We start from the raw sequence: 288,358 nt of genomic DNA on the forward strand, positions 1-288,358 counted from the left end.
CAGAAATGCAATTATAAGTTAATACTATAATAATTATATAACAAATTGGACAATCTAAAAGAAGAAACATACAATCTTCCAAAACCCAATCAGGAAAAAATGGAAAAACTGAACAGTACAATTACTAGTAACAAAATTGAATAAGTTATCAAAAATTACTCAACAAACAATATTCAAAGTATTCCAAAAAAATAGAAGAGAAAGAAAAACTTATAATTTTATTCTAAGTAGCCAGCATTACCCTGATATCAAAATAAGACAAAGAAGTAATAATAACAGTAACAACCAAAAATAAAAACCAAAATACTTGAAAAAATTATAGGTCAGTGTCCCTGAGATGCAAAAATCCTCAACAAAATGTTAGCAATCCACACTCAACAATACATTAAAAGAATCATTCACCATGATCGAGTGGGATTTATTCCAAGGATGGTTTAATATTCATAAATCAATGTGATACATCACATTAACAAAAGGAAAGATAAAATTCATATATTCATCTCAATATGGTCAGAAAAATCATGTCACAAAATAAAACATCTCTTCATGACAAAAACTCTCAACAAAGTGGATTTAGAGGGAAGATACATCATCATAATAAAAACCACATTAAAAAAAAAAAAAAACCCGTAGTTAACATTCCAATGGTGTCAAGCCATAAGCTTTTCCTCTGATACCATGAATAAGAAAGGATTACCGTTATTAACACTTGTATTCAAAAGAGTATTGGATATCCTAGCTGCAGCAGTCACACATACAAAAAGAAATAAAAGTCTTCCAAATTAATAAGGAAAAAGTAAAAATTGTCAGTATTGGCAGATGACATGATACTACATAAAAAAACCCTAAGGACTCCAGCAAAAAAACTTTAAGAACAATTGAATGAATTCAGTAAAGTTGCAGAATACAAAATTAATATACAGAAATATATTGTTTCTATACACTAATAAAGAGGTGGTAGAGAGAGAAATTAAGACAACATTCATATTTATAATTGAAGCAAAAAGAATAAAATGCCTAGAAACAAATTTAACCAAGAAAATAAAGACCTATACTCTGAAAACTATAGGACATTGATGAAAGAAATTGAAGATGACACACATGAAAAGATATATCATGCTTATGGATTGGAATAATTAATATTGTGAGTGTCCATACCATCCAAAGTAATGTACAGTTTCAATGCATTTCTTATCAAAATATCAATAGTATTTTTTACAGAACTAGAACAAATAATTCTAATTTTTTTATGAAACTGCAAAGACCTCAAATAGTCAAAGAAATCTTGAGAAAGAGGAACAAAGCTGGAGGTATTACAACCCCAGATTTCAAGATATACTACAAAGCTTTGCTAATCAAAACAGTATGGTACTGGCATAAAAATAGAAACAAAGATCAATGGACAGAACAGCAAGCCCAGAAATAAACTAAACTTACATGGTCAAGTCATCTATGACAAAGGAAGCAAAATATAGAATGAGGAAAAGACAATCTTTTCAATAAATGGTGCTGGGAACACTAGACAGGTACATGCAAAAGAATGAAACTTGACCACTTTCTTATACCATATGCAAAAATAAACTCAACATGGATTCAAGACCTAAATGTGATACCTGAAACCATAAAACTCCTAAAAGAAAACATAGGCAGTGATCGCTTGGATATTAGCCTTAGAAACATATTTATGGGTATGTCTCCTCAGGCAAGAGAAATAAAAACAGAAATAAGCTATCAGGACTACACCAAAACAAAAAGATTTTGCACAGCAGAAATGCAACAATCAACAAAACAAAAAAAAAGCTATCTATTAAATGAGAGAAGATATTTGCAAATGATATATCTGATAAGAGGTTAATATCCAAAATAAAGAACTTCTACAAGTCAATACCAAAAAGAAAACAATCCAACTAAGAATTCATCAGATGATCTGAATAAACATTTTTCCAAAGAAGACATATAGTGGCCAACAGACACCTGAAAGAATGCTCAACATCACTAATTTCAGGGAAATGCAAATCAAAACCGCATATCACATCACACCAGTCAGAATGGCTAGTATCAAAAAGACAAGAGATAAGTGTTAGTGAGGAAACGGTTAGTGGAGAAAAGGGAACCTTCAACTGTTGGTGGGAATGTAAATTGGTGCAATTGCTGTGGAAAATATTATGGAGGCCTCAAAAATCTAAAAATAGAAATACCATATGACCCAGTAATTCCACTGTTGGGTGTTTACCCAAAGCAAATGAAAACATTAATTTGAAAATATATAAATGTATTCCCATGTTTATTGCAGCATCATTTACAATAGCCAAGATATGGAAGCAACCCAAGTGTCCATCAATAATGAATGGATAAAGTAGATGTGATTTAAGGGTGTGTGTGTGTGTGTGTGTGTGTGTGTGTATACATACATACAAACATACATACATATACACATCCAAACGGAATATTACTCAGCCACAAAAAGAATGAAATTTTGTCATTTGTGACAATATGGACAAGCTTAAAGGGCATTATGCAAATGAAATAAATCAGACAAAGACGTATGCTATGTGATTTCACTTACATGTGAGATCTAAAAAACAAAACAAAAAAATCAAATCAGACCCATAAATGCAGAGAACCAGGGGCATTTATGGGTGGTTACCAGAGGAAAGGTGAATGAGGAGAAGGGCAAAATGGTAACGGATATTAAGAGGTGTAAACTTCTAGTTATAAAATAAATAAGCCATGGAGACAAAAAGTACCACATAAGGAATATACTCCATAATATCGTAATAATGTTGTATGGTGACAGATGGTGCCTACACTTTTTGTGGTGAGACTTGAGTAATGTATGCAAATGTTGAATCTATTGCGCATTGAAAGTAATTTAACGTTGAGTGTCAACTATATTTCAATAATAAATATAAAAAAGTAATTGTCAAATTCAAATGAGATAGTGGATATAACTTTGAGCTCTTAACTGTTTTGCATGTATTTGTTCATTTAATCCTTACAACATTGAGGTAGGAATTTTATCAGAGCCAGGATTAAGATGAAGTAATCAAAATGAGTCATGTATGTGCAGGGTCATATATTAATGTAAAAGTTTGATATCTTGTGCATCATTCATACTTCGCAATAATTTTGATTTTAAAAAATTATTAAAATATTATCTAGCTTAATGCATCTAGAGGTGCCACCTTAAATTTGGCATATAAGTCAACTCTAGTTCCAGCCCTGTATTTTATTACCTGCATTTTACAAATGCAGTTGAGGATTAAAGGTCTCAGTCTTGTCCATGGTCACATGGCCAGCAACTGACAAAACTGGCTTTGTCCTTAAGCATTAGGTTGCTGTGTACTCACCTTTAGGCTTCTGAGTTTACCTTAGACTGTTTCTATCTTATACTGTGTCATCAAGAAATACATGTAACTTGGTTTTGGTAAAAAGAATGGTGGAGACATGTTATAAAACAACTATCTCCTTATTTTTTGTCATACCACATCTTCAGTCCTCTATCTCCAAAGGTTTCTGCCTTGCATCAGGGTAGGATATAGGTAAAAAAATAATTTTAAGTTCAGAGTTATTTATTCATTTAAGTTTTTAAATTCCAGTTAGTTAACATCCAGTGTATTATTAGTTTCAGGTGTACAATATAGTAGTAATTCAATACTTCATACAACAGCTGGTGCTCATCACAAGTGCACTCTTTAATCCTCATCACCTATTTAACATTGTGTTTATTAACAAATATATAAAATAAAGCTAATTCTTTTTTTAAAAAGTAGTGAAAGAGGGACAGAAAAGGAGGCATTTGGGAATGTGTATGTGCTCATTTTTCTCTTGGGGAAGATTATTTCTAAAGAATTAGGGTATGGCTTAAATACGTAATTCCTGCATCAACTTTTCCTGCATCTACCTTAAAAGATGGCTGAGGTATTATGCCCACTGCCCGTTCTTGTATTTCCTCTTCTCAGACATATAGAGATGATAGTTGTGGCTGAAGCAGCCATCTCAGACTATAAAGTGACCTTGCTAATTAAGGCTATGTATTGAACTTTTATGATATTCTTTATCATGTTATTTTATTTAATCCAATATAATTTTGAGTCATATATACCCTCAATGAGCAAATGATTACTAAACCCAGAGAAGCATATTACTGAGTGAGAAAACTAAAAGCAAAAACAGTGTTCTAGGGAGGTCAAAAGAGTTATCCAATGAACTAATTCAGAGTTTTTAGCCAAAAATATTTCCTTTTAGACCCAGGTAGAATCTTCCCTGTATGTATGTAGGGTGACTTTCTATACTCCTAACTCACACTGTAATTTATCATAGACCCAATTCTTATCACATTGTTCTTTAAGTATCTGTTACTCTGCCTCTATCAGTATACTGTGAGATCCTTGAAATAGACATATGAATCATTCTTTTGAAATGCCAGGGAAGAATATTACCTATACACATGCTATCAGTAAAGATTGATTAATGAACTCATAAAATTATTTACCTCTTTTTCCAATGTCAGTGACATTCAGATTTACCCAAAGTAAATAAGAGAGATATAATTTTCCAAATAACTTTCTTTAAATTATCAAGTTACCTGAAACCAATCTGCTATATATGGCATGAAACAACAAAATAATTCATTTTGTTATATGCCTTTACTGTCTCAATGCCAACATTATTCTTCCCATTAGCTATTGATTCCACAGTGTTGCCTTATACAATGCCTTAGCCCAATAATTCCTTTCAATTATATCAATCTTCTCACATATATATTTCTACTTAGAAATAAAAGTCACGATAATGCATTGAAATCACTACAGTTCTTGTACAATGAGTATAGAGGGGTGTTTTGGGGGGACCTAAAATAGCATTAACATCTTTTAACTGAAATCAATTTAGCATATTTTAATACTCAGAATTTTTCATTCTTATTCAAATGAAAATTCTTCAAATGTGCTGTCTCCAAGTGCAGAACAAATCATTATAGAGAGAAATGTATGATATCTATTCATATCTAGCATACATTTTGAATTTCAAGACATGTGTCAGTATGAATGTATTTTTTCTTTTCCTTTATAAATTATTTTAAAATGTTAAATCAAGTTTGAACTATAAGCATCATACAAATGTCTTTGTACTGTCTAATAAATTATGCTAGCTAAACTTTTTTCTTAAATTATTTTTAATAAGTAAGAAATCTAAATGGAAATGAATCATATGCTTGCACTATTGCTGTCAAAATGAGTTTGCATAAAAAGAATATATATTAATATTGCATGGAGAGACCTTTAGGAAATAAAGAATGTGGTTATAGTATTTATAAAAGGAATACTTTTCTGAGTTAAATTAGGAGCAGTGTTATGTTCTTTCATTCTGTTACATTAAATATTATCAGATTAAAAATGCCAAAATGAAAATGCTTATATTAAAATATTGTATATCATATTTTAAAGATTATTCAATTTTTCACAGCCCTATTTTTGACCATATTCATTCTCTTTGAATGGATCAAATGCAGATTAGTCTTCTTTGTAGACTTTCTGGCACTTTTTCTAGCCTTTCGTGTTTAAACTCCACTCCTGACATTGGTGAACTATTTGAAATACCATAAAGAAAGGATAAAACAAGATATCAAGACTTGTGTTATCTTCCTTATTACATTCTTGGAGTAATTTTCCCAAACTTTGGAAATTTTAATTTTCTATAATGTAAAACTGATCCAGTGACATCATCCTATAAAACTCTATTGATTAATGAATTTGAAAACTACATTTAAGAATTATTGTTATTGCGGAAACAGTTCTGATTGGGCACTTTGGGCAAGCTCTCCTGGGGTTTTAAGGGAAAATTCAGTGGTAAAAGTAAACATTATTTGGGCTCAGGGTCAAAAACCTAGTATCCAAGTGGTATCAAGGAAGATGATGGAGTATGACGCTCTAGGAACTGGTCCCTCCACCGAAAAATCTACTGGGCTACTAAGAACTATTAGAATTAACTATGTGGAACTTGGCATTTTACTCAAACACCTTCAGCATCCAGGAGGATACTTTTTGAAGAAAGAGGATGGTAATATTCAGTGAATTCCACTGTTTTGCATGACAGCTACCAACCTCCACCCCCGCTTCAGAGCAGGTAGCCCTGGGAAACACCTGCTTTCATCCTGCAACTTGCTGTGGCCATGACCTGGGCCAAAGTTGGACACTTAACAGACTGAGCCACCCAGGTGCCCCAGAACTTAAATTAACTCTCCTAAAAATTCTCAAAGAGGTAAAGAATACCAAATGTACTTTTGAGATAAAAGTTTTGACACCAGAGAGAAGTGGTAGTTACAGAACAATATGAATGGACTGCTACTGAATTACACATTTTAAAACGGTTAATTGTATGATATGTGAATCTTACCTCAAAACAAAACAAACAAAATCTGGTATTACAGAAGCCACTATGGTAGAATTAAATATTTAAATTCAATATCAAATTAAACACAACCCCACTGTAACATTTAAACTGAGTAATTAGATTGAAAAATGAACTCGGACATATCAATTAAATGGGTAAAAAATATACGTAAGGATTATAAATTTAGATAATACAAGCAGTCAATACCATATAAAAAAACATTCAATCTCTCCCACTTAGGCAAGTGCAAAGTCAAATATCAAGAATTATTGAATCTCTCTCTCTCTCCCCCACCCCCAAAAAAAAGAAAAGAAAAAATTTCTGGAAGTTATATCAGAAATCTTCAAAATATTTATACCCTTTGTCTTAATACTAATTTCTAGGATTCTAACCAAAAAAAAGAAAAAATCAGAAATTTGGACATCTTGCATGCAAACATACTTAACATTATATGTATGTATGAGAAACTTATAAATGACTTATTAGAATATATAAATAAATTATCTAAATATTTATTTAGATATTAAATAAATTTTGTGATGCAATACAAAGTTATTTAAACTATGTTTTAGAATGTTATGTATGAAGCAGAACATAGGTCTATAAAATATTTTAAGTATGCCAATAAACTGGCAATATACTATTTCAGATTTTAGCTATAAACTTATGTGGTTGGGTGCATAGCGAAGTATGGAAAATGCAGAAAATATCAAGTGTTTATTTCTAATTATTGTAACAATGAGTTATTTTCGTGCTTTCCATTATTACTTTATGTATTCTGAAAAATATTTTATAATGACTCTTCATTACTTCTCTGATCAGAAAATAATAAACACCATTTTCTAAACAAACCTAAAAGCAGGTTTCTAGAATTCACTACTGGCAAAGTAGCTTATATCAGGCTAACCATCCTGCTGATAAACATGAACATCTCTGGACAAAATATGAAAAACATTTAATTGAAGGCACTGTAGAATGAACAAAAGAAGGTAGATTTGGAGAGATTCAATCCTTGAAAGCAGGAAAATACAGAGGATGAAATACACAATTATTCAGCTTCCCCTGAAAATACTTTCTCATTCATGTGGCCACCAGAAGAAACTCAAATAGAAAGCTGAAGACATTTCTTAAGGGTTTAAGACACATAATTTGTGACTCCATCAGGGGTTTGGAATTGAGAAAGAAAATACCAGAATGATAGAAACAATAGAGTAAGAGCTCTAAAATATCCATAGAAACTCCCCTAAAATCTGACCACTAAGATATGTTTATTTTACGCAAGAGTCCAAGAAATCAGTGGGGATACCACAAGTAGGAAGCTAAAAATCCAAGTACAGGTATCATCAGGTGCCTGTTATTGAATAGAGCTTGTTTGCATCCCACCAAATTAGAGAGGCATGTTAAGACTTTAGGTTTTCCACTATAATTCCATAAGGTCACATGTTAGATGAAAAGGTAATGTCTATGAACTAAATTAATAGTATAAATAAGGCATAACTGAAATTTTAACAAAATAACCAACCCACAGATTAGAAAGCTCAGCAAATACCAAGAAATTGTGATTATAGTTACAATACAATTAAGTGCAATTTTAATTTTATGTAGCTTGTGATAATTCAAAAATGCATATTGTAATCTCTAGGTTAGCAAACAAAATTCACTGACAACAAAAAAAAGAGTTATGGATGACAAACCTATAGACCAGAAAGAACGACATTAAAAAAAAAAAAAAAAAAAAAAAGATTGGAAAGATACAAATGAAGATGAAACAGAAAAAAACAGAGGGGACAAAATGATTCTAAATCATACATACTAAAAGTTTATGCTATAAATGTAAATGGATTAAATATTCAAAACTTAAAGCAGATATCTTCAAGCTAGTGGGAAATGGAAGACAGGTAAATAATGGAAAGTCAAAGGATCGGAAAAGACTCAAACACTAAGGATAAGCAAGCTTGTGTGGCTATAACAATGCCAAATAAAACAGGCTTTCAGGAAATGAGGATCACCAGTAATAGAGACACATTCTATAATAACAAAAGAGCATATTGATGAAGGAAACTCAACAATCTTAAATGTGTAGCAACTATCATTGAAATTTAAAATACATGGAACAAAAACTTTCAAAAATACAAACAGAAATAGACAAATCCACACTTACAGGTGCAAATTTTTAATGTCTCTTTTAGTAGTTGATAGGCAACAAATTAGTAAGTACATAGATTTAAACCATACTAGTATCCAATGTGACCTAGTAGACATTAACAGAACACTGTCACTGTATCTCTAAGCACATGAAACCTTCATATGAATATTCTACTACAGAAGTCTCCATGTATTTTAATAGTTTGAAACTTTACTGAATATACTAACACAATGGAATTAAGGTAGAAATAAATACAAAAGGATAGCTTGAAAAATCCTAAGTACTTAGAAAGTAACCAACACAATTATAAATAATCCAAGGATCAAACAAAAATAACAAAGTCAATTATCTGTATGTGCATATATGTGTATGATTTATAGGAACAATAACTTAAAGATCCATCAATATTTGTGGAATTCAGCCAAAAATAGTGTTTAAGAGTAAATATCTATCTTTAAATAGATAGATTATTTAGAATCAATAATATAAGATTACATAAATGAATGGAGAGCCATAATATAATTATGGATTGTAGAAGTCAATATTAATATAGTCATTATACCCAAATCAATCCATAAATTCAATTTAGTTTCTATCAAAATCCAGTACGCTATTTCATTGACAAACTGATCCCAAAATTCATATTGAATCTCAGTATATCTAGAATAACCACTAGCTACACTAAACAGGACTGTGTGGTATAGACAAATGGAATAAAAGAGTGCATAAATAGATTCACAGTATATGTGCAATAGATTTTGCATAGGTGCAAAAGTAATACAATGGGGATACTTCAAAAGCAGGATAGATAAATGATCCATGACACAAGAGAATATGCACAAAATCTTCAAAATGAGTAGTGGTAACGAAAATTCATGTTGAAATTATAAGCAGTTTTAAATCTGATAATGTCAGGGCGCCTGGGTGGCTCAGTCGGTTGAGCGTCAGACTTCGGCTCATTTCATGATCTCACGGTTTGTGAGTTAAGGCCCCACATAGGGCTCTGTGCTGCTCAGAGCCTGGAGCCTGCTTCAGATTCTGTGTCTCCCTCTCTCTCTCTGCCCCTCCCCCACACGTGCTCTGTCTCTCTCTGCCTCTCAAAAATAAAGAACACTAATTTAAAAAAAATAAACACAAAATCTGATAATGTCAAGTGTTAATGTGAAGCAATTTCCACTCTAGTACAACTCTGAAAAACACGTTAGCCAAACCCTATAAAGTTAAATATAATCTACGCTATGGCACTACTCCTGGGTATTTATCAAGGATAAATGGAAATGCAATATCATCTGTGTTCATGGAAACTGAATAGAGTTTTAACCCAAGGGTCCATCCATAAGTCAAAGAATCAGCAAGTTGTGATATATATTTACTTAGCAATAACAAGGAACATATAATCATATTGATAAATTCAAAAATTATGCTGTATGTACACACTCTACTTCCTATACCAAATATATAATTTCATTTATATGAATTTTTAGATCAAGCAAAATGAAACTTTGGTGATGGAAATTAGAAGTAGTTGCCACTTTGTAGGGGTCAGGGATTGACAATAAAAGACACAAAACATTTTCAAGGGTGACAGAATGGGGGTTACGCATTTGTCAAAACTAATATCACTGTACAATTAAAATGTGTACATTTTACTTATCCAAAAGGTACTTCAATAAAAAACACAGAAAAACTAACAAAAATAGTCTATTGAACAAACATAGAATAAAATTTGTCCATGAGCATTAGAATAGATGTTGGCAGTATTTCCACTTAAAAAATAAGAGCTAATAGATTAAAGGTGTTGAGTACAAACAAATCCTTAGGCAAAGTAAAGAAATGATGAACTTTATCAGTAGAAAGTTTCAGCAGTTTATTACCTACTATTAATGGATTCAGTGTTGGCAAAATCAGTACTTTTACTATGCATGCACTTTACTAAGGTGTTGCTTGCATAGTTATGTGTATTTATCAAAATTTGCTCCTGCAGAAAACCAGTCTCTCATTTCTATCCAGTACATATTCTATGAAGATACAACATATTAGCATACTAGTAATATATACTCTCGCTTCAAAACATCCAAATTTAGAAGGGTAGAGAAAGGCATAATCTTTATTTTAAGCGTTTTCCTCAGAAAGCTAGGGTTTCCTGAAGCTTTATTCCTGCCACTGCCAGAGATGAAGGCAAGGTTAATTTGTTAATCCTCCAGGCCTCGGAAATTCACTTCACCAAAGCAACTCTGCTTTGTCTGCTTTATATTGGGGCTTCGCAAGAGATTTTCTTTGAATAATAAAGTCTGGTTTTAAAAACAAAAGCTATCTGTCCCTATTCATAAAACAGATCAGCGTTTGCCATGGGCAGTGGTGGGAAGAGAGAGCTGATTGCAAAGGAGCACAAGGGAACTTTCTTGTTTTATCAAAATGTTCTGTATCTTGATGTGGTGGTGCTTGCATAACTGTGTGCGTTTTTCAAAATTCATGGAACTTTACACCTAAAATTTGAGAAAATTATGCACATCTAACCTTAAAAAAAAATCAAAGCTTGATTAAAGCAGATTGCTTTCCATTCTGGTAAGAGTCTTCCAAGAAGTTACATGTGAAATGTCATATGCTTGTATTTCCCATCCCCTCAGCCTGGATAATTAGCATGCTATGTATACAGAGTTGGGTTTGGAGAGAAGAGGACATGGCCAGATATCTTTCATTTTAAAAAGTAAACAAACACACAGTGAGTAGTTAAGGAAGGAAATACTTTGTCTTAATACCACATTCTGGTGCTTCCTATCTATCTCTTAAAACTTAGCAGAAAAATGCATTAAAAAAAGTCTAGGAAATCACTGTCTCCATTTTCTTCCCACTCACTGGTTAATCAAATATGGCTTTTTTTAACATGCTATTTTAATTACATTTTAATCAGATAAAATTCTCTATTTTTTGTCTTTTTCTTTAATTATCTTATGTCTGTTAAGATGTGTAGTATTGTCTAGTATTGTTATCTTTTTTATGTGTTTCATGTGCACTTGAAATTTCAGAAAAGAATGTGTATTCTGTACAGAGTTGGGTGGTTTCTAACTGTCAGATTAAATTTGGTTGGTAGTGTTGCTGAGGTCTTGGATATCTTCACTAATTTTCTGATAACTTGTTTTGTTTATTATTGAGAAGACTGTTGAAATCTCCAATTTACTTGTGGATTTCTCTCCTTCACCTTGAGTATCGGCAGTTTGGTTTCATTATCTTGAAGCTCTGTTGTTTGCTGCACAAACATTTAGAAGTGTTAATGCCATCTTTATTTCTGGTTATATTCTTTTAACTAAGGCTGCATTAGCTGATATTAATACACCTACTCCAGATTTCTTTTGGTTTGGTTTTGTATAGTTCTCTACACTTTTGTTTTTAACTATTTAAAGTGGATTTCTTATAGATATCATGTAGTTGGGTGATTTATTTTTTTAAATAACAATTGACAATCTCTTTTAATTGTTTTAGACCATTAGGTCTAAATTTTTTTTAAGCTTATTTATTTTGAGAGAGACAGAGACAGAGCCAGTGGGGAAGGGGCAGAGAGAAGCAGAGGGAGAAAATATCAAGCAGGCTCCCCCCTGCCAGGGCAGAGGCCCACATGAGGGTTGAAGCCATGAAACTGCCAGATCATGACCTGAGCCTAAACCAAGAGTCTGACACTTAACTAAGAGCCACCCAGGAGCCCCAACCATTAAGTTTGATTTTTGATGTGGTTGGATTTAGTACTACCATTGTATTTCACCCTCAGCCGCTCCCAACCCCATTTGTCTATTCTGTCTTGTTTTACCTTTGGTTCGGCATTGTGTAGCTTGTTTTCACTTACATATATAGAGTATTGCATTGTTTATCCATTGGATTTTTAGCTACATCTTCTCATTATTTAAGGAGTTTCCTCAGGGATTATAATATGTCAATCTAACATTTCATAGTCTACTTAAATATTGTAATACTTCAAGTAAATTTATGTGGAAGCTTTGGAAATACATCAGTAGGTTCCCTTATCATCTCACTAAACTTCATGATATTGCTATCTTATTATATGCTTTCAAAACTTCATTATAATTTAAATTTCAAGAATCATACATATTTTATTTTAAAACCTTTTATATTTTACTCAAAGATTTACTATTTATGGTGCTCTTCCATCATTCTCAAACTTCCATGCTTCCCTCCCTTATTCTGATCCTTCATCATAAAGGACTTTTTTTGTGTGTAGAACAATCTTACTGGAACATAATTTTCTGTTCTCCTTTATTTGAGACTTTATTAAGCCTTTGTTTCTGGCCTAGGAAATAGCTAGTCACTTAATTTGTTGTTAATTTCTATCTAATGTGACAATTTTTTCTAGAATTTTTACTATATTTTTTGGTTTTGGGTAGTTGATTATGATGTGCTTAGTTGTAGTTGTCTTTAAATTTACATTATTTGGGGTTTGGTGGATTTCTGAAATCTTTAACTTTATGATTGCTAAATTTTTATTTGTAATTCAGATATTTCTCCGTATTCATTTTTCCTTCTTTTGAGACTCAAATGAAACAACTATTTTGACTTTGTGATAATGGGCCACAAATCATTGAAGCTTTATTCATATATTTTTTTAATATATGAAATTTATTGTCAAATTGGTTTCCATACAACACCCAGTGCTCATCCCAAAAGGTGCCCTCCTCAATACCCATCACCCACCCTGCCCTCCCTCCCACCCCCCCTCAACCCTCAGTTTGTTCTCAGTTTTTAACAGTCTCTTATGCTTTGGCTCTCTCCCACTCTAACCTCTTTTTTTTTTTTTTTCCTTCCCCTCCCCCATGGGTCTCTGCCAAGTTTCTCAGGATCCACATAAGAGTGAAACCATATGGTATCTGTCTTTCTCTGTATGGCTTATTTCACTTAGCATCACACTCTCCAGTTCCATCCACGTTGCTACAAAAGGCCATATTTCATTCTTTCTCATTGCCACGTAGTATTCCATTGTGTATATAAACCACAATTTCTTTATCCATTCATCAGTTGATGGACATTTAGGCTCTTTCCATAATACTCATATTTTTAAAGTATGTTTTTCAAATAAGAAAATTTCCATCAATTTATCCTCAAGTTCACTGATTTGTTCTTCGCTCATATCTAGTCTAATATGGAACCTAACAAGTGATTAAAAACCTTTTTTTAGGATTGAAATTTTGACCATTAACAATTCATCTTAGATGGTTTGATACTTTTAATTTCATTGCTGAAAAATTGTATTCTATTTATTTCAAGTATTTTAACCTTTACCTACTGAGTCATAATTATATTAAATGCTTTAAAGTATTTGTGTGATAATTCCAACATTTGAATCATCTCAGGGTTAGCATCTGTTATTTTACATGAAAATTGATCACATTTTCCTGGTTATTTTTGTGTGATATAAATTTGGATTGTATTCTAGACATTTTAAATGATGTGTTTTTAGACTCTAGATTTTATTATAACCGTATGAATTATGATGATGGTTTTGGTTTATTTTTGCAGGAAATCAGCATGAATAGATTCAGTTTGCACATTCTCCCTCACTTTCTATGAGAACTAGTTTTAATATCTGTTCAGTTTCAAAGCCTTTATATGCTGTTTTGGCTACATTCCATGCATGGACTGCTTAAGTGTTAGTCTGAGATGCAGGCAGAGGCATAAATATTAGTTCATTTCTCAGAGTCTTTTCTAGGATATTTTGGGCCACACAGGTATATCTCAGATGTAAGCCCAAGAAAAGACATGTGTAGATTTATATACAAAATTTGAAGATTTCCTTTTCGGCACTTTGCCTTGGAATTCCGCGCCCCCCCCCCCCCTCTTTCTCTGCAGAGGCAATTTTCTTTTTGTTTGTTTTGTTTGTTTGAATTAGAGATGACCCCCACACACTGCTGCTTCATCAGGAAGCAACATGACTGGGGGCTGGCTTTGGGGCAAAGCCACAGGAGAAAAAGAAGAGTATGGGCGACAGAAGGAAATTTAATTCTATGATAATTGCTTCTCAAGTTTTCAAAACCCTTCACACTTCACATGTTTTTGATTATTTTTAAGAGTCCTCAAGTAATTGCTCTTTATTATCTCTATTGTGGTAAAATACACATAACAAAATTTACCATCCTAACAATTTTAAATAGACATCTTTAAGTATTAAATATATTTAATATATTGTACAAATATCACCACCATCTATCTCCAAACTTTTTCATCTTGTAAAACGAAAACTCTATACCCATTAAGTAAGAACTTTCTATTCCCCTTAACACCTGTCACATGGCAATGACCATTCCTCTTTCTGCTTTTAGGATTTTGACTATGTACCTCACAAAAGTTCTCATACAATACTTGTGCTTTTGTGGCTAGATTATTTCACTTGACATAATATCCTCAATGTTCACCAAGTTATAATATATGTCGGAATTTCTTTTCTTTTTAAGACTGAATTGTATTCCATTGTATGTATATATTCTACTTATCCATCCATCTGTTGATAGGTACTTGGGTTATCGAGTTTTAGCAGTTCTTTATATATTCTGAATATTAATCTATATCAGATATATGATATAAAATATTTTCTCCATTCTGTAGAATGCCTGGTCATTCTGATGGTAACTTTTGATAAACAAATGTTTGTTTGTTTTTTTTTTTATAAAGTCCAACTTGTCCTTTTTTTCTCTTGCTACCTATGCTTTTAGTGATATATCCAAGAAATAAATTCCCAATGTCATGAAACTCTTCTACTATGTTTAAAGACCTTTATAGTTTTAGGTCTTACATTTAGGTCTTTAATCCATTTTGAACTAATTTTGGCATAAGGTGCCAACTCAGGATCCAAATTCATTCTTTTGCATGTGGATATCCAGTTTTCTCAGCACCGTTTGTTGAAAAAACGGTCTTTTCCTCATGGAATGGTATTGGCACCCTTGTTGAAAATCATTTGACCATGTCCGCAAGGGTTTATTTCTAGTTTCTCTATTCTATTGGTCTATATATCTGTCTTTATGTCACTATCACATTATTTTGATTACTGTAGCTTTGTAATAAGTTTTGAAATCAGGAAATATGAACTGTCCAGATTTTTAAAAATATTATTTCAGCTGTTTAGGCTGCCTTGAGATTCCATATGAATTTTCAATGGGATTTTCTATTTCTACAAAAAGACCATTGGGATTTTGATAGATTACTTAGTTATGTGGATCATGCAGTGTAGTATTGGCATATTAACAATATTGAGTTCTCATCCACAAGTATAGGATGTATTTCATTTATTTATGTCCTCTTTACTTTATTTCAGTAATGTTTTACATCATTCTCCAAAGCAATGGTTAATCCCTAAGTATTTTATTCTTTTTGATGTTACTGTAAATGGAATTGATTTCTTAATTTCCTTTTCAGCTTGGTCATTGTAAGTGTACAGAAATGCAACTGCTTTTTATCTGTTGACTTTATACCCTATTTTACTGAATTCAATTGTTAGCTCTAAGTATTTGTGTGCATGTGTGAGAGATAAAGTTTAATACATATAAGATTGTATAAACTGTCAACAGACAATTTTACTTATTTTCCAATGTGGATGCTTTTTATTTCATTTTCTTGCCTAATTTCTCTGGCTAGAAATTCTAGTCCTATGTTGAATAAAAGTGGTGAAAGTGGGCATCTTTGCCTTATTACTGATCTTAAAGAAAAAGCTTTCAGTCTTTCACCATTTACTATGATGTTTACTGTGGATCTTCCAGATGTGGTTTTCATTATGTTGAGGTAGTTTTCTTTTATTTCTAGTGTATTGGAAAGTTTTATCACGAAAGGGTACTGAATTTTGTCAAATCCTTTTTCTCTATTGATTGAGATGGGGTTTTTGTTGTTGTTGTTGTAGCTTGTTTTGTTTTCTCCCTTCATTTGGTATATTGAGTATTACACTGATTGATTTGTATATTGAACCACTCTTGCTTTCCATGAATAAATATGACTTGGTTTTGGTATCTGATCTTTTAATATGCTGAATTTTGTTGGTATTTTATTGAGGAATTTTGCAGCAATGTTCATAAGGGATATGGGTCTGTAGTATTCTTTTCTTACAGTGCCTTGGTCTGGCTTTGTCATCAGAATAATGTTGGCCTAATGGAATTAGGTTCAATACATTATTGAAGCTGGATTATTGAAGTCTTGGGCTATTTTTTTTTTAGCACTGTCTACTTCTCCCTTAAGTTCTGTCAATTATAGCTACATATATTTTGATGGCGTGTTATTAGGTATATAAATGTTTATAACTGTTAAATCTTCTAGCTGTGTTAAACCTTTTATTACTATCTATTGTCTTTCACTCTTTTATTTTTTATTTAAATCTATTTTATCTGATATTAGTATAGCCACTCTTGATCTCTCTTGGTTGCTATTAGCATAGAACACCATTTTCTATCCTTTCACTTTCAATCTATTTGTGTTAGATCTGAAGTGAGTCTCAAAATAAATTAAGTAAGTACATAAGTGAGTGAGTCTCTTGTAGACATTATACAACTGAATCCTGTTTTTATCCATTTTGCCAATCTCTGTATTTTGATTGGGGAGTTTAATCCATTTACATCTGAAGTAATAACCAAAGGGAGGAACTTACTTATGCAATTTTGTTACTCATTTTCAATAAACCTTATACTTTTAGTCCCGTATTTCCTATATTACAGTCTTTGGTGTTTAACTGATTTTTATAGTGAAATACCTCTCTCACTTTTTTTTTTTTTTTTTTTTTTGGCATCTTCTACAGCTACCTGGGGGGCTTTTCATGGAGATTACATTTAACATCCTAAGGTTATAATACACTAATTTGAATTACTAGCATCTTAACTTCAATAACCTACAAAAACACTACTTATTTAAAGCTGTGTCCATACCTCTTATGGCTCTTATCACAAAATTATGACTTTAGACATTGTGTGACCTAGAACAAAGTAATATTTTGAAAAATATTCTCTTAGATTATGCAGAAAACAAAATATAGTTATAAATCAAATCTATAATACTATTGTATTATATATGTATATCTGGATTAGACTCTACAATCATGTACAAACCAGAATTAACAAGTATTATCACAATATTACTAACTTTATGTATTTATGAATTTCATGTGTTGCCCACATATTTAAGTTTTTGAAATCTTTATTTCTTCAAATGACTTCAAGTTATGGTCTAGTGACCTTTCATTTCACCCTGGAGGACTCTCTTGAGCATTTTTTATACAGCATATGATTTGTTACTAGTGGTAACAAACTCTTGGCTTTGTTTATCTGGGAATCTTATATTCTCCCTCATTCTTTTAATTTTTTTTTTTTTTTTTTACATTTATTTATTTTCGAGAGACAGAGAGAGACAGAGCATAAGTGGGGGAGGGGCAGGAGACAGAATCCGGTTCCAGGCTCTGAGCTGTCAGTACAGAGTCCAATGCAGGGTGAGCCGTGAGATCGTGACATGAGCCAAAGTCGATGCTCAACCAAATGAGCCACCCAGGCACCCCATATTCTCCCTCATTCTTAATGGACATTTTTTGCTCAACATAGGATTTTCGCTTATTTTTTTTTCCTTTTAATACTTTGACTATATTGGTCCATTGCTCTCCAGCCTCCAATGTTTTTGATGAGAAATATGCTGATAATATTTTGAAGACTCCTTATATGCGATGAGTCACTTCTCTCTTGGCCATTTGCAAGATTCTGTCCCTGACGGTTTTTATCCAAAGATTTTTCTTTTTATGAGAGACAGAAAGGGAAAGAGAGACAAAGAGAGAGATAGAGAAAAAAAATCTTAAGCAGGCTCCTGCAGAGCCCAATGTAGTGCTTGATCCCATGACTCTGGGATCATGACCTGAGCTGAAATCAAGAGTTGGACACTCAACTGACTGAGCCACCCAGAAACCCGTCTTTGAGTTTTTAAAAGTTTGATTAAAACGTATAGTGGTGGGTCCTTGAGTTTATCCTATTTAGATTTGAATTTCTTTGATATTTATTTTCCTGTCTTCCATCAAATCTGGGATGTTTTCAGCCACTATTTTTTCAAATATTTTTTTAGACCCTCTTGTCTTTTTTTTTTTTTTTTTTTTAGGACTCCTGCAATGAATGGTAATCCATTTGATGCTTCTCTGACAAGCATCTGATTGTTTTTCAATCATTTTTTTCTTTCTGTTTCTCATACTAAATAATTTCTGTTGTCCTATATTCAAGCTCCCTAATTATTTCTTCTACCTGGACAATCTGCCTTTGAACCCTGTAGTGAATTTTTCATTTCAGTGATTGTATTTTTGAGGCCTAGAATTTTTGTTTTATTTTAGGTTCTCTATCTTTAATTGATAATTCCATTTTTTTATATAAATAATTTTCTTGCCTTTTTGTACACCTTCATTTAATTATTTGAGCCTCTTTAGGATGGCTGTCTTAAAGTCTTTGTATCATAATTTTCCATTAAGTCTTTTCCAGGGACAATTTTATTTTATTTATTTATTTTTCTCCTTTCAATAGTCTGTATTTTCCTATTTCTTTGGATACCTCAAGATTTTTTGTTGTTGTTGAAAACTGAACATTTGTATTTAAAATTTGTTAACTCTGGAAATCCAATTCTTTCCCTTCATCAGGGTTTGGTGTATTCTATTACTGTTTTTTAGTTTGCTTTTCTTTTTGTAGGTTTTCTCTGTACTAAGGATCAGCTGAGGTATAATCTTAAGATATTCTTTTTTTTTTAATTTTTTTTTGCGTTTTATTTATTTTTGAGACAGAGAGAGACAGAGCATGAACGGGAGAGAGGCAGAGAGAGAGGGAGACACAAAATCGGAAGCAGGCTCCAGGCTCTGAGCCATCAGCCCAGAGCCCGACGCAGGGCTCGAACTCACGGACTGCGAGATCGTGACCTGAGCTGAAGTCAGACGCTTAACCCGACTGAGCCACCCAGGCGCCCCAGGATATTCTTAAATATTTTCTAAGCCTTTTCCTTGTCCTTTTTCTAAGCCTTTCCATGTCCTTTTCCTGGACATGCATGGTCACTTTCTAATTTCCCCTGTATGCAGTTACTTTCGAATATCCTAATCTTTTAATGTCTGTCTTGAGAAAAAGGAATTTTTTTTAAAGAAAATGTAGGGAATGGGGAGAAAGGGCACTAGCCCTTTAAATGCTGTGGAAGTTACTTCAGCCTGAGGGAGAGGGGCTTGCAAGAATGAGGGGAAAGGGGTGCAACAACACTAGCCACTGAACTCCTTATCTGAAATTTTCAAAATATTTATTTAGAGAGAGAGAGGATAGGGGCACAGAGAGAGAGAGAGAGTCCCAAGCAGACTCCACACTGAGCACAAGCCCAACGCAGTGTTCTGTCTCACCACCTTGAGGTCATGACCTGAGCTGAAGAGTAGGACTCTTAACTGATTGAGCCACCCAGGTGACCCCACTTGTCTGTACCTTTGTAATCAGAAGCAGCAATCAGAACCCAGATCTCAAATATTTGGAATATAGGATCCTTTTCACCATCGCTTGTTACTGCAAGCTGTATGTTAACTGCTGGACACCAAAATGTCCAGCTGCCTGCTCTAAGTCTGTCAGTGGGAGAAGGATAGCTCCCACTGGACTAAGAGCTGAAATGGAGAGAACTTCACCTTCACTTTACCCTCTAAGCCTACTCTTGTAAAGTGTAAACCTTCAGTAGACTCCAGAGTTACAAAAGAGTTACAAGAGGCAGATTCTATCAGTGTAATTGTTTAGATGGGAAGACAGATTCCTGGTGCCTTCTAGTCTACCATCTTCCCAGAATCCTCTGCTTTTTGTATTTTGTTCAGAATTTTTAGTTGTAATCAGTGGCAAAGATAGGCTATAGTAAACTTATTTAATCTTAGTGAGAATCAGAATTTTAAACAGTTGTTTTAGACCACATATATGCATAACTTTGATTGAAATAAACAAAAATAGATGATAATCTAATTTGATTTTCTGCCAAACCATTTTCAAATATAGAAATTTAATATAACTATACAAATAAATATAAATTATATTATTTAGCCCATCACTAGGATTATCAAGTTTATTAGGTACAGAACAAAAAAGATGTGCATTTTTCTTCTGTTAGACTGATAAATTTCTATTTGTACATCTTTTAAAACAGGTTTTTCCAATGTGTCCTATATATTTACATAATTCTTTTTATGACTTTAAGAATCCTTAGTTAGACAAAATTAATCAAATTATTCTTAAGTTCCCAGTGAATAGTCAGGAGGGCACCATATTTTACCATGTAATTTTTTTTTCCACACAGCTTCTCAATAGTCTAGAGTTCTACAAAAACATTTTAAAAGTAGCCTCTTAGTGGTCCATCTATATTAACTAATAGTCTTAATAGAAAATTACTCTATGGAATTACTTAAGAAATTGATTGACTCCCAGGATCCAAAGTAGCATTTTTAAAGAGGAAATAATTCTACTTTGGTACTAAAATGGAATTGGATCTAGCAGGATGCCTTAGTTTTACTCTGGAGGTCTCTAAGAGAAATGAAGAGAAGGTTTACTATATTTATGTCAAAGTAATTCTGCAAAGAGTAATGGGCAGTCACATACAGGAAGAGGGATATCCATATTGGTTTGACTCATACGATTTTTGCTTTATGAAGTTATACATTATCATAGTGGTTGGCAAAAAAAGTTTGCAGTAAAACTACTACATTGAAATAAATAAGTTGTTTCTCTAGGTACTGAATGAAAAATTAATTCAAGATGAATTGTATTGCTTTTAATGTTTTTCTGGCGGTCTTTGATTTGATAAAGGTATACCCTTCCAGTTAGTGTGAAATCAGAGGGCTCACTACTCCAAGCTGCACACTTGCCATTCTCATTTTCACGTTTAACAAACATTTACACACCTACTCTAAAGAGAAGCAATCAGTCCCAAGTATTGTAAATGGCAGAATAAATTACAGACGTTTTGGAGATGGAATTCTAAATTTGCTTGATTTAAACTTAGAAAATCAGACGAAAAACTGCTTCTATGCACTTTGATATTTAATTATCTAAAAGTATAGAAACATTATCATCCTGAAAATGTTTTATTATAAAAATTCATATAAGTAATGTATGTTTTTAAATTACAAAGCTCTCTTCTAATCTTGTTTTCATAATGAAATTTATTTAAGTCTAATATAAGCATAATGTAGAGTAATGTGTCTTCTGTACCACAAAATGAATGTGGAGAATAAATTCATTATTTCTTCTTTAGCAAATCTCTTTTTAATCTCACAGCTATAGACAGAATAATTTTTTTCCTTTTACTATACTGATGAGGATTTCAAACTAATTTTCAGTAAAATGAGAAGTCTTTAAAAATATGGTTTTATCATATTCTTCAGCCTCCTCAACTTCCCTAGTGTCCTCTTTTTTAATCCCAGTCTTAATTTTAATACAGCATTGTTTGCCCTGCATTATCAAATATGAGATAGTAGATGTGTGTATTGAAACCCTCTGAAGGTATTTTGTAAATAATCTTTACTTGATACATCCTCTTTTTATCTAGTATCCTCAGTTTTTACACCATTTTGTAAGTCAACTTCAATTTTTAATAAATGGAATAAGAATTCTATAAGTAAAACCTCCTCTTTGATTAAGTTTAAACTTAGTGACTTTGCAATATATACTCTCTTTAGTATATTCAGTCCTTTCCTATAGTCTAGAAACTGGGTTAAACATAATCCATATGGCGATACAAGTATTTGTGGAAGAGGTATACAGTTACATGTTTTAGATAATTGATGCAGACATATTCAGTTGCAAATACAAAATAAAAACAGTTTATGTCTTCCAAAATGTTTTATATTTATCTAGCATTTTAATTTCTTTAACTTAGGCATTATAATTTCTTAATTTTTTAACAATATGAGTCCTTTTGTTTTGTTATGTTTTGATTCTCTTTATCACAGAAATTCCATAATAGGTGGTTTCTAGCTAATTAGGAAATTAAGACATGGAGTTTTAGACTTGCACTCTGAAAATTCTGTCTAGAGTCAGAGTGAAGTTTAAGTGTACTTTATTCCTTTGCTGGGTACAAGGGTTTCCTACTTTGCCTGAGTCTTTGGGAATGTATAAGCCTACAACCAGATATACCTCATGTGCATATTTAATCTGATACATGGCTGAACTTCATATGTATTGCCAATGCAAATTTGTATATACGTTATTCTTGGCTTCTCACACTTCTGAATTTTTCTGAAATATATTATAAAAACACAAAATAGTTGTATAAGAAGTTATTAAAGATTGATTAATCTATATAATTTTCTTTCAACAAAAAAATTTAAGAAAAACTCCATTCTTCTTGATCCTTGAGAAAAATATTAGGAACTTATTACTAAATAGACATGTTATAAAATCAATTGATAGTTTATGGAAAATATGTAATTTTAAAATGATGTATAAATATGTGTCACGGTAACTGTATCTTAAAATATACTGTTCAATGAGTTTTGACAAATATATTGAGTTATGAGTTTATATCACATCAAAACATAAAATGTTTTGGTTACCTCCAAAAGCTACCTGTGTCTCTGTATGCTCCTTTCTACACCCAAATAGTCCCTCATAACTGTTTGTTTCTTGCCTCTGGGATTTTGTTGTTGTTGTCTTTTGCCTTTTCTATAGAATCCTATAAATAGAATTATACAACGTGTAGCCTTAACATGTTTTCAAGAGACATGAATATATATTGTTTATCACATATTTCATTGACATTAATTTGAATTGCTTTCAGTTTGGGATCTAATGAATAAAGCTGCTGTGAGCATTATATAGAAGTCTTTCTGTAGATACAGGTTTTTTTTTTTAATGTTTATTTCTAAGAGTAAACAAGGGGGAAAGGGGCAGAGAGAGGGGAAGAGAGGATCCCAAGTGTGCTCTGCACTGATGGCAGCAAGTCCAATGCAGGGCTCGAACTCATGAACCATGAGATCATGACCTGAGCCAAAGTCAGATGCTCAACTGACTGAGCCACCCAGGTGCCCCTTCATTGTTTTGGATAAAAACCAGAAGTGGACATGGTGAACCGAATGATTTTATCTATTTAACTTTATAAGAAAACCAAACTGTTTCCAAAGTTGCTATGTTGTTTTGCATTGCCACCAGAAATGGGTGAGAGTTCCAATTATTCCACACCCTCAATGGCATTTTGATACCTTCAATCTTTTTACTTTTAAATCATTCTAAAAGGAATGTAGTGACATTGCATTGTTGTGTTCATTTGCATTCCTTTAGTTATTAATGATATTGAGCTCTGTATCTTATTTGAAGAAGTTTTTGTTCAATTTCATTCAGAGATACCATGTATTTCTAGACACTAATAGAGAGGTAATAGAAAATTAAGAAAACAATCATATTCATAATTGCACCAAAAAGAATAAAATAACTGGGAATAAACTTAACCACAGGAGTGAAAGAGATGTTCTGAAAATTATAAAATACTGATGAAAGAAATTGAAGATGACACAAACAAATGGAAAGAGATAGCATGGTCATGGACTGGAAGAACAAATATCATTAAAATGTCCATACCACCTGAGCAAACTGCAGATTCAATGCAATCCCTATCAAAATACCAAAAGCATTTTTCACAGAACTAGAGTAAATAATCCTAAAATTTGTATGGAACCACAAAAGACCTCAACTAGCCAAAGCAATCTTGAGAAAGAACAAGAGGGATCACAATCCCAAATTTCAAGTTATACTAAAAAGGTATAATGATCAAAACAGTACAGCACTGGCATAAAAACAGACAGGTAGATCAATGGAACAGAATACAGAGCCCAGAAATAAACTTGCACCTTTTTAGGTCAATTTACAACAAGAGAAGCAAGAATATGCCATAGGAAAAGGACATTCTCTTTAATAAAGGGTGTTGGGAATACTGGACAGCTACATGCAAAAAGAATGAAATTGGACCACTTTCTTACAAAAATAAATTCAAAATAGGTTAAATATGAAGCTATAAAACTCCTAGAAGAAAATATAGGCAGTAATCAATTTACTGGATATCACCTTAGTAACATTTTTCTAGATAAGTCCCCTGAAGCAAGGGTATCAAAAGCAAAACTATTGGGACTACAGCAAAATAGAAATCTTTTGCATAGTGAAGGATACCATTAATAAAAAGAAATGGCAACGTATTTCCTAATATGCAAGAAGAGATTTTGTAAATGACATAGCTGAAAAGTGGTTAATATTCAAAAAAATAAAAAAAATTGTACAACTCAACACCAAAAAACACAAATTGATTAAAAAATGGACAGAGGACCTGAATAGGCATTTTTCAAAAAAAAGGCATACAGATGGTTACAGACACATGAAAGAATTCTTGACGTCACTAATCATTAGTGAAATGCAAATCAAAACCACAGTGACATATCACATCACACCATCAAAATGGCTAGTATCAAAAAGACAAGAATAAAAAGTATTGGTGAGGATGAGGAAAAAAAGGAACCCTCCATTCACTGTTGATATAAATGTAAATTGATGCAGTCACTGTGGAAAACAGTAAGGAATTTTCTCAAAAAAATTAATGATAGAAATAACATACAATCTCATAATTTCCCTACTGAATATTTATTCAAAGAAAACAGAAACACTATTTCAAAAATATTTATGCCCCCCTTTGTTTTTTCAGCATTATTTAAAACAGCCAAGATATGAAAGCAACTCAAGTGTCCACCAACAAATGAAGATGTTGTGTACATATTTAACTGAATGTTACTAACCACCCCCCCAAAAAAAAAGAGAGGTCTTTCCATCATTTGCAACAGGATGGATGAACACATCCATGCTGGATGTGGTATTATGTTAAGTGAAATAAGTCAAACAGGGAAAAACAAATGCTATATAATTTCATTTACATGTGGAATCTAAAAAACAAAACAAATTAACAGGCAAAAAAAATCAGAAACAAGCTCAAAAATGCATAGAATTAACTGGTGGTTGTAAGAGGGAAGGAGGTAGGGCATTTTGCATCCAATGGGCAAAATAGATGAAAGGGCAGTAGGAGGTACAGGCTTCCAGTTGTGGAATAAATAAATCAGGGGGATTGAAGGTGCAAAAAAGGTACAACAAAGGGAAAATAGTCAATGTATTGTAATAGCATTGTATGATGACAGATAGCTATACTTGTGGTGAGAACAGGATAACATACAGACTTGTTAAATGACTATGTTGAGTATCTGAAACTAAGGTAATGGTGTGTTCCCACTATACCTCAACTGAAAAGACAAACAAGCAAAACAAACAACTAAATCATAGTTTTCTGCTCAGGGTTGACTGACATCATGATGCACTGGGTTGGGAGGGTCTCTTAGGATTTGTCCAAGAAAAGGAGGACTTCAATGTTATCAAATGCATTTGTGGGTTCAGTGGCATTTGGAAATTATAAATGTGTTTACCTTCCATTTTAGTTAATATATGTTTAAATAAATAATAGAAATACCAAATAACCTAATGCTTTATTTAATAAAATCTAATTTTTCCATATAGCAAGGTATCAGAAGGTAGGAGTTTCCAGTTGTTCATTGACAATAAAGGATATATTTATATTCATGATTTTTTTTTGGTTGATCTTCATGGTCAAAGGAGAGATACCAATCATTTAAGAAAGATGTAAGTAGAAAAGAGGGCTTCTCTTCTCAATATTCTGTGTTTTTATTGAAAAAGAAAGTATTTTTTTTCTAGTATACTGTCCTTTATGCATCTCATTAATTTGAACAGATTCATTTGCCGACCTAATTTAGACCAATCATTAGCAGTTGCAGGTTGAGTCCCCCAGGGAGTAGTTGCTGAGCTAGACCTTAGTATGGAGGACCTTCATTAGGGAGTCCTCTTAGGATCTACACCTGTGAAAAGGCAGTGAGAGGAAACAGGACTGGACAGAGGGTGAAGTTGGGCTTCAAAGCTAGAGCATGAAGGTGTCCTCTGTCCCACAGGAAGCTTTGGAAATGGGACAGCCTTTTAAGAGCTCCCCATCTTGGGGCGAAGATTCTGGGCTTTCATACATTCAAGCTAATCAAGCATTAATAAAGCCTGCTGATGTAAAGAGATCTTACCTTTGGTGAGTCATCTGGCTTGAACCAAAGCAATCCTCAAAGAGAGCTGATAGTTGAGGGGTATCTACTGGCAACGCATTCAACAGCTATGAGAATAAGTCCTTCATTTCAGGAGATGGTTCTGGGCTGTGCATCATAAAACTGAAAAAGAGAAATGGAATTACCATGAATGGGTTAAAATGTTTATGAATCCTTTCTGAGTGGCTACAGGAAGGTACCACTCTCTTGAAGGTAAAAGTTCTCTGTCTCACACTTTCTTCAATTCTGTGATCCAGGGGCAAACTTCTCTTTGGTAGACAACCAATGCCTGTCTGTCTGTCTTTCTTGCACCCCCTCTTTCCTACTCCATTCCTTCTCATTCTCTTTCACTTTCTCTTATTTATCCATACCTAACACACTGCATAGCCAGAAGCAATACCATTTATCTATAGAATAAAATCCTAGGAGCAGCTCTAAAAATACTCTGCACAGAGTTTTATGGTTGATGGGACCTGGGAGAGAAGGAGCCCAGAACTATAAGTAACCTTGGATATCCACTCATCCCAGGGTAAAAACAATTATAAGGAAAATTATATTATATAATAACTCAAAACATTATTCCAATGTACCAATGTAATAATTTTTTGAGATAGTCTATAACAATCCCATCACATTTTCTAAATGCTTGAAATTTGGCTATTATTTCATATATTTGAGCTTTTTTTTAAAATGGTTATTTATTTTTGAGAGAGATGGAGACAGAATGTGAGTGATTTAGGGGCAGAGTGAGAGAGAGGGAGAACAGAATCGGAAGCAGACTCCAGGCTCTGAGCTGTTAGCACAGAGCCCAACACGGGGCTCGAACCCACGAGCCCTAAGATCATGACCTGAGCTGAAGTCTGACGCTCAACCAAGACACCCCCATATATTTGAGCTTTAATATCCTTTTTATTAATCAGAAAACATAAAACTAATTTGGTAGAATCATAGTATAATATAGATTTACATGTCACATTATATATATGTGTGTGTGTATATATATATATATATACATATATATATATATAATATACATACATTGGTAACAGTGTCTAGTTCCAGTGTATGTATAACACTGTGCATATACATATAATAGTATCCAGTACTTCATATACAATATCAAAAACACTCAGTGAAATTAATTGCCTGTCTATAATGAATATTCTTAATTTTTTTTTTTTTTTTTTTTTTTTTTTTTTTGTAGAGAGAGAGCACATGAGCTGGTGAGAGACAGAGAGAGCAGGAGACACATTATCTGAAACAAGCTCTAGACTCCGAACTGTCAGCACAGAGCCTGCCGCAGATCTCCAACTCATGAACCGGGAGATCATGACTTGAGCCAAAGTCAGATGCCCAACCAACTGAGCCACCCAGCTGCCCCTAATGAATGTTCTTAATATATATATTTTTTCCATTTCTAGCACTGCAGTAAGAAGTTCTGGGAAAAAATGAAAAATTAAAAAAAATTATTAATAGAGTATATTTATAGATCTTATTTTAAGTATAATCATAAATTGGCCCTCATATTCTCAGCTGATATTTCTAGGATCCTCTCCAGCACCAAACTAGAAATTTGGAATTCTCTATTTGCCTTATCCCATGACCACATCCCTCCATTTTTACTTTTTATATGTATCTTATTTTTTTTTTTTTAATTTTTTTTTAACATTTATTTATTTTTGAGACAGAGAGAGACAAGAGCATGAACGGGGGAGGGGCAGAGAGAGAGGGAGACACAGAATCGGAAACAGGCTCCAGGCTCCGAGCCATCAGCCCAGAGCCCGACGCGGGGCTCGAACTCACCGACTGCGAGATCGTGACCTGAGCCCAAGTTGGACGCTCAACCGACTGAGCCACCCAGGCGCCCCACTTTTTATATGTATCTTAAATGCTGTCTTCCTTTTATCCTTATTACTACTGCCCCAGGTCAGGCGGTACTCAGTAAGTTTCCTTATTCCTGTTATAGACTCCTTAGCTCTACCATACCTCTTGTTTTCCTCAAACTCATCCTCCTAATGTATATTAAAACAATCCATGCTTATCAACCCATATCAATTTTAGCATTAAAGTTTTTCATTGGAATGATATTGCCTATGAGTGGATATGTATACATTTTTTAGCACAACAGTTTGGAGTTCTCATTACTTGGCCCCTATATTTATTGTTGACTTCAGTTATATTATCTCTTCTTTCTTCACAGTGTAAATTTTAACAAAAAACTTCACGTAATTACACATGTGACACTCTGTCTTGATCCAGTTCCATTCTTTATGTATATCAGTCTTTTGATGAAAACAAAAAACAAAAAACAAACAAACAAAAAAAACAACAAAAGCAGACAAACTGTTCCTGCTTAATACAATGTTGGGTAAAGTGTATAGACATTAAAAGGACTTTCTGGGAGCGCCTGGTGGCTCAGTTGGTTAAGCGTCCAACTTCAGCTCAGGTCACAATCTCATGGTTTGTGGAGTGAGTTCATTGGTTTGAGCCCTGCATCAGGATCCACTCATGCGCTCACTTTTTCTCTCTCTCTGTCTCATAAATAAATAAACATTTGAAAAATTTTTAAAAAAGACTTTCTGAAACCATTTTTGTTTAATTTTTAGCGAATGCTCTTTATTAAAGCCAGTTGAGAAATTCCTCCTACTCTGCTTATATCTGTATAGGTAATAGAAGATAATCACTGAATTTTAATTGTTGTGGTAGATTAAAATATTTTTGCTTAGTTTCCGGAGAAAAATATACTGGAATAAACTGGAGAAAAATCATTCATAAAGCAATTTATTTGAATTGATTTTAACTTTAAAATTTGTAGAAAATTCTTAATAACTCATAAATAACACACAACACCGAATCTTCACATTAATCCCAAACATCCTTTTCTTATTAAACCTTGAGAGATAGCACACAATTTCCAAACAGAAAGCAATTTAGCCCTTTTTGTGCTTAGAATATTACCCATCACGTTGGATAGGCAGGTTTCCTTAATTGCTTTGTTGCAAAAACAATTTATGTGCTTTCTAAATGAGTTTAATTTTCTTTTAAGTTTTTCTTATAAAAACATGCAGCATAGTAAAATCAAATAAATTATCCACATGGCAGACTCCATTCTCTCTTCTTCTATCAATAAAACTAAATCCTTCAAGACTCTCAGCAAGGCATATTGTATAGAAAAGTGTATCTTGGTGGAAAATTAAAAAAAAGGAAAATATTACCTATATTATAAATTCCCCCCCTTTTCTCCTGAATACTCATTGTAAATAAATAATTCTCTAAACCTAAATTGTAAAGATTAAGGCCTGGAATACTACTAAAGATAACTGAGATTATGGTGTATTTGTGAAGCATTTTCGTGGCTAACTTTAGAAGAATTTTAATGATCTACTTAGGATTTAAATGATTTTTAAAAACATGGACATCTTTCGGCTAACCACAAAAATGTTTTAGTCTCGTTTATTTCATTTTATACTGCAGCAGTGATAACTGGGGAAGGAAACACCGAGCACAGGATACAAAAGAGGCCCAAGATATTAAACTACTTGATTGAGCCACTTAGATGATAGTTATAGCATAAACTTTCAGTTAGGCTCTATAACATGATTAAGTTAGGACTTATGCAAACATTTTTCTTAATGCTTTTCACTTTAGAACATTTTAATATCCAAGGTGAGGGAAAGGAATCTCAATGCCTATACAAGGCTGAAATAATGAAAAGCCAACATCCCATTCTGTATGTTAAATACAAATACAGTGTCTGTCTTTTGGCTTGTACTTGTAGCCAGAACATTGATGGTATATATCTGATACATGCCATGCTCAAAAACTCCTGCAGGTTTTAAAAAACTAACACGGATGGTCCAGTTGACCAAGGAATTGCATTGTGCTTCTCTTCTCAGGGGAAGGGGATATCCTTGGACAACACTGACAGAGCTTGTGTTTTAAGATGTTTTGCTCTCGCACTGTATGCATGGGTATGCCTGCATCCCCAAGCTGTTGCTCATACTCAGGGGCTATCCAGACCTGTACTTCTTTCAAACTTTAAAGTCTCATGGTGGGCTAGGATATGCAAAACATTGATGTAGGCCTTTCCTGGATAGATCTCTGGGGCCCTGCCTAAACAATTCCTTCCTCCATCCTACTCCTCCAAAAAGTTGTTTGTTTTATTTTTTTAAGGGCAGCAGGTTGGAGCTCACATCCAACGAATAAATCTTACAGCACTGTGGAACTGATTAAAGCAAACTTAGGAAACCTGACAAAAAATCTCATTGTGACATTTGCCAGTACTATTTTTATTTTTTTTAATGTTTATTTATTTTTGAGAGAGAGACAGAGTGTGAGTTGGGGTGGGGGTGCAGAGAGAGGCAGACAAAGAATCCAAAGCAGGCTCCAGGCCCCAAGCTGCCGGCACAGAGCTACCAGCACAGGGCCTGATGTGGGGTTTGAACCCATGGACTGTGAGATCATGACCTGAGCTGAAGTCAGACGCTCAACTGACTGAACCACCCAGGTGCCCCTACCAGTACTATTTTTTATGTATGATCTTTATTTAACACATGTGCTGTGAAAACTTTTGTTTCAGGTAAGATGACTGCTTCAAGCTGCTAACACTAAAACTAAGAGTTGAGTTTGGCATGCTAACCTATACACCAAACTCAACTTCCCTTTTCCCCTTCTGGGAATATGAGAGCCAACAATAAATGCCATGGGTTCCCATGGAGCTGCTGTGTCTAAGCAGAAGAATGAAAGACTGATTCTTCACTTAACCACTGAAACAGATCCTAAAACAATTCTTGGAACTTCTGGAAACAATGTTGGTAGACAGGTCAAATTGACTCCTTGATCCATGGGCTGCAGAATGGATGTTGTGTTACTAGGCATGAAAACAACATGAATCTCACTGCAGATCTCCACCAGAGGTCTCAGGTGACCAGGTGCATTGTTGATGAGAAGTGATATTTTGAAAGATTTTTTTTTTCTGAGAAGTAGATCTCAACCATGAACTTAAAATATTCAGTATACCATGCTATACTCTCATCCAGGCTTTGTTGTTCCATTTATGGAGCACAGGCAGAGTAGTTTTTGTACAATTCTTAAGGGCTTTAACATAGTGAGGATTGTAAATTAACATCGGCTTCAATTTAAAATTACCAGATGTACTAGCCCCTAACAAGAGAGTCAGACTGACCTTTGAAGCTTTGATGCCAGACATTGACTTTTTCTCTCTAGGTATGAAAGTCTTAAATGGCATCTTCTTCAAATAGAAGACTGCTTGTCTACATTGGAAAGCTGTTGTTTAGTGTAGCGACCTCCCTTAATGATCCTAGCTGGATCTTCTGGGGAACTTACTGCAGCCTCTACATCAGCACTTGTGGCTTAACCTTGCACTTTTTGTTATGGAAACCACTTCTTTTTTCAAATCTCATGAGGCAACTTCTGCTAGCTTCCAAGCTTTCTTCTGCAACTTCCTCGCCATCTTTCAGCCTTCATAGACTTGAATGGAGTTAGGCTTTAGCTTAAGGGAATGTTATGCCTGGTGCAATCTTCTGTCTAGACGGCTAAAACTTTATTCATATCAGCAATAAGGCTGTTTCACTTTATCATCATTCATGTGTTCACTACAGTAGCACTTTCAATTTCCTTCAAGAACTTTTCCTTTACATTCACAACTTGGCTAACTGTTTGACACAAGAGGCTAGATTTGGCCTATCTTGGCTTTCGACAGGCCTTCCTCACTAAGCTTAATCATTTTCCAGCTTTTGATTAAAGTGAGACATATGATCTTTCTTTCCCTTGAATATTTAGAGGCCATCGTGGGATTAAATTCCCAAGAGGCCTAATTTTAACATTGTTGTGACTCAGAGGCCTGAGTTGTGATAGAGGCCTGAGGAGAGGGAGACACAAAGGGGAAAGTCTGGTTCGTGGAACAGTCAAAACATACATAGTATTTATTATGTTCACCATCTTATGTGGGTGCAGTTCATGGTGTCCTGTAGTAATTACATTAGCGACATCAAAGATCACTGATAACAGATCACCGTGACAAATCAAATAATGAAATAGTTTGAAATATTGCAAGAATTACCAAAACGTAACATAGAGACAAAGTGAACAAATTACAGTTGGAAAAACGGTGCCAGTAGACTTATTTGATGTCAGGCTGTCACAAACCTTTAATTTGTAGAAAACACAGTATCCGAGAAGCACAATAAAGTGAAGTGTAATAAAATGAGGTATGCCTGTATTGCAGATGCTGCTTTTCAAATTTTTTCTGTTACAAAGCAGTTGATTAAATCCACGTGTTCATTGCCATAGGAATTAAAACATCACCACCAGTGGGAAATTTCCCTAATTCTTAAAGTGAAAGTTTGAGGGGTGCCTAGGTGGCTCAGTCAGTTAAGTGTCTGACTCAGGCTCAGATCACGATCTCACAGTTCCTGAGTTTAAGCCCCGTGTTCACAAGTTCAAGCCCCGTGTGGGGCTCTGTGCTGACAGCTCAGAGCCTGGGTCCTGCTTCAGATTCTGGGTCTCCCTCTCTCTGTCCCTCCCCCACTCATGCTCTGTCTCTCTCAAAAATAAACATTTAAAAAAATTAAAGTGAAAATTTGATCTGAAATTTAATAACTATGATTCTTCATCTTTATTCACACTAGTTTAATTTCAGTAACATTCTTAAACACTTTAATTTTTCTTTTTACCTTTGATGAACTAAAATATTTGCTTTTTTGTGCCTGCTACTTTTCAACTGGGATTTGTTAGCAAAAGTCAGACTGGGTAGGAAAGTGGTGTGTGATTACTAAAAAAATTTCACGATAAATACCACAAGTCTCCAATCTCCCAGCCACTTTAACTTTGTATAAAACTTCAGTATGATTGAAAAACCACCTGACTGAAACTCACCAAAGATTTTGCAATCTGAGGGCTCATCAAATTAGTGCAATTCATTCACACTTCCTCTAAACTTCCCCTTTTTAAATTTTTATTTGCTTATATTTCCCCTTTAATAAAATTTAAGATTTTGCATCTATGGTAGGACTATAAGAGATAATAGTCCTTTTTTTCTGCCTCTTGAATTTTTCTCTCAGACAGGAAAATTTCTGTGCTTCATCTTGAAAGACTCCCGTTCTTAAAATTAATGATCTCTGTGTGCCTGCTGATTTTACTTTACAATTGTTTTCAGTGGGAGAGAGAATACAGAGAAACACAGACATGCTTTCTTCCCTCATTTGAAGGGCTTGCCGCTAATTATTTTGAAACATCCCACCCACGCGGATTCGTGAATTGTGTTAAGCAGAATATAATGTAATTCTATACATTTTAGGAATATGTTTGAATTATATTCATTCCTTCAACACATTTATTGAGGCTCTTACACTTGGCAAGCATTTCCCTTGATGCTGGGGATACAAAATGCAATCTTGTCTCAAGTGATTTATAAAATCTAAAGGCAAAATATACAGAAATAGGTCACCAGCATGAGGAGCGTTGGGTGCTATGACAGAGGTTTTCTGTGTATCCCATTGGAACACAGAGATTCACAGAGAACATCTAAACCAGACTTGGAGTATCTAAATAAGAGGCTACATCACCCACAGAGACAATTGCATCACCTGGTCATCTACGTGGTACACATTCTATATATTTAATTAAACTGAGTGTCTGAATTATATCTGAAGTCAGGCTGCCTAGAAAATACTGCATGTTTTTCTTGCTATGCCATGTCCATGCTCTGTGCCCAAGTTTTCTCATATGTAAATTAAAAGAAAAAGTGGTAGTACTAATGTGGTATGGTTGTTAAAAGTCTTAAAATACATAGTATAGGCTTAGGATACAGGCTGGCACACAATAATCAATCAACCGATCTTAGTTGCCATTACTTTTAAAATCCTACTTTGTGTGACCAAAAGCAGTATTTATTGATATTAGAAACAATGAGAATATGCAGATAAGCAAACTATTTAAAAAATATTCCCCAAGATAATTACTGTGAAAAATATTTATATTTACCTTCACTTAGATCATTATTCAATATGTTTTTGCTTGTGTCTGTAATGTATGCATGCACTTAAAACATGTAGGAATGATTTTGAACATTAAGGAATCTTCTTTCACTTATCAAGCTATTGTAAACATCATCTCAAGTCAATAAATATTAATTTATAACACTTTTTCTTAGTGACTCAATAGCATAAAGGTTGAGTAGGTGTCCATGATTTATTAAGTGTATCTTCAATTATAGGACACTTGTGTTGATTCCTTATTTTCACTTGTTAAAAAAGGCTATGATGAATATCATTGTCACTTAACTCATAGTTAACTACTGACTTAGGATTCATTCTTAGAAGTTCAAATTGCTCTCTCAAATGTAATGTACCTTGATAAACCTATAAAATATTAAATTTAAGCTGTAAAATGAAGCTCTACTATAAAATCCATTCTAAATCTGCATCTAAAAGGTTATTATAGATGATTACTTAGAATTTTAAAAAAGTATCAGTGAACAGCTAAAATGGATAAAGAATTTTCCTACATTTGCCATCACCTAGCTATCGCTCAATACTATGTATTCATTAGCTTTTATAGAAAAAGAATGTAGAAAAACACATGAAAGTTGCACAGGGCTGCCTCCCTTCTTGTAGAAAGGAAACCTATTTGTGTGAATCAGTATTTCTTTTGTGATTTTTGTTTCATGAACTCTTTGCATAAATTTCAACTCCAGGCTTTTTTGGTGGTGGTTGTGGTGGGGGAGGGAGAGGGTGTTTGTGAAAAGGCTTTCTCGAAGTGATGACAAAAGCACATTTTATTTCTTTGTTGGAAATAGGAATATTTAGAACCAGTCTTAGTTTCTTTGTTCTCTGGTGAAAAAAAAAAAAGCTTCATACATTTCAATATACTTTTAAAGCTTTATATTTTACATTGAAGGTACTAAACTTTAAAAAGTATTTTTAAAGCATATTTTCCTCTTAAGGGGTGCTGCATCTTTTAATTTGGATGATAACTACAATATTTGATTTGCACTCATGAATATTTATGCACTCAGGAAGTATCTGAAAAATAACAACAATATTTCAAAGCAACTAAACTCAAAATAACACTTTTCCTCATCTGCATGTTTGGCATGAACAATGGGTCAGGCTTTCTCTCCTGATGCTGTGCCAATGCCTGATCTCAATATGGAGATCAGTCCTAGTGAAGCTGGGGCTGGGGTAATCTTCAGAGCTTCAGTTTTTCTTCATGCCCTAAATTGAGCACTTATGCTCTACCAGAAGCTATACTGAGTGATTTAAAGTTATGTATTTTCACTCTCACAACAGCCCTGTGATTTTAGTATTTTATCTCCATTTTTCAGATAAGAAAAAAGGAAAATTGAGAGTCAAGCTCAATTTTGAAATCTAGTACATATCTTGAACTGGAAATCCTTGAATATCCATTGCCAGCTTGCTGCTCCTCATTTTCTTCTATGAGTTATTCCTAGACTATTTATTTATTTATTTTTAGTATCTTACATAACATTCTCTAGCTAAGCACAGTGTCACCATGTGCCTTGGCTGGCCATGGTGAAGCCACTTTGGGCCCTCTGGCCAACCTGGTAGTCCTTAAGTTTTAGCAAGTACCTATTAGTTCACCTGATTGATTAAACCTTTCTTCGTATGTTTATAGATCATACATTCTTTCCCAGAAAGAACAGAGCACTTCTATGTCACCAGACTCTCCTGCACCACCATGGACACCAAGGAGCCAGACCATCTTACATAGCCTCCAAGCACAGAGCTTGCACCATTAAGACTGCATGTAATCAAGAATTGTCACAGACCACTGTACTCCTTCCACTGTTAGCTGCCCTAAAACCCTGTAAGAATCTTCAGGCCAGGTGGAAACCCTGGAGTTCCTTTGGATAAGAGTCCAACTTCCCAGATGGCTAGCCAACTGAACAAAGCTTATATTCCTTTCCAATCAAAACTTGTCTCAACCAAACCAAACCAAACCAACCAAAAAACAAAATGCACAATAATACAAAACCTCATCTCTTGAATATTGGCCTTTTGACCAACAGGCAGTCAAACTTGGGTTTTGGTAACAATGGTACCAACCTTTGCTCCCCTGCTTTGATCTACTATTTTTAATTTGTATTTTTTTTTGAATTTTCTTTTTATACCAAAATCAAAACAATATTCTTTGCAGCATACTGATATTTGGGGTTTTATAATTCCCCCACCAGACACTTTTGTGAAAATTTCCTGTTTAAGAATCTTTATGGATGGACAAGATCCTTTTTATGGAGGACATGGTCCTCTCAATAGATGCAGAGAAAGCATTTGAGAAAATACAGCATGCTTTCTTGATAAAAACCCTCAAGAAAGTAGGGATAGAAGGATCATACCTCAAGATCGTAAAAGCCATATATAAAAGACCCACCATTAATATCATCCTCAATGGGGAAAAACTGAGAGCCTTCCTCCTAAGGTCAGGAACAAGACAGGGATGTCCACTGTCAACACTGTTATTCAACATAGTATTGGAAGTCTTAGCCTCAGCAATCAGACAACACAAAGAAATAAAAGGCATCCAAATCAGCCAGGAAGAGGTCAAACCTTCACTCTTCACGGATGACATGATACTCTATATGGAAAACCTGAAAGATTCCACCAAAAAGCTGCTAGAACTGATTCATGAGTTCAGCAAAACTGCAGGATATAAAATCAATGCACAGAAATCGGTTGCATTCCTAAACACCAACAATGAAGCAACAGAAAGAGAAATCAAGGAATCGATCCTATTTACAATTGCACCAAAAACCACAAAATATGTAGGAATACATCTAACCAAAGAGGTGAAAAATCTATACACTGAAAACTATAGAAAGCTTATGAAAGAAACTGAAGAAGACATACAAAAAAAAAATGGAAAAATATTCCATGCTTCTGGATAGGAAGAACAAATATTGTTAAAATGTCGATACTATCCAAAGTAATCTACATATTCAATGCAACCCCTATGAAAATAATACCAGAATTCTTCACAGAGCTAGGACAAATAATCCTAAAATTTGTATGGAATCACAAAACACCCCAAACAGCCAAAGAAATCTTGGAAAAAAAAAAAAAAAAAAAAAAGCAGGAGGCATCACAATCCTGGACTTCAAGCTATACTATAAAGCTGTAATCATCAAGACAGTATGGTACTGGCACAAGAACAGACACTCAGATCAATGGAACAGAATAGAGAACCCAGAAATGGACCCACAAACGTATGGCCAACTAATCTTTGACATGCAGGAAAGAATATCCAATGGAATAAAGACAGTCTCTTCAGCAAGTGGTGCTGGGAAAACTGGACAGCAACATGCAGAAGAATGAACCTGGACCACTTTCTTACACCATACACAAAAATAAACTCAAAATGGATGAAAGACCTCAATGTAAGACAGGAAGCCATCAAAATCCTCGAGGAGAAAGCAGGCAAAAACCTCTTTGATCTTGGCCGCAGCAACTTCTTACTCAACATGTCTCCAGAGGCAAGAGAAAGAAAAACAAAAATGAACTACTGGGACCTCATCAAAATAAAAAGCTTCTGCACAGCAAAGGAAACAATCAGCAAAACTAAAAGGCAACCAACGGGATGGGAGAAGATATTTGCAAACGACATATCAGATAAAGGGTTAGTATCCAAAATCTATAAAGAACTTACCAAATTCAACACCCAAAAAACAAATAATCCAGTGAAGAAATGGGCAAAAGACATGAATAGACACTTCTCCAAAGAAGACATCCAGATGCCGAACAGACACATTAAAAAATGCTCAACATCATTCATCATCAGGAAATACAGATTAAAACTACAATGAGATACCACCTCATGCCTGTCAGAATGTCTAACATTAATAATTCAGGCAACAACAGATGTTGGCAAGGATGCATAGAAAGAGGATCTCTTTTGCATTGTTGGTGGCAACGCAAGCTGGTGCAGCCACCCCGGAAAACAGTATGGAGGTTCCTCAAAACACTAAAAATAGAACTACCCTACAGCCCAGCAATTGCACTACTAGGCATTTACCCATGGGATACAGGTGTGCTGTTTCGAAGGGACACATGCACCCCCATGTTTATAGCAGCACTATCAACAATAACCAAAGTATGGAAAGAGCCCAAATGTCCATTGATAGATGAATGGATAAAGATGTGGTGTATATATATTCAATGGAGTATTACTTGGCAATCAAAAAGAATGAAATCTTGCCATTTGCAACTATGTGGATGGAACTAGAGGGTATTATGCTAAGTGAAATTAGTCAGAGAAAGACAAATATCACATGACTTCACTCATATAGGACTTTAAGACACAGAACAGATGAACACAAGGGAAGGGAAGCAAAAATAATATAAAAACAGGGAGGGGGACAAAACATAAGAGACTCAAATATGGAGAACAAACAGAGGGTTACTGGAGGGATTATGAGAGGGGGCATGGGCTAAATGGGTAAGGGGCATTAAGGAATCCACTCCTGAAATCATTGTTGCACTATATGCTAACTAATTTGGATGTAAATTAAAAAAATAAAATTAAAATTAAAAAAGAATCTTTATGGAGAAGTGTTTTTGTATGTAAAAAAGATTCTAAAAAGTAAGACTTTGAAGACTAAAGATTATATGTCTAACAATTTATAAGGTTATAGCAAGGTTGTCGCAACTCCCTTCCCAGAGTGACCTATTAGCCCAATTCTATATATTGTTGCCAGAATAAATGGTTTTGATGTTTTTTTTTCTTTCAAAACGGTAGATGACTGTTTCCTTTTTTTTTTAATGTTTTTATTTATTTTTGAGACAGAGAGAGACAGAGCATGAGCAGGGGGAGGGGCAGAGAGAGAGGGAGACACAGAATCCAAAGCAGACTCCAGGCTCTGAGCTGTCAACACAGAGCCCGACGCGGGGCTCGAACTCACCGACTGTGAGATCATGACCTGAGCTGAAGTCGGATGCTTAACTGACTGAGCCACCCAGGCCTCCCTCTTTTTTTTTTAATTGTACTTTCCTGTTACATAATTAGATATTCTATTCATTTGATTATTGAGCATTTGTATTTCCCCTTTGTGAATAGACCAGTTAATAATCTTTGACGTTGTTTTTAATTGGGTTTATCTTTTTTTCATCAATTAGAAACATGTCAAATATTAAAGGCATATTAAATGATCATTTATTATACCCATCATAACTACATTTTCTCAACCTATCGTTTGTTTTTTCATTTTCTTTTGGGTATATTTGTCATATAGACATTTTAACTTGCATGTTGTCAAATCTATCAGTCTTACGATTTGGAGGGTTTTGTTCTGTTTAAAACACTCCCACCAGAGGGCGTTCATATATTCTTACACATTTTTCTAAAATTCATATTATTTGAGATATTAAACTTTGAACGTTTACACTAAAATGCTCATTCAGCAGAAAGCAATGTATAGCCACTTGTAATCACATAATTAAAACCTGTCTTCCTGTTCAAATCCCTTTTTCTAAAATTTTTTTTTTTAACGTTTATTTATTTTTGAGACAGAGAGAGACAGAGCATGAACGGGGGAGGGGCAGAGAGAGAGGGAGACACAGAATCGGAAACAGGCTCCAGGCTCTGAGCCATTAGCCCAGAGCCTGACGCGGGGCTCGAACTCAGGGACCTCGAGATCGTGACCTGAGCTGAAGTCGGACGCTTAACCGACTGAGCCACCCAGGTGCCCCTCAAATCCCTTTTTCTGTTTGGTCTTACATATAGCTCTCCTGGGAAGTATATCCTGAGATCATACTTTTCTACCAAATGTAATCTCCAGTCTTTTTCTTCGATAAGAATGATGAACAAGAGAGGAAACCATTAATTCAATTTGGGCAAATTCAAGTCTTTTAACCTAAGTCACTACAATAAAATTGGTATTTAGAATAAACATAATGACAATAAGCATGTCTTTTTTCTATCTTACTGCTTTTGGGAGAGTTTCTCCCACAAAATACATGCAAGCTTCGTATGTATGTATCACCTTACTCTTGAGCAATTCTCCTTATCTCCAAACAAAAATACATTTTAACATTCATTTTCAAGTGTTTAAGTCTATCCCCATCCATGCATTTCAGTTGTGAATTTCAGTTCTCTTGTCCCTCCCTCTCCAACCTGGGTTATTTTCCAGAAGATGCTGAGTGAACTTCCTCATACGTCTTTTCTCACTGGTATCTCTCCTAGCCAAGGATAAAGTTCTTCTTCATACTGCTCTTTCCTCATGTCCCATGATCCTGAATACTTTCTTCCTGGCCATTGCTGATTGTGCTTTATCTTTTTTCCATCTCTCTAGGTCAAGTCTCATTACGTATACTGAATTTTGTAGTATTTGTTGGGTACCCACAAAAAACAGAACTCTTCCATTCCTTCCTGCAAATGGGATAGCCACATTTGTCTTGATCATTGTTACTCCCTACCAACTACAGCTTCCTCTTTTCCAGAAGAAATGTCATAAGGCATAAGCCAGCTATCAGCAGTCACTCACCCTATAAAAACATTTATAGCTTTAAGGCGAAAGAACACAGATCGAACTAACAATGAGACATGCCAGACTATTAGAAATTTATCTAAAATAAATGCTATAAGGAAGCAGTGACAGTATCAATAAAGGATCTAACTGGCAACCCCAGGGGCAAATAAATATTTTCAATTTTACAGTTTCTATATAGCAAAATGGAAGGGCATTTTTTTCTTCTCTTTGGCACCCTTTTGGAGAGGCAGATAAGAAAGGAAATAGAACAAATTACCAAACAGAAGTGACTAGATCCTGAGTTCAATAAAAGATCACAGGATTATTAAAGAGGACTGTCTGATATTCTCTTTTAGGATATTTGTTCTGCTAAGGCATAAGTTCCAAAAACTCTCAAAGAAGAGTATTTGCACTTACTGTGCAAATACTGCATGCCTAGCACAATTAAAATAATATTTATAGAATTTCTAATTATAAATTAGAGTTATCTCTAATAACTAAAGGTTAATAAATAAAGGTAATATCTCTAATATTTAAAGGTAGGTGTCATTGTGTCATGTTTACAGGTGTGGAAAATGAACAGCTTAAGTGATTTACTCAATGTCATACAGCTAGTAAATATGGAGGTAAGATTTAAAGTGAAGTGAGGAGTGCCTGGGTGGCTCAGTCATTTGAGCCTCTGACTTCAGCTCAGGTCATGATCTCATGGTTTGTGAGTTGGAGCCCCAAATCAGGCTCATTGCTGTCAGTGCAAAGCCTGCTTCAGATCCTCTGTCCTCCCCTCTGTCTCCTCTCCACTCGCTCGCTTTCAAAAATAAATTTAAAAAAAATTTAAAAATAATAAAAAAAAATAAAGTGAAGTGATTTGACTCCTGTAGCCTACAACATTAGCAGCATACCAAGTCCTCATTAAAGGGTGAGCTACACAAAAAGGCAAAGAGGTATTTTTTAGGGGGTTGGGTAGGCACTGAGTACAAGGACTGAGTTCCATGCTTTGATCCATCTGTAGCAGACAATGGGGAGCATGCCAAGGATGTTAAGGTGACTTCTTCATTGTCACTTCCCTAGTCCAAGACAACATTCTTTTCTATATAGATTAGACACCTGTCTGTACCTTCTATTTCTCTATTTCCACTCTTAGATTTCCTTCTTGCCTTTTCCTGGGTATGTGGCCACATAATTCTTGCAAGTGAAATGGGAGAAGTAACGCATGTTATCTTCACTTAAGATAGAAAGTGCTTACCCACCATTTTCTTTTTTTTTCATCCTCTGTTGGCTGGAATATAGACCCGATGCATGTAAACAGTGCCAATGGAGATAATGGAGATATTATAAGATAATAGCGATAATGGAGAATGACAACTCCTACATCCCTCTCTACTTGAGAAATGAACTCTCATCTTTTGTGCTGTATTGAATTTGGTGACTCTCAATTATAGACATTAGTCTCTACCCTAAGGAATACATTTCCCTGAAACTCATTCACCATAAAGTGGCCAGAATATACTTTTTAAAATACATTTTGGATCACCTCTTTGCCTTGTTTAAAATCTTTCAACAGATTCTAATGTGTTTTATTTGAAATAAAATCTGCATCCCCCACCTTTTTTTTTTTTTTTTTTTTAAACCACAACTTACAAGGCTCTTTAAAGGCGGGAAGTACTTTCCTTTCTATCTCTTATCTTACTCCCTCAACTTGGGCCATACTGGCCTTTTTACTGTTCCTTGAACAGCTTGTTTCTGCATTTGGTCTTTGAACCTTTCTTTTTAAGGCTTTTTTTCCTTAATGTCCTTTGCATAACCAGATGATCTTCCTTATATAGATCTCTGAAGATAGGCCTTCCAGAGTTACCACTCACTCTCTTAAATCTCTACAAGTTATTAGGTTAGAAACACTTTTCAACTTCTGAAAGTATTGTGTTTATACATTTTCTTGCTCATTGCCTCCTTCTTCCTCCTGGAAGGCAAGTTACTTGAAGGCAGGAATCTCTCTGCTCTCCTACTAGTTCTGTATAGTTCCATCTATGACATGGTCCATGTCCTATTAAACATTAAAAAAAAATAAGAATTCAGTAGATGGAGGAACTAAGAGGTGAGCATGAGAGTGTTCCATTCTTGTTCATCCTGTGTCACCCATTGTTTCCATGATTCTTAGTAGTACATTGGGATTATGATAGTATATAAAGGGAAAGGAGTAGTATATGGAGTTTATATTAAAACACATAGTAAATCCAGCTGACAAATGAGTTTCCAATCTATATTTAATATATTAATTTTATATACAATAGAATGCAATTTTCTAAAGAAATTTCCTACAGTAATCAGAAGCTTATGTTCTAGTTTAGGAAGATAGTTGCTTGGTTATTTATGATAAGTAAATAAGGGGAAGTGTTACAGAAGCAAATATAGTTCAGTGGAATTTTGGAATATTTAAGGAATATATATACCATTCAATCTTTACTTAAGAATCAACTGTTTACTACAAATCCCAAGTTGGGAATACTGATCCAGATTTAACCCTAGTGCTTTTAGAGTGTGGGAACTCCTTGGTTGAACTTTACAAAAATGAACTTAAAAGAAGAAGAAACAAAAGCAAAACCTTGAAACCAAAAGTTCCTACAAACCCCAAGTTTTCCTGGGAGCTGAAGAGCAGAAATTATGGGTAATTAGTCTTTAAATTCCTCCTAACAGCATAGTGTGGTGAAAATATTATGTATATTGGCAAGAGAAGGGTTAGTAGGCTAAGTAGGACTGATTATTTAGACAAGATTTATTTTCTACCTTGACAGATTGTAGAATTTTTATACTTTCATTGAAGCTATGGAGCAGTGAGGACTAATGTTTCACAATTTACATAGCTAATTTCATTTACCTTTGATGTTTCCATCACATTTTCAAACATTATAATTTTTTTCCTCTCTAATGCCATACTTCTGTCCCTGATAGCACTTAACATGGAGTTTTACATATAGTAAGTGCTAAAAAATTTTGTTGAATAAATTGTCATCAGGAAACATATCTTACATATAAATTACATTTTCCCTGAGTCTATGTATAAAAAAGAAAACCCTTTGTCTGCAGGAGTTTAAAATCTACACCTTTCAACACTTGTTCTCCAAATTCAATACAGCCTATATTGTTATCTTTATGGAACCATGGTGTGTGTGTGTGTTTAATATATTAACTTCATATGACCTTAATGCTGGTGAATTATATTAAAAAGAACAAGAAAAGCAACCAAGCTTGAAGCAAATATTATAAATTCATAGATCCAAGATTTCAAATGTTTAATTAGCTATCCCAGTGTGATCCCTTCCAGGTATAGTATTGTTTAATTTCCTGGCAATATACAGCTTTTTTCTTTTCTCTTCTTGGTGGTAAGATTTTCATTGAACTATTTGATTCATTTTACTGCAAGAAACAAAAGAAAGAGTCAAGAGAAACCTTTGAATGTCTTCCCCAACATTTTAGCAGAAAAAAAAAAATTCACATTTAAATCCTCTTTGAAACAGGAAGTTTGCAGAGAAAAGGCCACTTTGAGGTTTTATTTTAATGCTAATGTATTTGGGAGATGACTTTGATTGTGTTACATTAACTCTATTTTGGAACAGCTAGTTTTATGAGCTACAGTTCAGTTTCTTAAACCGTATAGCCAGTAGATTTATACACTAAATATACCCACTAGACTAGTAAAGGAAGAGAAATCTCAACAACTTGCCACTGAATGCTAAAATTAATCCTTAGAAAATAACTCCTACAAGCTTGATAACCAGTGGGGCTATCCAAATCACTGGCAATGTTTGGAATGATAGCATTTTGGGGGAATTTGGTGTGTGAATATCAGCTATTCTCATTGAGTGTCAGGAGATGAATTAGGACTAGTAGCATCTTCCAGGAAGGGATGTGAGTGCCCCTCAAGAAAATGAAGGAATAAAGTAACACAAATTCCCTTCTCAGATATAAAAAAAAGTCCTAGTTTATACACACAAATCACAATAAATAACAATAAAATCTAGAATCGGAATGTATACAAAACAAACAAGAGAGATAAATGAACCACCTGGGTATGGTCTCCTATAGATTATTTATTGGTAGAAGTGTGTCGCCCCAAAAAAGGTATGTTGAAGTCTTAACATGAAGAACCTCTAAATACAACCCTATTTGCAGACAGTCTTGACAGATTTAATCAAGTTAGGAGGACATAATTAGGATAGGTCTTAATCCAATATAACTGGTGTCACAATGACACAGGTAGAATGCTATGTGGCGGGGCGCCTGGGTGGCTCAGTGGGTTAAGCGTCAGACTTCGGCTCAGGTCATGATCTCGCAGTTGATGAGTTCAAGCCCCGCGACGGGCTCTGTGCTGACAGCTCAGAGCCTGGAGCCTGTTTCAGATTCTGTGTCTCCTTCTCTCTCTCTGACCCTCCCCCGTTTATGCTCTGTCTCTCTCTGTCTCAAAAGTAAATAAAAACGTTAAAAAAATTAAAAAAAAAAAAAGAATGCTATGTGGCAATGGAGTTAGAGATTGGATTGATATATCTGTAAGATAAAGAACAAAGAATTGATGGGAAAGACTGAAAGCTAAAGCAGCAAGGAAGGATCCTCCTCTAGAGGCTTCAGAAGGAGCATGGCCATGCAAACATTTTGATTTTATTTCAATCTTCTAGACTCCAGAATTGTGAGAGAATTACTTTTCCATTTTTTAAGCCACCCAACTTGTGGTTCTTTGCTATGGCAAGCCCCAGGGAACTAATACAAGATTATTTTAATTTAGACTGTTATGATAATATCCATCTAAAATTACCCACATAATCCCCATTTTAATTATCTCCTGGGAATAATGAGGTACTTATTCAAAAGCCCAAATTATTCTTTCACTTTCTTTTTTTCCAATTAATTGCCCCAACCTGTGTACCTAGGATTTTTTCTTTAATTGGGGTACTTTATAGGTCCATTCTTTACATGAATGTATATTTACATTAATACTTACATGCTATAATAAAAATGTGGCAATGAGTAGATTTTTTAGATCACCCATAATAATAGTATATTGCCATATATCAATATTTCAAATGTTTGTTAATAGTGATACCCAGATAAAAGGGTATATTCCTGACTTATGGCTCCCAGTAAAACATCACTGGTCAAACACTACTTTCAGGATTGTTGTTGACTGGTTCTGAAAACATAGATTTTATCTGTCTTCATTAGGTTACAAATAGTTAGCTTTCCATAATAAAAGGTGATCTTTCTTCCTTCTATAACCCAAGCTCAACCCCTGACATACAGTATCCATAGGCATTCTTAGAGAAGCAAAAATGTTTAAAAAAAAAAAATCCATTTACTTCCCATAATGCTGCCTCACTATCTCCTTTCCTTCCTTTGTTTTTTTCTACTGTGACAATGGTGGGCTTCTCTCTTTCTTAAGTTCTAAGTCACAAAACTTGTTTCACATTCTGCTTATTGATTGTAATGGTAGTCAGATGAATTTTCTATAATCACCTGAGATACATTTGAATAACACTTCATTATGTCACTCACCCACAAGTATTTATCATACACCTACTATATGTCAAATATGATAGTAATTACTAGTGATAAAAAGCTAAATGAAACATAGCCTTTTCTAAGAGCTCAGAGTTCCCCAAAAGAAGTAACTATGCAAATAAAGTTCAATTCAATATGACATATAGCACTATAGGGGGAAAAAGCTGCCATCATCAAGGACAGAGTAAATGTTTCTGCTGAAGACACATTTTGTGAGACAAACTTGATAACCATTGCACTGTGGAAACACCCTACCTGAGAGACATTTTGAACGATACACTGAAGTCATAACATTTAATGTGTTATGGCACAAGTTCTCTAAGTGTTCACCAATTTTTCTGTAGTTTCTCTGTTGAGCCTTTCTGCTAAGCTGCATTTTCTGAGCCTTTGTTTAGAGATGACAAGGTGTGACTACATCTCACCAATGGAAGCGGAAATGATATATACCATTTCAGGAGAAACTTTTAAAAATATCACTAAAGATCTTTATTTTCTTAACACATGACTGAATATGGAAGATCCAGTGGAGGACTCAGAGGCCTTTCTCAGTATTGTGATAAAAAAAAAAAAAAAAAAAAAAAAAAAAAAAAAAAAAAAAAAAAAAGCCTAGATCCCTGAAGGGTAGCCTGCCAAATACTCAATGGTGTGAATACATTTTTTTGTATAATGCCTAGTCACTGATATTTTTAGTCCACCGTTATTATATGGTGTTAATATATTGGAAATTGAAAGTTTATTACAACAATTAGTCCACCATTATTATATGGTGTTAATATATTGGAAATTGAAAGTTTACTGAGTGCTTTATGGACAAAGATGGATAAAGGACATTGTAAGCAACACCAGGTACAACAGACTGAGTTACAGAAAGTAGAATATCTAGAAAATAGTGACAATCAGTGAAGAGTGGTAGGTTATTCTCTGGAAATGCAGAGTGCACCCAAAGGGGAATGTAAGGAAATGGGACAGTACATTAGATCGATTTTATAGGGTTTTATTAACAAAAAGGAAATGGAAAACAGGAATGGAAAAGTTCTTAAAGCAAAAGAATGTGAATGACATGAGCAGGTCTAATTTACTGCTACCTTCCATTTTCTTTATTTTTCCTTTCCTCCTATGGAGAAAGATAACTCTAAAGAGTATAGTTCATGACCTTAAAAGTGAGAAAGTCTGGGTGCCTGGGATATCAGAATACCACTAAAGCAATTTAGAAGCGATGTTATTAGGGGCTGTGTATATAGCAAGGAATTTGGCTCTGTCCAAAGAGCTCTGGCCTCTGTTCCACTCATAGAAGTTAACTTCTAAATCCTTGAAATTTCTGGAGTATAGGGAGTATCTTTGTTTTTCGTGGCAGGCCCTTTGGGCCACATGCCTGATAGTTAATGCCAAAAAGATGACTCAAAGTGGAGCCAGACACACCCTGTAGTCTTAGGATAGGAAAATGGTTATATCAGAAAGCCCAACCACAGGAGTTAGGATAGGAGCTTTGAATCGTGCATTATTAGTTAACACAGAGACTGAGTTCAGTTTTAAAAAAATCATATTTTAAAAGTCAAATGAGGGTAATCAATCAATCATGCCTACATAGTATAGCCTCAATAAAAGCTCTGCTTCCCAAAACCTGTATAAGTTTCCAGAGTTGGTGATGCTCTGTGTGTACTATCACACATTGATGCTGGTAGAGTAACACATCCTGAAGGCAGAAGTCTTGCATTTGGTATGCTCCTAGACTCTGCTCTCTGTATTTCTTCATTGGGTTGATTTCTTCATCCTTTTCCTATAATCATTGTAACCATGAGTATTTGAGGCTTCAGTAAGTTCTGTAAATCTTTCTCTCAAATGATCAAATCTGAGGGTGGTTTTGAGAAACCCTCCCTCAGACTTGCAGTTGGTGTCAGAATTGAGTATGAACTTCTGTGAACTCTTTCCTCTTTGTGGTTGGACCCTAACTATTTAAAGATGGAGTTAGAAGTTTTAGATAAACATGGAAGTATGGAAGTTTGTGCCCTTAACTGCACAGTGTGGCTAACTCCTGGTAACATGGATAGGAATGGGAAATAAATTTGGTCTTTTGAGTCATCTCCAGTTGTGGTATTAGTGGAACACTTCCTCCCTTTTCCTCTTAATAATCTTGGCTTCTTTGTGCTATCCTTGACTAATGCGCAGGGAAGGGGAGTAAGATAACCTAAATACCCTGAGGATAAATAGAATAACTCAACCCACTTGCTGGTCCTTCTTTTCAAAGACAGTTTCCTGCAGGAAACAAACATATGGTTTCATTGCTTTCCACTATAAATTTTAATGGGCTGGCTGCAAGGAGGAGTTTGATAAACAGATTTCTATTACAGTAGTCTGTCTACTTCTGAGAGTCAGTATTAGGAAGTCCATTTTTACCACACAAGTAAGCCCGTTCCTCCTATCTACCATTAGTTATTAATAAAGTTACAAATTGATTTCCATCTTCTGAGTTTTCCCATCCTTCACTTCAACCAGAATTTGAGTGGGATAAATGAAATTTTTTATTACTCTTGTTATCCTGTCTAAAATTTTAATAATAGAAGTTGATAACGGGGAACAATTTTCTTAATGAGAAAAAGTATAAGATAGATTAGTGATACCTACATGAAGTTAGATGACAAGTTTCCACTTGCCACTGTACCAGATAATTTTTGAACCTATTTACTATCATCTAAGATAATGGCAATAAATATGTACAATAATGGCTAGTTTGGGAAAAACATTTTCAAAATTAGAATTAACACGAATCAGAAGCTATTAGGTTTGAGAAACAAAAAGGTATGGGAGTTTATAGCTTGAGATTTGGGGTATAGTAATTAATAAAATTCAATGTGAATCTGGGGAAATGATGATAATTTTACTTGTGAAACATTTTGAGATTTTATATAGGACATAGAGATGTCTGGAAAATAGCCTAGACACCTAGAGAATATAGCTACTAACCAATGCTAAAAGACCTGCATTTTCCTTAATCATTATAAACCTATACTTTCACATTCCTATCTCACTTACAGAGATACTGATTTTGACATCACTCCTAAATTAGGAAGAACATATACAGTTTGCCCATGCTTAGAGACCAAGTACGGTTTTAAGAAATTTCTATCAGTACATGGCATGGTATATTAGTTCTAATAAAGACTCTTATCAGAGACACAATGATAGTAAGATCATGGATTAGGATTTTACAATGCTTGTCTCCTCACAGAAACACCAATTTGAACAACTACCCACACTCAAAAATACCTTTACGAGAACTAAGAATTCCAGGTGAGAGATTACAGCATCTGAGTGGAATACAGAAATACGGAAAAAAAAATATGTGGTGAAAAGAATGGAAAGGACATTCTCACATTACCCATATCACTCTTCCCCCAAGTTCAGGCAGCCTAGTGCCAGGACAGACACATTCCCATGGAAGAAGGAGGATTAAATGAACACCTGACTTTGCTGTGAAACCCGGCACCAAGCCTGCCTCAGTACACCCCAGAACTAAGCCAGCCCCTAAAGACTCAGGCCTCAGCCCATAACCATGGACCAAGTCATCAAGCCAGACCAATGGCAAGCCAGCCACATGGACTCACACTCAAGTATCTCACCAGCATCAGGCTATCTCCTGTGGACACAGGCTTCAGGTTAAGCCTGTGAACACAGGACCCATGCACCTTTTTGGACCAAGTCACCAGGCTGGTCTTCACAAACCCACTTAAAGGTCTCACTTCAATTGTTCCTAGTGCCAGGCTGTCACCCATAGACTCAAGATCCAAGTCCATCCATGTGGACTCATGTGTTAGGTCTCACACCACAGAATCAGGTGACAACCCTGCCCTTTGTATGGAAGCACCAGACTTGCCCCAGTAGACACAGGCTCCAGACCCACTCCCATGGACCCAGGCATGAGATTAACCTGCTTATACATCCCACCAGATGGTCCTCCCAGAATCTCTGATGAGCCAACTGGTAAAAGACTTTCACTACCAAAGCCAGCCAGTAAAGATTCAGAGATGCCTACCTCTTCAAATGTGCAGACACCACTACAAGGCCTCAAGTATGACAAATAATCAGGGAAACACTAAACACTTCACTACTAAAGAAACAAAATGAAACACTAGTAACTGAATGAGGAAATAGAGATCTATGCACTGTCAGATAAAAAATTTCAAATAATTATCTTAAAAGAGTTCAATGATTTATAAGAGAACAAAATCAGTGAAACAATACATGAACATAAGAAGTTAAAGAGACAGAAAACATTTTAAAAATCCAACAATTTCTGCAACTAAAGAGCATAATGACTGACTAGAAAATTTCATTGAGAGTTTCAATAGAAGACTTAATCAAACAGAAGAATCAGTGGGTCATTTTCAATAACCCAGTCTGAGGAACACAAAGAAAGAATGAAAAAGAGTGAAGAAAGCCTACATGACTTATAGAACACTACTAAACAAAATAATATACACATTATGGAATTCCCAGAAGGAGCAGAGAGAGAGAAAGGGGAAGAAATCTCACTTAAAGAAAAATGAAAGAAAATGTATCTAAACTGGAGAGAGAAATAAACATCCAGACCAAAAACTATCAAAGAACCTCAAATACATTAAATATAAATAAATCTTTACAGAGACAACACTGAAATAAATTCTCAGCAGTCAGAGACAAACAGAATTTTGAAGCAGTGAAAGAAAAGCAATTTGTCACATACAAAGGAATCTCCATAAGAACATAAGAGGATTTGTTAGCAGAAATCTTGCAGGCCAGAAGAGAGTGGGGAAATATATTCAAAGTTCAGAAAGAAAAAAAATGCCAAACAGGAATATTGTACCTAGGAAGGCTGTACTTTAGAAATGGAGAAATAGAGATTCCAGACAAACAAAAGCTCTACAAGTTCATCATCACCAGACCTGCCTTACATGAAATACTTAAAGTTCTTTAAGTGGAAATGAAAGGATATTAACCAACTATGTAGCATCATATGAAAATATAAAACTCACAGTAAAGTTAAGAATATAGTTGAATGCAGAATATTCCAATTCTGTAGTGGTGGTGTATAAATCACTTTTGATATAAAAGTTAAAACATAAAAGTATTAAAATAACTATAGCTATAATATTTTGTTAATGGATACACAATATATAAAACATATAAACTGTGACATAAGTAACAAATTGTGCTGGGAAGATGAGTTGAAGTCATAATTTTTCTGTATGGTCAAACTTAAGTTGTTCTCAGCTTAAAATAGACTAATACTAGAAGATGTTTTCTGTGACACTTAAAAAACTGTTAACAACAACTAAAAACCTGTAGTACATGCACAAAAGAGAATGAAAAAGGAAAGCATACCACTACCAAAAAAAATCATCACAGGGAAAACAACAAGAAAGAAATAAACTATAAAATAGAAAACAATTAACAAAATACATAAAGTGGTTGAATGCATTAAAAAACTGAGCTCTAATAATATGTTGCCTATATGAGACTCACTTTTGCTTTAAGGAAACATATATAGTATAAATGAAGGGATGGAAAAAGATATTCAATGCTAAGTGTAAACAAAAAAGTAGGGGTAGTTATACTTATAGCAGACAAAATAAACTTTAAGTCAAAAACTGTTACAAGAGACAAAGAAGGTCACTATGTAATGATAAAGGGGTCAATTCATCAAAAGGATAAACTATAAATATATATTCACCCTAAATTAGAGTGCCTAAATACGTAAAGCAAATATTACAGAATGGAGGAGAGAAATAGACCACAATACAATAATAGGAAACTCTGACCTTACTTTCATGATGAATAGATCATAGAGACAAAATATGAAAGATGAAACAGCAGATATGAACAACATTACAGATGAAATGGATCTAACAAATATTACATAATGGTCCACCCAACAGCAACAGGATACACATTCTTTTCCAGTACACACAGAATGTACTCCAAGATAGGGTAAATGTTAGACCATAAAACAAGTTTAAGAAGACTGAAACCGTATCAAGTATTTTTCCAGCCACACTGGTATGAAACTAGAAATCAGTAATAGGAGGAACATTTTAAAACTTACAAATATGTGAAACTTAACATAATCCTGAGCAACAAATGTGTCAAAGAAGAAATCAAAAGGGAAATAAAAAATATCTAAAGACAAATTTAAATGGAAACACAACATACCAAAATATTATGAGATACAGCAAAAATAGGTCTAAGAGGAAAGTTTATAGCAAGAAATGCCTATGTGAAGAAAAAAATCTCAAAAAACCTAGCTTTACACCTCAACAATGGAAAAAACAAAACACAAAAACTAAATCTAAAATTATCAGAAGGAAGGAAATAATAATGATCATAACAGAAATAAATGAATAGAGACTAGAAAATAGGAAACATCACTGAAACCAAGAGTTGGTATTTCAAAAGAAAAATAAATTTACAAACCTTTAGACTAACAACAACAACAACAACAACAAAAGTTGTAAATAAATAAAATTATAAGTGACAGAAGAGACTACAGATATACAAATGATCATAAGAGATTACCGTGAACATTTACACACCCACAAATAAAGTAACTTAGAAAAATGGATAAATTCCTAGAAGTATACAAACTACCAAGACTGAATCATGAGGAGGTAGAAAGTTTAAACAAGCAAATGTCAAGTAAGGAGACTGAACAAGTAATTTAAAGCCTCCCTACAACAAAAACAAAAAATCCCCAAGCCTCATGGCTTCATTGGTGAATTCTACCAAACACCTAAATAAGAGCTAATGTCAATCTTAAACTCTTACAAAATATTGAAGAGGTGGAGACTCTTTCAAATTCATTTCACAAGGCCACCATTACTTTCATACCAAAGCTGGACAAGAATGCTACAAGAAAGGAAAATTATACAACAATAGGTCTGTTAAATATAAATTCAAATATAATCAATGCCAAGTGTGAATTATCCCTGGGATGCAAGGATGGATAAACATATGCTAACCATAATTGTGATACATCTCACTAACTGAAAGTAAAACAATCATATGATTATTGCAATAGATGCAAAAAAAAAAAAAGAATTTGACAAGGTTCAACACTCTTTCATAATAAAAAACTCTCAACAAAAGGATTATAGATTGATGACTTCAACATAATAAAGCCCATTTATGACATGTCCACAGCTAACATCATACTCAAGTTTGAAAATCTGAAACCTTTCCCTTAAGATCAAGAAAACTACAAGGATGCTCATTCAAACCACTTCTCTTCAGTGTAGTGCTGGAAATACTAACCAGAACAATTAGGCAAGAATATAAAGTGCATCCAAATCACAGAAAGGGAAGAGCAAATTTATTTTTGTTTACATAAGACACAGTTTCTATAGAGAAAACCCTAAAGACGCCATTAAAATTTTTTAGAACTAATACATTCAGTAAAGTTGCAAGGATGTAAAATCAACATACAAAAAATTAGTGTGATTTTATACACTAACAATGAATTCTCTAAAAAATAAATTTAAATTATGAAAAAATCTCATTAATAATTTCATCAAAAACAACGAAATACCTAGGAATAAATTTAACTAAAGAAGTTAAAGATCTGAACATGTAACACTTTGAGACATTCATGAAAGATACTGAAGAATGCACAAGTGGGAAGATATCCCATGTTCATGGATTGGAAAAATTAATATTGTTAAAATATATACTACTCAAAGAGATCAAAAGATTCAATGCAATCCCTATCAAAATCCAATTTCATAGAAATGGAACAAAGTATACTAAAACTACAAAGCTAGAGTAATCAAAACATCATGGTATTGGCATAAAAACAGATATGTGGACCAATGGAATAGAATAGAGAACCCAGAAATAAATACACAAATTTATGGTCAATTGATTGTTGGCAAGGTGCAAAAAACACATGACGTGGAAATGGCAATCACTTCAATAAATGTTGTTGGGAAAACCATCCATATGCAGAACAATAAAACTGGACCCTTATCTCACTCCTACCAAAATTAACTCAAAATGGATTAAAGACTTAAATGTAAGATCTGAAACTGTAAATTCACTAGAGAAAAACAGGGGAAAAGCTTTAGGACATTTGTGTTGGCAATGAATTCATGGGTAGGACACCAAAAGCACAGGCAACAAAACCAAATTTAGACAAGTGGACTACATCAAAGTAAAAAGCTTCTGCACAGCAAACAATCAACAGGGTGAAATGGCAACTTACAGAATGGGAGAATATATTTGCAAACCATATATCTGAAAAGGGATTAATTTCCAAAATATATAAGGGATACAAATCATAATAAGAAAACAACCCAATTAAAAAATAAGGAAAAAAACTGGATATTTATTTCTCAAAAGAATATATACAAATGGCTAACTGGAATGACTATTATCAAAAAGGACAAATTATAACAAGCAATGAGGATATGGAGAAAAAAGAACCCTTGTACAATGAAATCTCCATTGGTGGATGAATGGATAGTGATCAATATATATAATAGAACATTATTCAGGCTTTAAAAAAGGGAATTCATTCATTTGGGACATGGATAAACTGGAGGGCATTATGCTAAGTGAAATAAGCCAGGCACAGAAAGAAAAAATTCTGTATGATCTCAGTGATATATAGACTCTACAAACTTAACCCAAAGAAACAGAAAGTATAATGGTACTAGGAGTGTGGACAAAAGAAGATGTTAATCAAAGGGTACAAACAGGTTGGGTGCTGGCTCAATCAATAGAGTACACAATTCTCAATCTCAGGATTGTGAGTTCAAGCCACACATTGGGTGTGGAGACTACTTTAAAAAAATGGTACAAAGTTGCAGTTATGTGGATGAATAGGTGCAGAAATCTAATGGATAGCATGTTGACTATAGTTCACATATTTCCAGCATTCAGTGTAATAGTAAGAGTAGATTTTAGTTGTCATCACACACAAACACAATGGGTAAAAAAGGTGGGATTAAGAAGCACAAAATTATTTATAAAATAAATAACTGGGATAAAAAGCATAGCATGGGGAAAATAGTCAATAACATTGTATTGATGGTGTATCATAACAGATGGTAACTATATTCATCATAGTGAGCATAGCTTCATGTACAAAATTATTGATTCATTATATTGTATACTTAAAGCTAATATAACATTGTATGTCAATTATATATTTTTAATGTTAATAATATAAGAAGACATGTTAATGAGCTTAACTATGGCAGTATTTTCACTATGTATATCAAACTATCATGTTGTACATCTGAAATACATATTTTAGTTTAAATATATATATATATATATATATATATATATATGAGCCTAGATTTATGTAAATATATACACATACATTAAATCTTGTAGCCATATAACTTTGGTGTAAGTTCAGAGAAGATGGAAAATATAACCAAAAACTATTTTTTCTTTATATCCAAGTTTCTAGGGGGAAGGTGAACAAGGTACCAGCAAGGATAGAGAATTTAAAAAATGATTTGAAAGACAGCAATAAAGGACTATTTAACAATGACAAATCAATTTTCTGGTTTTAAAAGAAGTAGATAGTATAACTCACCTGGGCTATATGCAACCCAAGATTTTTTTTCAGTTTTGGATCCTTATTTGACTCTTTGAAAGTTTTAGTTAGAAAACTAGTGCAGGGAACATACACTCTTCACTAAGTGTTCTAATAAACTGTCAGTCACTTTAAAGTTCTTTATATTGTGTCATACTTTTTCTTCTGGAAATAAAACTATTTTGTGCATCTAGTTGTAAAATGCTGATTACCCTCACTAAGGGCCCTGTGTGCAGCTAAGGAAAAATCTTTTTAAAAATCAGGTTTTTAATAATTAGGCAGTCTATTTCAGTTGAGAATCTGTAATTATATGTTAGAAGATGTCAGACAGGAGAACAAATAAGACAGTGCTTAAGGGACTGGGGTAAAGAAAGAAATGAATGCAATTCATATGTCCTTATTTAAATCAAGGACCTCTTGTTTTGAGATCCATATTCTCAGCAAAAAAGAAAAAAAAAAATGACTGTTTTACTATGATAGGATTTCTCCGGAGGAAATTGCTGAGCAGGCAGTTTGGAACAGGACGCATGTCCCAAAATGCTTTGAAATAATACCAAACATACATATAGCGCTTAAATATAAGTCTTCCTTTGTCTAGATATGCTAAAAACATATAAGCTTTTTTAATACTAATGCAGTTCATATGATTATCCCATTTAATAGATGAGTGAACTTAGTGGTTTGAAAGCTTGTCCAAGGTCATGTAGCTAGTATATTTTTCAGAGTTTTCCAAGAGAAAGAGCCAATAGGATGTGTGTATTACATTGTTAAATATCTACCTACCTATCATTTATCTACCTATCTTCTATCTATCTATCTATCTATCTATCTATCTATCTATAGAGAGCTTTGTTTTAAGGAATTGGCTAATGCAATTATGGGGACTGGCAAGTCCAAAATCTTCAGGATGGTCTGAAAGACTAGAGACCCAGGAAGAAGCTTGATATTGCAGCTTGAGTCCAAATGCAGTCCAGAAGCAGATCTCATCTTTCTTGGAGGATCTCAGTCTTTCTCTCCTAAAGCCTCAACTGATTGTATAAGGCTCACCCACATTATGGAGGGTAATTTGCTTTATTTGAAGTCTACCAATTAAAACAATTCATTTAAAAATACATCTTCAACAAAATATCTAGGTACTGTGGTCTAGCCCACCTGACACATAAAATTAACCATTATATCTACGTAGTAGAGTCAAAATATAAACCCAAATAATGCTCAAACTTTGAAAAGCTCCAATTAGGACTAGGAAAAAATGGAGACAATTTAGCCCAAAGGAAAATTTGTGAAGTGTTTGCAAGACAGATTTTATTTCCTTTCTACAATTCATTCTTCTAGAAGTCTCTTTTTTTTTAAACTTTTTTTTAACGTTTTATTTATTTTTGAAAGGCAGAGAGACAGAGCGTGAGCAGGGGAGGGGCAGAGACAGAGGGAGACACAGAACCTGAAGCAGGCTCCAGGCTCTGAGCTGTCAGCACAGAGCCTGATGCAGGGCTTGAACTCACAGAGTGTGAGATCATGACCTGAGCCGAAGCCAGCCAGACATGTAACTGACTGAGCCACCCAGGTGCCCCAAGAAGTCTCTTATTTTTATCTTCTCTTTGGTTAATGCTGCCAAAGTGTCCATTTACAGTGAATGAAGGCTTACCATTTCAAATGATTTTACTTTCACCATGGGATAGCATCATAGAATAAGAAGGCACATGCAGATTTGGGGTCAGTTCTCATATCTACTCTAGTTTCTCTCAATATTACTAGCACATCCATAGGACTCTAGGCAAGATAAAAATCATTAGTTTCAGTTGCTTTAAAACCTATAAAATTGTGTAATAATAACTAACTCATAAAAAGTTTTTAAATGTAAGTGAAAAAAGTCACATAATATGTCCAATTCATATTGTCTCATACATATAGGCATCCAATAAATGCTAGTTATTTTTCCCTTGAAACACATAAAATTGCCAAAATTATTTCAAAACTCAAACTTTTCTGGGAGACCTGAGAAGATGGTGGCGTAGGAGGATGCTGGGCTCACCTAGTCCTGCTGATCACTTATATTCCACCCACATCTGCCTAAATAACCCAGAAAACTTCCAGAAGACTAGCAGAACGGACTCTCCGGAGCCAAGTGTAGACAAGAGGCCACAGTAGAGGGTAGGAAGGGCGGAGAGGCAGTGAATGCTACATGGACTGGCAGGAGGGAGCCGGGGCAGAGAGGGGCAGCCCGCCTGGCAAGGCAGAGTCCCCGAGTCTGGCTTGCAAAAGAGGAGGGGTCGGACTGCATGAGTTCTCACAGCCAACAGGACTTAACATCTGGAATGTTATAAGTCAACAGCTCTGCTCAGAGAGTGGGAGGGCGAGGGGACTCTGGGAGAGAGAGTTGTTGAGCCAAGGAGGACAGACCTCAACTCAGCAGGGGAACAAAGGCGCTGGCCAGCACCATCTGCCTCTCCCACCCAGCCAAAATTCCAAAGGGAACCAGTTCCCATCACCAAACTTGCTTACACCTTGCTCAAACACCCAACAATGTGCTTCTGTGGATCCATCCCTCCAATGGGCCTGCCTCCCTCCTGGTGCTGCAGAGCGTCTCCCACAGGGGACTACTGATGGCAACGCAAACTAACCTGCCCCTCCCACCCCTGTGCACTTTGCGGATCCACCCCAGCTAATACGCCCTTGGCCAGATCCCATCGAAGCAGCACCACAAGCCTGGCATTGTGCAAGTAGCCCAGACAGAGGCCACACCACTCACAGTGAGTCCTGCCCCTGGGAGAGAGGAAGATAAGGTACACACCAGTCTGACTATAGTCCCAGAGGTGGACTGGGGGCAGACATCAGGTCTGACTGCAGCCCTGCCCACCAACACAAGTCACTCTGGACAGTACAGGGGAAGTGACTTGAAGTTTGGAGCCACCCCAGGCAGTACCCAAAATGATGAAACAGAAGAATTCTCCTAACAGAAACTCCAGGAAGTAGCGACTGCTAACGAATTGATCAAAACTGATTTAAGCAATATAATGGAACAAGAATTTAGAATAATAGTCATAAAATTAATCAATGGGCTTGAAAAAAGCATAGAGGACAGCAGAGAATCTATTGCTACAGAGAACAAGGGACTGTGAAATAGTCATGAGGAGCTAAAAAATGCTATAAATGAGGACCAAAATTAAATGGAGGTGGCCATAGCATGGACTGAAGAGTCAGAGGAAAGAATAGGTGAATTAGAAGATAAAATTATGGAAAAAGAGGAAGCTCTGAAAAAGAGAGATAAAAAAATTCAGGAGTATGCGGGGAGAATGAGAGAACTAAGTAATGCAATCAAAGGGAACAATATCTGTATCAAAGCAATTTCAAAGAAGAAGAGAGAGAAAGAAGCTGAAGGTATACTTGAACAAAAAATAGCTGAGAATTTCCCTGATCTGGGGAAGGAAAAAGGCATTGTAATCCAAGAGGCACAGAGAACTCTCTTCAGACGTAACTTGAAACCATCTTCTGCACAACATATCATAGTGAAACTGGCAAAATACAAGGATAAAGAGAAAATTCTGAAAGCAGTTAGGGATAAACAGGCTCTAACTTAAAAAGGTAGACACATAAGAATAGTAGCAGACCTATCTACTGAAACTTGTCGGGCCAGAAAAGATGGCAGGAAATCTTCAAGGTGATGAACAGAAAAAATATGCAGCCCAAAATCCTTTATCCAGCAAGTCTGTCATTCAGAATAGAATGAGAGACAAAGGTTTTCCCAAACAAACAAAAACTTAAGGAATTCATCACCACTAAGCCAGCCCTACAAGGATCCTAAGGGGAATTCTGTGAGTGAAATGTTACAAGGACCACAAAGTACCAGAGACATCACTACAAGCATGAAACCTACAGATATCACAATGACTCTAAACCCATATCTTTCCATAATAACACTGAATGTAAATGGACTAAATGCTCCAACTGAAAGACATAGGGTATCAGAATGGATAAAATAGGGTATCAGAATGGATTAAAAAAAACAAGACCCATCAATTTGCTGTCTACAAGAGATTCATTTTAGACCTGAAGACACCTTCAGATCGAAAGTGAAGGGATGGAAAACTATCTATCATGCTACTGGAAGTAAAAAGAAAGCTGGAGTAGCCATACTTACATCAGACAAACTAGACTTTAAATTAAAGGTTGTAATAAGAGATGAAGAAGGGCATTATATAACAATTACAGGGTCTATCCATCAGGAAGAGCTAACAATTAGAAATGTGCCGAATATGGGAGCCTCCAAATATATAAAACAATTAATCACAAACATAAGCAACATTATTGATAAGAATGTGGTAATTGCAGGGGACTTTAACGCCCCACTTACAACAGTGGATAGATCATCTAAACACAGGATCAATAAAGAAACAAGGGCCCTGAATGATACATTGGATCAGATGGACTTGACAGACATATTTAGAACTCTGCATCCCAAAGCAACAGAATATACTTTCTTCTCGAGTGCACATGGAACATTCTCCAAGATAGATCACATACTGAGTCAAAAAACAGCCCTACATAAGTATAAAATAATTGAGATCATACCATGCACACTTTCAGACCACAATGCTATGAAACTTGAAATCAACCACAGGAAAAGTCTGGAAAACCTCCAAAAGCATGGAGGTTAAAGAACACCCTACTAAAGAATGAATGGGTCAACCAGGCAATTAGAGAAGAAATTAAAAAATATATGGAAACAAATGAAAATGAAAATACAACAATCCAAACGCTTTGGGATGCAGCGAAGGCAGTCCTGAGAGGAAAATACATTGCAATCCAGGCCTATCTCAAAAAACAAGAAAAATCCCAAATACAAAATCTAACAGCACACCTAAAGGAAATACAAGAAGAACAGCAAAGACAGCCTAAACCCAGCAGAAGAAGAGAAATAATAACCATCAGAGCAGAAATAAACAATATGGAATCAAAAAAAAAAATTGTAGAGCAGATCAATGAAACCAAGAGTTGTTTTTTTGAAAAAATAAACAAAATTGATAAACCTCTAGCCAGGCTTCTCAAAAAGAAAAGGCAGATGACCCAAATAGATAAAATCATGAATGAAAATGGAATTATTACAACCAATCCCTCAGAAATATAAGCAACTATCAGGGACTACTATGAAAAATTATATGCCAACAAACTGGACAACCTGGAAGAAATGGACAAATTCCTAAGCACCCACACACTTCCAAAACTCAAACAGGAAGAAACAGAAAACTTGAACAGACCCATAACCAGCAAAGAAATTGAATCAGTTATCAAAAATCTCCCAACAAATAAGAGTCCAGGACCAGATGGCTTACCTGGGGAATTCTACCAGACATTTAAAGAAGAGATAATACCTATCCTTCTCAAGCTGTTCCAAAAAACAGAAAGAGAAGGAAAACTTCCAGACTCATTCTATGAAGCCAGCATTACTTTGATTCCCAACACAGACAGAGACCCAGCAAAAAAAGAGAACTACAGGCCAATATCCCTGATGAATATGGATGCAAAAATTCTCAATAAGATACTAGCAAATCGAATTCAACAGCATATAAAAAGAATTATTCACCATGATCAAGTGGGATTCATTCCTGGACTGCAGGGCTGGTTCAACATTTGCAAATCAATCAATGTGATACATCACATGAATAAAAGAAAAGATAAGAACCATATGATCCTGTCAACCGATGCAGGAAAAACATTTGACAAAATTCAGCATCCTTTCTTAATAAAAAGCCTCGAGAAAGTCGGGATAGAAGGAACATACTTAAACATCATAAAATCCATTTATAAAAAGTCCAAGCTAATATCATCCTCAATGGGGAAAAACTGAGAGCTTTCCCTCTGAGATCAGAAACATGACAGGGATGTCCACTGTCACCGCTGTTGTTTAACATAGTGTTGGAAGTGCTAGCATCAGCAATCAGACAACAAAAGGAAATCAAAGGCATCCAAATTGGCAAAGATGAAGTCAAGCTTTCACTTTTTGCAGATGACATGATATTATACATGGAAAACCTGATAGACTCCACCAAAAGTCTGCCAGAACTGATACATGAATTCAGCAAAGTTGCAGGATACAAAATTAATGGACAGAAATCAGTCGCATTCTTATACACTAATAATGAAGCAACAGAAAGACAAATAAGGAAACTTATCCCATTCACAATTGCACCAAGAAGCATAAAATACCTAGGAATAAACCTAACCAAAGATGTAAAAGATCTGTATGCTGAAAACTATAGAAAGCTTACAAAGAAAATTGAAGAAGAGACAAAGAAATGGAAAAACATTCCATGCTCATGGATTGGAAGAATAAATATTGTTAAAATGTCAATACTACCCAAAGTAATCTACACATCCGTGCAATCCCAATAAAATTGCAGCAGCATTCTTCTCGAAGCTAGAACAAGCCATCCTAAAATTGTAGGGAATCACAAAAGACCCCAAATAGCCAAAGTAATTTTGAAGAAGAAAACCAAAGTGGGAGGCATCACAATCCCAGACTTTAGCCTCTACTACAAAGCTGTAATCATCAAGACAGCATGGTATTGGCACAAAAACAAACACATAGACCAATGGAACAGAGACTCCCGAATTGGACCCATAAAAGTATGGCCAACTAATCTTTGACAAAGCAGGAAAGAATATCCAGTGGAAAAAAAGACAGTCTCTTTAACAACTGGTGCTGGGAGAACTGGACAGCAACATGCAGAAGAATGAAACTAGACTACTTTCTTACACCATTCACAAAATTTCTGTTTTCTGTTTCTTACACCATTCACAAAAATAAACTCAAAATGGATAAAGGACCTGAATGTGAGACAGGAAACCATCAAAACCCTAGAGGAGAAAGCAGGAAAAAACCTTTTTGACCTCAGCTGCAGCAATTTCTTACTTGACACAACTCCAAAGGCAAGGGAATTAAAAGCAAAAATGAACTATTGGGACCTCATCAAGATAAAAAGCTTCTTCACTGCAAAGGAAACAATCAACAAAACGAAAAGGCAACCAACGGAATGGGAAAAGATATTTGCAAATGACATAGCAGACAAAGGGCTAGTATTCAAAGTCTATAAAGAACTCACCAAACTCCACACCCAGAAAACAAAATAATCCAGTGAAGAAATGGGTAGAAAACATAAATAGACACTTCTCTAAAGAAGACATCCAGATGGCCAACAGGCACATGAAAAGATGTTCAACATCACTCCTCATCAGGGAAATACAAATCAAAACCACACTGAGATACCACCTCATGCCAGTCAGAGTGGCTAAAATAAACAAATCAGGAGACTACAGATGCTGAAGAGGATGTGGAGAAACGGGAACCCTGTTGCACTGTTGGTGGGAATGCAAACTGGTGCAGCCACTCTGGAAAACAGTGTGGAGGTTCCTCAAAAAATTAAAAATAGATCTACCCTATGACCCAGCAATAGCCCTGCTAGGAATTTACCCAAGGGATACAGGAGTGCTGATGCATAGGGGCACTTGTATCCCAATGTTTATAGCAGCACTTTCAACAATAGCCAAATTATGGAGAGAGCCTAAATGCCCATCAACTGATGAATGGATAAAGAAATTGTGGTGTATATGCACAATGGAATACTACTCGGCAATGAGAAAGAATGAAATGTGGCCTTTTGTAGCAACATGGATGGAACTGGAGAGTGTGATGCTAAGTGAAATAAGCCATACAGAGAAAGACAGATACCATATGTTTTCACTCTCATGTGGATCCTGAGAAACTTAACAGAAGACCATGGGGGAGGGGAAGGAAAAAAAAGTTAGAGAGGGAGGGAACCAAACCATAAGAGACTCTTAAAAAACTGAGAATAAACTGAGGGTTGATGGGGGTGGCAGGGAGGGGAAATTGGGTGATGGGCATTGAGGAGGGCACCTGTTGGGATGAGCACTGGGAAACCAATTTGACAATAAATTTCATAATAAAAAAAAACTTAAACTTTCTATTGCTAGAATTTTTTAATTTTTTTAATGTTTGTTTATTTTTGAGAGAGAGAAAGCACATGAGTGTGAGAGGGGTATAGAGAGAGGGAGACAGAACCTGAAGCAGACTCCAGGCTCTGAGCTATTAACACAGAGCTGGACGTGGGGCTCAAACTCACAAATCATGAGATCATGACCTGAGCCGAAGTCAGTTGCTTAACCGATTGAGCCACCCAGGAGCCCATCTATTGCTAGAATTTTTAATGGAGGTCAGTAGAGGAGATATTTTAGACAAAGGGCTCCTACTTTAGAGTCCCCCCCATTTATCTATGTGTATATCTATTTTTCTATTTTATACCTTAAAAAACTGTTTTCATATCTTACTGATTCTATATATGAAGCATTATGCTGGGAAGTCTTATGTAAATACATCATTTTATTTGACAATTAAATAATATATTGAGTATATACTGTGCCAGGAACATTTTATATCCATGTTCAATGGCCTCTTGTAGTTTTTATCCTTATTTAATAATATTTTATCCATATTAGACTGGTAGGAAATAGTAAAGATGTTAGTGACTACATGCCATGACTGTCTACTCTCAATGGCCTCATTTTTCTGGCCATGTAACTTCTAGTAGCACTAAACCAATCCAGAGAAACTCACTCCTAGCAAAAGGACTCCAGGACCAAGGTTGTCAGAAATATTTGTTGATCCAGTCCTCACTCAGATGACTTCTGATTTTCTCTTTTATTGATTTACCTGCTTCACTGTGAATGGTAACATTATAACACTGTTTATTTGCCAGAGTACCAATACCAGTTAAAATCATATTCTGAACACAAAGTGAGCTCATTTAAATAGCACTGCTGGGGTAATGTAAATATAATTGTTGTTACCTGATGCACTAGCCATGAAGATTAATTAAATAAATCTCCCTGTTGCCCAGCCTATTAATATTGAAGAAGTCATATGTGAACAGATGGACCAGACTTGGCAGGTTTTTTCCACATTCTTTAAAAAAATATATCCTGACAGAATTTGTGCAGTCCTGCCATATACCATTTCAGCCAGGCTTGTTTTAGCTAATCAAGCTTTCCAAAAACGTAAAAGCATTAGTCAGAACTTGAAGCAAACAGCGTATTTTTTATAGTACAAATGGCATATGAACCAGTGGTCACATGGACTACGTACATGATTCAGACTGCTACATCATGTTTCAAACATAAGCAGGACTTGAGATTAATTGCTCTGGGTTCTAAGAGTTTAAACTGAATCATCATTGTCATAATCACCATCCAATGAAATGACATTTCCATTGTATTATGCAAGAGGAGTTGAGATCTCCATGGTCCTAGTCATTCATACTTGAAATTTACTATTCTCAATAACTAAATATGTCTACTCAATGGGTAGGCACAACAAATAATGCAAGCATCAAAGAAAGAAGCATTGGATATATTATGGGGACTCTTTTAAAATGTCCTTTCAGAGAACTCTAAGAATAATTATTTTTTATTCAGTGTTAGTACAGTATGCCATGTGGTTGGTGGTGAAATTTAAATATTTTATCCCATTTAACCCTAGGACAACATTGCAATGTTGGCATTTCTATCCCCACATTACAGATTAGGATACTGAAGCTTAGGAAGATTAAGTAATTCACCATTATCAAATAGTGCTTGGTAGAGCCAGGATTTGAGTTCATTTTGTCTAACTCTAAGACCAAACTCTTATCCACTAAGCCATACTCTCTCTTTGCACATGGGCTGCAAAAAATAACGGTAGAAAAGAATAAGAGATAATGTTTATAGTGTGTAGAAAATGGATAAGAGCTAATGTTTATAGGGTCTGATGTTGCCCACTAGAATTTGTGGTAGATGCTTTATAGATATACTATTATTCAATACACAGCCATATTAACTAGGTAATACTTCTTCCTTCTGCAGTCAAGAAAATTGTTTCAAACAGGCTAAGTAATGTATCTTAGGGAATACAGCTAATAGCAGGGGCTGCCAGTTTCCAAAACTAGGTCAGTTATCCTCTTAACATTGCAATCTCATTATGGAAACTAGTCATCCAAAGCTAAGTTCAAAACTGGGGACAGGCTTTCAACTTCTCCCTCTGTCCTACTACCCACAACCAAGCAAAACCTAAATGTTGCCTACTTTAACTTCTAAGTAAGTACAGACTCCACTTTCCCTTCCCCAAATCTTCAAACCATTCTGTGTCAAGACCTCCTTATTTAAAAAAAAAAAAAAAATTGAATGTTTATATTTTAAGAGAGAGAGAGAGAGAGTGAGAGGGAAACCCAGAATCCGAAGCAGGTTCCAGGCTCTGATATATCAGCACAGAGCCAGTCTCGGGGCTTGAACTCACAGACTACAAGATTATGACCTGAGCCAAAGTCAGATGCTTAACTGACTGAGCCACCCAGGCACCCCAGGACTTCCTTATTTTTTATCAGAAAAAATTCCATTTGTCAGCAGTATGGCTGATATTTGTTGACCGTCTTATTCTTCATGGATGTTGTCAGACCATTACAAACACACATTCTTTAAAATACACAACAAATAACCTCATTTCTTAAGGTTTATGACATCTTTTAAAACCCTCCTCTCCCCACCTCTGGTGATGACATCCCCTGACTTTACAATCCCTTTCATTATTTATTGTTTTCACATATAATCACAATATATTTCTCATCAGTTAATCTCATAACTACATCACTATAGAGTCAGAGTGCTGTCACGTTACCAAACCCTCAGTGCCTCCAGGTCATTAACAGAATAAATTCCAAATTTCATGTGCTAGACATAGCCCTTCATGACTTGGTCCATCTATTCATTTCCAAATTCAACTTCCATCACCACCTGCTCAGTACTTTAAATTCTAGCGATACTGAACTAATTATAATGTTTCTTATAAATACCAATGTCTTCCTCATTTGTATGTTTTTTCATGCAACACTGACTCTGGGACATATTTTTACTTTGATTCACCTTGTTCAATCTTACACATCCTCAAGATTTGCTTCAATATCATCTTCTCTACCTTCCCTGTATCAATGCTGAAGTCTAAGTTTTTTTTAATTATACCATGATGACCCTCGGTCAGAAAAAACTTAAGACTTTTCATCTGTTATGCTCTGAATGTGCCTGCTCTAAGACCCTAGTAATACTGTAGTTTCTGGATGAGATATTCCAGAGTTTGGGCTGCTAACAAGTCCCATGTCTCCAGGAAAGGTAACTGGATTACTAGATTTAAAAATATATATACCCTTAAAACCTATGAAAATAGAGCTAAAGATACACATACCAGAGTTGGAGGAAAGAGTTTATATCAACTCTTCTGTTGTATTATGGGATATGTTGCATTAGAGATTTATTAGAAACAATTGTTTCTGGATCAGTACAAAATTCTTGCCTCCCTCTATTGCTGTCACATACACACTTTAATTTCATGCATCTGTTAATAGATATATCAGTGAATGATTCACATTAAAATTTAAATATTTTGGCTGAAAATTTCAAAACCTTAGCCTTTAGGAAGTAGAATAGTTGCATACAACTGTATCATTAAAAAAAAAAGTACATACATCTCAGAAGTTCCAAATTAAGTGCTATTGCAGTTTTGAAGAAGAGAAACACTTCTGGGTGAAGAGTCAGAAAAAGGATCATAGGGCATGTAATATTTGGACCATCCTCAAGCAGTTATCAGGATTTGACTATATAAAACTTGGAAACTTGGAATGACTTTGTCCTATTAAAACGTTTTTTTTTTAATTTTTTTAATTTTTTAAGTTTGTTTGTTTGTTTGTTTATTTAATTTATTTTTGAGACAGAGTGTGACCAGGAAAGAGAAGGAGAGAGAAGGAGAAAGAAAATCCCAAGCAGGCTCTGCACTGTCACTGCAGAGCCCGATGCTGGGCTTGAATCCACAAACTGGGACATCATGACCTGAGTCGAAATCAAGAGTCAGAGGCCTAGGGGCGCCTGGGTGGCTCAGTGGGTTGAGCATCTGACTTCAGCTCAGGTCATGATCTCATAGCTTGTGAGTTCGTGCCCCGCGTTGGGCTCTGTGCTGACAGCTCAGAGCCTGGAGCCTGTTTCAGATTCTGTGTCTCCCTCTTTCTCTGTCCCAACCTACTTGCATTCTGTCTGTCTCTCTCAAAAATAAATAAACATTAAAAAAAAAAAGTCAGAGGCCTAACCTACTGAGCCACCCAGGCACCCCAAGAACCTTTTTAAAAAGCACTAACATAATTTTCTTTCTTACTTGGATCAAAAGATAAAGTGAAGAGTAAATTTGTGCAGTCATTGAACAGAGGCATAGAGATATTAATTTATCAATTAATTGTGATTTAATTACTATTGATATATAACTGATAATTTAATAATTATTAAAATGTCTGAATTTCCTTTTAGTCTTTCTACTAATAAAGGCAAATTATCTTTGGAGTAGATCATAGAAAATACTCTATAAACATTTGTTGAATGAAATTATGAATGGGCAAATGAAGTCTGTCACTCTTTCCTCTCTTCATTGGGAAGTTGATTTAGCATATAGAAAACTTTTGGGAATTTGAAAAGTAAGGTGATCATTGGGATTTAAAAACAATTAAGAGAAATCCCAATTAGTAAAACTATTTCAGAGCCTTGAGTATCTTGTAAGGAGGGTGTAGTTTTGTTTTCATAACAATACAAGGTCACAGTGATTGATTCTATCCCTGGAACATAAGCAAAAACAAAAACTGAAAGAAAAAAAAGAGAGAAACAAACCACAAGGAAATAGTTTATTACCAAGAGGTTAAGAACTCCACAGAGAATTATAATTACATGAAGCAGATGGAAAAAATCATTTGTATATCTTTCTAAATGAATTTCCCCCTTTCATGCAATGTCAGGTAAGTTGTTTGGAGAATCAAGTGGCATTAAAAGATCAGTACATTTCTCAGTAATCATTTCTATTGACTGACTTCAGAATTTATGAGTATACACGTTTTAGTTGCTTTGGATGGACAAAAAGTCAAATTTGCAATACATTTGGCTGAGATTCAGTTGAGAATTCTGCAACAAATATGTTGGACTTATTTGGAACCCTTATTCTGGATAAGTTCCCCACATAGAAATCAGAAAGCACTCTATAAGCTGACTCTTCCCGTAGGTTAGTCAGCCTATACCATGTAGGGACACACTCAAACTGGTAACTAGAAATGGGCATCTGGGCAGGTGATCGTCTTCAGGCAATTTATATGCCATAGGATTCCAGGTTAGCTCTCTACTTTCATAATTTAGATAATTTACAAGATCACATTTACTCTAGTATTACACAAATCAAAATATGTGGCTAAAATATTTTTAATCAGAATCTCTTACATTGCCAAATATTTTTTTGAAAATATTAACTATAGCTCAATATTATGTCATATGTATATAGCAGTAAGTTTAACCAATCAAATATCTTTGGATATTATTGGCTTTCTTACTGTAAAAATTCTGAGTATGCTATTAAGTAAAACGTTCAACACTTTATGATTATTTACTTAGGAGTTTTAGAGTCTCAAAGGTGTTTTGATGTGAGGCTATTGATGTGCATTGTCAAATTGGGTCCAGAGAACATATACCAAAAACTGGAATGGAAAAATATCCTGTAAACTACATGAACATGTTAATGGGTTCTACCTTTCTAAAAAATGTTTTCTGGCTGAATGGAGACACGTGGGCCTAATCTTTAATTTTAATGTACAGTATATTTTTGCTGCTAAGGTTAATTTCTTCCATATTTATTGGTAATTTATATCTCATCTTTTACAAATGACTTACCTTATTTCCATTTTTAAATTGTTTGTTGTTATTGTCATTGTTGTGTGTATGTATTATTTTCAAGGTCTTATCTCTTTTTTTTTTAAATGTTTATTTGAGAGAGAGAGCATGTATGAAAGTGGGTGAGGGGCAGAGAGAATCCTTTACACTCAGCATGGAGCCTGAGGCAGGGCTTGGTCTCATGACTGTGAGATCACAACCTGAACTGACATGACAAGTTGGATGCTTACCCATTAAACCACCCAGGCACCCCTGTAGGGTCTTATCTCTTAAGGATGTTAACTATTTGATTAATTTGTTATAAAAACTTCACCCTAGTTTATCATTTTCTTAAAATGTACTTTAAATATTGAATTTCCACTGGATAAATTAAATAGCAAATTCCTAAAGAATGATTCAAACAGAGAATGTTTGTCATTATTTGGCAAGCTGGTCTGCTGTGAACAGCTTATTTGTAAAGTTGAAATACCATAGATTTCAGTCTTGGGCATAGGAATCGTGTACATTGGTGATCCAATTAGCTAAATGATTACTAGTCTTCATTACCTGATCTTCCATAGTTCTACCTAAAAAGTAGCTGTATAACTAAAGATGAATGTACAAGGAAAATATTTAGGATTAAGTGATAATCAGTAATTAAATTTTAGAGTATGTTTCAACAAAAAAAGTGAAGTAGATATTAGAAATCACATGATACATTTGATCTTTAAGAGGCCAATATAAATGAGTCACTTCTAATACTAAATTGTTGTCTTTTTCTCAGTCAAAACTTTCCACCTTAAGTGAAAAGTGACCTTATTTCAATTAGTGTATATATTCAATATTTCAATTAGTGTATATATATGTATATACATATATATGTGTACATATATATATATATATATATATATATATATATATGCTTATAATTATAATATTGTGGTATTTTATTCTTTGCTCCTAACCACACTTTCTGACCAGTAAGTTAGAGACTTTAGTTTTCACCTTATGCACCCTTACTTGATTTTCCCTACGGTTATGAAATCCTATCATCTTTATTTTTTTTAAATACACCCCAACCGTTATTTAATTCTTCTCAAGCTTATTGTCACGTATTGACTCCAGGCCATCTCTTCTGCCTAGATTACTTCTGCCTAGATTACAAACTTGATTCCCTCCTTCTGATTTCAGTATTCTCAATTATATTTCCCACATTACATTAAGAGTTATCTTCTTCAAACAATTCTGATCAAACTAATCCCTTTTATAAAAACTGCATGTGGTTTTCTCTTGTCCTTAGGATAAAATCCAAACATTTGAGGTGTTTAGAAGACTTTACAGTGGTTATACTGCTTTCTCCAGTATAATTTTACCCCAAATATATGTTCCCTTTTATTTATATCCCAAATACACAAGGCATATTTCATCAAATATACCATTATTTTTCTTAAATGAGTTCATCCAGAAAAAAAATAAATATAAGACCTTGAGAAAATAAAATGTATGGCAGTGGCTTGTTCATTTGGAAGGTAATGCCAAGAACCCAGTATAGTTGTGATAATGAGTAACTTACTGATGGGAAACTGACCAGGAGCCTCTAGGTGACTGTATAAAATGTTACTATTACTAGTATAGCAAGTATGTTACTAGTATTCTCACCTGAATAGAGAGGAATTGAAATATTTATCTACCATCTCCAATCCTCATTTTGTGGGCTGCTCACAGGACTCCCTGGCAACTCTGGCCTGTCCTGAGTGTGAGTGAAACTAAGGCTGACTTACACATTAGTAGTTCCTATGGCCCATAAAACTTTTAGAGACCTCTAAAAGTTTTAATTTCCTTTAAACTCCTAAGAATCAATTAATATAGTACAGATTTTACTTGTCTTTATACAAACACAGTCATGAAATATACGCATAATACTTTTTTATGTTGGAAGGGGCCCATGAAGACCAATTAGTCTAGGGTCTTCAGAAGTCATAGTATGGCCCTAGGATAAACATGCTCTTAGCGCCAGAAAGCCTCAGGCAGACAGACATGGTCCCAAAAATTAAGGCATCCCAGCAGCTTCTACAGAGTATCTGCAAGTGATAAAGTATTTGTTCTCTGTGAAACTCTTATTGTTTCATTTATTCCATACCCTGTCCCTGCAATAATCCCCTAATACATACCTACACTGTCACAAATCCTTCTGATAAGTTCCACTAACTCCTCAATTCCAAGTTTAAAAGTCACTGCATCTGGGAAGTTTTCCCTGATCCCCATGTCTGGATTAGATGCAGTTTTTATGCACTTTGAGATCTCCTTTTCTTTCCCCACCACTGTGTTTTTCACACAGGGATTGTATCCTTACTTGCATTGCTCCCCTCTACTAGATTACAGGACCTGTGAGAGTAGGATATATTTTTTGCATATATTTGCACCATGCAAGCACAGTGATAAGCACATACTAGATAACCAGTTATTACCAGGTAGATTAAACTGAGTAGTCATGAACTTAGTCTTAACATGGTTGGGTTGTATTTGAAGTCAGGTTGTTTAAAGAGAGTATACTGGATCATGTTATGTCAAGTTTGCTAAGGCTGGACACTATTTTCCTGAATCATTTTCCCTGTGTACTTCTAAGTAAAAGCTGAAAGAAGAAAGTGCATGAGATTTGGCAGACATAAAGCAGACATCATTACTCTCAAGAGGTTGTCACAATCAACCCTAGTCATGGACAGAGATGCCCAGAGATTCCCTACTCTTCTCTGTGGCACATTGAACTTATCTTCTTGACTACTGGCTATGCTAATCAAAAGTGGATTCAAGTATGCCTTTCAGATCTTGGCTGTGGATCTGAAGCATGGTGATTGACACACAAAGAACAATTCACTAGAGGTGGCAGTTCCACTAGACCTTTGTGTGTGTGGGGGGGGGGGGGGGCAGGGGTGGGGCGCTCCTTTTCACAGTTCCCTCTGGTATCCAGAAGTCAAGCTTCTTGCTTGACACATGATGGTTGTTTCTTTGATTGTCCCATTCTCAACTTTCTGATTTTCACTGTCCCAGTTTTCCCATTTTTATTATGTCTCATTCTGTAATAAATCTATTATTCCCATAATATGTATAATGGATCTGTTTTTATCCCCTGAACTGTGATGGAGGCAGTACAGCATTCAATTGCATGGAGATATCACAATATGTTAAACTATGGCTGTGTTGTTTTATATTTAGTTGGTTCTCATCTTTTCAATCTTAATACTGTGATGAACAATCTTACATTTTTTAAAATCATGATACTTTGCAGTGTTGATATATTTTTCAGGCTTGTTATGAGTCTTATTCTTTTGGTGAACAGTCCTGAAAAGGAATTGAAATAACTATTTATGTCCTGTTTTTACAAATGTTTGTGTAATAGGATGTCATTGTGAATATTTTCTATCAAATTTGGCTAAGACACAACAGAGAAGTAAATAAAAGTCAACCATTCCTTCAATCCAAAGTAAGATGCTAGACTACTGTTGCTAGACCTACTAAGAATGTTAGAAAATATAATTTTGCAGTAAACACAAACTTTGAATTTGAAGATCCAAAAGAATTGAGGTTGAATAAGCCTAGCCTAAGTAAGTTTATTAGGTAAATTTTCCCTCTGACCCTCCCTGCTGCCATGAAGAATGTGAGGTGGGCTCAGGGTAGTGTGAAGAAGTCTTTCCATTCCCCTTAAGTCTAGTGAAAGAAATTTTCAGAGGGACACATGGAAATCTTTATATTTATTATCTGGAGTCTTTTGGGGGGGAGGGAAGTGATGGTGTGGAAGAAGCTGAAAATAATGGTAAGTGACCCACATCCAAAAGACGAAGATAAAAACCTAGGCCTGAAACAGCCTGTGTAGTGGCAGAAAGAGGAGAGGGGGCTATAATAGGAAGAAGCTATGCATGGCAGACTTAATTAAGACCCATGACCAGATGTTGGCTCATTTTATAGAGAGACAACCAGGAATCATCTTTAAGGAGATTTTGCCCAAAAATCACTTAGAGGTATGGTAGGGCTCCAATAGAAATGATTGTATTGAATAGATTATGGGATGCTAGAAACTGTGGGCTGGTGGGGTGGGAGTAAGCCACAGAAAATCCAGCTCTCACAGCAATTTTTGTTTGATGTTCCCAGTGAGAAAATTTGAGCAACCCACAGAAACATTCATAAGAGAAAAGTCAACTTTCAAGTCCAGTATATGCCAATCCCCCAATCACATATGTACCAGTCAAGTAACACTTTTTAGTCCCTGTATCATCTCCTCTGTTCTTCTCACAGCTTTAAAATAGGGGGTAGGAAACAGCTAGAGAGTAGGCCAGAGGTATGAGGAAAAGGAGTATTAAAATTTTTATGGAGGAAGAAAGGGAGAAAGGGGAGAAGAGATGGAATAGACCCCTCCTCCACTATTGTAAGCTCCCCAACCCAAGCCAATCCAAGCCAATGGGAAAGATGAGAAGACACAATTTTAAAAAATGGATTTTCTTTGATAGAATCCATTGAGTTTTCTAACAGCTAAACCAGGACAGTTCATTTGGCTAAAGTGATCAGAAATAAGTTTTAATATATAAGAATGACCAAAAGATTACAGCAGACTGAATTTTACCCAAGATGCAAAGAGAGAATGCGTCTACAGATTTACATTTAAACTGGAAAATGCTTTCTATTGAGCTCTATAGAATCCTGTACTTTCAACTTAATAGTTGATTTTAGTTATAAGAACAAAACCATTGAGCCTGATGATCAATTGTATATATACCAAAGATCATATTGCTCCTTCAACTATTACAAAATAGAATTCACCCAAAGGAAAAAAAAAATCAGGGTGCCATATGTGTTATATGAAAAAAACATACTTTAACATAATTTCTTCATTTTGTTTTTAAATACACAATGTATACTTTAATAGCCCTTTAAATTTATGGAGTTCTCTCTAAAAGCCATCTATAATGACCTGGGCATGTAATTCTTAGTCAAGAAATCAATCTTTACTCCCACTTATACACTAAATGTATAATACATAATGAGAGCTTTGTTGTGAGAGCATAATATAAATGTACAATAAGGGTGTCAAGTTCTGACTGAAAATATTGTGATCAATATCATTGTGCATGGACAAAGAAATATTTTGTTTTTGTTTTAGACAAAATTATATTCAATGACCATCAGTGTTATGTGCCAACAAGCATGCCTTTTAAAATGCAATACTTCTTCCTTCTTTGACAAAGAAAAGGATTCCCCATTACCTATAAGGAAATGCATCATATGTGAAGGGCATAATTTTTAAAAACCTACTTAGAAGATATTATTGGACACAAAGTAGAAAGAATATTGGTCATAGAACCCACTGGGCTTTAATTTTAGTTCACTTACTAGCTATTAGTCTTGGGTGAGTCATTTAATCTTTCCATATATGGCAATTTATCAGAAAAACAAAATCAAAAACAAAAAGGAGCTAATATGTACTTAGAAATTACCGTGGGGTTAAGAATTTTATTCATATAAAATCTTATTCTACTCTATTCCTATTCAGATACTATTTTCTCTATTTCACAGATTTTTAGAAAAAGGAAGCTTATACAAGTTTAGTGATTTTTTTCTAAGGCCACATAAAACGAGACATAGGCATGTTTTCTGGTTGTCTTGGTTATTTATCTCTGCATAACAAAACTTGCCTCCCCGACTCCACCCAAGAATTCAATGTCTTGAAAGAACAACTATTTTGCTCTCTTTTATGGTTTGGTGTGCTGACTGGCATCAGCTGTTCCGCATGGTGTCAGGTAGTGCCACAATCATCTGGTGGATATTTGGACTGGAATATCAAAGATGGCTCTCTTTATGGAAGAGCTACTGGTCACTCAGCTTGGGCAATGAAACAGAATATATGCACGTTGTTTCTTCATATGGCCTGGGCTTCTCATAACATGATGGTTGATTTCCAAGAGGAAAATTCTCAAAAACAAGAGTTCCAAAAGATCAAGAAGGAAGTTGCAAGATCTTTTACGATGTAGCCTTGAAGTCAAGCAGTATCATTTCCACCATACTTCACAATAGAGGACCAGCCCAGGTTTAGTATGTAGGGGAACTACACAAGGGCATAAATTTAGAGACTGGGGTCACTGGGGGGTGGGGGGAGGAGGTACATCTTGCAGACTGGCTATTACATTGATTATAAAGCCACTGCATCAAATTATTTTTATGCAATATTATCTGCTCCAATTATTTCAAATGGTGGTTGATAAATATAAAATGGGGGAAAAATCAATGACTCACTATAGCATTATTGATCTTTGTCTATTCTACTTCTAGAGCACTCTAACCATATGACATACTTATAGATATCTAAAGTAAAAATTATCCATTTACACCTCTATATATTCCCCTACTGAAAACCCCTTATATAAAAAAAATAGACTGTAAGAACATAAATATCAATGTCAATGTTACCTGTGTCAAAATGCACACCCCACTAATTACTAGCTGAACAGGTTTCATAGAAATGGATAATGTTACAGGCATTCAATATACTTGTTAGTAAAAGAGTAATAATAAGTGATTATAAAGTAGCTACTTCTCTGTTGGTTGTAAAGATTAAATAATGTAGTGCAGTGAGAATGCTTAGTATGAGGGCTGAAAGGTAATAAGTTGTTAAATATATGGTAGCTACTTCTGTTACATCCAGAGAACAATTAAATGTTGCAAATATAAATTTGCCTATTTAAACTTAGGGAGCAAGAAATGTAACTGTTTTCTCTATTTGATTTCTATTCCAAAGCTCCATTCTGCAAGGGGTGGCTTTATCTCATTTAATGCAAGGACATTTCAATAAATTTGTGTCTTCTCTGCCTTCCCCACCTTTCCCTAAGTCAAAGTCTAAGACTGTGGGGTGAATGAAGAAATTTTAAATAACCTTAGGGAGATCAGAGAGCAGAGAAATCCATGCTCTTAGTAAGATCCCCCCAAATGGAAGATGCCCAGTTTTGCTGGCCTGTACTTAGTATGTGGAACACCTGAGCCCAAATCCTTAAGTTTTACTAGTCACCTCATGATCTCAGACTGATTTGGAAATAGCAAATACTTGCCACATGCTAGCGAGGGGTAAGGAGGGAGCTGATAGAACAAACCAGACCAGGAGAGGCCTTGTATTTAGGTTCAGGGTTTGTGACAACACTCAGACTCGAAGGAGGTTATTTTAGCAGATAACAGCATAGCTATGTGACAGGAGGCCAAAAGCCTTCCTCTACCTCATCCTGTACCATCCCTTGAGCTTCCAGAACAGAGGATCAAATACTGGGTAATAAAGTGGTAAGGTAAAGTACTCAATTGATAAAGATTACAATTCTTTTCCTCATTGGAATAAGATTTCAAGAAATAATTTTCATTTAATTATGGAGGGAATGTAACATTTTTTCTATTTGAATTTCTGGCATATCAGGTACATATGCACTCAAAAGGAATCACAGCCTACCACAAAATCAGTTAAGGAGGCATTGTCATTGTTAGATCAACTGTCCTGTGGATATTATCGGAGATGTACTAAATTGAACACTCTGAATTACTTCCATGTGTAACTTTATGAAAATCCATGTTAAATTTCAATCTAGGCTTTTTTAAGATAATTGATTTAATTCTCAGAAAATAAGATAGAATATAACCACAGAGCGAGTGTCCGTCAGTATAAGCAGAGGATACTTATGCATAGGATATCAAAATGTCTTAGAGTCTACAGAGATCTTCCTGGCAGTTGCTCAAAAGGCTATTTTCAAGTATGAAGGGCAGCAATATTCACTTCTAATGAGTCTTCATTTGTCTTGCTATGGCATGGGACTTAAGATCTCAAAACAATTGGGCCACTGTGACTTAATATATCAATTTCTCTTGTTTTCCAAGTAGTATAGTGTTGCATTTATATAAAGCTATGTCACACTTCATAAATCAACCTCTGAGACAGAGGATAAACAGTCACATAACAAAAAGCATGTGGACAAATGCTTGAGCTCACAAGTCACAGCTCACTGAGCAGCCTTCCCAAAAGCTTCTACCTCAACCCCTGTCAGCTGCTTGCCCAGAACTTACTGCATTTTGTATCTTTCCTTTCACCAAAATCACCCATGCTGATGACATGCGATCAAAGCATCAGAAACAAATCAATGAATGCCCTACCTTCCAAAGTCTTTGTTCTTGTTTGATGATTGGTCACAATGGATCCAGCATTCTAAGATCATGTGGCATGGCCAAAACACATGTGTTTTCTGTTTCAATGCTTGCTGAGCAGGATTTAGCGTGACTATTTTTTTTCCAAGTCAGTATGCCGGGTCTTTTACTGGAATATTGTGAAAAACAAAAACAAAAACAAACAAACAAAAATCCAAAAAACAAAAAAAAAATGAAAAACAAAAACAAAAACCTGTACCTCTTGCAATCACTTTATAACCAGTTCTTAAGAAATGGCAGAAGGAAATATTCACCTGCTCATAAAAATATTAAATTACCATGTAAACTTCTCATTTGATATGGAAATAACTGGACCAACAAACCTGGCCCACAGTGGGGGAAAGGGATACTAGTGAAAGTATTCTGCGTCAGATGGACTCATATGGATCTTCAGGCTCAGAGATAAAATAAAGGCTACTTTAAAATTTCAGGAATTCACAAAAAGAAATCATCTGGGATCCTATCATATTTGTCATCACCCTTTTATGCTCAGTTGTCAGTGGGTACTGTGTACCTTAGAATAGTTTCTGAGGGGATGTTCATCTTTTCTTCTCCTGTAGGCAAGCTATCCTCTCCCAGAATTTTTTTTTTTAAATTTTCTACTGTTTTAAAATAAATACATGCTGAAGCATAGTTTTTGGACATTTATCCTGCTTGGTGTTCTCTGAGCTTCCTGAATCTGTGGCTTGGTGTCTGACATTAATTTGGAGAAATTCTCAGTCATCAAGGTTTCAAATATTTCTTCTATTCCTCTCCTCGCTTCTCCTCTGTTATTCCAATTATGTATATTATACCTTTAGTAGATGACCCTCAGACCTCAGACATTCTGTCATGTTTTTCTCCATCTTAGTCTCTTTGCTTCTCAGTTTGGAAGGATTTTATGGATATCCTCAGACTAAGAGTTTCTTTTCTCAGCCATGTCCAGTCTCTGGTAAGCCCAAAGGCATTCTTCATTTCTGTCACAATGTTTTTAATCTATGGCATATTTTTTGGTTCTTAGGAATTTCATCTCCATCTAATTGCCCATCTGTTCTTGCTTGCGTTCTGCCTTATCTATTAGAGCCTTTAGCATACTAATTATAGTTTGCTTTAAATTCCTGATGTAGCAATTCCAGTATCCCTACCATATTTGTTTCTGAGTTTTCCTTTAGCTCTTCAAATTATGTTGTCTTTGTTTTGTTGTTTTGTTTTTTTCTGTTTCTTGATAGCCATACATGATACACCAGGTAAAAGGACTTGCTGAAAATGGGCCTTTAGCAATGTGGTAATGAGGTGTTGAGGAGGCAAAGAGTTCTAGGTCAATGATTAGGTCTCAGTTCTTTAGTGAGTCTGCCTCAGGACAGTGAACTTCACAACTTAAAAAAAAAATCACTCCTTATGAGGGAGAAAATGTCTAGAGTGGGGCTGAAGTTGAGTATTTCCCTTCCTTCAGGTCAGTTAGGACTAGATAATCCCCAAGCTGGTTAGACTCTGGTTAACTAGCTTCTCCTGAAGGCAGGCCTTGTTAAGAACAGAGTGCCCCTGTACATTTCCAAGTAGATCCTTTTTCCCCTCCCACTGCTAAAAACAAGAGGAGAACTTTTTTTCTGACATTTACTGTGGGAACCTAGTTGAGCTCCCGGAGGCAAATCTCATAAAACTGTGTCCCCCAACCTTACCACTGAGTTTCCTTAGAGTTCTTAATACTTAAAAGTTGTCCACACTGAGCCTCCAGTAATTCATAAATGATAGTACTCGGTTCCTAAGGTCGTTTCTGCTCCTGAGTCTCTGCTCCATTACTATGTTCTCCTTTTAGTCTCTCTAATCTCGGGTGCTGTGCTTTGCCCTATCTTCACCTCTCTCGTGAAACCCTAACGAGTTGTTAATTTTTCAATATGCTTAGTTTTTTGCTTGTTGCTAGGATGTAGTGGCAATTTCCAAGCTCCTTACATCCAGAATCAGAAACCAGAAATTATTCAAAGGATTTTTAAGGCAGTGAAAATACTCCGCATGATGTAATGACAGTATGCATTTGTCCAGTCTGTTCAGTGTAAACAGCAAAAAGGAATCCTTAGGTATATGACTGGCTTTAGTTGATTGTAATGTGCCAATGTAAATAAGAAGAGCAAGAAGTGTATGGTAAATCTCTGTACCTTCCTCAGTTTGCTGTGAATCTAAAACTGCTCTTAAAAAAAAGTCTAAAATAGAAAGTTGAAATACAAAGTGTGTAAAGTGTGTTTTTTTTTTATTAGAATGAAATTTAATTAAAAAAACAGAAGAAAATGTAGGAAAAACTAAATTCAAAATTATGTGGAAATTAACTACGAAGTAAATAAAGGTCAAAAATGATATTAAAGAAACTAGAAAATGCTTTAAAATTAATGAAAACAAAAATACAAAAACTTGTAGGATGTAGCTAAAGCTTAGAGAGAAATTTGGAATATGTCATTTCCTACATTAAACATAAGATGGCAGATCGACAAATTAATATTCTACCTTAATAAACAAGGAAATAAAACCAAACCAATCCCAAAATAAGCAGAAGGAAGGAAATAAAGAATAAAGTGGAAGTAAATGAAATACAGACTATAAAAACAAAAGGTGTATCGGGGGAAAAAAATCAATGAAACCAAAAGTTTATTATTTTAAAAGCTCAACAAAATATAGGAATCTTTAGCTAGTCCTACCTTCTCCTCTTGAAAAAGTAGACTCATGTTAGTAAAATCATGAAGGAAAGAGAAGTATCACTTCTATTATTACAAAAATAAAAAGATCCTAAGAAAATTCTATGGAAAACTACATGCCTAAATTAGATAACTTAGATGAAACAGATTCCTAGAAAAACACAAATTTCTGAAACTAAGGATAAACAGATAATTTAAATAGATCTCTAACAAGCAAAGGTATTGAATTACTAATTTTAAAACATCCAAAGAAACTCTAACTCCAGATGGCTTTGCTGACTTCCAAACATTTAAAAAAATTAATGTCAATCCTTCATATACCCTGCCAAAAACAGAATAGGATGTAACTCTGCCCAACCTATTCTATGAACCTAGAATTACCCTTATTTAGGAAAAACAAAAACATCACAAGAAAACTATATACCAATATCTGTTATTAATAGAGACATAAAATCTTTAACAAAATACCAGCAAATTGAATTTAGCAACATATAAGAAGGATTATATACAATCACCAAAAGGGATTTATCCTAGAAATGCAGTTGGTTCAAGATATGCAAATCAATGAAGTACATCACACTGATGAAGGATACAAAATACTTTATAATTTCAATAGATTCAGAAAAAAAGTATTTGACCACTTCATACCTACTAGAATGGCTAAAAGCAAAACAACAATCACAAGCGTTGGCTAGACATGGAGCAGCCCTTAGACATTCCTGTGGGGATGTAACATGTGAGATCACCTTGTTTAAAAAAAAAAAAAAAAAAAAAAAAGCCTGGCAGTTTCTTTTTTTTATTCTATTTGATTTAGAGAGAGAGCATGAGAACACAAGCGAGAGCACCTGTGGTGGAGTGGCAGAGAGAAAGAAAATCTTAAGTAGGCTCCACACCCAGCATGGAGTTTGATGTGGAGGCTCATCTCATGACCCTGAGATAATGACCTGAACCAACCCAAGAGTTGGACGCTTGACTGGCTGAGCCAATCAGGCACCCTGGCAATTTCTAAATATGCTCAACATAGAGTTACCATATTACCCAGCAATTTTTTTTCTCATTTCAACATGAAATGAAGACCTGTCTAAATAAAGAACTTGTACAAGAATGTTCTTAACAGCATTATTCATAACAGCCAAAAGTGGAAATAATCTAAATATCTACCAACTGATGATGGACAAATAAAATGCATGTATGCACTCAATAGAATATTCTAGAATATTCACACACACATGATATGAATTGCTGATACATGAAATATGGGTAAACCTTGAGATCATGGTTTTGAAAGAAGTCCCAGGAAGCACCACAATATTGTAGGATTCCATTTATATGACATGTCTAGAATTGGCAAATCAATAGAAACAGAAAGAATAGTGGTTGCCTTTTGCTGGTGGCATTAGTAGTAAAGAGTGGCTGCCTATGGGCTCAGGATTTTTGTTTGTTTGTTTTGTTTTTGTTTTGTTTTGTTTTGCTGTCGAAAATATTCTAAAATTAAATTTCAATAATGGTCCCACAACTCTCTGAACATACTAAAAAAAGCAGTGAATTATACATTTTACATGAATGAATCCTAGGTTATATGAAATGTATCTCAATCAAACGATAAAAAGAGAGACAACAGAGCCATTGAACCACAGAAAAGAAAAAGGGTACAGATGGGAAGAAGACTTTCCAGGACAGCTGGCAATGGGTTTAGAGATTAATAACAAACACAATGGCCAAGAGAAAACCACTTAAAATCCGGGTATGGCATTATGTACCATTTCTGGTACAGAATGTAGGTAAGACTACATTTGTGGAATAGATGGTAAAAACAATCTAATTAGAAATATCTGCATAGTTGGCTATTCTGTATTTTAAATCTGGACACTTGACAATATAAACAAAGTGTGTCAGAATTCTTAACACAAAGTAATAAAAAATGTTAACAGAGACACCTTTATTGTTGCTATTGAACTAGCTCATCTTTGTACCTGAACCGCCATTGTGTGTTCTTATTGGTTTCTTGAAAATTTTAATATGCATGTAAACTATTTAGTAATTGTGAATAATTAATCATCAATTATAGAGTCAGCTTTAAGGGTAAATGTCTCCAGCAGATGGCCCTTAGGTGAAAAATGCAGTCAAAATTTAGGGTTTGTTTGTTTTTGTTTTTGTTTCTCAATACAAGACCAGATAAACTATAATCTCTACATAATGGTGACATGGCAAATTTCTGTATTTTCTAACGGTATTATACAAGTACACCGCATAGCACACAGTACTTTCAAATAAAAACCCACCTTAGCTACTAAGAAAGTAATAAAGCTTTGATAGTTATAATGGATTCTTGAATCCTGAGTGCATTCCTGAATGGATACAGGCATTTCAATTACCTTCTTTCAAGGTGGTTCTGAGAGAACATTCACTCACTAAGTATGAATTATATTCTTAGCAACTACAAATTATTTTTCTATTTTAGTGTCAGAGGACATGTTTCCAAGCCAATATTGGCAAAAGCTTTTGCCTTTTTAAGTTTTATTATAATTTAAAATATATCTTTAATATAACTAAATAAATCTTTAAATGTAACGACAGAAAAGGAATTAATACTGAAGAACATTATTCTAACAAGTATGTGATTAAGAAGAGGCTATATTCCAAGAATGACAGCAATAAAACTTCTAGAGAGAATTTTTTTTTGGCATATCTCTTACTGACCACTGACTTCTTGCCATTTCTTGGAATAATTTCCTGGTAATAACTGTAAAGGTACCATACTCTCTTTTCTTTATCCCTCTATACTCTGAATTATCAAGCTAAATACTTAATTTTTAAAATAGCCCCTTATCTTATGAAGTAAGGATCACACCGGTAAAACAACTATGTAGCATGGGTACATAGGCTGGGTTCAGGTACTATTTTGGAAACTGTCACCTAAACTAAACTCTCTTTCCAGTTTCTTTGTCATTTTTCATCCTGGTAGACACAATTCACAAACCTAATTATTCATCTATTCATCCATTAATTTTTCAACAAATATTAAGTCCACAGTATGTGCCTAACCCTATAATGGCATAAATCAAACAGATATGGTTCTAGCCTTATGAAACTTAAAATAATAAATTTAGATGCTTAAAATTAAATTTTTGATGAATAATATGAAGGATCTCCACAGGATATCATGGGAGAACATAATGGGGCTTTGGGCTCAAGGGAGACAAAACATGGTGTTCTAGAACAACTTAGTAGGTCTAGTGAGTAGAGAGTAGAGAGTGAGTAGAGACAAGTAGACAGAGAACAGATTTGAAATATAATTAGGAGACAACTGACAAAATTTGAATGGACATGTTTAGGAGGACATGGAGTAGGAGGGGGAAAACATGGATCAAAGTTCTTTGTCACTAGGAAAACACAGGCTGAGGAGTAAGTGTGTTGTCAAATGTTACAAATCCACATTTGTATCTGGTTTGGTTGAGGTGTCTGATGTGGGTATTCAGCACTGAGGTAACTGGAAGACACTTGTATATTCAGGCCTCAAGTATAGGAAGGCTCTGCGGATAGAATTTAGGAGTCACCATTGTGGACACTGAAGAGTGGGTGTCTTCACTCAAAAGGAATGTGCAGAATGAGATGCTCTCAGAAAAAGGCAAAATTCCTGAGCGTACAAACATAAGGCAGAGGACAAGGAGGCCTCACAGGAGACATGAAGATGCACTAAGAGTTACAGGAGTCTTGGAAGTTCAGCAAATAGTGTGTTCTAAGAAGAAGAGATTGGTCACTCAAGTCTGACCAATTGTAACAACAGGAAAAGGAGATGGGGAGTGAACTGCGTCTACTAGAAATCACAACAGGGAAAATAGTGCTGACATGAGGGAAGGTTCCTTAAGTCAGAGAAGTAGGATTGCTCCAGATTGTAGAGTAGGTTAGAGCATCCAGCTTGATCTTTGAAAGACCTATACATTAGCCATTTTCCCTCCTTAAAAAAATGTGGTAGTTTTCCATTACCCATGAAATAAGACACTATTTCTCCGCCATGGCCTCCCCAAACTCATCCTAAACCACTGCCTTGTACCTAACATGCTTCTTACTGATCTTTTTGCATCCCTATAAAACAAGAAACTCTTTATTAATTTCTTTGAAATTGCTTTTCCCTCTCTTTCAAAGAAAACTTTCTCCATTTTACAGGGCTTATCTCATTATTAATTTTTAAAAATTTCTTTATATCTAATCTATCTTAATGATACGGTAATAGATGTTAGGAGTATTTTTCTACTATCTGTGTTCTATTTTCAAAATGTAAACATGTTCAGAAAACTTTCAGCCACCAACAGAAAAATGAAAAAGAAAACAAAATATATTTTCCAATCTACAAAAACTCATTTGCTAAATCCAAGATATTGTCTTTTAAATATATAAATGAGACCATAAAAATGTCAGCTTAAAACTTTCCAGTGGGTTTCCATCATACCTGGAATAAATTGAACTGCAGCCTATAAAAGGTAACCCCTTTTTTATTTTATTTACTCAAGTTTAATTTATTTAGAAAGACAAAGAGACAGCAGGGGTGGGGCAGAGAGAGGGACAGAGAGAATCCAAAGCAGACTTCACACTGTCAGTACAGAGCCCAATGTGAGGCTCGATCTCAGAAACCATGATCATTACCAGGACCAAAATCAAGAGTCGGATTCTTAACCGACTGAGCCACCTAGGCACCCAAATATAGTCCCTTTTCACCCCATCTTGTTTCTACTCGCCTCGTGTAAACTTCTCCTTGCTTGCTACATTCCAGCCACAATGAACTTCTCTCAGTGCCTAAAATACTCCACATTTCTTTCTGGTTTTGTCTTTGAATTTAATGTTCCTTACTAACTTCTTCGTCACTCAGGTCTCAGTTCAAATGACACTCCTCAAATGCTATTCTTTTTTTTTCTTGGAGCTTTTAGTCAGTATTGTAATTATCTTCTTGATTTTTATTTCCCTAGCAGAATGAAGTTCCAGGAAGACAGAAGCTGTGTTTTGCTCACTGCTGTAGGCCAATATGATGCGTAGTGCTGGGGTTTACATTTTCTTTCTTGAATCAATGAATTAATAGATACATGAGGGCAGTACCTGAGGGATATGTGGATTAAATAGAAGGACTTTTGTTGGTTTGTTTTTGTAAGCTAAGAGAGGTTTAAGCATTTTCAGCGCTGCTGGGAAGCAGGCAATATATATGAGGACAGGTTAAATATATAGAAAACAGCAAAGGATAATTGACAGAATAAAACCCCTGGAAGATTTAAAACACGACCCTATTCTCTGCAGTAATCTACACTTTCTATTTCATATAAGCTACTCATACTTGCTTTAAGATGGTAATTTTTCAAGCCCTGTGGTAACAATTTCAAGACAACAATTGCGTTTTTGAAATATGCTATTTTGGGGAGGAAAAAAAAAAAAGAAAAACCAGTACTTGAAAATGAGGTCAATAAGGAAGACAATTTCAGAATCCTTCACACACACTAATGTACATCATTCAGCATGAGGCCAATGGGACCAAGGCAATACCACAGGAACTCCAAAGAAAATTATTTCTCCAATTGACAGAAGCTAAAAGACGTATGTGTATTTCTTTTGTTGACTTTCTGTACCGTTCACATCAGAATATTTTCAACAGCCTTTTGATTATGCTGCAGCTCAACTGTAATTCTTAAAGACCACAAAATGACCCCAAAAGATTTCTTCAAGGAACACTTATTGATTTCTCATTCTATTTCATTAACCATGCTAAGCATTGAAAGGAGTAGTTAAAAAGATAAATTATGTGTACGTTATATATGTAATTATATACATTTATATATTAAATATAAATTATGTATATGTATGTATATATATAAATATACACATACATATATAAAGACATATATATACATATGTATATACACATACATGTATGTATACATATACATATATACACATAGCCTATACCATGATTCAATGTTATATCAAAAACAAGGATGCAATGGAATGGTAAGACATTGAGGGGAGCTGATTTTTTTTAGAAAGTAAAACAAAGGAATAGCTGATTTCATACCTAGACGATTATAATAACTTCTCAGTCACCTAAAAGTCATCTTACTTTTCACTCCATAAACCCAGAATTACTATTCTAAAATATAAATTGAATCAAAGTAACAAAGTGATTTCCACCCTCCATTGCCTCAAATACTTCACTGATTCACCAGGATTGATTTGCCAGGCCTCTTTCTTTCTGCTGGCTTGGACTCTTCCTTCTCAACTTTATCCACTCCTCCTCCCAACATGCATCTCAAGTTCCAGGCATGGTAAACTGTTTAATTTAAAATAAACTCTGCATTTCTGTCTGAGACATTCCACACAGGTTCTCATTTCCTGAAATCCTAGAGAATGTCTTTTCTTGTAATATATGTGACTATCCATATGTGACTATCTATCTACTTGTAATATATGTGACTATCTTATCTACTTGCAATATATGTGACTATCTATGTACTCTGTGTTTCTAGACTAGCATCACCCTCATCCTCACCCAACTCTTTCGCTTGCCTTCCTCTCAGTGATTTTTGTAGCACACTAAAACCATCACATCTTACCTTAAGTGCTGGTGTATTTTCCTGAAGAGACCATGTATTTGGAGAAAAACAGTCCTACTGATAAACTGTAGATCCGCTAAGTACTCGATGTGAACTTTTTTCTTCTTTTTTTTTTTTTTAAATTTTTTTTTTAATGTTTATTTATTTTTGAGACAGAGAGAAACAGAGCATGAATGAGAGAGGGTCAGAGAGAGAGGGAGACACAGAATCTGAAACAGGCTCCAGTCTCTGAGCTGTCAGCACAGAGCCCGACGCGGGGCTCGAACTCACGGACTGTGAGATCATGCCCTGAGCCGAAGTCGGCCGCTTAACCGACTGAGCCACCCAGGCGCCCCTCGATGTGAACTTTTGAGCAAACTGTATGTAGACTTTCTCAGCCACCATTTCTTCATCTGCATGGTTGGATTAATAATCATGAAATCATTGTGTCACAGAACATGGCATATAAGTCATTAATAAAAACTCCATCTGTATTAGTCTCTGTCTCTTTATTCCCATTGATATGCAAGCTGCTGGAGAACAGTGACCGCCATATGTGTGTCTCTCTTCCAACATTTGACTTAGCATTAGAACATCACAGTTCTCAATAAATGCTACTGGCTGGTGAATTAATTGTGATCGCTACAACCATGTGGCGAGACACAGAATTTTTTTAGAATATTGGCATAACAGTTTGCAAAGTATATTTGCTTCGTTATACGAAGACGCATTTGGGAAGTCAAAGTAGAAATTTTGCGGTTTTACCAACTACTGAAAAAACTTAGGATTTAAAGACTGAAATACTTTATTTTCCTTCTAAAGGACTCTTAAGATTCAACTGCATACTATCAGAAAAGATAAATATGTTAGTTTTAGGGCTAGTATCTTTCTTCAAATGGGTGTCCCATAAGTAGCATAAAAAGTTAAAAGAGGGGCGCCTGGGTGGCGCAGTCGGTTAAGCGTCCGACTTCAGCCAGGTCACGATCTCGCGGTCCGTGAGTTCGAGCCCCGCGTCAGGCTCTGGGCTGATGGCTCGGAGCCTGGAGCCTGTTTCCGATTCTGTGTCTCCCGCTCTCTCTGCCCCTCCCCCATTCATGCTCTGTCTCTCTCTGTCCCAAAAATAAATAAAAAAAAAAAAAGTTGAAAAAAAAATTAAAAAAAAAAAAAGTTAAAAGAAAGGACATGTGGCTTCCTTGTAGTAGTTCTGGGATGTACACGTGGATGTCCATTTTACACACTACTTGAGGCAGTATGGTCAAAGCAGCCACATGTAAAGAAAAGCATACCCGTATCAAGGGGAAAACTTTATTTCTCAGTCAGGACGTAGACAATCGGGTTCTAGATGGAGATTAGCTAACTTCTTGTTCAGCGACTTTGAGCAAGTCCCTGAATCTTCTTAACTCACTATCCTCAACTATGTAATGGAGCTGACAACTCTTATCTATCCCTTGAATTTTTATTAGGCCCAAATGTGATAATAGAAGTAAATGCAGTTTGAATTTTTTTTAAAGCACACAAATTTAAAAGACTATAAATGCTCATAAAAGTGTAGCACTTGAGAGGTATAAATGCATTTGTTTACAGATCTGTTCTTACTAACAGTGAAAGCAAGTTAGAAAAAAAAAAAAATCACTAAAGGCTATGTTGGCTACCCTTGATTTCTTAAGGTGTATTTTTGTACAGGCTCATGAATACTGTTTTTTTGTTTGTTTGTTTTTAAGTGTGTCATGATAAGTGGCTCTATGTTAAATGTGAGATGAATAAGAAAAAGGTGTACCTAAAAAGAGATGGTCATTTAGCAGATGAAGGAATGGGAATACAGTTTTAAACAGTGAGCAGTTCTTGCCTCAGTCCCTTTTGTAGGTATATGTGCAGAACATGTGTCAATGTATTTATTCGTTCCAATAAAAAAAAAAGGCAAAGCTAATGGAAATGTGCAGGGTGTTTTCATTACTTTGGTTTTTCTCTTCTCCTGCTCACATGTTTATATTTGACAGTTTTGTGTTTGATTCTTCAACTGACATTATTGCTGAATAGAAAAGCCTTATGAGCCTAATTTTATTATTTTAAGTGAGATTTCAGGGTGTTTTCTGTGAACTCATTCTAGAGCTTCATTTTGAGGTACACAAGCATAAGCGAATTTTTTTAGAATAAAGACAAATTTTCTTTAAGAAAAATAATTGTTGATAAACATTTGACTTATTTCAAGATTTGAGATTCTAGGATGCAATTATTCATGAACCACTTCCATGTTCATATATCTATCATTAATAGTAAATTTATTTTAAATGGTTTTTCAAAAATATTTGTATAAGTAAACAGCTTTGGAAAAAAAGGAGACATGGACTGCCTCTGGAACAGATTCGTTTACTTTCCAGGGTAACAAATATAGAGCTACGTCTCTCTTTCCCTTGGAGTAGACGTGCTTACATTGCACAAAAATAAAGATAATGGTTTTTTCCAGAGGGGACGATGGACCAATTTGCTAGGAGACTCCATGTAAGATCAGGGACGCCTGCTCTCAAAGGTTTTCTCCTGTAGCACATGTGACTGCACGCATAGGCAACATCATCTCACCTTGTGGGAATTCACACTCAAACAACATGGGCCAAGATGTTACTCTGCCTAATGCTACCACCAGACGTAATAAAGGATCTTTTGCCTCTAATCAAAAGGATCAGTCTTCTTCTGAGTATCCATGAAACTGTAGAAGACTAGTTAGCTTTTACAGATAGGGTAAAATCCAAAGCTCTTAGTGGTTCTTGACTTGACACTTTTATGCATAAAGCTGTTACAAATATTCTTGTACACATCTTTTTGTGATTAAGTTCTCATTTCTTAGTTTTTAATAAAGTTAAACATAGATGTTTATCTATCCAACAATTCCCAGAGTAGTTAACAATATTACACTTTCATGAACAAACTAGGAGGGTTCTTTTTGTTCTTCAGGTGCCCCTAAAATAAATTCCAATTTAAAGAAAATTCATAACACAAATAACTTTAATTTTTTTAATACTTATTTTTGAGAGAGAGAAACAGAGTGGGAATGGGGGAGGAACAGAGAGAGGGAGACATAGAATCAGAAGCAGGCTCCAGGCTCTGAGCTGTTAGCACAGGGTCTGACATGGGGCTAGAACTCACAAACAGCGAGACCATGACCTGAGCCAAAGTGGGATGCTTAACGACTGAGCTATCCAAGCTCCAAGCACCCTACCCTACAAATAACTATTTTATATCCTTTAATTATATGTTCTAATCATAACATTTTAGCAGATGTTCCCTTTCTGTTTAGCATTCTCAAATGTCTGAATGGTTTGAATAACAGATAGGAGGTCCCTGTTGTCGTTAGCACACATTTCTTTAAAACAGTATTTCCCTGTATTAGAGTAAAACATTAAAACAAAATTAACATTAACACAACATTACCTCCAATCCAGACAATTATTCAGATTTTGCATTGCCCTAAGCAATGTCCTTTATAGGTACAAGACCCAATCCAAGATTATACATATTTTATTGTTAGGTCTTGTTGGCCTCTTATTCTAAAATTGTTCCTGAGTCTTTCCTCATTGTTTATAAACTTAATATTTGGATGGGGAAAGGAAATTATCTTGCTGATTATCAGTGTCAGTTTTTCTGATATCTCCTCACAGCTGTTAAATTTTTGGCAGGAACACCAAAAGTTTGTGTTGAGTTATTCTCAGTGAATCCCATCAGGAAATGGAGAATGTCAATTTGTGCCACTATGGGTGATAGTGACTTTTAGCAATTGATTAAAATGCTTGAAATTAGGTCAGTTTTCTCTTCTGAAATTCTCTTCTGAAATTTAACACATATTTAATAAATTACTATCTATTAATTAGTAAAAATAGCATCTTAGGATAATTTTATTCATATATTATAGGGATATACTTTAACTTTTTAAAAATATCCTGTCCTCCAAGCATTCAGCCATCAGTTTTGACACTTGCTAAAGATTCTTGCTTGAATTAATCATTCTTTTCATGGTTGCTAAGTACTATTTAACTTAATTCCATCAATCCTTCCACATTTATGAGATGGTATTCTTCTACAGGGCAGGGCTTGCCCTTCTCTGTGCTTGACTGATGCATTCATTCACTCACTTATATAAATGGGGAATGATGGAATTCTATTTTATTAAGTTTATTTGGATCTTCAAGGTGTTCCAGATATAGTTGGTGAAAAATCATTCAAGCTAGATATGGTGTTCTATTAGGTGTCCTCCATTATTCTTTGCATTCTTCCTTCATGAACAAGATGTCCCACATTCATCTCATCTTTAGTTTCCCTGTTTCAGCCCTGAACTATGCTATTTCTCCTGGATGTCCTGGGTGATTATAGAGGAAATAATATTTCAAGCCCAAACTCTGTTGCTAAGTGTACTTAATGATAGAGTTGTGATGATCTCTGAAATGTCTCAGCAGAGAGAGCTAGGAAATATACGTACATGTATTCCGCCCTCACCCCCTGGCCTCTCTTGTCATTCACTCTCTATTGCACACACAATTTTTAGACCTATACCTAAATATATTGGAAACCTTGCGCTCACACTATTTCCAGTCCCAATTCAAAACCACAATCTTTATCTCAGCTTTCTGTTTCTTATAATTTCCAATATTAAGAAAACTAGCCTATTGTCTCAATAGATTTCCCTAATCCTCTTATATATAGTTAATCTCCTGGCTATGTAGACCATTGCTTTCACTCAACCAATCTCTATGCCACCCAGCATATTATCTGGCTTCAAACAAAATTCTTTTGAAATAAAAGAAGGATAAAGGAGCCCATAATTTTTGAAAACATTTCTATTTTCTTTTAAGTAAGTTCTCTGAATAATTTGTATACACATGTACACATGTGTGTTTGCTAGAATTCATCAAGGTAGCTTTCCTTATGTGCTATGAAATGTTAATATCCATATTTACCCATGATGGGACTTTTAGTTTTATCTGTTTTGTTACTTTGCTTGTTTTTCTTTTCTGCTCATATTTTTATATCTGATGGTTCTGTGTTTGATTCCTTAATTCTTTTTTAAAAGAAATTTTTCAAGAAAAATAAAGCATGTAAGCATAGCCACCCTAAAAATAAAGAAAGGGTTTGTAAAATAAAATTTGCTTCACAAGATAATACAAGTAGTTTATGAAGCAACAGCAATTAAAGTGTCAGATTGGTAAAAGTACTCCCTACACCAGAAATCCAAATTAAATTCAAATGTTTTGCTATGACATATTTTCATGTTATTCTGTCATGGGAATTTTTAATTTTTGTTCTATATTTTAAATTATATATAGAGAGAATATGTCTAAGTACTCATAATTTGCAGACCCCATTTCTTTGAGCACATAAAACCTATTTTATTATAGGAGCATGGTAATTCCAATATCTGAAACTTTGTGCTTGGTTTTATACAAACTGCAGTTCTCTTTATTCATAATTCTGTTTCCCAAGTGTTTTAATTTTCTTTTTACACTCATATACACCGTTATTAATCCTAGTGTGTACTCTTAATGGTAAGGTAGCTTACTCCAGAGCTAATTCCAGCCTCAGCACATTCTGAAACTGAAATGACCAACTTCTCCTTCCTGGGGACAAGGCTCTGGCGTAATAAAGGATCACCTTAGAGACCTCTTCCCTTAATTAAGAGTTTTCTCATGAGGAAACTTGGTTTCCTTTCTGCCAGTTGATCTCAGCAGTACAATGTAATTCCTCCAGAGAGGCTCTAAAAATATTGTACCTCAAATTCTGTGTAAATTTGCTTCTATACTCCATTACCCAGACAAAAGATAGCCTGTTGTCATCTTCTCTAAGGAAAATTGGTGTTCACCTACCTTATATGTATAACACTAAGAAAAGCCATTAAGTGATTTCCAAAAATAAAAACATGTTCTAAAATAATTTGATGTCTCTGTCTTTACATAGAAAAATGTAACACAAATTTTTCAGTGGTAGCTACTCTAAGATGGGGTGGAAGTAAGAAATAAATGTCAAGTTCTGCCTCATCAGACTCTCACTAGTATAGGAGAAATTCTACAGAATAAATTCAGAGATGTAAATTAAAAACAAAAACCTGGGATGCCTGGGTGGCTCAGTCTGTTGAGCATGTTGACCTGAGCATGAGTCGTGTTGACTTGACTTGGGCTCAGGTCATTATCTCAGAGTTCGTGGTTTTGAGCCCCACACCAGACTCCACACTGCAGGTACAGAGCTGGCTTGGGATTCTCACTCTCTCCTCTCTCTGACCCTCCCCCGCTCCTGCTTTCTCTCACTCTCTAATTAAATAAACTTTAAAAACAAAAACAAAACAACCTCCACACAAGAGAGAAGCAGAGCACTAAATTTCTTGTTCCTTTTCAAATAAATACCTCACGTTTTGTTTCACATGTGCACAAGGCGCACCCCCACACAAATCCCTATATGTTATTTTTGAGAGAGAGAAAGATGATGAGCATGCCCAAGAGGGAGAGGGACAGAGAAAGACAGAGAGAGACAGAGAGAGACAGAGAGAGACAGAGAGAGACAGAGAGAGACAGAGAGAGAGACAGAGACAGATCCTAAGCAGTCCCCATGCTCAGCTCCTACCACGGGGCTTGATCTCACAACCCTGGGATTATGACCTAAGCTGAAATCAAGAGTCAGACACTCAACCGACTGAGCCGACCAGAAGCCCCCAAATCCCTATACTTTAGAGATGGAACTTGGGAACCAGGAAAGCCTTTAACTATTCTTACGTTTTCAGCCAATAAATGAAGTAACAGCAATTAAAAAAAAAAAAAAAAAAAAAAAAGTAAAGGTTTATCTAATATTTTAAAGAGACTATATATTTTTTAGTATAAAAGCAATAGAAACTTGAGAAAAAGAGATTTGATTACATAAAGTTTAAAGCCATATACCAGTATAAAAAAGCAAACAAAAAAATGGTCAGTTATTTCTAGATTAATGTGTTTATAAGCTTGATATATAAAGATTTCATTAAAATTGGTATAAAAAATGACTATAAAAGAAAACAGGCAAATGTCATGTCTAATAAGCTTTAGAAAATTTCAGCCTCATTACTAGTAAATGCAATTAAAACTCACTAGTAATCAGTGTAATGCAAATTTTTACATACATAATACAATAAAATAAGTTCAGTAAAACAATTATTTATGGAGCACTTACAACCTTCTAGGTACTAACTGAGATGATTTACATGAAACAATTGACTGTTTTTATTTATCAACCTTATGAGGTAAGTGTATTTCCCTATTTTAAGGGTAACTATGCCTAGAATTTCCCAAGTCTTCCCAGTTCCAAATCTGGTTAACCTTGTGGTCTAGCAATAACTAGTATACTCAAGCTTTTATAAGCAGTTACTCTTTTTGATTATCTAATTAGAAAAGGAATAGTTTAATGATGTTGTGTATTAGCTAGTAAAATATGTAGTTATTCACTGTTGGTACGTTTATACATAGATACACTCCTAGAAACAATTATCCAATCAACATTAAGAAACACAGAATAATGAAAACACTTTGATCCAGTGTTTTTTCTTCCAGAAATCTGTCACAAGACAAAATCAGATATGCAAAGATACATGCAAAATTATATATATTGCAATACTATTTGCAATAGTGAAAGATGGAAAACAGACTAACAATATGGAAGTAGGTAAATAAATGATCAGAGGTCTTGAAAATGAGATACCATGCAAATGCTAAAGCCACACCTCATGAATATTTAATCACATGTAAATTTCCCCAGATGTAATATTAATTCAAATTCTTTGAGAAGAGTGACTAAAAATTAGGGCAAACTGTCCTGTGCCCAGCTTTACAGCATCCGGTTTGCAGAAATGTCAGGAAAGAAATGGAAGGGAGAAGGAGTGACTGTATAGCAAAAGAATTCTAACTGGGGTACAATTTCTGTAATCATTAAAGGAGAGCTCCAGAAGAAAATGTAATACTGCAACAGTGTGCTATCTTTGTACATGCTAATATCCAGCTGTATTTTTGTTAAGTGCTTTATGTTACATTTATGATAACTATGGTACTTATATTGTATTTGCACTTTTATAGGTGTTAAAATACACATATACACGCACATAAAAATAAGCCAAATGTTATCAGTGGTTATTACTAGATGTTAACATTATAGATAACTTTTATATTCCTTGTTACAGTGTTTTTGTCCTGAAGTTTTACAATGACTACCACTTTTATGTTTAGAATAAAGTAAATATAATTTTAAACAGCACCACCACCTCATGCAAATGGCTATTTTGAGAGTTAAATAAAATATACAAAAGTAATCAAAGGACTTGCTATATAATAAATTGTAGAAAGTTAATTCTAAAATTAGTGAACATTCCTTTCAGATAATGTATATACAGCTGTTAGTTGTGAAACTAGCTACTAGATATCAAAATTTAAAATTTATACGCTCCTTCATAACTTTTACCTCTTTGCCATCATGTTTCTCCTATTCCAGAGAGAAAGCAAGGAGGAAGAGACCAAGATTAAAGTCAGAGCAAAATATTACCCCACTGCTTTATAATTGTTGAAGGTTTCAGATGTGGGGTTTCCAAAGAGAGGAGAAGCAGGGAATGTCATTCACTCCTGTAGTGTTCTCAAACTGCAAGATTCACGGGTCTCTTTAGGGTATATCAGGGAAGGATGGTGGGGAAGGGAAGGATGAGGCTGAAAAAAAGTTCAGGTAATTATACTATAACTCTCCTTCCATCCTCTTAAAAACAATTGTATTTATTATTCCCTTTCTACAAGTCCATATTTGAAGTCACACAGACATCTTTTCTTTGGGAGTTTGAGTGAATGGGGTAGACAGCAGTTTACCATATTTATCAGAACCACAAATCTGATAGCACCAGAGCAAAACCTATTTTATGTAAAGCATTCAGTGATAATTTTTTATATTTACTTAGAGAGAGAGTGAGCAAGCATATGCAAGGGAAGGAACAGAAAGAGAGAGAGAGAGAGAGAGAGAATCTCAAACAGGCTCTATACAGTCAGTGCCGAGCCCAATGCAGGGCTTAAACTCATGAACTGTGAGATTATGACCCGAGTCGAGGTCAGGCGCTTGACCTGGGCGCCACCCAGGTGCCCCTTCGGTGACAATTTTTTAAAGCCTATTGTTTTTCCTGGACTTCTCAGTGTTGAGAGAAGCAAGCACAGAAGTAAGAAAGGGTCTTGCGCTGGATTTGTGACCTTTTCCTCTTGTTCAGTGCCTGGAAGACTTATCAGGTGTAGACCATTAGGAGTGATAATGTTTCCTTTTTCTCAACCTGTCACAAGTACAGGAAGAGCTGGGGCAAAATGGTTTAGCTTTCTCATCATGATCATCTTGTTGTTCACATATAGCCAGCCTTGGATGGATATCTACTTCCTGCTCTCCTTCCTTTGTTTCTCAAGACCTCTCACCTATTCCTATAGCCCTGAGTTTTCTTAGAGTCCTATTTACTAAATGCGCAGTAGTCTTGCTGCCTGTTTTTAAATATGTTCTGAAGAAACTGAAAGATACATCATCTATAAGACTCACAAGCCTACTTCCCTACATCCCAACCTCCATTATTAATCAACACCTATCATACATACCTGATGAACCCTTATAGCTTACAAAATCTTTACTTTTTGTTTCAAACACCATCCCTCTTAATCCTTTCAATGAGAGAAGGATGAAGTTGATACAACACCCCATCTTGCGACACAGATATTAGAACAGATCAAACATACAGCCTCAAAATACGAGCTCCATATTCAACTAACGCTCCTCCAGAACTTGTAAGAAAACCGGAAGGATGACACTGTTCCAGGTGACAGCATGGTTATTTCTTTACGAAATAATCCATTCAAAAATCAGTAGAGTTTTAAAACTAGAACTATGTAGAACATATGACAAGTAAATTCAATGAAACAAAGACCTCCCGAATAGGCAGGGAGACCCTACGACTTCCTGTGTTTGGCTTTCAAAATGTAGTCTCACCATTAATCCTGCATTGCTGCCATTTTTGCTTCTCAATTTAAAAGTTGACATTGACTTGTAATTAAGCCTGTCTGGGCTTGCAGGCTCGGTGAACTTAAGGGAACTTTTGGCACTGTCTTGGTTATAATTGTCACTGTTGTGAAGAGAGATGGCATTAGCTTAATGAGAACTATGAGCCACAAAACCACAATTAGGTCTTTCCCTATGGTTGGTGAACCATCACGTGTGTGCCAACAAAAGCATAAAAAAGGTTTGAGGCTGCCAGCGGAGAAGTAGTAGACACAAGTCCAAAGTGCCCAGTAAATTCATGGTTAGCCACGAGAAAACATTTCTCTACAGCATGAGGGAGAGAATAGGAGAATATTCATCAGCTAAAATGTATAGTAGGAGAACCATTTTAGTTGGCTTTAAAAAATATACTTACAATAAAAAAAAAAAAAAAGACACACACAAACACCACTTATAAACACTGCTGTCCAGTCAAGAGATGGAAAACAGCTGTTGTTACAATCCAGATGGAAGAGAGTGTTCAAATGGGAGAATGGCAGTTTTAATTGCTGGAAATCCTAAAGGCAAGCTATCCTCAGCAATACGAATTAAGTGCTGTGGGACAAAGAACAATTTCTGCATGGATAGGCCATCTGTACTACACTGATCTTGCCAAGAAACAAGAAAACCTGCAATTGACATGTAAAAACAGGATACCAAGATCTTGGTCCCTCCCTAGTTTTCTAGGCCATCTTGGGTGAGAACACTTCCAGGCCTGTCTGGCAGTCAAAGCAAGCAAGGGAAGTGGATTTCAACCATTCAGTTATAAATGCCTATGTGTGGTCTTGAGCAGGACTGCCTCCAACTAACTTTACCCAAGAGAAGAGGAGCACATTCTATACAGGATTAATGCCACTTTGAGCGGTCTCCCTCCCAAAGTGCTTAATTGCCTTGAAATATGTATTAGTTTTCTATTTCTGATATAGAAAAATCATTACGAATTTAGTGGCTTAACACAACAACACTCATTTATTATCTTACAGTTTTGGAGGTCAAAGTCTAAAATGGATTGTGTGTGCTAAATTAATGGTGTCAGCAGAGCTATGTTCCTTCCTAGGCTCTACCCCTGATGCATGTTCTTGCTTTTTGTAGCTGCTAGAGTCCACCTGCTGTCCTCCTCCCACAGCCCCCTCCTCCGTCTTCAGAGGACGTCACTCCAACCTGTCCTTCCATGGTTACTTCTTCTGAATATGACCTTCTTGCCTTCTTCTAGAAGATTCCTTCCAATTACATTGGCCTCACCTTGTCCATCCAGAATAATCTTCCTATCTCAATATCCTTAGATCCTTTGGTTATAACATATTCACAGGTTCCAATAATTAGGATGCAGACATCCTTGGGGGGGTGCAATTATTCTACTACCATAAACTATATGTTAATTGTCTTATATTCATCTGTGCACAGAAGGCAGGAATTCAATTTCAAGGACATCAGAAAAAACAGATCAAGAAGAGACAAAAAGAAAAATTGAAAAGGACAGAGTGTACCTATAAAAATTATGTGTACAAAATATAGGTAGGTATCCTTTGGAATGGATAGGAATGCTGCCAAACTGTTGTGAATGGCATAAGAACTTGAAAACCCCCTTAAGTTGTGGAATCAGGTAGATGTGTGTCAGCGGCAACTCTTCAGCTGGTCCTCCTTGTCAGCAGGAATGATATATAGGTGTGCACTGGCTAAAGAGAGGCTTGAATGCACACCCTTAATCTTGTAAGCTTCATAGCCATTAGAAGCTCACAATGTCACAGTAGTGTCAAAATTGAACCTAGAGTTAAACATTTTATATTCGGTTCCACTCAACAAATATTTGATGAAGGAGGAACCAGAGTCACCTACTAGGAAAAAACCGTCAAGGACTGACAAACAAACCCCTTTCCACTCCTTGCTAAGTTCCAGTCCTACCATACACCTGTTTCCAAAACAAATTATGTCGCATTCACACCTCTCTGACATTTGCTCAGAACTTAGTTTTTCCTCTGTTTATTAAATTCTGCCTTGTATTTCGATTCTCACCTCAAAGCCAGTCTGAGAAATTTACCTCTATCCTCTCCAAGTGGCATTCATCATCCACCCCTGAATGCATACAACGTTGTAAGCGGTACCACATTTCATTCACCCCTGTGCCCCCATAGCAGTTTGCACATCCCTAATCAATAAAGGTGATTGAGCTGATTGGCTTTATTGTTTTATAACAATGCCTACCTTGAAATGATTTGTGTCACTTATTAAAAGAAGTTTCCTACTCATGGTAAAAAAAATAAAATTTCTATACCCTTATATCAGTGACCCTGAAACATCCGTGTGTATATGAGCCACCTGAATGGTTTGTAAAAAAATGGATCCCAGAGTTTCTCTATCTGAAAGTTTAAATTAGTAGACGTGAGGTAGACCCCAGGGACTTTTATTTTAGTAAGAACCCTGGAATATACTGATCTAATTTAAAAAAGTGATAATCTTGACTTCATAGAAACATCTCCTCCTTAAGAATTAAATAAGCTAGTCTTTCAGAAAATTTTCTTGATGAACAGAGTTCTCCACGGTGGACATAAACGGTGGGTTGACAGAAAACACAGTCAAGTCCCTAATATCATCTGGAAGGAAGCATTTGCTACCAAACCTGGAATTTCCTGTCTCCTACCAGGTTATAAAGGCCAGTTCAGAATCTTACCTATCTACACAGAACTCTTCAGGTCAAATAAAATTAATTCCTAGACCATATACATTTTACAGTTCTGCTAGAAAAAACAGAGGCTAAAATGAACATCTAGTCTACCTTGTTCTAATTTTTATAGAACTCCAAATATGGTACATACCCACTCCTACCTCCTGTCATTGAACCAGCAAGGTTTCACCATACTTGACTTTAAAAAAAAAAAAAATATTATTCTCATGTAACATTAGTCTAGTTTTTTAAGTACAATTATAAGTTTAGCTTCTTGTGAACAACAGTAATGCCTGATTCAGCACTTGGCACCATGTTGAATATATTCATGAACCAGAAGCAAAATGTAATGTAACTTTAAGAAAAATATTTTTAGAAGTGATGTTAAAATTTAAAAGATTCTCATATGTAATGAATATCCTACCCATTTATTTTGTAGTACTTAGCCTTTGTAATAGGTTATATCCCCACACATGTGCATGCAACTTGAGCTCATCTTGCCTTTAAATTACACTCTGGCTGAGTTAACAGACTTCTCATAGCCCTTCATTGCTCTAATTTCTTTCTTCCATAGGATGCCTCCTATAATTGGCTCACAATACAAGACACCTAAAATTAATATGTAGACTTGATTTTGTTGCATGGGTGCCACTGACCATCTCTCTCTGCTCACATGAGAGCAAACTAGGATTTAATCGCAAAATAGTATATCCTTACTCACAACAAAAGTCAACTTATTTCTTGCCAATATGATTTTCAAAGATATATAAGCAAAAGTAGTCATAGTTCACTTGTCAGGTCTTAGCAAACATGTTTTTTTTTTTTTTTTTTTTTGAGTAGAGTTTCTCCCTCCAAGTGCTATACCTTTTGTTATATTTTCTCTAACGTATTTGGCAGAACTATTTTAAAAGTAATTATTCCCTAATTCACCCTATTATTTCATCAAAGACACATAGTAAACGGAAAAATAAATATTCAGAATATAGTTATGGGTCTACTGACTCTATAGTTGTAAATATGAGCTAATTCCCCATCTCTGTTTTAATATATTGTGTACAGTAGTAAAGGACTCCATTTGTATTTTGTGAGGATAGTAGATCCTTGAACAAAACAGGAGTTAGGGACATTGATCTCCCCCAAATCAAAATCAATGTATAACTTCTGATTCCCCAAACTGTACTAATAGGCTATGGTTGACCAGAAGCATTTATTATGTATTATCTACTGTATTCTCACAATGAAGTAAGCTAGAGAAAAGTGTTAAAATCATAAGGAAAAAAATATATTTAAGTACTGTCAATATCTCCAGAGCACCCAGGAGTCCCACAGACCAGTCTCTTGTTTCAGCAGTGTTTGACAGACCACGGAATGCCCTTTATTCCAGCCTCTCACCACTCTTCAAACTCTTTTCCAGTTACAAACTTCAGAAACATTTTTTCAACAACCTCTGCCTCCAGCACCACCTAACACCATTTTTTGAATTTAGCTCCTCCTTGCCCGTCAACCTTGAGCCCCCAGATTCATCAGAATTATTCCACCAAAGTGGAGGCTATGGTCAGCTGTCCAGTCAACGTGCATCTGCAAGATTCTGACACCTACCTCTCTCTGGAGCTTTTATTTCACAAGAATGTGGCTCTGCAAACATGAAGCTTCTTTCCTGAATTGGCCAAGGAGAAGCCAGAGGGCACCCAATGTCTCTTGAAGATCCAAAACCAGTGGGACAGCCACGCACCCTCCCAGGACAGGCAGAACAGTACTACAATGGTACTACCGTTGCTACCAAAGTTACCACCGTTCCCAGAAAAAGAACCTGAACCAGGTCCTTTTGAATCTGCACGCCCTAGCTTCCATCCACATGGACCCCCCTCGCTATGACTACCAGGAGAACCACTGCTAGCTAAGCAAGTAAAATTTAAGAAGATGATGACCACCTGATTAACCGCTGCAGGCTGGCGATCCCCAGGCTGGGTTAGGCCAGTATCTCTTCCAAAGTCTCACACTCAGGGATAACTAGGAGCATCTGGAGCCCAGCAGCCTTTGAGGTGCCCCTCTGGCATCCCCCTAGTCTCCCAGCTTCTGTCTGAACCTCTCCCTGCAGCCACTAGGCAACTCTTTAATCAATCTGTAGCCTTTGCTTAAACCCTGGCCCAGCTGGAAACAATTAGGGTTTTGCAGGAAGAAACAAACAAATGAGTGGACCCCCACAGTTCAAACCTGCATTGTTTAAGTGTCAATTGTATGTGTGCTGCAGCTGGAGAAGACATTAACAGGAAAGGTGTAGAAAAAAAATGAGAAACATTTGTTCACTAAACTTAAAAGCTTTTCACTTTAAGAAGATAAATCCAACAATACGTATTGTAAGTGAAAAGCAAAGTAGAGCTGCGATGTGTCTCTAAAAGTTTCTAAGTGCTTCAGAACAACAGAGATGAATGGAAGAAAGATTGTCTAATAAAATCAAAATACACTTCCAGAAGGAAACACCAATAGAAGTGAAAAAAGCCTTGAAAGTCTTCCAGCAAGTAGAATTAGGGGGAGTAAAGGGAGAATATTTTATGCATTTTTAATAATATGAACAACACCAAACAGCAGAAGGTATAGAGTGATTTGGGGGAAAAACATGGAGTTCATTTTGAGGGGTGAAGGGAAATCAATTTTGAGATTAACTCAGAAATTGCATTAATAAAAGATAGTGATGAGCCTCAAAGTATAAGTCTAAGAATTAAGAATATATTCTGTGGGATTGTGGGCCCATGAAAAAATTGTGAATGGGGAGTGATAAGATAATTCTGACCGAGTTGTGAATTAGTGAAGAGAAAGGGATACTACCAGCCAACACCCAATTGAGGCACTCCCTCTTCTGGTCAAGATGGAATAATAGGGAACAGCTTTATTCTCTCACCCAAACAACTTAAAAAATCACACAAAATATATGAAAAAATAAAACCAAAGACATTGAAATCAGACAATAAAGGTCAATGGTCTCTGGCAGATGGTAAAAGAGGTAGGTCCTATGACTGCACCATCTTCTTACCTAGGAAAAGTTTCTAGGTACCTGCCCCCCCCCCCCCCCCAGGTGAGGAAATGGAATGGAGTCCAGAGAAAACAGGGGTAAAGTGTTTGCTAAGCAGAGTACTGGAGAGAAAAGAGAGTTGCACAAAGAAAAGAGCTTCTGAGATCTGCACAGAATTCCCATCAAGTACTGATCACGTGTATATGAAGATATCAACTGAACCTAGAGAGAAAAAAAAAAAAAAAAAAAAAAATATATATATATATATATATCACCTGACATATAGATACAGATAGATATAGATATAGATGTAGATATAGATATCTAGATCACCTGAAAGGACTGTAGGAGATAGCGCTTGGAGATCTTCCCTGGGCAGAAAGAGCTACTGTTCCCCAAGAATGGAAAAGCTCATAATAAAATATACATTGGTTGTGTACTGAGAAGGATATTGTCCCAGTACTGGGGAGAATTAATCTTAGACTAAGTGGTGCTCTGAGCCTACTGGAATGTGGCAGACACTTCTAAAGTAGCCCCCAAGATTCCTGCCCCCTCAGGTATATGCCCTGTGTAATTCCATCTCTTAGAGTATGGACATGACCTGTGACTGAGAGGAGATATACTCACATTCAGGTTATGCTATATGCCAAAGTGAGGAATTTTGCAGATATAATTAAGGTCCCCAAATTTTTTCAGTTAACGAAAAAGGAAATTATCTGGGTAGGCCCAATTTAATCAGGTGGAAGCTCTTAAAGAAGGGTCTGACCCTTCTTGAATAGAGTGTTTCTCTTACTCTTTGAAAAAATAAGTTGCCATGCCATGAGAGGGCCTGTGAGAAGAATACATACATGTCAAGGAGAAGCAGACACCTCTAGGAGTTAAGAGTGGAGTGTGGCTGACAGGCAGTCAGAAGATTAGGACCTTAGTCATACAGTTCCAAGGAAGTGAATTCTGCCGACAACCATGTGAGCTGGTAAGATTCTGAGCTCCAGAAAACAATGCAACCCAACTGGGATTGCAGCCTCGTGAGACCCTGAAAATACCACCCAGCTAAGCAGTGACTGCTCAGCTAGTCTACTGAGAGTATGAGGTAATAAAAGGATGTGACTTTAAATCACTAATTCTGTGCTAATTTGTTATGCAGCAATAGAAAACAGACACTAAGTAAATCTGAAATAAGATTTAAGAAGACCAAACTGTTTGCAAGTAACTTTACTATGTCTGCAAACAAAGCTTAAGGATAGTTATAGGCCCACAAATATACCAAATACCCAACAAGATAAAATTCATAATGTCTGACAACCAATAAAAATCACCAGCATTCAAGGAAACAAACAAAACAAAACAAAATACAACTCACAATGGAGAGAAAAAAATAGATCAAGTCTGACTCAGAAATTGCACAGATCAATTAGTAAATAAATATGTTAAAATATTGAATATTTTTAAAAATATAATTAATAATGCCTTTTAAGTCTGTATTTATGTTCAAGAAACTAGAAGAAATAACATGGGAAATATAAAAGAGATGCAAATCCAGCTTCCAAGAGATAAGAGGTACAATGTGTGATTAGAAATACACTACATTAAATTAAAGATACATTAGACATTGCTGAAACAGTGAACTTGAGCACATAACTAAAGATACTAGACAAATTAAACAGCTGAAAAAGTATCGAAAAGAGAAGCAGTGACCAAGAGCACAATTTCAAAGAGCTAAATATATGGGTTATTTGAAGTCCCCCCAAAAAGATCGAAAATGTTTTTGAAAAAAATAATTGCCATTTTTTTTCAAATGAAATGAAAACTATAAACCCATACATACAAAAGTCTTCATCCCAATGAAAAAAAACACACCAAGATACATAAGCACACAATTGCTGAAGACCAGTAATTTAAAATATCTTAAACAGAGCCAGAGGAAGAAAATATGCATTATTTATGAAAAACCAAAATAAGGATGACAGTGGTAGAGTTCTCATGACAAAGAATGCAAGCTGCAGGACAGTGAAGCCACATTTTAAAAGTGCTGAAAGGAAAAAAAATTACTGAAGTAGCTTTTCTTATGTAGCTGTGCTATCTTTCAAAAACCAAAAATATAAGAAAGACTTTTCCAATATCCAAGAGTTGAAAGAATTAGTCAGTAGTAAACTTGTACAACAATCAATGGTGACGGAACTCCTTTAGTCAGAAGGGAAATGATAAATGGAAACCTGGTTCTATACAACGGAATGAAAGCCATTGAAAATGGTGAAGACATAATAAAAGTGGTATAAATATAAAGCCTTTTTTTAGGATTTAAATATTTTGAAAAAAGATAATGTCAAAAGTAAAAATAGCAACTTGTATCGTGTGGTACATGATATGTGTAGACATCAAATGTATGGTAACGTTAACATAAATGCCAGGAGAGCAAAAAAAAAAAAAAAAAAAGGAAGTCTATTTTTATGAGGCCCTTACAGTATATGGTAAACCGTGTGTTATCACCTGAAGTTATGTTGTATTTTATTAAGCCTAAAGCAATTAGCATAATATAAAAATAAGGGATCATAGCTAATACAACACAGAATGAAATAATAAAAAATACTCATTCCAAAAATAGTAAACAAAAAAAAAGTCTTCTTCAATTTTCTCCCCATTGATAGACTGATGATATGTGGCAACACTGCAAACTCTGAAGTTATCTTAGATACTTCTCTCTCTGCTGCATACACTTAGACAACCATTAAATCATTTGATTCCCTCTTCTAAGATCTCCAGAATCTATCTCCCTCTCTTGTCTACTCGGATGGCTTATTCCCTCACCATCCTCTATTAATCACAATTGTCTTTTCTTTATCTCCAGGTATGTCTCTTTCATCCATCATTTATCATGCACCCTTTTCTGACAAACAAACAAAATACCATGGCACTTATTTGCTCTGTGTTCTTCAACCATCCAACTCCCAAGTCTCTCTCCTTGGTTCTGAACCAAAGCACAGGTCTTGTTTTCCTCTGTGAACAGAAGTGAATATAATATGTCAATTAGTGGTTAGGGCTATGAAAACATGAAGCAGAGTGAGAGACTGAGACAGGGAAGAGGGTGCTATTTTAAGTACTTTTATCATGCAGGACCTTTATGGGGAGATGCCATATGTGTGGGATCCCTGGGTGCTCTCTGAGAACAATGCTCCAAGCGGAGGGCTGAACTCTCAACCTACATGTCATTTCTGTACCACCAACTTCCTCATCGTCAGGATGAGAATATAACTAAGGCTTCCTAAATGTCACAATGGAAAGCCAGCTCTTCCACCTGCTTGTCTAGAATCTAAAACGTAGGGGCAACTTTTCAATCAACAATGCAGAATATCATCGCTCAAGTCTCTTGCCAAAGCATTTGCAACTAATTGATCCAGCACTTGCCAAAGGCTCAGCTGAAAATCTAATAGCTTGATTGAGAGGGTCATGTTCAATAAACTATTCTTACACTAAATCACATATGCAAGGTATATTTGTGTACTTTACCTTCTCTGAAGAAATGCTATCACTGAATAGAAATTTGATGTTATGGCCTCAGATTTATATTTTCTGGAAGAGGGACAATTTATATTTATAGAGGGTAAGATATTAGTTTGTAAAATGTTCACTTATCTATCAAAAAATCATAGCTGGAGAAGGCATGTATCATGTAGCTGGCATAGTAGTTCTGGTTAATTCTCTAGGTATATTCTTGGAAAAACAGTTTTAAGACAAAGTTTTTAAATCCAGAATATATTTCAAGTATTATGTGTCCATTCTCAATTTTAACATCCTCCACTCTGTCTGGGTTTAATTCTTTTGTGTTCTATCAGAACCTCTCAACAGATCTCATCTTCAGCAATTGGCCCCATTCTAAATTCATTCTAGTATTAGTACCATAGTCCTTACCCTGAAACATTGCTTTAACCATAACACTATTCCAAAAACTGTTCTGGTGAAGTCCATTCTATTTATCAGATCTTATTTTCCATACTCTTCTACCTATGGATTTTACTTTAGCCAGGCCACTTACTTCCCAAATAGGACATTTTAATGTGGTCCTTTCAATTTCTGGAATATTTGTTTTGGCTGGTTTCTTATGACAATTTTTTAAATGTTTATTAATTTTGAGAGACAGAGAGAGAGAGCAGAAGAGGGACAGGGTGGAGAGAGAGAGAATCCCAAACAGGCTTCCCACTTAAGATGCTGACGTGGGGCTTGAGCTCACCAACCATGAGATCATGACCTGAGCTGAAATCAAGTGTCAGATGCTTAACCGACTGAGCCACCCACATGCCCCCACTTTCTTATGACATTTTAATTAAATGAGGATTTTTGAGGAAAAGAAGCCTGGGGATCCAGCAAGACTCAAGGATGGGGAGAAAGTAAGGGAAGACATGAGGAGTGGGTTGTAAAAATGTTAATTCACATTTTGTTTAGAGAACCATTTTACAGTCTAGTTTCTTTTAGGGGATAGAAAACAAATGTGAATATGAAACTATCTCTTGTACCAAATGGTTGCATTACAATGACCTTGTCAAGATAACTATGTGAAAAATGATACTCCTTTCCCTCATTTTGTACTACACTCCCCAGGCTTTTTCTCAACTCCAAGCCTTATTTTCTTGTTCTCGCATGGTACTGTCATTTTCTAGCCAGAACTGTCCTTAACTCCCAGCTGAATCACTCCATCAAAATCTTAGAGTTGAAATTGACCTTTTCCTGTCAATTTCTATAGAATTTTGTCAGAGACTCTCATATTTTCTTTTCATTCTTTTTTATATCTACTTTTAGAAGTGACATATCTTGATAGCCTCACTACAGTCACCCTAAAGAGAAAATGTTTGATAAATATTTGTGTCCCTTTCAGTGCTTGTTATAGTGCTGCACATATTGATAGGATTCACTAAACATCAGATGGTTGATGAACCAATAAAGCATTGTGCTAATAAAAGTGCATATAATAGGATTTTTGTTAAGGACAGGGAACCAAACAGCAAAATTAAAGATTTGTCCAAGACCATATAGATAATAATTTTTGTAGCTGAGATCCTTCAAGTCTTGTATTCTTTCTAATGGATATCTTGTTTTTCTTGTGCAAAATATATATCCATTATTCACACAGAAATCATCTGAAAAGAGTGTAAACAATACTTGAGGGGTTTCAAAAGTTTTCAGATTAACAAATTAAAAATTGTATTTGAATAATTATAAAACATATTATAAATCTCATGTGTCTTTTTACAAAAATATACTAAAAATTTAAGTAATGCTCTGTTTAATCGGTTGTTCTGTTGCTTTCTTCTTAAGTAAATCTATATTCAGTAATCACAATTTCCAAATGATTCTGTGTGAAATGGATTTCTATTTTTTTACAATTTAAAAATCCGTGCTTAATAAAAATTGCCTTAGAGCACAAAAGTATGAAAATTCAACAGCCAATGTAATTAAAACAATTGGCAAAGGTAATATCAGGGTCAGATAACAGAAGGAAAATGGATCATGACTGACTTTATGATTGTTTTGTAAAGTGCATTCTTAAATAACTGATCGGGTTATAACAAGCTGTGTCATCATTTCTGCATTCATTCATACAATTTTCATCAAATATGAGTTGAGCACCTACTTTGTGGTTCATATATAGCCTTTCTTCACAGAGTACAAGCAATAAAAATCTGGTAAATTGACCAAAGTAGTAATAGTAAGGTTAAAAAATAATGAACTTACTTATTAATAAGTTCAAAATGACTTTAATATTATGCAATGTATGTTTCTTATGGTTTCCTAGGATAGCTGTAGATTACTAAAAGATTAAAAGAAAATAAGCTTTATGTTTCTTACTCTGGAATTTGTATACAGAGAATATAGGCAAAAAATTTATCTTAATTTATTTCTAAATATACTTCTGGCTATCTAGCACAGTTCCAAGCCATCCAGAAATGCTCATTCCTACAGCCATCATTTCAGTTTCTATGATCATATTCATAACAAATATCCTCCCAGTAGGGGTCAGTTCATTGACAGTGAAGCAAAATGGAACTTGAGTTTTGAAGTCAGACAAGGAGCTCAAACCCGGGTTCCTTAATTCATTGGCTGCGTGACCTTGAGGAAGTCAGTGGCCCACAAGTGTATCTGTAAAATATAAATCTTTATATGGGGCACCTGGGTGCTCAGACTGTTAAGCATCCAACTTAGGCTCATGTCATGATTTCATGGTTCCTGAGTTCGAGCCCCATATGGGGTTCTGTGCTGACAGCTCAGAGCCTGGAGCCTGCTTCAGATTCTGTGTCTCCCTCTCTCTTTGCCACTCATTCTCTCTCTCTCACTCTCTCTGTCTCTCTCTGTCTCTCTCTCTCTCATAAATAAACATTAAAAAATTTTAAATATAAATCTTTATGTATAGAACTATATCTATATATGTGAGTAATGTACAGCTATATAAATATATGTAAAACATACGTAATAAAAAAGTACTTCATGGAGTTGTTGCCAGAATTAAATGAAAAAAGCATGTAAGGCGATTAATAGAATTCCAGGGACATAATAAAATTTAAACAGTTGCGGTTATTACTATACCTTATTTTCAAATTCTTCTAATTTAATTTGCTCTCCTATATACTTCCTCCTGTTTAATGCCATTTCTCCAGCACTGCCAGAACATATTTTACTTAATGATAGGCTAGAAGTTGTCTTTGCTTTTTATTCTTTTCATATTTATGCATTAATTATTATCCTGGATTCTTAATATTTAAAAATAAAATTGCCAGTTTCACTAAGACAGGCAACCAGAAATATATCTGTATTGTTCCATAGAATATCATTTTGTGTTTTTAAAAGATCGATAAAGTTATTAGTTGTGTATTAGAATTGGATATATTTGCATTTTTAAAAACTAAGATATTGATATTTCCCACCATTATTTTAAATACGGAATTGGATTAAATCAACTAGGAAAATAACTCATCAAATGAAACAGAGATCCTTTTCAGACTGACTCGTAGAAATTAAAATAAATACACCTTAAAGGGTCATTAAGTTTATTTCTATTTTTATCAGACCAGTATAATTCGAAAAATTAAAAAAGGAAATGTCTCAAGCTTTGGTTATAATAAAAAAATAACCTCTAAAGACTAAAGGCCTAATAAAATAGAGGGCTATTTTTATTTGAACTTGAAGTGTGTGTGTGTGTGTGTGTGTGTGTGTGTGTATGTTTGCGTTTATACACATATAATAAAGGCATTTGGTTGTTCTGATTTTCAGATTTTAAATAATACTTTCTCACTTTGATCTAAATGCATTCTCAGGAACATCTTTTTAAATTCATTTTCAAAAGGATGTTTTTCAGTCATTTTGTGCCAGCATTATGAGAAAACATTAGAACCAGTGCCTAAAGGAAAACAAGTCGCTTAGTTTTCATTCATTAAGCTGGAAAAAAAATCCCACAAAAATTTGTATGCATTAAAATTGCATAAATGATAATACAGTAATCCTAGCTCTAATTCTGACATGAGCTGTTAAGAACAAACCATATGTTATGTTCATAAATGTATTAAATACACACAAATGAGTCTCACTTATGTAAGAAGATTTCTAAATTATAATGTTTAGATTATGAATAGAGTGCTGATCAGAATTTAAAAAAATGAAATTCCAGAAATATGCATATTCTGCAATATCTTTAGTATTCCAGTGTGAGTAAGCAACAAACAACCAGTTTGCCATGTGCCCTTTATATCTGAAAGGCCACCTGCCAGCTCATTCCCATTTTCCCCTCAATGGGTTATCAGATGAATATAAATTAGTACAGTTAGGAGATTTTCAATAAGAGCTGCATTTCCTCCTCCATTGTGAAATGGGTCAGATGGCAGCCGTTACTCTGATACTGCCATTCAGATCCAAAGTCATGAAGTGCAACTTGCAAACCATTGTCCCCCAAATGATTATCACACATGGGCTAGGCAGCATGACAATGATTGAGTGTCAATTAGTCCAGTCCAAAGGCAACCAGTCCAAACTGTTAGGGAATTTTTAAAACAAAACATGTGTTCCCAATTCCCTTTAATACCCAATTGGCAGCAAGTCACTGGCAAAATCTGCTGCTCAGGGCAAGTTGTTAATGTGTCTTTCTCAAAGGTAACAAACAGCTGTGAAAAGAACTGGTCAAGAAGGAGAGCATACTGCATGCCGTTGCTTTAGCGAACACAAATCACAGTCTTAACAGGAGTGAAAAAAATATGCAGGTAATCTATTGTGATGTTTGTAACACCTGCCAACTTTAAAATAACCAAAAGAAATGAATGTCCTTCTCCTGAAAATTTATATCTCATTACATCAACTATTGAGAAAATTTTAATTGAAATTTGTGTAATCATATAGGGGTTTTAGATGCCATAAATCCTTGTGTATTTTCTTATTGCCTGTTGTTTTCTTTCTCAGGTTACTAGGGACTTAATTTAGTACTCCAAAATTACTAAAAGCTTGGCTTCAAAAATTAAAAAAAAAAAAAGTCCATCAAATGACTCCAAGTTGAAAGTGTGGACAACACCAAGTGTTGGCAAGAGTATGAAAAAATAGGACAAGACAGTGATTTATTGTTCTCTTACAAAATTGAAGACAAACACTACAACCTAGAAATTTCAATCCTATGTATCTATCATACAGCACTGTGTGCACATAAACCCCAGAAGACATGTAAAAAATATTCCAGAACAGGATTGCTAATAAAAACATAAATTTTTAAAAAAATCTCAGTGTATCAACAATATGATAAATTCTGATATATTCACACAACAGATATGTTCATATAATACAGCCATGAAAATATGTTAACACTAGCTACTAATGCCTACTTGGGTGAATCTAGAAAACTGACACAAAATATATATTCAACAATTACATTTATATAAATTTTTAAAAAGCAGAAATTATTTCCACCTCCATCCAACGAATTGTTTCTGGAGTAATCTAGATTAGCTCTCCAACAGTAAACAATCACAAAATGGACAAATATATGAGGGTTTGATTTTAGGCATTGGATGGCAAGCAGCTTAGAATGTTATACTAGAGAGGAAGAGTCACAAAGTGAGTCCCACAACTGCCCAACTGTGTGCCCAGGGATGACTGCCAACTTTGGCACAGAGCTCAGTTGCAACACAATGGTTCCACTGAGTTTAGGAGACAGACCCAGAGTTGAGGAAAGTTCAAGTTGCTGGAAGATGCAAGGGGCTTCAGCTCACTGAAGAAGAGGGAGTCATGAAAAAGAGAGCAGAAATGTAAGTAGGAGTTTCCTATGTGTCCTTGGCTGAGATCTGGGCTGTGTGTACCAAAAGTCCTGCTAGAAATGGTTGATAAAGCAGGTGCTACCTGGTTAAGAAAGAACCAGAGATACTAGAGTCAAACAGTGCTGGAAGATGCTGGAGGTACGGCCCAACCAGAGTAGCTATACTTCATTAATGCCTTATACTTCAGTAACACCCTTGCATCTAGCTGAGAGACTAGAAAGGCCTCAACTCAACCACAACGTGGAGGAAAGTCTACTCTAATCCCACCCTGACAAAATCTAAAACCAAGCCCTGACAAGGTCCTCAGGGGAGAAAGAATTTCTTCTTTGGGCCTGGTTCAGTTATAAAAACATAGGAAACACATTGGGACTGATTAAGTTACAAAAACATAGGAAACACATAAAAACATTCCAAAGAATTGTCCTAACAAAGCACGAAACCTACCCTTTGTAAGTACAAAGTAATTAAATGGTAATGGATCTGCCTACAAGAGCAAAAATCAATAATCTTTAAAATTTTTGTTAATGTTTATTTATTTTTGAACAGAGAGAGACAGAGCAGGAACGGGGGAGGATCAGAAAAAGGGAGACACAGAATCTGAAGCAGGCCACAGGCTCCGAGCTGTCAGCACAGAGCCCGACGCAGGGCTCGAACTCATGGACTCTGAGGTCATGACCTGAGGCAAAGTTGGATGCTTAACCGACTGAGCCACTTAGGTGCCCCCAAATCAATAATCTTTAAAAGAAGATAACAGAATAAAAATTCTTTACAGTATATCAACAATAGCCATTTGCAACAAAATTTTACTAGACATGAAAAAGTATTAAATAACAAAACAGAGCAGGAAAATATCACCCACAGGATAAGAATAAAGTCATCAAGAGCAATGAACCTTTAGATGCGCTATGTGTTGGACTGAGACTTCTATAAAGACATGTTCAAATAACTAATAACAATAAATTAAAATATTGCTTTAATGAATTAACAGATAAGAGAATTCGAGCAGATAAATAGAAATTATAAAAAAGAAAAAATGGAAATTCTACAACTTGAAACTTTAGTTTAAAATAACTAAACTAAAATTTGATTAGATAGGTTTACCAGAAGACTGTAGATAACAGACAAAAGCAATGAATATGAAGGCAGATAATTAGTAATCATCCAATCTGAATAACAGAAAAAAAATATAGAAAAGGAACAGAGATTTGGGCACTTGAGGAGAATATCAAGCTAACATACTAGGAAGAAGTGAGTGAGATTAGAGCCAAAAATATCAGGATGTATGAGTAATTTTTTTTTCAAATTTGATGAAAAAATATTGATTTACAGATTGAGAGAGATTAGAGAAACTCAAACAAAAAAAGTCTGCCCTGGAGCACAGGCTTTTCTGGTCCCTGACTCCAAAAACACTCTGTGAGATGATGAGAAAATCAGAAACATCCATGCTTCTCCAGCTGACCTATGACCTCTGTAAATTCCCAATATCTCTTTTTAAATATTTTTATATTTAAAATTTATTGTAATTTGTCTTGTACCTAGTATGTGAGAGTTCACGACCTAGGTGAAAGTCATCTCTCTTAAAAGTCAGGATTCAGATGACATTCACTTTGTTCAGTAACACCAAACACCATATATATCATTTTGATTTGTGTAGTGCAAAGGGTCAATCAGTATAAAGAAAATCTTCCAGAGTCTAAGTAGAAGTAATTGCTGGTTCTGGGTAATAAAGAGAAAAACCAGGTTCCTATATGATATCGTTTACAATTCCATTGAAGAGAGAAAGCATATACATTTTGAAGGTATGTTATAGGAATCTTCAAAAACTGATCTGGAAAGATGAAGAGTATAAGGAAAAAGGTGGAAAAGAGAAAAGGAAAACCCACATCTGAAACAAAGCGTGTGTTTATCTTCTGTAAACTTTCTGGCCACAATCAGGTAACAAGTGATAGTAATTTGGTAAGGGTCAGTTAAAAAAAAAAAAAAAAAAAAAAAAAAAAAAAAAAAAGAAGGGCACCTGGGTGGCTCAGTCAGTTAAGCGTCCGACTTCAGCTCAGGTCATGATATTATAGTTCGTGAGTTCAGGGCCCCGAATCGGGCTCTGTGCTGACAGCTCAGAGCCTGGAGCTTGCTTAGGATTCTGTGTCTCCTTCTCTGTTCCTCCCCTGCTCCCACTCTGTCTCTCTCAGTCTCTCAAAAATGAATAAACGTTAAAACAAATTAAAAAAAAAAAGAAAGAAAGAAAGAAAGAAAGGCTTTTAAAAAGGTAAGTTTAGATCTACGTCAAGGACCATCAAATAATCGTCCACAGGCTAAATCTACCTTGCTGTCTGTTTTTATAAATAAAGTTTTGTTTAACACAGCCATATTTGTTAGTTTACATATAAGGTAGAGCTGCTTTCCTCTTAGAAAGTGGTGCTTCCGGGGCACCTGGGTGGCTCAGTCGGTTGGGCGTCCGACTTCAGCTCAGGTCATGATCTCACTGTCCATGAGTTCGAGCCCCACGTCGGGCTCTGTGCTGACAGCTCAGAGCCTGGAGCCTGCTTCCGATTCTGTGTCTCCCTCTCTCTGGCCCTCCCCCACTCACATTCTGTCTCACTCTCTCTCTCAAAAATAAATAAACATTAAAAAAAAAAAAAAGAAAGAAAGTGGTGCTTCCATGTTAAAAAATTGTTCTGCCTGTTTCTGAGGCTCTTTAAGAAAAAATGTATGAGTTACAAGGCCACGCTCGGAAGGAGGAGCTCACCAAAGAGATGAAGCTTAATAAAGAGGTCTCCCCTGGGCTGGTGTCGGTTTTGGTCTCCAGCTTCCAGGGAAAATTCACGCCTGAGATATTTACCTTCGTGTTTAACGACTTACAATTGTTTTTCCATCAGAATTTATCATAGATTTCACCTTCTCAAAGAAGCCTGTAACACTGGGTTAGGTGCCTGTAATATAGTAAGTGGTCTACCTGCTGTAATGAATAAACGTAAAAATTGTATATAAAATATTAAAACATTATTTTTAAAACCCTGATGTGGCTATGGCAGAAATGACTAGTTGTAAAGAGACTGTTTTAACCACAAAGCCTAGAATATTTACTATCTGTGCCTGTACAGAAATTTTCCCACTTCCTAAGTTCTTAAAACATTAAAGAGAAATGGAATAGGAAAGAGACAGAATGGTGTCTAACTAAACAAAAGAAAGGAAGTGGGAAAATCTTATACTTTATGGAAGCAAAGCAGTTGACATTAAGAAAAAATAAGAAATGACTTTAAAAGAACAGAAAGAGAAAGGAAGAGGTGAACATCAGAAAATAAGAGACCCAATTTTACAAGACTATGGAGTACACTGTCATTTATTTGTGAAAAGTTAGGTGATACATTGTTTATTTGTGGTGAGTCTGGTGAACTCTATTAATAAAAGTTTTTAAGTGGTAGACAAAACTAAACTCATAGGTATAATAACATTCCCATCCCAAGTTTTTCTTAAATCTAAGATTAAAAAGGGGTACCTGGGTGGCTTGGTCAGTTAAGGGTCCAGCATCAGCTCAGGTCACCATCTCACAGTTCAGGGTTTGAGCCCTGCTTTGGACTCTGTGCTAACAGTGCAGAGCCTGCTTGGGATTCTCTCTCCCTCTCTCTCTGCCCCTCCTGACTCATGCTTTGTCTCTCTCTCAAAATAAAGGAATAAACTTAAAAATAAAATCTATGACTAAAAACAGATGAACTTTTCTACTCTTTTTTTCATATTTTATCCTTTCAGTTATAGAATAAATTCAATTACTAATCCATATGCTAAAGACCTGAACATAATTGAAGTGGGGCATATTTAATTCATGCTATAAATATAGTTTGCAGAATTTTACATATTCTGATACCTTGTCATAGTTGCTCGTGGATTTATCTTCATTGTAAACTACAGTCATATGAGAAATACAATTTCAACTGTCCTGAAATAGAACATATACTCTCGTAAGTTGGTAAACCCTTCATTAATTGAGAAAAACATTAAGGAAGAAAATAAAACAAGTTAATTGCAAATTCTGTTGAATAATCTTAATATTGCACAGTCTGACAATTATATCCCATTATCCTATTTCATAGCACTTTTACTTGTGGCTGATGGGTAAAATGTGAAAGAATCACTTTCACTGGAGACTTTACTAGGAATTTCATAAAATTATTAAAGTTTTCAACAAGAAACAAGTCATTTATATACTTATTCAGTTGTTAAATTTTCAGCACTTGAACACAAGAATATTAGTTCCCAGACATCAATTTTAGTGACAGAAAGAGATCAAATATAAAGTCTCACTGTTTATTTCCTCCCAATGAATGTTGTCTAAAATCTTTAATTTTTTTTACCCTTGAGTTGAGTTTTTTCCTCTACTGCCAACTTGAGGACTTGAAACTAAATGTAACTGTCAAGTGGCATTGGTCAGTGGGCAAATCCTTGCTCTATGTTCAGAGTCAAATTCATGATCCACATAGGGACTATAAAAGTGATGACATTTGAGACAAATGGAAATCAGAACTTAGAGATTCTCCTTAATGTACAATTAAGAAGTGACTTCTACATCAGTGGCATCTATATAAATTTTTATGTACATTTTGTTATTATTTGTGGACAATAATTGACCAGGGAAAAGGACACTTACTAGTAAAATCCAAGTGTAACATTTCAGTTAAAGGTATTTGAAATCTTTATCTTAACTGTGATGGTTCCTCAGTAGTTGTAACAAGTTGGGGCATAAGCAAATAAAGTTTATATGTATTTCTTGAGACCTAGAAAACAAATTAAATGCCATTTGGCAACATGTCTTGCTGGGGACAGAGCCAATATGTTTCTAGAGTGTGTATTTTAAAGCAGCATGTTATGAAATGTAGAAGACAAGCTCAACATGATCAATGGACACAAAAAGGGCATTTAAAAGACCAAAGCTGTCTTTCTTTTCTTTTTCTCCTATGGAATTTAATGAGCAGAATTTGGTTATGTTAACCTTTCCTTTCTAAGTCATCATTCACCTTTTAATAATGTTTATATTTCTCTAAATTTCCTCTAGTGAAAATATGTTTTTCCTCCATGTTGACATAACCTTTAATATGGTTTCACTTCTGTGTATATTCTACAATAACTATGTTGTCCTTTTAATAAAATGTTATGCCAGAGTCTGGAACATTTTTCTGGGAGTTACACTGCTTATAATATTCAGCAAGAGACCACATAGATTGTTATTAGGTAGTCGGTCTATTTCTCTCTCAGACTTCTAGAATATGAATAAAGAAATTAAAGCTGTTGAGACTCTGCAACATTCTCCTGGCTTTCCCAGTGAGACTTTCCAACATTACAACAATAGCCATGTGGAAATGACTGGGCTAAGCTCCTCTGTCCTCAGTGACTGCCCTTTACTACCACCATCACCCTCATCACCAGCACCTCCTCTATCACTGTCACTACCACCATCACCACGTTGTCCCCATGTAGACAGCACATAATGCCTCTCAGGCTTTCCAGAAAGAATTCTCCTCAGTCCCATAATCAGGTAATTTAGCCTGATAGCCAGTAGTCAGTTCCTGAAAGAACTATGAAAGGAAACAATTTTTTGCAATACTTGTGGAAAATATACATTGGCCATAAGGTATTCAGAGAGAAATAATAAAATCCGTCAAAGAAGTTAACTGAAGCTGGATAACATAGTATCTTAAAGATACTATCTGATTTCATTATATTTCAGTATTTTTCCAAAATAGGTAAGTCTATACGTATTAGGTAAAAAACCATTTGGTATTTAACTACATTTTCAAATTCAATTCAACCTAGGGCTTCTATAAGAAACGACTCATTTCAATGATTAGAGCTACAGTTAAATTCCCTGACTAAAAATGATAAAGGATAACTCCAAAGAGAAGATCAATGTTCCACACTGAAGAAAAAGTTGTGGGTTTTTTGTCTAATAATGTTGACAGACATCCATAAAAGGGGCCATATGCTGTCATTCTTCTAGATATTTCTCTGACATAGTATTCCAGCTAACGATCCTGGCTGTCTCACAGAATGGCACAATAACATAGACTTTTCTGCACAGGTAAGAATAACATTGGAAATCTGTATTTGTTCATAAATTGTCAGAATATTGTAATAATCTGTCTCCAAGCTATATACAAACAAATATAACAGTAGATCTTTGGGAAAATAAATTACCTCCTTGTTTGGTAGAATAAATTAAGACTCCTTTGGAGAATAAGGGATACTTTTCCAAGTTTTGGTACTATTTCAAAATTCCAGAAGAAAATGAAAAAAAAATCCTCAAATCATTATTGAAAAGTTTGAACCTAACAAAAATTCTGGTTTAGACATTTAAAATAAAAAATATCTTACCACATGACTCAGGAATCTCATACCTACCATTTTCTGGAGAAAAAAAAATTACATGTATCTATAGAAAAATTTAAGCATGATATTTATAGCAGTTTTATTTTTTGCTGCTCACAACTGGAAACAACTTACACATTCATTAGCTAGTAAATGAACAAACAAATACTGATATATCCATATGATGGGATACTAGTCAACAATAAAAGTAATGTACCTGTTGATACATTCAGCAAGATAGATTAGTCTCAAAAACATTATGCTAAATGAAATAAACCATACACAAAAGGCTAAATACTGTATGATTCCATATATATGACAATCTGAAAAAGGAAAAATTAGAGTGGCTTTAAGATCTAATTTTGAGGGGCGCCTGGGTGGCTCAGTCGATTAGGCGTCTGACTTCATCTCAGGTCACGATCTCGCGCTCCGTGAGTTCGAGCCCCGCGTCAGGCTCTGGGCTGATGGCTCAGAGCCTGGAGCCTGCTTCCGATTCTGTGTCTCCCTCTCTCTCTGCCCCTCCCCCGTTCATGCTCTGTCTCTCTCTGTCTCAAAAATAAAAACAAAAACAAAAACGTTAAGATCTAAAATTGAGATTATTTTAAAAAAATAAGGAACAGATTTCAACGTTTTTAAGTAAACATTGGTAAAAGTCATTGAAGGATACCTTCTCAATAGAATAAGCTAAAATACACAGAACTATTAATAATGCATAGAACTAATGACTTTTCCCAAACCTGACAAAACTAAATAATAGTATGTTATATTTAATAAAGAAGAGACGTTTTGCATATGAAATTGCAGTTATTTTACATGCCTATTCCAAAATGATTACCAAACAATTCTCTAATTATGAAAGACTAAAGCAAAACAAACAAACAAACAAAAAAACAAGCATAAAGATCAAACATACCTCATTATCAGTGACTACAAGTTGAAACGAGAGAATCCATCCATGTGCCATCCTGAGAAGATAAAGATCATATTATCTCTGAATTTTTTATATTCTCCAAAGGTCAAAACTACCGAATTATAAAAACTGTAATCTCACAAAGTTCATAAGTTGTGTGCTTTTTTATTCAAGTTTTGCATGTATATAATTGGAAGCCTTAAATTTCTGAAACATGAATTGTTAACATCAGGTCATATTAGTTGTGATCTTGACACTAACCTAGATTTATAACCTAATCGACTATCAATGATTATGGCTATAATATTACTAAGGAAAATAGTTTGTCCATACACCAATGATTGAAAGAGAATTGTATTCACATTCTTTATGTACTAAAAGGAGAGATGATATTAAATCTCTTTTAAATATTTGCATTTTACTGAGGTTTTGATCTTTCTTTGAAATGTGTTAGTCAAGGCGGCTTTCCCAAAGATGCAGAGTTGTATTTAAAATATCATGGAATTTTACTCATGTATTTCAAGCAAAATCACTGAGAAATTCTTTTTTTTTTAAAGCTTACTCATTTATTTTTAGAGAGAGAGATAAAGAGCCAACAGAGGAGGGACAGAGAGAGAGGGAGACAGAATCTCAAGTGGGTTCTGCACTGCCAATGAGGAGATCAACTCAGGGTTCAAACTCACAAACCATGAGATCATGAGCCAAGCTAATAGCAAGAGTTGGACACTTAACTGACTGAGCCACCCAGGCACCCCAAAAACACTGAGAAATTCTTACTTTCATGGTCTTTAAAAAATTTTTTTTAAATGTTTATTTTTTTGAGAGAGAGACACACACACAGAGTGTGAGTGGGGGAGGGTCAGAGAGAGAGGGAGACACATAATCCAAAGCAGGCTCCAGGCTCTGAGCTGGCAACACAGAGCCCGACATGGGCCTCGAACTCACAAACTGTGAGATCATGACCTAGGCCAAAGTCAACCGCTTAACTGACTGAGCCACCCAGGCGCCCCATTTATTTTAATGGTCTTATATCTAAGTTGCGTAAGGAAAGGTTAGCTTCCATGATAATGGCAATAGCTACTGTCACCAGAGTTGCTACTTATGATGTCCTTTTCTCTCATAACATTCCTTCAGGGTACACCCTATTTTCTTCATTTCTAAATAAAACTAATAGCTGATATTTAATAGAAGCTCTATTACATTGCATGAATTTACTCTTTCAGTGCCTACAGAAACAAGGGGTCCCTCAGAGCACATCTAAGAACTGTTGACTGTTAATATGAAGTCCATTCTATTCCCATTCTATGGTTGAGGATACCAAAACACAGAGATACGTGAAGAAACTTGCCCACTATCACAGAGCTAGTGTGTGTTAAGCCATGCTATCTCATTCCACAGTAGCAATCTTAGTCACTACTCTATTCCACTCTATTCTAAGCGGGAAGCAAATTCGTCATTGTCACAAAAAGTAACAGACTATACAAATTTGGCCCCTTAACTGAAATACCACTACATACAACTGTCCTCACTTCACAATATGTATACTCCATAATATGTGCATATTCATGCCATATAAAATGTTTAGAGGAGCATATCTAACATAGTCACATATTCAGTATTTTTTTTCTTTAATCCTGGAGTTTCAAAACAATGTGTTATAAAATATGTATGTACATTTATTCATTGCATTTAATTCTTACACAGCAAAATGCAAGTGAAAGTTTAAGGTTATTGATAAACATTCACTTAAGGTTTAGATAGATTTGATGACATTCTGAATGATATCCAATACCATAATATGATATCCATACATATAACTATCATGATTCTATAGATACCAGGGTCCTAAATGGCTAGATTCCTTACTTATCTCCTATAAAATATAGTATCACTGGCTAAAATATCAGCTGTTTCCTCTCTCAGTTGTACTACATCTAATTGACTTTTTTGTTAAAGAACTATATTGGTAACAACAAGCTTTTGTTTTCTGGAATAATCAGATACTCTACACGGTACATTAGTATAGGTGTTACTATTGAATTATTGAATGCTTTGTATTTAAAACGTGGGCATTTTAAATTGCTTACACTTCCTTAATGGATCCTTTCAAAAATATAGTAAGAGAGCATTTGCCTATTTTTTTCATAGTTAACATTTTTGCCCTTTCACATTATTGCATATTGACATATGTTCGTAATTGCTATTACATATATAATCTGTTTTAAAATGGAGAATACTAAATTAGAGTATATGAAACAGAATAGGATTTACTAAAATGTTGTTTAAAACTTTAATAAAATAAATTTTTCAGTAAATTCATAAAACTCCAGGGACAGAAAGAACTTGAAAGACATAGGTTCCAATCATACAACCTACACTTGCATCATCTGGGCAATATACCTGGAAATGGCTCTTTAGCCTTTACTTTAATACTTCAATGAAGACCACACATATTGCCTTCATATCTCTCTGGATATTAAAAAGTTTCCATTACAAACTCACTTGCCTTAGTTCTCAATTTTAGATTATAATATATACACATATATATGTATGTATATGTATGTGTGTATATATGTATGTGGTATATAAATGCTATATATAATGTGATATATATGTGATGTATGTGGTATATATGTATAGATATATATGTTTAGATATATGTATATCTAAAAAAGATATTTAATATAAAATTATGACAATAAAAATATCATTTTCTATAATAAATTCTAGGCTTATCTCTGAAATGAATCTTTTTTCTTAATTAAAAATTAGCTATATTTTCAAACAATGTAAAACCTTAGTTTGTGAACATAATTCGTTCCAGAAACATGCTTGTAATCCAAAGTACTTGTATACCAAAACAAATTTTTCCATAACAGATAATGGAAAATCAGATGAGTTGTTCCACAACCCAAAAATATTCATATGAAAATGGTTACAATGCTGTTATATAATACAAAATAATAAAGAAAATAAAAAATATAAGGAAAAATAAACAAATTAACCTGCACTTACCTTTGAAAACCTTCCTGACTGGTGTGAGGGAGATATAGGAGGGGAGGGTTATAGTAAAGGATAACTTCACTATCACCGGCTGAATCACTGCTGTCTATTGGCTCAATAGAATCTTTTTTCTTTTCATGTAGCTTTAACAAGGAACCTATCCAATGACACTTGTTTTTGCCTCCTTTTGAGGATTTCACCGAATGTGACATTGCATGGTCATTAAACAGAGTCATCACTTGCAATGTTACAGCAAAACATGCAATGTTCAGGTAGTGCTTTTCTACAAAATTTTGCACTGTTTTCCACATTTTACACATCTCCCTAATCTCATTTGAAGTGAGGGATTCCTCGGTCTTTTTTCCTCCTCCTCTCCAGATGAGATGCAGACGTAGACTTCTTATAAAATCTTGCAGTTTTGGCCACTCACATATCTCGTTCATACTTCTTTCTTAACTTCCATAATCATCTCTTTCTTCTTACCACCTTTCTTTTCAACTTTTTTTTTTTTTTTTGCATGGGGGTTATTGTATATGCTCACACAGATATTGACTACAGTCCAGTGTTAAACTCTTGTCATATACTGTATTTAATGTAACTGACAATAAGGCAGCAGAGGAAAGGGTCTATATCTGCAGGCAGCCTGACTTAGAATGAAGCAAAGCATTCCTAAGCTTACTCTTGTGTGGAAAAGCAAAGGACTGTCCATAGATGCTTTGAAGTGACAAAAAATACACTAGTGCCAGTTGTGGGCACCTTCCAACATTCTGAAAAATCACTTATTTTTGCCAAACACTGCAGCCCGAGACCAAGTATCCGAGCATGGGAGATGATCACCCACAATCCCACAGTGAGAGACAGAGAGAGAGAGAGAAAAGAACCATTGATTCGGTTGTGATCATGTGACATTCGGCGTCATGTTCAGCGTCACTATTCATATTGCAAGACATTGCTTATTTATCAAGTTAAAATTTGTTAGAAATGTTTTCTCCTCTTGTGGAACACTAGCAGAACAAGTTACTCACAATCCAAGGTGTTACTGTATTCAGAAATTTCACAAACTCTCCTAGTGTTCTGCACTAAAACTCAACTTATCAGGAGACTTGAAGTCATTTATAATGAATAACTTTTATCTTTTGTCCTTACCTGTTAGAACTTATTCCTTTGCAAGAAGAGAAAATTCAACTCCAACTGGTTTAAATAAAAAAGTAATGCAGTGGCTTGTGTAATGGCAAAGTCTGGCTAATTATATGGTTTAGAATCTCAGGGTACCTGGGAATTATAGCTGATTGAGCATCCAGTTCCTGATTAGCTCAGGTCATGATCTCATGGTTCATGAGTTCAAGCCCCACATTGGGCTCTGCACCAATGGTGCAGAGCCTGCTTGGGATTCTGTCTCTCCTTCTCTCCCACCCTCCCCTGCTTGTGTTCTCTCTCTCTCTCTCTCTCTCTCTCTCTCAAAATAAATGAATAAACTTTTAAAAAGAAGAAAAATAATACCTTCAGAACTATTTCTCATCCTTAGGCTTTGCATTCCATTGTGTTTGCCTCATTTTCAGGATCCATGTGAAGTCTACTTATCAACCAGAAAGAGGGTTTTTTTGTTGTTGTTGCCAAGTTCAAGCAAATCAGAAGTGAAGACACTCTCCCTGAGATTACATTGTTAAGCTTAACTTGAGACAGCTGCTAATGCTCATTCAGAGGTGACTAGAAGAATGTGATGTTATGAATCATCTAAATCTCAAAATATTTCCTGGAACATTCCAAGAACTGAATACACATTCATTATTAACAAACTGGTTTCTTTGCTACTCCTGGAATAGAAAAAAAATGAATTGGGTAAAAAGGGTACATCAGTGGAAGTTGGGGTACTGTTACCGAAAAAAGGGTTATAAATGCTATCCAGGCTCAAACTTCCAGTGTCGAATGTCCACTACATCAATCCCTTGTCCACATTGACTTTTCATTTTCTCTCACTAGCATTGTTCTAATTTGTCCATTATGAAGATATTTTTAAATAGTGAATAGTGAAGAAGGCTCATTTTTTTTTCTATTTTTCACAAAATTAATTCAATTTATCTTTAATTTTAACTACTGAGAGGTTCCATTGGATACTACTACAACTAGGTTAACTTTGTTTTTCAATCTTTTTTCTATCTTTTTACTTCAATTTTGATGATTGCTATTGATCTGTCTTCAAGCTTAATGAACCTTAGAGTCCAATCAACTCTGAAGTCTACCCAGTGAAAAGTTTTTATTTCTAAGACATTTTTTTTCAGTTCTAGAAATTCCATTTGGTTCTTTATTGGAGTATCAATTTCTCTCTAAAACTCCCAATCTCTTTGTCCATTAGACCCATCCTTTTCTGAATTTGCTTTAAGGTATTTATAACTGTTTTGAAGTACTCTTCTGCTCATTCCACTGACAGGTTTGCTCATGAATTTCCTTCTGTTGATACTATTGTCTGTTGATCATGGGTAACGTTTTCTTGCTTTCTTTAATTTCTTATGCTATTTCATATAATCTAGATATTGTATACAAAGGACATTGAAGTCATATTTTTGTTTTGTTTTATTTTAATTTTCTATAAAAATTAAGCCATATCTTGTCTCCAACAATTAATTTCACAAATTGTATATTTAGACAACTTGTTAAAATTTCTTATTGGTTCTAAAAATATATCTATATTGTGGAGGATTATCAACATGAAAAATTATATAATCTGCAGTAATTTTCTGTAATTCTTACATATATTTCTTTACATTGTCCTACTTCATCCCAGGACTGTATAGTAGGACATTGCAGGATTGCATTGTCCTATTATTTCATGGACATTGACTTTCATAACTTTTTTTAAATGGAGGAGTATAACCAGAAAATATTTGTATTCCTGATGTTTAAGGGAATTTCTTCAATATATCACCTTTAATACTGTATCTGATGAGCTGACTTTTGTTTGTGTTTATTTTGCTGCCTTTCTTATTGTGGCTGCCCTGAATCATTAGATAGATGATTGATAGATAGATAGATAGATGTGAACAAGATTTGTATTTTACCAAAGGCTCTACTACATTTGTTAAGGCAAACAAATGATTTTGCCCTTTAATGTATTATTTTAGTCAATAATGCTAATCCCATTTTTTAATAATAACCCTATATTCTTGGAAAAAAATCACAAAAAGTCATTTATGTAGCTGGATTTAGTTTGTTGATAGTTTATTTGAGATGTTGCATCAATATTTGTGAATGATATTGACCCCAAATTTTCTTCTCTAGTAAGACTGTCTGGTTTGGCATCCAGTGTGTTCTGTTGTCATAAGTGAAAGGAGAATGTCTTTTTATTTTTTAACTTTGGAATTATTTCTGAAAAGTTGGACATATATCCTGGAAGTTTTCATAGAACTTGGCCTTATGCTAACCGTGCTAACTTGTCATTTGCGGGAGTTTAATTACTGGTATAATTTCTAACAAAACTACAAAAAAAAAGGTTGTTTATTCCAAGGTTAGTTTTAATAAATTGTATTTGCTAGAAATAGTCCATTCATTCTAAAATTTCAAATGCATTGGCATTATTGTTAAATTTATTTTATTATCTGTGTAATCCTTGAAATACCTGTATTTCTTGATACATCAAGAGATGTATCCCCCCATCTTTAATATTGCCTATTAGTGCCTTCTGATTCTGATTACATTTATCCTTTTTTTGTATTTTGTAAGGTCTTCCTTCTAAATGCCAATTTTTTTGGCTTTATTAGGTCTCTTTATTTTGTATGTTCTTTATTTCATTATTTTCTAACTTTATTATTCTTCTATATTTAAATTTTGAGATTTATGGAATACTTCTACTACTTAAAGTGGTGGCTTGACTAACTTTGAGCTTTTATTCTTTTCTAATCTAAGCATATATTTTTAAAAATATTCCATTATATATTATATATTTGTATCCCACAAATTTGATTTTTTGTTTTCATATTTTTTGAATCTTAATTTTTTATTTGTATTATGATGTGTTCTTTGTCTCATGAGTCATTTAGATATTTTTAATTTAAACATATGGAGTTTTTTCTAAATACCTTTCTTATTATTTCTGACTTAATTTTACTCTAGTACTAAAGAATGTGGTCTGTATAAGCCAAGTTTTAATATTTTGGGGATTAAATTTATGGCCTAAATGTGGTCTATTTTTAAAAATATATTATGTTTAAAAGTGCATATTCTCTGAGTGTTTAATGTAATTTAGATACGTTTGTAAAATTGTGCATCAAGCAATTTGTCATTTGTGCAGGTGAAAATTTCTACATCATTGCCTTTTAAAATTGGTTGGCTACATACATACATTAGTTAAAAATACGTGATATAATAGTTAAGATAATGACTTTTTAATTTATCTTTGTAAGGTGCTCAAGTATTGCTACCTGCATTTTTTGTCTAATTTGTTTTGTTTTTCTAATTTCCTTTGGTGATAAAATACCTTAGTTTTTTTTATAATCAAAAAATATCTTTCCTTAATTCTTGAAAGATAGTGTCTAAATATTTGATCATTTTTATTTCCTTCCAAGAGTTGTATTATTTTAATGTCTTCTGGATTTTCTTTATTACAGATGAAAAATCATCTTTAAGTTAAATTAATGTTTCTTTAAAATATTATTTGTCTTTTTTTTGGCTAACTATAAAATATATTTGTCTTTGGTGTTCTGCCTTATTAGTACAAGGAGTTCTTATGTGGATTTCCAACGAATGAAATCTTCAGATGTCTATTACTTTGTTATTGCTTTGATTCCCATCTATGGCTCACCTTTTTTCCTGATATATTTTGTAAATTTTGATTGAAAACCACTTATTTTTCCCAAATTTCATGTGATAATTCCTTTGGATCTGTATTTGAAGGTGAGTTCCTCCTGAATGGATTTGTAAAATTTTTTCTGCTACTTTTTCTGGCATGCAGGCAAACTGAGTAATTTTCAAATATATTCTCCTGCTGGATCTTTGTTTACTTCTAAAAAAAAGAGAGAAGAAGAAAATAAATGAAATGAAATGAAAAGAAAAGAAAAAAGAAAAGAAAAAAAAAGGAAAGTATGCATTCAAACTCCAACTACCAGTTAGAATTTGTGGTTTTAAATGTCAAAGGATATACTTCCCTTTCATTCTGTATCTGAGTTGAAGTATGCAAGTTTCCTGCAATTTTCTAAATAGTGAGGATTATTTCTTATTACTTTTGTAATATATGTACACCACTTTTAGGTTTTACCATTACACAAGGATTCTACTTTTAAATTCTTCACTTTAGACTGGGCCTTGACTTAGGGCGCTTGGGTGGCCCAGTCAGTTAAGCAGCTGACTTCAGCTCAGGTCATGATCTCATGGTTCTTGGGTTCAAGTCCTACATTGGGCCTTGTGCTGACACCTCAGAGCCTGGTGCCTGCTTCAAAATCTGTGTCTCCCTTTCCCTCTGCTCCTCACCCTCTCACACTCTGTCTCTCTCTCTCTCTCTTTCTCTCTGTCTCAAAAATAAACATTAAAAAAATTTCGACTGGGCTTTGGCTTTATCTTCATTTCTTGACATCTCATGAAGCTGTCAACAAGAAGCTTCTGATAACCTAGGTTCGTTACAAAATTTCAAATTGAAGGCAAACTTTGAAACTCACTAACTTGCCAAAGCCCTTGCTTTCACATGATTGTGAGGTTTTAAATATCCTTTATCTTTTGACAGATAAATAATTTTAGAGTTTTTTTTTCTTCAATGTTTATTTTTGAGAGAGAGAGAAAGAGTGTCAAGGTGAAGGGACAGAGAGAGAGACACAGAATCCAAAGCAGGCTCCAGGCTCTGAGCTCTGAGCTGTCAGCAAAGAGCCCCAAGCAGTGTTCAACTCATGAACCATGAGATCATGACCTGAGCCAAAGTTGGATCTGACTGAGCCACCCAGTGGCCCCCAAATTTTAGTTTTTTTATTGTTTTAGTTCTTGGTGCCACTCTGCTTCCTCACAATGAGTTACATAACAACACAAAGGCTTTTTTTTTTCTTGTCCCTCACCAAAGGATTTTACATTAGGTTTTATGAAAACTGATTTTGATCTATTGTTTCATTAACAGTTAAAAATTATAATAATGAATATCTTGAGGATATTTATCTCCTATTTCATTCTTTTACTACTTTCATGTTTCAAAGGTTATTGAACACAAACAAGTATTCTACTGAAGATTTCTAAAATTTGCTTTTATAAAAAATTTATTTGTTTGCATTTCAATGCAATCAATGAATCAACTGTAATTGAAATTAATGGTACAAATAGGTAAGATCACAACAGCTTCTAAGTTCTCTTCTGGGGTAACTAAACTAGATGATTGGATAAAGAAGATGTGAAATATAGATACACACACACACACACACACACACACAGTGTATGGACTATTACTCAGCCATAAAAGAAGAATGAGACCTTTCAATTTTTGACAACATGGATGGAGAGGGCATTATGCTAAGTGAAGTAAGTCAAAGAAAGACAAGTACCATATGATTTTACTTATATGTATAATCTAAAAAACAAACGAATAAACAAATAAACAAAAAGCAGGAACTGACCCATGAATAAAAGAACAAACTAATGATTGCCAGAAGAAAGGGGATGGAGGAACAGGCAAAATGTGTAACAGGGAGGGGGAGACACAAGCTTCTAGTTATGGAATGCATAAGTCACAGGAATACAAGTTATAATTCAGGAATACAGTCAATAGTATTGTGATAACATTGTATGGTGACAGATGGTAGCTACACTTGTGGTGAGCATAGCACAACATCAGCTATAACATAGCATACTTATTGAATCACTACATTGTATATTTGAAACTAATGTAATATTGTGTGTCAACTGAACTCAGGAAATTTTAAAGTAGAATAAAAAGATATAAGTAAATTTTATTACTTGATATTGATATTGACTCTAATAAAAACAATTTGATATTTGTTTTAAACATCATGGAATCTTCTGAATGCAGCTAGTTGACTTGACATTTTTTTGCGGGGGGAGTTTTTCTTCTACCTTCCCACAGCCACATCTCATCTAAGTCTAAGTGCTATGCCCTCAGCAAGTTATAAGTTAAGTTTTTATATGCTTGTTTGGCTGGGATATTTCCAGTTTTTAAAAATCTATTAATAAGAAGTTCATGAGCATAGGTTTTAACTAAATCTATTTTTCAGTTAAAGTTTTAGTTTAAATTAAGCAAGGTTACAAAATATGCATGAAAATTTGTCACATTTTCTAATGAGAAACAGAAAAGAATGGACAGCAATGTAGGCTCCAACTTCAGTTAGTAGTTGAATTAAAGATAGAATTTTTGGAAATACCAGTTTTCCAGGAGATCAGCTGGGAAAATGGTGGAGTAGGAAAACCCTAAGGTAACCTTCTCTCACAGATACAGCTAGATACAACTCACATCAGTGTAAATAAACCAGAAAATGACACAAAGACTGGCAGAAAAACTCCACTATTAAAAGTAGAGAAGGGGCCACATTGAAGAAGGTAGGAAGGGCAAAGATGTGGTCTGGGAGCAAAACGGACCATAGCTGTCCATGGTGGAAAGGGAGCAGTTGGCCCGAGAAAGGCAAAAGGCAGAGTTTCACACTAGGAAGCCCATGAACAGGGAGGATGAATCCCCATGACATTTTCCTTTGAAAGTGAGAGGGGCCAAACTTCATGAGTTTTTACAACCAGCATGAGTTAATGCATGAAATTTTAAAAATTGGTGGCCAAAAACTACAGGCCAGAGGGAGTGGCATAATATCTTCAAGGTTCTGAAAGGCGGATATCTGCAGCCAACAATACTCCATCTATCAAGACTATCATTCAGAATAGAAGGAGAGATAAAGAGTGTCTCAAACAATAAAAACTAAAGGAGTATATGATGACTAAACCAGCCATACAAGAAATATCAAAGGGGACTCTTTAAGTGGAAAGGAAAGACCACAAGTGAGAGTATAAAAAGTAACAAAATACAAAAGCAGTAAAAATAAATATTTCTGTAAAAATCAGAGGATTCATAAAATTAAAAATGTAAAATAGGACAACATATTCCTAAAACATGGTGAGAGGAGTAAAGAATGGGTTTAAATTTAGGTAATCATCAACTTAAGATAGACTGCTCTATGCCAAAGATGTTATATACAAACATAATGGTAACCACTAATCAAAAACCAATAATAGATATGCAAAGAATAAAGAGAAAGGAATCCAAGTAGAGCACTAAAGAAAGACGACAAATCATGAAAGATAGCAGGAGAAGAAAGTATCAGAGAAAATCTGTATAAACAACCACTAAGCAAGTAACAGAATGACAATAAATATATATCTATCAATAATTACTTTGAACTTAAATGGACTAAATGCTCCATTCAAAAGACATAAGGTAACAGAGTGGTTAAAAAAACAAAACAGGGGCGCCTGGGTGGCGCAGTCGGTTAAGCGTCCGACTTCAACCAGGTCACGATCTCGCGGTCCGTGAGTTCGAGCCCCGCGTCAGGCTCTGGGCTGATGGCTCGGAGCCTGGAGCCTGTTTCCGATTCTGTGTCTCCCTCTCTCTCTGCCCCTCCCCCGTTCATGCTCTGTCTCTCTCTGTCCCAAAAATAAATAAAAAACGTTGAAAAAAAAAATTAAAAAAAAAAAAAAAAACAACAACAAAACAAAACAAACAAGACCTATCTATACACTGCTTACAAGTGACTAATTTCAGACTTAAAGACATCTACAGTTTGAAAGTGAGGGGATGGAGAAACATTTATTGTGCAAATGGGTATCAAAAGAAAGTAGTAATACTTATATTGGACAAAAGAGACTTTAAAACAAAGCCTATAACAAGAGACAAAGAAGGATACTAGGTAATAATAAAGGGGAAGATACAACCAGAGGATATAAAAACTATAAATATTTATGCTCTCAACATGGAAGCACCCAAATATACAAAATAGTTAATAACAAACATAATGGAACTGATTGATACTAATAGAATAATAGTAGGGGGCTTTAACACCCTATTTTCATCAATGCACATATCATCCAAACAGAACACCAACAAGGAAACAGTGACTTTGAATGACACACTGGACCAGATGGATTTAATAGACATATTCAGAACATTCCAGCCTAGAATAGCAGGATACACATTCTTTTCAAGGCCATACAGGGCATTCTCCAGAATAGGTCACATATTAGGCCATAAAACAAGTCTCAACAGATTCAAAAATTGAAGTCATACCATGCATCTTTTCTGACCAAAAAACTATGAAACTAGAAATCAACTACAAGAAAAAATCTGGAAAGACTACAGATACATGGAGGTTTTTCATATATGGTCTTTATTATGTCGAGGTATATTCTCTTTAGACCTACTTTGCAGAGGGTTTTATCATGAATGGATGTTGCACTTATTACATCTTACATCAATGGGAAAAATATTAGATCTTTTCCCCTAAGGTCAATAACAAGACAGGGATGTCCACTCTTACCTCTTTTATTCATAGTAGTGGAAGTCCTAGCCACAGCAATTACACAACAAAAAGAAATAAAAGACATTCAAATTGGTAAGGAAGAAGTAAAACTCTCACTATTTGCAGATGATATGGTACTATATACAGAAAATCCTAAAGACTCCACCAAATAATTACTAAAACTGATAAATGAGTTCAGTAAAGTCACAAAATCAATGTGAAAAAATCTGTTGCATTTCTATGCACTAATAATAAAGCAGCAGAAAGTGAAAATATGAAAACAATCTCATATACAATTGCACCAAGAACAATAAAATATCTAGGAACAAACTTAACCAAAGAGGTGAAAGGCCTATAGTCTGAAAAGCATAAAACAGTGGTGAAAGAAATTTAAGACAACACAAGGAAATGGAAACATATTACAAGATCATGGGTTGGAAGAACTCATATTATTACAATGTCAATACTATCTAAAGCAATCTACAGATTTAATGTAATCCCTGCCAAAATACCCATAGCATTTTTCACAGAACCAGAACACACAATTCTATACTTTGTTGGAGCCACATAAAACCTCAAATAGCCAAAGAAATCTTGAAAAAGAAAAGCAAAACTGGAGATATCATAATTCCAGATTTCAAGTTATGTCACAAAAGGGTAGTAATTAAAATGCTATGGTACTGGCATAAAAATAGACACATAGATAAATAGAAAAGAATAGAAAACCCGGAAATAAACTCACAATCATATGGTTGATTAATCTTTGAATAAAGGAGGAATGCATATAAAATGGAAAAAAGTCTCTTCAACAAATAGTATTGGGAAAACTGGACAGTCACATGCAAAAGAATGAAACTGGACCACTTTCTTTCACCATATACAAAAATAAACTCAAAATGAATTAAAGACCTAAATGTGAGACCCAAAATCATAAGCATCCTTAAAAAGAGCACAGGCAGTAATGTTTCTGACATTGGCCATAGCAACATTTTTCTAGATGCGTCTCCTGAGACAAGGTAAATAAAAGCAAAAATAAACTATTGGGACTGCATCAAAATACAAAGTTTCTGCATGGCAAAGGAAACAACCAAACAAAACTAAAAGGCAATCTACTGAATGGAGAAAATATTTGCAAGTGACATATCTGATAAGTGATTACCATCCAAATATATAAAGAACTGATACAACGCAATACCCAATAAATAATCCAGTTTAAAAATGGGCAGAAGACATTGACATATATTTCTCCAAAGAAGATATGCAGATGCCCAACACACACATGAAAAGATGCTCAATATCACTCATTATTAAGGAAGTGCAAATAAAACTACACTGAGTTATCACTTGACACCTGTCAGAATGGCTAAAATAAAAAACACGAGAAACAACAAATGTTGGCAGGGATGTGGAGAAAAAGGAACCCACTGTTGATGGGAATGCAAACTGGTACAACTACTGTAGAAAACAATATGGAAGTTCCCCAGAAAATAAAGAATAGAACTACCCTACAATCCAGTAATTGCACTATTGGGTATTTACCCAAAGAATACAAAAACACTAATTCAGAGGGACACATGAACCCCTGTGTTTAGACCAGTATTATTTGTAATAGTCCAACAATGGGAAAAGCTCAAGAGTCAATTGATAGGTGAATGGATAAAGAAGGTGAGATAGATAGATGATGAGAGAGAGAGAGAGAGATGATAGATGAAGATAGATACATCTATCAATCAAATGCAAAATCTTGGCATTTGGAACAACATGGGTATGCCAGACAGTATAATGCTAAGTGAAAAAAGTCAATATGAGAAAGACAAATGCCATATGATCTCACTCATGTGGAATTTAAGAAACTTACAGAAGCAAAGGAAAAAAGAGAGAGAGACAAACCAAGCCAGAAACTCTTAACTATAAAGAACAAACTGGTGGTTACCAAAGGAGAGGTAAGTGGCGGATGGGTGAAATAAGGGATGGAGATCAAGAGTACACTTATCATTGAAAAAAAAGAGTTCACTTACCATAATGAATAAACAAATAATAAAGAAAGAAAGAAAGAAAGAAAGAAAGAAAGAAAGAAAGAAAGAAACACCAGTTTTCCTTTCCTCTTCTTAAATGAAGCAATTTCATTGTATCCAAAAATGTTAGAAAACACCCTTCATAAGCTGCAACATCTTTCATTAAAACCTTGAAGCGTTTCTGTTTTGTATAGAATATAAAGCCTTGAAGGAATAACCAACCATGTCTACACATCTCTCCATATCCAACATAATCACAGCTTCTGAAAAAGGTAAAGTGGAAACTTTTCCCAAAAATATATTCATAGACCCCGTATCTAGCAATTTAAACATATCCACGGGACAAATACTCCAGTAAATACTGTTTTTATTAATGGGTGTTTTAATTCTCCAAATGGATAAGCTATTCACTGAATAAGATCACATCTATGGAGAGTTAATGCTTGCCCTAAATAATTGTCACTGAAGAGAAGGCTGGTAAGTTTTATTACAATCAGCAAACTTCATCTAAAAATGTGAAACTTCATCCACATCATCAAAAGAGCAGTGAAGCCTTCTAACCAGTTTGGTATTTATAGATTTAATTTTATTTGCTTTTTATTAGAAAACCTAAATTTCCATGTCCATTAAAATAAGTAGAGTCTTAACAACTATTTCTTTACCATACTTGTTCATTTTTTCACATAGAACTTAAGTTCTACTTTTAATGTAAAGAAATGTGGGGTTGATGTCTGGAAACAGAATGGCAACTAAACCATAGATTAAAGGCACTTCACACCTTGCATCATTTGCAGGAAGACATACTGAATGGTGCCTTGCCATATGTTAAATAGTAGAAGTGTTAATTAAATGCAAACAGTAAATGCATATCATCATACACCTCTACAGGGTCCAAATTTTAGTTCACTTAGCTTAAGATATTAAGCTTGTTTGTGCAAACTGAGCAACAGATAATGGCAGGATATGACAATATTCTTAAAAATTCTTTCCTCTGTTTCAGAAATACCTCACATCAATGCTGAGTTGCTTGAACTTTCTCTCAGTACATATATATGTTTAAATCAAGGCTGAATGACTGCCAAACCAGCACTGACCTCTCAATAGGGGTGACATTAAGAATTTTTTGTGGTTTTTGCTTTTGAACAAACTAACATATAACTTCCAGAAGCTCCCATCCAATGCACACATTCATAGTTCTTTGTTCATTTTCTTCTTTTGTGTCAGTGACTTTTAGATGGGAAAAATATAGCTCTAGCTTTAAGCTTTGCTCTTTTAACACTAGCAGATTGTAATATATATTTTTTTCATGACACCTACTAACACATAAAGATGATTTTATTATGACATATGAGAAACAGAAAGAGAATGAGTGTGAGAATAGGACACTGGATATCTTGAATGTAAAATACCTATATTGTTGAGTTTTTATAACAAAAAACACTCTCTCAAGGGGAATAAATACTATTTTTAAATAGGGATGGTGTCCTATTTTCTTTCCCCAAGGTTTGATGATTTCCTACATTCTATGTAATATAATCTTACAAGGCAAAAGCAGAGCCTTGTAAACCACATTCCTCCTTGAATAATACAGTACTTAGTTTCCTGTATTTTAAATGTCAGTAAGGACTGATTTATTAAAATGCATGCAGGTAAATGTGTTTATTCTTTCATCATAAATTGCAGAGTTGCTTAATTTTATTTACTTCTGAGAAATATCTGTAATATCACTGCAGACATGGCACACAAGAATTCAAATGCATACATTTTACAGATCTCTGAAACAAACAAAACGTGTGTATCCATGACAACCAAGCCAGTAAGATCCATCAGTATGTGAATAAGGTACTGTTTAGCATTATGTAGATTTTCTTTTTAAAAACTGACATGTAGTTACTGAGATAGAATTTATAAATGTGTAAATGTAAGTGCACTATCTGTTGCTGAATTTGTTTATGATTTACTTGACCAAAAGCACTAGAAATGTTTGATTCCAAGAATGATACTGGTTAGAATCATTTTTTTTCTATTTTTTGCTTTGATTTTCATTTGAGGAGAAGGGGCTTTGGGAATTTTATTTTATTTATTTTGTTTTTTAGAGTTTTGACGGAAGAGGTAGAAAGAGACAAATCCCTTGAATAAACTGGCCAAAAACCAATCATTAAGCTCTTTTACTTCTGCTTCTAAGGAGGGAAAACTTGGGGAGACAAATTTGAATTGCACTAATACTTCAGAAATAAGCCAAAGTTTTCCATATATTATCTGTTTGGACAACACTCATTTGGTCCCTAGTAACATATTCTCCATATTTAGCTGATCTACTCTGATTCTATCTGACTCTATGTTAAATTTTTGAGCTGAGTAATGCCTACTTGTTCTCTCTTTTTATCCTTAAATCCATTTTATTTTTTTTATAAAACTAATTTTTGTGTGTTTATAACAGTCTAACTTCCTTACTTATTATAAAGTGCATACATCTTATGTTACTTTAATTCATCCAGGAATTTGGAGTAATTGTACAAAGATCAGAAAATACATATAAAAGAATAAAGAATATCAGAAGACTCCAAGCTGCTTTTAAACACTTTTTTTTCTTTTTTTTAATGTTTATTCATTTTTTGAGAGAGACAGAGACAGAGTGCAAGTCGAGGAGGGGCAGAGACAGAGGGTGACAGAATCTGAAGCAGGCTCCAGCCTCTGAGCTGTCAGCACAGAGCCTGATGTGGTACTCAAACCCATGAACTGGGAGATCATGACCTGAGCCTATGTCAGAAACTTAACCAACTAAGCCACCCAGGCACCCCAATTTCTTATTGCACTTAAGTAGATAGAGCTTAATTGAAAAGCTCAAGGCTATCCATTTACTTACCTTGAACTTCTATTCCATTTTTATTTTTCCCTGCTCCTATACTTATAGTCCATATTCCACCTAAACTGATTAGTAATTTATGAATTTGTCTCCCAGGTCCAATGCAGTGACTGACACATAACTAGTGATACACACACACACACACACACACACACGAAGAATTTATATATCTGATGGAGCAAATATTGGTGTAGCAGAGTCAGGTTTTGTTTTGTTTTATTTTTTGATAAAAAATTTTTCATACTATTGATTTAAAGTTTTCATGTAGGAGCTTCCATTTGACCTTAGGATAATGGCACAACTGAAGCAAATATCACTTCCAGAAAGAAAGTTTATCATTAAGTGCTAAAATATTGAATACATGTCTGGGACTTGGTAACCCAACATTGACTATAAGAAATGAACTAAAAGTGTGAAGAACTGCATAGCATTCTCAGAGAGGCATCAATTTTGGGGTAGAAGGAAATTGAGAGAAAGTGGCACTTACTCAGCTGACGAAAATCCATTCAACAAAACCAACTATGAAGGGAAGAAAACTATAACACAGCTTCCACACAAAATTGAATGTAATTTTCAAAATTATAAATATGAGGGAAAAGAACTTGAATTAGATATTCCAAAAGTAAGACCACAAATGAACAAAAATAGAGATAAATGGAATGTGATTTTCTCAAACTAAGGTGAACAATTTTTAAAAAGACAAAACTATACCAGTACTAAAGAAGAAAATACAAGATGTACAAAGCAGAATATATTTGAGTAAAAATTTACTAAAGGTCATTGAAGAAAGGATGGTAAATATCCGAGAGAGAGAAAAAAAAGTGAAATAAGGAAATAAATTAAAAGAGAAAAGGGAAAATAATCAAATAAGAAGGCAGGCAAAGATCAAAAAGACTTATAATTGGAGCCATTAAAGTAGAAAGAGAAAACAAACAAAAGAAACTAGAATTTTTAAGCTACAATTAAAAAGATTTCTCAAGAACAAGAGAAAAATAAAATCTAAACATTGAAAGGATCCATCATGTATATGAGATAATTGACCCAGAACAATCAAATATAAGACATATCTTATAATAAAGTTAGGCTTTAAAGACTGAGAAAAGTTCTTCCAAGTCTCTAACAAGAAATGATAAAAATATTTTATAATAGTATATAAGACTAGAATAATAATTTTGAAAACCACTAATTCAAAAAATTAGAATGAAACCAGCATTTTCAAGAAACTCACAGAAAAAAAAGTGTAAGACAATCATTGTGTATATCTAGTATACTTCAGGACTATAGAAAAACAGTTTAAATATGCAAAAATTCAAGACTTATTGTATTGCAGATTATTTCCTGAAAAGTCTGTTGGAGAATGATCTTCATTCAACTAAGAGACATATGAAAGAGACTTTAGCAAAATAATTGTGGGTGAGCATTTAATATATTTAACGATAGATTAATTACAGATCAATACAATGTTTGGAACTAAGCTAGTAGAGTAACATGTAAATAGAATGACAAAATAGAATACATGAAAATTTTATAAAGGGCACAGAAGGGCAAAGTATAATAAATTCATTGATTGATGTTTTAGAAATAGGTAAGAATTAAGGGATACCATTTAAAAGTGAAACAAAATCAGATAGTAAAATGTTGAGAAGAGAGGCACCTTGGCGGTTCAGTCAGTTAAGTGTCCAATTCTTGATTTCAGCTCAGGTCAGGTCTCACAGTTTGTAAGTTTGAGCCCCATGTCAGACTCTGTCCTACCAGTGTGGAGCCTGATTGGGATTTTCTCTCTGTCCCTCCCCCATGCTCTCTCTCTCTTTCTCTCTCTCAAAATAAATGAGTAAACTAGAAAAAAAAAAAAAGATTAAAGGGGTCCCTGGGTGGCTCAGTCAGTTAAGTGTCCGACTTCAGCTCAGGTCATGGTCTCATATTTCATGAATTTGAGCCCTGTGTCAGGCTCTGGATTCTGTGTCTCTCTCTCCCTCTGCCCCTCGACCACTCACACTCTGTTTCTCTCTTTCTTTCTCTCTCTCTCTTTCTCAAAAAAATAAAATATACATTTTAAAAAAATTTAATAAAAATTAAAACAGGTTAAGCAGAAAAAGAGTTTAAGGGCACTAAAAATTGGATAAATATAAAGGTAATCAAGGCAGCAAAAATACAAGATGCCGTTAATACTTAAAGACGTTAAAAATATTAAGGATATTAAAAATCTCTGTGAACTGATAAGAAATGATTTTTTGATAAGATATTACTTGGAAAAAATAAAGTACAGAAAAATATTATATAAGCATGGTCTCACTTTTCCAACAGAAAATACACTGTTCATGGGTCTGTTTAATTTTGCAAAGAGAAACACAGGAAGGATAACCTTGAAGCTATCAAACCTGTTTGTCTCCACAAACAGGTTTTCTTACCTCCACAACAGGTGTGGGGGTAGGGAAATAGAATGAAAGTGATAGAAAAGAAGCTATACTTCCCTGAATATATCTTTTGGTGTAGATCTAACTTTGGAATTATTTAAATGTCCTGCATGTTCAAAATATAAAACTGAATTTTAAAAGATAGAGGAATACTGTAAAATAGATTAGAAACATGAATACAATTGTATTTCAAATGAAATATAACCACATTGAGAGAAAAAAGATAATACTAATTTATGTAACATTTGCAGAGAAACTTTCACTTCTTACCTTCAGTCTAAAGACAAACAATGCTAAAACTTACAATTTTACTAACAGGTAGGGGTTTTTATAGTGTTGTTGGTATAGTGACTCTGAAACTGTATCATGTACACTGTAAGATTATAAAAAGACATATAGTCCTTGACATTGTTAAAAGCCAGGTTCTCATTATGGAAGAGAACAGAAAGAAGGTGAAATGGTGAAACTCACAAAAGAAATCTGTCAATGGTATAGGAACAGGAATTATTGGTATAAAGGCATGGATTCCAAATCTGCCCCTTAAAAAGGTCTAGTAGCAATATACACTATAGGGAGATAGGACAAAGACCTTTCCTGCAGAATTTCAATCAATAAATGTGGAATAAATGTTAGAGTTAGAACATCATCAGTTTTCGAACCTCAAAAGTATAACTGATTTAGGCAAGAATCATTAAGAAATTCCAAATCTAGACAGTGAAAGATTTATGAGGAACATGCATTTACGTAATCACAAAGTATATTCCACAAATTACTTCTTAATTACAAAAGAAAAAGGGTAAATTTACAGTGAAGTTATCTAATGGATAGTACTTTAGCTCTCTACATCTCATTAATAAGCCCCATCTGTTTTATCTCTGCATATGATTTGGCACTACAAAGATCATTAGCTACTTTAGCAAATGGAATGGTACGTTAATAATCAGTTATATCAATATTCAATGGTTTAAAGAATGAATAGAATGTAAAAAATTAGAAAAAGTCAGCGGAGACTAGTCAGAAGAAATTTGGCTGTGAAGAGGAGAAAGATTTGTAGCTTAAGTGACACAGAATTTAAGAAAGAATTCTTAAACATAATAGATATTTTATCATATTTATATACCAAAGACAAATCACCACTAGTGTGCTAGTAAAGTAGCTGTTAAAACAAACAAACAAAAAAAGACCCCAATCTTTATCTTTTGCTGATTTGGATAGTGTAAGTATTCCCACTATGGACGTTTCCAAGCTACCAACAGTTTAACAACCTCTTAAAATCCTTGAATATTTAAGAGGAGCAGCAGGGCTTGGAGACCTCAGTATTGGAATCCAAAGGATAGTTGGAGGAATTAGCTCCTCTGATGCTGAAAAAAAGCATAAATGCAAATAGAGATGTATATGTGTGGGTATTGAGAAAGGAAGTCATGTGACTTCATCACTGAAACCCTTAAGTAGCTAGAGAAATAAGGGGCAAAGAGGTCTGGTTAGATCAAAAGAAAAGATCGTAGATCAAGTTTTTGAGAAGAATGATGAACATCAGAAAAAGCTAACAAGGTAAAAACAAAATTGTAGCATTAGGAAGAGTCTCAAATTCTACTAAGGCTGGAGATCATCCTCAGATCATCCTTTTTTTTTTTTCAACACTCTTTGGTGGGCTGGGTATAGGAGAAAAGTCAAACGGACTGATGCAGAGAATTCCACAGAGTAGGTAAAATGGAAAGACAAGGTGTTGGTATAGGTACGGGCAATGGTGAGCATTTTTTTGTTACCAAGGTACCTAACTAAGTTGCAGAGGAAACCCAGGCTCAACAGAAGGGTGATCATGGGGCAGTGTTATTTTGGATATGGCAATCATTCATTCATTTATCCACAAAGTGAGTTGATGACCTATATCTGATTTGGTTCCTGTGTCAATGGACAAATTTTTCAGCATGTATCAAAGAACAATCTTCCCCCCAATACCACCATAATCAACTTCATCTCTTCTTATCAACTCAAAGACTTTGTTTCTGCAATTATCCAGTCTCTCTCTTACTTCTTAAATTCCCCCTCTCTAGAGAATCATATCTTGGCAAACAAAATGCTTTTTCATGCCCATTTCTATTCAAACCCTCTCACATCCACATCCCCTTCCAGTTGCTGTCCCTTTTCTCTGCCTGTCTCTGCCCCCCTAAACAGTTGTCTATATATATAGGCTACTCTACTTTCTTAGTCCCTATTCTTTCTTGACTTGTGTCTTATATTTTTAACAAATAATTATTTTGTTCATAGTATATGTCAATGACTAATCTATGTTTTGGGAATGCAGAAGTAAACTAAACAGATCAAGTCTATGGTCTCAAGAAGCTTACATTTCGGTTGGGAGTAAGGGAGAAAAATGAAAGCAAATGAATATTTGTCAGGTCAGCACTACACAATGCTCTTTTGTATAGTAGTTATGTAACAAATATTCAATGAATGGCTGGCTAAAAGATAAGTTTCAAAGAGAAAAAAATGATTTATCAGTCCCATTAGAAATTGGTTCATAATGATAGTGTTTTACTTTTAGTAAAGTAGCCAAAGATTGCTTGTGATGTATATGGAGGATCACTATAAATAAATACTGAAATTTCACGCATAAAACTACTAACCATCTTTTTATTTGAAAATTAATAATTATAAGTAGTATGTATACATAAGTAAATGAGAAATACTTGAGAATCCAATACTCAGGGAAGAAAATGGAATATTGTCAATATGTCAGAAACCTTTGTCATGCTTTTCCATAATCCTGTCTCCCCAGGAATGGCTACATGATTTGTGGGGCACAGTTGAAAATGAAAATTTGGGTTCCCATGTTCAAAAATTACAGTGAATTTCAAGATGCCAATAGCATATCATTGTAGAATGTGGGGATCTTTTGAACATAGGACCCTGTGAAAGTGTACAGGTTACACACACAGCCAGCCCTGTATCACCCTTTCTCCACCCCAGGGGTAACCTTTTGTATTCCGTTCAAAGGTATAAAATTGCAACTTTTGGATGTCACTTAATATATAGTTTTTTAGTGTATTTTGTTTTTGAAATTTTCCCAAATAAAATATCATATTAATCTGTCTCGTAATGTTCACTTAATATTATAATAGCAAGATTCATATGATTATCACATGTGGCACTACACACTTGCTTGTTTTTGTCACAGTGTTATATTATGCTCTATGAATATACTATCACTCATTTATCCAATCTAAAGTTAACAAGCATTTAAATTCTTAAACACATTTCACTATTATGAATATAGCTGTTAGGAATATATATATATATATACACTTTTTTTAACTGGGACATAAAGGCAAGCATTTTTCAAGGGTAAAACCTAAAAAGGAAATTGCTGGGCAACAAAGTTAGCACATGTTCCTCTTTATCAGACAATATCACTCTTTCAAAATGGTTGTTCCAATTTATACTGTCACTGACAATATATGGGAAGTTCTCATTACTGCACATTCCCGCTAACACCTGCAATTGTTAGAACTCTTTTTTTTTTTTAATGTTTAATTTTGAGAGAGAAGGAGAGAGGGAGGGAGACAGAAAGAGAGAGGGAAAGAGAGAGAGAGAGAGAGAGAGTGAGAGAGAGAGGAGGGGCAGAGAGAGAGAGGGAGACACAGAATCCAAAGCAGGCTCCAGGCTCTGAGCTGTCAGCACAGAGCCTATTGTGGGGCTGGACTCATGAACTGTGGTATCCTGACCTGAGCTGAAGTCAGATGCTTAACTGACTAAGCCACCCAGGTGCCCTTGAAATTGTTAGAACTTTTAACGTTTGCCAATATGGGGTATGTGAAATATATTTTAAAATTTTTGTTTTCAAGTTCAACTTTTTTGATTACTAATTTAGTGGAGGGTATTTTATATATTTATACATATTTAGATTGTTCTGATGTGAGATATCTACTCACAGATTTTTTTTCGTTTGTCTATTAGGTTTTTTGAATCACAGAAGTTTTACAAATGCATCATAGGTATCAATCATTTGTCATTTATTTGTGTTAACAAATAACTTTCCTCAGAGTTTTATCTTTCACTTTATGGTATCTACTATTAGTTATTTTTATTGAGGTATTATTGACATACAATATTATACTAGCTTCAGATGTATAACATAATGATTCAATATTTGAATGTATTTCAAAATTATCACAACAATAAGCCTGGTTAACATCATCACTATACATAGTTATTTTTTTCTTGTGATGAGAATTTTTAAGATTTACTCTTTTTGCAATTTTCAGATACATAATACAATATAATAATATTAACTATAGTTACCACTCTATACCTTACATCCCCATGATGTATTTATTTTATATTTGGAAGTTGGTACTTTTTTATTCCATTCACCGATTGCACCAAACTCCCTATCCTTGCCCCTAGCAACCACAAATCTGTTCTCTGAATGTAGGTAGCTTATTTTTATGTTTCTTGATTCCACATATAAATGAGATCATATGTATTTGTCTTTCTCTTCCTGACTTATTTCACTTAGCATAATACTCTCAAGCTCCAACCATATTGTCTCAAATGGTTAAGATTTTATTCTTTTTTGTCTGAATAATATTATACATATATATGTATATATGTGTATACATGTATATATGTGTGCATATATGTAATATATGTATATATGTGATATATATATATATATATATATATATATATATACAACACACACACACACACACACACACACATATATATATATATATGACACATTTTTCTTTATCCATTCTTCCATCCATAAACACTTAAGTTGTTCCATATTAGCCATGGTAAATAATGCTGTTATGAACATAAGGTTACCTTTTTGTATTCAAATTAGTGTTTTCATTTTCTGGATAAATACCCAGAAGAGGAATTGCTGGATCATACAATAGTTATATGTTTAACTTTTTGAGGATCTTCTTTAATGTTTTCCAAATTGGCTGCACCAATTTACATTCCCACCAACAGTGCACAAGGGCTTCCTTTTCTTCACATCCTCACCAATACATATCATGCCTTTTTGATGAAAGACATTTTAACAGATGTGAAGTGGTATTTCATTATGATTTTAATTTACATTCCCCTGGTGTTACTGATGTTGAGCACATTTTCATGGATGTGTTGATCATCTGTATATCTTCTTTGAAAAATGTTTATCTAGATCTTATGGACATTTTTAAACAGATTGTTTTTGGTATTGAGTTGTATGAGTTCTTTATACATTTTGGATATTAGCCTCTTATATATGATTTGCAAATATTCTTTCCCATTCAGTGTTTTGTTTTTTTTTTAATTCTGTTGCTGGTTTCAGATTCCTTTGAAGAAGCTTTTTAGTTTCATGTAGTCTCACTTGTTTTGTTTGTTTTTGCTTCATTTGCTTTTGGTGTCCAACCAGAAAATCATAACCAAGACCAATATCAAAGAATTTACCTGCTATGTTTTCTTCTAGGAGTTTTAGACCTGGTCTCAGGTCTCACATTCAAAACTTTAATCCATTTTGAGTTAGTTTTTGTTTATGGTGTTAGATACAGTCCAGTTTAATTCTTTTGCATGTGACGGTATAATTTTTCCTGACACCTTTTGTGGAAAACCCTTTTCTTCTTCCCTTTGTATATTCTTGGCTCCCTTGTGGTAAATTAATTGACCATATATGTGTTGGTTTATTTTTGTGTTCTCTATTCTGTTCCTTTGGTTTATGGTCCTTTTTTATGACAATACAATACTGTTTTTATTACTGTAGCTTTGTAATATATCATGAAATCAGGAAATGTGATATCTCTACCTTTATTTTTCTTTTTCAAGGTGGCTATTCTTTACCTTTTGTGGTTCCATAAAAATTATAGAATCATTTGTCCTATTTAATTGAAAAATTCTTTGGAATTTTGATAAATATTATATTGAATCTATAGACTGCTTAGTGTAGTATGGACATTTTGACAATATTAATTCTTCCAATCCATAATAATGGACTATCTTTCTATTTTTGTCTTAAATTTCTTTTATCAGTGTCTTATAGTTCTCAGTCTACAGGTCTTTCATAACCTTGGTTAAGCTCATGTCCAGTATTTGGGTTATTTTGATGCAATTATAAATGACATTGTTTTCTTAATTTCTTTTTCTGATAGCTCATTATTAGAATACAACTAATTTTGTATGATGGTTTTGTATCTTGCAATTGTTAACATAAACTGTTAGAACTAGATAAATAAATTTAGTTCTAACAGTTTTTCATGGTGTCTTTAGGATTTTTTATATATACTTTCATGATATCTGCAAACAAAGACTGTCATTTTTTTCCTTTACAAGTTAAATACATTTTATTTCTATTTCCTGCCTAATTTCTCTGGCTAGGACTAATATGTTGAATATAAGTGACAGGAATGAGCATCCTTATTTTGTTCCTGATTTTAGAAAAAAAAAATCTTTCAGCTTTTCACTGTTGAGTATGATATTATCAGTAGGTTTGTTATATATGGCCTTTATTATATTGAGTTATTTTCTCTCTCTACACCCAGTGTGTTGAGAGTTTTATCATGAATGGATGCTGAATTTTGTCAAATGCTTTTTCTGCATCTATTGAGATGATTATGTCATTTTTATCCTTCATTTTATTCATGTGTTCCTCTATTTAATTTTAAGGGGAAAGCTGTAGATTCACAAGACTTTGTAATATTAATATGGAGAGATGCATTCATCCAGGTTTTTCCCCCATGATCGCATCTTATGTAACCACAATAAATACTAAAACCCGGAAATTAACCTTGATATAATGTGTACATTTATATAATGCACACAAGTATACCATATCATTTTTATCATGAGTGTAGTTTCATGTAGCAATCACTGAAATAAAAATTGAGAAATATCCTGTCACCAGGGAAATCTCTTTTGAGTTACTCCTTTATATTCAAACTTACACCCTGCCCTGAAACATCTCTAACAACTGACAATTATTAATCTGTTCTCTGTCTCTATAACTTGTCATTTTGAGAATGTTGTATAAAATTACTCAGTATATAACCTTTGAAATTCTTTTCACTTAGCATAATACCCTTGAGATTGTTGTATTTGAGGTGAACTTCTTGTAGAAAGTGGATAGTTGGAGCACTGATTATTTGTATCCACTCTGCCAATTTGTTTTTTAATTGGTGCATTTAGACTAATTACATTTAATGGAATTATTGATGTTGGAACTTAATTCAGCCATTTATGGATATTTTTTGTCCCATTTCTTGTTTCTCTTTTTTGTTTTTCCTATCTTCCTGTTGATTATTTAAACATATTTTAGAATTTCATGTTTACTCATCAATAGGGGGTTTGAATGTATTTTCTGGTATACATTATTTAATGGTTGTTCTAGAGATCACATTGTATATGTATACCTTATCCCAGTTTACTGTGTCAACATTTTACCAATTCAAGTGTGGAAATCTTTCCTCCCTGTATGTCTCCCTCTCCTTTATTGTCTCCCATTCATAATATAATTGTCATAAATATTTTCTCTACATACTTGGAGAATCATATGAGAATGTTGTAATTTCTGTTTCAGTTGCCAAACATTATATAGTAAACTCAAGCACAGAAAAACAATCTATTATATTTATCCACATATTTGCTCTCGGCATTGGTCTTCCTTGCTGGTATGACAAGATTTCTTCCTTTACTATTTCTTTTCTGTTTAGAGATGTTATTTTGATCATTCTTTTAGATTAGACCTCCGGGAAACAAATTCTCTAACTTTTCCTTTATCTGAGAATGTCTTAATTCCCCCTTCTTTCTCGGATGATATTTTAGTAGATAAAAATTCTGGTTTGTTGTCTCTTTTCTTTTAGCACTTGAAAGTTATTGTGTCCTTCCTTCTGAACTTTATGGTTTCTGATGAGAACTCATCTGTCATTTGAATTGTTTCTTTCCTGTAGGTAAGGCTTCATTTCTCTTTGGCTACTTTCAAGATTTTTCTTTGTAGTTTTTAGAAATTTGGTAATGTACCTTGGTATGTATTTCTTTGGGTGTTTCCTCTTTAGGACTCAATCAGCTTCTTGAATCTGTAGGCTATGTCTTTTGACAAATTAGAGAAACTTTCTACCATTATTTATTTATTTTTTTTGTGGGAGCAACACTTACTCCCAACCTTCAACATCACCTACCCCCATCTATCTTCTAAGACTTCGATGACAGTAGTGTTAAATTATTTGCTATAGACCCAGATATTTCTAACTTTGTTTATTTATTTGTTTTTTTTCCTCTGTGTCATTCAAAGGAGTTATAATCTTAGTATTGGCATCTATTGATTGTCTTTTCTCATTTCAGTTGATATTTTCATAGTTTTGGTAGGATAAATTATTTTTTAGTGAAATTTGAAAAAATTGGGGTATTATTTCATGAGGCTCTGGATCTTATTTGAATCTTTTCTTTTAATAGGACTTCTCTGACAGACTTAGCAGGGAAGTCATTACTGTCTCATTACTGCTGGGGGACCATGCTCCCAATTTAGTTTCCTTTGACACTGTGGTGGGAGGAGTCCCCTTACCACTGGCTAGTGGTGATAGCCCTGATTCTTCACTAGGCTTCTTCTGACATCATCCCCTTAGGGAGAAGGAAGAGTATCATTACTGCCAAATGGTGGTGGAAATTCAGGCTTCCCAAGTGGTTTCCATGGACACTATACAAGGTGGAAACCTTTTTACCACTTGATAAGGATAAAATTTTGATTCCTCACTCAGTCTTCTTTGCTGACTTGGATTTGGGGTGCTATCTTAGAGTATAGCATGGATAGAATTCTAGGCTTCCCATTCAGTCTTTGCTGAGGTGGCTACGAATGAGGCCATAGTCTTCTCTAGGTTATTTTGCTGGAATAGAGTGGTTATTTTCTAAAACTTTTTCATGTTGCTAGGTAGCCCCTTTAATGGACCCTTGGTTATCACAGTAGGTTTTTCTTACGGCTTTTTATTATCTGAACTCTTTGGTATTTCCAGCTTGGTTTTCTATCTGAAAAGATATATGAGACAAAAAGAAAATTTAGGGAGCCCATTGTCATTTTGCTTCTTATGTCCTGAGGTCCCTAGCCCGTCTTTCTTCTTCTTTCCACCTTTCTGAGTGGAAATTATGTTATTTATTTATGTTTATTTTATATATGATATAAAACATATGATATATGATATCTGGGGTTATTAGCCATGGTTAGCAAGAGAAATAAGGAAAAGTAGTCTACTCCATCTTTTCAAAAGCCCAGTGTCCATGTTTTTAACCTTTATTTGATCCTACCTTGAAGTGAAATCATGTATATAAAGTTTTTGCTTAATATATTATAAGAATCCCCTAACTCTTACCACCTACATTTGTAAAATTGGGATAATAATATTGCACCCAAGATTGCTGTGAATAGTAAATCACAGGCAGTAAGTGAGGATTTTGGCACAGTGCCTAGAGTTTAGTAAGTATCTAGTAAACTGTAACTCTACAAATAGGAACTGCAACTTCAAAAGATTTTAGTTAAAAAAAAAAAAAAAGAACTGATAAAGAGAATAAAGCAAAAACTAATACCAAGAATAACACTAGGGAAAACAAATATTCAACTAATAACAATGATCTTTAATTTTTTTTTACTATCAATTATGTTCTAGTCTTTACAATTGTTTTGTGCTTAATTCTGAATATCATCTTATGAGGCCAATAATATTATCATGTCATTTAATTGATGAAAACACTCAGGAAAAAAGGGATAAGTCTCATTATCCAGTTTTCAAAGAATTCAATATGTGAATAGAACTTGTAATTTTCTCCAGGCAATATTGCACCAGAGAGTGATCCTTTCAGTGTCTGCAATATCCCAAAATTTCCATACTGACCTCTTCAAATTATATATGTTAAGTATATACCTAGGAATTGGGGGTTCACATGAATAAAATAATGTAGAGTCTTTTAAATTTAACCAAATAAAAATATGAATTACAACCCATATCCCATGCAAGAGATTAATAAGCTCTCTATATCCAGTCCACAGAAAGTATGGTACAGGAGAACACATTGAATTATTTTAAAACACTTACAAAAGAACAAAAACTAATGTCTATATGCTTTACATAAAAAACGGATTTGAGAGGTAGAAAAATAATCACTCTACAACAAATTAGACAATGAGGTACCTTGAAGAAAGAAAGAAAGAAATGAAAGAAGAAAGAAAGAAATGAGAGAAAGAAAGAAAGAAAGATAAAGACCGAGCATGGATTTATCATCTCTTTAGATACCCAAAATGAGGCACAAGCTGAACTAATATGTTAAGGCTACAAATTCCCACCATACTATTGCTAAAGGAAAGAGAAAGGGGAACAAAAATACCTTTCTATTTTAATTTCTCTCAGCTGTGGACTATATGATTCACTGTTGGTGTTCACTTTATAACCGCATAGTAAAACTACATATTAGTGTCTGAAATTTTATTCAGATACTTATATTTGCTCACTTGTTTAAAGTGTTGGAGGAGGAAGGCAGGGAATTATTGGAGCTTGCAAAATGCATGTGATCCACTGAAACTAAAAGTCCAGGCAAGTGCAGTTATTTGTCAAAATATGGTCTCTAAACAAGCAGCAACTGCATAACTAGAAAATTGCTTAGAATGCCAATTCTTATCCTTACTCAAAGCAGGGCTGAATTGGAAATGGGGTGGAGCCCCCAAATCTGTGTTTCAAGAATCCCTCTATATAATGGTTATGTATGGTAAAGTTTGAAACCACTCATGTAAAGATAATAATAAGCTTTCTATATTTAATTCTCATCAATTGTTGACTTTAATATCTACATGTCAATTTATCCCAATGCAATTCTTAAACCAATCCAAACAAGCACAGAGACATAAGAGGTGTGCCTACTAATGTCTTATTTTATGGACCTGAAATATGATTTCCCTTCCATGGGCACTGGGTAATCACTTTCCCACCAACAGATTCTTTGTGGGTGACTTTCACTCAATACCACCTTCCCCAGTGCTTTGGCCTTGCCATACTACTGACATATCTTAACTTTGTTCACTGACAATCAATTCTTCCTTCAAACTTTATTTCTTTCTTGAAACACTATTCCTTCCTTGAAAATCAGCCTCCTTGACTGATATTCTGCTTGATACTCTGTCAAGTTCCATTCAATCTTGAAAATTGGGTATATTGCTGCCTTTTGTTGGCTGCCAACAGTCTGTCTGTGAGATTATAAAGATAAACAAAATATTCAAATTTTGTATTTTCATAGTGTTTGTAATCTAGAGTGGATAGCAATTATTCATGAAATAATTTTATATGTGAATTTTATAAAAGAAAACAAATAGAATCAAGTCCTAGGAGAATATTGCACTCCAGATTGGAGATTCACAGAAGAATGCCCTGATAAAGTACATATAAGTTCAATCCTAGAGCAAGATGGGCAGAAATTAGCTACATGCAGAAGACATGAGGATGAACATGCATGAATATCCCAAGGAAGGAGGATAGAGTATTTAAGTGCCAAAAAAAAAAAAATTGGAAGAGAGTGACATGGGATGAGGCAGGGGAGAATCTGCACACAGTACTCAGCTTGAGAGTTAGGTACTCACAGCCTTGTAAGTCAGGTAAAGAGTATTGAACTCAATCCCAAAGCAATTTTTAAAATTTGATGATGAATGGTATGAGGACATTTTCCATCAAGAAATATTCCTCAGAAGACCACAGAAGACTAATTTGAGGAGGATAAGAGTAGATGTCAAGGAAGGGAGCCAAGAAATTACGGGAATCAGGTAGGGGAGAGATGATGATGACCTAGACTGAAGTGATAGTATTGGAGATAGAGTGTTGCAGATGTATTTGAGAGAAGATTAATTGTTGCCAGAGGGAGTCAAGAATAAAACCTGGTTTCTATAATATGAGAATAGATAATATCAATATCATATTTTTCAATATCATATTTTTATTTCAATTTTTGTTGTCATCTATTATTTCCAGAAGCACTTTTCAAAAATGTTGCAGCATTTGAATATATACATTAGTATCCTCATATACCTCATGGAGTCAGAGTGAAGAAATGGACTAATTAACAGGGAAGAGTTAAACTCTTGCCAATTGCCATTTGTATCATAAATGATATTCTTTAGAAACATAGACATTCTCAACATTACACATAATGATATTTTGAACCTAACATGAAAAGCTGAGGTTCTTTAAATTACACATTTATCATGTCTGGATGATATAGTCATATTTTAAATATTATTCAGCCATGAAAAAGAAGGAAATCTTGCCAGTTTTGACAACATGGGTGAACCTGGAGGGAAGGATCCTAAGTTAGATAAGTCACATGGGGAAAAACAAATACTATGTGGTATCACTTATATGTAGAAAATAAAAATGTTGAACCAATAAAAACAGAAAGTAGAATAGTAGTCGCCTCTGGAGGTTCATGAATTGGGGATATGTTGTTTAAGGGTAAAAAAAGAGGAGCTAGTTATTATATAAGCCCTGGAGATCTAATGCACAGTATAGTGATTTAGTCAACAATACTGTATCATAAACTTCAAAGTTGCAAAGAAAGTAGATCTTAGTTGCTCTTACCATAAAAAATAATAATTATGTTTCATAAAACAAGTGTTAGCTAACACTGTGGTGGTTATCATATTGTGATATATAAAGGCACTAAATCAACACATCATATACCTTCAAATTACACAATGTTTTATGTCGAACTATGTTTCAATAAAAATATAGTAAAATATGAATATATCACTATGGTACAGCAATGAAGAAAATCCCTTGAAATCATAAACAAGTGTTTTGCTAGAAATCATAAACAAGTGATTTCAATATCATAAAAATATTGGTTTAATTTTATTCCTTAATTTAAAAATTCACGGGGGTATCTTTTCTTTCAAAGTCAATTTATATCATATCAGAAAATATTATTTCAGATATTGTCTGTTTTTTTCACAGAGCATACTGAGAAGTAAACTTAGTAGCCACAGTTTATATTTTGTAATTACCAGTAATTAAATTAAAACTGAGTCAAGATCAGGAGACATGGTTTTGACTATTAATCATTTTCTATAACCTTAACTCATATATCTATTGTCCTCATTGTCATTGTATAAACGGTATTCCATAAGTACTGAGGCCTATGCATTTTTGTATGCTACTCACAAAACAATCACCTTTTTTTTTATAATATGGATTACATATTAAACTAAGAACAAATTCATTGAACTTTAGTTTCAGTTCTGATATAGAGAGAGCTAAAAAGAACATTGCTTCTACTTATAAGAATACAATAGATACACAAGCTGTAATTTTCTTGATTCTATCAGAGAACTGAGGTTACAGAGCTAATAAATAATCCAAACTATGGAGAGAGAAAGGAACCTGCAGAGAGAAACAGGACTAGAACAATTGTTTACCTAAGGCAGAAGAAACAAAGCATCACAGAAACTAGTAAGGGCATCTCAAGAAACTGTAAAGGTTGAGTGGACTAACATGAAAGTGAAAATACAGATTCTAGACAGTAAATTCACACCGTCTTCTAAGTTTTTCCTTCAGGAAATCCTCCAAGATAACTAGAAAAAGTCTAGTTGGAGGAGGAGGAGGGAGGAGGGAATCCAGAGAAAGCTGTCTTTGTGGTACTGACTTGCAGAACTCTGTTAAAATCTTACCTATGATCAGCTGCCTATTGTCCTTAAGAAATAAGAACTTTCATTTGCAGCAGCAGAGCCAAAAACCTGAGACAAAAAACACAAACAAAAAAACCCACCTTTATAGCCTGGGTGCACTGGTGGAAAACTACTGCAGCTTGGAAGTAACAAGAGGGAAAAATAAAAACTTCTATTTTTATGGAAGGGGCAGAAGTGTATACTAGCATTACATCTAAAAGACGACAGGAACATGTGTGAAGGTCACAACGTCAAGATTCAGGTTTACAGTGCCTGCCTAAAACAAAGAAGGTATTCCATTTCCATCTGCTACTAACACAGTAAAAAGTATCACATAAAACTAAAGTAAAATACAGGGAGAGCTACAAGAGAATTCTCTCTGGGAAGCAGCACAAAAGAAAAATCTAGGGGTGCCTGAGTGACTCAGCTGGTTACGTGTCTGACTCGATTTCAGCTCAGGTCATGATCTTACATTCGTGGCATTGAGCCCTGTGGGGTCTCTGTGCTGGACATGGAACCTGCTTAAGATTCTCTCTCTCTCTCCCTCTCTGTCTGTATCCCTGCTTTGCTCTCTCTCTCTCAAATATATATATTATATATATATTATATATATACATATATATGTATGTATACATATAATATATATAATATATAATATAATATTTATATATAATATAATAATATATAATATATATAAACCTGAATATATATGTTTTATATATATATATATATATATATATATATATATATATATATAAAGCCAAGTGAGCAGCAAGTTCAACAAAGAAATTTGAAACTTCTGCCACACTGAGGGTAACCATAGTGACAATAAACCGCAAAAACAACTCAACTTCCTAATAGTAAAAACAAACCCCTATACTCAAGGTCTAGTAGAGAGATAGATGTAGTCATCTCCAAGTATAATCCTCGATATCTACTATTATCTATAATAACATGTACAGCTTTCAACAGCAGCAAATAAAAATTTGAGGCATATGAAAGGCACAGTCTGAAAAGACAAAAGCAATCATCAGGATTAAATTCAAATATAATACAAATGTTGCAACTGTGAGACAAAGTTATTAAAATAAAGATACATGTGTTAAAGGCTCTAATTGATAAGGTAAACAATATGAGAAGGCAGATAGGTAATTTTAACAGAGGGAAGAAAATTATAAAGATAAAGAACACAGTAACAGAGATAAAGAATGTCTTTCAAAGGCCGCTTTAGTAGAATTGACATAGACAAGGAAAAATCAGTGATTCTGAAAATAGGTTAATAAATATTAGCCAACTGAAATGCAAAAAAAAAAAAGTGAAACAAATGAACAAACAAAAAACAAAACAGCATCCAAAAAAGAAGAACAAAGCTGGGAGCATTACACTTTCTGATTTCAAAAATACTATAAAGCTATAGTAATCAAAACAGTATGGCATGACATATACATAAATCAATGGGATAAAATAGATCAAAAATAAACCCATGCAATGGTGCCCGACTGACTCATTTGGTAGAAGATGCAATTATTGATCTCAGGGTTGTAAATTCAAGCCTCAAATTGAGTGTAGAGTTTACTTAAAAAATAAAAAAAAAAAAATTAAAGAAATAAGGCCATGCATAAATGGTCAATTAATTTATAACAAAGTAACCAATGAGGACATAATAGTCTCTTCAACATATTAGGTTGGGAAAATCGGACAGCCACATTCAAAAGAATGAAACTGAACCACTATATATTACATGATAAAAAAGAATCAGTTAAAAATTGATGAAACACTTGAATGTAAGACCTGAAACCATAAATAAGCTGGAAAAAAACATATGCAATAAACTCCTTGACATTGGTCTTTGTGACAATTTTTTGGCTCTGAAACTAAAAGCAAAGACAACCAAACAAAAATAAACAAGTGAGACTACAGCAAACTAAAAAGGTTCTTCACAACAAAGGAAACCATTAACAAAAAGAAAATGCAACATTTGAATGAGAGAAAATATTTGTGAATCACATATCTGATCCAAACCATATATTTGGATAATCTCTATCCAAACCGTATAAGAAATCTTACAACCCAATAGAAACAAAGCACACACAAAAAACAGTTAATTAAACAATGGGCATAGAATATGAATAGACTTCTCCTCAAAGGAGATATACACATGGCCATTAGGTACATGAAAAGGTGCCCAATATCACTAATTATCACAGAAATGTGAGTAAATCAAGCCCACAATAAGATATGACCTTATACATGTTTGGAATGGCTGTCATCAAAAAGATAAGAAATAACAAGTGCTAGTGAAGATGTGGAGAAAATAGAACCCATGTGCATAGCTTGTGGGAATGTAAATTGGTTCAGCCACTATAGAAAAATCACAGATGTTCTTAAAAAAATTAAAAAGACACCAACCATATGATCCAGCAATTCCACTTCTGTAATATATCCAAAGAATATAAAAATACTAACTTGAAAATATATCTGCACCCCCATGTTTGTTGCAGCATAATTTAAAATAGACACAACATGGAAACTATTTCAGTATGCATTGATGGATGAATGGGTGTGTGTGTGTGAGAGAGAGAGAGAGAGAGAGAGAGAGAGAGAGTGCAATGGAATATAATTCAGCCGTAAGAATTAAATAAATTCTGCCATTTGCAATAGCATGGATGAGGCTTCAGGTCATTATGTTAAGTGAAATAAGTCAGACAGAGATTGAAAAGTACCATATGATTTCACTTATATGTCAAATCTTAAAACAAAACCAAAAACCAAGACTTGGATACAGAGAATAGAATAGACTGTTGATTTCCAGAGGTAGCAGGAAGTATGAAATGGGTGAAGGTTGTTAAAATATACAAATTTGGTTATAAAATAAGTAAGTCCTGGGGCTATAAGGTACAGCATGGTGACTATAGTTAATAACACTGTACTGTATATTTGAAAGTTGTGTGGAGAGTTGATCTTAAAAGTTCTCATCACAAGAAAAAAATTGTAACTATATGTAGTGATGGATGTTAACTACACTATTGTGGTGGTCATGTGGCACTATATATACATATATTGGATTATTATGCTGTACACCTGTAACTACTATAATGTTATATGTCAACTGCATCTCAAAAATAAATTAAATGAAATAGAAAGTAGAAAAAATAAATAAAACCAAATGCTGATTATTTGAATTCAATAAAGTTAATGAATCTCTAACCAGGCTAACCCATAAAATAACAAGACACAAATTACCAATTTTTGGAAGGAAAGATGGAACTTTACTACTGATCCCACAGGCATTAAAAGTATAGTAAAATGATACCATGCATATCTCTAGGCCAGTAAACTCAACCATTTACATGGCAGACACACACTACTAGAAATTTGGGAAGAAATAGACCATCTGGACTGACATATATACAGAAGAAATTGAATTTATAATGAACACTTTCAAGAAAAGAAACTTTAGAATCATATATTTTGCTCGTGAATTCTACACAATATTTAAATAAGAAATAACACCAATTCTATACAATATCATTCAGAATTGATAAGAGGAGGAAATACTTTCCAATCCATTTTATGAGGTCAGATTCATTCTACTACCCAAAACAGACAAAGACAAGAAATCTATAGAACAATAACCCTCATGAACATAGACACAAAACACATCAACAAAACTAAAGCAAATCCAATTTAGTAATAAATTAAGAAAGGGACATTATATTAGAATCAAGGAGAGTTCAGCACAGGAATGCAAGGCTGATCTGACATTTAAAAACCAAACTAGAGGCACCTGGTGGTTCAGTTGGGTAAGCGTCTGACTTCAGCTCCAGTCATGATCTTGCAATTTGTGAGTTCAAGCCCCATGTCAGGCTCCATGCTGACAGGTCAGGGCCTGGAGCCAGCTTCTGATTCTGTATCTCCCTCTCTCTCTCTGCCCCTCCACCGCTCACACTCTCTCTCTCTCTCTCTCTCTCTCTCTCTCTCTCTCAGAAATAAATAAACATTAAAAACCAAACTATGAGTTATGGACTGAATTGTCTGTCCCTCAAATTCATATATTAAAGTCGTAAACCTTGATGTGACTATAGGGCCTTTAAATAAATAAGGGCAAATGAGGTCATAAGGGTGAGACTGTAATCCAACATAATTGGTGTTCTTATCGAAAGAGGAAAATATACTAGGTATGCACACACACAGTGAGAAGGCCATGTGAGGACACAGAGAAAAGTTGGCCATTTGAAAACCAAAGAAAGAGGCCTCAGGAAAATCCAACATTGTCAGTACCTTGACCTTGAACTTCCAGCCTCCAGAAGTGTGAGAAAATAAATTTATGTTGTTTAAGGTTGTAATATTTTGTTATGGCAGCCGTAGCAAACTAATGTACTACATAATTCGTCATGTTAGCAGACTGGGTTAAAAACATAAAAGCTTGGGGCACCTGGGTGGCTCAGTCGGTTGGGCAGCCGACTTCAGCTCAGGTCATGATCTCGCGGTCCGTGAGTTCGAGCCCCGCGTCGGGCTCTGTGCTGACAGCTCAGAGCCTGGAGCCTGTTTCGGATTCTGTGTCTCCCTCTCTCTGACCCTTCCCCATTCATGCTCTGTCTCTCTCTCTATCTCAAAAATAAAAATAAACATTAAAAAAAAAATTTAAAAAAAACATAAAAGCTTATGTTCACCTCAGTAAAGACAGAGAAAGCATTAGCAAAATTCACCTTTATTTATGACAAAAAATACATTTCTCAGAAATCTAAGAATCAAAGGGAACTTTTCTAACCTACTAAATGACACCTATAAATGTATAGGTTACATAATATTTAACAGAAATATACAGAATATTTTCCTTATGTGTTAAAAATATCTTTTCTCCTTACCTATATCCAACATCATACCAGAAGTTCTATCCAATGCAATAAGTAAAAAAAAAGAATAAAAGAAAAAAGTATACAGTTCATAAATGAAGCCATAAAACTATCTTTATCTGCAGAATACATGATTATGTAGAAAAATCCCAAACACTCAAAAAAGCTCCTATAACCAAAACTCCTATTTTGTGAGTTTAACAAAATCACAGCATTAGTCTAAAAAATACAATTACATTTTTAGATACCAGTAATGAATAAACAGAGTTTGGTATATTTTTTAAAAATCCACTTATAATAGCACCAAACAATTAAGGATTTAGGTATATCTAATAAAATATGTGGTAGATTGCTGTGTTAAAAATACAAAACACTACAGAAAGAAAACAAAGGAAAGCTAAATAAACAGATATATACAATGTTCATGGATTGGAAATCTCAGTATTATTAAGATTTCAATTCTCCCTCACTTTGCTCTATACATTCAACAGAATCCCAAACAAAATCCTAGCTAGTGTTTTGGTAGATAATTCTAAAACCTACATGGAAAGATAAAAAACTAGAATAACCAAAACAATTCTGATAAAGAACAACTTTGGGGGAATTCTGAAATCTAATTCCAATACTTAATATAAAGTCAAAATAATCAAGATATTGATTGGTGAAAGTTTAGACATATAGATCAATACAACAGAATTAAAAAACCAGAAATAGTCTCACAAAAACTTAGGCAGAATTTCCAGTTTCCAGTTTTTCATATGTGAAGCTTAGAAGTTGCCACTCCATCCAAACAAGTGCAAAGCTAAACCGACTACAAAATCATCAATTCTTCTTAGATACATAGGAGAGGGGAGAACACCGGGGAAAACTTACCCCACTATTGGAGAGACAGACAGGAAAATATAGAGTCACAGCTTACTGGAGCAGACTCATGAGCTGAAACAATCACAGGAACCAGTGCTGGGGTAGGAACTCCTGACCTGTGAGTTGCTGGAAACTCAGTGTGGACAATGTTGAGATTTAAAAACTCCATCAAGACCCAGTCATGGCGAACCCTTCTAGTGTTGTGAGATTTACCTCCAAGAGCTCAACCCAGTTAACACGGTAAATATTTGAAGAAAATCTGCTCGGAGTTTTGGCAGGCGAAGGGGAGGAAAGGGAACCATTCTGAGCACAGAGCACTCTGCTTTTTTAACAAGGCCTACCCTCAGGGGAAACCAGTTAAACAGAACTTAAACTATGGAAGTATTGTCAGAGCCTAATCGACCTAATCCCAACTCCATCCCACTGTAGCCATTTTGTCTCACCAAAGAGGAAGAAATAACTGACAAACACTTGTGAAGTTTACAGTCCAGAAGCACAGGCTCACTAAAAGACTGAGACCTAATCATAGGACCAGAGAATGCTTCCCTCATCAGCCCTCAGCACCATACTGTTAAAGGCCTATTTACAGCAGTTCTTTTTACCTGGTATATCGTGACTGGCTATCAAGAAAGATTACAAGGCACACCAACAGGCAAAAAACATGATTTGAAGAAACAGATTAAGCATCAGACCAGATGTGGCAAGAATATTAGAATTATCAAATGAGGAATTTAAAATATCAACGATTAATATGCTAAGGGCTCTAATGGATAAGGTAGACATTAAACAATAATAGATGGATAATTTAAGCAGAGAGATATAAACCCTAAGAAAAATCCCAAAAGAAATGCTATTGTAAAAAGAAAAAAAAAAAAAGCTTATAGAAAAGAAGAATGCCTTTGATGAGTTTATTAGTAGACTAGACACAGCTGAGTATTGAATGTCTGAGCTTGAGGATGTATCAGTAGAAACTTGGACACTGAAAAGCAAAGAGGAAAAAGACTAAAAAAAACCCCCCCCCAAAAAAAAAAAAACCAAAACAGGACAAAATATCCACAAGGACTATTTGAAAACTACAATAGAAGTAACATATGCATAACAAAGATACCAGAAGGGGAAGAAAGAGAGAAAGGAACAGAATAAATATTTGAAAAGATAATGACTGATAATTTCCCCAAGTTAATGTCAGACACCAAACCACAGAATCAGGAGGCTCAGAAAACAGCAAATAAGAGATTAAGAGGTACAAACTTCCAGTTATAAAATAAGTAAGTCATTGGCATGTAATTAATATACAACACGGAACACAGTCAATAATGTTGTAATAACCTTGTCTGGTGACAGTAACTAGACTTTTCATGGGGATCATTTAAATATGTATAAAGAGTGCCTGGGTGACTCAGTCAGTTAAGTGACCATCTTTGTATCAGGTCATGATCTCACAGTTGGTAAGTTACAGTCTGACATTGGGCCCTGTGCTGACAGCCTGCCTGAGATTCTCTGTCTCCCTCTCTCTCAGCCCACCTCTGCTTGCACTGTCTCTCCCTCTCTCCCTCTCCCTCTCCCTCCTTTATTTATTTTAAATAAATAAAACATTTAAAAATTAAAAATAAATTAATTAAATTGTATAAAAATATAAATCACTATGAAGTATACCTGAAACCAATAGGGTATTGTATGCCAAATACATATACATATTGTATGCCTATATATATATATATATATATATATATATATATATATATATATTAGGCATATTGTATGCCTATATATATATATGCCTATATATATTAGGCTCCACACCCAGCATGGAGTCTAACATGGGGCTTGATCTCACAACACTGAGATCAAGACTTGAAGACCCGAGCTGAGATCAAGAGTGGGATGCTTAATTACCAGAGCTGCCCAGGTGATCCAGCAATTACATTTTTTCAGTAAAAAAAATAACAGCAAGCAGAATAAATATTTTTAAAAATTTTAAAAACTACATATAGACATAATATTTTCAAATTACAAAAAATCAAAAATAAAGAAAAAAATACCGAAAGAAACCAGAATAACATCTTTTTCTTGAGAGAGAGAGAGAGAGCAAGATCAGAAGACAGAATGTCCAACTGGCTCTGCATTGGCAGCACAGAACCTGATGTGGGGCTCAAACTCATGAACCATGTGATCATGACCTGAGCCAAAACCAAGAGTCAGATGGGTGGCTCAGTCAGTTGAACGTCAGACTCTTGGTTTTGGCTCAAGTCATGATTGCATTGTTTGTGGGATGGATACTCCTGCAGGGGCTCCTCATTGACAGTGTGGATGGAGCCTCGTGGTCTTCTCTCCCTCTCTCTGCCCCCCCTCCACATGTGCACACTCACACATGCACTCTCTCTCTCTCAAAATAAATAAACTTAAAACAAAAGGTAAAACTTAAAAAAAATGCCATACTTATAAGGAACAAAGATAAATATTTCATATGATTTATCCAGAAAAGAATGAAGCCAAGAAAATAATGGATTTAAAACGTTGAGAGAAAAAACACCAACCTAGAAATCTTTTCCCTAAAAATTCTCCTTTAAAAGTATAGGAGGGAAAAAAAAAACTTTTTTCAGATAAAATTTGAGAGAATATGTTGCCAGGAGACCTATCTTGCAATAAATGTTAAAAGAAGCTCCTTGGAGGAATAAAAAGTACCATAGGTCAGAAATTGGATCTACATAAGGAAAGGAAACATATCAAAGAAGGAATACATGGAGGTAAAATAAAACTTTTATTTTTCTTATTAACTGACCTCACAGATACCAATTTATTCAAATAATAATAGCAACAATGTACACACTTATGTGTCTTTCATATATATTCTACATTTGTACATATGCTTATACAGAAGTGAAATAAATGACAGCAGTGATATAAGGGACAGCTGAAAGGAATCAGCATTTCTTTGTTATTATAAGGTTCTCACACTACCCATGAAGTGGCATACTGTAATTTTAAAGTGGATTTAGATTAGTTGTAAATGTATATTTTAGACTCTAGGGCAACTACAAAAAAGAAGTATAGCTAAATGTATGAAAAAAGAAAAATGGAATTATATACAATGCTCAATTCAAACCATAAAAGCAGAAAAATATTTGAAGACAAAATAGAACAAAGCTATTTTATGGATGTAGACAAATGAGTTGTAAAGTTTATATGGGGAGGCAAAAGACCAGAATAATCAACAAAGTATTGAAGAGGAACAAAGTTGGAGGACTGACACTAGTCAACCTCAAGAATTACTAAAATGCTACAGTAATCAAGAAACTGTGATAATGCAAAAGAATAGACAAATAGATCAATCGAACAGAGTAGAGAACCCAGAAATAGACAGACATAAATATATAGTCAACTAATCTTTGACAGAGGAACGAAGACACCACAATGAAACAAAAATAGCCTTTTTAAGCAATGGTGCTGAGATAACTGGACATCCACATGTGAAAAAAAAAAGTATTTAGATACAGACCTTACACCCTTCACAATAATTAACTCAAAATGGATTGCAGATTGAAAGGTAAAATGCAAAACTTAAAACTTCTAGAAGATAATATCAGAGAAAATCTAGATGACTTCGGGTATATTGATGCCTTTTTGGTACAACATGAAAGACATGTTTCATGAAGCAAATAATTGATAAGTTGGACTTTATTAAAATGAAAACTTCTGGTATGCAAAAGATAATATAAATAGAAGACAAGCCACAGACTGGGAGAAAATATTTGCAAAAATCTGTGAGAGGACAATTATCCAAAATATACAAAGAACTCTTAAAACAACATTAAGAAAACAACTTTATTTAAAAAATCATCCAAAAAATGGTCTATTAACCTTGACATACACCTCACCAAGAAAGAAATACATATGGCAAATAAGAATATGAAAACATGCTCCACATCATAAGTCATCAGGGAATGTACATTGAAACAACGAGATACTCCTACATACTGTTAGAATGGCCAAAAACAAATGCTGACAAGAATGTGGAGGAACAATAACTTTCATACTGGTTAGAATGCAAAATGGTACAGCCACTTTGGAATACAGTTTGGCAGTGTCTTACAAAACTAGACACACTCTTACCACACCATCCAGCTTTCGTGCTCTTTGGTATTTATTGAAATTGAAAACTATGCCTACGCACGGACCTTTATAGCAGCTGTTTCATAATTGCCAAAGCTTGGAAGCAACCAAGATGTCCTTCTGAATGAATAAACTGTGATATACCCAGACAATTAAATATTATCCAGTGCCCAAAATATATGAGATATCAAGCCATGAAAAGACATGGAAGAAACATTAACACATATTATTAAAAGAAAGAAGCTAATCTGAAAAGGCTACATAGTGCATGAGTCCATTCTATGACATTCTGGAAAACGCAAAACTGTGGAAAAAGTAAAAAGATTGGTGGTTACTAGGGTTAAGGCAGGAAGAAATGAATAGGCAGAGAAGAGAGGATTTTTAGGACAAAGAAAATACTCTGTATGATATTATAATGATAGATATGTGCCATTAAACAATTATCCGAATCCATAGAATTCACATCACTGAGTGGACTCTAAGGAAAACTCTAGACTTTGGATGATTTTGATGTATCAGTGTAGTTTCATTCTTTATTTAAAAAAAAAAAAAAAGTACCAATCTGGTGAATGACATTAACAATGGGGAGATTATCCCATTATCTCACTATGCCCATGTGAGTGAGGTATAGGGAAATCTCTGTACATTGCTCTCAATATTGTTATAAATATTGTAAAACTGTTCTAAAAAATATGGTCATTTTAAGTAAAAATGAAAAATAGAAGGTAAAAACCAATTATTTTTTAAAATCATTTTTAAGTTTGTTGGTTTGTTGGTTGGTTGGTGGGTTGTTTATTGATTGATTGAGAGAGGGAGAGAGAGAGCACACAGCGGGGTAGAGACAGACATGGGAGAGAGAGAATCCTAAGCAGGCTCAGCACTGTAAGCACAGAGCACAACACAGGGCTTGAACTGACAAAACATGAGATCATGACCTGAGCCAAAACCAAAGTCAGATGTTTAACCGACTGAGCTACCCAGGCACCCCAAAAGCAACTAACATTTGATCAAAATGCAAAAGCAATTTGATGGAGAAAGGATAATCTTTTTCAACAAATGTGAGTCAAGTAAATGTTCATTTGCAAGATAATGAACCTCAGTACATGCTTCACACCTTATGAAAATGTTAATTTAAAATATATCATTAGCCCTCAATGTAAAATATAAAACTATAAAATTTTTTGGGGCGCCTGTGCGGCTCAGTCAGTTAAGCGTCCGACTTTGGTTCAGGTCGTGATCTCAGTTCGTGGGTTCAAGCCCCACATCAGGCTCTGTGCTGACAGCTTGGAGCCTGGAGCCTGCTTCAGATTCTGTGTCTGTCTCTCTCTCTGCCCCTCCCCAGCTCACGCTCTGTCTTTCTCTCAAAAATAAACATTAAAACTATACAATTTTTGAAGAAAATACGAGAGAAAATCTGCATGGATCTGGATTTGGCGATCAGTTTTTAGATATGATAGAAAAAGCACAGTCCATAAAAAAAATATATTGGGCTTCATTAGACTAAATCTTTTGTTCTGCAAAATAAACTGGTAAGAGAATAAAAATACAACACACAGACTGGGAGGATATATTTGTCAAGAACCTATCTTATAAATGACTTATATAATACATACGTACACACACACAGAGACACACACACCCCAATTTACAAAAAATTCAATGGAAAAAAATAGGCAAAAGATCTAAAGGGACTCTCCTGCAAAAGATATACAAATGGAAAAAAAAAAAGTCTATGAAAAAATCCTCAACATTATTAGTCATTAGAGAAATGCAAATAAAACCACAATTATATAACACAACATATTTTTGGAATGACTTTAAAAAAGAAGAAAGATATCAGTATGAAATGCTGGGGAAAATGTAGTACAGGGCATTAGGAACTTTCATTCATTGCTGCTGGGAATGCATAATGGTACAGACACTTTGGAAACAGGTTCACAGTTTCTTAAGATGTTAATCATATACTTACAAAACAATCCAACAATCCTACTCCTACATATTTACCCAAGTAAATTGAAATTTTCTGTTCATACAAAACCTGTGTGTGAATGTTTATGGCAGCTTTATGGATAATGGTCAAAAGCTGGGAATAACAAGATATCCTCCGACAGGTGAATGAATAAAACAACTGTTGTACATTCATTAAGTGGATTACTATTCAATTCTAGGAAAAATTATCTATTGGTTCCACAACAACATGAATTAACCTTAAATGTATTTTGCTATTTGAAAGAAGCCAAACCTGAAGACTACCTTTTTGTATCATTCCATTTACACAGCATTCTGGAAATAGCAAAACAATAGTGATAGAAGACCCGTCACTGATTGTCAGACATTTCCAAGATGTGTGTGGCTGTGTAAAGGGGGCCACATCAGAGAATTTTTAGAGGCTGGAGCGGCTCTATATGATACCTCCATATGATACCTCAATATGACTCTATACATTTTCACAGCTAATAGAACAGTACAACACAAAGCATGAACTTAATGCAAGCTATAAGGAAAATCTAACAGGATATTGATCACAGTATGAAATGTAAGCTGTGAAAAGGGAATCTTATTCTGTAACCACAGGTTACATGAAGGTGAGGGGGGAGAAGCTGACCTAAGTAACTTTCAAAAACAATGTTTTGACTAGATAAAGCTGAAGACTAAACAAATAAAAATAAAACTGCATAATAACATTGTACTCTAGTTTATAAATTTGTTACTTATATGGATTCTATTTCTGAAATTGATTTACAAACTAGGTTGAATGAATAGGTAAATAAATTAAAGATAATGGGAACTAAGTTTCTCATTGTCAGAAAAATACATTACATAAATGCATATACAACAAGGTGGAAGGCATGAATGGACCCTGTGGTAATGGATTAGAGTGGAATACATCATCATAAATTTATATTTATCTTAATATACATCAGATAAAGAGATATACAGATATACAGATGTGTGTATACATAGGTTAGAATACATACACATGTTTCTTAGTCTGTTTACTGAGAAGGCCTACACCCTATAACACCCCAAGTGAAATGAGTACACTTCATATGGAGACATTGGATTCTAAATTCCAATCTCCAAGAAGGATCAGGGCTCCTTTGAGCAATGGTTGATTCTAGGGCTGTAATTAGGAAAATGTAAGATGAACCTAGCACCTTGCAGTGCCAAGCATAAGGAGGTGCTGTGAACAAAGACTGAGTACATTTCAAAAGGATACAATAGCCAACTGAAATGGCTCTCAATGTTCAATGCTAGAATATTTGATCAGCAAAACAAATCAATATATTACTGTATTATAATGCAAAGAATAGGATAAATATCCATAGTACATATTCATACAAATAAATAATTTTAAAAAGAAAAGAAAAGGTACAAATCTTCCTTATAGGTGAGTTCCAAATAATTAATGAATTCCAGATAATAAGTGAGGGAAATAGAAGACCACCATTAAAACATCACAGTAATAACTGATGCAGGCATGAGCCACTGATGACTGATATAATTAGCAGTCACACTCTGAGGAAAAGCAAAATAGTTCCATAACCTCAAAGTATCTCCCTGAAAATATTTAATTACTATGGTTGTTTAACTTATGTCCATAAAGTCTTTGATATTTTTCACTCCAGGAGGTAGAGCTTAATTCTTCTTCCCTTGAATATGGGATGAATTGAGTGGTTTGCTTAAAACAGAAAATGGAAAGGAAAAAGTGGTGACTTTACAGTGGAGAAACCTAGCAGATATCACTTTAACCATGTGAGCAAGGTTAAAATGGCCAGAAAGAAGTCGTATTGATATTAAATACTGATGTGATGAGAAGGGCATTTCCCATCTATATTAGTCTTCCTCCAAATCCTTATCCCAGTTTAATTAAAAGAAAACATCAAACCCAAATTGAGGGACATTTTACAGAGTACTTGAATAGTATTCTTAAAAAGCACTAGTTTCAGGGACACCTGCGTGGCTCAGTTGGGTAAGTGTCTGACTTCAGCTCAGGTCATGATCTCACAGTTCATGAGTTTGAGACCCGTGTCAGGTTCTTTACTGACAGCCCAGAGCCTCAATCCTGCTTCGGCTTCTGTCTTCCTCTCTCTCTGCCCCTCCCCTGCTCACACTCTGTCTCTCTCTCTCAAAAATAAATAAACATTAAAATAAAATGAAAAATAAACTAAAAAAATAGTACCAGTGTTTAGGAAGGACAAGACAAATTTCATAGACTGAAGGAAGCTAAAGGCAAAGCGATGATTAAATGCAACATGGTAACCTGAGTTGTACACTGGGACATGAAAAGGACTTTTGAGGGAAAAACTACTGAAATTTGAAGAAAGCATATAATTTAGTTAATATTTTTCTGACATTATTTTCCTAATTTTGATAATTTATCATTGTTATATGAGATGAAAGCTGTGATATAGAGGAGCTCTTGGTGCAATCTTTGTAAATCTTCTGTAAATCTAAAATTATTTAAATAGAAAAAGTTAAGAAAGAAGTCATTCATTCTTACACAGATTCCAAACATATGCCTACGGCTGATTCATACTTTGATATTAGTTGTTTTAGACAACTCTAAATTGACATATCTATTAAGAAACATATGGACTATTAATTTTTCTTGTATATTATATGCCACTGATAGTGTGTAATGACAAAGAATGCCATTTGAGAGAGGAATTCTGCCAACTGCTAATTCTATTTTCTTTCTGAGCATATTATTTGTCTGGTTTTCTAAGACTCTTGGCAGTAGTTTATATCATGTCTATTAGTGCTATATGTGGAGTGAAACTGAACGATTCTTCTATACTTGGTCTTCTTTCTGATTTTACTGACAAAACTTTTTCTTTAACTAGAAATATTCATTTGCAGTTTGGGAAAAAATAAAATAATTTTATTGGTTACCACAATTACAATATTTAATTTGAAAATCCCTGATAATCCATGATAATGTAGTACTATTTTGGGGAAAATTTTTATAAGAGAAAATAAACTTTGGATTGGAGCAAACTAATCACTGTTCCAATGAAATTATATACAGAAATTTATTTGGTTTTTTTGCACACATATATTAAACTGTCATACTCACTTATTCAGCACAAATGGATTTACATTATATATCTGTAATACAGCCCTGTCCACTATTATTACAACTTAATTCTGAGTATCACATTGCTACTTTGACTTCTTCAGTGAGCAATTTTTAAGCCATAGATACATCATTGTGTATTAGTGATTTTATTAATTTTCTATTGCTGTGTAACAAATAATGACTACCTTAAGGGCTTTATAAAAGACACACTCCTTATTTTACAATTTCTGTAGGTCAGGAGTTTGGACATGACTTGACCAAGTCTGCATTCAGGATTCCGCAAAGCTTCAATAAAAGTATTAGCTGGGCTGCATTCTCATCCGGAAGTGTGACTGGGAAAGAATCCATTTCTACTGCTCACACAGGTTGTTGACACAATTTATTTTCTTGTTACTCTATGACTCAAGGCTATAGATGCCCACAGGCTACAAGTTGCCATTTCTAGAGGTCACACACAGCTCCCAGAGGCTTCCCACAGTACCTTGTCATATGGGCTTTTCCCCAGGTTGCTCCATCAGGCCTGCAAGAAGAATTCCTATTTCCAGTCTATTTTAGATAGAGTCTTATATAAAGTCACTTAATTGTGAAAGTGACATCCTATCACCTTGCATATTCTATTAGACCCAAGCCATAGGTCTCATCTGCTCCCAAGGGAAATAATTACACAATGGTATGCACACTAAGAGATCACTGGGGATCATCATAGGGTCTACATGCAATGGTAATGTAATATATAATATCATCATAAAATAGAAATTAAATTAATGAAGGGCACCTGGGTGGCTCAGTCAGTTGAGCATCCGACTTTGGCTCAGGTCATGATCTCACGGTTTGTGAGTTTGAGCCCCGCGTCGGGCTCTGTGCTGACAGCTAGGAGCCTGCAGCCTGCTTTGGATTCTTTGTCTCCTTCTCTCTCTGCCCATCCCCCACTTGTACTCTGTCTCTCTCTCTCTCTCTCAAAAATAAATAAATGTAAAAAAAAATAACAACAAAGAAATTAAATTAATGAAAATGCCAAACACAAATCATATGAAATTATGTTCATTTAGAATTTTTGTGCTCTATCAACTGAATGTTAGGCAAAACATTCTTGAAAAATAACACCAACCTTTACAGATTTTATGATTGTTAATAATATAATGGTAATGTATGTAAAATTATAATTAAATTTACATATCATATGTATCCGTGAAAATTTATTTTTCTCTGAAACCACTAAAATGCCTATCAGCCCTTTTATACGTCACCTGAGACCACCAGTATTGAACAGGCGTATCGAACAGGCTCTTGTTTAAGAAACAAGGCCTGGAGTATAGATCTATTAGACAACAGTCCATGTTATCTCATCAAGATAAAGATATGGATTTGGGGCATTTTTCTCACTCTGATTCCAAAGTGATGCTTTAATATTTGTTTCTTCTCAATAAATTCCTTCTTGGTTAATATTTTAGTGAATGTGAAAAATATGCTACAACTGTTACAATATGCAACGTCTTCTTGTCTTCTGGGGAAATAATTTATGTGCAAACGTGAATGCATAGCGTTTTTTGATACATTACTACGCGGGAGCTTCAGCTATGTTGTGAAAATGTAGAGGGATGAGTAAGACAAGATCCCAGACGTTCTGGCTATTTTAAGCAGGCACTATTAAAGTGTGCCATGGCAACTGTTTATGTAAAAGATGGGCAAGAAGTGATCTCAGAGAGGAAAATAAAGTTAATCACTTATTTTGAAGTTAGTTTGGGGGAGATCTATTGAACTCAATTACTAGGAGCAAATATCTTTGTAAGCACAACTGAAATAAGGAAAGAAATATATTACACTTGTAGGTCTTTTCCTAAAGACCTATTGTTTTCTGTGTTAACTGGCCTATTTCAAATACAGATATTCAGTCAGCTGCAGTGCACTCTATTGTCTTTAGTTATTTCTTTTTCCTGGCCTAGAAACCCTAAGTATGCTATTAAACTATATAAGGAAATAGATATGAAAGGCATTAAAAATATAAATGGAGCATTTCAAATATGGCACTATAATGGGAAAGTGATACGTCTCTTTTTTACAGGCCTAGATGAAACACAAAAGAAGATGAATATAGCCATAGATTTATGGAATGTTTCAAGAAGCTTTTTTGTAAGTTTATAACATATAGGTTTTCATCTGCTCTGAACCAACTACTACTTCAGGTGGTGGAACTAACACATAACACACTATTTCATTTCTATGGCTTAACTTTTAAATAGCATAAAAGTGTATTTTTCTGAAATACTTGTTTGCTTTATTTGCTGTGTATCCATAACATTATCAAGACATTGATAACTTATCTAGATATGCTTAAATCACATGATATAAAGACTTCTTCACTTACGTAATTAGTTGTGTTCAAATTCAATAGTTGTATACAATAAATCTCATCTAACTGTGGCAGAAAATATGAAAATTATATATTAATTCCATGTAATAGGTTTAGAGTTAAATACATTTTATGAAGGCATAGGTCTCATTGTTATGAAGCAAACTTTCCCTTTAGCAATATTTTTCTGCGATTAAGTTAGAGATCACATAAACTTCTTATGAAGTATATGCCCAATAGCAATATAAAATTCAATATCAGCTGTTATTATTCTATAGACTTATGCTATCCTACATGGAAAATGAATACAAAGTAAATAGATAAACCAAATATAAAATGTAAAACATACAAAATTTATCACTTGCAAATATGAACAAAGAGAGCAAAATAAAGAAAACAAAATTTGTGGTGGTAATAGAATAAAGCAAAACATAAATCTGCAACTTTACATTTTCAACAAGCATTTTATGCGGGCTTTGTTAAGGCCTGGACACTGTGAAACGGGAAGTGTGACTTGTATAATCATCTCCATTAACATACATTGCCACCGCAGGCTGGAGCTCACATTCATTTATAGTTTTTTTCTTTCCCTGGAAAATGCTAAAATTATTTCATTCGAACAAATCAAAGCATTAATTCAACAACTAAAGCTACAGCTGGCTAATTTACTTATTTTATGGCAAAATAAAGTGGTTGTAGTATTTATAGATCTGAAAGTGATCAGTTAGCCTCTGAAAAATAGATTCTGGAGCCATGTTAGATATCATTATTGTCTTTGTCAAACACAATGTTAGTATGCACTGAACATTGGTTGAGACAATGTGATAGGGGCCGAAGCAACTGGAAACTATTTTAGTGTTGTCTAGTATCAGTGTTCCAGTGGAGTAGGACTGTGTTTAGAACACTTCTGACTTTATACAATTTATTGAACCATATAGAAGCTGATATCACAGCCATTAGGTTAGGCTTTCTTTTCTTTTTTTTTTTTTTTTAACATTTATTCATTTTTGAGAGACAGAGCATGAGTGGGGGAGGGGCAGAGAGCGGGAGACACTGAATCTGAAGCAGGCTCCAGGCTCCCAGTTGACAGCAGAGAGCTCAACACGGGGCTCGAACTCATGAACTGTGAGACCATGACGGGAACCAAAATCAGAGGTTTACCCAACTGAGCCCTTTGGGTGCCCCAGGTTAGGCTTCATAAGAGCACTTTTTTCCTTGGACCTTCTGAGGCTGGACAAGGGTGGGATCTGTAACATAGACAAAAATCAAATACTTGGAAAATAAATTTGTTCTACTTTCAGAACATATTTAGTCAAAATTCACATTGAGAATTGCCAAGTTGAAGCTTGCCATTCTAAAACTCCTATTTCCTCCCTTCCTTGGCAAAGTAGATTGAGATGAGTAAATACATCTCTGAACATTGCATGCTTTTTATCCTTTTTTATAACTTTTGACTCCCTCTCATCTTTGTACACGGTAATTCTTTCCAGTTTTAACAACAAGAGCTGATTTTAATAAAGTTTACTTTTAATTTTTCTGTGAGGAGCAGTCTCTGTTAAATCTGTTTCTTTTTATCCCATTTCTCCTAACAACGCTTGTTTTACTGTGTACGAAATGCATATCAACCATACTTCTCACTCATAGCCGCATCATTCTCAGATAAACCTTTAGAAGCAATGATAAGTCAGTATATGCTGCGCTACTTACTTGAGCAGATATTAGCTATACAACTTGAAAATTAAGGAAATATTTTCCAGTTTGGGAAATCATAGTGTGAAAAAAATAAATTCTCCATTTCAGGACTTTTCATAAAATGGTAGACATCTATTTGTCCTGGGTAAATTGCCATTTACCTTCCTGGACATATTTGGTAGAGAAATTAAGCGAATTTTTTGTGCTGGGAAATTTGCTAGGTGTTATGCATGTACTTGACAGATACTCTTTGACTCTATCAAGGAACATGCTGTCAATTAGAAGAGATTGAAGCACCCATAGTGTTTTACACACTAACATTGAGATAAGCATAGGATATATGGAACAGACAGGAAACTCTATCCCAGGTCAGATGGGGAAAGCTGAACCAGAAAGAGATAACTGAATGGGTCACTAACTGACGTTTTTTGGCATTATCAAAAAAAAAAAAAATGAGGCACTGAGTATAAGCTGCAAACGTCTACCTTCATAACAAATCACTGAGTTAAAAAATGATATAGCAAGTTTAGTTAATGCAGATCCATACTCAGATATGACCATAAAAACTGAAAAAAAATCTAAGCTTACAAAGCTTAGAAAGTTCAATAAAGAATTTTACCAGGTACCCATCTAGGCATAGAAAAGAGACAAAGACAGTTAACTTGGAGTTGGGATTGTAATCATCTCTTTTACTTTCTTTTTTTTTTTTTAAATATTTATTTAAGTAATCTCTATACCTCATGTGGGGCTTGAACTTACAACCCCAAGATCAAGAGTCACATGCTCTTCTGACTGAGCCAGCCAGGGTCCCCAACTTTTTTACTTTGCCTTTGGTTTTTCCAGGGTATAAGAATATAATTTGGAAAGGCTCTTTCGTGGGCCAAAGGTGAAAAGCATCTTGGCCATTAAGGGTGAGCATTCAACTCATATTTTCCAGACTAGAGCTCTCCAAATCGTAGTGGTACTGGGGAGCATTGCTGAATAGCTATACAAAAGCTCACAGCCAAAAATCAGAAGCGCTGGCAGCTCTCCCCAACCCCCAACACAATAGACGTCCACCTGTCTGTTATTAGGTATACAGTAGTAACAGCAAAGGAGGTAGCAGGCAAACTAGAGTAGGTGCATGGGTAGACTGGGAAGAGTGGTCAGAAAACTTCGATAACTGCAGACTGGTTGCCTACCGTCTGTCCATTACTCATGGCCCAAACTGTGTAGTTCTAGCAGCTGGGACCTAGTTGACTGTTCCCTGTATGAGTACAATGCTGAAATTAAAAACAAAAAACCAAGCAAACAAATAAGTTTATTCTGGGGTGTGGGTGAAAGAGTTTATTGTAGAATAGTGAGTGGGTTAGCCTAGAATAGCAGTAATAGAAGGACTCTTTGTTTGTTTTTTGTTTTCATTTTGTTTTGTTTTTTTGAGGGGGGTTGCAAGTGGGGTAGGGGCAGAGAGAGAGAGGCAGACAGAGGATCTAAAGCAGTCTCTGTGTGGACAGCAGAGAGCCCAATGTGGGGCTCAATCTCAGGAACCATGAGATCATGACCTGAGTCAAAGGCAGACATTTAACTGACCGAGCCACCCAGGTGCCCCAGAAGGACTCTTAGAATAGGAAAAGATATTGTTCCTATGCATAAAGTCAACCAGACGAGTATAATTCCATACCCTGTTTTGTGCTTATCCAGAGATGGCTAATATTATATAAAAGAATAGCAGAAAATCAATAATGTAAAAATTGAGGGGTGTGTGGGTGACTCAGTTGGTTAAGCATCCAACACTTGGTTTTGGCTCAGGTCATGATCTCATGGTTGTGAGTTTGAGCTTCATATTGACTCAGTGCTTACAGTACAGAGCCTGCTTGAGATTCTCTCTCTCTCTCTCTCTCTCTCTCTCTCTCTGCCCCGCCCTGCTCATGATCTCTCTCTCAGATAAATAAATAACCTTAAAAAAATTGAAAAAAGAAAACATGGTTCATATAATTGATATTTCAAAATGAAAATTTTCAACAGGAAAATAAAGTATGTTAAATTAAAAATTAAAATAAGGGACACCTGGGTGGCTTAGTCAGTTAAGCTTTCTACTTCAGCTCATGTCATGATCTCACCATTGTGGGTTTAAGGCCTACATCGGGCTCTATGTTGACAGCTCAGAACCTGGAGCCTGCTTCAGATTCTGTGTCTCCCTCTTGGTCTGTTCTTCCCTCGTTCACACTCTGTCTCTCTCTCTCTCTCTCTCTTTCAAAAATAAATAAACATATTTTTTTTAAGTTACACTAAAATACAAGGGAAAGTCCTAACACATCAGTGATTACAATTCTGTGTATATTAATCTTGATGATTAAAAGATAAACGTTCTCAAGTTGGATTTAAGAAAAAACAAGATCCAGCTATATGTTGTTTTTAGAAGAAACACTTAAGACAAACACAAAAAGAAGGAAAGCAAAGGAATAAAAAATATAGCAGATAAATATGAATTGGAAGAAGACACAGAATTTTGAATATGTAAAATAATTTAAAAAATGTACTCAAAAAGACTAATAAAAAAGAAGCTTCTAGGAGCACCTGGGTGTCTCAGTCAGTTAAGTGTCCAACTCTCAGTTTAGACTCAGGTCATGATCTCGCAGTTTTACGGGTTTGAGCTCTGTATCAGCTCTGCACTGGCTGTGGGGAGAGAACCTACTTGGGATTCTCTCTCTCTCTCTCTCTCTCTCTCTCTCTCTCTTTCCTTCCCTATCTATATACCCCTCCCCCACTCATGCTGTCTCTGTCTCTCTCAAAATAAATAAATAAACCTAAAAAAAAAGAAGCTTCCTGTAAAAAACTAAGAAAAACACAACAAAATAGGAAATTCAGAATAGAAACTACAACCACAGACACAGAAATTTTGTTAAAGCATAAGACAGTGTTACGAACAAATAATGAAAAGATTTCGATGACATTAAACAAATTGGCATATTCGGAAAAGCATAAAATGCTAAAATATGTCATTAGCCAGATAAAGATGGTAATTAGAGACAGCAGCATGAATAAATGCAGAAAGGACACCAAATCATCATGGAGTGGTTTAGTGAAAGAAACAGCTTTACTGGAAGAAAATAGGGAACTCTAGAAAGTTTTAAAGCAATGGAATACATCGACCAAAACTAAAATTTTGCAAGATTAAGAAGCTGAAATTTTAAGGTGACCAGCTGTTCCAGTTTGCCACACTGAGGGAGTTCCTGAGATGCATGCTAAAATCAGGAAAGTTCCTAGTGAATTGATCCAAATAGGTCACCCTACCTGTTATATTAAGAAAAAAAGAGGCACGTGGGTGATTAAGCATCGGACACTTAGTTATGCTCAGGTCATGAGCTCATGGTTTGTGGGATCCAGCTCTGCTTCATGCTCCACACTAATAGTGCAGAGTCTGCTTGGGATTCTCTCTCTCTCTCTGTCTCTCTCTCTCTCTGCCCCTCCCTCACTTGTGCTCTCTCTTTCCCTCAAAAATAAATAAACTTAAAAAAAAAGAGAGAGAAGAAGACATCCACTCATTGTGAAAGTATTGATTAAGAAAAAAAAAAAGCCACGGGGTGCCTGCGTGACTCAATCAGTTAAGCATCCGACTTCAGCTCAGGTCATGATCTTGGGATTCATGAACTGGAGCCCCACTCAGGCTCTGTGCTGACAGCTCAGAGCCTGGAGCCTGCTTCAGATCCTGTGTCTCCCTCTCTGTCTGCCCCTCCCCCATCCCCCCTTTCTCTCAAAAATAAGAAATATTAAAAATTTAAAAATTTAAACACATTAAAAATGTAAAAAGCCACATGACATAATCCTGCAGAAATATCCAATATTCTGACAGGAGGACATTAGAAAAACACATTTTTGGACTATAAAACACATGCTACCAACTGCAAATGAGAAGAGGCAGGAAGACATCAAACAATGTAGCATAGTGCCACTATCCAATAAGTGCACCTAAGACGAGGGCAAGGAGCCCTACTGACCAGATAAAAGTCAGTCGTTCCCCCTGGACAATATTCTAAGGCTGCCAAAGAGAGTTTGGTCAACTCTTCCTGTCTTTCATCTGCAGTGCTTTTCCTCCTTCCATTCAGAGAGTATAATTGCCATTAGGCTTAAAATCATTACATAGAATGATGAGTAGGGCTATGTTTTATTTGAGGTGTTATCTAAAAAAATGTATGAAAGTTAAAGTGGGTGTTGAGAGCTTTGCATATAGGAGACTGCATTTATCCTTTCACTATACTTTCTAGATGAGACAGAGAACATGAAAGAGGGATTATTCAGCCCAGATCCTGAAAACATACCTGAGTGTTTGCAGATCATGACGGAGATTATGGAGACATAACCAACCTGGCTTTCATCTTTGAGTTTGAGTGCAAGGGGGTAGCAGATGCGAGTGGGCAACGACAGAGGCATCAAGACCTGACATGAAAACACTGGACCTATAAATATCTCTTCCACTTTGAAGATTAATAGAGAAGAAAAATGGTGTCCATGAAAAAAAAACACAGCAAAAGAGATAAAAGAACATTATCAGGAAGTCACAGTATAAGAATGTATTTCTGAAAACAATGTTTCATTTAAAAAGTGAAATTTTATAAGTCACCAGTTAATTATCCTGGCAGTGGGGCGAAAAATTTAGAACAAATAGACTCTATAGAAGGACATAGATAGACATGAAGATAGAACAATATTAAAAGGTGAAAAGGAACATTACAGAATATAGGACATTTTTTAAGGTACCTAAAGTGAAATACAAAATTTAAAGTATATGTATTTTAATATAATATACATTTTAGATATAAGGTATACATCAGGATTAGAGAGAACATCAAGTCACTGGTGATCAGGAAACATGACAATCTCTATCAAAATTTAAGGGGAAGAAAAACAAGGAAGAGAGAAACTAAAATTCTAAGAATAAAGGTGATAAGTAAGAACAATGACTATAAATCCAAACTAAGAATAACAGTTTCCAAAGGAAGAAAATAGAACAACAGAAATAAAATCAATCATATCAAATACAATGGTGATGCTAAAGAGGTAAAGAAAATGGATGAAGATAATGGTAACAACAATAACAACATCCTTATGCTAAGACAAATTCTAAACACAGACATCATTGTTTGATACTTTGAAAATTAAGCATTTACCTTTTGGGATGAGCACTGGGTGTTGTATGGAAACCAATTTGACAGTAAATTTCATATATTAAAAAAAATAAATAAATAAAATAAAAAAAAAAAAAAAGAAAATTAAGCATTTATACAACTCTCTGAAAAAGCTAAGTGAAGGTTCTAATTCTCTAATACTTGTTACGATTTTTAAATATACAAGAATAATGTGGTTTTATTATTTATAAATCTGGAAATTATGAGAGAGGAGAATCAGAAAAAAGTATATCAAATTATCTATTGATATGAGACAAAAAACATGAGACAAAAGCTATTATTTTGTTTTGTACTTTGGTAAGTAGAGAAATAGGTTGAATTAAACATATGCACTGTACTTTTTTCCAGCTTTACTGAGGTATAATTGACAAATAAAATTATGAGATATTTGAAGTGCACAGTATGATGATTTGATAAACATACACATTGGGCATATTCACTTTAAAAACTTAAAGAAAATCACTAGAAGAGTTAAAACCTGATTTTCTATCTTCTAAAATAGAATCTGATTCACTTTCAGATTCACAAGGGAGTGACCAGAAATCCATGAAAAAGGTGAAAACAAAATCTGTATACTTGCTGAAAACTAAGAGCAACTGTATTTTTTTAGGTTAAAACAAAGATGGGATTTTATTAAAGAACTACCAAGAACTTATTCTCACTCCCTTATTTAAAAGAAAACAATGTCATGGAGAGTGAAAATGACAAGGACAGAGAACTCCACTATCACAGCCAAAATTGAAAAATGAGTCTAGGTCCAGACATGGGCAGATAAAAATGTAAATAGCTGCATATTTCAGGAATAGGAGACTGTTTTAAAGGAGTGTCTAAAAGGAAACCATCCCCCTGGGAGCAATCAGCCACAAACAATGGTTTACCAAAGGGTGTGATGGATGGTGAAAGCACTCTGTCCTAGGCCAGAATGTAGAGGAGATAAAGGGATAAACATCATGTAGATAGATGATAGATAGATAGATAGATAGATAGATGATAGATAGATGATTGATAGAAGTGATAGATAGATGATAGCTAGCTAGGTAATATAGATGATAGGTAGATTTGCAACACTATATACAACACTATATTTATGTCTTATATTACCTTATATTTTTTGTAACTCTAAGTGAATAAGGAAAGAAAGAATAAAAGGAAACTATGTAACAGTAATTCTTTTAAGAATCTCTCCTACAAGTATATTTGCACATGTACCCGAATATTTATGCATGGGATGTAAATGGCAGATCTATACATAAGAGTAAATATCTGGAAACATCTAGAAACCCATCAATAGGGACTAGTTATATATATGATGGTACATCTATACATAAAATCTATACATAAAATAATAGTGTAAGTCCTTAGGGTAAAAATGAGTTGGATCTAATGGCATTATAATATATGTGATTTAAGTGAAATAAAATGAAGCCAGGTACGGAATAATGCCAATGGTATGTTCCTGCATTTCATTAAAGATGATTGGTATGCACATGTACCATGAAAATGCATCTGCTTTGAAAATCACCAAACTATTGAAATTATTTGTCTTTATGTTGTACAGCTGAGAGTCTGGGATAGCAGAAGAGTATTTTCCATTGCACAACTTTTGTAATGGTTGAATTGCATGTGTCACATTTATTTTAAGATATCTTTTAGAAGAAAATTTCCTTATGCTAAACTTTAGAGTTGGCTACATATGAAATGACTATGAAAAGTGAAAAACTGCACAGATATTTTCAACCAACATGTCTATCACCATGTACTAGTATTATGTGATATTATTTAGATAGAATTATAAGTAGGCAATTTTAAAATTGGAATAAAGCCAGATTTAAGTCTTGAGACTATTTGTTTTCTCTATATAGGAATAGTTGCCAATACTTATCAGATGATGTTGGGGAAATTGGCCATAGATCTCCAGATATTCAAGAACCATTGGAGCATACCATATAGCAGGAGTCATACATAGTAAAATATGAACTTGGAATGAAGAGAGGCAGAAGAGGACAAATTATTTTCATGACATGATTTTTACTAAAATAAAAGAGATTTTTGAATAGTTAAGTTCATGTAGAGATTGGTTATATATGCCAGAAGTATCTTGAGGCAGGATTGCCTTCTAAGAAGTAAGAAATATTTAGGCATTAGTCCTTGGTGCCTGCTAGAAATTCCTTGCATTTATAAATCAATGGGAAGAATATCAATGTTTTGGGGGCAGACCACAGATTGTCACCCTAAATCCATTAGCTCCTTCCTCCACAGTAATTAAGTTTCAGTGGGACATATGGCTACCCAATTAGTTTAGCAATTCCTAGTCTCTTTTGCAACTTGATATGTCGGAGGACTAAGTTCTCACCCATGGAATGAAGCAAAAAATAATAAATGCAACTGATACCTCAGATGCTTAAAGGGAAGTGCTTTGCCCCAGACTCCAATTTTTCCCCTTTTCTATAGTCTGAAGCACAGACATGGCATAAGCATAGCTGCAACCAAGCAGATGTGGAAAATTCCCCAGAAGATGATGGAGCAAAGAGAAGAATATAAGAAACCCAGATCTCTGTAGTCCTTGTGCAACAAAATTTTTAGGATAAGAAACAAGTTTCTACTGCATTGCACCATGTTTTTGGTTTCTTTTCGCAGCTACTTAGCCATTGTCCTACCTAATAAATCTTATTCTCAATCGAGATATTCACCCTCTGATGCAGTGACTCGACTGAAGTCCCAGGAAGAATAAGCAGTTACCTCTATCTATTGTGATTACATTCCTCCATACTCCTCAAAATCCTCTCGTAGGTATATTGTAACCCAGATATTTTCATGTCTCTAACATCCTGGGAATATTCACTTGTCTCAGGGTCAATTTCTTTCCCCCACTCCCACTCGTATTACACTTCAATAGAGATTTCTTATTAAATCTATAAATTGATACATTATCTGAATTATAACGATTATTCAGAGGGGAAAAAAAGCCTGTAAGCCTTCTATGGATTCTTCCTCTGAACCCATAAACTCACATATTATTTTTTTTTTAAGTATGGGTATGTTCACATCATCAGAGATTTAAAAACTAAATTAAAATAATGAGTGAAGGCAACAACTAGTTCCATATCTGGCACCTAAGGTATCTCAAATCTAGTTACTCCCTTTCTCTATTCCCCAAGCTAATGGCCAAAAATTTAATCTTAATACTTTATTTAAAAATACCACAACTAAAACTATTATTTCTATTCTGTTTCTTAAGGAGGGGAAAAAAAAAAGAGGAAGTAAATATGTAAAACATCAGATCCCGAAAATTAATATGCTTTCCATAAAATGCAAACAAGTCATGAGTTGTGTTTAGCAATACCTGACCAAAATGAGTCCAAAAATGAAACAGTAGCCATGGATACTGTATGAACTGATATCCAAAATAATCAAGAATTAACTGCAATTGAATCTGAATATTTACTCAAGAGATCCAGTCTTGGATTTGCATATTCAAAATTTATGTTCCCTTAGCAACTAGAATCCATCTCTTACATTTGGGTAGTATACATGTATATGTATACACACACCTACATAATACGTATCACATATATATTTGTGGTATCTTTTAATAGAGTATAATCCATTAATAATACTTACAATAAATTGTAACTAATTACTAACACATTACTGATAACACATCATAGTTTATTAATGTGAATCCAGGAAGAAAATTAATACATGGATCTATTAAAATTCAAAATTCAAGTTATTACCTATTTTGTAGAGATAGCACATTAGCAAATTCTAAGTTGTAGATTAGGCTTGAGAATGAAGAATCTCTACATTTTTTTTGCCATCTTTCGCACAAATATCTTTTATATTACTACTCTAATAAACTCTTCTAATCTGGAGAAAACTTTGTACTCTTAATATACAAAATAATCCTTTTATTTCCCACATTGGTGTGCCTATTAGCAGTTCTCACTACTGAAAATTTCTCATTCCAATCTGTATGGACATCCTTTCAACCCAACTTGTATCTCTCCTTCACTACTGAGCCTTCTTGGGCTATCTTTCTAGGACTAGTCTTTGGTATTTCTTTTCTGAATCTCTCCTGTGACATCAAACACAAAAATAACTTTGAAGTATTGAATACCAGAGAGATTGTCAGCCATTTGATATTATTATGTATATATTATGCATATTATTATGTTTATGTAGATAGTATTACTATTCCTAGAATTAGGAATATAATATAATATAATGCTAGTATTCTTAGTTTTAGGAAGTATGCTGATGAAGACATTGAATCAAAGAGCCCTATGTCACAAGCCCAGTAAATAGTGTAACCAGAATTTTAGACCAGGCCTATTCAACTTTATTTTCCAATATAGCATTGAGTTGAGGAAAATGTTTCAGAAGTCCAAATCAGATGAGTGATATTCAGCTTGAAAATTGCAAATGAGAATTAATCATGCATTTCCTATGATTCTACCTATCTGGCATGAAATAAGTTGAAATATGTACTTTGACTAGGTTTAGAATTATAACAGTGAAGAGTATTGACAAAGTCTGTATCATTCTGAAATGTTATTCTTATGGGGAGGGGGAATAGATGGGGAGAAATAAGATGATTTCAAAAAACAGTAAGTATCAGGAAGGTGGAAAAATAGTAAGATGACAAAGCAATGGAGACTATGGATTTCTCATATTAGACCTGAGAAGCCTGACATCTAAATGATTAGTAAAATCCAGCCATGAAATTATCTGGAGGAAGAACTTAACAAGCAGAGAGCACAGCAGGTGCAAATGCCCTGAGATAAGAGTAAGATTAGAGGATTTGAGAAACAAGTAAAAGGCCTGTGCAACTGGAGAATTCTGTGTAAAATCAGGCTAATATTGCATGAAGTCTGAGAGGAAGGCTGGGCCAGATAACATAGGCCATTGCAAGTACATTGGATTATAACCTAAACTCAACAGGAAGCCACTGGAAGACTTTAAATTTTTTTTAACGTTTATTTTTGAGACAGAGAGAGACAGTCTCTTAAAATACAACATGGTTCCTCGGTCTGTGCACTGCCTATAGGTAAGTATACCAATCTGGCAGTCTGTTTTCCATTTTGAGTCTCCTGGGTCAAGAATGGTAAAATTAATGGGGTTACATGTTTCTGACTGGCAATTTGATTCAGCCACAGCCTTTTGGAATCTTTAGTCTGCCAGGTGGCCCATGTGACACAGCTCCAATAAAGACAGAAGAATTCAGGTGTCTGGGGCCAGGAACCACACCAGATCCCTTACACATGTATTTATAATTAAGTAAGTACTCTCATTCCCATGTCAGACCTCCACATAGCAAATCATATGGCAATGTGTCACCTACGGCTGTATATACATCAAAGAATATAGATGCCAGCCGGTTTGGATTGGTAATTTGAGTTTTGTTAATTGGCTGGCGCACACCAGTGGTGCCTGTCTTGGGATGACTCCCTACCTCTAACCATTCCTCCATTGGAGAGTACTGTGGGTCGAAACAAGTGTATTGACTCTCCTGTTGGCAGATAGAAAGGTGGTCTTATTGTGTATGTATGTCCCCAGGATCTTCTCCCTGGCATGAGAAGTGGGTATGGTATAATAAGTTCCAAGAAACTCCCTGGCCTGACCTGGTTACGCAAATACATGGGTCACATGATGAGGAATCTATGTCTACAGAAGGGGTCCAGATTAGAAGCAACTAATACCAATGAAACATCCTATCCACAAAAAGAAGGTGAGTGCTAACAGAAACCTCTCACCACATTCCCACCTGGCTGGGGCAGCCTCTGCCAATCCTGTGGTGAAGAGTAGAGCAAGAATCACAATAACAACGGGTGACAGTGCATCACAGTAAGGAAACAGAAAATAAAGACCGTCAATTTGTTCCACCGGATAGTCGATTCCTCAAGCCTCGGCCATGCGTAGATTAGTCAGCTTCCAGAGTGACTAAAGCAGAGCTGCAGTCTCCCAGAGCCTCTGGAGTTGCAGACTGCTTCTTCCATATGGTTAGCTTGCACAGCACTGATGGATCAGGAATGCACTCCCAGTTTCGAGATGCCAGTTTCACTCTGCTGTGGTGAATCCAGGGACCCACTCTGGCTACCTTTACTGCAGTAGGGGTGGACAAAATGGCAGTGAACGGGCCCCTCCAGAGGGCTTTTAGGGATTGAGCATTCCATTCCTTCACCCATATAGCATCTCCTCATTTAAAGGGGTAAGCATCTGAAGTCAGACTCATGGGTAATCATTCCCTAAACCCAGTGGTGTAAGGTAGTTAGGGTGGAGCCAAGGGCCTGCATCTGTTGCCTTAGGGTTAAATTGCCTAACTCATTTAGATCCCCCCTTATGCCCTTGATAACGGGGTTGGGGGGGAATAGGACTCCTATAAAGGATTTCATAAGGGGAGAACCCCATTTGCTTCTTTAGCCTTCCACTTGTAACTGCAGTCTGCCTCCCTTATCTCTCCCTGCCTAATGTTAACTTTCCCCCCATTCTTTCCTCCCTCTGGAATAGGGCCTCTAACTGCTGTTAGGGAACAGGGATGATAACCATTCTGGCTCCTTCAAGCTGATAAGGGATTGTGTGGGGGTACAGCAGTTAGAGACTACCCAAGGGTCAGTAGACTGGCCCACAATATGGTTCTACAGGAAGGCTGGCAGGCATGAGACGGCACAAACATTGACAGACACAAAGAAAAAAACAAAGATTATATTGACCAAGATGACATCTTAAGATAATGTCCCCAGTTCCCAAACCAGTCAAACAGTCCAGAAGAGACCCTGACTTTGTCCAGTTATGCCCAAATGTCACCTATCAGTTCTGAGACTCTGTGAGAATTATCAGTTATATTGAAACAACACATATATTGAATCTCACATAATCCAGGTGATGGGGGAGCAGTAAGTAATCATTGGTGGCTCTATTCTCCAGGAGTCAAGCCCTAACTTTATTTATTTTTTTTTTTATTTAAATCACCTAATGTTTGTAAGGTATTATTTAGAGTTTTGCTGAGTATAAACAGTTTGATTTATTTCGAGGTGTAAAACTTTTTCAAAAGCTGGGAGTCTTACCAGAGAAAAAGTCAAGGTAGCCGTTTACTGTTGTTAATTTGCAAATTTTTAGGCAAGCTGAACCTGGATATTATTTTATAATGCCGAGCTTTTATTACTTCTTGTGCCTTTTGTTCTGTTTTTTTTTTTTTTTTAGATTTTTATTTTTTTTAATTTTTTTTTTCCTGTTTTCTTTTTTTTTTTAATATGTGAAATTTATTGTCAAATTGGTTTCCATACAACACCCAGTGCGCATCCCAAAAGGTGTCCTCCTCAATACCCATCACCCACCCTCCCCTCCCTCCCACCCCCCAACAACCCTCAGTTTGTTCTCAGTTTTTAACAGTCTCTTATGCTTTGGCTCTCTCCCACTCTAACCTCTTTTTTTTCCTTTCCCTCCCCCATGGGTTTCTGTTAAGTTTCTCAGGATCCACATAAGAGTGAAACCATATGGTATCTGTCTTTCTCTGTATGGCTTATTTCACTTAGCATCACACTCTCCAGTTCCATCCACATTGCTACAAAAGGCCATATTTCATTCTTTCTCATTGCCACGTAGTGTTCTGTTTTGTTTTTAGGGGAAGGCTTCTGCCCAATTAGTAAAAGTATCAACCCATACCAACAAATGTTGGAATTCCTTTGACCTTGGCATATGAGTGAAACCTAATTGTCAGTCTTCCCTGGATAGCATCCAGTGTCCTAATTGCCTGGGAGAGCAAGTTTGTGGTCGAGAGGATTGTTTCTAAGACATACTTCACAGGCTGATGCCACTTGCTGAACTGCCCTTGACAAATTTTTCCCAGTGAACATCCTTTGGGCCATTTGATAAGTTTCATCCCTCCCTAAATGAAAGGCCTGATGCAGTGCTGTAATGATATTTTAGCTCTGTGAACTAGGTGATAGTAATTGCCCCTGCCCTGTTTGTAACCACCCCAGGGCTGGAGACAGTGTCCATGAGTCAGACCCTATTTTATTTCCTTTGGAGAGTAGGTGGAATTGAGTCTCCTTTAATAATTGATACAGTGTGCAAGCTATTTTCCTGAACCCTGGTATCTATAGCCTACAATATCCAGTAATTCCCCAAAACTCACATAATTGCTTGTCTGTCCTGGAGTTAGTAGCGCCATAGTCTCTAATTCAATTAGAATGTCTTTTCCTAGCAAGGGAGTAAGGCTCTCTGGTATTATCAAGAAAGAATGAGAAAAAATGAGTTTTCCTTATATGCACCCCAGACGCTGAGAAAAAAATTTAGTTACAAGTTTTCTGGAGACACCTCTAATCATTATGCTGCATTTGGATAGTTGGCCTGGAGTGGAAAGGAGGACAGAAAAGGTGGCTCCAATATCAAGAAGGAAATGAACCGGCTTTTTAGTTACCTGAGTTTTCCAAAGTTTCCCGAGGCTCCAGGGTTCCAATAGACAGTTGGTTCCAGGGAGCCACCCTGAAGACCCCCAAGGCCCATCAGTTCCTTTCAGGGACACTGGTTACCTGAGGCCTTGCAGATAGAGGTCCCCAAGTACATTCAGACTTCAGGTGATTGTCTTCACACAAGGGGCATGGCTTACAGGGCTTTGACTTCTGTTGTCCATTCTGAGGGTAGTCTCATTTCCAGTGCCCTGACTGGCCACATAAGTGGCATTTGTTGCCAGGACCTGGGGAAGTCTAGTCTGACGTAGTGTGTAAGGCCACAGGTAAGGCCTCAGATTTTTCCTAAGCCTCATTTCCTGTTTTGTTTGTTTGTTCTTATCTTGGTTGTAATATACAGGATTGACAGCTCATAAGAGCTCCTCCAAGGTCTCTTCCAGGCCGACAGCCAATTTTTGCCTTTCCTCTGAATACCATTCAGAGAATACTATTCTCTGAATACCTAGGGCTGATTGAGTGACACATTTGTCCTTTAAAATTATCTTGGCCTTAAGGGTGTCAGGGCAGATAGCCATGTATGTAATGAGAGACTCCCTCAACCTCTCCAGGAAGGCCATTGGGCTCTCATTCTGTTTGTAAAATAGTGGTTAATTTAGCATAATTTAAGGGCTTCACCTTAGACCTTAATTTCCCTAAAGCACAAGCTTGGAAGTGGTGGCAATACCATTTTTAACATGATGTTCATAGTCCCAGTTATGATCTTGGGATGGAATTACCTGGCTCCCAGTAGGAAATGGGAAGTTCCCTATAGGACCTCCAGCCCCATCATAATTAACGAGTTGTGTTTTTTTCCAGTGTTTATGGATCAAAATCAACCCAATTTTTCAGAATGCATCCCAAAGGAGTACTAGCCTTGGTTGGGGAATTGTCCATGTATAGGAGAAAGGAGGAAGAGGCATCCCTTATCTTAATTTTCCATAGTTGGCCAAGAGAAGCCTCATATCCTGGCCCTGCATTTTGGCTGGCTATTTGGACGGGCAGCCAAAAGCTTTGTCAATCTTTCTAGGTGCTGGGAGCAGTCACTGTTATCCAGGCTTGACCCTACTTCCAAGAGCTGACCTTGTCTTCCCTGATTTCTCCTATCCCTCCATTTTCCACCTGCAGGACTTTGGGGGTATCAACTGTGACCAAGCAAGACTTCCCTGGTTGTAGAAGGATGCACCTACTTTATTTTGGCCCAACAGTAATCCTCTTTACAAATATATCTTAAAAGTCTGGTTAAAACCATTTTTTGTAAGGATAAAATTGGCCCTCAAGGGTGCTTAAAGGGCCAATGCTGAGATCTATTCACTTGCCTTTTTCAGCAGTGCCCACATAAATATGTTCTAGTCGTGTTGATATCTATTTCAGAGTATCTAGGTTGTTACAAATTGGCATACACTGGGCTAAATGTAACAAAATGGCTCCTATGTATTCCAGTAAAAACCCTTTATATATCATAGTCACCTATCCCTTATATGGCACAGGCATCCATTCCTTTACTAAACAGAAACAACATAAATGTGGAGCATTTGGAGGCTGGCAGGAAGGACATCGTCATCACTGTCTCCCTAGCCTTTGGATCAAAGGAGGGGCAATTTCAACAAAGGCTCAAGTAAAACAACTCAAAAGGGCATGCTGTCCTCCACTCCTGCCCTTTTGGTTAAAATCATATTTTTTTTTTCATCTTTTTGGGCAGACAAAGGGGGAAAAAACCTTTGTTTACCTCTTTTTTTGTTTTATCAAAAGCATACCAACAATTCAAGAAAACTCTGCCATTCTAACATAGAATAAAGCAGAATTTTAATCTTATACCAGTGTATTTCTAAAATCCATTTATTTTAACCATAGTCCATCTTGACCACATATAAAATTATTTTCTAAGATTTCCCTTCTCAAACCTTCTACAACTTTCCTTTGCTTTTAGATTTTGACCTAAGCCTTTTTTATCCAAAGAAACAGTCTCATTTAGGACAAAATTACTTTCTTTTACCTTCAACAAAAATGTACTCCCATTCCTTGTAACTTTCTTACATCTCCTACTTTTCTACATACAGAGTTACTTTCCTTATTTTTATTAGTCTTAATTACATTTAGCAGAATTTTAACTCTTACAAATTTTAGTCTCCAGTGAAAACTATTTGGTAACCAAGTTTGAACTATCTGTTACATCAGAGTTTCTTTTTTAGATGGCAAACTTATGAATTCATTAAGTATAAAGCATGCTTTTTTAACAGATCTAAATATCCTTAGGTTTGACTTATTTATTTATTTATTTAAGCCACCTGGGTTAGGTTTTGAAACATTTCTTTTTTTTTTTAATTTTTTTAATGTTTATTTATTTTCGAGAAAGAGAGAGAGAGAGGGAGGGAGGGAGAGAGAGACAGAGTTCAAGAGGGGAAGGGCCAGAGACAGAGGGAGAAACAGAATCCAAAGCAGGCTCCAGGCTCCAAGATGTCAGCATAGAGCCCGATGCAGGGCTCGAACTCATAAACCACGAGATCATGACCTGAGCTGATGTCGGCCTCCCAACTGACTGAGCCACCCAGGTGCCCCTGGAACATTTCTATATATTAATCAGGGTTTTCTGAAAATTTGCCCAGGTCCTTTTTATTTGCTTAGAATCTTGCTAGGAAAATGGAACCTTTATGGGGCCAAATCCACCATGAGGCATTTCAGTCAATAGATACATTGAACATGCCTTGATTTTAGGGAGAGAATGTTTTACCCTGGCAATCCTGGATAAGGAGAGCATGGGGGTCTAACAGGTGGCTTTTCCCTAGGAGAGGCCTCAGGAAGTGAGTTTGCAAGTCCTTGCCTTTCTTGGCTCCTTTAAGGAAAGAAGACCTTCTGACCATTTACTCTCTCTTCTACAATATAGATCTAATGTTAAGATAGTACTGTACTGAATACTTCCCTCAGGAGGCCAGGACCCCCCATTCTTCAGGAGATATTTCAGGTGCCTCTTAGCATTGGCAGGTTCAGTATTAAGCTCTCATCCAGATCAGACTCCCAAGGAAGTCTGATGCCACCTTAAGCCATATGAGGTCACCACGGAACCATAGATAGGACTTAACACTCACTTTGGCCTATTGGTCAGGTTGGAACCTTTCTACTGTTCATCTCATTACACATAGTTACACACCGACTCCAACCCACTGCCCGGCACCCAGTGACTTAGAGTTGTGGTTTCATTCCTTATTCCTTATGGAACTACTCGGGCAACTCTAGGAAGTGATCAGGCTCCCCATCTGCCTCTTAGGGGAAGGTCTACCAAAACAAAATCGGGTTCTTATCAGTCTGATGGGCAGCATTCACTTAGCTGGTTCCTGGGTCTCACCAGGTTCCATTCTACATCTGGGGTCCTTGCCCCAGAGGGGCTATTCTCCTATAGATTGAGTGGTCTGCTCATACCAGGCTAGGTCACTTCTCCCGGTGCTCTGAGTTTCACACCACGGCAACAAAGGAGGTGGAAATGCACCATCTCCAAATCCCGGATGAGCCCCCAAGAAATCTAGCAGGATTCTCTCACATAGAGACAGGACACTGAGGCTCTTCTTTCCAGGAAGCAACTTTATTTGTGCTGTCCTGGGCTCAGTGAACTAAGACCCCAAAAAGGCTGAGCCCCGAGCTCAATGAGGTGTAGCTTTTTATGCAATTTCTATTTCTTGTCTCCAATATATGGTGACACATGTAGTCTGTATTGGACACAATCCAAGTTACAGAGTCATGTCAGAGTTAGGCATACATGTATAGGAGTTGATTGGGCCACATTGTATACATTGCATACTTTGTGCACCTACCAAAGTCATAGAGATTGAAGCCAAATAGCTTGATTTCAAATCCAGGCTATGCCATGAATTAGTTCTGATATCTTTTTTTAAAGTTTTTTAAAGTTTATTTCTTTACTTGAGAAAGAGAGAAAGAGCCCAGGGAGGCACAGAGAGATAGGGAAAGAGAGGGAGAATACCAAGCAGGCTCTAGGCCGTCAGCGCAGAGCCTGATGACATGGGCTTCAATCTCACAAACTCTGAGTTCATGACCTGAGCCAAAATCAAGCGTCAGACATTTAATGAATGGAGCCACCCAACTGTCTCAGTTCTGATACCTTTATCAATTTGCCCTGTTTTAGCTTCATTTTCTTCATCTACAAATTGAGACAATATCCACTTTCAGATATACTAAATGGATTGAATTAAACAATACTGAAATTGTTAACATAGTGCCAATACATAGTAAATATTCACTAAAGGTAGATATTAGTATTAAAACTATGTTTGTTTCATAATGAAAACCACAAATTAAATTACAATTTTTGCTGAAATCACGATTATCTCAAATCAGTTTCATTGTCTCAGTTCTTTTAAAAATAAACAAAAACAGCATAAAGGGTTTTGTTGTTTGTTTGTTTGTTTGTTTTGTAACCCGAAATCTAATACCATCCATCAAATATTCTGTGGTCATTTAGTACAAACAAGAACTGTGGAAGGCACAAGAAAATTTAAAATAAGCAAGAGATAGTCCCTGATTTCAGAGATCTCAAAGGCTCGCAGGTGAAAAATGCAGTAAAAATTACTATAACATGAGTTAAATACAGCAGTGTAGTTATATGCACTCTATTGTGGCGGCATATGTATGGGTAGGAGAGCACGTATTTCTGTGTAAATTGAGCAATGTTAGAGAAAGCAATAGGGAATGGTTTTCTGGGTCATCCTGTAGAAAAGGGAGTAAAAGGGGGAAGAGGGATATTTTAGGTTGAGGAAACAGCATCAGTGAAGAGAATATGGAGGAAAAACACTTGGGTGTGTTTCCTGGGCAGGGAGCAGTCCACTGCACCATTGCAGAAGGTAGAACAGAGAGAGCAGAGGGGTGAGAGATGGGACACTCACCCAGAGGGGTGAGAGACAGGTGAGAGGGACACTGCTCTGTCCAGGTCTAAGAAAGGTTGAGGCAAGATTTATGTAGGGTTGTGAAGGTGATGCTGAGGAGTTAGGAGTTGTTCTCACTGGCAGTGCACTGACAGAATTACCAGAGAGTTTTAAGCATGATCAAATTTATGTTTTAAAAATATTACCCTTTTGGCTTTTGAAGTATAAATCAGAATTAAGAGCTGTTAGATAAGTAAAATTAATTCAGAGACCGTAGGGGTCCCCCTCCCCACTCTTTTTTTCTGATGGAAGTGAAATGGTACACACGTAATTATTAAGCACATAGAGTTTCTGTTATGCATTTCCCCCCTCCTAGCCAGGCACGGGGTAAGTCAAGGTCAAAAAGCAAGTTAAAGACATAAACGAACACACACAGTTCCTGATTCTCAGTACTTTATGCAGCTAAATAATGTGAAAATGTGCCTGGATGCTGCCTGATAGTGGGAAGGTTCCATTTATATATGTAAAAACTACCTTTATATGCACAAAATAAATTATAAGAGCTGTGCCACTTAATCAATCTGTATTGCTAGAAGTAGGCTCTATAGCTATTAAAAGACTTCTACTTCCTGAGACTTCCTCATGCCATGCAGTTTAGTCATGCCTCCTTGAGCACATGGAGGCATGAATAAACTTTAAAAGAGAAAGAGGAATATGCCTTCACTGCTTTTGTAAACACAGCAGCTGATGTGTTTGCCCTGAAGGGAGAAATCTGCCACTTTGTAAGTTAAGCCTGAGTGAATTGCAGGGCTTCTAGACAGATACTCAGGAAATAGGAAGGAAAACTTTTAAAACAAAATCCTTACCTTCTTTCAAGAGCACAGGATATAGGGTAACTGGCTATTTGGGAAGAAGGCTTAAAAGGTTCAAGCAGAACGGCAATGTGCCTTTTCATGACCACCTGAATCCACGGAAGTAGTTTCATACAGAGACCTATTTTTAAAATGAGGAATCATAAGTAAAGTAATTGAGGGGCCTTGTCCAAGGTCAACAGTTACTAAGTTGAAGACCTGTAATGGCAGCTCCAGCCTCATGATGGCACACGCAGGAGACTTTTCTACCAGGCCACTCCACATGCAGTGAAAGCAGGGGTGGTTGATTTGGCATGCTTTCATCCTGTTTCCTTATTGTGCATCCCAAGAAGCCTGTCTTTCCTGTGAATTTCTCTCCTACCTTCCTTCCATGGAGAAATGTATTCTGTGTAATCATAACAAAATTTCCTATTAATTCATCCATCCATCCATTCATCCAGCAAATATCTATTATGCATCTATTAAGCATAGTTGTGGGCTACGACAAAATCCCCAAGAAGTTCATAATTGAGAGGCGAAATTGAAAAGAAAGATACCACAAGTGTAATCACCAGAGGGTATGGAAAATATTCGAATTTTTTTTAAAGAACAGGAGAATCATAGATGAAAGGGATTAGTTAAAATTTATTCTTCCCTCTTTCCCCCCAAAATAAAACTCATTCTTTCCCTTTAAATCACTGAAAATATACTGTTTCAGTTTTTCTTAATCTCTTAAGAAATATCCAGTGTTGAATCTGACATATTCAGAACCACTTCCTAATTTTGACAGTGAAATGAGATGTAAACCACATGATGAGAAATGGAAGTTTTCCCAAAACACCAGCTAGCCTGCCAAAGTTTGAAATTCTCATAATCTGAATAATTTAGTTATTAGACAACAAGACCAGCAACATTAATTTTTTTAAGTAGGGTCCACGCTCAACATGAGGCTTGAACTCAGGACCCTGAGATTACCAACTGAGCTAGCCAAGTGCTCCCAAAGCAGTAACATTATTTTTATAAAGTGAATCTCAGTTAAAATCATATTAATTCACTAACAGGATTCATTCATTTAGATTAGCTTGTTGATAGACCAGACCCTTAGCCATTGATAACGGAAAAGGTGACCTCAGTGAGTCTTTAGATTGTCAGTAGATTCATCTTTAATACTCTTTCCCCTGTGTCTTTAAAAGGAGTTCTTAAGAAGCATGACAAAGGATCTTAAAATGAATAGTTTCTAGAGATAATGCCTGCTGCTCTGGAGATAGGAAAAAACCAATCATTTTCCTCAAACTATACAAAGACAAAAGGCCAATAAAAGAAACTACTTAAATTTAAAAATGCACTTGCCTCCTAAAAACAGAGTAATTAAATGTCATTTCAAATTTTATATAAAGAGTTGGCTCTGGCCTGCTATCACAAAACCTGGAAGTAATGAATAAGTCACTATTTACCTATGAAAGAGACTTTAGCACAGTCTTTCAAGTTGTTTTCAATACTTTCTATTTCTGAATGTTTCCTTTTAGAATAAAATCAACAAAGGAGATTTTATAAGCAAAAAAAAAAAAACAAAAACAAAAAAACCCAACCAGGTATTTTTGTTTAATGTAATATACCAAATAATATATTTAGTTTTATGAGCTATATCTCAAATGAATTAAAAAGGATCATTTTAAGGCTTTTTCTGAAAATCCTAAACATTTCTGTTAGCTTTGCATATGGCACCTTCTTCAAAGCCTGCAATTCTTTAAAATCTCTACCTTTAGAGTTGAATAATAAAAGCAGGATGATTTATACTTCATTTAAAATTAATCTCTGGCCACTGATATTAAAAATAGTGTGGTCATGACCTCTTCTCCAGTTTGGGGGAGAGGTTTTCTCAAGGCTTCTGATGGGTGTGTCTCTGCTGAGGAGAGGCTGTGGCTCTCCTGAGTGATGAAACCCACTGGAGTCTCCAGGGCCTGCACCTGATGACTGGATATCAGACATAAACTAAGCGACACAAATCAACTGGCACTGTCTGAAATTAAAAAAAAAAAAAAAAAAAAAGGCCAAGGTCAAGGTTGTTACCTTTTCAATGTTTCTAACTCATTCTTATGAGCTCTCTTTGATGCTGCACTTCCATGGCCCTGTGCATGCCTGTCTTGTCTGATGGACCCATTAGTTTAATCATCGACTGTCTGGCTCAGAATGTGCAGACCTTACTATCATCAAATACATTTCACAAAGTTTGGCTCGAAAGCCATCTGCGTCGGCATCACCTGAGATCCTTGTTAAAAATACAGATGACTACAGACCTACAGGCTGAAGATGGAGCTCAGAAATCTTTAATTTCATCCAATACTTCTAGTGATATTTTCCAATCTGAAGTTGGAGAACCAGGGACTTATAACATGAGAAATACTTATTATTCTTGAACTTGGTATCATGTCTTTATCACAAAACAAGGGCTAATACTTTAATTTTTTAATGCTCATTTATTTAGGGGCCAATACTTTAATGAACTCTTGGCTTATGGATGAGTTTCTCTATTTTCCTTTTTAAGATGCAGGAATGACATAACTATGAAAAGCTTGGTCTTTAAAACGAGGAAAACCTAAGTTCAATCTGCCTCGGTCTCCTCACCTATAGATCAGAAAACCTAGTGGTACCTAATGTGATTGGTTATTGTCTGTCTACTCTAGAATATAAACTCCATGAAAGAAGGGTCCTACAGCAAAGTCCTACGGCACTTTGTATTCTCAGCACTTTGGACTGCATATAGTATTGCACATATAATTGTTCAAAATATATCAATTCAGAATTTGTTACAGAAGCTAATTTGATGAAAATATATGAAAAATTGTAATGGCACCTCCAAAGTAAACTATGCCATTGTTGTTGTTGTTATTTTTATTACTATTATGATTTTAAAATATGAGAATATTCAAAATAAGAGAAAATAGTAATGACAGACATGTGGACTATGGTTTTCTGAGGAAGAAAAATAAAGTAAGGTTAAATTTTCGTCAATAAAGTATACGTCAATTCAGCAAGGTAGAAAGGTGATTCTGATTCAGAGAAAAAAAGCCCGTCATGTTGAAGAAATCACACAAACTTCACCTTTTCTTAAAGTTATGAGTGCTTAGAGAAAATACTTGAAATTGAGAAATCCTTCTTTTTAAGAATTGCTGAAGTTTAGATTTAGAATTCCACTGAATGAACATCAGAAAGGTACCAATTAGCATTTTGTTAATAATTTAGTATATCCTTAAAGAGGATAAAGGTATTTATAAATTTCCAGATAAGTGAACTTGAACTATAAAAATAGCCATGTACTTGTACTGCTAGGGATTCTCAAAAAGAGCCTAATGATAGTCCTAAAAAAACGAATGGCTCACCCAAAGTTACCATGAGGCCCACCTAAACTACTGCTACCTGTTACCGGTAATTCACTTATGAACCTCTGATACGTGTCTGTCCAAATAGCACCTAAATTACACAAGCCATTTCTGGCTTCCTTACCTGAAATAGTAACTTGTCTCTTACTCTTTTTTACAGCTTACCTTTCTTTATTTTTTTCTTCATGGCACTGATCACCATTCAGCATACCATTCTTTCCTATTCATGTATTGTCTGTCTCCTCACCCAACATAATATAACCAGAAGACCTCCATCAGTGGGCCACTTAAACTACAGACTGTTGGTCCAAGGTTAGGCAAGGTTGGAAAAAAGGCAAAATTTGGGCCAAGACAGTATTGGACATTGAACAGTCAGTACTGGTCTTGGGCAGTGATAGATTTGGTGATGCTGTATCTAACAGGATGCTAATAGATACAGAGAGCCACATGAAAAAAATCTATTTGAATATCAGAGGCTAAGTTAGCATTTCCTAAAGCATGTTCTATGATATAATTTGGAAAAAAAAAACACAGATAAATTAGCAAAATAAAATCAGGAAATATTTTTCCAAATCATATCCTTTCTTTGAGGTTTACATTGGGTATTAAGATACCAAAAACTATGAGAAATATTGGCACAAAAACACTTCCTTACTTGAATATCCTGTTTCCCACACTTATTTCACCAAGGACTATTTCTTCTTCCCCACATCACATGCATTAAATATCTGAAATGAGTGATTAAGGAGAATTAAGAATACAATGTTAGCCATTTAAGAAAGGAATTAAACCTCCAGAAGAACTCCAGTGAAAACTCCTCTGATCCACACAAACTCAAGTTAGGGAGATGTGAACCCATCCTGAGATACTCATTTCTCTCATAGAATTCAATAGATACTTTATCTTGCTGGGTCTGACTCTGGGTTCTGGATAGGGATATATAATACCCAATAACACCCTTATATGTATGATTTCTTTATTCCCATGTGATTCAATGAAAGACTAAGGTCACAACATTCAAACTGAACCTAAACATACAGTGGGGTCCCTGAAGTAATGATGTTTATTTCATTGATATGTAAAACAGATCATTTTGATTCATGTTTAATCTAAAACCTGAGTGAAACCTGGGAAATCAAATAACATTTTTTTTCCAGTATCTGTCCAAAGGGCATTTTGGAAAATATCAAATTTAAATGACCTTTCTTTTGCTAGGTCCTGCAACTGAGAAAAGGGAATTTTAGTATGCTAGGAGAGACCTGAGCCTGGGCCAGTAAATCTCTGCTGTGTCCCTTCCCAGATCCTTACCATCAACCTTGATGGGTCTTTGAAGTCAGAGTAGAGATGGAAATGGTGCCGTGTTGGAAGCAGCAGCAACATGAGCTCCAGATGTGCTGACAGGTGGCCTCCAGGAAGGCTTCACTATAAGGGCAATTAATATGGATGTGACCTTCATCCTGAAATGAGCCAAAGAGACTTTTTTGATATTTTCCACGTGTCAGGTCTGAGACTATTTCACAGCAGTCAGGATCAGATAGAACAAGCCTATTAAGGCTCCCCGGATTCAAATTTGCAGTGTGTTTAGAGGAAAGAACATTTATCATGGAGGGTCCAAACTATTTTAAGTTTTTTGCCCTCCATAAATGATAAAACTGTATCTTAAGAGCCTCTATTCCCACCCTAATTCACACCACACACATACATGCACACACACACACACCTCTACAAATCTACGAATACGCATGCATGTACACACAGATGTACATTTTATACTATCATAACAAATATAATACATAAACGGAATATAAATTCCATTTGGAATTATATAGCACTCTCTGCATCATTCTTTACCTTTTAGAGTTCACATAGAATATATTTATCCACTCCTAATGTGAAATATCCTACTCATATTTCAAATTTTAACTTACTCCTCTAAAACTCTTCCCTTACTTCAGAATGAGTTAAGTGGTATTCTGTCTGGGTTTCCATAGCATCCTAAAACATCTATGTCTCTTGGAACCCTTGTTGTATTACATCGAAATATGAATAAGCATCTTATGAACTGAAGATTTCTCAAAGGGCAAGACCTGGTATTGTATTTCCAGAACCAAACAGTGTCTGACACACACTATATCACCAATACTGCTTGTAGAATTTATCCATATCTAAGCCTCTGTACACGGTTAAACAGTGACTTATCCAGAGAATTTGGTCTAATGACTAAGACAGGCATATGAACATATAATGGGTCAATGCACTAACTATAATTCTGTGTGTATGAGAGACCTTTCTGAAACCCATATTTGACTGATATTTTTGGCAATCACCTGATTAAGTATGCTTAAAAACAATAAACATAGTTTATAATTGTGGTGCTAAATTCTTTTCAAAGTTTTATTTCATGGTAGACAGTCCATAATTTTTTTAATCTAATAATTTAATTTTAGTTTGAATTAGGTATTCTTTGGTCGAACATTGAGGACAATAGGGAAAAAAAATGATTCCTCCCATTGTTTTGAACATAATATCTCAATCAAGGATGCTTGCTATCACTAAATATGATATTTACAAGTGGTTTATATTTGGCTTGCAACCATCTTTACCATTATATGTTCCTCTTGAAACACCTACTCTCTCTGGCTCTTTCAATGGGAATAATCACGAGCAAAGAAGGGCATTCCTTTTGAGAAGTTAGATCATGGGATCATGGCAGCTGTCACATAGATTATGAATTTCTAACAAAGTACTTTTATTTCCCATTATTGTCACACTTTAAACACCTATTTGTCTCTAGCCCCCACAGGGATTGGTTGAACTGTCACAAGGTTAAAAATGTGTACATACAGAGCTGAGGCTATTTTTAACGACTTACGCTATTTTAGGCTTGTCTGATATTTTCTGAAAGCATACTAATACTCCCTCTGGAGTTTCTCACCATCATCTGAACTACTTATTCTCAGAGAAACTTATTATAATGGGTAAACTTTACCAACTTCATATCTACTTCATCTTCCAAATCATTAATAAATACAGCACAGAAACCATCTAATCGACTGTTGTTAAAGAGTCTGAGGCTGATTCTATTTTCCAAAGTTATTTCAATTGCCCTTCCTGCCAGTGTTCACTATTTCTCTAAGTACAGTCTCATTTTAAGTCCCATTGTTCATCACTAGTTACAAGAAAATGACGCCTCCACTTGCCCAAGGATAGAGCACTCCATTGAGGGAACAATCTCACCCTTTCATGATCACCGTGAAAACCGCTTTCATCAACTACTCAATGTCACACATCACAAAACTAACTAAATGCTTCCATTCTCCTTTCTAGGCACCAAACAAGCTATTCAAAGCAGCAATTTATTTATGACAGCAGGAAATTGGTTCCCCCTACTATCTTTCCAATGTGTTGCTGAAGTGGGTATTTCTTCAAAAATTGAGTTCATCCCTTATTCTCAATGTAAAATGATTTTACACTCTATTGTTCTTTATAACCTTTGCCTTTCAACCACAGTGAGAATTAACCACATTTTATGAGTTTCTCCTCTCCTTTTTGAGAGAAACACACACACACACACACACACACACACACACACACACACAGTAGCAAAGGGCAAGCTTCAACATAGATATATCTTAGATAACCCGAAACAATGCCACTTTTCCTAAGATGGTAACTACAAGGTTAAAAATTAAACCACTGGATGATTTCTTTAAAGACACTTTGGCCATTTCCTTTGTTTATTAGAACAATGTGTTTACAAAGAATAAGGCATAAAGTCAAAAGATCTAAGTTTGACTGCTCTTTTTCAATAAGTATGTGACTTTTGGAAAGTCCAGCTAACTCTTAAATTTCATTTCTCCTTCTGTAATATGGATGATGGTGACTGACCTGTTTACCTTACCAGGCCATTATAAGACTCAAATCAGCTAATATATGAAGGAACTTTATAAATGCAGAGCAGAATACAAAAGTGATGCAATATTATCAGTCTTCCCCCAAAATTAATAACATTGAAGAAAATTAAAAATTAAGGCAATATCATGATTTTTTAAACAAGCATGTGAGAACATATTTTTAAAAAATTTCCCAAATGTTAAAAGATAATTTTAAAAACCAAGCCTAGCACACTTAAACTGAAGTAGTGTTCAAGAGGTGTGATTATAGCAAAGCTGTACTTCTCTTTAATGGAAATAAACATCAAGTAATAAAAAATGAGACAGGCACAGGCAAGTAATTTTCCCACAAAATAGAATCAAACTATTCTTCCTAACAAGACTATGTATAAGGGTGGTCCTCCACTAGAAGGGGTAAGAGAACCAAAGAATAAACTAGAAATTTGAATGGGAGTCCTTAAAAATGTAATCGAGAATTGATGTATCTTTATGTCTTTGGCTTCAAAGCAGCTAGAGAAATAGAGGACTCAGGTACAAGTAATATCAATAAACTTTGCTTAAAGAGAAACAGTCCAATGCCTTACCTGAGCGGTTTAATAAATTGTTTCAAGGAGAATTGCTGTGAACTGGGTTACTAGGAGCTGACCATGGTTGAGAGGAAGAATTGACACATTTAAGAAAAACAAAGCAGGGGCACCTGGGTGGCTCAGTCAGTTAAGCATCTAATGTCAGGTCATGATCTCACGGTTTGTGGGTTCTAGCCCCATGTCAGGCTCTGTGCTGACAGCCCACAGCCTGGAGCCTGCTTTGGATTCTGTGTCTCCGTCTCTCTCTGCCCTTCCCCCACTTGTTCTCTGTCTCCCCAAAATAAATAAATGTTTAAAAAATTAAAAAAAAAAGAAAAACAAAGCCTAATGAAGGACATTTTGGATAGTCAGGTCATGGTGATTATTCTGTTAATCTCTTGTGCATTTCTTTCCCTTTCTCTAATTTGATAAGACTATACATAATAAAAAGAACTTAGAACTTGTTAATTCCCCACTAGTAAACCAGGTTGGCAGCTTTACACAGAACCTTGAAGTGGGACTCTGTTACTTGATCTGTAAAATGGGAAAGTCAAAATGGGGATTGGGAGTCTTCCAAATTTTAACTATATTTTCTAAAAATCCTTTTTCTCTGAAGTGTTCTTCATGTATGTGTTAAAGCTATTTTTTTATTGCTTTGCTTGTTTTCAGGATAGGAATTGAGACTTATATTGGTAACCAGTGACTAATATTGGTTACGCTCCACTCTGTGTCTTACATGGCTCCACATTACTACTTCTCCCACCCCACTCCCGTCCGCTTTCAAGCATCCATTTCTGTCTTAAGAGGCTTCTTTGATGTTTTAAGGTTCTGAAAGTTTCACCAGTCTAGAAATCTTGGCAGACAGGAGTGACTTTAGATTTTGGAAAGCTAGGATAGCTCTGTCCAATAATTGTCTCCATGAAAATCAGTGTAGAGATAGTTGAATGCTCATGGGCAACAGCCAGAACTGAGTGGAAGGAAGGAGGACATCTTCCAATGACCTCCTAAGCAGACAACATCTTGACTCCCAGACCAGGTATATCAGAAGTTCAGAATGAAAACACATTGGCGCCAATATCCCAGAGAAATGGGTCCAACCATGATACTAGTCGTTAACTTTGGCTCTAAGAGAAGATACGATAGCTGTAAGGAACAGATTCTCAACCTTCCACCATGTTATCTGTCTATCAGTTAATTAAGTAGGTAAATTTATGAGAGTATTATGAAAGGTAAATTTATGAGAGTCCCTTTAGTGTATTCTAGGTCTACACTGTATGCAAATAAACTAACCAGTTCATATATTTATATTTATTATTCTTACATACAGTATATTTGTTCATCATAGATACAGTTCAGCAAAGCCTATACTGTTGTTTTTGGTCTGTTTGTTGTTGACAGTGATTGTAGTTTGAGGTACTCAGTTTAATAATGAATTAGCATTCTTCAGTTGGGTTCCATGGTTTATTCCCAACCATGTTCAACACTCTCGACTTTAATAAAAGAAGAAAAAGAGGAAAACAAACAGACAAAAACTTGGCACTCAGCAAAGGGGTAAAAGCTTGAATGACAAATATGTTACACCTCTCACACAAAAGTCATTTTTGAGTTTAGAATCTGAAATGCTCTGCTGAGATAACCTCATCCTAAGAAGACAGGGAGAAGAAACAGGCAAACATACTGGCATGAAATATGGCCAAAATGAAAAGTAAAGAAGACACAGGCGCTCACCATTGTGTGCCTAATATGCATTGAGTGCTTCAAATACAATAGGTGTTTCCTTCATTCTTCAAACCCTGAAGGCAAAGAAAGGGGCAAACATCGCTTAATAACCTTTCCAAAGTCATGCAACTAAAAAGAAATAAAGTCAAAGATTTGATACGAGATTGATCTGAGCACAGGTTTCATGTCCAGGATTTTTTCAGGTACATGAAGGATAAAAGAAGCAGTGATAGCCCACATTACGGAGCATGTACCACTTTCCAGGCACAGATCTAAGAACTTTGCATATGTTGCCTCATTTATTCTTCTACAACAAAATTTTTTTAAATAGATATTATTAAAATCCCTTATTTAAATAAAGAATGAACATAGAGTTTAATTAACTTGCTCAGTGTTGCCCACCTTGTCAGGGGCAAAAACCCAGGTGTGAACACTGTAATTTTGACCTTAAAGCCAATGTTTAGTCACTATTCTTAGTATACAACAGCTGAACTCTAAAACATTGTCCAATTTTTTATGGACCAGAACTCCATACTCCTAGTACTCAGTGCATTCATTCAAAGGCTATTTATTAAGTGCTGACTATATGATACACTCTATTAGAAACTGGGGATCCAAAGAAAAGTAAACCAATGACTCCTGCCTCTGCTACCTTGTAACAGTAATAGCAGCAAAAACCAAACCCGGTCACAGAAGGCCATCTATACTTATATGATCACCAATGATAAAAACCACAAATCCTAGCCTGGGTAGAAATAGGAAAGAAATAGAATATTAAAACCAAGATGAAAATGATGGGAGGATCTGTTTCAGATATGTGTTGGGTCATGTTATATGTCTAATTAATTAAAGTAAACCCTCAACAAACATCCTGTACCAGGCCTCTTTTAGGTGCTCAGGGAGCTGCTAGTAAAGGAAAAAGAAAAAATTCCCTATCTTAATGGAGCTCACATTTGCTACAGCCCGTTTTCTTTACTGTATTACCTTTATCACATCACCTTTATCAGTAGAAGCACTATTAGTCTAATTAAAATATAAATGGAAGACATTTGCTATTGATTTTGTATATTTCAAGATATATATATAAAGATAGGAGAATATCTGATTTTATAAATAACTATTATTCAGATCCATTGATTAAAAAATATTTAACATTAAATAACGCTGATCATTATTTCTCCTGGTTAGTTTGAATATCATTTTCCTCTAGTAGATAGTGAAATAATGCCTACTTCTACTTTTAAGCCCCTTTGTTGAGCTGTTGATTTCAATCCTGGCAGTGTTTACGCATATGGAACTACATGTCAATCAAGCTCTCTTTCTCACTACCTGGGACTCCACCTCCCCCACCCCATGCCACAACTCTTTTTCATCAGCTAATATGAAGTATAAAGTGGGATACTGCACCTCTACCTTAAGTCCACACTATCTTATATTTTATCCTGAAATATTCCTTTTGTCTTGGCATCTTTGTTATATATATCTATATACGTGTGTATATATATATACACATATATATATATACACACGTATATATATATACGTATATACGTGTGTATATATATATATGCACGTGTATATATATATATATGCACGTGTATACACACGTGTATATATATATATATACACGTGCATATATATATATATATATATATATATATATATATTACCAAATGTATTGTGCCTTTGACTTTATGGCAAATAGACAAATTAAACATGAAGAAATAAAGGCACTGCCCAATCTGGCTTAAGTGCAGAAGTCCATTTAATTCTACTGCTCTTCCCAAGTAGTTCCCAGGGTCCACACTGAATGGATATAATTTTGCAGCTACTAATTTTCTTAGGGATTCTAAAGAAGTCATGAGAAAATATGTATGTGGCCAAAAAAGAGCTTTTTAATGCATTTTGCAATTTATGCAAATCTATACCTACTATAGCTTGCCATTTAGGAAATTACCTTAAACCATTTTCCATTCACCCGCCATTAACCTAGCTTGACGGATGTCCACTAACTTCCCTACAGTTAAGGCACTATAAAATCTCCATTTATCCCACCAGCTAGATTTTATTTTGCTCAAAAGACTCCTGCCATCCCCAATGGTTGTTAGCCACCATGCAGAGCCTTCCCACTTTTGTTTTAGTGAAAACCTTTCAAACCAGTACTCAGAAGCATTTACCTCAAAACCCCCTTCACCATGTCTTGCTGAAAACAAAGCTCAAAGATATTTTCTTTTTACTTTAAAAAAAATTAATACAATTTTACCTAAAGGGCTGTTCAGTTTGGGAAAAGATTGATACAAATCATTTCTGATGTGCAGGCATCCCTGAGTAATGCATATGCTGTTACCTGTTGGCATTTTTCTCTACCTGCTTGAGTGTACCTGTCAACTTTGAAAGAGGCAATAGCTGATTTTCAATGCAAGCTCATCTGCAAGCAGAGGCTTAGAAAGAAACTCTCAAACAGAGCTTTTACATAATGCCTTGTTCCTACAGAAACCATTTTTGTTTTGTTTGAGCAAGAACTGACCCGTATTCTATCATATGAAAGAGTGTATGTGCATGTGTGTTGTATTTTGCATTTTGATCCTCAGACTGTAATTATAAAGCCTGATCCACTCATGTTGAAAGGACATGATCTTGTATGTTTTCTCTGTTTATTCTTTATACAGGGAGAGGGTTTCAATTTGAACTGAAGAAATCAGACACAACCTTTGATATTAGAAGCATTTTAATTGTTTATTAATACAAATCACCATGAATTTATTGAGGTCAGACAAATAAATACAATAATGTCACTGTGTTAATTTATTGATAAAGTTATCTTAATGAGAAGGTAGTTATTCTAGGCTTCATAGAAAGAAGAAGTGTACTTTTTATAAATTGCTCACAAGATGTATTTCTCTGTGTTTAGGAAAAGATGTTGAAATTCATATGGAAAAGATGTTGACATTCATACGACTTCAAGTCCATTTAGTCAAAGTTATTATTTATCTTCTATATATTGTGTAATGCAAGGATCACTGTGCAAATCAGACTGTTTTGATCCTAAAACTTCATTTTTCTTTCTACCCTCAGGGGAAAAAAAACCCTGTTCAATTTTCAATGACTTTCAATAGCAATGCTAGTTATTCCAGATTGTTCATATCCCTGAATAAGGGAATCGGCCTCAAATGGGAAAGTTCTTTTTCTATCTGTAATAGAATATGTTTTTAAAAATTGGTGGCTCCAATGTCAACGTATCATGGGAAATAATACATATAATCAGTAATTTCTTTGTTTCTGAGATGTATTCCAAAATGCAGAGTATATCTCAGGGGCAAAACTGGATTTATTTTTCTCCTTGATTACAAAACCCATGGAATTAGGAATCAGAAAATCATAAAGTAACTGTGTATTATAGTCATGACATTCCTTCTTTACTGTCCCACTTCCTACAGATATGCATGAAATAATTACCTCCTTTTTCCTTATAAATAACACCTTACAGCCTGAGAAGCACGGTTCATACTATTCATGCTCAGGACTGTATCTCCTGCAGTTGATGCTGTGGGTACATGAGGAGAGGGAGGTTTGTTCATCATTCAACTTTGATGCCTTTATAGTATGGCCATCACTCACCAGAGCATTGCATAAATAATGAAAGCATTGTGTTCTCTGAAGGGACAAGAGAACACAACACAACATGAGTAAAGTTCCCACTATGGATTTGGTTTTTCCAAGACTCTTCTGTCTCTGTTGTTATTTTTTAATCATCACTCCCACCAGGCATTGTTTGCCTATTGCAACAGTAACTAAATGAGTTGAGAATTCTGTCAGGTTTATATCCACAGCAGTTACTGCAGACATTACTAACTCATTAAAAAAAGAAATTCAGAAGAAACAAAGAACGTTTACTCTCCTTTTCAGATATCACTATTTAACAATAACTATTCCTGGTTCCAAAGGTATAGATGCAAACTACGGTTCCACAGTAGGCCAACTTGTTTTTGTTTAAAATAACATTGATAAATGCTTAAGAAAATGTTGCCTTATATGGGGCACCTGGGAGGTTCAGTCAGTTAAGTGTCCTACTTCGGCTCAGGTTATGATCTTGTGGTTCATAGGTTCAAGCCCCGAATCGGGCTCTGTGCTGACAGCTCAGAGCCCAGAGCCTGCTTCAGATTCTGTGTCTCCATCTCTTTCTGTCCCTTCCCCGCTCCCACTCTGTCTCTCTTTCTCTCTCTTTCTCTCAAAAATAAATAAACATTAAAAAAATTATAAATAAAAAAAAATGTTGCCTGATAAAATTCATTCTTTGCTTCATTACAGCTATGTGCATTATATGCCCTATAGAGTTTGTTGTTGTTGTTTGTTTGTTTGTTTGTTTGCTTTTTCCTAAATAGTTTAAATGGCCAGACATTAGCACATCTTTTGATAGATAGTAAGACCTCGGTAAATATAAACTATTACATGTGAAACAATGACACTTTTGAAAACAAATCCTACCCTGAAAGGACATTACTGATGTGCCATCATCAAAGAAAATTAAAACTATGAACTGGAGGCTTAGAATTCTAAATAAGGAGACAAAAAATTGATTTAAAAAACAAAGACTTCATCTTTGAAATTTAAATGTATTGGATTCTTAAGGTGGAAATGGTCATAAATGATTAAATGTCCAACTTTGGACATGTTTGTGAAAGCTTAGCCCTTTTGCTCTCAAAGAGTATTTTTAAATCTTTGTTTCCAGAGCCCTGGGTTTCCATAGTGTTGCCAGGGTGCCTGCTTCCAGGAACCAGGGAACAGGGGTTGGAAAGGTGATGCTTTATCTGTAGGGAGCTAAAGTACAGAAAGGAGAAAAGAAAATGTGGAGAAGAATCTTGAAGTGGAATATGGGGCAGGATTTTTCCAAAGCATATTGTATTATTAAAAGATAATATATCATGATAACACAAAATGAAAGGCAGTTGGTAGGATAAGGTTGAAACAACACTGACTTCAAGACAAAGAGACTGGGTTTGATTACTGTGATTATCATTTAAAAATGTTGCAGTCCTAGGAAAGTTATTACACCTGTGAGATTGCTTATTCATGAGCAAAATAGTGAATTCCAGTAAGAACCAATGTAATGAGTATACTAACTAACATATGTGAAACTTTCCATACAATGTGTGGACCTTGTAAATCCTGCACTTTCTAAGACAGGCTTGTGAGTATGCTCAGCTGAGGTGAATATAGCAAGATAACAATGTAGGTGCAATTTATGAATGTATAGAGAAAATGAAGACTAGATTTAAATGATAAGAAAATATCTAAGATAAGATTAATAATAGTCTAGTCCAACAATACAATAGTTCAACATAGGATTTTTCTACTTTATGGTGGTGAGAAAGTGATACCCATTCAGTAGAAACCATACTTTGAATTTGGAATTTTGATCTTTTCCCAGGCCAGTGATATGAGGTATAACACTCCTGTGATCTGCACTGTGTCAGTGAGCTGTGGCCCCTGGTCAGCCACGTGATCACAAGGGTAAAGAAGTGACCATCTTCTGTAAACTTACGTAAACTTACAATCACTCTGTACCCAGACAACCATTCTGTTTGCCACTCTCAGTACAGTATTCAACAAATTACATGAGATAGTCAACACTTTATTATCAAATAGGCTTTGTGTTAGATGATTGTGGGCTTAATGTGAGGGTTCTAAACATGTCTAAGGTCACCTAGGCTAAGCTCTGATGTTCAATAGGTTAAGTAAGTATATTGATTGCATTTCAACTTACAATATTTTCAGCTTATGATGGGTTTATCAGGACATAGCCCCATTGTAAGTCATCAGACTAAAATGTTTAAATGAAAGTAATTTCCCTCTTTAATGTGTGAATATCAATGAAAATATATAAAAAAGATATTTTGGCATTGTCATTTGGAAGACAGGGGGTAGCAGCATGCTTACTTGCTGCTGTCCTGGGGCATGTGAACGTTTTAACATCTCATGATTTGGGTCAGTAGAAGGTATGTTGTAATCCCTCAGATACTGTGATGTTTCTGTAGCATTGAACATTATTAACAATTTCCATAAATTATCTTCTCACGTTTAAAAAAATGTTTATTTATTTTGAGATCGAGAGAGAGAGAGCACAAGCAGGGGAGGAGGGATAGAGAGAGAGGAGAGAGAGAATCCTAAGCAGGCTCCTTGCTCAGCGTGGAGCTTGGCAGGGGGCTCCATCCCACAATTCTGAGATCATGACCTGAGCTGAAATCAAAAGTCCGACACTTAGCCAACTGAGCCACCCAGGCATCCCTATTTCTCACATTTTAATTCCTTATCCAATGTTCCCTGCAAAAATTGAAACCCTTTATCATTCCAAATGTTTATTTTCTCTCCTTTCACTTAGTGTCAGGAACATTAATTGAGAAAAAACTAAAAGCCAATGAGCAGATTAATATCACTACAGGACTGTAGTTCCCAACTTCCTTTGGGACCTTGGTTATGACCATGAATTCTGTAACATGCCTGTTTTGCTTCCTTCTGCAATTCCAGAATTTCCCCAGTCTGATTAAGACATCTACATCTGACATTCACTTTTAGCAGATGCCCTTAACATTTACTTGAGAGTAAAAAGGAGACTTTTCTGTCACCTGGGATGACAAGAATCTCATGAACTTTTTCTTTCGCCACCCACAAGTATATATCCACATCAAAAAAATCTTATTTTATTTTTCTTATTTTAGTAGGAAAGTGTTTTCTTTTGTGTTCTGTGCTCTGAATATACCTCTTCAGAGACCTGTCTCCCTATTTCCTTATATTCTTCCTGTCTCTTAATTCTTGAGGATATGAACACTTTTAAAAATAACAGCAATAAAAAACAAGTAACCATTACCAAATTTATTGTAATGTGAGATGAGAAAGTCATTGTTACCCATTTTATCACCGTTCATTTACTCTTCATTTCACTGTTATCTGGATGCTTTTCCTCACCCACCACTGAAACTGCTGTGGCTGGGGTTAAAAGTTCCTTAGGGAAATGATACAGATAGCTGGAAAACCCAGGCCTATGTAAAAGAACCTTTGTTTCAGAAATAATAAACAGAAAAGCCTAATTTTTTCCTGTTTCTTCATTTGATTAAAAGAAAATTGACACTAATGCTTCCAGGAAGATGGAGTAGATATACTTTTCCCTATTTCTCCCTATTAAAAAACACAAACAAACAAAAAACTAAACTAATAACCTTGAACATAATGTATTAAATAAACACAAAAGGTCTATAAAGATAGAGTGCAGATAGGCTATGGAGCTTAGTACCCAAGGAATGATATGATGGTGATGTTTGGAGTTTATTTTTGCCTTAGAGATCTTGGACCAGGAGCTGACTAAGCTAGCAACTTGGAAAGACAAACAGCAGCAGAAAAGAAAAGCCCCAACAAAAACTATTCTCTGTAGCCAAAGAACTCAATAAGAGGAGACTTAGCAAGTCAGAGGTGCTTTAGACATAATCACTCTAGTCTAGCCAATTACATAGAAGAAACTGTGCTTCCATCCAAGCATTATTAGCAAAGGACAAGAGAAGAGCCTGGACTTCCACTACTGCAAATTTCTAGTAAGGTGACCCAATATCCCTACTAGTCTGGGGTCAGAGAAGGCCAAGTAGAGAGCCAGAATTTTCTTACCAACCAGTAGCAAACTCCTCCCCACTGAGGGGTAATGGACACTTAAGGTATCACTATATTCCAGGTGCCTGGATGACTCGGTCGGTTAAACGTCTATCTTCGGCTCAGGTCTGTGATCTCCTGGTTGGTGGGTTTGAATCCTGTGTCCAGCTCTGTGCTGACAACTCAGAGTGTAGAACCTGCTTCAGATTCTGTGTCTCCCTCTCTCTCTGCCCCTCCCCTACTCACTCTCTCTCTCTCTCTTAAAAAATGAATAAACATTTAAAATTTTTCTAAAAGATATCACTATATTCCAAGGAGAATGACTAAAGTAAAAAAAAAAACAAAACACATATATGTATCCACACACACACACACGCACACACACACATATGGCAACACCCAATGCTGGATGCTGGAGGATGCAGAGAAAATGAATCACTCATAAAATGCTAGTGAGAACATAAAACAGTGCTGCTACTCTGGACAACAATTTGGCATAAAGAGCTAAACAAGTAACTACTGTATGACCCAAAAATTGCACTCCTAGGATTTATTCCAAAGAAATTATGACCTATGCTCAGACACAAAGCCATACACAAATATTTATAGCAGCTTTATTTATAATAGCCCCAAAGGTTTCCCTCAAAGTGTGAAATTTTGGAGCAACCATTCCATGGAATACTACATAGCAATAAAAAGCAAAAAAAATAAAAAATAAAAATACTGATCCAGGCAACCACCTGGGCGGATCTCCAAAGAAACGCACTCTGTGAGAACTGGTTGAGGTAAAGAAAGCCAATCCCAAAAGATAAATTACTGTATAATTGCACTTAAGTAACTTTCTCAAAGTGACAAAATTATAGAAATGGGAAGCATATAATGACTCCCAGGTGTTAATGCAGGGGTGGGGTGGGAAGGAAGTCGCTGTAACTGAAAAAAAGGCAGAATGAGAGCTCCATGTACTGAGGAGACATTCTGTGTATGAATTATGTGCATGTCAAAATCCTGGTTGTGATATATACTATAATTTTGGAAAATCTTTTCCTTGGGGGACAACTGGATAAAGGGTACGTGGTATCTCTCTGTACTATTCCAACTGCAAACAAATTTCTATCTTGAAAGAAAAAGTTTAATTGAATAAAGTAAAAAGAGATAGATAGGAAAATATAATTGAACATTGAATGCAAATACAAGAATAACAAGTTGAATGGTTTGTTGTTTATGACAAACTTAAAGCTTAAATGAAATGGATACATTATTTGAAAGCTAAAATATACTCAAACCGAAACAAGGAGAAATAGAAATTCTATCAGCCCTAACTCTGCTGAAGAAAATGAATTTATAATTTAAATATTGCTCTAAAGTAAACTCCTGTTCCAGATGACTTTATTGGTGAATTTTCTTTCAAATATAAAGAAGATATGAAATCAGTTTTGCATAAGAAATATTAAGACAAGACTTCCCAACTCACTTTATGTCAATAAACTCTGATACCAAGCCACACATGAATATTATAAGAAAGAAAACATGTCAGAACAACATATGTACAAAGACACAAAAATTTTAACAAAATGTTAGCAAAAAAAAACCGAGCAGTATATAAAAAGGATAGATTAACATGATTAAAGTGGGATTTACCTCATGAATGCAAGTTTAGTTTTGTTTTGCAAAATCAATTAAAGTGGCTAGATTATTAAATAAAGATAATATGACTATTGCAATAAATGAAGAAATCATTTAACAAAAATCTTTTTGTTTCCAAATTTTCAGGAAAGAAACTTTTAGCAAACTAAGAACAAATAAAAACATCATTCAATGTGGTAGAGTATAATTAAATTTATATAAGTGTATATAAGTATATACATGTGTATATGTGCACACATACACATAGCCACACAGAGCCACGGCTGCTAACATAATTAATGGAGAAATCCAGAGCAAATTTTTTTTCCATTCTACAATAGGTGAGAGGTCCTATCCAGTATAAAGAGGCAGGAAGAAAAAAAGCATAAACTTTAAAGAGAGAAAGGCATTATTAAATTTTTTTTTAACGTTTTATTTATTTTTGAGACAGGGAGAGACAGAGCATGAACAGGGGAGGGTCAGAGAGAGGGAGACACAGAATCTGAAACAAGCTCCAGGCTCCGAGCTGTCAGCACAGAGCCCGACGTGGGGCTCGAACTCACGGACTGTGAGATCATGACCTGAGCCGAAGTTGGCCGCTTAACCGACTGAGCCACCCAGGCGCCCCGAGAAAGGCATTATTAAAGAGAGAAAGGCATGATTAGCAAGATCAGTGGATAGAAGGTCAACATAAAAATTAATTATGTTTTTATACCAGCAAAAATTTGGAGAAAATAAAACAACTTTAAAATATATATAATTTAGGATATATAAAAATATAAAATACCATTGCATAAATTTAACAAATGATGAGAGACACACCTACCCTGAAAACTGACATGAAATGCTAATTTTAGTTACACCAGTCTTGCATAAATGGAGAGATACACTATACTGATGAGTTGGAAGGCCCCTAATTGTTAAAAATTAAATTCACCTCAACCTGATCCATAGAATTAATGTAGAATGAATGCCTTCCCAACTGAAGCCCTAGCAAGGTGGGTTTTGTTTTTTGTTTTTGCTTTTTGGAATTGACAACTGATTCTAAAATGCATATGGAAATTTTATGGATCTAGAATAGCCAAACAAATATCAAAAGAACAAAGTTGGAGAATTTCTATTGCCAGATAGTCTAACCATATAGCTACAGTATTTAAGACAGTGGGATAGTCACGAGGATATATAACTTGATCATACATAACTAGAACAATGGGATAGAATAAGGAGTCTAGAAATAACCCATACTTTTACTTTTAATTGATTTTCAAAAGAGGTACTGAAGCAGTTCAGTGGAGGAAGGAAAGTATTTTTAACACGTGCTGCTGGAACAGCCACAAGAAACCTTCGACCCTATTTCATATTTAGACAAAAAACACTTTGACAAGACTCACAGCCCTGGATGTAAAACAGGAGAATATCTTTTTACACAGATGTCATGATTTCTTAACACCCAAAATACTAACAATAAAAGGGAAAAAAATAGTAAATTTGACTTGCGCAAAATTTTAAAATAAGCTCTTATTTTTCGAAAGAACCATTAAGAAAATAAAAAGATATGTGACAGATGGGGAGAAAAATATTCACTAATATCCTATCCTTGTTTTCAGAATATATAAATATATACATAACTCAATAATAAATGTAATATTTAGACTTATACAGACACTTCACAATGCATGTGATGGGCTGAACTATACCCCCTCAAAATTTACATATTGAAGCCCTAACTCCAAAATGTGACTGTATTTGATTATAGCATCTTTAAAAAGGTGATTTATGAAATAATTGAAATGGGCCCGAGTCCAATAAGACAACAGGAAAAAATTGGACACACAGATAACAGGAATGCCCTTACATGGAGGAAAGACCATGAGAGGAAGCAGCAATGTGTAAGCCAAGGAGAGAAGACTCAGAAAAAGCAAACATACTAACACCTTCATCCTGGACTTCTAGCTCCCAGAACTGTAAGAAGATAAATTTCTATTGTTTTAGCCACCCAGTCTGCGGTGTTTTGTTATGGCAACTCTAGCAAACTACTGCAATGTAGCTATAAGAGTTACCAGTAGCACTGCAATAAATGTTTGATATTACCAGTCATCAGATAAATGCAATATTAAACCACAATGGGATACTACTTTACACCAACTAGAGTTACTGAAATTAAAAGCCTGACAACAGGGGCACCTGGGTGGCTCAGTTGCTTAAGTGTCCGACTCTTGGTTTCAGCTTAAATCATGATCTCACAGTTTTGTGGGTTTGAGCCCCACACTGGGCTCTGAGCTGGCAGTGTGGAGCCTGCTTGGGATTCTCTCTCTCTGTCCTTCCCCCAATTGTGTTGCCTCTGTCTGTCTCAAAATAAGTAAATAAACTTAAAAAAAAAAAAAAAAAGAAAGAAAAGCCTGACAACACCAAGTATTGGTGAGGTTATAGAGCAATTAGTCCTTCCATGTATTGGTAGTAGGAGAATAAAATAAAATAGTGCAACCAAGGGAAAACTTTGTCAATTTCATATATCAAACATACATGTATCCTATGATCAAGAAGTTCCACTGATGAGGCTCCATCTAAAAGAAATTAAAATATATGTCCACAAAAACATTTATAGGAATATATGATCCAACTTTAATATAATAGACTAAAGCTGATAACAACAGAATTATATATTGATCTATAGAATGAACACACAGAAATTTACGAAGTGTTGTATATTTGGAGAGTATAATACTACTTAACAATAAAATAGAACTACTGATACATGAAACAACATGGATGAATCTCAACAACATTACGTTCAGTAAGAAAAAGAAGAACAAATATACATTGTACTTGTTAATGTATATGAAGTTCAAGAACAGACAAATCAAAACTGTAACTGTCTCTTAGAGGGAGGACAGAGATTATTTTTGGATGAAACCAAGGGAAATTTGGAAAGCGTGATTCTTTATCCTGATAGGAGCATAATTTACATGTATGCATTTGTCAACACTGACAGAACTATATACTTAACATTTGTGTATTTCACTCTATATATTTTAAAGTCTCAGTCATTTGGAAGATTATCCTAAAAATTGATAAGAAGACTTCACCTAGGGATGAAATTTGGATGCCAGAGGGACAATGTGAAATTTTTCACTTTTATAGCTTTTGAATTTTGTACCATGTGCATGGATATTACTCATTTAAAAATATAACAAAATGGTTTCAAAATTTTGTCAAAACAAACCACAAACTCCATTTTGATTAAGCTAGGAATTAAGTATGATCTCTATACATTGTAAAGGCTGCCAATGGGGCAGGAGCTAAGTGAAAGGAACAGGTCAGGCACATCTTTGGAAGAAGTTTCACAAGTGGCGAAGACAGGAGATTTCAGAGAGTACCAATCATGATACACTTCATGAAGGCAAGGGACGCAATTGATATATTGATTGCCAAATCAATAAATATAAATGTATTTAGCTCAAGTTTAAAAAAGTACATCGCACTATGCCACAAAAGAAAGCATAGCTTTGTAAAATGTAAATGGCATATTAAAATCAAAATGATTAAGAAGTTTTGAAAATAAACAGAAGGATACACAGAGAGTAAAAAAGTTAATTATTAATATTGGATATTGTGGAATTCAGTACAAAAGAGCATGAATTGGAAAAAGTAGAGAACCTAAAATACTAAAAGGTACAACGCAAAATGAGGACATAAAAGTTAATAATGTATATGAATTTAAATAAGATAGCAACATTTGCAAATCTAAAAGCAGAAAATTAAAGGAGAAATAGATAAAACACAGTTGTAATGGAAGATTTTAATTCATAGCTAACTTCTCTAACTCTAGTACAGCTTATGTAGTCAAAATAATTAATTAGGATATAGTACATTCGGATGTAGTCCTAAGTAATAATAATTAATAACAGACCAAATTATAGGATTCAGAGTCCCCTAAGATGAGGATCACATTTGAAGAGCAGAAGTGTACCTTTAAATCTTTTCATGGCAACTTTAGGAATTGGCTGAACCAGCTGGCTTCACAAGACTCCTTGGATTCACTTTGGTTCAATGAATCAGGGGAGGTAAATTCAGAACCACACAAACAAACCATATTTGCAAGAGGCAGTCTGCTTGTCTGGCAGCAGAGCAGAAGGGACCTTGGAGTTAGAAGAGCCAACTAGGCTGGAATACTACTCTGGCTCCTTCCCATCCTGTCATCCCTTTCCAAACCCCACCATAAATTTCCTTCCAGTTAATTTCCTGCCATGAAAACCCAATTCATTCAATGATGATTAATAAAGAAGGATCAAACACAAATATAATACCTAAAATAAGAAACAGAAAGGCAAAAAGACTAGGGGTAAACACTGATCGTATTTGACTCTTCAACTCAAGAGTAAAACCAACGTATCAGAGTGATAGAATATAAAATATTATGTGCCCTAATAAGTAAAAATAATGTAGAAATTATATAACAAGTGAAAATGGAGAAGAGAAGAGATAGAATAATATAACTGGTTACATTATCTAATAAAACTGAGCATCAAAATATCATTTTCAGCTGAAAAATCAAGTAAAGGAGTTCTACTATGTCCTGAAATAAAGAATGGCCCTTATTTTCAATTGTCTATGTAGTAGTTACTAAAATATTTCACTTAGTAGATACCAAAGAAAACCTTCCAAAAAAGAAATAGTGTGTGTACACACACACACACACACACACACACACACACACACAACATATTATCTGAACAAAATGGGATCAAACTAGAAATGAACTATTAAACCATAAAATAAAAAATTTATACCAACTAGAAATTTAAAACTGTTTCGTAAGCATCTCTTCTTTAAAATAGTGAAATCTTGGGGTGCCTGGGTGGCTCAGTTGGTTAAGCGTCCAACTTCGGCTCAGGTCATGATCTCACAGTTCATGAGTTTGAGACCCTGGTAGGGCTCTGTGCTGACAGCTCAGAGCCTAGAACCTGCTTCAGATTTTGTGTCTCCCTCTATCTCTGCTTCTCCCCCACTTGTGTTCTCTCTCTCTCTCTCTCTCTCTCTCTCTTAAAAACATTAAAACCAAATAGTGAAACCAAACACAAGAGACAAAATTCTTAGAAAATAATGTAAATAGCTATACTACATACGAACTCTATGGGATGAAAAACAAATCTGGATAGCCCTGCAGCCTGATTTCTCATGTCTGTTTGGGGGATAGCTTAACAGAGAGCTAGCACAGCCAAAATGAGTCCTCTGCAGAGTAGGACCATCACCTCCACTGATGTCATCATTCCTGACTGACAAGGCAGCTCTCAGGGTCCCTTGTATGCATCCTCTTGCTCTTGGTTTGCCTCCGTTCCAATGATGTCCCTAAATGCAGCGATCTTTCGATGCATTTCTTTTTACTTAGAAGAGGGTGATGAGGATGGTGTTCCCTAGCCTCTCTTATACTTACCAATAAATATGAATCACAGTGTAGATATATGACTTGTTCTTGTTCATGTGGTGCTTCTGATTCCAGTCTTGTCTGCTAGCAGAGACAGATGCTTCTCTGCAGTTAAATTGGCCATGGAGCAGGCAGAACATTTATGGTGTGGAATAACAAGATTTCAGGGACGTTGTGTGCTCTGTTACTTCCCTACTGAAGTTATCTTCCTGATAAGACCTCTGATATATCTGTAGGAGAGCTTGCACACCATGTAGATTTCATATTTATGGAATTAGAGAGTTTAACTGGACCACCCCAGGCCTTGGAAGCTTTTCCACCTAGGGACAACATGAGGCCAGCCTAATAAATAGGTGCCTAGTAACTCAAGATGGACAGCGTCACCAAACTGCCCATTATCCCAGTATCCTCTAGAGTGGCTACTGAGGCATCACTGGTTGAGATCAAAAGGGAACTAAGCAGCCATGGGAGCCTAATCGTACAGGATGCAGCAAGGTGTTGGAGATAACTATTTTGGGCTCCTGGAGACAATAAGAGAATAAGACCCCCCAACAAGCAGATGAGCTAAGACATAAGGATAGGCTACAAAAGGAAAATTCCAGATGGTGGCTCTTGTAGTAGCCAGAAAATAGGAAGCCAGATTCTTTGAGGAGATGCTAAAACATATGCATTATTTCTGAAGGCTGGGAAAGTGATGAAATTACAAAGACAAGGGACAAGCTGAGATGAAATGGCTACTCTCATAGCAATAACATAGACAGGCCAATTCCAAAACTCATACTAGACTTCAGAACATTAAGATGGAAAGAACAGATACAGGGATTAGGTCTGGGACTTGCTCCTGCACTCTTCTCTCAGGTGAACAATCCAAACATTCTTGAACTTGTTGGATGCTGAAGTACACATGCCTAGTATTTGAGTTCCTTTTTTTTCTTTCTGAAATATACTTGCTAGTTTTTTGCCACCCTGTTCTCTTGCCTGGATAAAGATGCTTTGGGCACTTGAGTGATATGTTAGTTTTCTATTGCTGCATAAGAATAATACATAAGAGCTTAAAACAACATACATTTTTTTAGCTCTAAGTTCTGTAAGTCAGAAGTCCAGGCACAGCCTAACTAGGGTCTCCACTCAGTATCTTCCAAGACCAAAATCATGTTGTCTGTAAGTTATGTTCTTATCTGGAGCCCAGGGCCTTCTTTCAAGCTCATTCAGGCTGTTGACAGAATTTGGTTCTTTGCAGGTGTAGAGTTGGAGTCCCTGTTCTCTTATTTACTGTCCAGCATAGACTGCTTTCAGGTCTTATAGGGCCTTGTAAATCCCTTTCCACATGGTCCAGCCTCTCTTTACCTTCCAAGTGAGCAAAAAGAACCTCCCTCATTTAGGATTCTACTGATGCTTCAAATGCTTCATGATTCTGGCTTTCTCGTTCACCATCAGATAGAAAAAAACTCTCTGCTCTTAAAAGCTCAAATGGTTAAGTCAGGCTCACCCAGATAATCTCCCTATTTTTTAAGGTCAACTAACTTAGCATCTTAATTATATTTTCAAAATCCCTCCAGAGAGTTACATAGATTAATATTTGACTGAATGACTGACAGAGGAACTGGAACCCCAGCGTTTGGAGGTCATCTTAGAATTCTGTCTACCACATACATAAACAAGTTGATTAGACACAGTTATATTTTGCAATCAAGCAGTGAAAGGAATGCATGGCCAAGAAGGGTGTGTACCTTTCCCAGATTTTACAATTGAAATAATAACTCAGACTAGGAAAAAAAAATAATTGGTCTTCTCAGAGAACAAGTTCAGCTAGTTCAGGCAGTTGTGTTCCCCAATGTCATTTCGTTTTTTAAAAACATTTATTTTTGAGAGAGAGCTAGGGAGAGAGAGACAGACGGGGGGGTGGGGGGGTGGGGAGAGAGAACAAGTGGGGGAGGGGCAAAGAGAGAGAGGGAGACACAGAATCTGAAGCAGACTCCAGGCTCTGAGCTGTCAGCACAGAGTCCCATGCGGGGCTTGAACTCACAAACTGTGAGATCATGACCTAAGCCGAAGTGGGATGCTTAACCTTCTGAGACACCCAGGTGCCCCCCTCAATGTCATTTCTAAACTGAATGTCCCTGAGTGGCTAATGGAAGCCAGTGATGCTTGGAGCCTTACCAGCGACCACAGAGGCTTAGATAAGAAAGCAGCCCTGTTCTTCTCTTTTATCTGACATTCTAACAGTGAATAAATGTGCTGCCACTACTTGCATTTAGTCCTGTGGCTTAGACCTTTTTTTATATATCTCTTGAAAGTAAAACAAAATCAATTTACCTTCATTACAAGGTATCGATACATTAGCCAGACCCTAGTACAAATGAGAACCTGCTGCTGGATGTACAATCCCCATGAAGACGACTTTGTAATAATGGCCACTGCTGGGAAAACTGCCTACATTGCACTGAATGTCATCTAAACACAACTGACGAAGGGTGAATGGACTTTGATGGAGGGTATAATCTAAAATTCCACCACTCAAGTGGTTACCATGGGAGCTGTCTGAACTATAACCCAAGAACATTAAAGGCAAACTGTAAACAACTACTCAGGAGGTCCAACACCTGATTAGTCACTTTGGGTATTGGAGACAGCACATTTTACTCCCAGGAATTTTGTAACAACCTCTATATCAAGTTAACAGACATATAGTCAAATTTAAGTGGAAGTCCTTATAGCAAGAAGCTTTAAGGGGAGCATAGACAATAACAAATGAAGTTATCTGCTGGAATGCTTTACCTTACTTCACACTACTACATTCAGAGCTAATTACAACTCTGTCCCAAATCATTTCTCACCCAGATTATTGCAATAACTTCCTAAATTGTCTCCCTACTTTGCCTTTGCTTGATCACTCTCTGTTCTTCATTCAGCAACCATTGTGATCTTTTTAAAATGTAAGTAAAAGATCATCTCACTTTCCTGCTCACTGTTCAAAATGCTCCCCGACTTCCCATCTCTCTCAGAGTAAAATGCAAGATTCCCACACATAGCTCTTACTACCTGGTACCTAATTAAGGGTCTGACCTTATTTCCTGCTACTCCTCCCTTGCTCATTCTGCTTCAGTCATGTAGGACTTCTTGTTTTAAAGAGAATATGCCTCCTAAGCTCCAAGTTCAGAGCTTCGTGCTGCTTCCCCCTCCTTGAGTTCTTTTATGCCTTATACCTCAAACCTTATTTCTTACTCCTTCACATTACTCGCTCAAATACATCCTTTACTGTGATGCATATTGACCTATTTGAAATACCAGCAATATTTCCCATTCAGAAATCTACCCTCAAAAACAAAATAAATCAATTAAATTAAATTAGAAGAATCTCTCCTCATACCTTGCCTTATTTTCTTCTTAGCTTTTAAGAGTACTCATATATACGTTACTTTCCAGTGTTGGGTCTATCTCCTCTTTTGGGATGCAAGTCTTCCAAAGGCATAGAGTTTTGCCATGCTAAATTACCACTCCCCAGAGCATTGGCTGACACAGTCAGTATTTGATAACTACTTGCTGAATAAATTGAGTAAACAAAAGGTAACATGTCAAATCACAGAGGAATCTAATGGTATTCTAATCCAAGAAATGATATTGTTATAGCATCATAGCCATGTCAGAAAGGTAAAATTGGATCCATGCTTTATAACTTATAACATATACTTTCTGTAGATAGACTCAAAGATATAAATATGGGGGGGAAAGAAAGAGGCGCTTTGAGTGGCTCAGTTGGTTGAGCATCTGGCTCTTGATTTCGGTTCAGGTCATGATCTCAGTTTGTGAGTTCCAGCCCCACGTTGGGCTCTGTGCTGACAGTGCGGAGCCTGCTTGGGATTCCCTCTCCTTCTCTCTCTGTCCCTCACCCACTCGTATTCTCTCTCTCTCTCTCTCTCTCTCAACAAATAAGTAAACTTAATGAAAAAATTTAAAAATAAATATGGAGCAAAAACCATACAAACTAGAAAATTTAGGAATATTATTTCATAACCTCAAAGGAAGAAGCTTTTTAAACTATGATACAAATTCCAAGAGCCACAAAGGAAAAGATTGATAAATTACACCAAAAAATCCAAGCTCTAACCATAGGGCAAATGCTGTGATAAATAAAATTAAAAGGCAAATAATGTAATGCAAAAAATATTTGCAATCAACAGAGTAGAAAAAAATGAGTAATGTCCCTCAGATATGTATCTATAGCTGGATATGAAAATGACCAAACCAGTAGAAATTATAGGCAAAGTATGTGAATAAACAATTCATTGTAGAGGAGACAAAAATAGCTTTTAAATGTGAAAACATGCTCAGTAAGTGAACCACAAAATCTAAATATATAGGGGTTTTAGTAAAGACCTGACAGTTTGATAACAACTTTATTGCCCATAGTGTGAAGAAATAGTAAATATTGGTAAGAATATATATTACTACAATCCCTATGGAGGAAAGTTTACCAAGATCTATCAAAATTATAAATCCATGTGCCCTTTGTATCAGCAATTTCATTCTAAGAATATATACTTCAGACATTCTAGTATCATTAAATCATTGTCTTGATAGAAAAATATTGATAGCTTTTTAAATGGACATTAACAGGGAATGGAGTTAAATAACTTGCACAAAAGCAAATGAAGAGTAAGAAAAGCCTATAGATAATATGCAAAAATTTCCAAGTAGAGAAACTAGTTGTACAACAGAGGTTATAGTATACAATTATTCGTGTTGAAGAAAGCAGAGGGGAAAAAAAAAAGACACGTGTATTTTCTTGTATATGATTTACAAACTTTGGAAGAATATTCAGGATATCAAAAATAAGAGTTGCCTGTAGGAACAGGTGGTAAAACAGTTTGATGAGGCAAGGGTGGAGGGGTTTCACTACAAAACTCAATTATCTTTTACTATATAACTCAATATTTGAACTGTCTAAATCCTAACCATTCAACTGTGTGAATGTTGCTATGTGAAAGCATTAATCAATATTGTAAAAAACAAAACAAAACAAAACAAAAAAACCTCTCTACAGAGTATAGGCCAGTTGTTCTAATCATACTAAACCATGTGCCATTCCCCAACATTGACTTTCAGGTCTTCATGTTCTTGCATATATGTCCAGGTAAGTCCCAGAAGGATATCCCAACAATAATGATACAACCTATTAACCAGCATCCCTATAAAAGCATTACCAATTTCCTACTCGCATAGAAAAAAAAATCATAAATAGATAAAAACTAATCACAGAAACTAAGACAGAATGAAAGCAAAATGCCAGAACTGTGTCAGAATGTTTACCACCCCTAAGAAAAATGTAACTAGACAGAAAGGTAGACACAGATTTTAGATCATGGCCCAATAGAACCCATTTGTAAGCATTGAAAGTTATTTTAAACATGGTAAAAACTAAAAAAATAGTACAACAGAAGAACAAAGAGAGTATAAACCTTCATTCAATAAATGAAACAATGGACTATGATATGTTAAAGGATGTGAAGAATGTTAACATATAGAATGTATTCAATTTCCCTGCTATCTGAAAACATATCTTCCTTATCACAGATTCTATGGATAAAATCAATAATTGCCTTCTCAATTGTACCACATGAGGGAGATTATTAAAAATAAGATATTTGATATTTTACCAAGCTCAATACCATTCTCTAGATTGCTTAATTTTTATTATTTCAAAAAAGTAAGGGTCCTATAACACCCTTCATTTGACTTTATAATGTATGTTAAAATGTTTGCATCATGTGTCATTGGTATCATCAAATAAACATTTATAAGAAAAAGGGAAAACAAATGGCTGGATACATGATGACCAATGTAGCCTTGGATAGCAAATTTTCAAAATAGAACAGCTAAATTCACCAAGTTTATTTAATTGAATGAGAAACCTTTTAAAGCTGTCTTCTTGAAAATGTCCCAAAAAACAAAGTTTTAATCAGATGACTCTAAAATAATCTGAAAGCATATGAATAAGTTTTATGTCTACATTACTCAGATATTTTAAAATTAAGGATAAAAGAGACTGACATTTTGTTGCATTGAATTTTAGGAAAATCTTTCATTTGAAAATATTTCCAGACATTTAACAAGTCCAAAATGTGACAGAATTTATCCTTTCTCAATTTAGATGTCTGATTTGACTAATGAGGCAGGGCTTTTCATTTGAAAATGTTTCCATTTTGGATTTATTTTGGCTTAATCCTCCTTAAGACTGAGACAATGACACAGAGCACCCATCTTGATGTAACTTTTTCTTTTCTCCTGTCCTGTACTTGGCATTTTATTTTATCTTTCTCATTATTGGGCAGCCCTGGTCACTGAGAGTGTTCATCTGTTGTTGAATTGTTATGTAATTTATTGAAACCTCCTGATTCCTGATCCTTTTTTTAAAGTTTTTATTTAAATTCCCATTAGTTAACATATAGTGTAATATTAGTTTCAGCTGTAGAATTTAGTGATTCAACACTTACATACAACATACAGCGCTCAATCACAAGTGCCCTCCTTAATGCCCATCACCCATTTAGCCCACCACCCCGCCTGCTCACCTCCCTTCTAGTAACTCTATTTGTTCTCTATAGTTAAGAGTCTGTGTTATGGTTTGCCTCTCTCTCTCTCTTTCTCTCTCTTTCTCACTTTTTTCTTAATCCCTGATTCTTAATATTGAGCTGACTCAACAGAATAACAGAATAACAGAAGGTAAATCTTTCCCTTTCCTTCTCCCACACTTGAAGACAACTATTAGAAGAATTTTTATGGGGATAGCCTTGAACAGGAACCAGGAAAAATAAAAACGTAGACATCAAATTGTAAGCACCTCGCAATCTCGTATGATATAAATTGGATATCCTCTGGGAAAGCCATCTTTCAGCTTTCCAGTGTATGTTTTTCAACCTTTATGTAAGCAACCAATAAATCATAATGCTAATACAATCTAAAGATAAAGTCACCATTCTGATAATTTTCTTGAATTGACTGCCACCTGGAGTTACATTATTTCAACCAATGTAAATTTTGCATAATATTATCCCAGATATGATTTGGTGATTAGAAATGACAACTACTTTTAAAAGAAGAGCATAATAGGGTCAAAAGAAGGGAGCAATAGAGAAAAAGTCCCAGCAGAACTAAGAGAGTCAACAATGAAGCCTGTATCAGTGATTTCATCATTCATAGAGTGACTTCTACAAAACAAAAGAAGAAGGAAAGGTGCTTAAATGTAAATTTTCAGAAAAAAAGAAATAAATTTGAAGGTGAAATACTCTAATCGAGCATATTCACAAAGGAAATTATAGGGTTTGTGGTAAACTGCTTGTAGCACACAAAGCTAAGTGACCCTAGCCAAAATTCTGCTGCCAGCGCTTTTGCATCTCCCCTAGCATTTTCTCTTTGACAGTGAGCTGATAGGCAGAAACACTTGATTCCCAGTTCATTGACAGACCTTCATTAAAATGGACATGGGAAACAACAGTCTACAAGACAGATGCCCCCATAATGGAGGGTAATAATAATGGAATGGAATCATTTATACCAACATTCAGAAGAGGTTTACATAGAGAACATACAAAAGATTCATTATCCAGTTACAAAGAGTATTACAAAATCAAGAAATTGCAATCTCAATCATATGTTTGGTGCTAGAATTTTCAATGACTCCATATCTGTAAAAGTGAGTGAAAAAAAGTATATGCATTTTTCCTTTAAAATGCATGTCTAGGGGCACCTGGGTGGCTCAATTGGTTAAACATCCTGACTTCGGCTCAGGTTATGATCTTGTGGATCATGTGTTCGAGTTCCGCATCAGGCTCTATGCTGACAGCTCAGAGCCTGGAGCCTGCTTCAGATCTTGTGTCTCCCTTTCTCTCTGCCCCTCTCCTGCTCACACTCTGTCTCTCTCTCTCAAAATAAATAAACAAGCAAACAAACAAACAAAACAAAACAAAATAAATGTCTAATTTACTGTTTAAAGCATGTCTGTGATTATTAGTTTTTTTATTATAATGAAATGCATACAATTTAAAAAATAAAACTGTGGGGCACCTGGGTGGCTCAGTCGGTTCAACGTCCAACTTCGGCTCAGGTCATGATCTCACGGTTCGTGAGTTCAAGCCCCGTGTCGGGCTCTGTGCTGACAGCTCAGAACCTGGAGCCTGCTTCTGATTCTGTGTCTCCCTCTCTCTCTGACCCTCCCCCCATTCATGCTCTGTCTCTTTCTGTCTCAAAAATAAATAAAAAACAAATGAATAAAATAAAAAATAAAACTGTACTCCTTATATTACCAGAAATATCTAACAGTGGGAACGAAAGGTAAAAAGGTAAAAAGGTAAAAAGGTAGATTTTAGCTTTAAGTCTTCTGGCCTATATTTGCTGCATGTTACTTTACTCATTGGATTTCTTTATGTAGAGTATGCAAAGACACTGCATGTGGTACTCTGAGATCCTTTCTGGTTTTCCACTTTATAACTGTCCAGTTATCACATAGCCAATTGGGGCAGTACAATCAACAGTTCATTATGGGGTGCCTGGGTGGCTCAGTCAGGTGAGCGTCTGACTTTAGCTCAGGTCAAGATCTTGAGGTTTGTGAGTTTGAGCCCTGCATCGGGCTCTGTGCTGACAGCTCAGAGCATGGAGCCTACTTCAGATTCTGTGTTTCCCCCTCTCTCTGCCCATCCCCTGCTCATGCTCTGTGTCTCTCTGTCTCACAATAATAAATAAACGTTAAAAAAATATATTAAAAAAAAACAGTTCACAAAAAAACACATTATCTTATGGGAAACTGAGGCATCAATCATATTTTATCATATTAATAAATTCATACTTTATTTCAAACATTGAGTTTTCTCCTCTAAAATACTACTTGCATGGTGTAGTGAAAGATCACTGGACTCAGACTAGGGCTCAAATTGCCATAGAACAGCAACAGCTTTGCATCGTTGTGCAAATTTCATTCTCAATTGACTGATCTACAAAGTTAAAGTACCCTTAAGTTCCCTTTCAATTCTGGCATCCTGTAATGTTCCATGGCAAAACTGCATACAAATCATGTGAGCTATTTTATGAAGAGAATGGTGGTATAAAAAAGAATAAAGGCACATAGGAAAAGGAATGTGTGATGAAGAAAGCAAGTGACTTGTTTGCTAATTGTGATTCACTATTGTCATAACTGTAAAACTCTTAGTGTTTTAAATTCTGCAACCATTGGTTTCCCCAATGGTAAAATATGAAAGTGCTCGAGATCAGAAGTTTTCAACAGCCCAGTTTACGTATTATTTGTACAAGTTGATAATGAGGAATAAATAACTCCCACATCAATGTTTTACAGCATATCAAAAGGATGGCATGACACATATCACAATAACCCTAGGCCATTGAGTGATTCAAGAATATGTATGGTCTTAAAATTCCTATAACCGTAGGAAATCATTAGAGTCACAGAGTTTTAAAACTAGAAGGCAGTAGATACAATCTAACTTAATTATACATGTTATGTACATATCCTCTGCATGTTTCTAATGTATCATCACTTCAGTCTATAATTTGAAAAAAAATCTGGTATATATATTCAGGATATAATCTTTTGGTTTCTGCAGTTGGCCATGACTATATGTTAATCTCATGGATCCCAAAGATGGCGTTTTCTGAAATTCCCTCCTTGGGGTCCCAACTACTACTCTATTACAATTTGTATGAATTACTTTCACTTAATGCAGTGACCATGATCACATAAGCAAGGATTAGTAAGGATTCTTGAGCACTTCTTTGTAAGTCCCTTTACATGATGAAGGGAAAGAGACCTTGAAGTTCTTAGATGAGTCCATAAAAGTGACTCATCCAGGGTAGCAGTTGTGAATTGCTGCCAAGTTTTCTAGACATATTTTGTTCAGTTCTGAAAATATGTATTGGTCATCTTTAACATACCAGAAACTATAGGGTTGGGAAATTAGGAAGTCAAAGCTTTAGATGAAGTAGGGGTGGTAAACAATGAATGGAGACCTACCATGGAGCAAGAACACTGAATTAAAGAGCTCAGACAGATTGGAAGGGTCTTGGAGTTAGTAAAAACTGAGTAGTTAAATGCATGTACTAACCCAGGATAGAGCATAGGAGGCAGATGGACAGCAAGGAGGAGATGGTACAGAAACATTAAAAGACTGGCTATATCGTGTCATCTTTCCCATGATCCTGAGCAGTAGGTTAATCCTGACATCATCAATGTACCTGAGTCTCTATAATGTACCCGAGTCTCGGGGCACCTGGGTGGCTCAGTCGGTCAGGCGTCCGACTTCAGCTCAGGTCATGATCTCGCGGTCCGTGTGTTCGAGCCCCACGTCGGGCTCTGTGCTGACCGCTCAGAGCCTGGAGCCTGTTTCGGATTCTGTGTCTCCCTCTCTCTCTGACCCTCTCCCATTCATGCTCTGTCTGTCTCTGTCTCAAAAATAAATAAACGTTATAATGTACCCGAGTCTCTATAACCTGCTTATAGTTACCTTGAGAGACAGAGATGAGCTCGATGCTTAAAAATGGAAAGAAGAGTCATACATATAGGGACTTGCCTAGTAAATATGTGGACATTAAGGGACACCACGCATGGGAACTGCAGGATTCTTGTTATAGGGAATTTGGGAACATGACATAAGTTCTGTAAATTTACATGTTCATTTTTAGGAGACAAAAAATCTCAATACTTAACCACAAAGAAGTACGATTTTGATTAAATCCTGTCCCCATCTATAAATTTTGGGTCCAGTTCCTTAACTTTTCTGAACTTCCATATTCCGCATGAAATGGAACAAATCGAGTACCTACATCATTGAGTTGTTGCCAGGATTAAATGAGATGATCCATATAATGCAGTTAGAACTGTGCCTGCAAATCAGTAAAAGCTGAATAAATGCTGGCTATCATTTCATGTAGAGGCCGTGAACCCTTCTCTACGTTCTCCGTGCAGCTTTTGTTTGATGAAGGCTCTCTGGGCTTAAGTCACCTTACTCTAGGTCCTTGTGAGCAGCAGTCTTCTGAAAAGAATAGTTGACGTATTATTTTAGTATTATAGTAGTTGCTTTATAAGGCACTGTTCTTTCAGAAACCGAGGATGTATTATAAATTCATTCTAAACGCATAGCAACCGCAGCTGTGTGGCAACTGCTGAATTAGACTTGCATTGTTCTCAAACACTAAAATCAAATTAAGTGGTTATCCTATTAATAGCACTACTTATTCAGCTCCTTTCCTCTTTAAAGTACTTTATAAACATTAACTAATTAATCCTCACACTCTTATGAGGTGGGTAAATACTTGTTAACTCCCAGTTTGAGGAAACCAAGGTTGAGGTTAAGTGGTTTGCTTGCTCAGGGCACTAGAGTGAGGCAATATTTAAGTCCTAAATTAGGGCATTTAATTTCTATTAATTTATTTGGGACACTGTATTGGATTTCTAATGATAATTTATTATGTCGGATTATTGTACACTATGTCATATAGCAGATGGGAAAATGTAATTCATTGCTGAGTGAATAAAAATGGGTAAAAAAGTACTCCACAACTATTGTTCCCCAGAGCTCACTATGACACCAAGAACTTGGAAGCCATGCAGTTAACTAGCCAGAAATTGCCAGTCATTTCATTTAACATCGATTTCTTTACCACGTGCTTATGCACGCCTGCACATGTGTACATAAACACTTATTTTCCACAATAGCATGTAAGTTCTTTAATGTTAGAAACCATATCTCATTAACCCAGATATCTCCAAAACGATATGTTAGCAAGGTATGAAAAGTGTGTAAGAAATCAATCTTTTCAGTAACCTTCTGATTGTTTTTTTCCTCTTCCAACTTTAAACCTCATCTTGTCTATCCTCCATAGTTCTATTCAATTTATAAATAAGAGAACATAAGCTTGGCCATATTGCTCCGTTACTCAAAGTCACAAATGCCTCCGTATTTCTGCCCCTAACTTCAAGCCCTTTACTTTTAAAAGCAATTTTGTAATGTGAAATTCATTGAAACATGTTTATCATAGCACTTAAGATCTTACGACTCCTTAAACTTTGTATGATTGTCCCGTGAGGGCAAAGAACGTATATTTCAACCTCAATGTTGTGTTGTGTCAGTGCAGACACAAAGCAAGTGCACAGTAAATATTTGGTACATGAAAAGATAGTGGTAGAAATAGAGATGCTGTGCAACATCTTTTTCCAAGGCAAGTTTTGGATTGGATTTTTAATGATAATTTATTACATTTTATTACATATTATTACATGGGAATTACATTTTCCCATCTGCTATATGACATAATGTACAATAATCCTACATAACATAATGGATTAATTATGAATTATATTACTTATGAAACTCCTCATGTTTAACATTGATGCCCACCAGAGGAAAACCATTGTTGTTTGTCTGTACTTGGCCTTTCTAATCTCCCTGTCATCTTTTTTCTATAATCTACATGTCATCAGAATCCCTGTGCCCTCCTGTATTCTCACTTTCAGGAAACTTCGGTGAGAGTGGATATATATTATTAGGTCTTAGAGTTTAGAATGACCAGTTTGTGAATGTAAAGGAATTCTGACAGCAGACATTTCTGACACAGTATCCATAAGATTAACACTTTGTACTACCTCTATGAAGCCTATGCATTCTTGCTTATTTTATTGGCTTTCTTTAATTATAGAAATAATAAAAGTTATTTGTTTGAAACTCTTGATCCCAGTGATGTGGCAGTTTTTCTGCTGCTCTAGAAATGGCTATTTACATGCAAAGCTTGGGAGAAAACTCTTTTAAGCCTTGTAAGGCTATGTTACCCAACCATCATCTCAGTCCCTAACTAATGCCTAGGCTATTGAAGTACATGAAGAACTGAGATCATGGGAAATTTTCAGAGCCATCAGTTTTCAGTCCAGTGGGGATTACCAAGGCAAGTAAACAGAACTCCAAGAGTTTCTTACAGAGATTTGTTGACTTCAAGATGGCAAGATTGGTATCTCAAACCCTGAATAGAAGTGTGATTATGTGGAATCCTCTCTGATCTACTTTTTGTGTTTATATATGGAATGGTAGAAGAGGACTGCAGGCGATATGGAGGTAGATAAAGGGAGCTCTCAGGGGAGCAACCTGCGCTCCCCACAGTTTGACATGGCCTGGATACATGAGTTTCACACAGGCCATGCAGACACCATGCAAAGTAGTCAGACTTTAGCCATTTTGTCAATAACCCTACTCCTGAAAATGAAGACCCTGGAGGACATCAGGTGGATCTCCCAGGGTGAGAGCTCAGAGATTGAGTTGACATATTTGAGAGACCGATCCAAAAAAGAGACCTTTGAAATTCATTCTAAAGAGCTTTTAGTTGCACCCCACAGGATTTGGATGCCTGCCATTGAGAGGACTGAGGGATGATAGCCAGCGAAGTGGAATCAAATGAGAACAAAAACAGTTTCAATGAAGCAAATCCCAAAGCAGGTAAAATAATACAGAGGGAGAGGAGAAAGAATAAAGTCACGGCTCACTTCCCATTTTAACTGAAGTGAAGTAAAGAAGCTCCTTCTAATTACTAACTTTCGATAGTCTACCAGGGTACATAGTCTTGGGGCACCTGGGTGGCTCAGTCAGTTAAGCATCCAACTCTTGATTTTAGCTCAGGTCATGATCTCACAGTTCATGGGTTTGAGCCCCACATGAGGCTCTGCACTGACAGCACAGAGCCTGTTTGGGATTCTCTCTCTCCCTCTCCCTCTTCCCCTCCACCGCTTGTTCTCTCTCTCTCTGCCTCTCTCTCCCTCCCTCCCTCCCTCTCTCAAAATAAAGGGAACATTGTCTCAAGTATTTTGCATAGCAAGTTCACCCTTGCTGGAAGCCCTGGAAGTTTTCACTGAGGCCTTTCTTACTAGGTTACTAAATCAATTCCTTCAAGCTGAAGCCTGGGCAGGGCTGGAAAATGGAATGAGGTAACCACTAATTTGGATAGAAGCCTGACATTTCCAACCAGAGAAAGATAGAACTGAAAATTACTGGAAGGCAATGAGATCTGCCTGAGGTATCATTAATGCCCTGGAAAGGCAGGCTTGACACAGCATGGCTAAAAGAAATAACTGGTAAAAACAAAACCATTTCACATTTATATCTTCATTGAATTCAGACTGTTTAATAAACTGGTTAATAATTACTCAACAAAATAGCTAACTAACCATTTTAATATGTAAGTTTTTTAACATTATAATGTAAGAGTAAGCCACCTGTAATGTTGCTTCAGAAAAATAACAATCTAGTTCAGATTCCTGATTACATTGGTATGGCGCTTTTTTTAATTATGATTGTTTCTTTTAGTAATATCTGCTATCTTTCTTAGATGTAGATAGTAGTAAACATTTGATATGAATGAATGAATGAATGAATTGATAGTTATGGAATATAAGATTACAATGAAATATTCATAATTATCTAGTAAATTATAAGCCACCATTGTTCAGGAATCTATAGAAGAATGCTTGCTTTCATGCTACCCATACTCAATAAGATTGCTTTAAACCCCTTTTATAGTATTCCTATACTATATAGGAAAAGTATACTTTTCTTTCTTTTTGTTTTCTTAGAAAGAGAGAGAAAGAGCACCCAGGAGCAGGGGGAGGGGTACAGGGAGAGAGAGAGAGAGAGAGAGAGAGAGAGAGAGAGAGAGAACCTTAAGCAGACTCCAAGCCCAGCATGGAGCCTGATGCAGCACTTGATCTCAAGACCCTGAAATCATACCTTAGCCTAAATCAAGAGTCAGATACTCAACTGACTGAGCCACCCAGGTATCCCAACTTATTTGCATACTTCCAATTTTCTGTCCTAAGGATTTCAGGGACACAAGAAATAAAAGTTAATATTTTGTAACAGAGTTCTTAAAGCCAGTGATCTGAAAAACTAGTCTGTTACTGGTTCCTTTATTATACAATGCAGATAAAATTATGCTTTATCTAATACCTCTGACCTCATGATAACTCTATAATCAGTTCTATACCCCTTCTTTCTGTTAAGTCAAACATCTGTCTACAGTATCTATATGATACTTTTGTTTGGGTATTATACATTTTGCAATTACCTTTGCATTTATTAGATACTTTAATCCATAACATTTCCATAGTAAAAACAGAGAAATCCAGACAATAAAGCTAGCCCCCCAGGGAGCATTGTAAATTCTTTTAAGACCACTCTGCTGACCTTATAGTGTCCAGAATACCAAAGGGAGGCAGAAATTGATGGAAATAGCAGTGATGACTCTTGAATAAATTTAAAAATTATGAGATATGGACAAGAACAAGCTTTTCCAGTAATCAAGCACATGCCTTATTATTTCTTAACCCCAGAGCAATACAAGTTCAATGCATGCAATTTTAGAAATCTAATTGCAGCAAATTCAAGAAGATACATATTTTTCTAAGCAATAAATAGAGTCATTTCTTTTTCCTTCTCTGAAGGATAAAGAGACGGGTGCTAGAAAACAGCTGCAACTCGAAAAAGATAGGCTCAGTATCTCAGAATACATGGTTTGGGTTTTTTCTAAGTGGACTAAATGAATAGCCAGTCCCATTTCTCTGCCCCAAGGAGAAGGATGTGCGTGAAGCGCTCTTTCAGACAGCTGCAAATATGAATGATTAAAGGGGCTCAGACAATGGAAGAATTGAAACCTGCATTTGCAGATGTCACCTTCAAAATAGTGCGGAGTTGACAGCTTTGTTTTTTACCTGCTCCCTGCACCTAAGAACAAGCAAATTGATTTAAAAACTAGGAACCAATATGTTCATTATATATATATATATATATATATATATATATATATATATATATAAACAAAACACCAGAAAGCCTGGCCTCTGTATTTTTGTTGTTTATCCAGAGGACAAGGCACTACAATGATATTATTTTCTATAACCACAGAGTTGATTTTATCTTTACCAGTCAGGTGAATGCAAAGATATATAAACAGAGGTGTCAGTAATTTTGAACCTCATGTAATTTCATAGGGCTTTAGTCTGTCTCCAAAATTATTACTTTAAGTGCATTTTCTCTGATCTTCAATTTAATTTTGAACATTTTCCTTTTTGTATTGTCCCATGAGAACTGATACAGCAATCATCATACATGGATGAGGAGGGAAGGTGTGTTTTTACAAATTTTTTAATTCACATTTATTTTATCAGAATTATTTTGTGGGGATGAAGAAGAAGATGGTGCAGGAGCAAAGGTTATTTTCACTCTGCTCTTAAGGTACCTGTAAGATTGTCTGGAACTAAGATTTCTGTGAATTCTCAATATTTCTTCTTTTCATGTCATTTCCATCTCTGGCTTCTGTGAAATTCTGTCTCCATTTTGTATCCCAGAGCTGTTTTCCTTATCTCCATTCCCACACTCCATTATGTAGCACTCAACACAGGCAGCTGTATGTAATAGAACTTTAATGGAAGCTAAGATATAATGGTTCCATGGAAACAAATAAACAGAAAGTTGAAAATTAAACACTAAATATCTCAGTTTTTCAAGAAGACCCTGGATTTATTTCCATCAACTTGGGCTCCAGCAGTCTAAAGTGACTCTTGGTTCTCACCTCCTACTTTCTGGTCTTCTTCACTTGTCTTCCAAATTCTTGTTTATTTCTTACGTAGCACTTTCTTTTTTGCCTTCCTCCAAAATACGCTCTCAACTTCTCACCTTAACTTTCCAAGAAGATTGATGGATATTTTACTAGATTGAGAGCATTTTCTTTTCTTTTGGGAACAATTCAGATCATAGTTGCTAATACAATAATTATCTTCATGCTACACAACAAATAAACTTTCTCTCATGCCATTCTGCCTCACATCTTGCTATGCAGTTTCCTTCTCCAGTTCACATTAACCTCACTTCCATATTATACTCTTTGTACTCGTCGTATCCTCTATTTGATCCATTTGGCCCCGAATTATTCTCATGGCTTGCATCATTTTGTCATTCAGCTCTCCTCTCAAAGGACCTCTTCTCAGAGAATCATTCTTTGACCGCTCTACCTAAATCACATTCCCAACACACACTCATATTGGCTTTTTATCGCTTAGTGCTATGGTTACAGCATTTGTTATTCTGTACATTTTATTGTGCTTGTTTACTTTATTCTAATTTATTTTCTGGAGGTGAGACAGCAAGTACAATACAGCCAAGGTTCCGTTGTCACCAACCACTGCCACTGCACACCACCATTCTAACACATGCAGCACCAGCATGCCACCATGACACACTCCCACACATGAATCCCAGTCACTCTGTCACTCCCATGTCAGTCGTTCAGATCCAGACTCCTGTATAGGAGTTTCAGATTATCCTAACCGTAGGTCATGGGACTTCATCTCGGCTGTCAATGCAGTGAATGGACAGAGAGTAACGAGAAGGGATACTGTAATTCAACGGGCAAATAGAACATCGTGCCTAAAATGCAAATGGTAAACATGGTGGGTTGGTTCTCCAGGATTTTCCTCTTGAATTAGAGAAGTTAACAGAGCAAAATTACTTCACTTTTTTTGACTAAATTTAGTATAAATATCTATATCCATATCTAACTATATATCTATAGATATAGTTATATATTTCTCTGAAACAAGAGACTTGGTATGGCCTTCAGCATGGACTTCAGACCAATTCTTTGTATTACATTTGGTTGCCTCTTGGCTGAGTGTAAATTCTGAGAGTAAATCCTTGAACTCTTGAATGAAGTATTGTAGGAAATAAATCAAAATATATATAAAAAATATCCATAACATATTTGGAGTTGACATAGATCAAGTATTTAGAACACATGGTCTATACTTCACTAAAAATATATTTATGACCTCTACCTGATAGCAGTACCATCTTTGGACACAAAGTTAGTTTTCTACATATGAAATTTAAAAGCACAAAATTTCCCATTAAAATATATACATATATATACATATATGTATACATATATGTGTGTGTGTGTGTGTGTATATATATATATATATATATACACACATATATATACATATATGTATATGTATATACTTACCCCCCCTACAGTATCCATCAGGAGAAAGTGGAACAATCTCACTTTTAGCTTTCAGGACAGTTTTAAAATAAAATTAGATAAAATCTGTTCTAAAACCTAAATTATATATATATATATATATATATATATATATATATATATATATTGCACTGATGAAATTTATATTATGATGAATTATGTATTCATTATTTATGATGATATTATGTATGAATAATATATATGAATATATATGAATAATATATATAACCTGTTATATTATGATGAATTATATAAATATATGTTTATATTATGATGAATTATATATTATATATTATGATGAAATATATATTATATATAAATCTAATATATATATATATTGCACTGATGAAATTTGTGAATTGTAGCTTTGAAAAAAAAAGTTTGTAAGACTGCTGCAGTTACCTATTATGGAAATGCCATCTGAACACTTGATTTGTATTCAGAGAAGTCAGGGAAGGCAAGGACTATCCAATTACTAGCTCATTTAATCCATCCCCTGAGCAAGAGAGACCATTCCTTACAATGTGTTCCCTAGAAGTTTGTGATCAATGTGTGATCTGACCTAATTCTTGCCGTTTTTTCCCAGAAATCTCTAAAGTTGCCTCTCATTCTTACGCTTTACGAAGGTAAAAGAAATGTTTATGCATCCACAAAGGAAATGATCCTCATTTGAGTCTCCTTGGTTTGTGATTTAATGTCTGTGCCATTTAACGTTTTAGGTTATGTGTATGTGAACAAAGACATCTGGTGCTTCATTATCACATCTAGTAAAACCTACCATTCTCTGCAGTTCAGAATGATGAGAAACTAGTGTAGTTATTAGAAGTCCATTTTTACTTATGCTGTAATAATAGCTAACGTATATTAAGAACTTACTATATGAAATGTACTTTGTGATTCATATTAGTATTCATAACATATTTAATCCTCATAACATAACTAAAAGTTAGTATTTGTCTTCCCATCTTAGAAGCAAGAAAAACATGAAAACAGAAATAACTTATTCAAGATCATACTACTGGAAAGTGGCAAAGCTAAAATTCAGGTACAGGCCTTACTGATTCCAGAGCTCATGTTAGTAACAGTCTGTTAAATTGATTGATTTTCAATAAAATAATAAACATCTGGCCCCAGTTTGGAGTTGCTTTTCAACTGTGGCCGAATCTACAGGTCTTTCTTTGACATTTTATAATTCATTACGGGATTGCTAAATTTATCATCTGGTATTAAGAAAACCATAAAGGTAATTAAAATATCCCCTCATTTTTGTTTTTCCATCTTTACAAATCATCAATATTTTTCTTGGTGATCCTACTAAGGGTCCCTGCAGCTGAACTTTCTATAGCTTCTAACAAGCAGACCGAAGAGGGTAAAAAGTGACCTTCCATGTATTATTTTAAATCCAACCATTTCATAAATTACCAGTACCTGATCAATCAACCTAGAAGTACTTCTTGAACAATTTTTTATACTAGGCAACATGAGCATTTTTGTGCCCCTTTTTCCTTAAGAATTAAGGAAAAGAGCCAAGAAAAGACAGGAAATAAGAGGCACCGTTTCACAAATACCATGTACCAAAACTCCACACCTAGCCTTTCTAATGATGACTTTAGGTATTTAAATGCTCCAATAGTAGTGTCTGAATAGATAGATACACTTAGATGCTAAATAGATATATCAAAATCAATATATGCGAAAATTCTTGTGGCTCATCTCCCCTCAAATGTGCTCCATCAATAGCTCTCCTCCACTTTAGCTGATGGCCATTTCATTTTCATAGTTGTTCTGGCCAAAAACTCAGTGATCACTCAAGACTAACTTACATCCAATTCATCTCTAGTTTGTATCTTTAAAATACATAAAGTTGCTTCAAAATAACCCAAGAAATGTGGAGGAGGTAGGAGGTTGGTGGGATATACATAAACAAGTTTTCTCTGAGTTAGTAATTGAGGTGAATAGCAAGGATCCATTCACTCTACATTTTACTGTGTTTGAAATATGTTCGTAATGCAAGTGTATATAGAAGTGTACACATAATTCTCTCTTTTAGAGAGACAGACTAGTTACAGGGACATGGAAAGAGAGAGACAAAATTCAATCTAATTTGAGTCATAAATAGTATTTTGGAAGATAATTCCAACAGCCCTCCATGTACACTCCTTAACCTTTAGAATTTGTTGTCAATGAAGCAGTTTTAGTAATATTTATAAAACATAACTTTCTGCTGAAAACCCTGAAGTTGCTTCTCATTTAACTCAAAGTGAAAGTCAAGGTCTTTATCACATTTTTCCTCTTGTCCTTCTCACACATTCCTCTTCTCTTTCCTCGCCCTCCTTCAGCCATCTGGTTCTGCTTCTCCTTATTCACACCAGGTTCCCAAGAGCCTGTGATTGATGGCTACTTGCACCAGTAAAGCTTTGCCTGTATATCATGTCTTTCCTTCAGTGAAGACAACCCTGATCACTGTATTATACCCCCACTTCTGGTACCCCCCTATACTTTGTTATGCATTTTCTTTGTGCCAAAGCAATGATCACATTGTAAAATACTATATGGAATGATGCACTTATGCATCCCATGTTTATTTTTCTCCTCTCTTCTACAGTATTACCTCCATGAGGACAGGGATATATATATTTTATCATCACTCTACCATAAGTATATTGAAGATGGCTGGCTCATAGATGCACTAGATTATATGTATCAAATGAAGAACTAAATGAATGATCCATGGAAAAAGTTTTGATGATTTAAAGTGCTATGTAAAATAAAAAATAAAAAGCCATGAAAAAGATGGAAAGATATCATCAGCTCTAAACTTCCAAACAAATCAGATAATCTACCCAATGCTCTTCTAAATTTTATAAGAAGTGATGTTAGAATCACTTGAATCTTTAAACTTTATGATAACCAGCCAAATAGTTTGGAATCAAATGTTTGATAGTAGTATTTTATATTCTGTACATTCATCATAAAATATAATGAAGCCCTCAATCTGAAATATGTTAACTAAACATATATATCTATTTTAGGATAGTTGAAATATTATTTTTTAGTAATTAAAGATTATGAATATTATATATTTACTTTTATCATATATTATTGGCCATGCCTCTGCTTTATTTTATAATTACTTATCAGGAAGTAATTCCTTCCTTTATTTTATCACATTGGTTCCATAGGAGTTTGGATTTGCCTTGTAAGAGATATGATTATATAAACCAGGCACCTTTGTTACCTGGGTTTTCTGCTGTTATTTAATGTCAATTGCTGTAAATTTGGAGATACTCATCATATATCTTTTCAGTGTGATTCTTTGAATGCTTAGGCACACAAAAGCAATTTTTACTTTTATATCATAAATATACCCTGTGTTTTTCTTTAACATTAGAATTATCTTGTTTTAGTATTAGCAGTATTGAACTATCGATATGAATAACAATTGAGTAACTATCTCTAAACCATGGTCTGAACATCCAAAAATGTGTTTAGGATGGGAAAACTTAGGTTGAACAATGAAATACTAGAAATTGTGTTTCTTCTTATTTTTAATTCATTTTTATTTCTTTCTTATTAGATATATATTTAATCTAAATAATATAATAGGAAATGTGAGTAACATAAGTAAATGAATTCATGAAACATATAAAATGTAAATACTATTTATGACAAAATGATATAAATAATAGAGGCCTGCAAAACCTTTAATGGTGTTTTACAACGTTATAGTTACTTTGAAGTCCTCTGGTTTAGAACACTTGAGAGTATACAATTGTGTGCCCCATTTATCTATTGTGGAGTCACACACCAATTCAAAACTTAGTGACTTAAAATAATTTATCTCAGTCTGTGAATTGACTGACTGAATGGGGTAGTTCTTATTTGGGGTATCCTGAGATTCCACTTGGATAAGAGCTGGGAGAGACTAAAATCACTGGAAGCCTACACTGAGCAAGACTCCAAGCTTATCTCTTTCTGCATGTGTCTGGTTCCACCTACTTTTCTTACAACCTCTGTCTCTAGGAGAGTAGCCTGGACTTCTAACATGGCATTTGGATCCCCTAGGAATAGATAGCAAAAATTGCCAGGGCTAGACTTGGAAATGGCACAGCACTCAAAGCCACAGCAGATTCAAAGAGTTGGGGCAAAAGATGCCATCTGTCATTCAGTGAGTTACATGTGAGCACAGGGGGAATTGATGGCAGCCCCCACCTTTCTAGGCAAATTTTGTAAATAAGCTAAACAGTTTGTACTTGTAAAATTTATTTTACTTTCATAAATTTCTTTTTGTCATTTGTAACATGGAAATAATAATCATGTATAAGTTCTCAAATTGTTGTTAGAACTAAATGGAATTATGCATATAAAATCCCCAGCATTTTGCCATGCACATACTCTCTAAATAAATCCCAGCTAACATCACCTTTGTTTCCCATGACCCTGGGACGTACTAAAGAGCAGATATTCTATTTTCATCAATATCTCAGCATAATATAGTATCTGAAAAAATTCAGGCTACTAATAATTATTATTTAACAAATGAACAAATGACTGTTCTACTATATATTTCTGTATTATAAAGCTATCGGGTCTGCCCATTGTCATCAGGTAGAAATAAAACAAACTGGGTCTAAAATTAAATGGCAGGTATTTTCTTTCCTAAATTAACCAACCTTTAATGGAATTGATTTACTGTTATTGCCTCATTTCATATAGACACAGCCACGGGATGAAAGATTGAAGTAGTATCATCTCTTTACAGCAAAAAATATCTGAAGCTGGAAAACAAATTTAGCACATGCTGGACTCACTAACATTAACTGAGTTAAAGCCTCTTGTCCTTCTTAGTAGGCTAATTAAAAAAGCAATATAGGGACATTAAATTCTTGCAAGCAACTCAAATATGATTTATGTTAATGATTAAATGGAAAAGAAAAACAAAACAACATGAGCAGAAAACAAGAATGCTTTCAAGTTATTTCTTATTAATTTATGAAGTTATTGGTAATACAATACAACCAGTAAGCAACAGCGTACTATATAGTCAGACTATTCCTTTTTAAAAAAAAATCAGCTTACCAGGACTTCTGAGGAAGATGGTGGAGTAGGAGGACTTTAAGCATAACTTGTCTCATAGAAACAACTATATACCACCCAATTCAGTGTAAATAACCCAGAAAATGACTCAAAGACTGGCAGAACATACTCTCCACAGCTAAATGTAAAGGCAAATCCACATTGAAACAGGTAGGAAGGGCAGAGACATGGTCAGGAACTAAATGGAGGGAGGGGTGCCACAATGCAGAGAGAGGAAAGGAAGCTTTCCTCTTGGAAAGGAAAGGAAGCTTGCCAAGCACCCCAAGCATGGGGAACTTGCACAGGGAGACAAATCCCCATAATACTTGGCTTTGAAAACCAGAGGGGCATAATTTTGTGAGTTCTTACAGTGAGGCTTAACTCTTGGAACTTTACAAATTAGCAGAATCAGCTCTAGGAGAGCCTAGAGGCAACATGAAACTGAGTCCCTGCCCTTAAAGAGACTGGGCAACAAACACCTCAACGGAGATCAACAAGGAAGCAGCGGTTTGAAAAATGTTTAGGGTATATGAAAGGAAGATTTGTTTATTAATCTCAGAGCTTATGCTGGGGTGGGGGCGGGGGCAAGAATTGTTGAGAGACTTATCCAAGAACAAAGAGTTAGTGAGTGCTATTTTCCTCCTGTCCCCCAGCCTAGACACACAGATACCTGCAGGAACCAGCACAGCAACGATACTTGCTACCTAACATGTTAAAAATGTGCCCTGCTGCAGTATTCTCCTGCGAATACACCCACTCCAGCCAGGTCTCCACTCCAGGTTCCCTCTCACAGCAGACTGTGCAAACAATGCCCTGCCCTCAGATTCTCCTGCAGACCTGCCCACTTCAATATGCCCTCAGCCTCAGCCCATCCAAAGGAGTTCTATAAGCCTGGCAATGTGCAAGCATCCCCAACAGGGAATAGCACCACACCAAAGTGACTTCTGCACCCTGGGAGAGAAGATAACCATACAGACCAGTCAGACTGTGGCCCAAGCAGCGGGCTGGGAGCAGACATCCAGTCTGACTGCAGGCCCCATGGACCAACAAAAGCTTCTCAGGGTACAACACAGGAAACGAACCCTGCAATTCTGTGATATAGCTTCTATAGCAAACCCAAGGTGGTTCCAGACTGGCCTACTAACACACAGAGACCAAACACTGTCCACAACAGGCAAAGTAGCCATTTCCAATGACTGAAGGCAAAAGTGGCTCTGTCACAACAGTACGGTACATGAAGCACCCCTGAAGTACAAGGTTCTGGGAAACAGGAAACATTGGACTGTATGGCATTTCAGGAACTCATCTCCACAAGGCCACTAATTTCAAGATCAGGAGATATAGCTGATTTACCCAACAAAAACAAATAGACACAGAGAGTTAGACAAAATGAGAAGACAGAGTCCCAAATGAAAGAACAGGACAAAATCACCATAAAAGAGCTAAATGAAACGGAGATAAGTAATATGCCTAATAGAAAATTTAAAGTATTGGTCATAAAGGCTCATTGGAATTGAGAAAAGAGTGGAAGGCCTCAACAAAGATATATAAAACTTAAAAAAAGAACCAAAAAGAGATGAAGAACTCAACAACTAAAATTTAAAATATACTAGATGTAATAAGTAGTAGACTATAGGAAGCAGAAGAAGAGATCAGTGACACAGAGGACAGAGTAATAGAAATCAATTAAGCTGAACAGGAGAGAGGGAAAAAATAATAAAACTAAAAATAGAGAACCCTGTTATACCATCAAGCATAGTAACATCTGCATTATAGGGACCCCAGAAGGAGAAGAGAGAGAAAAAGGGGCAAAAAATTAATCTGATGAAATAACAGTGGAAAACTTCCCAAATCTGAGGAAGGAAACAGAAGGCACAAAGAGCCCCCAGCAAAATTAACCCAAGGAGGTCTGCACCAAGATATATAGTAATTAAAATGGCAAGGAGTAGCAATAAAGAGAGAATATTAAAAGCAGAAAGACAAGGGGCGCCTGGGTGGCTCAAGTGGTTGAGTGACTGACATCGGCTCAGGTCATGATCTCATGGTTTGTGAGTTTGAGCCCCACATTGGGCTCTGTGCTGACAGCTCAGAGCCTGGAGCCGGCTTCTGATTCTGGGTCTCCCTCTCTCTCTCTCTGCCCTTCCCCCACTCATGCTCTGTCTCTGTCTCAGAAATAAATAAACATTAAAAATTTTTTTTTAAAAAGCAGAAAGACAAGATAAAATAGTTACGTAAAAGGGAAATTCTGTAAGTTTATCAAGTGATTTTTTTCAGTAGAAATCTTGCAGACTAGAAGGGATTGGCAGAGTACATTCAAATTACTAAAATTAAAAAAAGAAAAGAACTTCCACCAAGAATACTCTGTCCAGCAAGGGTAACATTCATTAAAAAAAAAAAGGGAGATAGAGTTTCCCACACAAACAAAATTAAAGGAATCCATGACAACTAAATCAGCCCAACAAGATATGCTAAAGGGGACTCTTTGAGTGAAAAGAAAAGAACATAAGTAGGAGTAAGCAAAGTAGGAAACATAAAAAACATTAAAATTAAGTATATCTATAAAAATCAGTCAAGGTATTCACAAAATAAAATGATGTAATTATGATACCAAATATTAAAAATGTGGGAGTGGGGAGTAAAGAATGGGTTCAAACTTAAGGGACCATTAACTTAATATAGACTGTTCTATGGATAAGATGTTATATACAAACCTAATGGTAACCACAAAAACTAGTAATATAAATGAAAAATGAATCTAAGTGTATCACTATAAAAAAAAGCCTGCAAACCAGGAGAGAACCATGAGCAAGAGAAGAAAGAAACAGAGAACAACTACAGAAACAACCATAAAATAAATATCAAAATGGCAAGAAGTACATACTTATTAATAATAACCTTGAATGTAAATGGACTAAAAACTCCAATCAAAAGACATAGGGTGAAGTTTGGATTAAAAAGTAAGATCCATCTATGTGCTGCCTAAAAGACAGCTTGTCAGATCTAAAGACACTTGTAGATTGAAGTGAAGGGATGAAAGAGCATTGATCACACAAATGAAAGTGAAAAGAGGGGCACCTAGGTGGCTCAGTAGGTAAGCATTGGACTTCTGTTCAGGTCATGATCTCATGGTTCATGGATTCGACCCCCACATCAGGTTCTGTCTGTGCTGACAGCTCAGAGCCTGGATCCTATTTCAGATTCTGACTCCCTCTCTCGCTGCTCATCCCCCACTTGCACTCTGTCTGTCTCTGTCTCTCAAATATAAATAAGCATTAAAAAAAAAAAAAAGAAAAGAAAAGAAAAAGAAAGCTCAGGTAGTGATACTTATAATGGGCAAAATATACTTTAAAAGAAAGACTCTAAAAAGAGAAAAAGAAGGACACTAAATAATCAAAAAGGGAACAATCCAACAAAAATATATAACAATTGTAAATAATTATGCACCCAGTATGAAAGCACCAAAATACACAAACCAGCCAAAAACAAACATAAAGGAAATAATCAATAGTACTACAATAACAATAGGGTATTTTAGCACCCCACTTACAGTAACTGATACATCATCCAAACAGAAAATCAACATGGAAAGTGTGGCTTTGAATGACATTTTGAACCAGATGGATGTAACAGATATATTTAGAACATTCCAGCTTAAAACAGCAGAAAATATATTCTTTTCAACACACATGGTATATTATCCTGAAGAGACCACTATTAGGCCACAAAACAAGTCTGAACACATACAAAAAAATTAAAGTTGTGCCATTTATTTTTTCTGAACACAACACTATGAAATTAGAAATCATAAGAAAAAACCTGGAAAGAATACACTATACAGAGGTTAAAACATGCTATTAAAAAGTAAATGTGTCAACCAAGAAATCAAAGAGTAATTTAAAAAAATACATGAACAACAATGAAAATGAAAATGCAATGGTTCAAAATCTTTGGGATGTAGCAAAAGCAATTCTAAGAGGGAAGTTTATAGCAATATAGGCCTAACTCAAGAAGCAAGAAAAATCTCAGATACAAAACCTATTTTTTAAACCTAAAGAAGTTAGTAGAAGAAGAACACACAAAACCCCAAAACCAGTAGAAAGAGGAAATAATAAAGATTAGAGCACAAATCAATGAAATAGAAACTAAAAAAGGAGCAGAAGAGATCAATGAAACCAGGAGGTGGTTCTTTGAAGACATCAATAAAATTGATAAACCACTAGCCAGACTCATCAAAAACAGAGAAAGAGAGGGAAAGAGAAATATAGAGAGATGACTCAAAATCACAAATTAAAGAGGAGAAATAACAACTGACACCACAGAAATACAAAGGATTATAAAAGAATATTATGGAAAATTATATGCCAAAAATTGGTCAACTCAGAAGAAATGGATTCCAAGAAATATATAACCTCCCAAAACTGAACCAGGAAGAAATATAAAATTTGAACAGACTGATTATCAGCACATGAATTGAATCAGTAATCAAAAAACAAAAACAAAACACCCAACAAATGAAAGTCCAGAACCAGATGGATTCACAGATGAACTCTACCAAACATTTAAAGAATAGTTGATACCTATTCTTCTCAAACTGTTCTTTAAAAAATAGAAGAGGAAGGAAAACTTCCAATTCATTCTATGAAGCCAGCACTACCCTGATTCCAAAACCAGATAAAGACACCACTAAAAAAGAGAACTACACGTCAATATCTCTAATGAATATGGATGCAAAAATTCTCAAAAAAATGTTAGCAAACTGAATACAACAATACATTTAAAAAATCATTTACCACAACCAAGTGGGATTAATTCCTGGGATGTAAAAGTAGTTCCACATTCACAAATCAAGCAACATGATACATCACATCAATAAAAGAAATGATAAAAACAATATGATCACTTCAATAGATGTAGAAAAAGCACTTGACAGAGTACAATATACACTCATGATTAAAAAAAAAAAACACCTCAACAGTGTAAGTTTAGAGGGAATATACCTCAACATAATAAAGGCCATATATGTAAAACCCTCTGCTAACATCATACTCAGTGGAGAGGAAGTGAATGTTTTTCCCTTAAGATCAGGAAGAAGACAAGGATGTCCACTCTCACCACTTTTGTTCAACATAGTATTGGAAGTCCTAACCACAATAATCAAACAAGAAAAAGAATAAAAAGGCATCCAAATTGGTAAGGAAGAAGTAAACTTTTCACTATTCACTACATATATATATATATATATATATATATATATATATACATATATATGTATGTATATATGTGTATATGTATATATATGTATATACATATATATATAAACATATATATATATATATATATATATATATATCCCTAAAGGCACCACTAAAAAACTATTGGAACTGATAAATGAATTTAGTAAGGTTGCAGGATACAAAATCAATTGGCAGAAATCCATTGTACTCCTATACACTAATAATGCAGTAACAGAAGGAGAAATTAAGAAAACAATTCCATTTACATTGCACCAAAAAGAATAAAATTACTAGAAATAAACCTAACCAGGAGGTGAAAACCTATACTCTGAAAACTATAAAAAAAAATGATGAAAGGAATTGAAGACAATGCAAAGAAACGGAAAGATATTTCATGCTCATGGATCAAAAGAACAAATATTATTAAAATGTCTGTACTTCCCAAACAACCTACAGAGCTAATGCAATTCATAAAATAACAAACAAACCTAAAATTTGTGTGAACCACAAAAAACCCTGAATAGTCAAAGCAACCTGGAAATAGAACAAAACTAAAGATATCAAAATCCTATATTTCAAGATATACTACAAAGCTGTAAAAATCAAATTATATTTTGTGGCAGAAAAATAGATCAATGGAATAGAGTAGAGAGCACTAAAATAAACCCATGCTCATGATCAGTTAATCTTGGATAAGGAAGTTAGAATATGCAATGGGAAAAAGAGTATCTTCAACAAATGGTGTTGAGAAAACTGGACAGCTACATGCACAAGAATGAAACTGGACCACTTTTTATACCATATGCAAAAATAAACTGAAAATGGAATAAAAAACCCAAATGTGAGACCTCAAACTATAAAAATCATAGACAAAAGCACAGGCAGTAATTTCTCTGACATTGACCATAGCAATATTTTTCTAGATATATCTCCTGAGGCAAGGAAAACAATGGCAAAAATAAACTATTGGGACTACAACAAAATATACTTCTACACAGAGAAAGACACTGTCAACAAAACCAAAAGACAACCTACTGAATGGAATAAGATATTTGCAAATAACATATCCAATAAAGGTTTAGTATCCAAAGAAATTAGTATACAAAGAACTTAAACAACAGCAAAACAACATCAATACCAAAAAAAAAAAAACCCAAATAATCCAATATAAAAAAATAGGCAGAAGACATGAACAGACATTTCTCTAGAGACGATATACAGATGGCCAACAGACACATGAAAAGATGCTCAACATCACTCATCATCAGGGAAATACAAATCAAAACCAAAATGAGATATCACTTTATACCTGTCAGAAAGGCTAAAATAAAAAAACAGAAGAAACAACAGGGGCCATGGAGGACGTCTAGCAAAAGGAACCCTCGTGCACTATTGATGGGAATGCAAACTGGTGCAACCACTGTAAAAAACATGGAGGTTCCTCAGAAAATTAAAAATAGAATTACTATATGATTCAGTAATTTCACTGTTGGGTATTTATCCAAAGAAAATGAAAACACTAGTTTCAAAAGATATATGCACCCTTATGTTTATTGCAGCACTATTTACAATAGCCAAATTGTGGGAGATGCCCAATGTCCATCAACAGGTAAATAGATAATGAAAATGTAAGATCTACATGCAATGAAATATTGCTCAGCCATACCAAGAACAAAATATTGCCATTTGCAACAGGATGGGCAGAAGTAGAGAGTATAATGCTAAGGGAAATAAGTCAGAGAAAGACAAATATGATATGATTTTTTTCATATGTAGAACTTAAGAAATAAAACAAATGAACAAAGAAAAAAATAAACAAACCAATGAACAGATTCTTAACTATAGAGAAGAAACTGATGGTTATCAGAGAGCAGATGGGTGGGGAGATGGATGAAATAGGTGAAGGGGATTAAGAGTGCACTCATCCTAATAAGCACTGAGTAATGTATAGATGGTTGAATCACTATATTGTACACTTGAATGTACATGTTATGTTAACCATACTGAAATTAATTTCTTTAAAAAAAATCAGCTTACAAATAAGAACACATTAAGAGGAGTCTCTAACACTACTTCCCCTGTCCACTGAATATTCTGTCACAAGTAAGTCTCCCTTTCCCAGGGAAAACTGTCTCTTGCTATACTCTAGTTATAAGGATCCAGGATCTACTGGATCTAGATATAGTAGATAATTACTGTAATCTACTAGTTACAGTAGATCCCAGGCATCTACTCCATTTTTAATCTCAATCTCTTTCCCACAGTGCATTAAATATACTAAAACTTAACACATGGTACATCAAAGTCTATGAGCACAGATTCAGACCTAGTAGACATCTAGAAAAAGTACCATTATAAAGGTGATTTGGGCTTCTTAAAGCTAAAATTAAAGTGGATATTGGAACTATGGCAGCCACCATGTATACTTTTGTGTGTGTATGTGTGTGTTTGTGTATCTATTTGTATATGTATATGTATATGTATATATGTATATATGTATATCAATCTTTATATGTCATCTTATCTACAGATAGATACATAGATGTTTTAAATTTCAACAATATCTTTTCTTGCAAACATGGATATTTTCCTTATAATAGATTTTATCTCCTTAAATGGCAAGAGACTATAAAGTACAGAATCAGACACTGTCATTGCTGCATGACTTTGAACAAGGTATGTAAACTTCATATGCTTCTGTTTTCTTAACTGTAAAATGGAGATAATAGTATCTTTATGGAATTGTTGGGGTTACTTATTGAGTTAATACTTTGAAAACTCTCAGAAATAGTTTTCATATATAGTAAATTTACAAAAATAGATCTATAAATAATTATCAGCTAATAAGCTGCAAGAAATCAACTAGCTTTGTCTGTGACTTTGTTTTTAGATACTACTATGACAATGTATTATTTCATGTTCTTTAATTTTTTAGCTGTATTGACATACAAAAATGACATTTTAATATTTTATATGGTATATACATAAAAAAACATATCAGGACAAATACATTTTCTAACGGGTTGTCTTAATGATCAACAATATGAATCTAAGGAAAAAAATTACTCAAAGGCTAGTTTAGCAGACATTATATCAAGAAACTGGAAGTGTAATTCATATACCATGACATTTAACTTTTGGTTGAATATGGGAGCATTGTGGGGGCATACAACTGAATCTTTACCTTATTTGTCTATTATTGCCAGTGAATTATGGTAGGCCATTTTCTTCACAGTATGCTGTATATGAGCCTAGTGGTAACCACAAACCAAAAACTTAGATACACAAAAAATAAAGAGAAAGGAATCCAAGCAAAATACTAATGTCATCAAAAAACAAGGAAAGAGCAAAAAAAGAAGGGAACAGAGAAGAATTGCAAAAACAATCAGAAAACAATTAATGAGATGACAATAAGTACACACCCATCAATAATTACTTTAAATGTAAACTGTCTAAATGTTCCAATCAAAAGACATGGAGTGGCTGAATGGGCCAACAACAACAACAAAATCATCTATATACCACTTAGAGGAGACTCACATCAAACCTAAAGACATATACAGACTGAAAATGAAAGGCTAGAAAAAGATACTCCATAAAAATCGGAAGCAACAAAAAGCTCAGGTAGCCATACTTATATCAGAAAAATAGACTTTAAAACAAAGACTACAACAAGAGAAAAAGAAGGATATTACATGATAAAGTGATTAATTCAACAAAAGGATATAACATTTGTAAATATCTATGCACCCAACAAGAGAACACCTAAATGTATAAAGCAAATAATAATAGATATGAAGGGAGAAATGGTGAGTAATACAATAATAGTAGGGAATTTTAACAACCCACTCACAGAAATGAATAAATTATCTAGACAGGAAAGCAATACAGAAACAGTAGCATTGAATTATATATTGGACCAGATGGACTTAAGACATATATGCAGAATATTCCTTCCAAAACAGCAGAATATACATTCTTTTCAAGTGCACATGAAGCATTCTCCAGAATAGACAATATATTGGCCACAAAACAAGTCTCAGTAAGTTTTTAAAAAGTCAAATCATGCCACGCATCCTTTCTGACTGTAACGGTATGGAAATCAATTACAAGAAAAGAAAATGGAAAAACACAAATACAGGGAGGCTAAACAACATGCTACTAAACAACCAATGGGTCAATGAAGAAATTAAAGAGGAATAAAAAAAATACCTGGGGACAAATGAAAATGAAACACAAGAATTCAAAATCTTTGGGACACAGAAAAAAACATAAAGAAAAAAAAACAAATGGACAGCTTTATTTTTTCCCTCAGAAGTTCAGAAACAAGGTAAAATTGCCATTAAAAAATGCATAATGGTTTTTACCCATTGAATAATGATAATCAGAATTTCCCTTTGTTTTTCATAAAGGAAGAATTTCCCTTTGTTTTCCATAAATTTCCCTTTGTTTTCCCTTTGCTAAAATTTCAGCGGCCTTGGATCTTATGGAATTTCTCAATCTTTGAATGTACATATTAAGTTTCTCATAGTCTCACATCATACAGGTGTGGGAAAGGTTGAGTATTTAGAAGAAGTGTTATTTAGGAACTCAAACCATTTGACCCACTAACCTATGCAACAATAGTAATCTGAGCATATTGACAATCTGCATTAAGAAAATGAAGGGTTTTTTTTTTCAACCCCATTTAATATTTACAGCTCTGAAGGTTATGCTTTTCTACAAGAAAAAGGGTTGTCATGGAAGCCTTCTCATCTCCTATCTGAATAAGCAACACTTCTCATTTATACTTGTCATTAAGGGTCAGGGAATCTTCTCACACAGACTAACCCACCAGGACACTTAATTAGAACCATAACATGGTTTATGTCAAAATTAATCATACTTTGTGTTTAAAACAATCTCTCCTGAAGTAGATTATGCCTGCTTATTTTCTGATAATTTTAATGGTGCACATGATGAATACTAGTAACTTTCTTTTCAGGGACAGGTCTAAAGGTAATGCTACTTGGCCAAAGAAGGATTGATCTATACCATTTATCTCATAGGTAAAACATGTCTAAACCTAAACAATGTTGAATAAAGAATTCATTGCTTTGGGCAAGTGTCCAATTTGGAACCATTTTATTCCCTATTAAGAGTAAATTTTACCTATTGAAGGAAGTAGTGTTTAGAAAGAATATGAATAGTTTCATATTATGCATGTGAGTTAAAAAATGTCCCTTTCTCTAGGCAAACTTCATTCCTGATCCCTGCATCATTCTTAGTAGTTATAATAGTTACTGTATGAAAATGAGCATGGTAAATAAAGAATAAACTAACTGAAAACAAACACAGACACATTTTTCCTTTAAAATATTAGGAATCTGGGGCACCTGGGTGGCTCAGTCAGTTAAGCATCCGACTTCAGCTCAGGTTGTGATCTCACGGTTCGTGGGTTCAAGCCCCACATCCAGCTCTGTGATGACAGCTATGAGCCTGGAGCCTGCTTAAGATTCTGTGTCTCTTTTTCTCTCTGCCCTACCCCTGCTCATGCTGTGTCTGTCTGTCTGTCTGTCTGTCTCTCTCTCAAAAGTAAATAATAAGCATTAAAAAAGTAAATAAAACATTAGGAATTTTTCTTTTGTTTATGACGGAGTGACTGGTTCTAGATTTTTCTTGCAATGTGGCCAAACCCCTTGCCATTTCACTGAATACAGAATGTGATAGAGGCAGAGTTCAGAGAAACCATTTTTTAAAAAATACCTTTATTTATTTTTGAGAAGGAGAGAGTGGGAGAGAGAATTCACACATGAGCAGGGGAGGAGAAAAAAGAGAGGGTGAGAGGGAATCCCAAGCAGGCTCCATGCTGTCAGTGCAAAGCCCAATGCAAAACTCTTATCTCGTGAACAATGAGAACGTGACCTGAGCAGAAATCAAGAGTCCAATACTTAACGGACTGAGTCACCCAGTGCCCCAAAGCAACTATTTTTAAGGAGATGACCCATTCCTTTGCTCACATTCAGATACATAACTTCATACAATTTCAAGAGAGACTAGAAGATAGTCTGTACCAAGGGGATTATGTGTATGGCTGATATTCACATCTTCTACTGCCAGAAAAAAGGAGGGATATTGGATACTGAGGCACAGTTCATATTTCATACCTCATACACATTTGAAGTTTTTCAGCTGCCAGGCATTGATCCTCTTTTCTTCAGCATTATGAATTTCCTGTGGGGGAATCATGCCTCTTCTAAGTTATTTCTTTAAAATTTAATATGGTTTCTATCCCTTGACTCCAGGAGTCATTTTGACTCCAGGGACATTTTACCCAGGTCATATTAATTAGAGTAACTTTGTCTTGCTGTCCTGGGGATTGGTTCTGGGACTGAGGTTAAACCTACCTAGGCACAAATAAATAATCCTTGGTCCTGAACAGGAACTGCATTCTCTTTTCCATTTGATGTGAAAACAAAGCACAATTCTCTCGGAGCTACTGGCAGACATTTAAGTACCACATGGAGACTGAAAAGGAAGCCAATACCAAATGAAGCCAAATCAAAGAATGGAGATAGACAGGATCTTAATTACCTTCTAGGACCTCTGTGTCCAGCCTTATTTAAATTCATATTTATCTCTAGAATTTTCAGCTATGTAAGACAATACATTTCCTTCATGACTTAACTGATGGAAAGCAATACAAGGAAGTACATAGGAGGGAATATATTTAGTTGTTGGCAATGTCTTGTAGACGATGACTTTAAAATATAATAGACCACTAATAAATTTTTACCCTCCGACCACTTATTCTAAATATGCAGTATTTAGGAATTTTTTATGGATTATAAAAAACATTCTCTGCAACATCACTTCTAGTGTACATTATATAAGGTTGAAATATTGAAATGATATTTTTGCCAATGTGCTAAACTGAAATAATCTTTCATTTTTCTCTCATATTAGTGATAATTCCATACTATTGTGCCATATCACACAATTCTTCTAAGACTTTGCTCAAGCAGAAAGCAAAACCTCCTTCAAGAAGTTTTCTCTGGTTTTTACTTTTGCTTAGTTATCTTCTTTGTTTGGTGCTCTGTGTATACTACTATCTTATCACCTAATTATATTAGAATTAGCTTGTTAATTATCTATCTCCATCATTACAATGTGTTCAATACACCTTTATACTCCCAAGGTCAAAAACAATGCCCGGCAGATAGCCAGAGTTCAGTATTTTTTTTTTATTAAATAGATTTTTTTTTCAGAGAAGTTTTAGCTCCATAGCAAAATTAAGTAGAAAGTACAAAAAATTCCCATAAAACCCATGCTCTCACACTCACACAGCCTTCTCCACTATCAACTTTCTGAACCACGGTGGTACATTTATTATAATCACTGAACCTGCATTGATACATTATCATCACCCAAAGTCCATGGTTCACATTAGAGTTCATTCTTGGTGTTGTACATTCTATGGGTTTTGACAAATGTATCATGGCATGCATCTGCCATTATAGTATCATACAGAATAGTTTACCCTAAAAATTTTCTATCAGGTCTAGTCATCCCTTCATCCCTCAAGCCATGGCAAACACTAATCTTATTACTGTATTCATGGGTTTACCTTTTCCAAAATGTCATATATTTGGAATAAAGCAGCATATAGCCATTTCAGATTGGCTTCTTTCATTTTTCCCCCATGTTTTTTCATGACCTGATATCTCATTTCATTTTAGTGCAGAGTAATATTCCATTGTCTAGATGAATCAGTTTCTTTTATCCATTCACCTACTGAAAAATATCTTGGTTGCTTTCAAGCTTTGGTAATTATGATAAAGCTACTATAAATCATGTGCAGGTTATTGTGTGGACATAAATTTTCAACTAATTTGGGGGAAATACTAAACATGATTGCTAGATTGTATGGCAAAAGATGTTTCATTTTGTTAGACATGGCCAAGCTGTTCTCCAACGTGTCTGTGCTACATTGCAGTCTGACCAGCAATACATAAGAGTTGCTGTTTCTTCACATCCTGGCCAGCACTCGGTGTTGGCAGTGTTTTGGATTTTGTCCATTCTAATAGGTGTGTAGGTCTTTGGCTGGATTTTAACATGCATTTCCTGCCACACATCATGTGGAAGATCTTTTCATATGTTTATTTATCTTCTGTATATCTTGTTTGGTGAGGTGTATGTTAAAGTCTTTGGTCCATTGTTGAAGCAGCCTGTTTTTTTATTGTTGAGTATTAAGAGTTCTTCATATAGTCCTTTATCAGATTTCTCTTTTGCAAAGCTTTCCTCCCAATCCATGGCTTATCCTCTCATTCTCTTATAGTATTCATCACAAAACACAAGTTCTGTTTTGTTTTGTTTTAATTTTTATGAAATCCAGCTTATCAGTTATTTCTTTCAAGGATCATTTCTTTGGTGTTGTATCTAAAAGTCATTATGATATCTAAGGTCGACTGGATTTTCTCCTATACAATCCTCTAAGAGTTTTATACTTTTGCATTCTGTATTTAAGTCTATCATCAATTTTGAGTTAATTTTTGTGAAATATATATATAGTCATGTTTAGATTCCTTTTTTTACATGTGGAAGTCGAGTTTGTCCATTACTGTTTATTGAAAAGACTATCTTTTCACCATTGTATTGTCTTTGCCTCTTTGTCAAAAGTTAGTTGACTATATTTGTATGAATCTTCATTCTGTTTCATTGATTTATACATTCTTTCACCAGTACCACACTGTTGACTATGAAAGCTTTATAGTTGTCTTGAGGTTGAATAGTTCTTTATCCTTCTCCTTCAGTATCGTGGTGGCTATTCTGGATCTTTTGCCTCTCCATATAAAATGACTTCATTACATTTTGTTTAACTTAAATAAAGCATTTTCCAGGTCTTAGGTCACCCATTCTAAATAGTCTTCACAATGCCAATGGACTTTCCTTCAAAAAAAGGACAATACTCCAGACTCATAAACAATGGACTGTGGGAATTAAAACTTTGTGACAACTTTGTCAGTAACAGTAAAACAGGTGCACTGTTTTCTCTTAGTTAATAATCACGCACATTATTTTTGAGGTGTTTGGCTTAGCTAGGCTTAGAATCTAATTAATGTCTGGGCAAGGTAAAGGAATTGAGAATGTGGATTGCAGCTTTCATTGCTAATAGAGGTTATTATACTCACACTTTCTGTTTGTTTGAAGATGCCTGTGGTACAAAAACTGGAGTAAAGAGAGTCCTACCCATCCATTTGGAAGACTTAGGTCCAGTCCTGTTATTTCCCATGTAATCAGCTGTTTGATCTTGGACATTTACCTATTCACTTAGCTCACCCAAAAGCTAACAATCTGGAGCAATGCTTTCTTTCATAAATTAAGCCACTTTTCCTTCTACTATTGAAGTATATACTACATGTGAAATTGTATCCCTTGGATATAAGGAAGGTAGTTTTTATTTGATTTTCAGTAGTATTCTTGAATCTTCTATCATCTGATAAGATAATGTAGCTTCTTACTCAGTAATAAGCCCTGTTCCTAAACGTCTCAAACTCTACCAGTTATATGAGAGGTGGCAAGAACTGGCACATTAAAACAGAGCGGTGGCTTTTTGCTTCTACTGTTATTTTGAACATTTAGTTTTTGAAGAAAGTAACATGTATATAATAGATTTTGGCAACATTTTAAACATAGGCTACTCTCATCTGGAGAATTTAACTCTGAAACTATTATGTATATTGAAAAGAGGTGTTTTTTGAAAGAGTGGTGTTTGTATGCTCCTTATGGGCTCCTCTGTAGTCTTTTTGGACATATGATTTAATAAGTGCATGCATAAAAATTATGGCTTTGGTAGCCTTTTCTTTGTCTTCTTTTACTATTCATACCTTTGATAATTTTAAGCTATGGATTGTTTACACTAGGTATGTTATTTAGTGACTTGAACATTGTGAGAAAGGGATTAAAAAGAAAGAGAAAAAAGAGTAAGCAAAGTTAACTGCAGCTCATTTGACATCTGGAATTGCAAGTCATTTACAAGTTAATATAAAAGGATGTATTTTATAATTCATTACTTATGAAAAGACAAGTGTACTTAAATGTTTTTACTCAAAACATTAGATGGGAAACATTCCTCTATCATATTACTATGCTTTATTGTCAATGCTTTAAAACATTTCATTTTTTATTTAGAAAACTTTTCTCCATTCCTTTTCACCAAAGGGAAAGGGCAGGATAGCTTGAAAAAATAAATAATAGGAAATGATGATTTTAAAATCTTTCAATATTCAGATAATCACTTAGTAAAAGGAAAATAATATATGACAGTTATGATCTCTTTTAAATATCAGGCATTGTGTTAAACACTCTACAGATGAAAATATTTTTTAAAAACCATATCTGGAAATATAAAAGAGTATTTATGACAGGGAAAACATGACCAAAAAAAAAAAACTTTTTGGAGAAAAGGTTTTGTGTCCTAGGGTCACATTGTAGCAAATATGAATGTGCCAGAGAAAGCTATAAATAGACATGAGGCTGGAAACACACACACACACACACACACACACACACACACACACAGGGATCAGGGAGTTCAATTTAATTGTAAATGAAACAGAGGTACTCCTACAAGTTTTGGTGGACATACATACATACATACATGCATACATACAAATTTGTATTTGGAGATGACCATTAATTGCAATAATCCAAGTGTATAGTAATATAAGCCTGAAGTAAAGCATAGTCATGAGAATTGAAAGAAGAGAAACCTCTCTCTATATATATATCTATATATCTATATATTGATATATATAGATATATAGATATATATTTCTATAGATATAAATGTATAGTTCTCTCAATGTATATAGATATACCTATATATAGATATACATGGATAGATAGATTTTTTTTATTTCAAAGCAGAGGTGAAATTATTTGGTGATAGAATGGATATGGATGTTAGAGAGATTAAAAGATTAGAGATTCTATTTGCTTGACTGTTATTTGTTGTTAATAAAAAATCATTAAAAAGTAAGTATATTAATGATGCAATACACAATTTCTTTTGAGAAGTTTTAAACTCTCAAATGTTTGTATGTATGTAGACCAGATCAAAGCCAACAGTGGCTAGCAATGTTACAAGAGGATAAATGATTCCTCTGATTTGCTTTCTTGAATTGTGCTACAATCTCAGAATATAACTTTATTCCTATCTAAAAACTGAGAGATTATGAAGAAATTTTGACAGGGATTCGTCAAGAATTACATGTAAAGCTTATTTAAGATTACACACCAAATCTTTAAATCATACCCAGATTCTGTTATACTCTAAGGGTGAGGTGGTGGTAGGCAGTAAGTGGTGATCACTGTGCTAGAACCATAGTTAATGAAATGTAAAAGATGTGCACTAACCATGCCAAGTACAGGTCTGAATGGGTGTTTTGATGATCTAGTAAACTTCTAGTTAAAAACTTACAGTAGAGATAAAAAAAGAATACCTTTGAATTTGTTTATTAATTGGTATTTTGAATGTATTGTTCTACACATCTTAGGCACTTGACAAATGTTTATTTTAAAAATAAAATTGAACGCCTCTTTTTTTTCTGAAATTTTCCCTTATCATGTTCATATTCATTTTGGACATAGACTATAGATATTAACAATTGAAAATAAGGATTTCAATTGTAAGCACAAATGAAGGCATCAAAAGACGATTAGATATAAGTGATATAGCTCTGGATTCCAGCGTTGGCTCATTTACTAAAATTATATGACCTTGACAAAATATGTACTAAAATCATTTTCCTCATTTAAGATATTGAGATAACACCACATAAATTCATTTGGTTATTACAAGAATTAAATTGGATAACATGAATAAAAACATCTAGCAAAAAACTGGACCTAAAATAAGCAATATTAAATATCTACTTCCTTTATCCTTTAAGTTAAAACAAAGCATCATAAAAATATGGATCAGGGGCACCTGGGTGGCTTAGTCAGCTAAGCGTCCGACTTCAGCTCAGGTCATGATCTCATCATTGGTGAGTTCCAGCCCCAGGTCAGGCTCTGTGTTGACAGCTCAGAACCTGGAGCCTGCTTTGGATTCTGTGTCTCCTTCTCTCTCTCTGCCCCTCCCCCTCTTTCACTATATGTGTGTATGTGTGTGTGTGTGAGTGTGTTTCTCTCTAAAAAATAAATAAACATTAAAAAATATTTTTAAAAACATGGGTCAGAATTGTCAATAATGTAGTCACTAATACTGAATATTTACAGTTAGCATAATCAGAATAAACCATCTGTATGATTATTTTTAACACAAACATCGACACAAAGAAAAACAAGATAGTAGCAACAACAATAAAACCACCTCAGTGATTTAATAGCCTCAAAAACGGTTTTCAAGATTCTCTAATAAATCACAAATATCACTGGGAATTTATTATGTAATATGTCCAAAAATGTTAATCATAATTATACTTCTTTAACTATTAATTTTGAAATAATATTGAACTTACTGAGAAGTTGTAAAAATAGTAAAAAGAAAGTCCATGTATCATATACTCAGATCCATCAATTTTTATTTAGCCATATTTCCATCCAAATGTGATACTCTAAAAAGTACACAATAAAGCTTCTGCAACATTTATACTGGGAAGCATAACTTGAAACTAAACATGAAAAGACATTAAACTACCCATCTTTTAAAAGGAATCTGTAGCAATGGCAATTCAACTCTTATCATCTTACTTTCCAATCTTAAAAAAGACATTTCCCAGAAAAGAATCCAGTTTTTGTCTTGTCCCTGAAAGCAAGCATTTAGCATCATACTAGATGCAGCTTATGACTGGGTTCTGGAAAAATTAGTCAGGTATGCAGGCTGTTAATACTCATGAATTTATTATGGCCCATTTACACAAGTTGGAAAACCCAAACTAGGAAACAGAAATAGTGTTAGGGAAAAATCTGTTATAAGATGGCCAACAGATTGATAGGGAAATCCCAGTTCCTGACCAAAGACTCCCCTTCTGGGTTCTTCTTCCTACCCTGCTTGCCACACACGTACAACAAATTACTACTAATGTGGAATACAGAAGTAACAGACTATAAATTGTTCTTTCTGCTTATGCTCAGGACTCAGACCTCTGGAGAGTGATCTCCTCTGAAACTTCCAGTGTGAAATATACCTCTTCTCCTGCCTTCCAAGGTCTCTGAGTGCCACTTGGTTCTTCCACCAGGTGATCCTGGCCAGGTTCCATTACAATAGTTGTCTATTAAAAAATAGACATATTTATGACTGTTTTCTCATTAGTAATTGTTTAGAAACAAAAATTTCAGTCATTATTTGTTCGAATGACAAGCTGGATATATGAACAATGTACTTGACTCAACTGAACTGCCAAATTCATTACTAAAACATTTCATCATGGGAATTGAAACAAACAAACAAAACACAAGGAGTAGTCAAATACACCCCATCCTTCAAGTGTATCATAGTTTTATCCACTTGAAAGGAGAATATCATGAAAATTATTTCAAAAATATAACTAGATCTTTCCAGATCAACACTCTTGGGTATTTATTGGACACTTATTTACCTATCAGGGAACTATAAATTGTACTGACATCAATATTTAATGATAGGAATTATGGATGATAGTAGAGAGTCACTTCCCACCAAAACACTCTGAGATAATATTCAAGGCAGCTTAAACTTTCTGAAATTGCTGAAATAACATCTGCCTACAAACAGCTTATTCTTTTTTTTTTTTTTTTTTAATTTTTTTTAACGTTTATTTATTTTTGAGACCGAGAGAGACAGCATGAACAGGGGAGGGGCAGAGAGAGAGGGAGACACAGAATCTGAAACAGGCTCCAGGCTCTGAGCTGTCAGCACAGAGCCCGATGCGGGGCTCGAACTCACGGACCGTGAGATCATGACCTAAGCCGAAGTCAGATGCTCAACCGACCAAGCCACCCAGGCGCCCCCAAACAGCTTATTCTTATCTCCCAGTAAGAACAATGTTCACCTGAATCTCCCTAGCTCCCTGTACCTGTCTATCTCTAATCTCCTAGTAGAAACAATTTTATGTCCTCGGTCTTTCTTCTTTTCTGTACCTGTCTCATTTATTTATCATGGTCTCATAGAGCTAAAGAGTAGAGTAGTATGCAGTTACTAACATTTATAGTAACAATTACATTACGGTCCTGGTAAAACAGAACAAAACAAAACAAAACAAAAGCAAAAACAAGACAAAAACCTACTCAGTGGTATGACAGCTCCTTCTTACTTAATTTTGGGGGTCTAAATCCTGATAATGGTCTGCTGAATAGGACTTTGGGTTTTGTAATACACATTTTTTCTTCTGTTTTGGTTTCCTTAGGCCCTGTTATTACATGCTTGTTCTGTGTCCTCTTCCTGTTACCTTAAGGCTGAAACGGCACTGCTTATGCTAAACTGACAAAATCAATCTCTGCATCTTTTCTGAAGCTTACATATAGCTTTAATCTTATTTCAAAGAGATAAAAATTATTCATTTGCCCTAATGAATAAATGATCTTTTAACATAGGGAAGTTGTTACCCACTGTATTTGACAAAAACGAGCATCTTTATAAAGCCAAAATGGCGATTTATACATTTTGGATACAGAACTTTATTGCTTGCAGGTTAGTAAGTATGGGAAGACTGTATCCTTATCTGTTTAATTAATGATGTAGGCTTTTATATTTGGTTTTCATAAGAAATCAGTTGTTGCCTGGTAACCGATTTGCCTGTGGGCTCTCAGAAGAAGCTGGGCTTTCTATGCAAAGCACCCTGTTGTCTTATAAATAGGGCAGTAAAGCTTGCTCAGACATGCCTTAGGCATAGCAGCTCTTTTACTGTATTAGTATCTGATTCTGACTGGGAAGTTCTCTTTGTCAGAGACACACTCAACTGGACAAAGAGGAAGAGGGAGAAAGGCCTCAATTTGCATTTTAGTTTAAAGGTATGAAGGAAAACAAGAGACAGAGAGATAACTGCTCTCATATTCCAAACTGAGGAAATAAATATATCAGAGGAGTATTGACTAACTTAAAATGAACATCAATTATGATTCCTGGACAATTTAGCTTTAGGACAAGCTAAATCACAGCAGGACAATGGCAAACAGTGACACCAAAACAGAGGTAATGAAAAAAATCCAACTTATAAGAATGGATTCTATAACTTATGTATCTCTGGTCATAAGAGAAGGTTTGCTAGGTGAGGGTAACTATGTTCCCCATGCTCCTTTTAAATACCCTACTATTGTTTGTATAAAATTATTGTCTATTTATTACATAAAACTGTTTGCTTTTTTTTTTCGTATGACAATACAAACCCCAAGAGGGCAGGGTGTTTTTTTTTCTTTCTTATCTATGTTCACAACATCTAGAACAGAGCCTGACACAAGATTTGTACCCAATAAATGTTTGGTGAATAAAAGTCAAAAGTACTTTTAGTAGTACTTTTAGTAGAACAGAGACAATGTTAACATTCTTTTTTAACTGCACATAGATGTTTTTCAATATAGTTTTATTAAGTGAAGGTAGCATAGGTAAATAAATGGATGGATGAAATGAATGAATGAAAGAATACATGAATGAGTGAATAGAAAAAAAGAACAAAACTCTTAACTTCTTACATGAAATTAAAAAGATTCTGCATAGCAAAGGAAACCATCAACAACATGAAAGACAACCTATGCAAAGGTTTGAAATATTTGCAAGCCATACATCTGAAAAGGGGTTAATATCCAAAACATATAAAGAACTCACAATTCAAAAGCAAAAATAAATAAATAACCCAATTTAAGAAAAAATGGGCAAATTACCTGAATGAACATTTCTCTAAAGAAGATATTTGAAAGTCTAACAGGTAAATGAAAAGAAGCTCAACATCACTGTGGATGATTCCTGACTTAAGATGATCTGACTTAGGATTTTTCAACTTTACAATGGTGTAAAAACAATAGTCAGTAGACACCATACTTCCAATTTCCAGTTTTGATCTTTTCCCAGGCTAGCAATAATATAAAATGATGCTTTCTTCTCATGCTGGTCAGTGTCAGCTGCAACTCTGAGTCAGCCACAAGATCACGAGCGTTAACAGCCAATTCACTTACTACCATTCTGTACCCATTCAGCAATTCTGTTTTTCATTTTCAATACTGTATTCAACAAATAGTTTTTGTGTTAGTTTGCCCAACTGTAGGCAAGTGTAAGTGTTCTGAGCACATTTTAGGTAGGCTAGGCTCAGCTATGACTTTCAGTAGGTTAGGTGCATGAAATATATTTTCAGCTTGTGATATTTTCAATTTACAATGAATTTATCAGGTGATAACACCATGTAAGTGGAGGAAGATCTGTAGTCATAAGAGAAATGCAAATTAAAACCACAATGAGACATGACCTCATGCCTGTCAGAATGACCATCATCAAAAAGATATACAACAAATGCTGTCATGGGTGTAGAGAAAAAGGAAACTTCTTCATTTGGTGGGATTGCAAATGTGTACAGCAGCTATGAAAACAGTATGAAGGATTCTCAAAAAAAAAAAAAAATTAAAATAGAACTACCATTTGATCCAGCAATTCCACTTCTGAGAATATATCCAAAGGAAACAAAAATACCAACTCAAAAGAATATTTGTACCCTAATGTTCATAGCAGCATTATTTACAATAGGCAAGACATGGCAACAACCTAAGTTTCCATCAATGACGAATGGATAAATAAGTTGTGATATATATGTACAATGTAATATTAGTTAGCCATTAAAATTGGGGAAATTGTCCATTTGCAACAACATGGATGGATATTGAAGGCATTAAGCTAAGTGAAATAAAACAAAGAAAGATAAATACTGTATGATCTCACTTAAATTAGAATCTAAAAAACAAAAAACGAAAGAATCTCACAGAGAAAGATCAAACTTTTGATTACCAGAGACAGGGAGTGGGGGTGGGGGCGGTCAGAAGAAGGTGGTCAAAGGGTACAAACTTCCAGTTTTAAGATAAATAAGATAAATAGTGCTATAGTATACAACGTGATGACTATAACTAACATCATATGATACATAAGGAAAGTTGTTCATTGAATAAATCTTAATTGTTCTCCTCAAAGGGGAAATTTTTTTCTCTCTTTTTCTTTTATCATGTCTCTATGAGAAGATGGATATTAGCTGAACATATTGTGGTAATCATTTCACAATACACATAAATCAAACCATCATGCTATATACTTTGAACTTTCACAGTGATGTATATCAATTATTTCTCAATAAAACTAAAAAAAAAAAAAAAAAAAGAACACCATCTAGTGGTGACTGAATATCCTATCTATGAATATTGTACTCCATGCTATTGAAGCTCAAATGGTACTGAATCATGTACTTGGGAAAGCTACTTTGACACAATGTCTAAAAGACCAAGGACATATAGTAGGATAAATATTGTCATATGCATTCCAAGCATCAACTGTGAAATATATACTCATTCACTAAAATCTGTCTCAAAGAATTTTTTAGCATCTTAAATTTAGCTACAATTTATTGAGTGTCTACTATATTCTAGGCACTGATCTCAAACTATTTTTAATCATTAACATATATAAAGTTAGGCATTAGACTTACCCTCTCAAGCTGAAAAAACTAAGACAAAAAGAGGCCAAGATTTGTAAAACCTGCATATAAATTAAATGAAATATGCTGTATAAGTAAATTGAAAAATATTCTATATTTATTAAAATTATAACAAAAATCCAAACAAAAATCTTGAGTCAATTTAATACTTAAAGCTTATCTACATGGAAATAAAATATTGACTGAAATGTCTAATCTTCCTTACATAGTACCCTGGAATGTTTAGTCAAGAAGACAGAAAAAATCCTGTAAGATTTACACACTAGGTGAGCATGTTTGTTTTTTTTGTTGCTAGTGTTCTTATTTTTTGCCAAAATTAGTAAAGATTCCAGAAAATATGTTACATTGATGTTCAAGTAGACAGAAGCAAACAAAAATTGTTTGGTAAAAACTATGACAAAAAATAGAGTGTTTATTAAAATATTAATTTCAGAGTAGTGACATTTTTTGTATACCTACCAATATTTCAATGTTATCATTGATTTTTTTAAATTACAGCTTAGAGTACCACAAGTAGCTATCAAAACCAAAAAGGGCAGGGGAGGAGCTTTATAAAAATAAATGAAAATCAGATTTTAATGTTTTCCATGCTGGCAATAATGATTCATATTATCATCATTATCATTATTATTTTGGCTTCTAAGTAAGTAATACATTTTTTTTCATAAAGCAAGAATTATTTCTTGAAGTGTATTTGTTTTCTAAGATATACAATGGCTCTTTGTTAAAACAATGGAGTTGAAAGAAGTAAAAAGTGAAACCCATTAAATAGAGAATATTTCTCTGTCTTTGGAAATAACCAGTTGTATCCTATACACTAATGTAACCTGTATGAAGTAGCAAATAAAATACAAAATGAATTGCTCATCTTTCTATATATTTATAGTAGTTCTCTCCTAAAATAGCCATTTTGAGGCATCTGTCATATTGGAAACATATCAACTTGCTAAGAACTTTGGAGAGGATAGTTAGAAAATGATGGCAAAGCAATGGTTTTGAAAATATAATGTCACAGTTGGAGCCAAGTGGAACAGAGCAACCCAACACATCTAATGTAGTATAACTAAAACTATTTTATATCAGTTTATTTCTTGAAATTCATACTATTAACTTTGAAGCAAAGCCCATAAAGCCTAAACTCAGTACCCGTTAAAAATTCACTTTCTTATTTCTATTGAGTGGTTCTTTGGAAATAGGAATCTTTCGTATTACTTGAATTTTAAAATTTGTCACTCAAGGGTGTATCCCCATCAATAAGGAATTAATATTCATCTTCCAGATAAAGACTAAACGTCTTCAAGTAGCTTTCATTAAGTCTTCAGTGACATATATTTGTACAGATAAAAGTCACTACAGTAGTAGCAATGTATCATAGTGTTTTAACAGCAAACAGACTCTAGAATCAGACTGTCTGGGTTCCAGCACTTGCTATCTTTGTGACCTTGGTGTATCTCTCTGCTTTAGCAGATTCATAAAATTGAGTGTGCCTATCTTATAAAATTGTTATAAGAATTAAGGAAGATCAAAGATGTTAGATATCGCTACTAGCGAATTCTGGTAGATAGTTTCATTTCCACAAGGGTAAAAACCATACATATTTTTGCTTACTACTGACTCCTAATACCTATTAAAATTTCCAGAAAACATTAAATATTTAACAAATGTTTGTTGATTAAATGGGTAGATGTACGAATAAAACGACAAACAATTGGATAGATAAAAGACGAAATGTGATGATCACCTCACAAGCTATTACATTTTGAAAATGCAAAATTGAATACTCAACCAATATTTTTCTTCCCAGTAAATTGTTGTTTTTGAGCTAAGACGACAAATATTCTATATGGTTCCTGAGCATGATTGTTTCACTGCTGCAAGGTAGAGGCAATTTTCTCCAAAAGAAATTTTCAATGTTTCCTTACATTATTAAGCATTTAGAATAGTATGTGAAAGTGATGGAAATGGTTTTGGGTTCAATAACAAAACAATTTATGAAAGGCCCTTTCTTATATTTCATGTTGTGACACTTCAAATGTACACATTCATATCTTCCAGGTGACCTACTGTTCTTATTGGGTGGACACAGTTATACTTTTCTTGAGAGGTAGAGATTCTGTCTATAATCTAGTGACTGACACCAAAATCTAAAGTCTTTAAAGCTTTCTTATTTTGATTTGAAAGGAGGAAAGTTGAAATGAAAATAGTTAAATGAACATTTATTGAGGACCTACTATATTTCAGTTTTGTACAAATATTTTGCTCCTATATATTATCTAATTTAATCATAAAAACAATTTTATTTTATGGTTGAGGAGTGTGTGTATATATATATATATATATATATATATATATATATATTTAAGCTTATATATATTTATATATAACATATTATATTATATAAAATATATTATATATTCTTATATATATATATATATATATATATATATATATATATATATATGAGAGAGAGAGGGACAGCAAGCAGGGTAGAGGCAGAGAAGGAGAGAATCCCAATTATGCTCCCACTGCCAGTACAGAGCCTGATGCAGGGCTCAATCCCGTGAACCATGAGATCATGACCTAAGCCGAAATCAAGAGTCTGATGCTCGAATGACTGAGCCACTCAGGCACCCCAAACATGTTTTTCAAAAGAAGAATCTGTTTCAATTAACTTTAGGAAACAATGCACCTTGGAGTTTTATAGAAGTTGTATTAAGCTGTGTTATTATTCATACCCAGTACTAAGATCACATACTAAGCATGTGAAACAAATACCAAATAAATATTTGTCAAGACGAGAAATAAAACAGTTATTCTATATTCAACTTGTAATGGTAGGCAGGAGGAGTGTTAGTAAGAAAGATTAATATTAGCATACAAAAGTGTTTTTGGTATTACTATAGTAAATAACTTCATGTAATTTCTCCAACCAAGATTTTGCAAAGGTCTAGGGCCTTGTAATTTCCTAGCATATAGACACCAATTAACAAATAAACAAGTGGGGTGCCTGGTGGCTCAGCTGGTTAAGCAACCAACTCTTGGTTTTGTCTCAGGCTCAGGTCATGATCTCATGGTTCATGAGTTCAAGCCCCATGTCAGGCTCCACACTGACAGCAGAGCCTGCTGGGAACTCTCTCTCTCTCTCTCTCTCTCTCTCTCTCCTCTCCTGCTCACATGCATTTTTTCTCTCTCTGTCACTCTCTCTCTCTCAAAATAAATAACAATTAAAAAAAAACAATAACCAAGAAAATAACATGAGTTAGTTTTCTTAGACTCTAGCCAAAGTGTAGGTGCACATTTGGGTTCAATAACAAAACACTCAAACTTGTGTGTGATTATAACTGAGCCAGAATTGTGAGTCTATTTGTAACAGAAAAAATCAGATGTGAGCAGCAATTGCACATGAAATCATTGTTTTTTGTTTTTGCTTTGTTTTGTTTTGTTTTGTTTTGTTTTGTTTTGTTTTACAGAGGCTTAAACCACTTAGGTCAATGGAAAAACAAAATTCTAGTACCTTGCCCCAATTTTTCTAACTTTAAAAAATCTTTCATTATTTTTACTGGATCATGAATGAAAACATATTTCCCATAAAGCAACTGTAATTCAGGGAAACAGACATAGTTGCATTTTCTAGATCTATCAAATTGCAACTTTAAAGTCTTATCTAAATTAAAGAGAACACTTTTAGATGGAATATTTTGTTCAATACATAGTTAATTAAGCCTCTTCTTGAGTCATCTACAGATGCATATTTTGATGGGTGCAAATTCTCTTTACTTAGCAGATCCTAGCTTCTGGATAATGACTAATATTTAGTTATTTAAGCCAGTTTATTTATGTAACACAGAGGACTAATTGCCCACCAATATTCATGGTCTCTATCATATAAAGTTGTACCTGGGAATATCTTCCAGCCCTTTTGTATCTAGATAGTGCCAAGTGACAAATTCTAGCCCATGAAATATGAACAGAAATGATATGTGTCAATTCCTGGCTGAGAGATTAAATATACAAGCTCTTCTTCCGTTTTGAACAAATTTAGAAACCTTGTTTTACAGATGGCAAATTCATAAGCTGGATGGAGCTTGAATTTGTGAGAGACACCACATGGAATAGGGCCACCCTGAAGAACTAGTTAATAGGAACATCAACATTGGAATTTACATGAACAAAAAATAAAATTTTTTGTGTTAAGCCATTCAAATTTGAGGGTTGCTTCTGAAAGATCAAGTTAGCCTATCAGGCTAACAAAGTTGTCTACAAAATTCCACGACCTTAGAGGCAATTTTCATTACACTTAACAATTAATCTATTATTAATAGGAAGTTGCACCTAAAGAACATCATAAGAATAAAAGATCTTTCTTTTGATGTGAATTGCTCTCCCATCTTCCCTCTTTTGTATGTCAATCTTTGTTTTATAAAGAAGTTTTGAACAATTATTATGTGCCAGGAACTAAGTATATATATTCAGTCTCTACCTTCCAGGAGCTTAGAGATATGTTAAAGAGATGGTACTTTAAATTGTTATAAAATGTGGGGTACCTGGGTGGCTCAGTTGGTTAAAGCGACCAACTTTGGCTCAGGTCATGATCTCGCAGTCCGTGAGTTCTGGCCTGCTATGGGCTCTGACCTGACAGCTCAGAGCCTAGAGCCTGCTTTGGATTCTGTGTCTCCCTCTCTCTCTGTCCCTCCCCCACTCATGCTCTGTCTATCAAAACTGAATAAAAGTTTTTAAAAAAAATTAAATTGTTATAAAATATGATGACAAGTACTAGAAGTACACACAAAAGGCATGGAAAAACAAAAGAGTTGGTATTTCAATCTCTCTCCAGTATCAGGAAGTTTTCATCTGCTAGTTAGTTTTTAAGCTAAAAAGTATGAACAGGAGTTTGACAGATGGCCAAAAAGAGCGGTAGATATTTCAGACAGATGGAACCATATGGAAAATGGCATAGAATTACAAAAGGCATGGCATGTTTAGAGAATGGAGAGAAATCCAATAAGGAGAAAGTCTGGAGTTCTGGTGGGTGGCAAGAAGAGAAATTGAGAGATGGAGAAGCAAAGGTATGGATATCAGATTAGCAAACTAGATTGGGGTCAAGGTTGTGAAATAGCATATGTCTTACTAAAGAGTTTCTTTCCACAGGCCTTTAAACAGGTTCTTTTCATATTTCATGAAAGATTGTACTCCAACTACTTGGTTCACTTCTTTGTCTCACAATATGAGCTCCTTCATGTTGGAGGCTCTGAAATCATCAACTTTATGTTCCTAACAATATACATACTGCTCAGCAAATAAATATTTCATATTGGTTTAAAAATGGCTTTGATGAATCATATAATTGAGTTCAAAAAGAGTCCAACATGATTACAGGAATTGTAATCTGAACTTTTGAAATGTGTACACAGTCATCATCACAGCAAAGTGAATACCTTAGACACCAGTTTGTATGAGCTGAGATGATGGAAAGTGTGTGGGGAGGAGTAGTTGTATGAAATACATTTACAGTGGAATAGTTTTAATTGTTTTTAAATAAATACCGACTTCAAAGTATCAGTTGGCATGCCAAAAAACAACCGACTGGTTGGTTGATCAGGAAATATTTGTTGGAACAGTGCAGACTGAAAGGAAGAGGAGAATGGTCAACTACTTGGGACAGTGAAAAGTTAAGAGGGGTCATATGGATTTAAGCTCACAGACTAGATGAGATGTTCTAGAAAAAGAATGAAATGTAAGGGAAACTCTTGTAAATGGGACAGAAATTTCAGGGGACAGAATGGAAAATGTTAGAAGCTAACAGAACATATAAGGTAACATTTGATCCAATGACAAGGAATCTATTTTAGCAACATTTCTTCTTCCTCTTCTTCTTCTTCTTTTTTTTTTTATTGAAGAATCTACCATTTTAAAACCAACTGCATAGCCTGTTAGTCAAATGTCACCCTTAATCAATATAAGATCTCTGAGAATTCAACTGAAGATTAAGTGGGTCCATGATCTTCTATTATGTGTTTTGCTTTCTGTGATTGTGCAAGGAAAATATTTTACTTTGGCCCTATGGTTTGCTTAGGAGCTATTATACTGCACTGTAACCACTTTGCTGTCACCATTAGACTGGAAACCCCTTGAAGGCAAATGTGCTCGCTCACTGTTGCCTACTTAATTGGATGAATTATGAAAGTTGCCCCTTTAGAATTCCTGGTTTTAATAAAAGTTATGAGGACAAAAAAGAAACTCATTTACACTCGTTTCAGGTCACCCTGTTACTATATAATAAAAAAATAGAAATATTTCGATAGCTTCTCCTGAAACATAGAAAGATTTTCTATTGTTTCTTTTAAAGACATCTTGTTCATTTATAAATGTACTGTTGTCATGTTCTTCACCATGAATGAAAATTTAGCCATGTTTCTGAAACATTTGTCGTGAAATGGAACACCTGCTGATTCTTCCTAAAGTACAGGAGTAGGATAAGCTAATCAGATAATTAAATTTTATCAAGTTTTTCTAACACCAGAAATGATGAATTCATTTTTTTCCAGATGTTAGAAACATTCTGAGGAAGTATATAAAAAAAAAAAAAAAACAAGACCTGGAATTTTTATCATCAACTAACACTATGAACACTATATTTTCTTACATTATAAAAGCCTTAAATTCAAAAGCTTAATAATTGATTAATAAGAGAATTAAATATGAATCTACCATGTCTTTTCAAAGTTGACAACCTTGCCTCATTCAGTTACCATTTCCTTCGTTTTACTGTCCTGCCTATCAAACAAAAACAAACAAAAGATAAACGAAAAGGCAGCATCTGGCTTCCATATTATGAATTTTCAAGACATGGCTAAAATTTTCATGTAAGAATTTGAAACAAAAACTAAGTAGATTAGAAATAATTTACGATGGTAGATTACAATGAAGTTTTACAATAACAACTGACAATATTGGGGAATTGGTCTTGTTATAAGTGAAACACTCAACCATACATTGTTTCCCTTATAAGAGATATAACGAGATCATTTTGAATTAAGGTATATAATGTGACAAACAGTCCTCAAGATTATAATTCTTACATATGTTATAATAGATACTATTATGCAATTATTAAACCAATAAGCTAACTTCTCTTTCATATGTAAGGATTATGCTAATACATATACTGTAGTACCAAGTGCATATGTGTTCTGATTTTAAGAATAATTCAAATAGGAAAGTCTAAACTACCTTATCATTCCACTATTTTTATACTAACTTCTATAGTTAAGCAATTATATAGGAAAAATGGTTTTTGTCCTTAAAAGAGGGCAATTATAATTTAACTTCCTAATTCAACACTAATTCATTAGATCTTAGATCTGAGAAATTTTGTTATTTGTAGAACATAAATAATAAATTTAATGATTAATTGTATCCAATTAGTTTTTATTGATAAGTATTTATTGAGTACCTGATATAGGCTTTATGAAATCATATGAGAATAAGAAATTTTATCTGCCAATATATTAAAATATGATCAGGATGACTACATTTGATTATATTTTAGAAATCAAGTTTTTAAAGATAATTTTAAACTACAAAAATGAAGAGATTAAGTTGATGTTTTATGAGGTTTATCATACATTCAAGTACTCATTATCTATATTAAGACTTAGAACTTTCCAGTACCTCTAAAATGTCTCCAGGTATCCCCTGGTGTCCTACTCATGAGTTACTTGCCTGCAAAGGAAGCTATTATACTGACTTTTTTTTTAACAAGTTGATTCCTTTTGCTTATTCTTGAACCTCCTACAAATGGAATTATATGGTATGCACAATTTTATATCTGACTTCTTTTGTTCAGTATGATGTCTATGAGATTCACCTTGTTGCACATCATGGGGATTTATTTATTTCATTGCTCTGTAGTGCTCCATTTTAATATACTGCATTTTGTCAATTTTGCTGGCATTGGACATTTGTTATTTGCAATTTGTTTTTAGCTATTAAGAAAAAGTAGTCATGAATATTCTTGTACATGTTTTTGGTGGACATATGCACTTATTTATCTTGGAAATACATCTGGCAGTACAATTTCTAGGTCATAGGATACACATATAATTGTTTCTAGTATTATATAGCAATTTTCCAAAGTAGTTTTGCCAATTTATACTCCCACCACCAATATTGGCTTACAGAAACATGTCACTTCTTGACATCTTCAAACTTTTTAATTTTAGTCATTCTGCTAAGTATGTAGCAGTCCTCAATGGCAGGTATTTTTATACCAAGTAAGCAAATAAGATAAACTTTGAAAAAATGACAATTTATGTTTTGAGAACACAATGACTATTTCAAAAATACTCCCCATGAGAACAAACAAATGAATAAGCTATACATACCATTTACATTTCAGATGCAAAACCAAAGTATTTCCTATTGGGACTTTAAGAGGACAATACATAGTAACTCTTTTTCCTTAAGCAAAATGGCATGAGCAATAAGATCCATGTAAACAGAGACAGAGAAGAAACAACCATCTTTTTTGATATTGCTAAAGCTGTCTGGAGACTATAGTTCTAGATCTGTAACCATTGCCCCACCTTAATCAGACAGTTGCAGCCACTGGCATAGACCATCTCAGGTCACCTTATGACACAAAAGCTGTCCTCCTATGTTGCCTTCATGAAAGCAAGCAGATCAAATACACCCTCACTGCAGAGTCAGCAGGCTTTGAAAAAGAAAAACAAAAAACAAAACCAAAAATCCCAAAAAACAAAAAATTAAAAAAAAAAAACAGAAGAAATGAAGAGGGAACATGCTCTTTCCTTTTCTCAAAATTAGGGTGGAATCGGCAGAACGTGTCCGGGGGTACTAAGAGTATTAGTATAATGAGGTCTTACCATGTGGCTACACAAAGCCAGAGATTTTTTTTTTCCACTGGCCATTTCCTAAAAGGGCTGCTTCTTTGTTTCATAGCATTATTATTAACAGCACTATTTGCATTACCCAAATATGTCCTATGTGAACACCTCTTATAAGATGAGCCTGTTCAAGATAAAGTGTCATTTTTTTAAATTGGCAGAGCATTATACCCACCCCTGTTTTTACAGGAGGTCAGAGGTTTCCTTGAAGAGATTTTTTGGCACCAAGGACATCAGACCCAGCTGCCTGGAAATGCAAGACTAAAAAGGGCAGGACTAAAGAACAGACTACTTAATGATGCGAGGGCTAGCACTTCAATCTCACTCAGTGTACAGTGAGTCTTCTCCCTCTAACATCGGAGAAGGATGTTTCCTACCTAAAATACGTGAAGACCCAAGAGTAAAGGCCTACAGCCATTTGGTGACTCTGGCAAATAAGGAAATCTAGCCCACATAAACTGACCTTCCCATTAGATTTTTATTCATTCTGATAATATCTGTCCTTTATTTACTTTTAATGTAATTAATTATATCATTGGATTTAGGTTTATCATTTGTTTTCTGTTTGTCCCTGCTGACTTTTTTCCCCTTATTTGCTATCTTCTTTTGAGTTAAATGACTATTTTTTTTACAATTCCATTATAATTCACCTATTGGCTTTTTTGGTATACAACACTTGATTATCTTTTCTTTAGTGTTGCTTTAGGGTTATACCATACAACTTTCACAGTCTACTTAGAGTTGATATTGCACTGCTTTAATGTAAATTGTAAAATGCCATAAACATATCCATTTACCACCCCCACATCATTTATGCTATAGTTTTTACATGTATCACATTTATATATGCTCTAAACCACATAATACAAGCAATATATTTTATTTAAAAAAGTAACTAGAAAAATTATTTTATGTTTATCCCACAAAATTATAATTTCTAGTGTGTTGTAATCTTTTCTGAAGGTATATGTTTCTATCTAGACTGATATCCCTTTATATAGAACTCCCTTTTAATACAGATATGTTGGCAATTAATTGTATTAAGTTTTGTTTATTTAAATATGCCTTATTACACTTTTACAGCTGAAGAATATTATCTCCAAATATAGGGTTTTTTTCTTTTAATACTTAGGATGCTCCAATCTCAAAATTAATTTGTTCTCACGTCCATTGTTGCTAATGAGAAATACACGTTACCTGAAATCGTTGTCCCCTTTTTAATGTATACTTTTTCTCTAATTGCTTATGAGATTTTGTTTTGATCTTTATCTCAGTCTGACTATGATGTCATTTACTTTGTATTAATTCTGCTTTGAAGCCAATACGTTGTGAATCTGTAAACTTATGACTTTTACTAAATTTGGGAAATTTTGGCAATTATTTTTTCAAATCATTTGTTCTGCTCCTTTTCTGACTCCTCCAATTGTGAGACTTCAATTGTTTGTAAATTAGAAATTTAATCGTACAGATAATGTATGCTCTGTTCGTGTATGGAGTCATGGTTTTTTCTCTGTATTCTTCAGATTAGATAATGTGATCTGTATTTCTTCTGTTAAGCCTATGCAGGTATTTTTATTTTACTTACTTTTCAGATGTAGGATTTAAATGGATCCTTCTTGGAATACCTGAGTGGCTCAGTTGGTTGTGTCCAACTTTAGCTCAGGTCATGATCTCATGGTTTGTGGGTTTGAGCCCTGCATCAGGCTCTATGTTGATAGCTCAGAACCTGGAGCCTGCTTTGAGTTCTGTTTCCCTCTCTCTCTCTGCCCCTAGCCCACTCACACTTTGTCTCTCTGTCAAAAGTAAATAAACATAAATTGATCCTTCTTTACAATTTCTATTTATCTGCTAAGATTTCATATATGTTCACTTATTTCAAGAATAGTTGGCTTGTATCATTGAATATAGTAATAAAAGCTGCTTTAAAATGTTTTTCTCTTAAATTTGCCATGTAGGGATTGATGATATTAATTATCTTTTGTTTTAATTATAGGTTACATTTCATTATTTCTTAATAAATCCAGTAATTTGTGCTTATACCCTTGACATAGTGAAATTTATGTTGAAGAGGCTCTGGATTTTTTTTTTCTATTCCTCTGTATAATGATGATTTGGTTTGTTTTGTTCAGCAGGCAATTAACTTAGCAGGACTGATATTAAAAACTTTATTTAGAGTCTCTATTTAGTTATTTTAACCTTTGGGCTGCTTAGAGGCTTATGTATGCATATATCAGAGCTCAGTCAGAATAAAAACAACAAACATCTGAGAACTGTTTACTCAGTCTTTTTTGTCCCCAAAATGTGAAACTCCCTCCAATTTCTCTCTGATTTTTCTGTAGGAGGAATGGTCTATATAGAGCATTTGGTCATCTCTGGATGTTTCAAGGCAATAATATTTTTAATAGTTGATCTCACATATATGCAATTGTGATCCATGTATCATGAAACTTTTAAAGAAAGCATTTCACACCAAAGGGATGAAACAAATGGACAAATAAAAAATGAATGAATGAACAAATAAATAAACAGTAAAATAAAATATAAAAAACTCAGAAAAAAACTGAAACAAGGCAATAAGAAGAAAACTTCCAAAATTTGTAATTAATATCTACAGAGTTATAAGAGAAGGTACTGTGTTCAATCGTTTTAACAAATGTTAACTGAAAGATAGTGACAAAACTGTTCTAAGTCAGTAAACAAAACAGATCCAACAGTCTTCCCTCATTTGGGTTTGTATTCTAGTAGAGAAGGCAACCAAACACAAGATAATTAATAAATTATATCATATATTAAAGGAATTGAATTACTATAGAGTACATAAAGCAAGAAGCTGAGACAATCTCAGCATTTTAAATAGGGTAACCAGAGAAGACTTCACTGAAAGTGACATTTGAGCAAAGACTTGAAGGACATGAGGGAATAAGACATAGAGACATCTGGGGATGACTGCTCTAAACAGAATGAACATGGGGCGCCTGGGTGGCTCAGTCGGTTAAGCGTCAGAGTTCAGGTCAGGTCATGATCTCGTGGTTTGTGAGTTCGAGACCGGTGTCGGGCTCTTTGCTGACAGCTCAGAGCCTGGAGCCTGCTTCAGATTCTGTGTCTCGCTCTCTCTCTGCCCCTTCCCTGCTCATCCTCTCTCTCTCTCTCTGTCTCAAAAATAAATAAAACATTTAAAAAAAATAGAATAAACAAAAAAATGCAAACACCATCAGATAAGAGCTTGCATGGTGTTTTTAAATAAGATCAAGGAGTCTTGTTTGCATAGGGTGAGATGAGCAAAAAGGAAATGCAGTAGGAGAAGAGGACAGATAAGTAATGAGAAGCCAAATTATGTATGGTGTTGTAAGCCATTGTAAGGATTTGGCTTTTTATTCTGAAGAAGGTGAGGAATCATTAAAGGACTGTTAACACAGAAGTGACATGACATGACTAAGTTTTCAAAAAATTATTTTCAATGATATATTAAAAATAGACCTTAGAAGAATTGGTTGGAAGCAAAGGGACTATTGCAATAACCTAGGGAAGGAAAAAATAATGGCTGGGCTCAGAGTGATAGCATTTGGTTTGTAAGAAGTTAGTTATCCCTGTATACTCTGAAGATAAAGTGAAAAGTATTTTGTCATAGTGTGAGTTGTGAAAGGAAGAGTAAAAACTGACTTCAAGGTATTTGGTCTGATCATCTGAAAGAACAGTGTTGCCACCAACTAGAATGGAAAAGACTATAAGTAGAACATAGAACTTGTTTGGAGTTTGGAAAAAGAGCAGGCATTTAAATATTGTTCTAATTCAGTTTGAGATATCTAATAGACATTCTAATGGAGATGTAAAGAAGGAAGCCATATGTAAAATGTTTGGTGTTCAAATGAGAGGTCCAGCTTAGAGATATATGGCCAGAAAACCATAAGTGTAGAGGATATTTAAAGCCCCAAAACGGAATGAGATCACCCATGAAATGAGTACAAATAGAAAAGAGAACAAAAGATTGAGCCTTTGGACACCACATTTAGATAATTTGAGAGATGAGGCAAAACCATTAGAGGAGATTGAGAAGAATCTGCCAGTGACTTGAGACAATATACTAGAGAATGTGAGATTCTTAAAGCCAACTAAAGCAAGCTAATCAAGGAGGAGGGAATAAACATTCTTTCAAATACTGGTGACAGGTCAATTAAGATGAAGGCTAGGAATTGACCACTGGGATCAGCAAAAAGTAGGCCATTGACAACTTGACAAGAGCAATTGTAACAAGAGCACAAAGTGGCTTATTAGCAAGAAAGGCCTGATTTGCATAGGTTTAAGAGAAAATGGAGCCATGCATATGGACAAATTTTCTAAGATGTTTCCTATAATGACAGTGAAAGTGAATAGTCTCCTGGAGGAGAAAGGAAGAGATTTTAAGATGTGATAAATTATCATGTGATAATATGTTAAGAATGATGCTGTGGAGAATGAAAAGATGATAAAGGGAAACGATGTGAGAATTGCTGGAGTGATGTCTTTGAGTAAGTGAGAGGATCTGGAGTCTTTGAAAGAAGCATGGGTGATTCATCTATAGTAACAGGTAGGAGGCAAAATAGATGGGTCCAGATTGTGGTATCTGAGTAAATGTGCTAAGTAAGAGCTTGTAAAAATTCTTTTCTTATTTTTCTATTTTCCTCAGTGAAATGGGAAACTGTCTTCAGTTGATCATAAGTATGGGAAAGACACTGTTGGACTTCATAGCTGAATTCATCATCCAGAAGAAAAAGTAAATGGATTAGGATATATCTAGTACATTTGCAGGGCAGTAGTAAGTACCTGGTAGTAAATAAGATGCATTAAAAAAGGAATATTCAGAAAATGAAAGGAAATTCTAATACATTAACATGATATAATAGCAAAAGAAAATATTCAATTGGAGGGCTGAAAAGAAAATTGAGGATATTTCCCCAAATTTGAAACAAATAACTAGTTACAAAATGGAATAAAAATATTTGAAATGTAGGAAATCAATAAATTATTAACATCTAAATAATAGAAGGTCCATACAGAAAGAAGTGGGAAAACATAGAGAAGGGAATTATTAAAGACTAAATAATATAAGAACATTTCTCAGAGATGAAAGAAATTATTTCCATACTTGAAGAGCACAACAAGGAAGAAGAGGGAGAAAAAAAAAAGAGCCATACCAAGGTTCTATTGCTACAACACAAAAATTCAACATTGGAAGCCAAAGGGCAAAGGAACGATTTCTTCAAAATTCTAAAGGGACTTAATTCTCAATTTAGAATTATTTACTCAGGCAAGGTGTCCATTGAATGTGAGTTAGCAATAAAAACATTTTCAGACTTCAGAAAAATTACTTCCCATGACCCCTTTCTCAAGAACGTACTAAAATATTTGTTCAACAAAAATGAAGCAGTTATCAAAAAAGAAAAAGACTTTGGATAGTTCACAGGACATCCACTGCAGGCAAAGGGTATCATCCAGATAATAAATAGTAAAAAGAGATCCCAGTTTGAATGCATATATTAAGCAATTCAGACTGGAGGAGGCAGGGAGCCCTAGCAATAATGATTCAAGAAAAACACAAAACCTGTAGAGTTCCTGATGTGCGTGAACAACAGGGTCTCAACAGGAAAACAACACCAAATATCTCACCTGATTTCCTGAATTGTCTCTTAACTCTTCTTTCTGTTCTACACTGCTCTCCTCTGCCCCAACACCAAAGGAAAAACAAATGTCCCCACTGTATTCAACACAGCAGTCAAGATACTTTTAAAGCAGAGATGAGGGTGACTGGGTGACTTGGTCAGTTGAGCAACCAATGCTTGATTTTAGTTCAGGTCATGGTCTTAGGGTTGTGGGATGGAGTCCTGTGTTCTTTCTCTTCTTCTACCTTTCTCCCCTATTCCCATGCACTTTCTTTCAAAATACATAAATAAATAAATAAATAAAATAAAAATTTTTCCCCCTCAGAATAAAAGTCAAAGTCTTAAGTGGACCCCATTTCCTCTCTAAATGCCTCCTACCATTTACCTACCAATTTCCTCAGTTCTTGCCACAGGTTTCTCCAATATGTCAGGCATGCTTTCATATTGGTACAGTAAAACCTTGGTGTGTGAGCATAATTCATTCTGAAAACACGCTTGTAATCCAAAGCACTTGTATATCAAAGCAAATTTCAAGAACTCTTTGTTAACTTGTGATCATGTGACATTCAGCGTCACGTACTACTTGTATTGCAAGACATTGCTCATTTATCAAGTTAAAATTTATTAGAAATGTTTGCTTGCCTTGCACAACATTCACAGAACAAGTTACTTGCAATCCAAGGTTTTACTGTACTTTACAATGACTACACTCAGCCCTTACCTCTTTTAATGTATTCTCAAAGGTTACCTTTCCAAAGAGATCTGCCCTCATTTAATAATGAAATCTGCATTATACCCATCCTATTCCACCTTATCTTTTCTTTCATAGCTTCTAGCCCTTCTAATATTATAGATAGCACATTTATACATTATAATATTGTATATTACCTGTCTCAAAAATCATTATGTGAGCTCAAAATGGTCAGGGATTGTTTTATGGGACACTGTTATATCTTAGATTCTTAGATTGGTATGTAGCAATCTAGTAGGCAGGCAGAGAATATTTATTAGAGATTTACGTTTCTGTGAGAGTTTAAGAATGAATTAACAAAAATTCTTATGAAATTAAACAAAGGAAAAAAGTCTCAGCTATTAATTCCAAGAAAACCAAAAGTTTGCCAAGAAATAAAATAAAATCTTAAGTCTATACCAGACCCAGCTGTAAAGATATTTACATAGTATTAATAATGTAAGCTTTATATATTGCTGTGAGCAAAATTGGTGATATAAACTTAATAGGAAAAAAGATGAAGGTATAGTGTGTGCGTGTGCTTGTATCAATGTGTGTGTATCTGTAATAAGAAAGAAGAAAACTAAATCTTCCTTTCTCACTGTAGGAAGTAACAGATAACAAATACCTAACTAAAAAATGAATATTTCAAAAATGCCAAAAAAAATGTTTTGATAAAAATTATTGTCAGAGATTTATTCTGGAGTGTGAAAATTGGGGAAGTTGAGGCAGGAAGTCATTGTTTTCTCATAATGATACTTACAGATAATTTTTAAAACTGTGTACCTGAATTATCTCACACCTATTAGGAGAGCTACCATTAAGAAAACTAAAAAGAACAAATGTTGGCCAGAGTATGAAGAAATTAGAACCCTTGTGTACTGTTTGTGGGAATGTAAATGGTACAGCAATTGTGGAAAACAGTATAGTTGTTTCACAAAAAGCTTAACAAAGATTTACCGTGTAATCTAGGAATTCTATTTCCAAGTATATATCCAAAAGAACTGAAAGTAGAGTCTTGAAGAGATATTTGTACTACAGCCATGTTCATAGCAGCAATATTCACAATACACAAAATATGGAATCAATACAAATGTCCACCCATAGATGAATGGAAAAGTAAAAATGTAGCATATATATGCAGACAAATGCTACAACATGGATGAACCTTGAGGGATATTACACTATGGGAAATAAGCCAGACGTGAAAAGATAAATACTATATGAAGTACCTAGAATAGTCAAAATTGTAGAGACAGAAAGCAGAATGGTGGTTGCCAGGGACTGAAGAGAGGGGAGAGGGGTGTTAATGCTTAGTGAATACAGAGCTTCAGTTTTCCAAGATGGAAAGGGTTGGAGATGATTGGTGGTGATGGTTGTACCATAATAAATGCATTGAATACAACTGAACTGTATACTTAAAAATGGCTAAGACGGTAAATTTTGTTATGCATATTTTACTACAAAAGAAATTTGAGGGGAAAAAACTGTACCTTTGATTTTTTTTAATAAATGAATAAATATTTTTAAGTGCAATTTATTATTTTGCTACTTTTCCCAGTCATGACCATAAACTGTGTTTAGTCAACACATGTGGATCAAAATCACAAAGTTATTTTATTTTTAATGTTTATTTATTTTTTTTACAGAGAGACAGAGACAGAGACAGAATGTGAGCGGGAGGGGCAGAGAGAAAGGAAGACAAGAGAATCCAAAGCAGGCTCCAGGCTCTGAGCTGTTAGCACAGAGCCCAACGCGGGGCTCAAACCCACAAACTGCAAGATCATGACCTGAGCCAAAGTCAGACACTCAACCGACTGAGCAACCCAGGCGTCCCAAAATCACAAATAAAATCATTATTTTAAATGTGTTCTTTATTTTGAGATCCAAAGTATGACAAACTAGTATCATCATTTTGTAATACAAAATCTGATCCAATTATTTAATCATATCAAACTTCAAAAGCTATGTAAGAGGCTGCAAAAAAGGTAAAGTAAAATCATATTTTATTCATTTGATTAATGGTTTAAATTATAGTTTATGAGAACATATAAATATAATCATACATGTCTAATTTACATGAAATTTGCCTTAGTTATTATCCACCTAATTCATGTCTCTTACATGGGACTGGTGGGTTTATAATTCTTTAGCTGCATAAGGGGATGTAGTATCCTTACGAGTGTAACTCTGTTTTAGAATGAGTTTCAAATTTTACCCTGTCACTCAAAGGAAAAAAAAATAAAATATGGCAATTCTAAGAAGATAGGATTCCAGGACGTTAAAAATCTGCAACAAAATTAGCTTGTGAAAGATAATGGAAAGGAGGAAAACTCAAAAATAAATAATCAGCGTAATGTTGGAATCTGCCTGTAAAGTATTTTGTAAATATACTGCTTAGCTTCAAAATTGAATCTACTAAGTGAGCTGAAGTGTGAAAAAGAAGTGTCGTTTGCAAGTTACTAGCGGCCTGATTACAACAAGTTTAGCATCTCAATGTTCAAAATGCCTTACAGGTACTCACCTGGCTTGTGGATACAGGTGAATGTATTAGTTAAACTAAAGATTCTTTTATAATCTTAATTTTATTTTCTTTGAACTAGGTTCATGGAGACATTTTTTTCAGTTAAGTTTTTTTTTTCTTTTTTAAATGTTTTATTTATTTTTGAGAGAGAGATAGAGTGCAAGCAGGGGAGAGGCAGAGAGACAGGGAGACACAGACTCTGAAGCAGGCTCCAGGCTCTGAGCTGTCAGCACAGAGCCTGACACGGGGTTTGAACCCACAGACTGTGAGATCATGACCTGAGCCAAAGTTGGTCACTTAACCAACTGAGCCACCAGGTGTCCCTCAGTTAACTTTAATCATAAATCATAAATCTTACTACCAGTAAGAATAAGTTATATTTAACTTATATTTGAAAAGTCAGCTATCTATCATATATCCTTCTCTGCCTTAAAAAGCAACACAAGATCACACGATTTTATTTTATTTGACTTGCTCCTGATTTATCACTTCTCTGGCTACCAGTGGAACACAGCTTATAGCATGTTGTTCACATAAACTATGATAAACATCTGCCAAAAAAAAATCCCTACTTTCATAAAGACTTCTCTCCTTCTCAGTGAGAGCTCTTCCATTCCTCGTTTGCTTATTTCAGAGGGTATTGCTTTTTAACTCATGCACCTGTTGTCCAAGTTTAGTTGCAGTCACATGTGAAATTTGACTCTGGTTCACAGTACAACAAAAATACAGTATGCATTCTTATCCATTCAGCATAATTGTACTTAGCAATCATTACATGCAAAGCTCTGTGGTAGATAAGAAGACTATCATATGTTACATGAAGTTTCAGTATAAATAATGATATATTTTCCCCAAAATGAAATGGATCTACCTTAGAAGTAATTAGTTTCCCATCACCAAAAGTGTCACACATTGGCTAGATCACTAATTTTCACAGTCAGAGATGACTAATTTTTCTGGGCCATAATATATGGGAGAGAAGAATCACAGACAGAATGAGGTAGAATACTGTTTAGTAAAGAATTTAACCTTGGCTTTTTGGAGGCAGTCTCTAAGCCCTTGAATGCCATGTCTGATAGGAGTGTTTTCTATGCCTGGAAGCCCTGGATCATGCCAGATGGTGTAACAATGTGATTTAGGGTGGAGCATGGCCACTGTCTTTGTGTCTAGTGAATTTTCTGAGTGCACTATTCCATCAGCCACTTGGAATAATCTGACCAATGGAGGCTGGAATCAAACCCATTCAGTTTGTCTCATAGACCATGTAAATAATGCTGCAGACAGTGCTCCAAGCTTCAGAATGAGGCCAACCTGTAGTACTAAACTCAAATATGCCTTCCAAGTTCCCAGACCCCTCCAGCTTAACAAATCCCATAAAATATCAGGGTCTAACTTAAAAAAACAGTGGGTTTTCCCTTAAGTTAGTGTATTAACCTTTCTAAGGTTTGTATATTAACCTCTTCACTTGGCCCAAAGCATCAATGCAGGTACAACATAATGTGTTAGCAGTTGCAGAATCTACTTAGCCTAGTAAGAAAGATATCTAAGGCATGTCTATCATTCATAATAACCTTAGCCAGTGATTTGATGCTGACTTGAATGTCCACTGAGGTGATGTAAAATGATCATGTCAGCTAAATGCGGCGACAAATTTCATCACACTTTTCCTAATTGGAGAACCCACACTGGGTGAAGAAATAACTGTCAGGTGTGTATATATATATATATATATATATGTATATATATATATATATATATATATATATATATATATATATATACACACACATATATACACATACATACATACACACACATGGTATATATGAGCTACTTACTCCTCTAGAAACTCCCACAATCATCAAGAATATACTTCCCAGTAAGTTTAAGCAGAATGGTAATCAAAGTACTGGTCAAGTTAGGTCATCTGGTGGAGGATTGTCAACCCAGAGATTGGTTCAATTTAAGGTGCTTGCAAGTTTGAGAGAGCTAACAGGTCATTTTACTTCATTACAAAGGTTGAGGGTAAAGGCACTTTTGAAAGTCAGATAAGCATTAATGATCCTCTCTCCATCATGTTTCTGAGGAGCTGAGAGACCTTCCCTCCTCAGATATTGAGTGTACTCTTGCACCACAAAATCAGTGTGTTCTTTTCCAGTAGCTATAATTTCATTAGTTTTCAGTAGCTCCCTACTGACACTAAGAAATTTTGTTCAGAAGAATCAGGTGCAAGAGAGGCAAGACCATTTTTATAAAACTCAACCCAAATCAGGGAGCCTGGGTAGCTGTCGGTTGACCATAAGACTTCAGCTCTCAGGTCACGATCTTGTGGTCTGTGGGTTCATGCCCCGCATCGGGCTCTGTGCTGAAAGTTCAGAGCCTGGAGCCTCCTTTGAATTCTGTGTCTCCCTCTCTCTCTGCCCTCCCCTGCTCATACTCTTTCTCTCAAAATTAAACATTTAAAATAAATTAATTAATTAAATAAAACTCAACCAAAGTTAAGTTTGAATCCCATATTCCCCTTTTATTAGGCTGTCACATGGAAAGTGTACGAGCAGGCTGGCCTAGTGTTTCCTTAAGGTACTATATATATATATATATATATATATATATATATATACACACACACACACCATATATATATATATATATATATATTATATATTATATATTATATATATATATACACCATAAACACACACGCACGCACACACACACACACACACACACACACACACACCATATGTATATATATACCCAGAAATAATCAGAGTGAAATCCTGAATGTTCACCACCTTAATAAATGCTTTTAAGTATTATTAGTTTATTTTCTTCTAACTCAATTTCACTTGGCTAACTTTGTTTCAAATTATATCTCCACCTGAAGTTCTTTTAGTCCTTTGGACCAGATTAAGTGGTTTTCTTCTCTTTCCATGAAGTATTTGTCACAATGTGTAAATTTGATACCTAGACCTCAATGCACTCCAGTCTGTAGGCTTACCTTGTATCTTACTCAACAGTATATCTGCAGCATTAGGATTTGACACATTACTGAATCTCAATAAGTAAGTGTAAAATAAATGAATAGACTAAACAATAGAAAAAAATAAAATGTTTGTAAGATAGTTTCAAAATTTTAATAAAATTTCAAGGGGGAGCAGCTATGTTTTAGCAGTCTCACTAATTCTATATATGTCCATACAGTTTTATATGCATTGTTTGTAATAACGAACATTAGTAATTACATGTTTAACAGTGGGGGAACTGTTGAATAAATTGTGAGGCATCCATGTCATAGAACATTATGTAGCCACTACAAAGAATAAGTTGTATCTCTGTATATTGAAATAATGTATTGCCACTATATTAAATGAAAAGACCAAGTTACAGATCATTATGTATAGCACAATCCCCAGTTATTAAAAAAACAAAATGCACACTTGCAGATAGTTCGGTAAAGAGATGAAGACAAAATGAGGGAGAGCCAGATAGAGAAAGACAGGTAAATCTGAGGAAATGGCAGGAATGCTATAACCATTTCTAGAGAGGGTAATTTCCTAGGACTGTGAAAGGTGAAATGAAATGGGGGTCACTATGTCAAGCGCTTTTAAAACGGAGCTGGTAGGCCAGCGAGGAGATAGTCTTTAGGCACATCCCCTGCAGGTGAAACCATTAATCTTTTTTTATTTATTTCAGAAAGAGAGAGAGAGAGAGCACACTAGCAGGGGAGATGGGGCAGAGGGAGAAAGAAAGAACCCTAAGCAGGCTCCATAGTCCGTGAGAAGCCCAATACAGGACTGCATCCCACTACCCTGAGATCATGACCTGAGCCGAAATCAACTGACTGAGCCACCCGGGCGCCCGGAAACCATTAACTTTTGAAGTGGGCCAACCAAAAATATTCCAAGGACTCTACACGAACATCTGCAGCTTCCCACAGCAACAGACTTGTGCTTACTGAGAAGCTCAGCAAATGGTTATATTTAGTCAAGATTAGTTTTCTGCCACCAACACCAATTAAAATTCTTTGTAAACAAGGTATAAAAACATTTCCCTTTGTCTTTAAAAACCTCTGACTTTTGTTCCCTAGTGGGACACAATTTGGGCTGCCACCTAAATCTCTCCTTCCTAAATTGCAATTCTAAGACCCCATATAATTGCTTTTGTTTTACTTTAGCTCTGCCTGTTTTCTGGGTGGATAAGGTGAACTGGAGTTTGTGGGCAGGGGTGGGAAGTGGGGGGAAGCCTGTACTTATTTATATCATGAAAAAAAAAGTGTTGGAAACAAAGGTAGTTTCTTATTCCTATTTTTCAAATAATTTAAATGCTAGATTTATCAGGAGGAAATTCAACAAAATATGAACAGAGTTATTTTTGTGAAGTTGGATTGAAGATAATTTATCTTATGATTTATATCCATCTGTTTTTTTTTTAACTTGCCCTAAAATGGGCTTACACATTAAGTGAATATCATATAAGAAGTTTTCTTGGCAAAACCTGGGAAAGTAGATTATTGCTAGATCTGAATGTGGTGTGATTATATCTTCCACCTCATTCATCTTTAAAGTAAATGGATTGTGATACTGGTCATAAGTTTGTGTTTAATTGTCACTTCTGCATGTTTCTGGCACTGAAATCAAAAGGGACATAATGAAGAAAAAATTTATATCATCTGTAGTAATAATTAGAAAAATGTCTCTCTGAGTTTATCTGCCACCAAGAGTAGACATAATGTTTCTATTTTAGGGATCTATAAAAACTGTGTGAAAACTCTATTGTTTATCCCCACAGTGCCTGGGCTGGTGTTAGTTAGGCGCACATAGGTTTAATAAAACTTTATTGAACATCAGAATAATTGAATAACTATAAAACCCAAATCAATTAAAAAGAAAGAAGAAGTTTAATTCCCCTAGGGAGTTTTTTTCTGACAAAATTTTACAGCCCAAGGGAAATATCCATGTTGGAGTTGAACTCTCTGTGGCTGGAACTGCATGGGGTGTCGTGATAAATATGTTTCCGTAAGGTTGCCTTTGTCTAACTGTTAGCAACACACCAGGTGGCTGCGAGTGTAGAAAAATATTTAGTTCTTTAAACATTTCAGTCAATGCAGTAGTTATTTAAACAGTGACAAATAGCAAACATTTCTCCATAGTTTATAGCCTTTTTCTTAATAGGTTTTCCAGTGGGAATGAGAGTTCCTATTTAGTCAACATTTAGTTAATGCTATTTTTCTAATTATCCAATATGACTAATTTAAAATGTCTTAACTTTTAATCAAATTATCTTTTCACCACAGCGTGACTATTTTTTCAAATGCATAGCTTCCTCTTTCTCAGTATACTCAACTGATCAAAAACAGTTTTCCTTTAGATTGTGAATTCAGCCTACTATTGATGATTGTGTTCTGGCCAAAACCTATACTAAAATAACCTTGTTTTCTAAAGCTTTCCAATTAGATACTCTTAATACCTGCAAAACATTAACATCTTTGTGTTTGTCAACCCCTTTGACCTTTGCTTTTCTCACACATCCATTCTAAAAATAAATCTTAATCTCTATTTGTTAAAATCTACCCAGTCTGTAAAGTCTAGTCACAGGCCACTTGTCCAGGGAACTTAATTGTTTCTTCTTACTCAGAAGTAGGTTTTCTGTACTTTGAAAATTCATCTTGTATTTATATTTGAATATCATTTTATATTTTGCAACCTGTTTTCATCTATTGATTTCTTCTAATTCCTCTACCATTTTTGATATTCACTTATTTATTCAATAAGCATTAACTGAGTGCATTCTATATGGCAAGTGCCATTTCTGAGCACTGAAAAAGTCACAGCAAACATGCAGGTGCCTCTGTTTTTAAGTTTTGTGTCTTAGTGTATTCAAATTTATGCTAAAATTACTCTGTCTTCCAATACTAGACTGAAAACATCTTGAGGAAAGACACTTAGTCATATTTATTCCTAGATACTTCTTTACTCATGAGAGTGTGATCTACAGAATATGCATTACAATATCTTTTTGATGAATGGATAAATTTTACTTATATAATTTTTATCCTTTACCAAATATATTGGAATATATTATCTCTTTTGACCTCATTATAACTGTATATATATATATATGCAATTATATATAATACAATATATAATTGCATATATATATATAATTAACTCTATTTGAATGATCTTAAATTCTAGTACTCATTCATTTATACCTCAAAGTATATAGAAAATTTCCTACGATTTCTATATAGTAAAAACTCTAAAACTCTGTAATTCAGTGGTCCAAGAAATCTGAAGTAGTATAGATCAAATATCATGACCATATTTTTCTCCCTAAATAGAAAACGTAAGAAGTCTGAGATAATAAAAATTATTTGGAAATAAGCATCAACACCAAATAACTAGGCATGTTCAAAGCATTTATCACAATAAAGGTCATGGACAACATGGAAAGAGGAACTGCTGAGATAGATGTCTAGTATGATAAAGCACTCAATAAGTATATAATCACTATTATTACAAATATTTGACCTTGTAATTATAGAAAATATAGAGTAGCAACATTCTGTCTTTTATAACTATATTTAAAAACTTCAATGATTGAAGAATACATTCGGTGCAAAAATATGAAATTCAGTCACTGAGTTAGTTCACATATATAGGAACCTAGTATAGCTTCCTGAGGTTACAGAATAAGTCTCGGTTTTCTATATAACCCTAGCTTTTATGACCTATACTCTCTCGATTACTGTTCTTGGTGCCTCGCATTTACTTCTGATCTCCTAAGCCAGTCCTTCAAACCTTCACATGACCACCAAAAGCTGAAGTTCCTCAAAGGTTCTGTGCCAAACCCCTTATCTTATGATTTATTTTTCTACAAAGGTGATTATGGCCACTCCCCTAACTATAAACATACGGTGGTATGTCCAAAATTGCCAGCTTACCAACTCTAGTATTGGTTCATTTTCTGAGCCCTAACTTGCAGAATGACTTAGGAACCAACTTACAAAAAAAAATTCCAATGATCATTTTCCCAAAACCCTCCTAAGGCCCATTCTGAGAGATAGTCTGGATATACCAAGTCATATTTGTCACATAGGCAATTTTAAGACTTTGGTCTTGTTTCTTCAAGTGCAATGATGAAGGCAGAAGAATGATATGATATACCTTACGTTTTGAACCACTCATTTTGGCTGCTTTGGTGAGAAGAGAATATATATGTGTCAGGGGATAGGAGGGTAGAGAGGGTTCAAGAAAGTAATTAGAGACAATTTAGTACTCTGGCCATTATCCAGGAAAGAGCTGATTGTTGATGATGACCAGGGTGATAATAGTGGAGGTGAAAGAGGTACTCTAATTCTAAATATATCAGAGGTTGAATGTACATGGTTTGCTGATGTGAACACTACAAAAGGAGAGTATGAATGAATCTAAATTCTTCACCTATGTATCTAGAAATTTGGAAATGTCATTTACTGAGATGGGGAAATCTGCAGAAAAAGTATCTGAGGGGGGTGGGAAGGCAAAAATTGGGTTCCACTTTGTACTTGTTAAGTTTTAGGTCCCTGTTAGATATTCAAGAAACAGATGTGTAACAGACAGTTGGATGTGTGACTCTAGAGTTTAAGAGAGAAGTTCAAAGTGGAGATACAGATTTGGGAGTCATCAGATGGGTTTTAAAGCCATGAGATTTGATGAATTACCCTTTCAAGTGGGGGTAGAGAAGATAAGTGGATCTGAATTCTTTGTGACTCAGTCCCTGACATCTCTCACAACAAACATAGATCAGACTATGATCATAGTCTGAAAATCAGATCATAGTTCAATGTTTCAGCACATATTTCTCTCATTTATCAGACTATGAGCTCCTTAAAGCTTGAAATCATATATTTATTTATTACTCTCTACATCAACTACGTCTATTTCTTGAACACATTACATGCCCAGTAATTATTGAGTTAAACTGAATTGGAAAATGTTCTTATAGCAACTCAGTTGATACTCACCCCAATCACCTGATTCATCCATGCCTCAGCTGTTGCAGTGTTGGTTGCTAATGGTTCACATCTTCACTTTTCTTTGGAGGCTTGTCCTTGGGTAAAAAGAACTATTCAGGGAGATGCCTGGGATATTATGCCCCACTCCCTAGCAAGGCCCACCAGCAGCCAATGATTAACTGATGGAGCTCATAACAGCCCAGCACCTCAGTCTCTGGTACCAGAGCTCCCATTAGGATCAGGCCTGGGTCACGTTTCTCTTGAAACCACATCTTTGTATAGTTTCTTCCTCTGCCCTATCACTCAGATTTCTCTTGAAAGCCTTCCTTCTGTGAATCACTTTCACAGAGATTTCTGCCACAGACCTTACTTTTAAATTACTGAATCTAAAATAATATCCATAGATACAGGCATCTTGACCCCAAAACATTTCTCTAATCTAAGTGCATTGGTCTACAATCTTTAAATTATTCAACCTTTCTAGTTTTGGGGGTGGAATGGGGAAGGGTTTTATGCTGTATATTCTCCTCAGGCTTTCCTATGTAAATGGGACACCAAGTCATCACTTTTTCTCATCATCTACCCTCCCACCAAAATTCTATGCACTTTTCCTTTTTACAAGGTAGGCTTAGTTGAACATACGGACATGTATATTGTCTAAATTATAGTAAGGATTCTATACAAAGAGTTCAGAAAACCTTTGTAATGTTTCAAAACTCTGGTGCTTAAAATTTTTTTTTAAAATTTAATCTTTATTTGTTTTTGA

The sequence above is a fragment of the Panthera leo genome, chromosome C1, assembly GCF_018350215.1.
Source record: "Panthera leo isolate Ple1 chromosome C1, P.leo_Ple1_pat1.1, whole genome shotgun sequence".
Taxonomy (NCBI): Eukaryota; Metazoa; Chordata; class Mammalia; order Carnivora; family Felidae; genus Panthera; species Panthera leo.